Here is a 288,358-nt window from a genome sequence, read left to right as displayed (position 1 = left end):
CAAGAAGGACAATTTGAATACACAAATTCGAAGAGGGTGGTAGTTTGACACTGGCTCCACAATTTTCACAATGATTCGTACACTGTATTCACATGCTGTCCTAAATAGATTTCTTAAAAGCATGTTCCATGGCATCTTCGTTTCTCGAAGCGCACTCAAATACAACTCTATTTTCTACCAAACGGTTGCAGACCGGTCACGCTTTGTTAGCATAGCCCTCCTGTATTGAACAGCCAAAGCGAAACATAACTGTGCAGCTACACCACCGTACGCACTAAATGTCACTCTTCCAACAGGCTCTGTACAAACGCTTCCGTATAAAGATTGTTGGGATTCTTAGCGCGTTTTGAAATATGATCTCCAAACATGTGGAAGTGTATTTGGCGCTGTTGGGACGTTTTACTTGAACAATTAGGCTAATATTGTACCTGGTGGAAGGACAACTATCCCACGGACCATGGTTGATGGCGAAGAAATGTACAGCTCAACCTCGATTTAACGAAATCACCGGGACCCACGAATTATTTCGTTAAATCGGGAACTTCGTAAAATCGAGAGAACAGCAAAATTATTGCATAAAGAAAAAGCTCGTGATTTTCATCGGCGCGCTTCGTAAACATCGGGAGCACACGCTTCTCGTAGCTGGCCAGTGAAGTCAAAGCATCCTCCGCCCCCTCGTGTGTCCCAGCAAACCGCCTCAGAAGGTCTACGGGATTCATTACCTGGCTTGCTGTGGGCACGGAAGCTTCGGGACTGTCCGGATCATTTCCATCTTCAGATTCTTTTTGTGTGCCGGAAACAGGCTGCACAATTCCTCGTTGTCAAGAGCTTCTGTTGTGTCAGTGTCGGGGTCTGCGTCAGCGTTCACGAAGTCGTCGAATTTCTGATCTGTAGCCACCTCGCCACCCCGACGAAGCTATTCCGAACTGAGCGATGCCTTTTCCTGCTCGTGTTGCGGGCTTGTGAAGCCCGATGCAGCCTGAGAAGTAGAAGTGTGGAGGCTCTTTTGAAAGTATAGAGGCAGTGGGCTAACGCGCCTGCGCTGGCAGCACACTGCCAGATATTCTAGCCGCCATATTTTTGGAAAAATCGTGTTTTCTATCATCTTTTTTTCAGGATCACTTCGTTAAACCGGGTTCGGTGGCGAAGTTTGTTTCGGTATTTCGAATTCGTAAAAGCGTTAAGCCTACGGGCAACTGCGGGGGAATCCGAATTTGTAGGTTAACTCAGGAAATTTGGGAAATCGGAGTTCGTAAAAAACTGTATTTACAAGATGTCACTGATGGGAGGAACAGCGCAGCCTACGAGCCACACAAAGGTTCTTGTTCATTGGACGTGGGACTCACAGCACCATGTGCCGCTCGATTCATTGTACCCTTCTTGCGACAATATCATTGCAAATTGGAAGATTGCCATAGTTGCACCTAACCGTTTTTAAGTAGAACAAGTTAAAGGGACAGAAAGGCTGAATGGAATTTTGTTTAACTGGAAGGTCATACAATGACGATGCTGATGATGACGATGCAGGTGGCGGTGGTGATGATGATGACTATTATTGCTAGTGGGATCGCCATGGTAGCGGAGTGATAACGTGTCAAACTACCAAGAAAAACTATATACCTATGTTTCATAATCTCCGTTTAGTACTAACGTTATTTTAGAGGAGGCACAAAAATCTTATTACGCATAAAATATATTTTTTTTTCTGTTACAGGTGGTAGCTCTACTAGGCAATATATCTCGCTCTGCTTTTTTAGCGAAAGTATTTACAAGGTGACCAGTTTTGGCCTTGAGAGTTAGAGATCAAACCCTACTCCCTTCCCCAAGCGTCCGGATTGGAGCAGCGCCCGAAGGTGCGGAGAGACCACTAAGGAGGAAAAGGAGATGCGCGCGGGACCCGTGCCGCCACCTGGCGGAGGAAGGCGTGGACGCCGCTGCCGCAGCGATAAGTGCGCGCGGCGAAGGATGACAACATGCGCGCAGAGCCGTGTGCGATGGAGTAAATCCAGCATCCATCTGTGTTCGCGCGTTCAGCGGCGACGCTTAAACAACGCCGTAAGGCGAAAAAGAGGAAACACGCTACTGTTGCGTCCAGCTTCGCCACGTTCAAGTCGTTCGCGTGAGTGTGAGCTTCCTTTTCGCCCACCAGCATTCTAATCTTCTTTTCATCGCCTGGACAGCCTTGAAGTTAACTCCCTCTGTGTTACCCTTAAATTCAAGGGCTCCTGGAATCCGAATATTTCCCTCATGTAGATTTAGATGGATACACTCGCATTCTAACACTATAGGCCGCATAGTTTCTGTTGATTTTCCGCACACCACGCAAACCAAATCATTTTTTTGTATACTTCCCCACAAATTTCTTAGTTCGCAAGCAACCTGCTCTAGCCTTAAAAAGCAAAGCACTGCCCTTGGAATTATCGTAGAACTTTGCCTTTCGTATGTCAAATTTCTGAGCCCTGTACATTCCAGTTTTTCTCTCTATTTTTTCTCTCCATTTTTTCTCTTCATTTATTTGTTTCTTTCTTTGTGTGTATGACGTGATACGTATAGATCTGATCATGCACGGGTGTTGTCAAAGAGGATATATGTGGTGAGTGATGAATAACAATGGCAGCATGTCCACTCCGTGGATGGTGGCCCAGGCGCGGAGTACGCTGACTCGAAATGACATCCAAGTTGCACCCCCAGTGACATCAGTTGCGCCCAACTGTCATTCAATTTGAGCCGTGATTTGCACGTTGATTATTCCCTAAATGAAACTGCTACTCACGGCTGAAATCGGGTTTTGCTTGATTTTCGTTTGATGGTGGCGTACGCACGGATGGATTCCGATGGACATAAGGAGGTTCTAAGGTACTCCGCACCGTTACAGGTGAGGGAGTAAGCCTTTTGACTACCGGCTGCTAGCTCACGGCCGTAGCCGAATGCTCACTCGGCTGGCACGGGTCGAGATGTGTTAAAACGGGTTAAAAGAATGCCAGTTGCACCGGGATGTAAAACATTTTTCTTTCAACTACACACCGGGACACTCCTTGTGAAAACATGGATGCAAGAAAAAGGCCTTTTTATGCCGTGGGGTGAACAGTGTTGGTTATTGAACAAACCGGAAACCATTGAACATGTTTTCATTGACTGTTGGGACGGGGTCTTCTTCTGGGATGTGCTGCAACGTACGCTGAAAAAAGATCTGCCAATCGATGCCCATGGTATTCTGTATTTGTCCGTTGAACCTGATGATGATGGCGTCCCTCTAGATCTAGTAATGTTACTAGGACTGCACAGTATATGGAGATGCCGAATGGCAGTCCGCCACTCGGACATTGATGCGCGGCCAGTAAATGAGTATTTCCGAGAGGCCATATTCTCTTTTCTAGAAGTTCGAAAGGCACGCCAATGTGTTCCAGACTGGTTGTCACAAATGGAGGAGTTAACAAAAATGAAAATATTTTAGTAGTCAGCACTGTACCCTAGAGTGGAACAGTGATTTTATGTCTTAGTGTAATGGGTTTGTTTTGTTGTTGTGTATTATGTTTGTAACAGCGGTGTTTGTCTGGAAATAAAGAAAAAAAAACGGCCGTAGCCGAATTGGTAAGACGACTGACACTAAGTCTATCTGGTCTACCAGACACAGGCTCGAATCCTGCGGGTGCCCGTGTGATTTTTTGCGATTGTGAAGGCTATGCGCACGGACGCGGACGGACATTGCACGGTCCTAAAGTACTCCGCACCTGAAAATCCAGTTTTTATTTAAACTGAGCAGGCCTTCGTGTCGTTTTCGTTTAGTACTCGCTTTTTTTTTGTGTGCGCTCAAGCTACAGTTATGAATTCGTTATCAAATCATAACATTTCGGTGAAGCTTTAAATCGAACGATACGGCGGTTTCTCCGGCACCACATTTTCGCTACTTAACCCAGTTTGCTGCATCTCGCTGAATTGCTGGCTGTTATAAGTATACCAATCCCAATGCCCCGAACCGTGCCGACATTGTCTTTGCTTCAAACGGTGCAGCCCACTCGAGGCGGTATTATGGCGGTAAAAAATGTGTATTTTTGCAATGATATTTTTACTACACGCGCACCTCAGAGTACGGGATTTCTGTACTGTTAAGGATCAGGGTGTTCATATTTAACGGAAAGCCTTACACCTCATCCTTCGGTCAACCTACAATGTCCATGGAGTCCACCCCTGTCGGAATGAAACAAAAGGGCGTGAAATGGAATGCCTTGCGCTTCCAAGACACGTGGAGCTCTGATGGAGGTGGGGGTGAGGGAGAAAACCACAGTACGGGCGGGAGTGGGGCACAACCAGTAACATGCAGGCAGAAAATGGACAAATAGGGCACATATTTGTTCACAATCGGTATTAGTCGGAAGGTGAGGAAGTATGTGTCTACAAATGGAGCAGACGTTTACAAAAGCGCCAAAGTGTCCAACCAACGAGTTCAAGTAAGAGAGCACCCCACGTGAGAAATCACAGAACGTGAAACAAAGAGAATGCTTAACAAACCAGTCTTGTCTGTTCATAATGCATTCCTCTGAAGCTTTCGCCGTCAGGCCATCTTACGGACAAGGTAAGAGACTCTGTGATTTTTTAGCGAATGGCTGAGATGGGAAAGCAATGTTTTATCCCAGGATAAATAAGGTGTCGTAATTCTGCATGCAAGTTTGTTTGGACCAATATTCCTTTTCTGTGCGTGTGTTCGTGAAATTCTCACTGACGACTGCCCCTCTCAGAAGGTACTACTTTTGCTGAAGCCTAGAGTTGTGTGCCCGTCTTACACCACTGCGTGTCACCGTCTATATATGGCTGAACGGCTAAAAATATATCTAAATCTAGTCACTATCGTTCGTCTATGAAAGCTGGCTCCAGCCAGAACCAATAATTTTTGCTGAGCCATCGGATATGTGTCAAGAACATTGGATTTCCACTCACCTGATTTCAGTGCAGGCCGGTTGCTCTTTACACAGGCGTAATTCAATCGAGATATACCCTAAAAATCGCGTACACTTTTCCGTGTTTCCAAACATCAGTTAGAAAGAACTAGATAATACTACGGCATAATTTTTTCATTGGTGGACAATAGAAATAACTTCTGGTAAAACAATTTTCTATGCAGACGAATAAGGAAATACCCTTTTCTCTGAACCAGATGGTGATCTACACGGTGGCTGAAAGCGCAGCTTATGCAAATATGGCGGGCACCCGTTAGAATCCATCTGGTCGTCACATGCCATGGTTTGTGTCGCCTTCGTCCTGCAGCAGCATAACAGCTTTAATACATTCGTGTTGGGGCTATACAGAAACTTTGCAGGCTTTCTCCATCGCGCGACAGCACCACTGAAATTGTCGCATCTAAAACAGCCGTTCGTCCTCGCGGGTTAACTATATGTGTTTGTGTCTTGTGGGGTTCTACATTTCACACACTAGTGATTTCCCACCCCGCAGCCATCCGCGCTCAGCAAACATGCCTTGCGAGCGCCGGCTGCGGACGGGTCCGTTGTTTGCGGAGACAGACAAAGGCAGGAGGCGGCGAGGGCAAAACATCAATGGCAGCATTTATTGCAAAGTGCAAATCAAATACACTGCATACAGACTAATCGTAGGCCATAACGGTAACATTGGGAGCGAGGCATAAACAACGCTAGAGATCGAGATGGTTCGACTCACCGATGGCATACCGGAGCAGCGGAGCGCTGCGGAGTGCGAGCGCGGTTGCAGTCTCCCAGCTCGTCCGAACGCGTCCTTTGTGGCGCGTTCCCCAGGTCAGGACAAGCGCGCCGAAACGTCCGCGCGCTACCGGATCCCCAAGACAAGAGAGCGTCCCCTCGTCATCCTACGTCCCCCCAGACTTCGCCTTCCGGTGGCGCTAGTATCGAGGAAGAACTAAGGTCCCTGTATTTTTCAAAGGTAGCGCAAACTCCCTTCCCCGCGCCGTTTCCTCCTCGCCCCCCTCTCTCGGCCGCCATTAGTGAGCGACTCCGGCGGAGCGCGCCGCCGGACCGTTTCGTTTCGTATGCGCGGCGCGTTGAAGTGCTTGCTTAAAACGCGACAGTTCTAGGAGTAAATTCAGAACGGTGTTCGCGGATAATGTGTAGGAAGAACTGTGTGTGGTTGGCCAGTGCCTTAGCTATCATCTCGCGTTTTGAGGGAGCCAACTGCACTTTAGTGCCGGCCTATCGAAATCTGCGTTTGTAGTACTCGCGGTCGATTTAATCTGGGGCCTGCTTCACAAAATAGAAAAATCTGGTCTATGTGGAATTTTTCTGGAGTTTTTAAGTGTGGAAGAGCACCTCAAAGTTCATATGAGGGCTATTAGAGCTCGAGTTGGTACGGGAACAACAGAGCCCCACTAAAATTTGGAACATGCACGCCCACTTCCAGAATGGGACGGGTGTATATTGCGCTGCTGAGCACGAGGTCACGGGTTCGATTCCAGGTCGTTTTTCTGATGGAGGCGAAAAGCAAAAACGCCCCTGTGTACGAGATTTCGGCGCACGTTAAAGATCCCCAGGTGGTCCAAATTAATCCGGAGCCCTCCACTACGGCGTGCCTCATCGCCTGCGTTGCGTCAGCGTGTTAAACCCTACAATCAATCAATCGGGACGTGTGTATACGATTCATTCATAAAATACACAAACGTTCAGTGGATCGAAAGTAGGTTTTATTCAGTGCGTAAACAAAATGCGGGAAGCGTCGAATGATTGCGGGAGGCGTCGATTTAGATCACGAACGCTCCCGGAGAACATTCCAGTGGAGTGAAGACAGGGCGAAACACTCTCACTATCAAATCAGATAGGCCCTGCGGCATACGAAGGAAAAAGTAGATGCCGATGCGCAAATATGGCAGGAACCGCATTTGGCTTGAGTTTCTTGAGGCCAGCTTGTGACAGAATTACTGGTTCAAATTGATCCCTCGTGAAGTGTTTCTGAAAGATACAGACATCCTCTATCGCATTCTTTGCAGTTTGGCTGAAGAAATATTGCTGAAGCAAAACATTTTGCTTCTTATGTTAGAAAATGCAAACAGCCGCGAATACAGGATGGTGTTCTTGCATTCACTAGGTTCCTCACTATTTGTTAATCGAAAGTGTACTCAAGTATGTTCGAAACTTGAACATAAGCATCCATGCATTTCAAAAATAAACAACTATACAACATTATATTAACTATGCACTCTCTTATATTAGCTGTACAAGCATGCACAAAATTCCCATGCAAGTGCACAGAAATGGGGATAAATATGAAAGAATACAAACTGAGAATACAATAAACCACAATAAAACAATAAACGGCGAAATTCTGCCTACAGAGTAATCAAAGTTCAAGCGAAAAAAAATTATAGCAAAAAAGATCAAACACGTGGTTTCTTTCCGGTGAAATGTTATTTATGCCAACTGGCATACTATCGCAATTAAAAAAACTTGCTTCCGCTGCAAATGGTCGCAAATAGAAAGAAAATCGCGAACGCCAAACATTTGGCAGTAATTATATTGTGACCGTTTTTGAATACCCGATCCAATACGAGCGAGCTAAACACGATCGGGCTGTCATCGTTGTTGAAATCGTGGGAGAAAGCGTCGACGGAAACATCAAGCTGCTTTTTTTCTGTTTAACCTGAACGTCAGTACCAAGGCTGAGCTTCATCTAAAAGCCTTCCAGAGGCATGTCTACGCGAAAAAGTTTTGTAGTGACTGCTTACCTCGCAAAGCCTCCCTCGATGACAATCGAAGTTTTTTCTGCCGATACGATGCAGCCATACCGCTAGCCGCTCGGTATCATTTTTCCCTCGTGGAACCACAAAAAGCTTGTCGCCTTTTGCAATGCTGCTGGAGCAGCCAACGGCACAGCAGGTCGGCATTACGCTGCAGCCGAGGCCGCCTTGCGAAAGGCAGCGCACATGGGAGCGAGGAGCAGTACGCTCCCTAATGGCGTCGTTACCCGACGAAACCGAAACTGACGAGGGGTCAACAGGGTTCATTGGTCACGTGTCGCGCCTGGTCCAATAGGGGAGCAGAAAAGGGCGCAGTGGGAAGGAGAGAAGTAGAGGGCGGGGAGAAAATTCTCCTCTCTACTTTGTACAATGGTTTGCGTTACCTTTGAAAAATACAGGGACCTTAGGAAGAACTGGATCTCGGGTAAGGCAGAGGGGAAAAGGGTCAACGCTTCCACCAGGGCAACAACAAATCCGTCCGGTCGCTGGCGCCCTCCCGTATGGTTCCCGTCGCGTAAGCGAGGCGCGCAACTGTGCAACACCGGCCGCGAGGGGAAGCTAGCCAGAAAAGGGGTTCGCGTGAAAGTCGCGATCCCCACAGTCTATAGCACACATACCCATACCGAAAATATTCATGATAAGGGCTTGATCTTCCTTTTATTGGGATGGACAATGCATTCAATATAGCAACGCGGGAAACAGCACGTATCATGCCAGTAAATTAGAATGAGATTCAACGGGGCGAATTTCTATTAGTACAGCATTAATAGTCCGTGTACCCTCGATTTTGAGATTAGGAGAATTTGCACATGTGTGCAAACTGCGTGAAGAACACCCCGTGTGTTATTACGGAGCACCATATTTCAAAAGATCATTGGAAACCAAGTGGTAACTGCAGGGAACTCGTCGCTCCACGAAGTGGTTTAACTTACAAAGGCAAAAACGTTATCCCTGAAAATGTTGTTCCCAAACGAATTGCCCAGAACAAACGCACCGGTAACTAATGGCCCCAAAAGAGATGCTCTCCAAACAAATGGTCCCAACTTTAATGTAGAAAAAAACGGTCCAGTCTCGATACCACCTCGTGTGATATTAGAGAGTTTTAGCTGACCGTTTCTCACGGTCCGCTCAACTGCGGTAGCAAGCGGGAGCGCCATTGCGCATGCGAGGCGCGCTTGGCCGCGAACGGCATTGGCTCCGGTCGCGCTGACCGTACCGCCCACCGCCGATACCGGAGCGGACCGTCGAAAACGGTTTGCTAAAACTCTCTATTGCCGCGAACCATGCATTGGGCCTGTTTATTTGTGTTTGCTTTTTCCGCCCGGCTGCGCCGGCCTGTGTTATCGCTGTTGTCTCTGTGCCAAGGGAGGCGCGTGTTCCGTTCTCTCTTTCCGTGCCGCATGTGTTATCTCTTCTGATAGGGAGAGCGTTCCGAACGAATGTGAACAGCGTAGAATAATCTTCGTTGATCTACAGTGTTTTGGATACAATTCTACTATTCCAGAAACCCTCGCGCCGAGTGATAAATTCCCGCTGAGCAGATGCCGCGGCATTCTAATCGCCGACACCAGTCTACGCACGTCACTTTGTTGACTGCTGGGGCCCAATTCTCTAAAACGACGGGCCGTCGTTTTGAAACGACGCGGTAGCGCCATGCAAATGCATGTGTTGTGGGGTTGGGGCCATCGCTTTGCGGTGTTCAGCAGGGAGAATCAGCCGCAGAAAAGCACTGTGGCAAGGGCTTGAAGCGACAAGCGAAACGACGGGGGGGCAGTGGGTGTCGCTTCGGGCCCCTGCCACAGCGCTTTTCTGCGGCTGATTCTCCCTGCTGAACACCGCAAAGCGATGGCCCCAACCCCACAACACATGCATTTGCATGGCGCTACCGCGTCGTTTCAAAACGACGGCCCGTCGTTTTAGAGAATTGGGCCCCTGTTTCGCCACCTGTGTATTCTTTGACTGTTTAGTGGAGCACAAGTTCGCTCCAATAAACTTGTTTTTTTTTCAACAAGACAGCTGCGTCGTCTTTGGCTACGTGACAATATAAAGCCTGAAGAAAGTCTTTCGGAGTTCATTGATAGAGGTATCGTCTCGTCTCGTCTTCAGTGGTTCAGTGTTCCAGATTTAGCTGCGCATTACACATAGGAAGATATTTTCTTTTGAAGCAGAATTAGGCATCGCAAAGTCAAAAACTCTGGGTACCAATAGGTGTTTCGTAACGAAATTTTGTCGCTGAAAAGAAGACACCGTTGTTCTTTTTGTTTTCAAAAGGAACCCATGGAGTTTATATTCTATGTTTTTTCAGTTGTATTGCACGTGGCTTCCTCTTTGCGGTCGGTTGTGTAAGGATAAATCGGCGTCGATGAGGCGAGAGCGTAAATCATTGTCGCAATAAGAACAAGTGTGTGCGCGCTGAGTTCTGGCAGAGGCACAAAGTGGCGCATCCGCCCGCCGATGCGCAGGTGGGACGCCTGTTACGCGGCCCATCAAGTCAGGAACAACGCGGTAAAGATCATTGGCTTCGTGCGCAAGCGTTGAGGCACGATACGCTCGCACATATGAGCTGAATTGGGTTCTCCTTAAAGGAGCCGTGAAGTAAAATACAAGCTAAGTTTATTAGAAAGATTGCTCAGTCCCGATAACAATGATACCAATATCATCGCAATCTTCGAACAAATAACGGAGATATGAAAGAAAACGTGTGAAGCAGTCGCGACCCCCCAGCCAATTTCCCGCAACTTTTCTATGACGTCACGGAACCTTGTTTGTGCGATTGGCGGGTGCTTAACTGACCTGTCGCGACGACACATGACTGGACTTCTGTAATGGGGCCTCTAGTTCCATTTGACCGCGTCACTTGAATGCTAACGTGCAGTTAACGCACTGAAAATTATGTTTTGTTGGCCCGTATGACGTCATTCTTGCTCATACACGTCACTGTTGCGCAAAATTTGAACGCTTTTTAATACTTCTTGCTTTTTTTTCGTTAAAAAACATCTTTTGTGGCTGTAATGGAGCTGAGTGAGATACTGAATCCTAGTTCTTTCAAATTAAACGAAGTTGTATTTTCCCTTCATGGCTCCTTTAACTGCGCCGTTGACATGACGAAGAGGTGATGTACAAAGTATTCCGTCGCCCCTTATTCGGTGTGGTTACTTGATCTGACTATGTCTGTTCGGTAGACGTGGCGCATTTACGAGTACGCCCAAATGGGGCGAAGATAACTGACACGTTGCCCGATACGCGTACCGGTCCAAAAAAGTCAATATCACGCACGCAGAGCGTTGTATCTGATTACATGTTTCACTTGAAATAAATCATCCGTCTACAGTAGTCCCTGGCGCCTTATTTTGTTTTTATCATTTTCTTGTCGCTATTGTCACGCTACACGAGGACATTTGATGGCGGCTGCGTAAGAATTTCTTTCGCCTGATCGTCCTTCCGGCTGCGGAAGAAAATCGTGGTCCCATTGGCGCAAAGAAAAAAATGGGTGTACGAAGCAAAGGGAGGAGAGAAGCATTTTAATGGTTCTTTAACGCAAAGCTTTCATCAATATGATAACGATGTCACAGAAGACATAGGATTATCGTAATTAGCGAAAGTTATTGAAGTGAATTGAGAAGTTGCTGTGGCTAAGCGCAATTATTATCGCTTTCTTATGTTGTAAATAAATTTTCGCACTTTTTATGACGGTTCCTTGGCCTTGGTTATTGAATATTGGGTCATGTATACGGTTTGCGCTGTGTAACTTTTCACCAAAATGTATTTTCAGAACGTGAAGTTGCTAGAATTAAAAAGAAACTTTGCAATCCCTTTTTAAAGGAAGTTGAAAAAGGCGAGAAAGCTCGCGTCGAAACTGCGCAAATGATTTCACTAAACACTTGCAAACCATTTGCTGAAAGTGCGTCCAATCGATCATCAAGCCGTCAAAAACCGAAATCACAAAGTAACAAGGAACCATGCGACGATTTTTCGTGCACTAAGTAAAATCATCTACGAAAGATCTAAATATATACAAACACGTGGTTTGTGGGATAAAGCTATACTATTGTACTCCTTCTTCGTGTTCGATTCATGTATTATCTTATGCAGAACCGGTCGTTTTTTTGTGATTTCAAAGTAGCCATTTTGACACAATGAAAGTTTGGTTTCAAGCACGCGCCATGTGTCCAGGTATCTTATGAAAGATTTTTTAACAACCAACCAGTCTGCGGATAAATGCGTTAGTTTTTCTGGCAGAACGCCATCGGTTCTACTAAGAAAGCTTTCGCTTTAAAATTTTTTTTATCTGTATCCGCCCCTTTCATGCGTACTCCGAAATATTTTTATCTCCGAAACACTAGGCGTCTCGCGATGGAAATGAAGTTCTAGATGCCGGAACCCGCTCTTAAGGAGCCCGGACAATTTCTTAAGGGGAGACCAAAGTACGATTGAGGCCTCGAGTAGAATTCGAATACAGTTAGACCTGGATGTAACGAACCTATATGTAACGAATTCCTGGATTTAACGAAGTTTTTCAATTCCCCATAGTAAGCCTCATTGAAACCCATGTGTTTGCGGCGCATATGTAACGATACGGTGGTTAACCTTGATGTAACGAATTCTCTACGTTGATGAGGCATTGTTTCTTTCGCTTCTTCTGAAAATCGGCTGTAGATATGCACTAATTTAGCTAGTTTAGTCCACAACTCAAACTACCCTGGGTTTCCACGTGTGAGTGTGGTTTCGGTTTGGTGTTAGGCCTGCCTGTCGGCGGATAGTCGCGTGTCTCTCCTGCTCTCTGTGGTGGGTGATAAGTTCTGCTGGCCCAAGGCGTAGAGTTTTGTCTTTCCAAGACGAGCTCACAATTTTCAATGCCGATTCCGCCGGCGAGAAAGAAGAACGTCGCCACCCGGTACAGTATCCCAGCTAGCGCCCTCTAAGGAATTCTGAGTGCATTAAAGATGATCAAGTTCACGCAAAAGCGTTCCTTTCAGCAGAAGTTTGGTACTTGAAACGCGTGAAGGTACCGAAAAGTATCAAACGGCAAATGTGAGACTTCATTTCCGTTTGTAAATATGGGGGTGAGTGAACTTGCTTCTCTGGAGTGCCATGTAGGGACTAAGCTTGTAGGAAAACAGCACGTGCAAATCAGCTCGTTTTTTACTGTGAAATCAATTCTTTAAGGGCGAGTTCCCCGCCACTGATGTCTAGCATTGTGGTTTCGTTTCTTCTTCATCCACGTGAGCCATAACTTGAAATCTGCATGTAATGAAAACCTGCATGTAACGAAAAATTGCGAATTTTTGTCAACTTCGTTATTTCCATGTTCAACTGTACAAGTACGTATTGGCTCCCTACAGTCACGAGAGCTGGACTTTTCCGCCACCCCATCCGTCTGTTACAAGAGCTGAAACAAACATGTACCGCCAGCTCCAGACAAATCCCAAGCCTCCCGACACTTTACGACACACAACGTACCCGACACAGCCACGTGCGTATTCTGTGGCAAACATCGTAACCTTTTCATGTGGTATGGTAGTGCTCCAAAACAACAACTTGCCCTTAACCCCAACCCCAATTAGGAACAGTGGCAGCCCGACTGACCCGCTCTGACTCTTCTGAATACCGAGACACGGAGACCACGGATAGAACTGCAATCGAAAACCTCGGTTTTACTTACAAAGAAGACAGCCCCCCCCCCCCCCCCCTTAACCACGGCGTGGGTGCCCCGACCTGGTATGGGCGTGCCAACGCACCTATTGTTTGTCCCCACTCCCCATCCCATCTTTAGAGCAGTAGAGGGCTTCCCTGGCCAGCCCAGACATGGATATCCAGCTGGACCAGGTGACTCGAGCGAGAACAGCCGCGAGAAGCCAGGGGATCCCGGACTAGGGGTGGGGGGGTGGGGCTTTCACGGGGCGAGGCCTATAACATTAGCCTCTGCGCGTCGAATAAAAATACATTCTCTCTCTCTCGCTTTCCGCCTCTATGACCCTACCATTAGGCTCAATTGCAATATCCCATAGGCATATTTAGGTTTTCGCCTTGGGGTTTTCTCATTTATTTATTTATTTATTTATTTATTTATTTATTTATTTATTTATTTTATGTTTGTTTGTTTGTCTGTCTGTTTATTTGTTGTTTGTTTGTTTGTTTGTTTGCCCAGGGCCGTGGCAGGTTGGAACAACAAAGAACATATAGGCAGTAACTGCCGCTTCAGACACGGACAGCAACGCCGAACATACACGGTACAGTATGCACGGGTACCGTATACGGCCATTCTGTGTACCGGTACAAAGTTCAGGGGCACAAAAAGATTAAGCAACTCTTTCACAAGCGCAATTCAGCCAAACTGATTATGAGACATAGCTTAGGTCTAGGCGCGGTCCGGACTATCGGGTTAATTTATCAAGAGACAGCACTATCGGCTTCTATGTAGCTTGACAAGGATTTTTCAGTGTCCTAAAGTGTCCGAGTTAGTCATGTTTGCCGGAGATTTGGTCCGGTGTTCAATTATATTCATAAGGCATGAGCGTTTAAATGAATTTAGACGAGTCCTTATTCTTACTAAATGATTGGATGACTACTTCTAACGGTTCGAGAAATTCTAGATTTTAAATATTGCTCAGTGTTGAAGTTAAAGTAGTTACGGGACATTCGGTACAAGTTTTCTCTTCGGCTTTTCTCATTGAAACATTGCCTTTCCCTCCCTGTGTCCCAGTAAACGTTAGTTTAATTAAACAAGCAGTCAATCCACGTCCAAAATATCGGGTTTCATCAAAAAACATGTTAACTATGTAGGTGTTTTTCAGTCGTCCAAAACATCAATAAAAATCTCTGTATTCCGGAGTACTTTTAAGAGGACACCCAATCGTTGCTTGTGGAGTATATGCTGCCCATTACAGATAAAAGGAAATAACTAAAAGCAACTTGAATATAAACGTTTTTTCAAATTGGCACCAGAACATTTGAATGCGGAATTTTTATTCCTTCCAACCTTAACTATGCTGCCTTAACGAATGCAAACAACCATTACAGAGAGCCCAGAACTTGAACTTAGCCAACAAGAAATTTCACTCACTCTATACAGCAGTTGCTACAATATTCCGTCGTGGAAGTTTCGGATGAAGTAAAGCATTTTTGTTTAGATAACTTTAACTTGGTATGTGTCTGGAGAGAAAAATGTCAGCTTAAAATAAGCGTTTTCGAATGCTTCCAAGCCGTAAGGAGTCGGTAAGAAAAAATGTCACACAGGAAAGATCTGCGGCTCTTATTGCATCTTGCAGAAGTCAGTTCGAAATCATGTCCGAAGAAAACACCCAAGGCTAGTTAGATTCCACTGTGTTCGTCCCCTTCACTTTCCCACACCAAGATTGCAGCGGTTGTTACACTGGCGTTCGTGAAAACATCGACGACAACTTTATGTAGGATAGCATGACCAAAACAAATCACCTACTTGGAAGTCCCGCTTCTAGCTTCTATCATCATTAATTAATGGCAATGAATCTCCCACACAAAGAAAAATATCACGTGTTAATCACATATATTTTGCAGTTACAGCTTGGAAAACACGGCACTGTCACACGCAGTCACACCAAATTACCTCCTGGAATCTAAAAGGATCATGAAAATCGCATCGTAGTGGCGTGCATACATGCATTGATTTCAAAGTCAGATTTCGACATTTTGCTTGCTCCGAGTAAGGAAATTGCATTAACACAATAAAGGTATTCCTCAAAGCGCTCGAGGCAGCTTTTCTGTTATGGAAACTTCCAGCTCTCAAACAAACCACTCTAGAACCTTAAATTTCGAACAGCAGAGCTGGTTTACGATTTAAACGGACTTCCTTTAACGGAGATGGTCATCTCTAATAAGTTACGACAGAGTACCAGATTGTTTAAAAGAAAGCTGATACCCAAGGTAGGATGAACTCCGACACTTAGGGACACTCTGACACAAAAAAGCACGTCCACAAAAGGCGCCGGCACTTGCACAGAATTGCCACTAATTTAAACGAACAGCGTCATCATAGACGAATCCGCTCAGTCAGCCCTGTGTCGGATGTAATGGCGGTAATAGAACCGTGAGAAGAGCCACGCGAACAAACACGATTCTGTTACGATAATCCACGCCATAGCGCCAGGGTATCCGCAGTCTAGACATAGAGAAATACAGGCGTGTACAGCGAATGTGATAAACTGAATAATCTGGAAGAGGGTGACGTACTTCTTCCACCACAGGTTTGGCCGCAGCGAGGATGGCAGAGCCGACAGGCCGTAATACGTGTACATTACCGCGTGCACCACGCTGTTGAGAAACGGGAACATGGCCGACTGCCCCGTGATGCCGTTGTTAAGGTTCACCGAGACAGTCAGCAATGCAAGTGCGTGGTGAGAAACGTGGAGGTACGTAATGTGGCCGTTCTTCTTAAGCAGCACGAAGAACACGGTGTCAAGTAGCTCAGCGAACTTGGTGAACATATAGAGCCACGCATGTTGAAGGAAGGGCAGGCCATTCGAGGAATTGTCCGTGCCCTCACAGAAGACACTGTACGGTGGCAGTCCTTCCCCACCAAGCGCTCTTCCACGCAGGTAGGTGATTTTCAATGTTGTCACAGAAAAGTAGACACTGACGATGACGATGACTGCATTGTAGGCCAATACGAGGGGTCTAACTGGAAATGGCATTCGGTTCATCATGAGTCGTGGACCGAGATGTAAGGCAAAGTAGACGTAGCCAGCGATAACCCACAACACGACGGCAGGGGAGCCCATCAGAGGCCAATTCCGAACTCTCGGGTCACCCCCCGAGAAGAACAATTTCCAGAGAGAGGGTTCAGCGTGCTTCAGTGTGACGACTTCTAAGACAGCCATGCCTGTATTGCTTATACACCACTGCCTCGTGTCTACTGTGGCATTCAGCCCAGCTTTCTTTTCCAAGCCAATTAAACTTTTGTGGAGGCTTGCGTGGATGCTGCGTTCATTTTGTTTCACAACCAAGCCAGGTGCGCAATGCACTACCTCACCCAGCTGTTACAAGGAAACTTTTTTTAGCGTCAGAAACAAATGCGAACTTCAAAATGTACTTGGCGCATCCGGGGCTGAGGGTCTTCACTGGAAGCATTACAGCAGCAAGGCGGTAATTGAGTGTGACGTTAAACTGTCATTTTACTGTTTATGCCGTACCATAGCATTTCGGCGAAGCTTTACATTCAGTGATACGGCCGATTCTATAGGAGCAGACGGCAAAAATAAAGAATAGGAGGAAGAAGCAGAAGAGGTGACCACTTGAAGGCAGAAGGAACGCGGCGTTCGGCGAGTTCTCTGCTGGGTGAGATTATCCTGGAGACAGAGAGCCGAGCCACATTTTTCTCCTGGCCTTCTGTGCGGTGCCCTCACACAGCCTTTTTCCAAGGCCTGCGAGCTCACAAGTAACAATGTCGTGGGATCGCAGGGCACCTCTCACAACACGGCATATTTTTGCCACTACAGCGCCAGCGACCATCGCACCTACCCACAGCACGGGAAGCATCGTCCTCGCACCTGAGCCCGAAATATTTTGTGTCTAGGACTTTTTATTATAGGGACTTCACGGCAAAAATTTTATTTGCTTCTATTGGGGTATTTCTTATTTTGTCCCGTCAATATACTGTGTCTTTTGTCCGTCGCCAAACTTGTCTCGAATCCTCTCCCCCGGATTAGCCTTAGCCTCCTCATAAACAAAACAATCTGTGTCACATCATCTAAGAATCCAGGGAGGCTTATCCACGGGTGCCTGCGTGGTTAGACGTTTTCTACTTCTGCGAAGTAAATGAAGACAGACGCAAAGAAAGAACAAAGAGGCGATGGGAAGGTTGTTAGAGAAGGTTATTACAGACCATATTCCTTTAATTGTTCAGTATTAACCCAAGGCACTGATGACCTACTCCCGCCGATGTAGCGCTGAAGAGTCATTATTTAGTCCTCGGCTGCTGGCATGCATCTCCTGTCGCGATAACACGCGTAAAAGAAGTCACACGTGTCAACGAATTAAGACAGAAGATGTGACAGCATAGGTTCATTTAACAGTGCAGGTAGAACCTATAATAAAAGCAGCTGTTCTTGTTTTATTTACTAGCAGGCGCCACTGAATTCGTTTCTTTTATATCCTCTGTTTGTAAACCTATAGTCTTTTAGTTGGGAATCATCGCGCTTACTATGTAATAAGGCTGTGTCAAACTTCAGCTACACAAGACGTGAGTCGCATTAAGGGGAGTGTGAATTGCTGCTGCATATGAAAGCCGGTAAATTCCGATGTTCATAATTGCAGATTCAATACCCGTTAATCTCACTCACGTGACGAAGAATATATGAAGCGCGTACGTGATCCGTAGCACAGAGAGTGAGGTGAATTTCGTTCCTCAAGACCAGAACGAAAGGAAGTTGTAGGGAGATTGTGATAAAAGCTCTTTCGGATGGACAATGGACGCATTAATAGGTATATTCAGCGGGCGTTTATGTACAGTGTCGTTCAATTTTGGGTGAAAATAATGTGGATAGGTTTTCTCGGAGATAGATATTATTGAAAAATTGGGTCAGACCTCCCCTCTCCCAAAAAAAAGTCTTTGGTAACATATTATTGACCACAGAAACTTACCAGCAGTCTGAGACAAACAGCTTCGATGAAGCCATTATAACGCGCTGCAGTAACTCGCAATTAAGGCGGAAAATGAGTCCGCATGAAGTCATCTTTTCCTTTTATTTACTTGCAGTTTGTGTAAATACAGTTAGAACCCCGTTGATACATCTTCGGTTCATACCATTTCCCGGTTAGTACGTTCTGAATTGGGAACACTAAAAATTCCTGGAGGTACGTTTCTTACCGAATAAATCATTTTCCTGGATATTACGTTTCTGCGTCGCGTTTGTTTTATACCTAACAACAAGGTTCCACTGTATTAGTGCAAGCATGTTGTACCAGAGCAGGCTGAAAGAAAATATCCAAAAGACCAATAAATGCGTGAGCGGAAATTAGTGGACACGCTTTCTCTGGCAGATTTGAAACATGCCACTTCCACTATTCCTGCATAAAGAAGTTAAGCTCCTCAGTTGTGACAAACGCCACGACTGGGGATCGAGGACTTATTCAAAATTCCTGCAGAGCTTGTGCCCGTTAGGGGCTGCTGCTTTTCGACTCTTTTCGGTTGCTTTTGCTTACTTCCCACTTTTGGAAAGCTTCCAACTGCAGCAAAAATCAGCAGTCTTAATGTTTAGTTCAGGCAAACAACGTCATCAACATCATCATAATCATCATCATGATCGTCATCAACAGCCTACTCAGGCCCACTGCAGGGCGAATGCCTCTCCTATGCACTTCTAACCGTTCCTTTCCTGCGGCGCTCGAGTCAACAGTTGGCCACCAAATTTCCCGATTTGACTCCTCTATACTGCTTCCCCTTCTTCTAGACCAGCCTCTTCATATTCACCCATCTACCCCAATTTTCCGCCGGTTGTGGCTTCGCCGCACATGCAACATTCTGTTTCTTTAACTGGGTCGCAAGGAATTATCACGCGAGGCGTGTTAATTAGCTGGGTTGTGAAATGCAGTAGCAACTACAGAAATTAGCCTGGCACATATTTCCACAGCTTGTCAACCAAGCCATGGAGGAGAAAACGCCCTGAAAAATGGATACGTCTCGTTCCCCGCAAAAAATAAGACCGGTCTTCTTAATTGTACTCCCGCTAGCTTATTGGCGTTGTTGTTTACGACGACGCGAGGTGTCAGCGATTGTTCAGCTAGGCAAATTCAAATCCCAGGCTTATCTATGTGGAAATATGTGTTCCACCTGGTATGTGTGTTCCACCTATGAGACGCAATATGTGTTCCACCTGAAATATGTGTTCCACCTATGAGACGCAATTATTTCTGTGTTTGGACAAACAAATCCGGCATGCAAAATCCCCAACGTGCCCTAGCAATTGCTCAAACCCCTGCCGAGATCATCATTACGGACTGCCAACAAGCATGCAGAACATTATCGAGCGGCTTCCTCTCACCCTGCGCCACACGAATTCTACTGCAGCATCCTCCACAACACCGTGTAAGGATTATTTGGGCTCCCGCCCATGCCGACTTCCCCGGCAACGAAGCTTCCCACCAGCATGCCCGAGATTTGACACACCGGGCTACAGGAGTTCGGAAAGTGGTGGCGTGTCTGTCCCCTTTTGTCATACACAGAAATCACGCAGCCCTACCGCCTGCACCAAACAATGTACCCTCCTCCACACAAAAACCTCACAAAAGAGCAAAAACACCAAAAACTCCAAACCAACACCTTTTCCCACCCAACTAGAGCCCACATTCTGGCCCCCACACTCTACTCCTCGGAATGCCGCTTCTGTGATGCTCCGGGCACGCTTTACCACATTGTGTGGGGCTGCGAGAAGAACCCCAACCTACCCCCCCTGCCCTTCCCCTCCCCTGAGCACTGGGAGAGAGCACTGTCCAGCTAGGACCCTGATGACCAGCTTTGGCTGGTGAAGAGGGCTCAGGAAGAAGCCGGACGGGCTCAAGGGGTCCTGGAATAAGGACTCTTCCCCAAGGCGAACTGCTGTATAGGGACGTTTATTCCTCCTCCCAACGTGCGTGCGTGCATGCGTGTGTGTGTGTGTGTGCACCCGCCGCGGTGGCTTAGTGGCTAAGGCGTTGCGCTGCTGAGCACGAGGTCGCGGGTTCGATTCCCGGCCGCGGCGGCCGCTTTTCTGATGGAGGCGAAAAGCAAAAACTCCCGTGTGTACGAGATTTCGGCGCACGATAAAGATCCCCAGGTGGTCAAAATTAATCCGGAGCCCTCCACTACGGCGCGCCTCATCGCCTGCGTTGCGTCGGCGCGTTAAACCCCACAATCAATCAATCAATCAATCAATCAATCAATCAATCAATCAATCAATCAATCAATCAATCAATCAATCAATCAGTGTGTGTGCGTGCGTGCGTGCGTGCGCGTGTGTGCGTGCGTGCATACGTGCGTGCGTTCGCGCGTGCGCGTGTGTGTGGGTGCGTGTGTGTGCCAGCGTGGTTGACTCGTTTTGGAGAACCAGCCAAACCGCGTTAAAAACACGCCGACAGTAGCCGCGTGTTTACATTTCCCGGCGACCCCTGCTCTGCAGTCGCACGCGGCTTTCATAATGTTCCTTTCTGAGTATACCACTGCAAGTGTTAAGCCCCCAAATTTTAGGTAGCAAACCGTTTACCCGCCGTTTACTTTACCGACTTGGCCAGGCCGGGTATGCGGTTTGCAGTATGCCCCGCGCCGACACTTCGTTGCACTCACCGGCCAGAAGCTCCCAAAAGAAATGCCCCTTTCGCTTAATTCCCCACTCTAAAAAGATTGATTGATTTGATTGACTTTATCATGCGAAAGAGTGATGGGGGGGGGGGGGGGGGGGGGGTGCGCCGACGGGAGCGGAGCCTCATTCTCCGATTCAACAACAGGCGTGAGCGCCGCTGTTAATAACAGAGGAGCCGAATTGGCGCCGACACCAACCGCCTGCTATGGACGTGCCCTTCCCTGAGTGCAGCGAGATTCATACACCTTCGCGGCACAGGCCTGCATCCTGGGAGACCCCCGATCTTCAGCGATGGCTGTGGGGGCCCCACCACCGCTGTCTTCTCAACTTCCTCCGGGAAACAGGGGCCAAAAAAACACAGGAACTGGCGAACTGGGCTGAATGGCTGTGAGGTGTACTACGCTCGCTGGTGGCGCTGTTCGCTGTTCGCCCTAGGCTGTTCGCTTTCGCTGTTCGCTTTCAGAAGCCCTAGGATTTAAGGGTATCAGTGAGGAAGTTAACTTCAAGGCTGTCGAGGGGACGAAAAGAAGATTAGAATGCTGGTGGATGAAAAGCAGACAGGGGAATATTGCCTAGGACAGTTACCACCTGTAACAGGGAAAAGAAAGTATTTCGGGCCTAATAAGCCTTAGGGCCTGCCATAAGCAGCGCTATATTAAACCAAGAGTGTAAAACATGGTTTTATTAGTCCTTTTTGGTAAGATGACATGTCATCACCCCGCTTCAAAGGGGAAACCAATAGGAATCATCATCATCATCATCATCAACCACTGGTGGCGCTGTTCGCAGCTGGGATGCGGAAGCCTCCTGGTGTACGCTGGGTGCCTTTAGCACCGAGCAGCGTCTTTGTATCGTTTTGGAAGTTAAATTGTGTGCGCGTTCACTGCGCACTCTGGACGCGCGCGCTATCGCTCCACAAACTTCGTTTATTCGCGTTCAACCACGGCAGACATTTCTCCGCAACAATCGCGATAAGTACTTGTACTTTGTGGAGCTGCAACGCTACTGCAGCGCTATTTGGACGAGTAAAACCAACTCCTCCCGCCTCTAATTTTTGAAATAATTTTGAAGCAGAGGCTTCTCACGGTCATGCTCTCCCGACTTATTTTTCCGCGTCTTGAAGTCCCGGCTTTGATTTAAGGATATCGTAAACCTTGATTCCGGGGCTTTTCGGGCTAGCGATAACTAAGAAGTGAAGGAAGCAGTCAAGGAGTTTATCAAAGGGCTGCATAGTCTATTTAATTAATGCTTATTTATAATATTCAAACCGCAATTTGTTGCAGACACTGTAAATCGGTGGGCTTACAACGGAACTTTGTGTATATAGTCTCAGCGTGTTTTGATTCGTTGAGAAATAAAAACATGCCTACGAAGGTGCTGATTCAGGCTAGTTGTCTCCACCAGTAATGAAGACAACTTTTGTTGTGTAAAAATTTTCTACTTGTTCTATCCTTGTTTCCGCGGACCGCAACCATGATGCTCGCCGGCACCGGCGTCCAAAATTTGCAATACACAGAATTCCATTCATCACAGAGTTCTGTTTTACTTTCATTTTATTATTTTACATAAAAAATAGCAGTGGCTTAGCTATAGGCTATGCCAGGATATACGTAGCGTGAGCTAAGGTTCAGCTGGTTATTCTTCGGTTCTTTGGTTTTCTAGAATTAGCTGATTATCATGCTTACTGCGGCTAAAACGATTTCCAATCCAACCCAATCCAAACCATTCCAGTCCAGTCCAATCCAGTCACTGCTCCTCGCGCATGCGCAGCACGGCTCTCTAGGAGCCACGCGAAACGGCTAACAAGCGGCTCCGGTGCACCGTCAGACTTCGCTACTGCGCAACAGAGGCGCAGAGCTGGGCACGCACCGACGCCAGTGCGTCTGCCGCTGCTATGACGTCACTACTCTAGAATGCAGAGACCGGCGAATGTGCAGACCCATATCTCTGCACACCCGTACTCCAATTGGATCGGATTTCCAATGCAATCGTATTTAATCTAATCCAATACAATTCAATTCGATGCTCCTCGCGCTTCCGCAGCATGGCCCGTCAAGGTCCACGCGAAAGTGCTCAGCCTCGGCAAGCCTAGCGTACGCTACAAAACTAAGCTTCGTTGATCCACGCCGTTTTTATGTATCTGCGGTAAGGTCGAAAAAAGGTTCTGTTCAGTTTTCGTTTCCACGGCTCGCGAGCTTCGAAGCACAAGCGACACTTAGGAATGCCGCTATTATCACAAACTCCAAGTAATACCATGCCAGGAACTTATTTTTAAGGCGCAGCCCTTTGGCGGCCGTCTCTTGGCTCAGCCGCTTTGAAAGCGTAACCGAGTGAACGATGGCAAGCGAAACAAAAAAGTGAACGATGAAAGAAAGCAATGGAAGAAAGTGTCGCGAAACTGGGAGGGGAGGGCGGTTCGCCGTGGCGGCGCGAGCCAGCTCTCTCCGAAAGTGTGCACTGGCGGAGGAGAGCGGGCAGTATGCTGTGCCCGCACGAGGCGCTTGACGGCGCGGCGCTTGGCAAAAACGGGAGGGGGGCGTGCGCATGTCTATGATGTGCATTCGCTTAAGACGCAGTTGGTGGTCCCTTCCTGAGGTACACTTCGCGCCGATGATGCAGAGGCTCATCTTCGCTGCCGTCGAGAGAACCCCCGAATGAGTGCTGACTCAGCGCACTGCTGCTGCGCCCAAATATCGCATTAGGGAGTATCGTAATCACCAGCCAATATTTTTATTTCCCAGTAGGCCCAATACCAAATGGATATCTTTCGTCGGTGGCGATTGGATCACCAATATTTCATCGAAGCGGTCCGGTATCAAGGAAGCATGCGTTCTATTAATGCCGAAAAATTTTACATAGCTTAACAGACGTGTCACTATAATTATGGTTGAAACATTTTTAGGCCGTCATTAATTGTCGTTCCCTACTTCCCTGCATTACAGCCAGATAGAGGTTTCGAGGAATCTCCCAACCTTGGAAAGGCGTTTCATTCCGTTGCTGCCAACGTGTACGCGGCCCCGAAACGTGGAACAATGATCACCCTTCTCTCCAGTCATAGTGGCGACTCATTGCGCTCCAAACTAATGTGGGCCGCTGAATATAATGCCGACGTCACGCCACCAGAAGTCAATATGACGACACACTTGAACTGCATCATGATTGCAATGATTGAGTGCTGTGTCCACATGTACCGTTGAACAGCAACACCGCATCGGGCTACAGATTAAGCCCCCTTCTTCGTTCGCACCCATAGACTAAGAAACCCAACTGCTCACACTTTCGAGGCGCCACCACCGTAGTGCGTGGCGAGCCAGTGTGGCGCTCTTTAGAAGCAGAGGAAACGGCAATAGCACTAGCCATCACGTCAGCCCTGCGAGCCAAACACATAACAGTAGTATCGGACTCACAAGCAGCCTGTCGCAGCTTTAGCAAAGGCCGAATATCTAAAATCGTTCATCATATACTGACCAAACATTCGCCCAGTCAACTCCCCAAAACTTCAGTAATCTGGAGACCAGAACAAAGCGCCCTGGACGGGAACGAACGAGCGGATGCATCAGCCCGAGCTATGATTATCCGGCTCCCGCCACCTGAGGGCGACCAGTTAACAGTTCCAGCGCCAATCCCTTTGACATATCATGATATTCTGGAACATCGGCGTTTAAGTCGCCGCTCACTTCCTCCGCCGCACAAACACCTAACCAAGGACGAGACAGTAGAATGGCGCCTGCTGCAGACGAACACATACCCACATCTCAGCCTCCTCCCCTCGATGTACCCTGCATTCCATCCGTCAAATCAATGCCCACTATGCGGGCGAGAAAAAGCTACTCTTTACCATGTCACATGGGCCTTTCCCGAAACTAAGATAGTGCCCGTGAATGACAATCCAAGGACTGAACAGTGGGAAGCCGTGCTGTCCAGCTCGACCCTGGAAGATCAGCGCATACTGGTCGAGCGGGCCTGGGCGGCAGCCAAAGCTACAGGGGCTCTGGAATGAGAGCGCCTCGCACTTGGGAAGACCAAGATCTATTTTGTGCACCCAATAAAGTTTTTCCTCCTCCTCCTCCAGTGTGGCTTCACAAAACCAGCGACCACCTCCAGAAAGGCGGAATAAAAAGGAGGATAAGGAAGCATCCCAACACGCTCGGCTGGTGAAGGACATGCGCTGCTCTACTACGCAGAACCAAGATTGTAGGCCACAACGATTTTCCTCCAGGAAACTGGCTTAAGGGAGTGGTCAGAAAACAGAGGTCTGGTTAACGCTACACGCAGTGAAGGAGAAAGAGTGGGGAGGCGGAAGGGCGAATTTATTGCATCCACGCATTCTTCCCCAAAGCTTTCGAACTAGAGGGCAGCTTTGGCCGGTCGCCGTCATCGTCCGATCGAGAGCGAAGTTGCACAAGGTGTGGAACAGTGAGCTCACCATACGTTTGCGTATATACTTGCTCGTAGCGCAAAAAATCTGTCAGAATATTGAGCTTGGTATAAAGCGAGAATTGTAAAAAAACTGTAATTGATTCCTCTGTCATAGGAACCAGTAAACTACGAAAGTGAAATGAGTAGCGAAATCTGCAGCTGAGCATGATTTACGTGTCGACGGCAGTCTTGTGGGTGTGCTTGGCGAGCGACGTCCTGCTGGCAAAGGGCGTCATTTCCGTGACGGATATGACGCCAGTGAAATCTTGGGGTATCGTGACATCAAACACTTTCGTGTTAGAATAGAAAACCGAAAACGAACAACTCTAAGTGTAACGTACTCTTTAGTACTAAAGGTTGCTTCCCCGTAAGAAGCCCTGTGTGCAGGGGTGCACCCTTTACAGGTCGCTTGCATCATTGTACTGGCGTCACTTCCGTGACGGATATGACGTAAGCGAAATCTTCGTGTATCCGTGAATAAAACTTTCGCGTTAAAAAATATACACTCCTGTTGTCTAAAGCGAACTAACTGCATTCAGGCCATCACAATATTGCCACCCATACGGCTGTACTTGGCCATTCTGCGACCCCCCGTACAGGAACAGTATGTGAATGTGCAGCATCTGCTGTAGGCCGGCCTGGTACAGCATCAAGTTCGCCTGCGCACCTTTGTTCAACAAGTCGTCATTGATTGATTGATTGTTTGTGGGGTTTAACGTGCCGACGCAACGCAGGCGGTGAGGCGCGCCGTAGTGGAGAGCCACGGATTAATTTTGATCACCTGGGGGTCTTAAAAATCTCGTACAGATGGGCGTTTTTGCTTTTCGCCTCCATCAGAAAAGGGTCCTCCGCGGCCGGGAATCAAACCCGCGGCCTCGTGCTCAGCAGCGCAACGCCTTAGCCACTGAGCCACCGCGGCGAGTGAGACAAAAAGGAAGATCATTATTTTAAATCAGAAACAATAATTGGCTAAGAATTGACCCCTGCGGTACACCAATATTTGTTATCTTAGTACGAGAGTAACAAGTTGACACACGTACGACTTGGTCTCTATTAGGCTAAACCTGTGGACTAAATTGCCACCGCGGCGGGAAACCAGTCGGCCTCCTGACCACCCTCCTGAACTACAACGCTGGGTGCATGGACCGTTTGACCGAGAACTCCTGAACTGCACACGCGAAACTAACTTGTTCGCGCGTCTGTAAACGCGGTCACGGGCCGACCTTTCTAATAAGAAAAAATTGTTATCGCCGTCATTGTCCCCACATAACAAGCAAACATAGCGTAGGGCACACACGTTGCAAAAGAAGTCGCGGTGGAAATCATAAACGGGAACAAAAGACCTTCAAGTTTAATGTGAACGTGTTCAGAAGGATGAAAAGTACAAAGCATTAATTTGCCTTCTCAGAGATTGAAGTACCAAATACTGGCGAACACCAAAACTTATTCCATCAAAACGTCCCCACGGTATTAAAAATTAAGCAATGTTTTTCCTGACAAAAAAGGTTCAATGGCGAAATTGGCTCCCTTCAGGCTCGTCATGGACTGACGCCTACCCAGTACCGCGATTTTAATAACTTAAATTGAATTTAGAACTATTCTTTATTTATTCTTTAGGTTGGGGCAAAAAAGGGGGGTTTCGTTGAACGCGCTGGCTACATGTTCCTTAACGGTAATTCTCAAGGCTCCAACGGTGACATATCACGAACGCACGCAGAAGCTAGTTTGATACATCATCTACCCCCTGAGGATAACCTTTCATTGCGGGCTAACGCTTCTGCCTGCAAAAATTGATTCTCAGCCGCCTCCAATCGTCGGAAAGGGCATTTGGTGTAACTCGCAGGGTGAGGGCCGTTGCAGTTGGCACACTTTGGCCTTTCTAAGCGGTCACATTCCTTGACATCGTGCGGTCTGGCGCAATTTCGGCACCGCTTCGACCTGTCACAGTAGATCTGCGTGTGTCCGAATCTCTGGCATCGTTTGCAGCGTATGGGAGGCGAGTAGAACGGGGTCACCATGAACGGCTGCTCGCCCAGCACTCTGACGGCATTGCCCTTCGGCACAACGGTCTCCGGCATGGGACGGTCTGGCCTGAAGGTTAAGATGACGCTGCCGCTAGGAGTGCTCCTGGCGACGAGACCCGTCTGTCTTTTGTACGCCAACTGCCGCCAGGCACGGAGGACGCCTTGAGACACAAAATATTCCTGCAGCTCTTCGTTCGTGACACCGAGGGGGACGTTAAATATCCGCCCGATGTTGTTCGCCTTGTCCGAAGAGAGAGCCTTACTCGTTACTTCGTATCCCGCGACTTGGCTCACGCGAAGCAACCTCGCCGCTGCCTCGGTCGTGCCGACGACGACGATGAGCCGGCCCTTGTAGGTAACTCGTTGGAACAGGATGGGGTCCTTGGCAGCTGCCATCAGGTCTGTTGTCACGCGTTCGATCTCGAGTTGCAGAAAGGACGGCGCTCTGCCCTTGGTCTTGAAGAGGATCTGTATTCCTTCTACCTTGAAATCGTCGTCGTAGGAGGACTGAGGGCCGTACCAACCGCGTTTGCCATCTTGTTTCTTTCTGTACTTCTCCCACTGGCCCGCTACAGGTTCCCAGTGATGCGAGTGTAGTCCACCGTACGTCGCCTTTACCGGGTACTTTATCAGCCGTCTTGGCTGCGGCGGTGCTGTCTGTGGATTTCCCTGGTGCTCCTTGAAGTTCGATTCCGTGTCCGCGTCTGAAGACAAGTCTGAGCTGGAGTCAGAGTCGGACTCAAAATACGCGTACCGCTTGGAGTCTGAGCCACGGCCCGCTCCGAAATCGGAGCTAGTAGTTGGTCGGCTCTGGGATTCATGTTGCAATCTCTTTGGTTGCTGTTCGGGCCCATGAGCTCTGCCGAAATTGAATCGGTTGCTAGGCCCTTCCGGTCCCAAAGTGCACCAAGTTCGTTTGAAACCTTGGCGCTTCATTTGCGGTGATAGGATCTCTTCTTCAATTATGCTTTCTTCTTTCGGATTTGTCTTCGAAGAGCACATTACCACAGATTGAACTATTTAGGCTCCGAAACTAAATGAAATCAATATGCGACGTCTCGTACTGGTGAAAAGCCTCCCGAAGGTTTTGGATGATTTGCACTGTGATCTAAAGCCGCTATCTGTGCGAAGTTGGCGCGAATTATTCTGCCGAACCACCTGTGCGGCTCTTAGATGTAAATGAATGCTATACGCGATGGCAATACAATTCAGCTACATATATTCACAATATTGAGTTACGACAGCTTCAGCCGGCCAGCTGTATGAAGCGCCGGGATGGGAGAAGAGGGAATAGGGACACATATTTACGTTACAATGTGTGGCGAGCACGTAACTTATGGAGCTTTAAGCCCATTTTATATCAGTACCTCTTCTTGTGCTTTATCTTTTAAGGCGAACGCAAAACCACGTTCCTGTGCTCCGGGTTGAAGTTTTGCTATCCTCCAAGAATATACTATAAAACAAAATTTGTCAAATCTTCTGAATTCAAAACCTAAAAATATCGTAACAAAATGTCGAAAACAAAATGCTTCACGCAGTTTCCAGCACATTAAATGAATTCGGAAACATTAAAAATGAATTACACCTCGCATTTGGAATACCTAGAGTACGCTTCGTTGCGGTGTTGCAAGTTTGAATTTCTATCTAAAGCCGTCGATATTGTGTGTAGACTATAGAGGCGTGCTCAGTATTCAGAACGCTGATTGTCAGGAGGTGTAAATTTATCAGGGACTCAGAGCGTTAATTGGGGTGTTTAATTTTGAAACCCACGCAAAAAATACGGACTTGTTGCCGGGGCCCGCCTCATCGATCTCACTAAACAATTAATAAATGTGGGAACTAGTTCATCAGCTCCAAGTTATGAAGAAAACTTTAAAGTATCAAATTTTCGGGAGCTAAACATATCTTAGGACGCTTACTGAACATGTTTTACGGCTTGTCCATCACTTATGATTATCCTGGATGCCCCTAGGGTTGGGGTTTCAACGCTGGCTTGCTGTTGTGGAGATCCCTTGTTACGTTTTTTTTTCTGATGTCATTACGCTTTTGAAAACTGGCAACGAATACTTCAGCAGAAGAAACGCCCCTGACTTACGCAGGATCCTAGAACAACGTACAACAGGGATCCCCTGCACTGTTTCTGTTTACTGAACGCCGCCGTTGATTCTGGGCTTCATTGGAAAGAAGACAAGGGCACTTAACAGACGTAGAAGAAGGAGACAAAAAATAAATACAAATGCAATATATTTCTTTCTTACCGCCTTCGTCTACATCAGTTTAGCTCCCTTGCCTCCTCTCTCCAGTGAAACAATGAACCAACTAGCTCAACAAGTTTTCTCAAGTTAGGTGGTTCTGGGCATGGAGGTTCAGTTAGCCAGACTAAGAGCAATCCAACGGCGACGCGGCGGCTTCTTCAGCCCTACGAACATACGGCGTCCTCCCGCGGAAGATTTTCCGCCGCGGAAACTTCGTCGGAAACGTTTGCTGCATGTATCCTGGCTCATTAAGATCGACTACACCAACTGTTTATATCACGGTAGCTTACACTGCAATTATACGTCCTACACACGAGTATGCTGTGATCATATAGGACCCCTTTACTCAAACTGATATTTAAAAACTTTACAGGGTGCGAAAAACGTTTGTTAGGTTCATTAAAACTAGTGCGGTCGTACTTGGATTAGAAAGATCCTTTTACAAAGCAAATTACCGACAAATTCCAGACCGAACTCAAAAGTGCACTTACAATTGCTCCTCCAGCTTATAAAATGTCACTATACTGTTCAAAAAAGATATAACGTTTTTTTTTCGGCTGGTTACGCGACAAGAGAGGGTCACAAAGTCACTGTACAACAACTACAGTAACGTACCAATTGTTTCAAATATCACTTTTTGCATAGGACAATTGTGAAATAGAGTGACCTAAATAACGATGTTGTTGCGCAAAGTACATTGCTTTCGAGGATTCACTGCAGTAATCATGGTATATATGTTTATACTTTGCTTTGGCTTGTTGTTTGCCGCTTATATTGGTGTTCATTTATTTTTAAGAGCTCTACCATGATCTTGTAAAAAATCGCAAGGCTAAATAAATAACTAAATACTACTTTTTATGCCTCCCGCAGAAAGTACAAAACAAATTGTAATCATATCAAACAGCTGACAACCACCAATGTTAGAGTCTCCTGTAAGCTTTAAATTACATGCATGACAACTCCACGCATGTTTTAAAGTCAAGAACGACAGTAAGTAGTGCAGCGCTGTTACAGATTCGTTGTAGCCTCTGTATCTTCCATCCTCCTGCAACCAACTTTCTGGAGAGTGTAGGCTTTTCCCTTCCAATTTGCAGCCTCTTGTCACGGTCGCTATCAATCCTATGGGAGTTCGGGATCGTCCCCCCATTCCTCATGATTGTCAATGGCATCCCCCTGTTATTTAACAACGTGATCAGCATTAAGTGCATGATGCGGATACAGCGGGATACCGTACGTGCGAGCATTTATTTGATTGTGAGACCACCCATGCGCCTTCTAACAAATATTGATTGTAAGTTTCCTGGGCGCCATTGTATTGGCTGAACCAGTGAGGGGTGTATTGCTCTACTTCGGCTAAGGTCAATACCAAGGACACCGGTTGGCGGGCGCTTGAAGGGGATCCCTGTGTATATTTAAAGCATCACACAAATGCCCTCCCGTCTCCTCTGGAACTGCACAGAAGTGCAGTTCCAGAGGATAGTGCTTGGTAGTGGGGATGGGGAGAGGACAATTCCGAACCGTGCACCGCAAGTACCCGAGAGATAAGTGGCCGTGGGTTGTGATAAACGCATCTGTTCGCTTAGCAATGGAAGCGTTCTAATTCAAGCCCTTGTTGGTGTAATAATATACCCAGATGAAAGGTACAGAACTTCTACGCATTTGTGAGTAGATTTCTCGGCAAATTAACTCTGCTTACGTGCTACGAACTACACCAGCAGACAGACCAGGCTCACTTTATGGTGCAGCTTGTGGGAACTCGACCTTAGCGCGTTCCCTTTCGTTCGGCTTTTCCGCACTACTTGCTCCTCGCGGGGACTTGCTTGGCGAGTCGTCGGCGAGGGAGATATACGTCCTCGCTGAAGGAGTGTCTTGTGGCCGGCGATAGCGCGCGGGATGCAAGCGATAGGAGGTTGGAGCTCGGGGAGCGAGGCGGCAGGACGCGCCTGGTGACTTCCTTCCTTCGAGGATCAGGCAAAAAGGAGGGTGACAATGGCTCCCATCGGCGTCCCAGCGAGGCAAACACGAACGAGCTGAGGCGCCCCGGAGATGACTGTTGTCGCGGTGAGTCGAACCTCTCGATTCCCATAAATTGCCCAGGCGAGGAACGAGATCCTCGCCGTCAACCAGCTAGCCTGCATGATCTTTGTATGTTTATTATCCAGTAATAAATGTCAACGAGCGAAAACACTTGTCGCTTCCTTTGTTCCGTCGAGCCACGGCCTGCCGCGGCTGGCGCGGTACAGCGCGCAGTCGTGGGGTGGGAGATAGCTTGCTAGCTGGGCGAAACGAGAAGACAAAGGTTGATTTGTGTCTCTCGTCGCCGGCTTTGGTATTACATGGGGAAAGCAACCAACCTACTTTTACCCTTCTACGATCCCGCATCTGGCGCATCAACGTGGGGCTGGCTCTCAGAACAAAGAAGATGTTTTTGTTCGGTGGGAGAAAAGTTCTTTGTCCGTACTTGACAAGTGTTACTGCTAGCATGAATCATATCGCTAGTGGAGGCAGGCCCACTTTCTTGACAACGGAGTGAACGTTGCTACATCGTGCTAGAACATGTGAGCGCCGAGTTTTTTTCAGTGCGCCGTTTAGGCAGGAAGTTTCTGCCGCGGCAAGCTGAGGCACTGAAACTCTGAAGTCCTGCACCCATGACGCTCTAGGGTATAAGACCGGCGCTGTAATTGCAAGCCTGAAGTGAGCGAGTGCGGAAGCTGCGTTGTTTGGCCAGTTTTCCTTTCTGTCTGCTGTCTGTTTTATCGACACCGGGAGTCAAGGCCAGGGATTTATACACACCCCCCTAACACCCCCCCCCCGAACACCCCCCCGAAAGGATTCCACAACCACAAGCACCTTGCCTAGGGATTTATACAACACCCCCCAAACATCCCACCGACATCCCCCCCCCCCAAAATCGAAATTCTGCATAAAAACCTGGTCGGGACTCAGGGAGCCGTGTGGCCAGGGGCTACGGGTGCCGTAGGGGCTGTCTGGTATTGCGGCTCGGCACCGGGCATTCCGACATCGCAAGACCCGATGGGCGCCGCCGCTCATTAAGCTGCATATATTGCAGCGAGCGGGTAGGGTGGACGACAAAGCCGGTGTCTCCTTCATGGCTGTGCGAACGGGGCAGTAGAGCAACCCTCTAGGTTACCGGTTGTTGCCAAAGATGCGTGTTGCCCGAAGGCTTTTCGGAGCCGGCACCGCGTGGCCAAGGGCACGACCGAGGGGGACGTAGCTCGGAGGCAGACGGACAGGAAACGGCCCCTCTTCTCCACTGAATGGCGGCGTGCGTGTCGAATGCTTGTTTTAAGTGGTTCTGCACGTAGGGGGAAGGGGGGGGGGGGCGAGATATACTTCGCCTCAAGAAAGTGATTTTTTTTGTGCGCTGTCGGAAACCCTCTTTTGACAGCCACAATTTTTTAGCGTCGCGACACGCGGCTGATGCTGAGGAATAGCATTTTTCCTTGCCTGAGTTCAGGGCTTCCAGGAGTGCTTGATGTGATACGCAATGCAAGTTGAGACACCCAGGCTTGCTTGCTACGCGATATCTGTGCTTCCCAGGCAGCACACGACTGTTCGGCCTGAAACAGGCCGGTGTACTTTGGCCGGTGATTTTCTGTCCGGCCGTTTTCCGGCAGCCATGTTCGGGCCGTGTCCAAATGTGGGCCTTTTGGCCGTATACGGCCGTACTCCCATGGCTGTCCAACGGCCAGTGTCCGTCGGCCGGTCGACCGGCTTACGTTCATACGGCCAGATTCCAGCCGCAGGGCTCCGGCCATTCCAAAGCCACCCGTGTACGGCCGAAGTACGGCCGCTGGAGGACAGCCGAGATGCGGTCGTCGGACTCCAGCCGGACTAAAGCTGCCGGAAATACGGCCGTGCTACGGGCATTGGAGTTCAGCCACAGTACGTTAACTGTACTGGGGCCGGTCACTGCATGTCGCGCAAGCAGATGACTCATTCGCGCTGTGCAGCAGCACAAACCCAGCATTTTGGGTCCAATGCAGCCACATCACAGTGAGCTCGCGCGCAACCACCAGCCGTCAAGCTTTCAGCGCAGCCTTGCTTAATTACCAGCCTCAGTTGACAGCAAAATTCATTTATTAAACAGTGGTCACAAATTGCCGTTCCTTTAATTGCTGTGCCTCTTTTACTGTCGAACCCAGAAAATATTCAGTTCTTTGTAGAGCTTGAATAGACGTATTGTCCAGTTCCTGATATCCTCTGTGGGGCGGCTTACCTGTAACAAACGGGGAAAGTGGAGGGGGGGGGGGGCGGAGGGCGCATACTTTACTGGGTTGAGTTTCAGAGAGATAAATTGCGCCGCTTTTAGCCAATTTCTTTTAGGGCAATATTCCAGAACACTTTCATGCTATGACTACATAAACTATTTTATAACGGTTGGTTGACCAATTTTGATGTATATAAAACCGGCGTGAATGCCTTTACGAAGCGTTTTGGTTCTCAACAAAACACTCAGGAGCATTTAATATAACTCCTTCACAAAAAAGTATCTCGAGTATTTGCCCATTTTTCTTGCAAAGACATTTTCTACTCGATCAACTTTTCTGATGATCTTGCGCAGGGCTGATCCTAAGAAGGAGCGAACAGGTACTTTCATTTTCAATCTATTTTAATGTTGTTTTCATGAGTTACGTCCACACCACCTAATAGTTCAAAAGAACTTAATTTTGTTCTAATGTCATACTACATTAAAAAAATTCTAGACGCGTTGCGAATGACGCCCTGCTTCAGGTGGCTGCAGTTGTATCCCTCTGTGTTCACGCAAGGAAAGGAGTAAAATTAGAGTTACATAATTTGTTTCAAACCAATAACATAGCAATGGTAGCATGCATACAGGAAACCTTGCTTACTGCAACGAATAGGGCAATAAATATTTTATTGGTCAAGGTTGAATGCGTAGGGTACTCAACCGTCGGAGGGCAAACTTGCGCCTCTGGAAGTTTATTTATTTATTTATTTATTTATTTATTTATTTATTTATTTGATGCCTGCTTGCCTTTGCATGCATTACAGAAGGGTGATACATAACACTAAGCATTAAATATGAGACAAAATAACAAAATAATTCTACAAAGCGCGCTGAAAATCGTCAGTATAAACAGTTAATGCAATCATACGTGGAAGACAATTACACTGCAGTATTGATGTAAAATAAAATGAATCGCGCAAGGCGTCACCTTTAAAGGAAAGTTAATAATTTGCTTTAAGCTAGCGGTCCCACTGTGCGATATGTAGAATGGCGCTTGGACATACTTCTCCCCTTCTACTCCAGTTTTCGAATGATAGATATTACGAAAAAAGTTCAACCTGTGGTTTCGTCTGTGATCTTTCACGTCCTGCCATTTCAGTTTACTTTTACTTTCTCTCATGCTAAGTTGAGCGTGCCAATAGCCTAATACGAATCGCACAGACATATTCTGTATGTTTTCGAGCGTATCAACCAGCTCTTTGGTGTAGGGGTTCACGAAAACACATGCGTACACCAAGATTGAGCGCACATGAGTGAAGTACGGTTGTTCTTTTCAGTTTGTGGGGACCAAGCCCCTCAAATCGGGGCGAGGAGGCGCTAGCGACGTCCTCCTCCTTGGTGGGGCGAGGGCGATCTTCGCGCGCCTCCCTCCTCTCCCTACGAGGCGACGGGGGATGCGCGCAGGAGACTCCCGGGGAGACCGCCTTTGGGACGAGCAGCGATCGCACGGTACGTAAATGCCCTTCGGCCACTTTTGGCTGTTTCTTGCATTGGCCGTTGTTTCCCACTTACGTGGGTCACGGCACCCACCGTGTCGATTAGCGCATGCCTCGATTTGCGTCAGTGCGTTTATCTAGGATGCCCGGCGAGTCTCCGCGGGCATATTCCACTTCTTGGTGGGTTGCCCCCGCGTCCGCGATGTGACGGCTTGCGCCGTCTGAGGTCAGCGGACGAGCGCCGATGCCGCCCGATCGAGTCCAGCGGCTTGAAATGTGTAGCGGCCACAGAGAGCCCCCTTCCCCTACGTCAGCGAGCGTTGCGGCCGGCCAACGCCGGCGGACGCTAACTGCTGCCCGACTACGGGCTGGGCACACGCTGACGGCTGTGTATGCCCCAGGGGCTAGGTGCGTAGTACAGTGTAGTGTTTGTATCGTGGTTTCCCGCGTAATAAACCCCTGTACTATGAAATGTATCGCTTCCATGTGAAGTGACTGACAACGTACACTCGCGGCGAGAGTCGTGGCTCGCTCTCGAACCCGTTGTGGGCAGAGTCTCTCGGCAGGGCAAGTTCGGTGCTGCGCGAGAGCAGTGAGAATAACGACGGCGCGTTATTCTATTGTTATTCTATTCTATTCCTTAATGGCAAGGATTAAGGATGGGATAGATAATGCCCACATTTCTGGCGCCCAACGTGGGGCAGCGTTTGATTGCTCATTTGCTGCCATACCGTAGCGAGCTTTGCTTGTGCAATCGGCTGGCCGCGCCAGGCACGCTAGTTGCGTGCAGTGTACGTTCCGGTGAGAGCCCGCATTCGGGCCGCCGGCCGGACCGGCTCCTCGTTTTGTGGATGCCGGCGGAGCTCGAGAGCGCGAGGTTTTCCTTGCTTCGAGCATGAGAACATAGGGCTTTTGTGCTGTGTTCGACTTTAAGGTTGATTTTGACGCAACCCACGCTCGGGTGCTAAAGGAGATGCTTGAATTCGAGTAACCTCATTCCACAACGCAGGGTATTCAAGCTAGTGCTTGATCTCGTATTTATCTGGAGTAATGCGAACGGTTCCCTCTGTAGGATGCCATGTTTCGTAGGTATTCACCCAGAAGAGCTAGCCACGGTTTTGGCGGAACGATTCCTTTTTCCGAGCAGTTTCTCGGCCGCCATTGGTAGGCGGAGCGCCGTGACGTTGACTTGCTTTGCAACGGGCGCTGGGGACAGGGACCAGCTTGTATTGCTGGTGGTTCCGGGGATGAGTGTCTCGCTAGGCCGACTGGGGGCTCGTGGTGTAATACATCGCCACCGTTATCGAGTATGAACGGTTAAAGGCGAAAGTCCCGAAAAGTAAGATATGCGTATTGTTGCGTAATTGTCTTGGCTCACCTTGGCCATACAGTCTGGTAGGCTCGAAGATCTTGTAAATGATCAGCCGCAGTGTCACTGGCAGGTGCAAAGTGGGATGTTTTTAGTTATTTAATTGGGTTTTCCATTGTTGGGAGACACCTGGCCTGTGATGACCTTAGTCATGTGCCGCCAGCATAGTGTGGAAATTGTGCACCTGGATTATTCCTAGAGCACATCGTAATACCGCGCCCGGCTTATCCGTGGCGTGGCCCGAGCACCTTCGGTATGTCCGACTGTTTTGGGCGGACACATTGTACCGTTTCTGCCGACATCACCTTTGTGGAGTCGCCTGGTCGGATGACGGTTATAGCCGATTGATGACCCCGCACGCGCACACCAGCCTGTCAACAATCCTCTCGAGGCGATTCCGGGTGAGCCAGTTTACCCTTTCTCCAGCCCGCTATGTAAGTGAGAGAACGCATGTTTCTTATTGTGAATTCTTTGCTGTGTATTTGTTAGTGTTTGCGCTATGTGTACATGCTTGAATCTTTCCTTGGTAGTGCTCGTATGGTTGTGATAAGAATTGTGCATTTCTTTGTCTAGTCCCAAGCAACCTGTATAGAGAAGTGTAAAAGAGACTTAATTTTGACAGTGTTGAGGAGACGAAAAAAAAACAAAAAAAAAAACAGAAGCGCAATGGCTTTCGCCTCCGCCGTGGAGAGGGGAACTCCGGGCTGTCCCCTCCTTCGGTTCTTGGAAATTCGGAGGATGGTTTAGTTTGTATTTTGTTTTGGGCCCCTCCGCGGCAGAGAGAGGCGGGTTAGAGCAGTAACGTTGGGTTAGAGAGGGTGATGGCCCGCTTGCTTGGGCATCTGTACTCCGTTTTACCTCAGCTCCTGGTTTCTTGTCGCCGCCGACGAGGGAGGGGAGATCTGGAGCGGCGTTTTGCAGGGGTTGGCGGTAGCTTTCGTTGTCTCATCTGTTGTTCTGTGTGTGTTCATTTTGTGTGTGGAGTGAGTGAGTTACTGCCCATCGGTTCGGTCTCCGCGTCTTCTCGGCCGTTAGGACGATTTTCGCAGGCCTGATGCGCGGGGGACTGCGCATGCTGTTGTTTTGTTGCGTGTTCTCAGCCCAAGCTGTGGGGTGTGTACGCGCGCGCGCGCTTTCTTCAGCGTCTGCTGTGAGCGAACTTTCGTCGGAGGCCTCGTCCGTTCGCCGCGGCTAGTCTTGTGCTTCTTCCGCCTTGATGAATGTGACGTGTGCGCGCGTCGGCAGAGGGGGGACCAGTGTGCTTCCGGTGGTTGTTTCCGCCCCCGCGTTCCATCCTCGCGTGCAACACCGCAGACTGGCGTGTGTGAGTGCGTGCGTGTGTGTGCCAGCTTCATTCGGCCGAACAGTACACCCCGCTGGTGGTGCGTGTCTGTGGAGAGCGCGCCATGTTTTGTGGTGTGTGCCGGCATCGCGGCCTCTTCGGCTGGCTCGCTGCGGCCGGGGACGCCGACAGCCGAGCGCAGAGGTGCCTTCGTCTCCAGGAATGCGGGCGCCTTGAATGGCCGAGCTGACCTTGGGCTGCCTTCGAATCAGCCTAACCCCCCTCCTTCCTTGCGTGGGGCTGAAGCTCGGGCCGCTCCTCTCTCTGGCTGCTGCCCCGTTCATCGGCGCCGATCTCGACTCCTGGCTTCCAGCAGGTGCACGCGCTGTGGTGCCTTCCTGCTGGATCGTCGGCTCACGCGCTGCTTCCTTCCCCTCCATCCCTCTGCGGAGCGACACGGCTCGACGCAACGGTAGAATCGCACCTGCGCGTCCGCCCATTATCTGCGCCCCTCGAGAACTCTGCGATGAGAGACTCCATGGTGAGCCCCGTGGCACCCCAAAGTGACGACAACGAACGCTGACAGCGGGAGGATCTTTTCGCCTCTTTGTGCCCCGTACTGCCGAACAATGCGTAGCCCCGTGATTACCACTGCAACCCTTTGCGGACTTAGTGCAATATTTCCACCTCTGTGTACCTTTCTACACCGGTGTATCTAGTGTAATGTAATGAAGTGTACGTAATGTAATGTAATATAATGTAATTAAGTGCTCTTAGTGCATTATAATTAACCGTAGGTTGTGTAATATAAGTAACAGCTGTGTTAATGCAGTATAGTGTGCGTAGTGCAACCTTAGTTGACCTCTGTATAGCGTAACATTAGTTCCCTCACCAAGTGAGTAGAGTATTGTTTATAGTGTACATTTCATGTTTCACACCTTGTTCATAGTGTGTATGTATATCTTAAGTATGTGTAGCGTGCGTTGTGAATGCAGTGTTTGTTTAAGGGCTGGAGTAGAGGCTGGTGGGCACTAGCTTTGTTTTACTTACATTAAGATTGTTCTTTTTGGATGAGTACCTGATGGCCGGCTTTCCGACCGCCAGGGGGGCATTTAAGGAGAGGGGGATGTGGGGACCAAGCCCCTCAAATCGGGGCGAGGAGGCGCTAGCGACGTCCTCCTCCTTGGTGGGGCGAGGGCGATCTTCGCGCGCCTCCCTCCTCTCCCTACGAGGCGACGGGGGATGCGCGCAGGAGACTCCCGGGGAGACCGCCTTTGGGACGAGCAGCGATCGCACGGTACGTAAATGCCCTTCGGCCACTTTTGGCTGTTTCTTGCATTGGCCGTTGTTTCCCACTTACGTGGGTCACGGCACCCACCGTGTCGATTAGCGCATGCCTCGATTTGCGTCAGTGCGTTTATCTAGGATGCCCGGCGAGTCTCCGCGGGCATATTCCACTTCTTGGTGGGTTGCCCCCGCGTCCGCGATGTGACGGCTTGCGCCGTCTGAGGTCAGCGGACGAGCGCCGATGCCGCCCGATCGAGTCCAGCGGCTTGAAATGTGTAGCGGCCACAGAGAGCCCCCTTCCCCTACGTCAGCGAGCGTTGCGGCCGGCCAACGCCGGCAGACGCTAACTGCTGCCCGACTACGGGCTGGGCACACGCTGACGGCTGTGTATGCTCCAGGGGCTAGGTGCGTAGTACAGTGTAGTGTTTGTATCGTGGTTTCCTGCGTAATAAACCCCTGTACTATGAAATGTATCGCTTCCATGTGAAGTGACTGACAACGTACACTCGCGGCGAGAGTCGTGGCTCGCTCTCGAACCCGTTGTGGGCAGAGTCTCTCGGCAGGGCAAGTTCGGTGCTGCGCGAGAGCAGTGAGAATAACGACGGCGCGTTATTCTATTGTTATTCTATTCTATTCCTTAATGGCAAGGATTAAGGATGGGATAGATAATGCCCACAAGTTAGATGGAGGTTCACTGAAATTTCGTCTCAGAAAGCCAAAAACATATGCAGCCATAACTTTTATGGTGTGAACCTGCCTATATAACCTCTAACCACTCCCTAAATAAACTCCTATGTATTTATATTCCTCGGCCGTTGTTACAGCAGCATAATTTACGGTATACGTATTCAATTGGAATGAAGGTTTTCTTGTAAAGGTGCCGTTAACGCACTGTTTAACATCCAAAAACTTTTCTGAATCAGCACACCAGGATGTTATTAAATTCGAATAAAGCTGCAGGTATACGGAATCACGTTCATTCGCTATAGTCCGGTAAACTACACAGTACTTTTGAACAAAGCTATAGGGCCAATAGTAATAACAATGCAAAAAACGATTCATTCAGTTCATAGGATGAAATGTACTACGCAGAAGGTGATATGGAACACCATCATTTGATTTTTTGCAGTCCAAGAATATACAGTCAACCACTTTAAGCTTATCTATTGCAAGAGCCAAATCGTGCGTGAACTCAACAATCTGCGTTGAGCAAGAAAATCCTCACAAAATCCGTGTTTGCTAGGATGCTGGCGATTATGTTTACCAAATGAGTCATATCCCAAGAGTAGCTAAGCTCACCTTCAAACATCGGAACTAAATTAACAGCTAGGCTTCGTCAGCGACAAGGCTCAGTTGTTATCGCAAATTTAAAACAATCTTTTTTCTAACTAGGCAGTCGTAAAATCCCATGAAGTAACATAGTGCAGGGCATTAAGTTGATCCTACCAATGCACGAGCGAGACTCTTCTACGTTTATCACCAACAACATAGTGCAACATTGCTTGTCGCAGTTTAATTGTAAGCAGAATAACTTGCGCTTTTGCTCGCACTTGCCTTTCTTTGGTGGGGAGTCCTTGACATGGTGGCGGTTTAGCTCCTGCGTGGTGGCCGCTTGCTCGACGCCCTTGAAGGCCAGTTATTTTGGTGAACCCTTAGGGCATCCGTTTTTTCTTCGGGAAGCGGTAATCGGCCGAAGCACGGCAAGCGACCGGCCACAGAATACCCAGGCGGCACAGAAAGTGTGCCCCAAGACCGGCCCGTCTATGGCCGCTTTCTGGCATGTCCGGCCAGCATCCAGGTTCTGGGAGCCACTGATCATGCGTTGAACGGCCAACATTCGGCAACCAGCGCTTCGGTATTTTTCCGTCCGCCCGTGTCTGGACGCACAACGGCAGCTAAACGGCTGCCAGATATTCAGTTCTCTTACGGCTGCCGATGTTGAGAAAGAGAACGGCCGAAGTACGGCCTTAGGGCAGCCGTTTTTTCTTCGGGTAGCGGTAATCGGCGGAAGCACGGCAAGTAACCGGCCACAGAATATGGGTATTCTTGCTGGAGTTGGTGTTCGAAAGGAGACCGGCCGGAGCGCGGCTGCCGTGCATTCGTTGTTTCAACGGTGAACCGCGCGTCCAGCGGTAGAATATTCGTTTTTTTCGGGCAACCAGTGTTAAAGGATACCGGCCGACGTACGGTCCCAGAATATACGTTTTTCATTCGGTTAGCTGTCCTCGGCCCAATTACGGCAAGCGAATGGCCACAGAATATTTGGCAACCGGTGTTCAAGAGGAGACCGGCCTACGTTAGGTATCTTGTTTTACGTCATTTTTTCGGCAAACGGCATGCAGCCGAACAACGGCACGCGCCTGGGCGCCGAGAATTCATGCACAGACGTGTTTGGAAAGAGACCGACCTTTTTATTTCTGGGGGGCGAAACAGCCGTTAGGGAGCCGAACGACGGGGACGCGTTTTAAAGACGATAGTCTTTCTTGGGCTACTTAAACCCAGAAAGTTTGGTCTGTCTGTATGTCTGTATGTCTGTCCATCTGTCTGTCTGTGACTCGATTCAGCCACCCGGCCAAAGCAAAAGAATGCCTGCGCAATAGTCTTATATAGTCATAGCTAAATCTACCCGTCTATGTCCGGTGTAATGTTCATACTTGTCAACATTGTTGAAGAAGAACAAGACATTACGCAAATATGAGACAACAAATCAATACAGAAGTGATATTTGCAGTGTTCCTTTAAAAAAAAATCAAACATGCTAGACTTTTGCGAAATTAAATACTTCATCAACTGCAGAAAAAGAATTCACTCTGCCGTCGCCTGCTGTCGCCCGCGCCACTATAGCTTCTGGCGCCATTTTAAGAAATCAACCGGCAACAGTTACGCAAGGTTCCACTAGATAGGTTCCACGCTCGGCTTGCACCGCACGTGGAGTAGAGAAACGCGGTTCTATATACGTTGAAGTAGGGCGCCTCGATTAACGAGCGTCTTCGCCGTACCGCAGCGTTCGCATCGAGACACCCGGTTTGGAGCAGTGGAACGGGGGAAATTTAAAATGATTTAAGCAAACCTTTGGAGTCCTTACCTTGGGAGGAGCCCGACGCAAGATGAACAACATGAGAGGTGAGCGGGAAAGCGAAGGGAGGCATTTACTTCGCAAAAGCCGATAAAGACTATCGTCTTTTGACGGCATTTGCAACGAAAGGAGCAGATACGCGGGAGAAATTTTCGCGACTCGTATTGTTCAGAAATATCACCGGGACAACTAAACAAACGTGCAAATTTATAAATATTATAACAGCTTTTATTATTAACGATTAATTCTGTTTACTACCAAAATCGTCTTAATTTTTTCATGGATGATACCATTCTGTTTCTTAACTTGTCAAAAATGTCTGATTGCGTGTTTGATTCGCTGAGATATCTTTCTTTACCACAATCTTTCCGAGTTTTCGTTGGTCTGCGTAGTTATTCATTCCTTGAGGGCAGCGGTCTCCTCCTTAAGGCTTCTTAGCTTTCCTGAAGTTTCGGCAATTGGCCTCCTGTCATTCATTCACTTCCTTGATCTTTGTGCACTCAGCACAATGGGTTGGCTAGGTGGAGGGGTATGAGCAGCGGGAGAAGCAATGCTTGCCCAGCTCACCTGTCCTACGTAGGATATTCTCCGCTTCTTGGATCTGGATCTGGAGCAGGATGGTCAATGGGACGCATGACGGGATAAGCTGCGTCCACGAGACCTGCTCCGCGAGGGGCTGGATTGCACGAACATGCGCCGGGTTTCATGATCCGCTGGGCGACCACTCTCGACATGTCGTAGATACTCGAGTCACAGCCAGGGGGTTAAAAGAAGGTCCCCTTCACCCCGAGTAGTCGGAGTGGCGCTGGCTAGCACCCCCAAGTGCGTTTTTCATCCGCTCCGTGTATTTACGTTTTAAATGAACGAACATCGTTTGTCAAACAGTAATGAGTGTTCTCGGTGAACGCGCAACGTGCAAGGACTCACTGGACATTAGCAGGGAACCTTTTAGCCCATCGAAATGTCATTTATTGCCACAAGAAGACTGTGCAACACCGACGGGTGAGCTTAGCCTCGCCAGTCATCGCCGCTACCACACCTCGGCCGCCGGCTTCGTCGACGCAACAGCTCGAGGCTATTCGCCCCCTCAAGAATTGGAGAGCACTGGAGACATCGACCCGGCAGAGATGTCCGATCCGAGATGGAGATTGTTCACCAAATTAACTGGCCTTCAAGGGCGTCGAGCAAGCGGTCACCACGCAGGAGCTAAACCGCCACCATGTCAAGGACTCCCCACCAAAGAAAGGCAAGTGCGAGCAAAAGCGCAAGTTATTCTGCTTAAAATTAAACTGCAACAAGCAATGTTGCAGTATGTTGTTGGTGATGAACGTAGAAGAGACTCGCTCGTGCATTGCTAGGATCAACTTCATGCCCTGCACTATGTTACCTCATGGGATTTTACGACTGCCTATTTAGAAAAAAAAAATATTTTAAATTTGCGATAACAACAGAGCCTTATCACCGACGAAGCCTAGCTTGTTAGTTAGTTCGGATGTTTGAAGATGAGCTTAGCTACTCTTGGAATATGACTCATTTGGTTAAACATAATCGCCAACATCCTAGCAAACACGGATTTTGTCAGGATTTTCTTTCTCAACGCAGATTGTTGAGTTCAGCACGATTTGGCTCTTGCAATAGATAAGCTTAAAGTGGTTGACTGTATATTCTCGGACTGCAAAAATGCAATTGATGGTGTTCCATATCACCTTCGGCGTAGTACATTTCATCCTACGAACTGAATGAATCGGTTTTTGCATTTTTATTACTATTGGCCCTATAGCTTTGTTCAAAAGTACTGTGTAGTTTACCGGAATATAGCGAATGAGCGTGATTCCGTATACCTGCAGCTTTATTCTAATTTAATAACATCCTGGTGTCCTGATTCAGAAAAGATTTCGGATGTTAAACAGTGTGTTAACGGCACCTTTACAAGAAAACCTTCATTCCAATTGAATACGTATACCGTAAATTATGCTGCTGTAACAACGGCCGAGGAATATAAATACCTAGGAGTTTATTTAGGGAGTGGTTAGAGGATAAATAGGCAGGTTCACACCACAAAAGTTACGGCTGCATGTGTTTTTGGCTTTCTGAGACGAAATTTCAGTGAACCTCCATCTAACTGAAAAGAACAACCGTATTTCACTCATGTGCGCTCAATCTTGGAGTACGCATGTGTTTTCGTGGATCCCTACACCAAAGAGCTGGTTGATACGCTCGAAAACATACAGAATATGGCAGTGCGATTCGTATTAAGTAATTGGCACGCTCAACTGAGCATGAGAGAAAGTAAAATTAAACTGAAATAGCAGGACGTGAAAGATCACAGACGAAACCACAGGTTGAACTTTTTTCGTAATATCTATCATTCGAAAACTGGAGTACAAGGGGAGAAGTATGTCCAAGCGCCATTCTACATATCGCAAAGTGGGACCGCTAGCTTAAAGCAAAATTATAATTTTCCTTTAAAGGTGACGCCTTGCGCGATTCATTTTATTTTACATAAATACTGCAGTGCAATTCTTCCACGTATGATTGCATTAACTGTTTACATTGACGATTTTCAGCGCGCTTCGTAGAATTATTTTGTTATTTTATCTCATATTTAATGCTTAGTGTTATGTATCTCCCTTCTGTAATGCATGCAAAGGCAAGCAGGCATCATATGAATAAATAAAAAAATAAATGAAACAATGAATAAATAAATGAATAAAAATAAATAAATAAATAAATAAACTTCCAGAGGCGTAAGTTTGCCTCCGACGGGTTGAGAACCCTACGCATTCAACCTTGACCAATAAAATATTTATTGCCCTATTCGTTGCATTATGCAAGGTTTCCTGTATGCATACTACCATTGCAATGTTATTGGTTTGAAACAAATAATGTAACTCTAATTTTACGCCTTTCCTTGCGTGAACACAGAGGGATACAACTGCAGCCACCTGAAGCAAGGCGTCATTCGCAACGCGTCTAGAATTTTTTCAACTTAGTATGACATTAGAAGAAAATTAAGTTATTTTGGACTATTAAGTGGTGTGGACGTAACTCACGAAAATAACATTAAAATAGATTGAAAATGAAAGTACCTGTTCGCTCCTACTTAGGATCAGCCCTGCGCATGATCATCAAAAAAGTTGATCGAGTAGAAAATGTCTTTGCAAGAAAAATGGGCAAAAACTGGACATACTTTTTTGTGAAGGAGTTATATTAAATGCTCCTGAGTGTTTTGTTGAGAACCAAAACGCTTCGTAAAGGCATTCACGCCGGTTTTATATACATCAAAATTGGTCAACCAACCGTTATAAAATAGTTTATGTAGTCATAGCATGAAAGTGTTCCGGAATATTGCCCTAAAAGAAATTGGCTAAAAGCGGCGCAATTTATCTCTCTGAAATTCAACCCAGTAAAGTATGCGCCTTCCACCCCCCCCCTCCTCTTTACCCGTTTATTACAGGTAAGCCGCCCGACAAAGGATATCAGGACCTTGACAATACATCTATTCAAGCTCTACAAAGAACTGAATATTTTATGTGTTCGGCAGTAAAAGAGGCACAAAAACTAAAGGAACGACAATTTGTGAGCACTGTTAATTAAATGAATTTTGCTGTCAACTGATGCTGGTAATTAAGCAAGGCTGCGCTGAAAGCTTTACGGCTGGTGGTTGCGCGCGAGCTCACTTTGATGTGGCTGCATTGGACCCAAAATGCTGGGTTTGTGCTGCTGCTGCTGCACTGCGCGAATGAGTCATCTACTTGCGCGACATGCAGTGACCGGCCTCAGTACAGTTAACGTACTGTGGCTGAACTCCAATGCCCGTAGCACGGCCGTATTTCCGGCAGCTTTACCCCGGCTAGAGTCCGACGACCGCATCTCGGCTGTCCTCCGGCGGCCGTACTTCGGCCGTTGACGGGTGGCTTTGGAATGGCCATAGTGCTACGGTTGGAATCTGGCCGTAGAAACGTAAGCCGGTCGACTGGCCGACGGACACTGGCCGTTGAACAGCCATGGGAGTACGGCCGTACACGGCCAAAAGGCCCACATTTGGACACGGGCCGAACATGGCTGTCGGAAAACGGCCGGACAGAAAATCACCGGCCAAAGTACACCGGCCTGTTTTAGGCCGAACAGTCCTGTGCTGCCTGGGTAGGCGTATTCTTGCGGCAGCTGGTGTTTGAAAGGAGACCGGCCGGAGCGCGGCTGCCGTGCATTCGTTGTTTCAACGATGAACCGCGCGTCAGGCGGTGTTTTCTTTGGGCAACCAGTGTTATGAAGGATACCGGCCGAAGTGCGGCCTCAGATGATACGTTTTTCATTCGGTTAGCTGTCCTCGGCCGAATTACGGCAAGCGAATGGCCACAGAATATTTGGCAACCGGTGTTCAAGAGGAGACCGGCCTACGTAAGCTATCTGGTTATACGTCATTTTTTCCGCAAACGGCATACAGCCGAACAACGGCACGCGCCGGGGCGCCGAGAATTCATGCAGAGACTTGTTTGGAAGGAGACCGACCGGTTTTTTCCTGGGGGGGAGAAAAAGCTGTTAGGGAGGCGAACGACAGGGACGCGTTTTTCATCCGCTCCGTGTTTCTACGTTTTAAATGAACGAACATCGTTTGTCAAACAGTAATGAGTTTTCTCCGTGAACGGGCAAGGTGCAAGGACTCACTGGACATTAGCAGGGAACCTTTTAGGCCATCGAAATGTCATTTATTGCCACAAGAAGACTGTGCCACACCGACGGGTGAGCTAAGCCTCGCCAGTCATCGCCGCTACCACGCCTCTGCCGCCGGCTTCGTTGACGCATCACCTCGAGGCTATTCGCCCCCTCAAGAAATGGAGAGCATTGGAGACATCGACCCGGCAGAGAGGTCCGATCCGAGGTGCAGATGGTTCCCCAAAATAACTGGCCTTCAAGGGTGTCGAGCAAGCGGCCACCACGCAGGAGATAAACCGCCACCATGTCAAGGACTCCCCTCCAAAGAAAGGCAAGTGCGAGCAAAAGCGCAAGTAATTCTGCTTACAATTAGACTGCGACAAGCAATGTTGCACTATGTTGCTGGTGATAAACGTAGAAGAGACTCACTCCTGCATTGGTAGGATCAACTTCATGACCTGCACTATGTTACTTCATGGGATTTTACGACTGCCTATTTAGAAAAAAAATTATTTTAAATTTGCGATAACAACAGAGCCTTGCAACTGACGAAGCCTAGCTGTTAATTTAGTTCCGATGTTGCAAGGTGAGCTTAGCTACTCTTGGGATATGACTCATATGGTTAAACATAATCGCCAGCATCCTAGCAAACACGGATTTTGTCAGGATTTTCTTGCTCAACGCAGATTGTTGAGTTCACGCACGATTTGGCTCTTGCAATAGATAAGCTTAAAGTGGTTGACTGTATATTTTTGGACTGCAAAAAAGCAAATGATGGTGTTCCATATCACCGTCTGCGTAGTACATTTCACCCTATGAACTGAATGAATCGGTTTTTTCATTGTTATTACTATTGGCGCTATAGCTTTGTTCGAAAGTACTGTGTACTTTACCGCACTATAGCGAATGAACGTATTCGAATTTAATAACATCCTGGTGTGCTGATTCAGAAAAGTTTTTGGATGTTAAACCGTGTGTTAACGGCACTTTTACAAGAAAACCTTCATTCGAATTGAATACGTATACCGTAAATTATGCTGCTGTGACAACGGCCGAGGAATATAAATACCTAATAGTTTATTTAGGGAGTGGTTATAGGTTAAATAGGCAGGTTCACACCATAAAAGTTACGGCTGCATGTGTTTTTGGCTTTCTGAGACGAAATTTCAGTGAACCTCCATCTAACTGAAAAGAACAACCGTATTTCACTCATGTGCGCTCAATCTTGGAGTATGCATGTGTTTTCGTGGATCCCTACACCAAAGAGCTGGTTGATACGCTCGAAAACATACAGAATATGTCAGTGCGATTCGTATTAGGTAATTGGCACGCTCAACTTAGCATGAGAGAAAGTAAAATTAAACTGAAATAGCAGGACGTGAAAGATCACAGACGAAACCACAGGTTGAACTTTTTTCGTAATATCTATCATTCGAAAACTGGAGTAGAAGGGGAGAAGTATGTCCAAGCGCCATTCTACATATCGCAAAGTGGGACCTCTAGCTTTAAGCAAATTATTAACTTTCCTCTAAAGGTGACACCTTGCGCGATTCATTTTATTTTACATCAATACTGCAGTGTAATTATTTTCCACGTATGATTGCATTAACTGTTTATATTGACGATTTTCGGCGCGCTTTGTAGAATTATTTTGTTATTTTGTCTCATATTTAATGCTTAGTGTTATGTGTCTCCCTTCTGTAATGCATGCAAAGGCAAGCAGGCATCAAATAAATACATAAAAATATAAATAAATAAATAAACTTCCAGAGGCGCAAATTTGCCTCCGACGGGTTGAGAACCCTACGCATTCAACCTTGACCAATAAAATATTTATTGCAATGTTCGTTGCAGTATGCAAGGTTTCCTGTATGCATGCTACCAATGCTATGTTATTGGTTTGAAACAAATTATGTAACTCTAATTTTACGCCTTTCCTTGCGTGAACACAGAGGGATACAACTGCAGCCACCTGAAGCAGGGCGTCATTCGCAACGCGTCTAGAATTTTTTGAACGTAGTATGACATTAGAAGAAAATTAAGTTCTTTCGGACTATTAGGTGGTGTGGACGTATACTCATGAAAATAACATTAAAATAGATTAAAAATGAAAGTACCTGTTCGCTCCTTCTTAGGATCAGCCCTGCGCAAGATCATCAGAAAAGTTGATCGAGTAGAAAATGTCTTTGCGAGAAAAATGGGCAAAAACTGGACCTAGTTTTTAAAGCAAAGCTTTTTACCTCTACCCCCCAAGGGTTCTTTCGCGACCGTTGGTGTCACCAGAAAACTCCAGCGAACAAATAAAAGAATTTACTGGCACCGCCGGGAATCGAACCTGGAACTAATAGTCCAACAAAGCGAAAGCCCGTTGTCTTACCGATTTAGCTATGAGCCCACGCGAAGACTGCGAAGAAAGGTGGTGTACTCACCAAGCACATCTACGGGTTTACCCCCTGCGTTCTCGCTGAATGCCACGTGAAAGCGTCACGTGACCACTCACGCCCGTCTAGCGACCCTGTGCGCACCTTGCTCATGTGCTAAGAGTTACAAAAATTAAAGGAAGCTCACACCAATGCATTGCATCTCACTTCTAGTCCGCCAATGTGCTATAAAGCGTGTGGCCTCCAGGGTTCACGTAAACAATCACAGCTCCTTGTCGTCCGCCCTCACGCCAAACCAAGGAATACATTCATATACTCCTTGATGGCCAGGCCTTCACTCCAAGGCTCAGCATCAAGATCCTGGGCCTACATCTCGAGGCTAACACCAAGAGTGACGTCTCCTCGCAGCGCCTCAAAAACAGCATTAATCTAATCATACACATGATCAGGCGAGTTGCCACCAAGAAGCGAGGCCTAAAAGAATCCGGTACCTTTCGATTAATTGAAGCTTTTGTCCTCTCGAGAGTTACTTACGACAAACCCCTATCTTCTTCTCGACAAGGAAGACATAGAGATGCTTTATATAATGATTAGAAAGGCGGTCGAGCAGGCCATTGGTCTTCTCATGCGTGCGTCCACACAGAGGCTGCTTAGCACGGGGCTCCACAACACGGTGGAAGAGCTGATAGAAGGCCATCTTTGTAACCAGTAGGTCCGACTCAGAACTGCATGCGATGGGTAACCGCATGCTTCACCAGATTGGCTGGGCAGCCCAGAATGTCACTCTGCTTGACGTACTCCCAGACTCTTGGCGACTAAAACTAAAGACGCTCCCTTTGCTTAGAAATATGAACCCCTCACATGACGAGGGTCACCGAAAAGCACGGGCTCAAGCGCTAAACACCACCCTCGGTGGGGATCATGCAGTTATCTACACAGACGCCTCCAAACATCGAGGGCAGCAATACGCCATCATCGTGGCTACCTCCAGAACCAACCTCCTTGCGTGTACCTCGCTTAGGACCCAAGAAATGACGGCAGCAGAAGAGGCAGCCGTCACCTTGGCTCTCGCTCAACCAGGGGTTCGGAGGGTAGTAATCGATTACCAGCAAGCCTACTAGAATTACCAGTAGGGTTGGGTGTCCTGACCTGCACTGCGCGTGCTAAAAAACCACTCCCAAACGGTTCCATTCAGCTCATCTAGACACCCCCTCACGCTTCAATGCAGGGCAGCAAATACGCCCACCCAACAAGCCTGCGCTTTTACCTCCCGTGCTATGGAGCTGCACGAGGACAGTCACCCGCCTGTCACGTTCAGGGAGATAACCCCGCATTATCGCCTTCTGAGACAGACCTTACCTTCGCCTTACCCTGACCTTTCCAGAGAACAACAATCTACCCTATGGCTCATACAATCCGGGCTCCTTCCCACAGCCTACGCGTCTTCACTTAATGCATCCGAATCGCTATGACGCTGAATGTAAATTTTGCTCAAAAGTAGGAACACTCCGCCCCGTAATCGGGGTGAGCGACTTTAGCCCTGAGCACCCTCCTCTCTTTCCGTCAACTACCCAACAAGAGCAATGGGAGATGCTGCTGTCCAGGCCCTCTCGACCTACCCAGCTTCAGCGGGTGGACAGAACACAGGCCGCGCGGACTGCATATGGGCCCCACAGAAGAAGGAATCACTCCCCAGGGCTGCACTCTGGGCCGTTCAGAAATCTGAACAGAAGTATTTTTTTCTCCTCCTCCTTCTCTGCCCCAAATCTCGTCGCCTTCTTCCGCGGCGCAGGAACGGAGAAGACAGATCGTCTAACACCGGGTTGGAGCTAACTTTAATTTTATAAAAAAAGTTTCCACTCTTGTGCTACACCAATACAACTCAACCAAACACCGTTCATGCTTCGTGCATTGATTTAACCTTAACAAGAATATCCCTTTGAAGTAATAAATGGTGTGGTTAGTTCATTTCACTTCTCTCTGGTTTTGCTATTTGTAGAGCGATGTGAGTGAATTTAAGTGACGTCGCATGGGTAATCGTTATGGGTGCCGTTTATAGCTTTGCTTTCCAACCACATTCACGGGGTGGATTGGCGCGATTTTTTTTGTGAAGGAGTTATATTAAATGCTCCTGAGTGTTTTGTTGAGAAACAAAAAGCGCTTCGTAAAGGCATTCACGTCAATTTTATATACATCAAAATAGGTCAAGCAACTGTTATAAAAATAGTTTATGTAGTCATAGCATGAAAGTGTTCCGGAATATTGCCCTAAAAGAAATTGGCTAAAAGCGGCACAATTTATCTCTCTAAAATTGAACCCACGAAAGTATGCGCCCTCCGCCGCCCCTCCTCTTTCCCCGTTTATTACAGGTAAGCCGCCCCACAGAGGATATCAGGACCTGGACAATACATCTATTCAAGCTCTACAAAGAACTAAATATCTTCTGTGTTCGGCAGTAAAAGAAGCACAGCAATGAAAGGAACGACAATTTGTGAGCACTGCTTAATAAATGAATTTTGCTGTCAACTGAGGCTTGTAATTAGGCAAGGCTGCGCTGACAGCTTGACTGCTGGTGGTTGCGCGCGAGCTCACTTTGATGTGGCTGCATTGGACCCAAAATGCTGGGTTTGTGCTGCTTCTGCACTGCGCGAATGAGTCATCTGCTTGCGCGACATGCAGTGACCGGCCTCAGTACCGTTAACGTACTGTGGCTGAACTCCAATGCCCGTAGCACAGCCGTATTTCCGGTAGCTTTAGTCCGGCTGGAGTCCGACGACCGCGTCTCGGCTGTCCTCCGGCGTCGTACTTTGGCCGTACACGGGTGGCTTTGGAATGGCCGGAGCCCTACGGCTGGAATCTGGCCGTATGACCGTAAGCCGATCGACTGGCCGACAGACACTGGCCGTTGGACAGCCATGGGAGTACGGCCGTATACGGCCAAAAGGCCCACATTTGGACATGGGCCGAACATGGCTGCCGGAAAACGGCCGGACAGAAAATCACCGGCCAATGTACAGCGGCCTGTTTTAGGCCGAACAGTCCTGTGTTGCCTGGGCATCTCCATCTCGGATCGGACATCTCTGCCGGGTCGATGTCTCCAATGCTATCCATTCCTTGAGGGGGCGAATAGCTTCGAGCTGATGCGTCGACGAAGCCGGCGGACGAGGCGTGGTAGTGGCGATGACTGGCGAGGCTTAGCTCACCCGTCGGTGTGGCACAGTCTTCTTGTGGCAATAAATGACATTTCGATGGCCTAAAATGTTCCCTGCTAATGTCCAGAGAGTCCTTGCACCCTGCCCGTTCACCGAGAACACTCATTACTGTTTGGGAAACGATGTTTGTTCATTTAAAACGTAGAAACACGGAGCGGATGAAAAACGCGTCCCCGTCGTTCGGCTCCCTAACGGCTTTTTGTCCCCCTAAGAAAAAACCGGTCGGTCTCCTTCCAAACACGTCTGTGCATGAATTCTCGGCGCCCAGGCGCGTGCCGTTGTTCGGCTGTATGCCGTTTGCCGAAAAAATTACGTATAACCAGATACCTTACGTAGGCCGGTCTCCTCTTGAACACCGGTTGCCAAATATTCTGTGGCCATTCGCTTGCCGTAATTCGGCCGAGGACAGCTAACCGAATGAAAAACGTATATTCTGGGGCCGTACGTCGGCCGGTATCCTACATAACACTGGTTGCCCGAAGAAAACGAATATTCTACCGCCGGACGCGCGGTTCACCATTGAAACAACGAATGCACGGCAGCCGCGCTCCGGCCGGTCTCCTTTCGAACACCAACTGCCGCAAGAATACGCATATTCTGTGGCCGGTCGCTTGCCGTGCTTCGGCCGATTACCGCTTCCCGAAGAAAAAACGGATGCCCTAAGGCCGTACTTCGGCCGTTCTCTTTCTCAACATCGGCACCCGTAAGAGAACTGAATATCTGGCAGCCGGTTAGCTGCCGTTGTGCGTCCGGATACGGGCGGACGGAAAAATACCGAAGCGCTGGTGGCCGAATGTTGGCCGTTCAACGCATGATCAGTGGCTGCCAGAACCTGGATGCTGGCCGGACATGCCAGAAAGCGGCCATACACGGGCCGGTCTTGGGACACACTTTCTGTGCCGCCTGGGTTCCACCTGCTGCTCCGGGTCTGCGAGCGTTCGAGAGCCGGGGACCACTTGCAGCTTTTCTGACGTGGCAGCTACTTGGAGGTGTCCTAGCTGCGGCTCCGTGGGAGCTCCCTACAGACGCCGTCTCCCTGCATGATGGAGGGCGTTTTGGTCCGGGCGGCGCCGTCCTGGGCTGCATCGCATGGCGTCACTGCGGTGCCTGGGCCGCCATTTGCGGTCGGGAGGCTCCTGGACCTGATTATACGTCCTCGGCGCGTCCGGGCTGAGAGCAGCAGCTGTACGGACGTCATCTGTCAGCGCAGTCGCTACACTTTCTCGGGCTGGCTTCAGCCCTCCCTTCGAGACACTTGCCTGCTGTCTTCGGCCAGGGCCGGATGGGACCTGCTGATCACCACCATCGACTGAGAAGGGCGCCAGTGCGAGTGATGATTGCTCGTGTTGGCCTGCGCTGCGCTACGTTAAAAATTTGGCTTAGAACTCCGCAGCCCGGGGCGCATTGGTGTTGCTTTTGCCTTTTCGGTGGGACGAGATGCAAGCAGCCTCTGGCACCGCTGTCGACGACGAGACTGCATATGTGCTTGGCCAACGTTGGCCAACGTGTGCACCATCACCTCACAGGTGTTACTTGCGACACCTGAGAGTTATGTTGTGCATGGGCGTTAGATTGTGCGGCTGACGATGCCTGTTTGATGACGGCAAGTGCGAGGACAGCTACTGCACGGGGCGAACCTAAACGGTTTGTTTAGTGTTATGAACATTGCGTCTAGATGTCCCCGCGTTCTATTCTTTCTACCGTACGGAAAAGTGTAAGGTTTGAGGGATGTGGCAACGCAACCTTAGCGCGTTCCCTTTCGTTCGGCTTTGCCGCACTACTTGCTCCTCGCGGGGGCTTGCTTGGCGAGACGTTGGCGAGGGGGATATACCTCCTCGCCAAAGGTGTGTCTTGTGGCCGGCGAGAGCGCGCGGGATGCAAGCGGTGCGAGGTTGGAGCTCGGGCAGCGAGGCGGCAGGGCACGCCTGGTGACCTCCTTCCTTCGAGGATCGGGCAAAAAGGAGGGCGCCAATGGCTGCTTTCGGCGTCCCAGCGAGGCAAACGCGAGCGCGCTGAGGCGCCCCCGGAGATGACTGTTGTCGCGGTAAGTCGAACCTGTCTATTCCCTTAAATTGCCCGGGCGAGGAATCAGATCCTCACCGTCAACCAGATAGCCTGAATGCTCTTTGTATGTTTATTATCCAGTAATAAATATCAATCAGCTAAAACACTTGTCGCTTCCTTTGTTCTGTCGAGCCACGGGCCGCCGCGGCTAGCGCGGTAAACCGCGCAGTCACGGGGTGGGAGATACCTTGCTAGCTGGGCGAAACGAGAAGACAAAGGCTGATTTGTGTCTCTCGTCGCCGCCTTTCGTATTACATGGAGAGAGTAACCAACCTACTTTTACCCCTCTACGATCCCACAAGCTTCACCACAGTCGGAGTCCTTCTCCATGTGCACCAGTTAGACTTACGTGCCGTCACGTTCACCCGTCATGCGGCATGCACCAGACTGATTCTTCTTCTGAAGGGGGAGGGGGTAAGTTAGCGCAGCGTTCACACACTTGCGCCCTCGCGGTTCCACATCCAACACGAAACCGAATGTTTTTATTGATCTTTAACAACCGTGGCCGTGTCGATACCATTCGTGTTGACGCCGACTACAACAGTCAGTTTTCGTGTGTGATGAGTCATGTCAGGCTTTCGGCTTTAAGGGGGCGATGAGGCACTAGGGCGACCTCACGTCCTCAAAAATCACCACGTGAAGGACCTACGACCGGCCAAACAAACATTAAGGTGACCATGTCACTGTCGTGTCAAGCACTCACGAACTTGCGAGCCCAGGGCTCGGGCTGGAAAATTACCGGACTCATCCAACCATCTTTTAAAAATACATCCAGTTATCTTAATTGACTACACCGAGATCACCGTTTCTCACGCAAGCTCTACCAGCACTAATCTCTCTCCCCCCAGAAAGCTAACAGCCACTGTTTAAGCATATTCCTACGCACGGTGCACTATCTTTAAAGCATGTCTTTTATTGTGCGACATTGAAGATCGTTTACAGTACACCAAAGTGAAGCAACGAAAAGGTGTCTCAAACAAAACTGGAGGGATTTAAAAGCCAACACGTCACATACTAAGCGACATAACATCACATGATATGTCCTGCCAGTATTGGCGGCATTGCCAATCATTTCTACTGTGTCACCAGGCGTCACCTACACCAGGGTAGGAAGCCCGACCAGATTTTGTCTGGCACACAATACAACAATCAGTGTTTCGCCCTCTCATGCGCGCCTAGATATCTGCGCATTACACTACCAACGTCTAAAAGGGAATTATTGATTGATTGTACGGTTTAACGCGTCGCCGCAACGCAGGCGATGAGGCGCGACGTAGTGAAGGGTTCCGGATTAATTTTGACGTCCTGGCCATCTTTAACGTACACCGAAATCTCGTACACATGGGCGTTCTTGCTTTTAGCCTCCATCAGAAAAATTGGCCGCCGCGGCCGGGAATCGACCCTGCGGCCTCGTGCTCATCAACGCAACGCCTTAGCCACTGAGCTAACGCGGCGGTCTAAAAGGTAATAAAAATATCGTGTGACATCAGTACCTGTCCCTCACATTCTGCAAATGAGGCCTGTTTGTTAACAGGGCGATAGTGTTGTACATCCTGATAAAATGGATTGGAACTGCCACCTCAGTCCTTCCAACTCTTATTCTGCAGGATTGATTGTCAGTTGTGTTTGGTGCTTGACCTAACTTTTGAGATCGCGAAAATGATTTAGCTAGTAGAAAAAGACACAAAAATAGACAACAGACCCTCAAAAGGCAAGGCTTTATTTTTCTTACAATATCCAGTGTTCGCACCACTCACTTGCCAGACATCAAAGTCGCCAGTGCTAACAAAATTACGCTCGAAGATTTTCGAAAGGCCCGCATCCCTACTTGATCATGCTGAACGCTTCATTTTTATCAAAAAATGTAAGATTGTTTTTGCCCAACCATATTTTTCCTCTACTTCGTCAGGCAATCTGCAAATGCACCGCGGAATAAAACCAGGCTTAATTTCGTTGGAGACTGCCCTGTTCACATTTTCGTGTGCCCAAGATACCAAAAATGGAGAGTGGAATTCGCCAGTTGGAAGTGGTTCTATATCAGGCAAACCCCACTTGCCGGGTTCGGCGTCCTTCGCAAACACAGTGAGGGACTTGGCAACAGACGACGTCAAACATTGAATCTCTACGTTTGTGGGCTTCCCATCAATAGAAATCGAAAAACAAGCTCCAAAGAATGTGTCTCTATTATGAACATGCCAACGTACTTCCAGGCAGAGTAATACTTGTTCTTCGGCTGGGCCTGGAATCACTTCACTGAATGCCCCTGCGGAGAAATTTTCTCCAACGCCCGCTGCGACCTGAGTTGAAGTCCTTGCTTCCTGCGTCCGTTCCAGAAAAGTGCGCAGTGTATGCGCCAGTGCACGCAACTGTCGTTCTACGCTAATTGTTTCCAGGGGCTCTTCATTGTCTAGAAGTCGCCTAGTCATGAGGTTCACGGACTCCACTAGTTCGTTCGTTCGGCCTTGTATGGACGCCAGGATATCATCGTACGACGACGCAACCTTTCCAGCAGAGGACCGGTGATTTTCCATTGATGTTCCGAGGCACGCAGCAGTAGATGCAATTGCAGCGCAGCCTGTCTTGTAATGCCGTGGCAAGTCTTTGCGGAGCACTCTGTCCAGACAACGGGGGCACATGGCAGCGTGGTAGCTGCAATCTCCTTCAAAGTGCCCGAGGAGCTCTCCGGCAGTACCTTCGAAAGTGCAACCGTTGTCCGCATTCCAGCAGGAAACCTGCGCAGAGAAAAACAGAATAGCAGGAAAAATGACCATAGACCAGCCACTCAAGCTGAATGCACTCATTATCCGTCCGCCCACGTAGCCTTCTGCGTAGCAGTAAGTGAACGCTTGTGGCCTGAATGTCGAACGAGACGAAAGATCCACCGAGTCGGAGGTCGAATCCGTCACGTGAGCGGCGAGGCGAAAGGTCCATCGAGACGAAAGATCCAATCGGGCCTGAATGTCCATCGGGAGGTACGATCCACCGAGACGAAAGGTCCAACGATAAGACAGCTTTAGTGCGCTCAGTTGGATAAAGCGGAAAGCGATGACTTTGAATCAGTTGTACAAAATTTAGCTCATCAATCTTAACTGACCGCTTTGGCAATTGCGTTATTGGTATGCTCGCAAGACTCAGTTTTGCGTGTTTGTAATCTGTTGCCCGTGAGCGTATTATTCCGCGATGTTCTGGTCACTTTCAGCAATGTCCTTTGTCACTAAAACAAATAATAAAGTTTCGTTTTGAGTACTGCAAATTGTCAGGGTCTAGTCCGTTGGGTTCCTCACACACAGTGTGGTCGCATCACTATATACACATGATGATTGGCGTCAGAAAATCACAACATTTTGATAATTGCCCAAATAGTTAAGCACCTTAACCAAATTTCCGTCGACATAACAGAAATTATGGAAAGCCGCCTTGCATCTGTCAACGAAAAGTTAGAACGTCCGTCACCACTACACAAAAGAATTAAAGACCGCACGGAAAAGGTGTCTTATTTACAGAAAACCGTTGCAGATCTGGAAATGAAAATCATTGACCTGGAAAATCGTTCTTACAGATCTAACCTAATTCTGTATGGAGTTTCAGAAGCTAAAAAAGAAACTAATGACTCTCTCGAGCAACATGTCAATTAAAGTATTGTAAAAGGTTTGCTGAAGATTTCGTCAATAGCAATTGAGCGTGTGCACCGACTAGGTTAAGAGCAGCCGAACAAAACGAGGTCGGTAATACTAAAGCTTCTTGACGGACGAGATAAACCAAATATCTTCAAAAACTGTCGACAACTTAAAGGATCAGATTGTTCGATCAGTGAAGATTTTTCACCCAAAGTGCGCGAAATTAGACGGAAGCTTTGAATTAGTGCTAAATCAAACAAAGAAGCCGGAGAGAAAGTATCATTACCCTATGTCAAACTGCACATAAACGATGACGTATTCTGTTGGAATAAAGAAAAAAATGATAAAGTTTCCATAAAAAAGACCTCACTCCATTCTTTCCCAAAAAAAAACAAAAGCAGTCTACTAGCTCGCGCGACTTAAGGTTTCTAACCGTCAATCCCCATAGTATGCTGAACAAACTCGATGCGATAGAATTCTTGCTTATAGGTTTTGAACCCGACGTTTTAGCAATTACAGAAACGTGGCTTAATCCTGATATCAGGGATGACGATAGAACCCCTCCGAACTACGCTATCATACGAAAGGACAGGGCCACGCGGGGTGGGGGTGTAGCTATTCTGATTAGGAAGATATACCTTTTACTGTACTCCCAAAAGTTGATAACGTCGAGGCCGTATTCTGCAAGTTGCTATTTGGCGCATGCCCCATAGTGACAGTATGCGTCTACCGAAGCCCTACCGCCAACTGTGCCGCCATGGAAATAATCGATAGCTACATGCAAATTCATGAGCAAAGCGGAAGGCTTATCCTCGTGGGCGACCTTAATCTGCCCGATTTTGACGGGTCAAATTCAGAATTTTCATCCCCATCTCCCGAGCAGTATTCAGAATAACGTTCCGCTGTTATCTTTATCAAGCAATTCACCAGCCAACACGCCTCCAAGGATCATCATTTAGCATACTTGATCAAATATTCCTCAGCCATCACTTTCCAGCCAAAGAAACAGAAACAACTGTACTCGACGGCATATCTGATCGTAAAATTGTCTTGCGCACGGTTCCGATTTTAGAAGAAGCAGCTCATTCACAGCGCATATTCAAGTTTTCCGACTTTAGTTGCGCAGATGACGCAAGCATAATCGACTACCTAGACTCTGAATTCCCTGTTTTCGAAGAGCTATCAAATCACAGCGCAGACATTAACAACCTAAGGAAAAAAATTCAAGGCTATCGCATTTTATTGCATTCGTAGCTATATTCCTTAGAAAACCAAAAAGAAACAAATATTACCCGTGGATCACAGGCGAGGTCACAAGCGCCTTAGAAAATCTGTGAAACAAAAAAGCTACAACTTCTGCCAAAAGTAAACCTCAGCAATGCTATAGCACACGTGAAATTAAGTGTTACGGCAGGCAAAACCAAATATTTTTCTGAAATACTACCAAAGATTTTGAAAATTGACCGCGCAAGTTTTAGAATTATCTAAACAGCAACAAGCGTAGCAAAAATCAACATTCACTCGAAAGTGACCTGATCTCGGCAGGCACGTTCAATAACTGCTTAGAGTCAGTATTTACAGTTGACGACAACAATGTCTTGCACTTAAACCGTCGTACGGCAGACCGCCTTTGCCCGCTTGTAACAGGAGAAAGTCGTGCAGCGAACTTGTTATTAAATTTAGATACAAAGAAATCACCCGCAGCTGATAATATCCCCAATATGTTTCTTTACCGTTACGCAGAAGATTGTCTCATTATCTATGCATAATCCAAAATTATTTGCTATCAGCATGCCATTTACCAAATGAAAGGAAACTAGCAAACCTTATCCCCGTACACAAAGCTGGAAGAAAAACTGACAGCACTAACTTCACACCGATCTCATTCACTTGTACAGTATAAGCAAACTTCTTCAACACATATTTCTCAAAAATATTATTACTTACCTTGAGAACGAAACAATTTTACCTCCCCACCAGCATGGCTTCCGCAAAAGACTGTCAACGGTTACCCGACATTTAGAATTACCTCATGACATATCTAAAAGCATCCATAATACCGACACTTCCAAATTTTTCCCTTTTTAAAACCAGACATATACGTCACAAGCACTCATTAACTCTAATTGAATCCCAATTTCGAACCGACTGCTTCAAGTACTCATTTATCCCTCGTGCTGTGAGGGCGTGGAACAGCCTTGATTCATCGATCACTAGCAGTTCATCATTGCGTAATTTTTTAAAATTAGTAGAAACACACAGTAAACCAAACAAACAAGTTCGATGCGTCTGTTTCGAACTGCTTCCTGAGCTTACCGAAGCGAGGTTTTTGCACTTTTTACATATTTGACACATTTTTATGAAAACTGTCGTTGAAGTCAGCTACCTCATGAGAAATGTGTTAACGTTCGCCTGCTGTTCATTGATTGATTGTAGGGTTTAACGCGCCGACGCAACGCAGGCGATGAGGCGCGCAGTAGTGGAGGGCTCCGGATTAATTTTGACCACCTGGGGATCTTTAACGTGCGCCGAAATCTCGTACACACGGGCGTTTTTGCTTTCCGCCTCCATCAGAAAAGCGGCCGCCGCGGCCGGGAATCGAACCCGCGACCTCGTGCTCAGCACGCCTGCTGTTCGCACTCTGCACTGGTGTAAACAACGCAAGTGGGTTATGTAAAAATGTTCAATTCAGTTTCTTTTGTTTGACAAACAGATGCATGTATTTGACTGTACTGCCCTTCTGCGATATTCCTCACTGGATTGGCAGTACATACACGTAAATAAATAAATAAATAAATAAATAAATAAATAAATAAATAACTCATTGCCCGCATGCTATAAACATACTTATTTCACTTGTCACCCGCCTTGAAATCAACGCATGATCTATCTTATTGGCCGGCGCACTGCTAAAACTTGATTCAAGTTAAGCTTGACGGAAATAAACGTGCAAACAAAAGCACCTCGAAAGATAGCGCAATACATAATTGAAAAGGTGCAGCATGGGCAACCAGCCCTGTCAATCTTTTGCTTCGTATTTTAAATTAAAGCACTTCAATATTGTACACCTATAGTGTATTGGCAGAATTCCAAAAGCGGTCCGAGGATGAAAAAATTCCCGCAATCTCCCCGAAGTGAATGATGATGAGTGGGGCGAAGCTCCAATGCTTATCGGTAAAACCGTGAAACATTCGCCCACACATCTTATAAAGACTCGACACGTTGTTATAGGAGTGATTGTATATACTCTTATATACACTCAAATCACGCGCGTCCCTCGTACACGAAGGCGCCGGCATCAAGGCGCACACTGTCGGCGCTCATTAGCGTCATGATGCGCTACTTCGCTTCTCATCTTCTTCACGGAGCGCACCGTTTGAATGAGTGAAGGACATAAGGCGCGTTCGTAGCACATGCTCCCGTCTCGGTTTGTAGCGCAGTTGGAAGAGCGCCACGTACCTCCCATTGCGGCCAGATAGTCGTGGGATCGAAACCGGGCGCCGCCGCGTCAATGGCACTTTGACTAGAGGTCACGGCGACGGCGCGACGCAGGACTTGCCCCGAGCAGAGGAGAGGAGGAATGCCGGAGAGGAGAAGAGCGCGAGGGAAACTTCTACTTTTGCTTTTCTAGTGTGTGCGGCGCGACAAGTGCTGCGCAAAGTGCCTGCGCTGAAGCAAAGTGCGCCTGCTCTGAGAAATCGGCCCCGCTGCACTTATCGCGCGAGTCATACGACCATACATGGCCATACTACGAAAGGAAGCGCGAAAGTTCCCCTCACTCTCTTTAGCCGCGTAGCCAGCCTACAGCGGCAAGCGCAGCGCTCCGCTCGGCCGCACGCCTGCTCCGGCCACGGTCGCCGTGGCCCACAAAATTTTGACAAAGACTGTACACCCGCCCAATTTTTTACCAATATCACGGGACCGTCGGCCGTTCAGTCGATCAGCGCCGTATGATGGAGTGATACGGCAAACTCGGCGAGAGCAGCCGCATGCGCACTAGGCAAAGGCCACTGCTGCCGTCGTCTGCTAGGCTGTTCAAAGAGCAGACGGCCGCCCCCGTTTTTTGTTTGTCACTTATCACACTGCCTAGCCATACTCGAAATCTTTCTTCAAGACCAGGCACGTAGCACCAACTGAAAAATAGTTATCAGCGTTGCCGAAAGACACTTGCGCTGAAATAACCGTGCGTCCGGCAACGCTGATTACTCTGTTTTCAGTTGGTGCTACGTGCCTGGTATTGAAGAAAAAAATTAGAGTGCGGCAGGCAGTGTGATAAGCGAATAAAAAAATCGGGGGCGGCCATCTGCTCAACAGCCTAGAAGACGACAGCAGCAGTGGCCTTTTCTTAGTGCGCATGCGGCTACTCTCGCAGAGTTTGTCGTAGCACTCCATCACGCGGCGCTGATTGACCGAACGGTCGACGCTCCCGTGATATTGTTGAAAAACTGGGCTATAGTGGAACCGCTGAGTGCTAAAATACCCTGTGATAACTGCATTTGGGCGTCCTCGTTGTGAACACAGATACTGCGCAGTGTACACTTATGAAAAATTTACAGCCTGCTAACCAACCTTATAACCACCTGCTCGTATTTCACAGCAGGACGTAATACGCTCACTAACTCTGTTTTCAAAATGCAGTAACCAATGCAATAAATATGGCTTCGTGCCTACAAAAATGAGAGAGAGAGAGAGAGAGAGAGAGAGAGAGAGAGAGAGAGAGAGAGAGAGAGAGAGAGAGAGAGAGAGAGAGAGAGAGAGAGAGAGAGAGACAGACAAGAAGGATCAGCGAGAAAATGCAGCGCCTTCAAAGCAACCTTCATAGTGTGCCGGCCTATGGCTCTGCAGGAAGACGATATTACTCCATCAGCGCCGTTTTATTTGGAGGTTTCTACCTTCTACAGCATTTCTTTCTGCCATCGTTGCAGTATTTTATAGGTATGCGTGCTAATAAAGGTATGCTAGCCGCATTTGCGAAGGCACGTTTGAGGGCGATGAAGGCGGTCGGCGCTGCACCCCCAACCCAGAGTCGTGCGCGTCTACCGCGGCTGGTGCTGCGGTCAGCCGTCAAACTCGAGTGTCCGGTGCACGTCCGGTGCCTGCAGCAAAGCTAGCAAAACTGTTACACGGCAAATTTCTTTTCTGTATCGATAAGAAGAAGAAGAAGTTGTGGTTTTTTGGCACAGCAACCTCTCGGTTATAATGCGCCAGACGCAGGGTAGAATAGTTATGCAACGGTTAAAAGATATTATTCAAGGTGTTGTGAAGATTAAAAACATTTTAAAAGGACTCAAAGATGCACATAGCTAAAACCGGTGTAGAAGGCCGGTGTCCTCAAAAAATTTGAAAACGTTACTAAAATCCACCAACGGTTCATCACTAAGTAAAAGCGCAGGGTGTAAAGGGATGCAAAAGGTGTATAATGCTTTGAAATGTCTAATGCGTGCTGCTTCAAGGTGTGGGCAGCTTATTAAAACATGGAGTACAGTAAGAGGATCTCCACAGTGGTCACACACGGGTTTCTGTTCTTTCTGGATCAGGAAGCCGTGTGTGAGCACAGTGTGACCTATTCGCAGTCGGCATAAAATAACCTCATAAAAACAATTTCTGTGTCTGCAACTTTTCCATTCAGATAGGTATGGTTTCACTAGGTGTAACTTATTTTCAGTCTGTCTGTCCCATTCAGTTTGCCAGTACATTGTAATGGACTTTCGTATGGTGTTCCGAAGGTCCTGGTAAGGAACCTTAGACTTCGATATTGCACAATGCTTAGTATCGTATGCTGCTCTATCGACAGTTTCATTTTCTGGAATGCCAATGTGGCTTGGTATCCAACAAAAGACGACACTAACCCCTGCCGATGTAAGGCGGCACAGTCGATTTTTTAGCATACCTACAGCCGCATTTTTTGAAGGGACAAGGGAGGTCAAAGCACGTATGGCGCTTAAGGAATCTGTAAAAATCGCCACTTTTTGTAGTCCATTTGCTATTACGTCTTCAATAGCTGAGGTTATACCAAAAACCTCTGCAGTGAAGACACTGCCCTCATCAGCTATCCTCTCAGCTACAGTAACTGCAGACGAGTTTACAAAAGCATAACCAGTGTGTGACCAGCAGTTTTTGAACCATCAGTAAAGTAGTGGCAATAGCTACTATATTTATCCTTAAGCGCAAGAAATTCTTGGCGCAAAAACTGGTGTGGAAAAGCTTTCTTGTCGTATTTTAACAGCGACAGGTAACATTTGACAGCACTATAGTCCCAAGGGGCTAAAGCGTCCGACAAAATCAGAAGAGTTGGTGGGCATATCTTGAAAGAGATAAGAGTCATGTGCTCCTCCAAACGGAGGGCAAGAGGGCGGACCACTCTTGGTTTGTTCTCATAGAGCTTCTTGTACTTATTTTCAAACATTCTCCGGCACAAGAATGGTCATTTATGCATGCTATTTTGGCTGCATATACTCCACTTAGGTACACTCGACGGTGCTGCAGAGGCCACTCATTGCACTCAACGTAAAGACTATCAACAGGGGAGGTACGATATGCACCTGAGGCAAGTCTTAGGCCCAAGTTGTGCACTGTATCGAGTGAGGTGAGAACAGATTGGCGAGCTGACCCATACACAATACAGCCATAATCAAGACGAGACCGTACAAGTGAGCCATAAATTCTGGGCTAACATGCGCGGTCGGCCCCCCATGACGTGTGCGACCAAATTTTCAATATGTTAAGTGTTTTCATGCAGGTCATTTTGAGTGTCTTTATGTGAGCCCCAAACGTTAATTTGGAGTCATAAATGATGCCCAAGAATTTGTGCTCACTGTGTACTGGAACGAGCATATTCCCGATTTTTATTTCAGGCTTGGCATGAATACCTCGTTTCCGCGTGAAACCCACACATGCACACTTCTCAGGAGAAAAGCGAAAACCGTTTTCATATGCCCATCGTTGCAACCGATTGACCGTAGTCTGGATTTGTCTTTCACAGACTGGATTTGTCTTTCACAAACATGACGAAAAGGCAATCTGCAGGTCATCGACATAATGCGAGTACATAACCGGTCGAGGAATAGCCTTTGCCAAGGAATTTATTCTAATGGCGAAGAGTGTCACGCTTAGCACACTGCCCTGAGGTACTCCATTTTCCTGGCTGGAGAACGGGTGACTGCATTGCCCAGTCTCAAAGTAAAGGTTCGTTCTTGAAGAAAATCTTGTACACATGAAAACATTCGCCCTCTGATTCCCATTGCTACCATATCCTGCAGAATTCCATACCGCCAAGTGGTATCATAAGCCTTAGCCATATCAAAAAAGACAGCAAGGCAAAACTGATTGTTAAAGAAAGCATCTCGTATCATTGTTTCAAGCCGAACAAAATGGACAGTTGTAGACCGAAACTGCCGAAAACCACATTGAAACCTATCTAAGTAACCTGAATGTTCGAGAACAAAGACCAATCTAAAATTGACTATCCGCTCAAATGTCTTGCACAGACAACTGGTCAACGTTATGGGTCGGTAGCTTGATGGACAGTAAGGTGGCTTGCCATCTTTCAGTAACGGAATTACGACAGCCTTTCTCCATGCTTTGGGCAGCCTACCCGTTTTCCAGATTTTATTAAAGAACTTACTTCAGAAGCACTTCTAAGCAGCTATCATTTAGGTGTTGTAGAAAAGCGTAGTGAATAAGGTCAGGGCCAACAGAAGTAGCCTTGCACTGAGCTAGTGCTCTTTTAAGTTCGTACAATGTAAATTCTTGGTTATATTCTTCAGTGTTGTTGCTAGTATTTTTAATCCTGAGCTTTTCAGCACTAGCCTTATGTCTCATGAACTCATGTGTGTAATTTGTATCGCTAGAAACATCTGAAAATTGGGCACCTAAACCATCCGCTTGCGTTTGCAACAAATCGTTCCCACCGTCGGTAGAACAAAGTGGTACCGTAAACCGTCTGTAGCCGCCTTTGACTTTGCGTACATGGTCCCAGACTTTTTTTGCAGGAGTGGTAGTGTTTATTGTGCTTACAAGGTTTTGCCACGAGTTTCTTTTTGCTTCTTTTCTGATTTTTCTGACAGCAGCTCGGGCAGCCTTAAAGCTCAGGCAGTTCTCCATGGTAGGGTACCGTCTGAACACACCGCAGGCCTTGTTTTGCTTTTTCCGGGCTTCGCGACAGGCATCATTCCACCACGGCTTTGACTGCTTAGGGATTCGGCCAGATGATTGTGGGACGGCTACTTTAGCAGCTTTGACAAATTCCTCGCAAATGTAGGCATTTGCTTCGTCTATGGACATAATGCTCATTTCAACTCCCTCAAAACTGACCAGATCCTTAAATTTTCCCCAGACTGCTCTCTCGAGCCTCCATCGGGGTGGACAGTTTTTGAGGGCTGGAAGTGGCTGCACGTCTCGCGACAAGGCGGGAAAGTGGTCACTTCCATGTGGAATTTTCACTACACTCCACTCAAAGTCCATCTCGAGCTCTGGCGACCCAACACAAAGGTCTAGCGCAGAAAAATATGTCTTGTCTCCATTATTGAACACGAAAAGACTGTTATTCGTCAACCACTATTCGATTCGATTTCCCCGACTGTCGATTTTGTCACCTCCCCATTGGCAGTGATGGGCATTGAAGTCCCCATAATAACAAATGGTGCAGGCAGTTGCTCAAAAAGGTCATTAAGTTCCTGTAATGACACGTTATCAGATGGTGACAGATAAAGTGACACAAACGTGACCAGTTTGTTGACATAAACATGTGCTGCAACGGCCTCCAGTGTAGTGTCAAGTTGTATTGACTTTAGAATTGTGCCCTGTGCCACAACCAAAGCCACACCCCTTGAAGCGCGGGTGCTCTCTTCTCTGTCCTTTCTGAGGAGGTGATAACTGCGGAGAATTTTATCATGTCTTTTTGTCAAATTTGCCTCCTGCAACGCCACCACTTGGGGCTCATATTCATCTATCAACTTGTGTATATCGTCAATGTTGTGGATTAAACCTCTACAGTTCCAGTGCATGAAGGGAACCGGCATTTTAGTTTTTTGGATGAGGTACAATTAAACTTTTTTTTTACTTTTTGTCAGGTGGTTTCCTTGCAGGAGGTTCACTTCTTGCAGGGGTCTTGGATGCGTTCTTCCCAGTACCTTTAGAAGGCACGGGTAGGAGAGATGTTGAGTGTCTTCCAGTGCCCCTTTGGCGCCCTGAAAGGGACGAGGTGGAGGGAACAGCCTGCATGACCTCCTCAGCCGGAGCAGAGAGGGCCGGTGGTTGCACAGCCTCGGGGGCCGGAGCGCGTGCAGTCGGCTGTGGCTGTGCTGGCTGCTGCACGGGGGGAGACTGGGCAAGGGCAAGGTCAGCACAGCTAAACTGCGTACCTACCGATGCCCGAGGCGGCCCGGCCCCCCGTCGCGCCACCTCGGCGAAAGTGCCTTTTTGCACAAACAAGAAGCGTCTTCGCGCTTCTTGAATCGACAGACCTTCTTTTACCTTGTTAGAGATTATTTCTTTTTCATTTTGGAATTTGTGGCATTTCCGTGAGTACGCAGGGTGTGGCCCTGCACAATTGACACACTTTGCTTCCTGCGCTGCGCAGGAGTTCGCGTGATGATCAGTACTCGCGCACTTGGCGCACGTCTCTTTGCCCCGACAGCTCTGCAGTGTGTGACCAAACCTCTGGCACTTAAAGCACCGGCGTGGGTTTGGGATGTATGGACGGACTCGATGGACTACATAGCCAAGTTTCAGGCATTCAGGAAGCTTGGTAGAGTTGAAAGTCAAGACAAGGTGATTAGTGGGGATGTCAATGTCGTTACGTCGGATCATGATACGCCTGACAGCAGTAACATTTTCCTCTAGCAGGCCCTCTAGGATTTCATCCTCCGTGAGGTCTGCGAGGTCAGGATCTGAAATCACTCCTTGGCATGAGTTTAGGCTTCGATGAGCCGATACTTTTATAGTTAGGTTTGCTAACCTTTGCATTGCAAACACTGCATCAGCCTGGGCTTTGTTTTCGCATTCAATGAGGATACCTCCAGAGGACATCTTTGTAGATTTGCATTTACCGCCGAGGACAGCTTCCAGTTCTTAAGCGACTATTAATGACGAGTCCTTTCGTAGGGGGCACTGGCTGTCGGTGGATTCGATAACAAGAAATCTTGGAAAGCTTTGTTCTTTTAGTTGGAATGGGACCCTTGATACAGGGTAGCTTACTGCGGTGCGAACTCGTTTCCGAGCCCGATCATGAGGAGGTTTCATCATAGCCATAGACTAGCAAATAAACATTCAGCAGCCATGCTGGCCACCCACCTCGGAGCCCAACACGGGAACGCAAACTTGCGTTAGCCATGCGTGGCCAGTATAACCCTGCATAAAGAAACCTAGGGTGGCCATTCCCACAGGGTTAACCCTTGCCACCTGGAAGAGGAGATCGGAAAGCAGAAAAAAACAGAGGACAGGAAAGATGGAGAAAGAAGACAGGAAAGCGAAAGAGTGGAGAGGGGGACAGGAAAGGGCGACTGGCTGATTCCCCCTCGGCCGGGTCAGTCCGGGGGTGCCGTCTACAAGAAGCGAGGGCCAAAGTGGCGTGTTGCCTCCACCAAGGGGCCCTAAGGTCCACAACAACCTCGGTGTTGGCTCAGCCACCAGGATCCCCTTTTCCCTGGACACGGCTAAGCCACGCACAGCCTAAAGCGTGGGTGGGTCCAACCCACATGGGCTCAGGGTACGCGGTGTCGCCACTACCATCACCTTGAACGTACAAGGTGCCCCTGCGGGATGTTTGTGGGGAAGCAAACAGGTCAGTACGAGCTTGCGCCTTGTCGGGGGAATGCACGCAAAGGAAACAGAAAAACATCCCGCTCATTTTTTCATTGACCAGCGAGAAACCACCGTCTGCCCAAGCTTGCAGTCAACAATTGTAAGGAAGACTCTTTTTCTAGTAATAATGGCTGTTCTGCCCGCACGACTACATTTACCAGGCTAACTCACTGTCCAACCAACAATTTTTTTTACCTTGCTAACATGTGTGCCCTGACTTTCCACAATACACTATTCTAACCTTGGAACGAATGACAAAATGTTGCAAGAATGCACAAGATACGCTGAATGCCACCAGGGCAAGGCTGTCCGATTAAGCCATCGGACTGCCTGAAACTTTCAGCGACGATCTTCAACAAGGGGACTGTGCCTCGCGGCAGTACAGAATTTTTTTTTAAATGGATGCTACGATAACTAGCTGCTGTACAAAATGTGCTCAAGTCGTTTTGGTCTCTTTACGTCTAATTTGTGGCGTTGTGCCTCATTAGTAGGAACCTTCTGCGCATAAGCTTGAAATTGTCTTGCAGCATTACGTTACCTGCAACCATATTTCTCGTTGTTTGGTGATTTTATTTCATTTGAAACTGCTGCAATGAAGAGTTGCCGAGGTGCTGAGGCAAAAAACGACTTGTATAACCATCTCATTAAGCTCCTTTGCACCGGCAGCATTTGGAAGTAAGGTATAAGGGAAATCACTGCAGTGGTCTAAGTGGCATCATATGCTACTTATATGCTTGAATGGAGTTCTCATGGCAGCGCCACGTATGGGATGTTTTGCTCTTTCACTGAGGATGTGTAAATTTTCCTCTCACTACAGGTGTGCTTGTATGTGGTTTCAAGTCAAAGCTTGCAGTGTAATTCAATGTATGTAATATGTCATTAAAAAAATTACAACTGACGGTGCAGTTGAAAATTTTAAACACATCCCTGGCTTGGTGTCGTGTTGAATGGTACCAAAAAAGCAGCCGTTGCGAGTTTTGTGCATGTAGAGTACACTGCTTATAAGGAATGCATGTATAATAATCTCAGGCTCATTGTAAGACGATAAAATGTGACAGTCTTATTACGGCATGGGGAGGTCATTGAATGCAACTTTGTTTTGATGTGATAAAGAAGACTAAGTGTCAAGTTTGTCGAAAGTACCCCACGTATATAAATAATCAGCTGAACAGAAGTGTAAGCAGCTGTTTCAACATCTGTACTGCAAAGCATACGTCAGAGAGAAATGTGAGCTATCCAGGTTCTTTGCAGTGCGTTATTGTGATAATGTGGAGGAAACATTGAACAAAACTGCGTACGGGCACTGTGAATGTCTTCATACACCTGTGGCAGTGCCCAAGTGGTAAATCCAGATGGAAGGCTTGCAGGGAATCACCCGTCGCACTATTTATTCTGGTGTTCAGTGAAGCTCCATGTCAAAACCACAAGACGCGCTTTAGCGCAATTTATTTTTGGTTGGGGTGGGGGAGGCGCCTGCTAATGTTTCTGGATTCTAATAACCTTTTCATATTTCTAAATTGGTACCTCAAGCTCGCATTCATGCGTATATCTGCCAATGACACTGTCTGCATCATGCCCTTGTTTTGGCACTTGAATTTGCATAGAAGCCACTACAACTTTCCATTCATAAACATTTCAGCGCAAAAAAGAATAAAAACAAATGCTGTTTATAAGTGGAGGTTCTCTAGCCAAATTATAAGTGAATAATTCACGCCCACACATAATTAAGAGAAAAGCAAACATTTTTGCTCTTTGGACTGCGATTTCTTTGAGCTTGCCCCAGCAGATGTAAATTCAAGCAATGGGCATAAAAAGGTAGGCTGTAACTATGACGCCAAAACTTTTTTCCCTGTACAGGCATTTTCCCCAGTATCGTAAAATGACACTCCAAATGCCGTGTGTTAGGTCTATAACAATCTGAAAGAAGTGAAATAGGCTGTTATAACCAATATTGGCGTTCTCAAAATTGTTATTGCCATGGCAGCTGCGAAAGAGCATTTTTCAGGAATGGAGAATTTACCATCCATTTGGAAACGCCTGCGTAGACTCGATCAGAATTGCATTGCGTTGAGACTTGAGCAGAACTAAGCTTAAAAGCGCTTTTTCCTAAAAATGTGCAGCGCAATGAAGTACGATTTTTACGCGCAGACATTTCATGGTCGATTCCTGTGAACTGCAGGCTTTCTTGCCAAGACTGCGTAAAAAAACGCATAACAGCGTGATATTAAGGACAGTCGTAGAAATGACGGCAGTGCTTAGGCAGTGCACATGTAAGGAGCAATAACCAGGAATAGAAAGTACTAAACTGACGCGTAATAACGAAGTAGAAGCGAAGTTATTTTTCACGCGTGATCTGAAAGGAGCAATTCTGTTATTGTTTCTTTTTACACACAGTGCGCTACCTATGTGCACCTCCGATTGGCGTGGCTTTTGTGCCCACATTACTAAACACAAGACTCTTTGATGCCATTGTTATTACCCATCAGCATAATCTAAAAATCAAGTCGAACGCGCATAATGTTGCGTACCTCGCGAAATTAACGCTTCAGCACATCGAGTACTTCACGTACGTATAACTGCATCAATCTTTGTAACATGGTGAATCTTATACAATTTAACGACGCACTCACTGTTTTACGCGATATATTAAAACTTATTTGTTCATTCGTATGTCATAATTACGAAATCTCACGCTGTCCACGAACTGGTGGGGTGAGGTGTGGACAATCGATCAGTTCTAAAATGATAGACGCAAGATAAACAACCGATAGCAATCCACGCCAGCGCACGTACACAATAACCACACCAGACACGCGTCGTTTACATGACTTCCGTACTTTATCTTCCTATAAATTACTGCAGTGACTACAAACCAACCCGGTGATAAAAGCAGATGATGTCACGCATTTACCGCGATCCTCTTTCAAAACGCGCACGCACTGACGTCACGGGTCCGGCGCTTCGGCGGAGTGATACACTACATGAGGTGGTGCTGTTCTTAAGTTGTAACTGAGTTTACCAGCCCCGCCTAGAATAGTAATGTGAACTAGCTGAGACATACGCAGTGGATGCACGCCCTCCGCGCCATGGGAGATGGTCAAATGCGATGCGGTTCTCCCTGAACTTCGGAGCTGGCCTGGCTCGTCACTGTTTCGTAAGGGGCGTGTTCGCACAAGGCAGACAGTCGGAGGTTTCGGCACTGCGCATCCAATCTGTCGGTTATATACGAACACCACGCCAACGAAAAGTCGCCAGCGCGTCGGTGTCTGTCTGCACGTAGTGTCTAGTGTTGATCGCAGCGCACAATGGTGAATGCAGTAGAAGAAACATTACCTCTACAGTAAATCAACTGTTAAAGAAACAAATTCAACCGAAGATTCGAACCTGCTTCTGCGATGCACTGCATGTAGCGCTTCAGACCACTCGTCCATGCCACATATTTTCCTTTACTGCATGAAGGACTTGCAGTTATTATACGACATAAAAGTTAGCAGCTATGCAAAAGTAATAACAGCACAGCAGCTACAATAACGCGGGCGTCAAAACTCCGGCAAGCAGACACGCAACCACACACAAAGGGAAACATTTCACAACCACACCTTCCGTCTTATCTCAAATCTCCCCATCCTTTCCCCTAAACTGTGCACACTGTGATGCCCTCCACTCAACATACCACCCCGTCTACCCATGCACGCACCACCACAATCCTATTACCTCCCACTCCCCTGAGCAGCGGGAGTCAGCGCAGATCAACTCAGCGCCAGAGTGACAACAAGCCCTGGTGAATCAGCACAGTCACGCGGCCTCCCGGACCTCGTAGGCTGTCCGCGAACCCATTGCCTTGCCCTTCTTGCTGAATAAAACACGCAGTCCTCCTCCTCCTGGAGAGGAGTTAGGAGTAAGTGCAGGGAGATTGGCCGGGTTCATCTCTCTGGCAGCAGACCGCACGCGCAGCAAGCCACTGCGGGAAGTATAGGTCAAGCGACAACGCCGGCGGGGTTGACGTGGCAGTGGCAAACACCATCGGCACGCTACATGCAAATGGTAGGCCAGGCCAGCGAACCTGCCAGCGAACATCGTATCGTTCGTGGTAGCGAACGAACATGCGTGCGTTAAAAATTGGCTGCACAGCCAGTGTCTCGGTTGCAGACGCCCTTACCCAAGATGTCGCTTCGCTGCAAAGTATTTCGGCAGCTGCTCGCGTGGAATCAGCTTTTGCTCGCAACACTACAACAGTACTGAAAGAAGCAAACGAACCTACAAAACAATAAAATGAACCAACGTATTCGGCTGCTAATACCATAGCCGAGTAACAAAAAAGAATCCCAATAAAGAGAAGCAGTGTAAAAATTCTGCGCATTAAAAGACATCTGATTTTGAGCAGATTATTTTTGCTAACCTAGCGCAGCGGAGTGATTTTGCAGGTGTGTCGAATGAACGAAACGAGGACAGAACCACGTAACAAGCAAACGTAAGAAGTGGTTCGCCGCTTTCCAACAAACCAGCGCAATCACCCCGAACTCGTGTCATTTTGTCGCTAATCCGCATTAAAGATTTTTTACGGTCCTTTACATGCTTTCGTATTCCCAGCCTTTACATTTTCTCTCAATACCAAGAGAAACGAAATACGGTACTGTGTTTCTAGTTTTCAGCTCACGCATGCTGTAAAGTTAAATCAGGGGATTCATAACCGTTAGCTTAACTTTGCTTGTGCGAAATGAGCTTCAATAGATACGTATTGTATTTAAACTCGCTTCTGTTCTTCATAATAAAGCGATGTAGCCTCGTCCTTAAAAACTCGTATAAGAACTTGAGCGCATCTAGCCTACCACCCGGCATTTCTCTAATCGGTGGACATCAATTTTAAACACCAACGCAGACAAAAATCGTGCACGTGTCCACTAGGATTTACCTGCAGTTTCGACAAGTGGTGCCGAGGGGGCGTGATCCAGGAGATGTCCGCATCCACCTGGAATGTTGTCTCATCCATGGGACAGCCGCAGACATCGCCGTCCGCACAACCTTGCAGGCAGGACTCGCAGAGCAGGTGCGAGCAGGGCAGGACAGCTATCTTGTCCGGGACGAAGCCGCAGAGGCCACAGATGCGTGCAGGTGGCAGGGGGTCCTTGAATTGCACAGCCCTGCAGTCGACACCACTGGTGAAGCCGCAGAGACGGTACGACGAACCAGGCATTTTTCTAAACGCAAGTGCACCGTTACGCCGTTCACTTGCGGGCGACGGCTGACGAGAGCGCGCTCCAACGTGCAACGCTTTTCGTTTACTCAGAGATGGGGAGGTGAACGAAAAGCAAAGTGGAAGAACGCATTGCGCATCAGTTGTCACGCTTTCCAACCTGCAACCCTCTCGCCCACCACTCTAGCACCGCAATGCGATTCGCTTTGTTTAATAGCTGGCCGGCTGGGCTCAATAAAAAAATAGAGAGAAAATGAGTCAGTGGCTTTTCTTCGCCGGCGTCGGCGCGTCCCGCCTCGCTGGCAACCTGATTCCGTGGTTGGCGCCATCACGTGGTTCGCTCTCCTCTTTCGCGATGTCGAGCCGAACGCGTTGCTGGCGTAGCTGCCCACGTGAATCCTCCCTGCTCTGTGGTGAAGCGGCGGGCGACGGGCCATCTCCATGTTTCGAAATGGTCAAATGTATCTCTTTGGGGGAAGAGGGGAAGGAGGATGCGTGTGGGCGTAGACGAGTGGCACCAAAGCCGCCGTGACCGCTCTTTTCTGAGTTTTATAAAGCTTGGAATGTTTACAGCTAACACGTGCATTCAGCCCACATGCTTTGAATTGTGCCGCGATAACGCGCCGTTCTGCCAACTTCTCAGAACCACGGTGCGGGAAATGCCCGGGTGTTCAGTTACAGGGAATATTTCAGAGGAAAAACTCTGAATGAACGTCTATTTTTTCTCAAATCATCCCGAAATATGACGACAAAGCACGCCGGCCCTTTGAATCTCGATTCTATTAACTTACTTCGTGTGGTGCATATTATACAGCACTAGAGCACCTCCTGGAGAAGCCGTCTATTAACAAGCGATCGATGAACACAGTGCACTTTCTGGGGTCAACGGGCGACTTGCTATTTCTTCACGACACGTAATATGTATGAATCAATCACACGGCACCCATCTTCGACATGAGCAAGAACTGTCCGTCGCGGCTCTAAAATAACGGCTATTGAAACATGAACGAAATACAAGCATGTGAAAATCCCTCTGAGTGTGCAACTCTATCAAGTAAAAACACTCTAGGTACTTCTGTTGCCAACCAAGTCAATAGGAGAAACAACATTCCCCTTATATTCCAATTTACTAATTATGTACTGAAGAGGGACATCAAAAGGAATCATTGCGAAGCAGTACTTGGCAAACTAGGATGCACGTGGCACACAGAATGTTACAGCTGTCCCTAACCACACAGTGAATCCAAATATCGCAATGTCACGGATGTCATATCAACCAAAATAATGAGATTATTACAGCAACGTTGAATAGTTATTTGCGCCATAAGTGAGTAACGTGTTTCCTTTCAAGGATTGTGGAAACGTAACGGCACGTCCTAGGGGTGCTTCTGTAGCTATGTGGGCATTTAAGGAATTCATAGCGCCACCTCGCCAAATTGTATGCTGAAAGTTTAGGGCAATAAGCGATCGCAGCACATGCTAAACGGCAGCAAGATCTTGTACTGTTTGCGTTGGAACAGAATAGTGTTTTCATCACCTCTCGCGTAATCATTTTTTGATTGGTGCACTTGAATGGCATGCTCTGCTAAAGTCGTAAGCTGTGATGATCATTGACATTTGCAGTACGCTGCTAGCGGCCACACGTGATCAGGCGTGGCGTGCCTGGGAAGCGCCCTGACCACCACGACAAGTGGGAGACTTCGAAGAACGAGAGAACAGCGTTTGTTCCGAGCGCCAAGGTTGTAAACACTCCAACGTTCATGCTTGGTGGTGATTATTGTACAGGGTGTCCCAGCTATCATGCACCAAGATTAAAAAGAAAAGAGTAATGGCGTTACTCTAAGAAAACATAGTGCATAATGTTTCCTGTACAGGGGAGTAGCGGGCAGTAATTGTTCCCTAATTAGAATTAAACATTTCATTGTAAATATTCATCGTACTCGAGACCTACTCTTATAAGCATTGAATTGTCAATGAGGGTACTTGTAGGTACCCACGAGAGTCATCTAACGGCGGTATTTTCAGCGACAATTAAGCTAACTGCGTGATCATTTGTTCCCACTGATAAAGAAACCCCTCCATCTATAAAAAATACCGCGTCACAGCGCTCCTGCCCGGTCCGTAAGACAATGCCACCTAAGGTGCTACCTCTGTGTTAGCCACAATGAAATGAAAAAAAGAAAGAAATGAAGAAGAAAATTGTGAACGAGGTTGTTCCTCACCTGCCACTTGTGCCATGCGAAATCTGCTGTTGCTACTCGTTTCTTGCATGAGAATATCAAGGTTATGCGCTGTCTGTTCAGGAGGGTGACAGGTGAAGTAGTTGCTTTCAATCAGCTAATTTGAGGGCGCTGCTATATGAGACGCGCGGGAGCGCGTCACGTGGTATTTTGCATATTTGGCGGGCGTTCTGTATCAGTCAGAAAAAATGAGAACGCAGTTATTTCTTTCTAAAATACCGCAATTAGATGCCTCTTGTGGGTGCATGCAAGTGCCTCATCGACACTATAATATCTAGGAGAGTACTTCCCGAGTTAGATAATCTCACAAAGATTTCATAAAGTCTCATTAACGAAAAAATTGCTTTCCGCTTCTCCACAGTATACTGCAAACGTTATGCACGACGTTTCCTTCGAGTAACACCACAGCTCATTTTTAAAATCTTGGTGCATGATAGTTGGACACGCTGTGTAGGCTGGGCGTTGAGAGAGACGCCGGGAGAAACAAAATTCACAATAGAACAAACACGCAGCCATTGAGGCTGTACTTCGGAGTCTGTCTCACAGGAGGGATGTTCCACGGAATGACGCGAAGCACCTGCCATCGTTTCGTCTGCTTTGAACGGGCCCGGAACTGCGCAGTGGCAGCACTCTGACTTGAGGACAACATCGGTAGGTTGCACCGCGAAAGCGTGGGATAGCAATCGTCAGTCATGCTTCTACACCGTAGACAGCGAAGTAGAATCTCGCTGAAGCGCAGGTCCAAACACCCATGGAACAGACCTGTCACAGAGGGCCCGAGGTAAAGCAGGCGGGATTTGTAGATGTTCTTTGGCTGCTGCCTTCAGCGACCGTACAACTCCACTCTCGTCTCCGCTTCGTCAGTTGTCTTCATTTTGCCGACAGTCGTAATGCAGGAGGCACACTTGTTCTCTAGGGGGCAGCAAATTAGGGTCCTCTAGACCAGTCACCACAGCAAAGCGCCGACTATGCAAATGTATGCCTAGAAGAACCGGAGGTGGGTCGGCGGTGCACTGGCGGAGGGAGACCCCACGAGGCCTTCACCGCAAACCCACCACCACCACGCTCGATTGTATCACAGTCCGGATGCCAGTTACAGAACCGCATAAGAAGCGGTGATACTGCCGACTTTTTCTCTCAACCCTGCCCTCGCAACAATCATTACAGATGCTCAAATCGTTGGGAAAACTTTTGCCCCTCGACGCATAACCAACGACGCTTAAAATTTTGTAAAGGAACTCCGGGAATCCCCACAACCAGGACTCGACACCCACGCACTGCGGGCTCGATCGAGGATAACGGGGAGCCTCATGACTCTACATACAGCTCGAGGACTTACTATGCGCGATCGGCCCAACCCGTATCCCTACAACGGAGCCCAATCCGCGTGGGACTGTCTAATCGGATGTCACATTACCACTATTGCCTCCTCTCCCGCCGTACGTACCTTTAGGTCGTTCAATCCTTCACTTTAGAGAAATGTCACGTCTGACGCAAAGTACAGACAGGAAACATTCCCAATCCGCTCACCATGACCGATATCCACCCCAGCTTTCACCCAACCTCGGAGTGCCCTTTATGTGGCGCCCACGCCAACCTGGTCCACATGATCTGGACATGCACCCAGTAGCGCTTCTCCAAAATCCCTTCTAAGGACAGGTGGGTGGCTTCACTTCTCAGCCCAGATCCGGACCTCCCGGTTCGCCTGATCAATACGGCAGAAGAGGTCGCCAGAAGACACCGGCTTACGGCACCACGTGACGCCCAACACATTGCCGAAGGCGAAAACGACGTCTAGGAGGAGAAGGGCCTTCAGCGTGTTGCCACTCTCGCCGCCCCAACATCAGGACATGGATTCTCCCTGACCCATTACCTCAGCCAGTAAAGTTTTTCTCCTTGCTGTATTTTAAGACTCTTATGTTAAACCGCCTCCACAGCGGGGGTCCGAGATGTAGCGCAATACTATGGAGAAGCAACGGCCCACCGAGCCTCCACGCTGTCGAACACCAGTGTATCAGCGGAGCTGCTCAGCCCAAGGGCTTGGGTTCCATCATGGGAACAGGCTAAGCGCCAGATACAAGTGGAGGAAGGAAAACAGACAGGAAAGGGGCGCCCCTTTCCCGTCTGCTTTCCTTCCTCCAGTTGTGCCTGGCGCTTAACCTGTTCCCATGATGAAGTACCAACTAGCTCGCATCGACACATTCATTGGGTTGCATCCCCGCGACGGCGTACGTTTTTCAGGTGCAGGCTAAAACCGAAAATATCCATTTGTTGAAATTCCGGTGCATGTTTGAGACCTCGCGTGGTCTAAATTATCCGTAGCACTCTACCTCGTCTCATTCCCCCGGGGTATATTTGGCGCATTAGCGCCCCGAACAATTGTAAAGCACAGCTTTCTATAGCTCTACCAGCCATCAGTTTTTTCGTGGCTTGCGGAACAACAAACTCTTAACGCGTCGAAGGGGGGGGGGTGGGGGGGGCGAGGAGGGGGAAGCAGAGGCGGCCGAGGTTTCACTCATGGAGCACACCAGAGATGGCGCCCCGAATCTACGCAGCCTTCCCCTCGCGGGAGTACCTGCTTTCCGGCGGCGGCGTCGGAGCCACCATAGCGTCGGTGGCACGACTTTGTCGTCTGCTTCAGCGGCGGTTGTTTTGGGCCTGCTTTGGTGCAGCTTCGCGTACATTGCGTGGTGCCTTCGTACAGCTTGATTAACTTGTTCGACAGCACCTCCAGGGTAACCCACACCAAATGGAATTAAGTGCTCGTACGGCAAACATACGTTAAGGATTGGTTTGGAGTGCGGGAAAACAAAATGTACAAACCCCATACAGACATCTGGCCGCTAGAGAAACGCTACCTTTTGCGCACTGCTTGCCACGATCGGGATCCGTTTCCTAAATTGGTGTTTACCAATTCGGTTGTGTTGATAGAGGTAATACAAAAGGCGCAAATAGCAGCAGGTTCTCATAAATAGGAATTAAAAAAGTTCCCTCAGCTTCTTCTCAATTCTCAAGCTTACTAAACTAAGTAGTTTAAATATGTATAAACTGGAATCACTAAGCTCACACGCTGATGGTTTCGGTGTCTGCGCTTGTGTCCCGCGGTGGTGTAGCCCCAAGCTAGCACATCAGGATGGCTAGGTTCCGCTATCTCGCTCTTCGAACGACGCTCCTCTCTGTTTTCTCGCTCCCGACTCACGGCTGGGCTACAGCGGCGGTGTCCGCCGCTCTAACCCGGCCTTGGCCGACGCTGCTGCTGCCTTCGGGACGCCGCTTCCGTGAATTCCAGGTAACGGTGTGCAGAATCTCGCGTTTCCCTCTTTGTAGAGCCACCTGTGTGAATTCAAGAGACGTCGCATGGCCAAGAGTTGTGGGTGTCGGTTAGAGCTTTGCTTTCCAGCAACTTTTAGCCTTGCGCTGCGGTCCTTTCCACCAACTTGTGACAGAAATTCGAGATTTCACCAGCCCATCATAAAGGGGCATAATATTTTATTTCAGTAGCTGCAAAACCAGTGTGGAGTAACTGGCAACGTTTTCGCTGATGCCGCTGCCGGGACAGGCCATGACTGTGAAAGGATCATCTTCCTTCGCGCCACAACAGCACGAGGCGGCCGGCCGCGAAGCCTAACGGATCGGAGAACGCGGAGCTACGCGAGATGGTGAAGGAAATGCGTGCGACGATCCACGAACAGCGCATCACGATCGAGCGGCTCTCCAAGCAGCTAGAAGAGCTATGGGGACTGCCGAAGAAGGGGTGGGAGAAAGCGAAGGCCGCTCCCGCCTCCGAGGCCCCGAAGCCTACTTCGACCACGGCGGCGCGCCCCGCGCAGGGGCAGGCTCCGCGGCCGCAACCCCAGCGACAACAGGCGGCACGGGAACCCACCCCCGGGCAGCGACAGGAACCGCAGCAGCCGTCTCCGGCGGCAAGCCAGACCTCCCCGACCCCTCTCAAGAGACGGGTGCAGGAGTGCGAAGAGCGCGAAGAATCCGAAGAAGAGATCGATGCGGACGAGGACGACGCGGAGTCAGTCGTCTCGTCGGCGTCGGCGAAGGCGACCGGCGCCGCGAAGACACCGGGCTACGCGGGTCTGAGTAACCGCTGCCGTCGGCTGGAGAACCAGATGAACCGCTGGGGCAAGGATCTGGAGAACATGGAGAAGCGGCTCACCAACAGGATTGACCGAGCCCTCAACCAAATGGTGCAGCAAGTCAACCAGGCCGTCGGCCAGATGACCCAGCTACAGCAGCAGCTGCAGCAACAATTCAGTCCCGAAAACATGAAGACGCTCGAGATGAACGCCATACAAGAACACTTCGACAACGGAGCCTCTCAGCAACATTCGCCATGACGAGCCGCGACCGCACGACCCTGAAGATCTGGCACTGGAACGCCAACGGCTTCCGGTGCCGGAAGGCAGTCCTGCAACAGCACCTGCGCTCCCTGACCGCGCCGGACCTCCCCGACGTGATCATGGTGCAAGAAACGCACGCCGAAGACGCGAACGCGACGTCCCTGCCGGGTTACAGAGCGCACGCCAGCCCGCCGAGCGCCCGCGCCTGCGGGAAGGGCGCGGCGCAAGGAGTGTGCACGTTCGTCCGCAAGGGCATCGCCTTCGTCAAACACGAGAATTTCCTGGGCGGCCGCGGCAGTTCCATCGAGCACTGTGTGACCGAACTGGCAATAGTCACGGGCAGACGGAAGAAGCGGGCGACGGGCACCGCCGTCCTCGTCGTGAACGTATACAGCAACCCGCAGCACCGCCAGCAAAAGTTCCGGGCGCTGCTGCACAAGGCTCGCAACGCGGTCTCCGGGCAGAGGGACGCGGCGGTCGTCGTGTGCGGCGACTTCAACGCCCAGCACCGGGAGCTCGGGTACACGGCGACGTCGGCCAAGGGCAGAAGCCTGCTGGAAGATGCCGCCGAGGCCGGATACGTGCTGCTCACGGACCCGTCGCACCCGACGCGCATCGGCACGTCGACGGCCCGGGACACCAACCCGGACCTTTCCTTCGCGCTCCTGCCGGGCGGCAGGACGGCGCGGTGGAGGAACACGGGCCACAACCTGGGAAGCGACCACTACATGATCGAGGTGACGGTGCCGCTCCGCTCCGGCGACGACGGGGACGGCGGCGGCGCCGGCCGTGTCCAGCACCGCCTGACCGACTGGCCCCGGTTCCGGAAAGCGGAGCTGGGCGAGATCGAGAATATCGAGGAGTGGACGGAGGGTCTCGTGGCCGCAGCCGAGGGGGCGACGGCGACGATCGAGACGACGGAGGACACGCCGCGCATGGATCCCCGCCTCGCGCACCTGCTCGAGGCGCGGCGGTCGCTGCAGCTGCGCTGGAAGCGCCAACGTCACAATCGCGCGCTGCGCAAGCGCGTGGCGGTGCTCGGCCGGGAGATCGAGAAATACAGCCGCCAGCTGTGCGCGCAGCAGTGGTACGAGCTTTGCGGCGAGGCAGACCGGCAGCTCCACCGGGGCGGCACCTGGAAGCTGCTGCGGCACCTGATGGACGAGAGCAAGAGCAAGGAGTATCACCGTCACCGCATGGCGCAGATCCTGTACACCGCGACCAAGAAGCTGGGGGAAGAGGATGTGCACAAGCGTCTGAACGAGCAGTACCTCCCGGCCACCCCTCACGAAACGCATGCCGACTACGCCGGGCCGCCGAACGCCGCCCTCGACCGGGACATCGAGGAGTGGGAGGTCCGCCAGGCGACCCGCTCTCTGAACTGCCGCTCGGCCGCGGGCCCGGATCGCGCGACCAACAAGGCGCTGCGCAACCTGAATGACGCGGCGGTGGTGACGCTGACCAAGTACTTCAACGAGTGCTGGAGATCGGGCAGCCTTCCCAAGCAGTGGAAGAAGGCCAAGACCATCCTGCTTCCCAAACCGAACAAGCCGCCGGGCATCGAGAACCTGCGCCCCATCTCGCTCACGTCGTGCGTGGGCAAGGTGCTGGAGCACGTCTTGAACGCCCGGTGGCAGCGGTTCCTGGAGGACAACGAGCTGTATCCCGACGCGATGCTGGGCTTCCGCGCGAGGCTCGGCACGCAGGACGCCATGCTGCTGCTGCAACACGAGGTGCTGGCGCTCCCGGAGGGGCCCACGGCGGACAACCGAGCGATCCTGAGCCTGGACTTGCAGAGCGCCTTCGATAAGGTGCGGCACTCTGCGATCCTGGCCCAGGTGTCGCGCCTCGGCCTGGGGCGCAGGTCCTACGACTACATCCGAGCCTTCCTGTCCCGGCGCACGGCGCGGCTGGAGGTCGGGGGCACGCAACTGGAGGAGCGCGAGCTCGGAAGCACCGGCACTCCGCAGGGCTCGGTCATCTCGCCGCTCCTGTTCAACCTGGTGACGATCGGCGTGGCCCGGCGCCTGGACGAGCTCCCGGACGTCCGGTACTCGATCTACGCCGACGACATCACCCTGTGGGTCACGGGAGGCAGTGACGGCCACATCGAGTCGACGCTGCAGGAGGCGGTACGCACCATCGAGGCCGGCCTGGCGGGCACGGGTCTGCGGTGCTCGCCGCAAAAATCGCAGCTGCTGATCCTGCCCCCACCGGGCCGGTATCGAAAGCGGGCCGCCGCGGAGGCGGAGCGCAACATCGTCGTACGAGCGGCAGACGGCAGGGCCATCCCGACGGTCCCCAGCGTTCGAGTCCTGGGCATGCACGTGGACGCGAACCGCGACAACGGCACCACGATCGAGAAGATGATCACGAAGATGGGCATAGCCACGCGCCTCGTGAAGCGGATCTCCACGCGTTCGAGGGGGATGCGCGAGGCCAGCCTCCTCCGACTGCTGCAGGCCTTCGTGGTGAGCCACGTGGCCTACGTGGGCGCCTTTCACCAGTGGAAGGCGCAAGAACGGGAGCGCATCGACGCTGCCATCCGCAAGTCCTACCGGGCGGCCCTGGGCCTCCTGAACGGCACGAGCAACGCCGCCCTCTTGTCCCTGGGGGTCCACAACACCCTGGCGGAGATCAGCGAAGCGCAGCGTGTATCGCAGCTGGAGCGCCTGGGCAGCACCACGTCCGGGCGCAAAATCCTGCAACGGGTGGGCCTCCGCCCGCCCCTCGGTCCCGCGGCGGAAGACGAGCTGGTCCCGCTGCGAGACGACATAGCACGCCGTATCGTAGTGCCTCCGCTCCCGAGGAACGTGGACCCGGAGCGAAACGTCGAACGCCGGTCGGCGCGGGCGCGCGCGCTCGCCAGAACGTACAACGAGGACGAGGGAGCGGTGTTCGTGGACGCGGCCAAGCACCGCGAGCGGGCCGACACCTTCGTGGCGGTGGTCCTGAAGGCCACCTCGGGAGACCTACTCAACGCCGGGAGCGTGCGGGCCGCGACCGCCCGGCAGGCCGAGGAGGCGGCGATCGCCTTAGCCCTAACCCTGCCCGGCACGCGGACCGTCCTCAGCGACTCCAAGTCGGCGATCTCCAACTTCGCGAGGGGCACGGTGTGCAGCAGCACCGCGCGGCTCCTCTCTCGGATCCGGGAGGGGGCCGCCAACAGCACGAGCATCCGGTGGTTCCCGGCCCACGCGGGCCGGGAGCTGCCCAACGGCCACCACAACCGCAACGAAGAGGCGGACGCCGCGGCCCGAGTCCTCGCCACGTGCCGGACCGCGCTCCCCCGCCTCGACCGAACCCCGGAAGACTCCGGGGAGGAAGCAGACGACGACCACGACGAAGACGCAGGGGAGCCCCTCGTCGCCTACGGCGAAGTGCTCCGGTGGTACAGACGCGAAAGAGGGACTTTTCCGCCTCCACCCCGGCCTGTCCCGGGAGGAGGCGGTGCTCCTGCGGCAGTTACAGACCGAGACCGTGCTCACGCCGGCGCTGGCGCGCCACGTGTACCCGGAACTCTACGAGCGGACCGAGTGCTGTGTGTGTGCGCGAGTGCCCGCGGACCTGGCCCACATCATGTGGGGCTGCGACGAACAGTGCGCGCGCGACGGAGGCTACCGCCTCCCGCCGGACATTCGCGAGTTGATCGGCTCCCCGGAGCACGGCAACCAGCTCAGGGCCGTCCAGCGGCTCGAGGAAGCTCTGGCGCTGCAACGGCGAAAGGAAAGCCAGCGCCCCTCGCCTCCCGGCCCCCGCGGGGGTCGAGCGGACGGCGACGGCGCGGGCGATCCGAGTAACCCGCGCGGCCGGCCGGGCACGACGCCTCGGGCTCCGCCCGCTACCTAGCGCAGGTAGTTAGACGAGGTGCGGCGAAGCCCTGCGTGGCCTGACCCGCACCTTTCTCGCAGGACGAATCAATACAGGTCATTTCTCTCTCTCTCTCTCTCTCCTTCCGCTTTCAAGGACTGATGCCGCTAGGCTGCTTCGTCAGTTGGCGCGCAGGACCTCCATTACTCAATGGAATACACCAGACTTTGTGCATCCGCGCCTCCACAACCACGACCCTCTACTCCAGCGTCGTCTACCATGTGGGCTGTCTCGATCACGGTCTACTTTACTTTGTAGACTGTGGTTGGGAGTGGCCTTCACGAAAGCCTACTCCTTCCTCATCGGGATGGCCAGTAGTGCCCACTACGACGCCTGCGAGGTTGAAGAGACATTCGAACGTGGGCTTTGTTGTTGGCCGCATTATTCATCGGAAAGACGCGTTTTGGCAGCAGAGCTCAGCCGATCGGACAATCAACAGTTCAATCTAGAGACTATTCTAGGACAACGACCCCTGCAATCGACTCCGCGGAAGGCAACAAAAGCCCTTCTGCGTTTCATGAAGGACACACGCTTCGACGAAATACTATAGTGGCAACGAAGAGACTAAATTGTGCGCGCCACCCTGCTTCTATCCCCCCTTTTTAGCCTGCCCTCTCTTTCATCCCCTAAACACCCCTTCCCCAGTTCCGAGTAGCAATCCGGGCTCCAAGCCTGGATAACATCTTGGCCTTTCCTTTCGCTTTTCTCGCCCTCCTTCACAAAGTGGATTGGAGCCTTTTTTTTGCCAAAAGCGCCATCTTCTCTCTGTAGCCGCGTGTAGAAACTAGGCCCGTTTGCATGGTCGTAAGACGGCGCATGTTGAAGAGCCTGGCATTACCATGATTGCGTCAAGAAAACAGCTGTACAAGCGATCGCACTAGAAGCACCTTGTACTATTTTGTGTAAGCAATGCATACTGCGTATGGGTAATGAGTTGCATCGTAAATCGGAGGAGCGAGAGCGACAAATGAACTTGTGATGACGGAGAAAATTCTAAGAGAAGTAACGTCAAGCTGAGCTGGTAGCGGTGCCGCTGTTTCAGCGGGGCTGCCGACCAGTGGAGGGTTTAATTGTTGGCAGGGAGGGCGGATGCTCCCTTTCAAAACCCAATCCACCACCTTCACTACTCTCGATTGAGGCATGGTGATATAAAATAGCCAGCGCAAGGAAGACGACGACGAGGAAGGTAACAGATACAGCGCGCTGTGTCTGTTACCTTCCTCGTCTTCGTCTTCCTTGCGCTGGCTATTTTCTATCACCATGAACCAATACCAACTCGCCCAGCTTGCCATCTTGGTGCAATACATTTCTCGATTGAGGCCCGTAAGCAACCCTTCTTCGCTGTTAGTAAAAGATCTCCGTATTGAGATCACACATGAAAGCCAGAAAACAAAGAGATTTCTGTGATAGAAGACGTCTTAAGGCGGTAAATACAAAATGGAAATGGGTCATCGAGTTCAAACAGTGGCCTTCTTCCACTCGCAGTTGCGCCGTTTGCGGATCCGTGCCAAACAAAGTTGCCGTATTGCCCAGCCAATAGAAGATGAATCGACGCTACCTGGATCGCTCTCTCCAGGAGAGACTTATAGAAGAAGCTGGTGAGTACGAATGGACGTATAAACAAAAATTGTATGTTTCACAATAATTACTCAAGAATCGGGAAGTGCCAAGCTCAAGCATGGTAAGTGATCATGGGCTAATAAATCAACGCTTCACTACATCTTAGCGTATATTATTTTGGAAAGAGGAGCTTTGCATAGCTCTGGAAACCAACTTTTGGCAGTGCTTAGCAATGCGTATTGCCGGGCAATGCCTATTCTTTGGCAGCATACTACCTTTAATGTGCATTTTTGGATTCGTGGTCTGTGTTTGCTAATACCTATTCTATGAATTTCCTCGTCACCTGGTTTTCAAGCGAATCTTGTATTGGCTGACTGTGCCACCGGTGTACACCACGGCTGACTTGTGGTTTAGGCGTACGTCACGTGCGCCGAAACGCCTTGCAGCACAGCGAACTTTATCTATTTGCTCTAACGACAACGATGATGATGATGATGTAATGGCCGTGAGATGTTTCGACGTACGCACTCTGTGCATTGGCCTACTTTATGCGGGTGCACTAATGACGATGACGCTCTTCAAGTGTGTGACACGTCCCATTCTGGAGGATTGGCCAGGGATACAGTGACCTTGAACCCGTAAGAACTTGTAGATTTAATTATAGAGTTATTCAATATACAGATGTAGCAAAACTCTTCATCGGCCCGTAAGAATCAAAAGCCAGTCAGCGGTTGTCCCCCCTTTGCTGGGGCATAGCGCGGTAAGCTCGGGGCAAGTTGGCTATAGCCTGTCACCGGTCCGCACAGAGTCGAAGTAGTACTAAAGTGCTTGCGGGTGATGCCATCAGATGTAAAAGAAAGAACCGAGGGAAATGATTAAATATGACGCGATTTATGTTCTTTATTTGAACAGCCAGCACGAACCACTGGTCAGAAAAGCGGAGAGCCCCTGTACAAAGTTTATGCACTAAAGCTTCTGGTTGATTGTATGGCAAGGCTTGATGTACGACCTACCCTGAACTTCCGTCATGAACTGTATTCCCGAAACATGACATTGTAGTTATGGTCGTTTGACGGAGCACAACAATGTAAACAAGAAACCTAATTCACCGCAACCTGACGCAGCGCACCCTCCTTACCCGGCAATGTCTTCGGGGTCCTGGTTTCTGTCGGCGCCCGCTGCGAGGTCTGGTCGCTGCACAGAAAACCGCCGAAGCATGTGGCAAGCTAGGTCGTTATTGATTCCGGCGGCAGTTGGTGGGATACTGATATCCAGTGCATGAGCGGCCTCATTTGGCTCGCACATCAGTCCTTTATTAAAACCAGGCAGCAGTGGAAGTCAAAGGTGACCTCGCAAAACGTTTTCACGGCCGTTCAGCCGCGTTTTGAGCGAAACGGATGCGGTGAGCACGTGCCGTTTCGAGCGATTCTGGCACGCCTGAATGCCTTCCAGCCACTGAATGCTCCCACGATGGCTCCAAGGAAGCTGTACCGGCAGGCGCGCAATAAACTCATCAATGCGATTGTGAGAAAGGTAACCGAGAGCGTGTTACTCATTTTACAGAGATAATAAATAAATGACCTGTCGCGCGTGTCAATGTAGAAATACTTACGTAACCCGTCTCTATCGCTGGAAGAAGAAGAAGAAGAAGAAGAAGAAGAAGGAGGAGGAGAAGAAGAAGAAGAAGAAGGAGGACGAGGACAAGAAGAAGAAGAAGAAGAAGAAGAAGAAAGAGAAGGAGAAGGAGAAGGAGAAGAAACATTATTGATTAAGAGGTCACACTGACCTGCTTTTGCTGCCGAACGCCTAATCTTAATATTTTATCTACACCGCGCACTCATAGCGCTATCGGCCATGTGCGGTTCCGGTCAAGAGGAGGAAACAATCGAGCATTTGCAGTTGTCTTGCAGGCGGTTCTCCCTCCGAAATATTTACCTGGAGTAAGCAAGTAAGTATTGTTGAATAAGGCGGACTTAGCCTTGCATAGCTGCCGGCAATTGCTCCGCCTAATCGTCCCCAATACCATATCAAAACTCTCAAAGTCATCACACCTCACTTAGTGCTAAAATAACAGACACACAATGTCACCACACCTCACTTAGTCCTGTGGACTGCAAGAATCCGAGTAGGAGATGAGACACCTCTCTTCGCACAATCCAGTGGTCCCTAGGAAAAATAATGTCCTCCGATGTAGCATGGGGCACTCCTAACTTCTGGAGATCACGAAAAAAGTTCGTCCGCTCAGGGTTGGTTTTGGAGCAGTTCATAATGGAGTGATCAATGTCACCAGTCACACTGCACGAGGGGTACAAAGGGGATGAAACAATGTTGATTTTATGTAGCCAAGCTGGTGTACGGGCTGAGTCTGTTCTTACTCGGTGGAACAGACAGGCTTCGGCTCTTTTCAGGCCCTTCGTCACGACTGGTTGATGTACTGGTCGCCACAGCTGCCTAAAGGGGTCGCGAACGGCCTGTTTCTGTATGCGTTGGAAATCGCACCGCGTTTGCACCGTCCTTGTAGGAGATAAGGCGTCCTTGGCTAAGCTGTCAGCATGTTCGTTTCCCGCTACACCGACGTGCGACGGGATCCACTGGAATTGCACGGTGAAGCCTTCATGCTTAAGTCGCTTTAGTAGAACTAGGGATCGCTGACAGGTCTTTTCAACAGGTATACCCCGCTGCAACAGGTGAAGGGCTGACTTTGAATCGCTGAATATTGGGACTTTTTGCCTTTAAAACGATGACAGTTGGCGCAACGCAGCTTCTATGGCAACACACTCACTCGCTGTAGATGAAACCAAAGGCGTCACCCTGGCAGCCCACGAAATATTCAAACTCGGTATCTGGAGGTTCCCCTCTGGCGCCTGGGTTTCACCTTGTCGTTGCCAATTTTATTGTCATCTGGGGCAGTAGGCCTTGGTTGGTGCAACGGCAGTGCTTGTCGCACTTTTCACTCTTTTATTGCCGCATCAGGTCGCTGGCCTTGTTTGTCGATCGTATAAACGAATTTTTAATCGTTTAACAAAGTAACTTTTACAGCAGTATTAAATTTTGTTTTTTTAGATTCTCAAATCGTTAGCATCACTTTACCCACTATTATGCTACTTCTATTTTTTCTTAGTTTGAATTCGTAAGCTTCTTCAACAATGAAAACACAATCAGACCTGGCCGATCCCCCAGAGTGGGTACGTGCAATTCTTGTTGTGGCTCTAATCAACCAACCAACCAAACAAAATATATTGTAGAGCGGCTTCCTAGTTCAGGATTCCATGTGCAATCCACTGCCTGAACTGACATTTAATTAGGCTCCAACCAATACAAAGGCAAAAAGGCAAAAAACCCGACGTTTCGAAGCCGGCTCGGCTTTTTCTTCAAGGGTGACAGTGGCCACGCTGCAGCTGCGTCTTACAGTCTTACATTTGGTGGCCTCGCACAAAGCCCCTCGCTGCGGCACGTAATCCGTGTGTGTACACCGAGGGGAGAGTGCCAAGCGAGCGATTAACATTCCCAGGTGTGCGTTGAATATGCCACGATTCGAGGAAAAGCCGCTTCCTCCAGTTCGTTTCGCTTTCGAGGATGGCCGTTCCGGAGAAGTCAATTTTGTGGTCGGCCACTTCACAGTGTTCGGCGACTGCGCTGCGAACGCTATTCTGTTTCCGGACGTCGTTCTTGTGTTGCCTAATCCTCTCCGGCAGGTTTTTGGTTTCACCGATGTACGAGGCGTTGCACCCCGCGCACGGAATGCGGTAGACGACCCCGGGTGCCTTCTCTATTGTCAGCCGGTCTTTGGGGCGGGGGATTAAGCGGCCTATAGTTGTCGAAGGCTTGTGGGCTATGTGTACTCCTACCCCTTTGAGAATGCGGGCCAAGGCCTCGCTTGTTCCTGGGATATACGGCACTCGCACGCGTTTCAGGGGTCCGGCGGTTGAAGTTCTTGGAGAGTTTGTCACCCTCTTCTGTTGTTTGCGGCGGGTTACAGAGTGAATGAACTTTTTCGGGTACCCGTTTTAAGACTAGCCAAATGTAAGACTATAAGACGCAGCTGCAGCGTGGGCACTGTCACCCCTGAAGAAGAAGCCGAGCCGGCTTCGAAACGTCGGGTTTTTTGCCTTTTTGCCTTTGTATTGGTTGGAGCCTAATTAAATCTCAGTTCAGTAACTTCCCAACCAGACAGAAGTCTGTCGAAATGTTCACTTTCAAGTCTATCAGCCAAGGCTTTGGCCATGACACCATGCACTCGTCAATCGCTACATACGCATCAAGGAAGGAATCTCCGTCTTCGAAACTCATTTTGACTTCAACCACACCTCTAAAGAAAGGAAAGTCGTTCCTGAGAGCCTGCGCCTGAAACGGCCCGTGTCTACCCCCGAAGGCCTGAATATCATCACTAAAGCCGAACATCGACTCGTCAATGCCCGACTCCACGAATGCAACACCACCGTCAGGAAGAAAGAACTGGACCTGTTCTTTGCCAAGCGCCAACTGGAGCACCGCATCCCCGGACTGATGGCCTCCGTCGACGAGTTTGCTGACAGCGTGGCGGCATCGACTGCGGACAAGCACCGGATCACGCAAGATAAGAAACTTTCTTGTGTGTCGATAAGGCCCTCGCCCCAAATTGCCCAAGATCAAGGTTTTGTGACCAACCTGCTATCCCGCACTCCCACTCAAGAGCAAACTTCTGTTCTAGCCAAAGGACACAGCTACAATGTGGCTACGAGCCCGCCCCCCTGCAAAGGTCGTTGCCGCGGTAGAGGAAGCCGTTCAATAAGTACAGCCGCACGCCCGAGATGAAATAAGACTTAAATCGATTGGCCTCCTATCGAAATTGCCGCTTAAAATGGGAAAACATTTTACCTCAGAGGAAAACCGAGCCCTCCAGGAACTTCGAAAAGACGAAAGCATTGTCATCCTACCTGCCGACAAGGGCAACTCGACGGTGGTGTTAGACCGCCAGGACTACGACCGGAAGGTTTCGGCTCTCTTGGATGGAAACGCGTATACGAAGTTAAAGAGGGATCCTACAAACCAAACGCAGACGCAGCTGAACAAGTTACTCGCGGCGATTTTCAAGAACCACCCGGAACAAAAAATTCTATTCCTTCGCTTGATCTGTCGAAACGGCACCGCACCTAGTTTCTACGGATTACCGAAGATCCACAAACCTGGCGTCCCCCTTCGCCCGATCGTAGACTTAACATCATCCCCGTTCCGAGCCCTTTTAAATTTCCTGCACCGCATCCTCGCCCCCCTCGCCGGGAAGACGGCGACTCATGTACGCAACTCTAGCCATTTCGTGCAACTTGCGTCACAGGTGTGCATTGACGAAGACGAGAGCCTGGTCTCGTTCGACGTCGTGTCATTGTTCACTAGTGTTCCTGTACCGCTGGCTGTATCCGCGGCCCGAACTGCCCTCGAAAATGACGCAACCCTAAAAGAAAGGGCGCCGCTCACTGCTGACGAGATATGCCGCCTACTGGAGTTCTGCTTGGCCAGCACATATTTTTCGCATAATGGGCAAATTTTCAAACAACTGGAACCGCAATGGGGGCCGCCATCTCTGTAACAATGGCTAACTTGACGATGGAACACGTGGAAGGGAGGGCTTTGAGCTCCTTCCGGCTGAAACCAAAACTTTTTCTTCGGTATGTAGACGACTGCTTCTGCATAGTGAAGACCTCCGCAGTTGACAGCCTGAAAAAACGCCTAAATTCCGTTCACCCCGCCATCCACTCCACGGTTGAATGTAAACGAGACGGCTCCATTCCCTTTCTTGACGTCCAAGTGACAAGAGGAGGCAGGGGCCTGGTGTTCTCCGTTCACAGGAAGCCGACAAACACCGGCCGCTACCTTCATTTTAATTCGGCCCGCCCTGCTAACCACAAAGCCTCAGTTGTGTCATCTTTAATTAACAGAGCTGATGCAATTTGCTCGTCCGAATCAGAACGTAAGAAAGAAATAAGCCGTGTATTTGCGGACCTCATGAAAAAACGGCTACCCGAAAGAGTTCATTCACTCCATAACCCGCCACAAAGAGCAGAAGAGGGTGACAAACTCTTCAAGAACTTCAACCGCCGGCCCCTGAAACGCGTGCCGGTGCCGTATATCCCAGGAACAAGCGAGGCCTTGGCCCGCATTTTCAAAGGGGTAGGAGTACACATAGCACACAAGCCTTCGACAACTATAGGCCGCTTAATCCCCCGCCCCAAAGACCGGCTGACAATAGAGAAGGCACCCGGGGTCGTCTACCGCATTCCGTGCGCGGGGTGCAACGCCTCGTACATCGGTGAAACCAAAAACCTGCCGGAGAGGATTAGGCAACACAAGAACGACGTCCGGAAACAGAATAGCGTTCGCAGCGCAGTCGCCGAACACTGTGAAGTGGCCGACCACAAAATTGACTTCTCCGGAACGGCCATCCTCGAAACGGAAACGAACTGGAGGAAGCGGCTTTTCCTCGAATCTTGGCATATTCAATGCACACCTGGGAATGTTAATCGCTCGCTGGGCACTCTCCCCTCGGTGTACACACACGGATTACGTGCCGCAGCGACGGGCTTTGTGCGAGGCCACCAAATGTAAGACTTTAAGACGCAGCTGCACCGTGGCTACTGTCACCCCTGAAGAAGAAGCCGAGCCGGCTTCGAAACGTCGGGTTTTTTGCCTTTTTGCCTTTGTATTGGTTTAAGCCTAATTAAATCTCAGTTCAGTAACTTCCAAACCAGACAGAAGTCTGTCGAAATGTTTACTTTCAAATCCACTGCCTGTTCGGCCTACCAAGATATTCTAGTCGTCGAGGGGCTGGCTGGATAGCATGCTCTCACACTGATCTCAGCAAGGGTTGGGAATGGGCGAGGGTCGTGCGGGCGAAGGTCACTGCGCGTACAGTGTGCCGAAATTGCCGCAAAACGTATACTGCGGGGAGTGTTGTGTATGGAATAGATGATCTGGTCCTACGGGGTTTGGAAACGTGTTAGTTTGAATTCGTCGTAAGGCGTTTTCCTGGATTTTATACAAACTGGTTAGGTTTGATGACCTTTCCCTCCATGGATCCCAGGCCATCACTTGGCGGCAGATACAGACAGGAACTTTCATTAGCCCACTTCTGTATGGCTACTACTACCCCGGAACAGTCAGCGACCTTTCCCAAGCATGAGGTCAAAGGGCACATCTCAAACAAATATTATCGGCACACGCAGAAATGCAAAAAGACACACAAGGAATATGCTCTTTTATGAGGGGCAAATGGCGACGACGCTTCTCAACGCCGAAGAACTACAACAACTACTTTTGATCCGAGAGGCTGAAGAAGCTGCAGGGGTAGAGGACTCCCAGCTGACGACTGAAAAGAACAGGGAATTCCCACCCCTTCCGCTTGTAGCTTTCTTACAAAGAAATAAAAAGGTTTTTCTCTCTCCCTCTTTCGCATTATCTCTGGTGCGGAAACTCCGAAGTGTCCATTGAGCAATAGTTAACCAACAAACAATAAGTGAAAAAGAGAACTGGCAAACTCACAACTCTAGTGTAAACGAACACACCGACCTCCGCAACAGAAAACTGAGAAACTCCCAGTACCAAACATCGTACTTCGATCAATCTGATGTGTTGTTCGTGAGTGAAACGCCCATAATCACACACCATGCCGAAGTTACCCTTTTCATTAGAGGTTCTACCGAAATCCCAGGTAGCGCCCCAGTTGCGTCACACGAAGGCAACATCGCACTCTTGCCGACATACAACAAACGCAATGGCGACGGTCTCACACGTGTGACTGGTCAAAATACAGCCCTTTTTATCGACAGCCAGATCTCGGTATACTCAACGGGGGGGTACTTTCATTGATACTTCTTCGTATACTGCGCCTTGAATGACCTGACATCCGTCGCGACGACCAATAGGGAGTTTTAGAATAAGGAGCCCCAACGCTCTGGGGTCCCCAAACGTCTTGGGACGCCGTACTGCGCATGCGCACAACCCAAGCCGTCCTTGGGGTTTGGGATTTGCGTTTAGCGCGCACGCTATTTTGCCGAAATAGCGGGCGCCCCAAGGCTGGCCCCAAGAGGAGCTTGCGTTCTTGCATCGGTCTCGCAGCCAGCGAGACCGCGCGTGACCGTAATTTAAGGGAAACTTGCGGCTCGGTTGCTGTTCCACCCGATCAACTACGACGATCTCTGAGCTGAATTTGTATATTTCGTGCGTCGTTCGCAAGAAATGGGTAAAGCAGGCGATCGTGAAGCGTTTTCTGCCCTGGGAAACAGTCCGCGCACACGCCGGCCGCGCCTGCCAGCTCGGGTCAAGCGGTTGGAAGGGGCGCAGACCACGGTAGCGAGAGCTTGTTGAAACTCTTCCAATCAATACGATCGGGGGAAAGAAGTTCAACATGCGAGAAAGTAGATGTTAGTATGGAGAAAAATTGCGCTAGGTATTTTTATCGGCGCTGATTTTAAAAGCGGCGACCAGATATCTTCTGCGATGCTAATCCTACACTGATCGGCCGCAGAGTTTCGGCGGCCCGACCAGTCACCGCGGCGCACGATGCGGCGAGCGGCCGGAGCTAGGATGGCACTACATGAGCGGAAGCATCGAAACAGGCTACGGTGAATGTCTTGGTCACCTACCGCTCAAATGGCAATTATACCGAAAATAAAGTTCCACATGCGAGAAAGGGGATGATAGTGAGGTGAAAAGTTGTGTTGTGGATTGTGATTAGCAGTTGCACAGATAGCGGCGATCAAATATCCACCACGATGCTAAGCCTCAAGTTCCTATCACCCGGGCCGACCGAGAAACGCAAGCCAGTTGCGGGGTGTAGTGGACGCCCCACTTCTAAAACTCGCCGCGCGCGAGTGCGTTGCGTTTGGGTTCCCCTAATTTCTTGGGGCCCTGTTGGGACCGGGCATTCTACCGCAGCTACCAACGTTGTGACTCGCATCCCAGCTTGTCTCCGATGTTGGGAAGCAGCCATCCCGACGCCGTCACCACTCTTCCGACTAGGCATCCGAGCGCAGTCACCGGTGTAGCGGCGTTGCCTCGCTCCGTTAGCTATCGATGCGGCGCAGAGCTGAGAGACGAAGTTCTCGAGCCGACGAAAAGTTGATGCAACTTTATATAGAGCATGCACAAGAATAAGCAAACGTTACATGGCTCGCGCAAAGGCGACAGCAGGTCTCTACTCGGTGGCTCCGAAAAGTGCCACCGAAAAATACCGACGATAAGTGCTTCCGGGCGGGTTTTTATACCCCCAAAGTCCGTTGCGGCCCCGAGAAATTTGAATCGCTCCAATCAGGACTCTTGCTGGTCGAAGTTTGAAACCCGACGAATGGAGGAAAAGCGGTTGCATCAGCCGAGCCGCCTTGGTGGGGAAGAGAAAGCGATGCCGTCATCGTCTCAGCGAAGCCGCCTCATGGCGAGTAGCGGCATGTCGTTTGCCAGTCGTTCACCCGATGCGTGATTCGGCCGAGCCGCCGCGACGAAAAAGGAGAGGCGACTTTGCGGTGGTGCAAGTTTGGGCCTGTCGGCCGCGGGCGGTTTGGTCTGGTTTGGACGAGGCCTGAATCGGCCCCGCTGTCGGCGCGTCGCCCCGTGAAACGAATTTTGGCAGGGCGCTCTGGCACAACAGCCTCCAACGCCGGCTTCTCCTATTCTAAAACTGCCTAATTCAGTCCGCGGTGGCCGTACGCGCTGGGACAATCCCAAAAAAGGGAAAGCTTCCACAATCGCACCTCGCGCCCCTCCCACGCTACCACAGGCCCGTCGACTCCAAACACAAAATAAATCCTCAAAGCAACACAAACCGAGAACCACGAAGACGCTGCGCGCGAGTGCTTCAGCTCGCGATAATTTATTGCATGGAACGGCCTCAAAATCGTTCGTTTCAGTTTCCAGCGCTTTCACACCAGCAAGGCGCATATGAAAGAATCCCGGAATGACCTCACCGCTTTGTGCGGATGCCAAAACACTACTGAGGCAGGTGGGTGGTGGTGGTGGTAAAAACATTTATTATGTATGTTAATGAAAATACATGAGAGGTATGCAGGGACCACTCCTTGGGGGCGTTGTTTCGACCGCGCCGCCGCCGGAGCTGAACGGCTGAGCTGGCTGAAGGTGCTAGGCCTAACATTGCGGCGGAAATTCTATGACCGCTTTCAATAAAAGTCTTTATGGCGACTTCTGTTGCGATTCTGGGCTATATTATCGCTTTCTTTCCAGTGTGTGAAACTTTATTTTTCCAACAGTGCCTTTCTGGGCAGCGGTTATGCCTGTAGCTCTGACTACGTGTACTCGTTTGTGAATGCGCCGGGCACACGCTCGCCGCTCGCGGGGCCACGCGTGTGAAGTTACGTCGTGAGTTCTTGACGAGCAGTGGCCGCATCACTTCTTTTGGCTACCATGGGATGATGTCACGCCAGTGGCGTAGCCAGGGGGGGGGGGGTTGGGGGGTTCAACCCCCCCCCCCCCGAAATTTTCACTGAACCCCACCCCCCTCCTCACTCCGTAGTTTTTAAGGAACCATATTCGGCCCACAGCGCCGCGCATATATGTACCTTATTTTCACCAAATTGGCAAACTAGGCTCGTGGCAAGGGAAAATTATGAATGACGGCGATATTCTTGCGACTTTCGGGGCCCCCGATTCCTGAACGAAAAAAAAAAAGACTGGAAGCAAAGTGCTCCCTTCCGCGGCGCGTTTCGCCCCTCTAGCCCGACTAGTCCACTCGGTACAAGCCTTGTTGATCGGCCAACACGGGCCTGGGAAAAATTCCTTGCAAGGTCTCTGCCGGGGTTTCGGTGGATGAGTCACCTGAAGGCACGCGGCGTAACCAGGGGGGCTGACCGGGCTTCAGCCCCCACCACCTCCCCGAAAATTTTCCGGCCCGCGCCGTGCTGCCTGTTATGCTTAAAGCCCTATAAATACAGGGGCTTTAGATATGCCTAGTACGTCGCCTGTGAACAAAGGCGCACAACCTTCGGACGTGCCACTATTGAAAGCATTCACGACTCAATACCACTCCTAACGCCCGCATCAGGATAATTGCGGAGGGGTGCAGCTCCAAAAGCGATGGCGCCTTCGGGTAAGCTCAGCCCACGGGACGCTAAAGGCGTGCGTTGTGTCCCTTTGTGTGAGGCATGTCGCCACACAAAGAATAATTGGCCTGCTGAGTCGTTCTCAGCAGAGGAGATTGACTCATCACGGTATAGCTGGGGAAGCAAGGAAACTGGAAGCGTAGAAAAAGGAAGACAGGCGGGTGAGGGAAAATATCTTTGTGTGTGTAAGCAGAACCACGTGCAAGCGGCGGTGGCAGAGAGTCAATACTTCTGCAAAGGGCTGGTGACCGTCGTGCCTTCTCGTTTAGGATTAAGTCGGGAACTCGGGCGGCGAGCCGAAGCGTGCCTCAGCACCGTTTTCGGAAGGGGACACGCAGTGCGCGCAAGCTGAGACCAAGGAATTATCCCATGTCAACACCCTCCCTGGCTCCACAGAAACGTGAAAACGAAAGAAGGAAGGGAGGACGCACGGAAGAAGGGCATACTTTGCCGCATCCAGCTAAAGCACACATTTCGCCCAATACCCTGACCCATCGCTTTCTTCAGTTAACTTGAGCCCCGTTTACAATGACCCGACGAGGGCGCGTTGAGTCGACATAAACAGGTTTTTTGGACTCGACACCCCCCTGTATAAGCGGACGGGGTGGGTCAGAGAGCCGTCCCGGCGAGTCCAGTCAACTCGGAGGCAGGGGGTGGGTTAGCTCGCTCGTCGGGCTGAGTCGGCCGGACGCGGGGAGCAGAATACCGTATTTTGCGCGGTTCTAACGCACCCCCAATCGTAACGCGCGGGTAAGTTCGCACAGGAAAATTCGAAAAAAAAAAATGTGACACTGACGGTACTGCGCAGATGGAAAAGACATGACACCATGTACCTGGAAGAGGGAGATTTTATTTGGCGTATGCAGCTCTGGAAGCCAAAAATGAATTGTGCTTCAAAAGGGTGCTTATCCAGCTGCTGCTGGAAATAAAGTTATCGCGGGGAACACTGAAGCTGCTTGCGATTTCAAGTGCCTTGATCTTCATAATTCTAAGCGTTAGGGGCTAAGCAGAAGCACAAAAAAATGTGCAACAGCTGACCAGGGTATGCGGCATGCCATTGAGGAAACAGTGCGCTGAAATTCACTCACGTGGTGTTGACGGATTGTTTTTATTGGATTGAGTTGGATTTTGCGGGTACTTCGTGTCCGTTGCGCATGGCAATGCTGCTGGCCGCTTTAAAGCCTATTTCGGTTTTGAGTCCGATTGTAACGCGCACACAAATATTAAGCTACCTTCTAGCAAAAAAGGGTGCGCGTTACAATCGTGAAAATACGGTAGCCCCTTTTCCGGGAACCCCGCCGCTCCCCTCACCTCGATTCTTTGGACGGGGTTCATATAAACTCGGACGCGTCGAGGTGAGCTGAACCCGCCACTCAACTCAACTCGCCCCCGTCGCGTCCATGTACACGGGGCTCTGCAGACGGCGGTCGCGACAGTAACAAATACCCGATGGCCATGTTCGACCTCGGTCACAACTAAAGCCGCTCCATTGCATCCACGGTCGCTTTTTCCCTGGGCAGCGGCTGCCCAGAGCAGTATATTCAGGGACCGGAGTCACAACGGCGATATGACAGAACGGCGCAAGGACAGCGGCGCCCTGGCTTTACGAAGTGCCAACGCACAACAGAGACCCCAATTGTAAGTCATTTTCTTCCCCTGACCATTGATTTATCCTTGCGTTATCCCTGCAGTCCTTTAAGATTTAAATAATCAATTCCTAATATTACACGATGTCACAGTACCTTTATGCCTGCGAGCCAAAATATTTGTATCTCGTTTTATTTCAAATGCAATATTTGCGTTTGAATAGGTTGTTGAAAGGAGCGCCCACGATGAAGCGGATAGGTAACTGAACGAGGGAAAACGTAAATTCAACTCGTATCCGCCTGAATATCCATGATGCACAAAGTTGGCGAGGGTTACTCAGGGACAGCTTTACGTACATGAAGAGTTACCGCTGTCCATGAAGTACACGAAGAGTTAAAGTACATGAAGAGTCAGAATATATATTTGTTCTCGCTGCAGTTCTAGTAGTTTGCTTCATTTATAAGCATGCGGCTCCATGTAACGTAGCCGCTGTTGCATGGTGTGCCCGTCATCGCGACTTTTGTTGCCCCGTTACATACCGACGCGTGCATCCACTGCTACACCCAATTTTAAAACCATCATAGCAGTGCGCGCAAGTGAAGGGCCTTCGTATACTGGTGGCGAAGAAACGAACGTGCCGTTCTAGAAGAATTTTCCTTGCCCTCTTTCTGGCCTTTCTTTGAAGTTTTGTGGGCTCAAGAGTATCGTTCTTTCAATGCTCAATCGATTTGGCATAACGGACGGATGTAGTCATTTAAAAAAAACAGGCTACAGACCACAAGAACACCCGCAAACTTCCGCGCTATACGGGTGCGCGCTGATGTGATTCTGCCTGGATTTTGAGCAACAGTCAGCATTACTTAAGTAACCAAAATGACCGAGAAATCATCACCGTAAACAGGAATTATCTCCGCCAATATATTATGTCGTAGCCGGAAACCATGCTTCAGTTTGAACATCACGGTCGCTGTCAACCAAGCGATCGAGTGCCTAACGCTACTAATACTGTCCGTTTCGGGCTGAAACACGGTAGTCTGTAGCATTTATGTACGCGGGGCCATGCCCTTACGCATGTTTTCTTGGTGCACTGCAGGCAACAAAATGCTAACTTGTTTCGAGCATCGACCCACGCCCGAAGGTCATGCTGGCTCTGTACAACATGCTCCGTTTTCTGGTGGACCAAGGAGCTTCCCAACATAGTTTCCATTTCCCGTGTCGCTAACGAAAACTACAAAATTCCTATGCGCCCTATACATTCCCGCCCATGCTGTTTTATCGTTTAGCTTTAAAACCGACAGTGTGTACTCGGCTGAACTAAGCAGCGCACGCGTCTTCTAAAAAGTATGTTCTTTCATTGATGTTTCAAACCAGAATGGTAGGACCTCATTATAATTCTTCCCTCAGATCTCACGACGAAATTTCACACGCAGCAAGATCTTGCTCAACTTGCGTAGAACATGACCAACTGCAACACTATGTTCGGACAACGCCGTCTTTGCATTAACATTTCTTCTTGCTAAATTTAAAGTTCTATATAGCATTTAATAGCGAAATTTCCAGTGACTTGCTCTACCTTATCCAGGAGTGGTACCTACAACTAAAGGGGATGGCCGCCCCAGAAAAGTTGCTGGATAGCAACCGCCTTCAGGCAGACTATAGGGCAATTAGGCACGAAGCATTGAAAACTTGACAGAGAATAATGCAAGCATTTTAAAACACCACGGGGGAGCTTATTACAGCAGAGTCTACAGTTGGGCTGTACGGAAATGTTAACCAGATTGATGTTGTTACAAAGCACCAGATTCTCATGTCCGCCCAGCGTCTCTGGAAGCTACGAGGTGGACTGCGTCACAGAATCAAAACAGAAGCGAAAATTTCAACTGACAAGGCTTGACAATACCGACGGCTGAATTATTCCGCTTTGCGTGAGGGCTTAGTCCTACCATGTTCGTGCAATCAGACCAGCGCTACACATAACGTAAGTGCATAGATTCGATGTGGGCTGCACAAAATGAGCTCCATTGGCCTTACACTGAAAGCTGCTGTACGGGCGTAAAATGCTCATATACAAAAAATTTTCTTCCGCATTTTGGACAACAGCAACTAAAAAAAATCATCCTTAAGGCCTAGCCGTTTTATTGCGGATGTCGCACTCATCATACCACACACTTTAATATAAAGCAAGTAATCACATGAAACTATGGTCATTCAATGCAATATGTCTGCACAAGGTGCCCGTGCGTGCAGTATACGTCCCGTATCACTGGCGCAGATTTGCACCACGTTGTCTGCGGATTTTTTCCCCGTTTACAACTTCACTGGCACTAAAATACCATCATAATCAACACCAATATCTGAGCGAGACCTTACACAGCCCATTTGAAGACAGAATACAACCTTGTTAAATTTAAAAAAACTAGCCTTTGGTGACTGAGCTCCATTCCAGTCACAGAAGACGTTTTTCAACCGAAGCAAAGCAACACATATAAAAAATTTGCAAATTTCGTGCTGCAGAGACGTAATATCGGCAGCAGTGATGTAGTTTAGGCCAGCACTAAGACGTAGTTATGAGTGTGTTAGCAGCAAGTTAAAATTAAAATGATAGGATCAATTGAACTAGAGGGCCTTCAACATTCGCGCGATCATGTTTTGTGGCGGTGGTTTAGGTCGTTGGGCGCCAATCGTACCAAAAGGATCCTGTGACGTCATAGAGAAATTGCCATAAAGTGGCTGGGGATTCGCCACTGCTTCTTAGGTTTTCTTTAATATCTCGACTATCCCTTTGAAGCTTGCGATAAGATTGGTCTCATTGCTATCCGGACAATGGAGTCTATTTAATGAACCAACCATGTATTTTGTCTTAGCCCTTAGGTACGCTTACAAACTACAGCGATTTTTGTTCTGTCGGGGGGGGGGGGGGGGCTTGAGAACAACTTTAACCCCCCCCCCCCCCCCGGAAAAAAATCCTGGCTACGCGCCTGTGTCACGCTGATGTCCATTTTCTGACTTCCGCTATGCGTGCTGTTCCTTTAGTGCGATAAATAAGATCTTATTAAGGTATGTTCTTCGCGTCCCAGGCCGGTCATATTTCAGCCAGGGTATTCTCTTGAGCAAAGGAAGCTAACTGTGCAATATTATTACGCCGAAAATTGGTGTCAGTACTCCTTTAAGTACTTAGGCCAGATATTAACGAAAACATGCCAGCCGTTTTTTTTTTTTGCATAGAATTTCTGACTACCCTAATGACTACCATAAATTCACCGCAATAGACATGGCTGTGGAATGCGTTGGTGCGCCTTGTCTTGTCTTATTGCACAACTTCAAGAAGTTAACACACTGTCAATTCTGTTTTAATTTCGTTTTTGCATCCCTGGTGGTGTATACCAGAACATTCGGACGCACAATCGATGTTTCTTATCTTTTCGGATGAAGGCAATGTTCTTGATGCCATAATGTACTTGGCCGAGTTACCAAAGTCCAGTTGCTTCGAATCACGGAAGCTAGGAATTTCTTTTCAGGGTCCTTTTAGCGGCTCTATAAAAGCCTGTGAGGAAATGTGGCCTAGAAATAGGACCGGCAAGTGGTTGCAGCACCTTCGTTATAGGCCTGCTACCACCACAACCTGGAGGGATTGCTGCTTGCTTAGTACAGCATGTTGTTGGGCTAGTTGGTGCAGCATTATGACAGTAGAAAAAACTGCGCGTAAAAGACAGGACCGTGACAAGTAGACAGGACAAGCGCAGTCCTGTCTACTTGTCACGGTCCTGTCTTTTACGCGCAGTTTTTTCTACTGTCATATTGCTGCTTGCATTCCTGTAGCAAAACAATCCGCAAAACAACTTCCACGTAAAGCGCTCTCAGCCACGCGCGGACGCACGCGCTCTCAACAGGGTGTTCGAGCCGCCTGTGTAGAGAAGCTTTTGCAGTATAAGAGATTTTAGGACAAAATACTGCAGTGACAATCAGCGAACTCAAATATCTATTGCCCGCCTCTGGCTCGGTACAACATTTCGAATTTTGAATTGGCACTGAAACTACTTTCGCAATGGAACGAGTGTTCTGCTATCGAAACTTCTTTTGGCGTTCCCTTTGCCCTTTTCCCACTTCTTGTTGCATGGACTACGCTTCGCTTGTACAAAACCGATGCCCTGAACCAAGAACAAAAAATTCTGGTTATGATTCTGAATGTCTGGTTTAACGCGCGAACATAACGCAGGCTACGAGGCGCCCCGTAGTGGAGGGCCCCGGATAAATTTTGACCGCCTGGGGATATTTAACGTGCGCCGAAACCTGGTACACACGGACGTTTTTGCTTCAATGTGTACGAGATTTTGGCGCACGTTAAAGATCTCCAGGTGGGAAATAGGTGATTTCGGCGACCGTTAAATATCCCCAAGTGGTCAAAATTGATCTCGAGCCATCCACTGTGGCGCGTCTCATCGCCTGCGTTGCGTCGGCGCGTTAAACCCTACAATGAGCATCAATTTCTTCCTATTGGTTCAGGGCATCGGTTTTCTACACGCGAAGCGGAGTCTGTGCAATAATACAAGAAAAAAAATTGGTCAGCCTGCAGTGGAAATGCGGAGACTGAGGAAACAGGGGAGCCTTTATTGTCGTCTCTCTCAACTAGGAGAACACCTGCACATCAGAGATTAAGTCATCACTGCAGGCGCAGCCAATCCCCGACACGCATTTCCCCACCCGAACATTTGCGCCGCGATGCGCCCCTCGAACGTTTAAGCCTAGTTTTTTTCACCCTCTCCACTTCGCTGCGACAATGTCGAAGCGAGCCCGGCACGGCTGGAATCGAAGCTTAAACAGCTCCGCTCTTAAAAACACAGCTTCAGTGGTAGGGGGAAGTGGGCGTCTCTTTCCTCCGGTATCCCACCCGTCACGCGGGTTTGATTCTAACTATTTCTGCCAGATCCTATTATTTCTACACTGAGGCGCGGTACTACACATAAGCACGTGTAGGCTTTCAACTTTGCCGGGGCGCATGAAATGGAGCAATCTCTCGGCCCGATTGCTCCTTCACAGCCCCTGCAACAAGGGAAGGGCAAATTCGGTGCTCCAATCCTCTTGCAAGACTGCCGAAAGTGCGACATTTCTTACTTCCAGCATTGCACCCACCTTGCTGAGCCAGCAGCCACATAACTTTGATATATTGGTGCGCCGTCCTTTCACCAGGTAATTACAGGAAGGGAGCGTTTATATCATTTTGATAAATCTGAACGGAACAAAAAAGTGCGCGAGAGATTGCGACATCGATGGTATGTAAAGGGGAAAAGCAGCCAATTGTACTTATCACACCTTATCAACAACGCCATGTTCGAACCGGTAAGCGCTATTTCTTTCTTCGGTTCAGTTCCGGTACTGGTTCAGCGGGTCAAAAAATAATGGTTAGGGTTCAATTCCGGTTTTCGGTTCGGTTCAGTTCCGGTTCAACCTCCTGGTCAGAAGTTGTGCAGAACAAACAGTGCGCTGGTAATTAGAATAGGAAAAAAAAACATGATTCCGTCAATTGGCTGCGTTCTGATTTAAAATTAACCGCGCAATCGGACTGGTGACACTTAGTAACTGCTGTAATACACGGGACCACCGGACGAGGTTGACTATTCACTTACCTGAGAAGTGTTGACTGTATTTCTTTTTTCGGAACATAATGCGCGGGAAGCAATGAAACAGCTATAACACAAGAAAGCGCGGAAACGTTGGAAGAGCGCGGAGTTGCGCCGTTCCCTCCAGCCTGTTTGTTCGGCATGTGTGTACCTGCTGACTACTGACTGGCACGTTCGCTTACAAAAAAAAGTGCTGCCTACGTTTTCAAGTTTACCATACACGGATAAATTTCTGATAAATAGAGATGAGATGCTAACAATTGTCGCCTGCGGCCGATTTACGTGAACTGCAGCCTGACGGCTTCCCCAATTGATCCCCCAACGCTCATTTCTTGCGATTTTCGTACAACCATTTTGCCCCAGACTTTTGTTCCTTCATCGCTTCGTCAAGCTAAGTGCCATTCAAAGCTTCCAAACCCGCCATTTGGTAGCCGCCCTGTTGCCTGGATGAATGAAAATGCCTATTCTCAGTTGGACATTAACAGAGAAAACTTAGAGCAAAGTGTAAAATAGAGGAAAGTGACGCAAAGAAGTAGCAACACCTGAAGAAGGCCACTCCTCCCATAAAACTGGCAGTTTCGTTATATTGTAAACGAGAATCAGTTCAGAACCAGTTCAGAATCAGTTCAGAACCAGTTCAGAACCGAATCAGTTCAGAATGAGTTCAGAAACGAATCAGTTCAGAACCGCGCAGCCCGCTTCATCACTTCTAAATATGACTGGCATCTCAGCGTCACCGACATAAAAGCATCCCTCTCCCTCCCTTCTCTGACAATTAGACGTGAAATCGGACAGATATGCCTCTTCCACAAACTGTATTATCACTTTCACCATCTCCGTACTTCCCTCCTGCTCACACCGTCCCGTTACTCACGCCGTCTGTTCAATTCCATGAGCATACAACGATTGCATGGTTCATCTAACGCATTCGATATGTCATTCCTACCACGTGCCATCGAAGAGTGGAACAAGCTGCCAGACTCTGTTGTCCGTGAACGCAATCCGACGAAATTCAAAGAATTATTGTTATCTCACCTTAGACTTTAATTTTATATAATCCCCAAGACTTGCCGCTGCTGCCTTTTTTAGTTTATTATTATTTTGGTTGTTAAATTCTCCAATTAGATTTGTTGTTGTATAAATTGTCTAATGAACCATGTACCCAACCGTATTTTTCTTGTACCACATATGCACTACTGATGACTCTGCCCCCCCCCTTATGTAATACCCCTCTGGGGTCCTTAAGGGTTTAATAAATGATGATGATGATGACGAGAAATGCGCACAAATCATAAAGACTCTTGGCCGACTTAGCAAAATATAAAATTTATTATGAAATCCAGCAAGTGTTATCTCTACAAAACAATTATTTAAGACGGCCGTAGCAGAACAACAAACGATATTTACAAGGGTGCAAAGCCACGGAAATGGGACAGGAAGGAATAATTTGAAGCAATGAAAAAAACGAAAACTCTTTACATAATAAGCTTGAATACGCGGTAACGGGACTGAACGTATAAAGAGAATCGTGCCTTTAAAACCAAAAGGTAAAAATGGAAAGAAAATGAGACAATGTAGATGCCAAGACTCATTTCATCGAATTGATCCGTTGCTTTTTTGTCTCCCTAGGTTAGTCGGTTCATTTGCTGCATTTCTTGTGTGTTTCCTTTTGATAGGGACAGAAGGCTCCAATGTAATTGTAAAGTATGGGACAATGGAAATGTTCTGGTCTCAAAACCATTGTCCTGCCCGCGTTTAATTATTCCATTAAAATCCTACAATTTCCAGCAAAAAAAAAAAAAAAAAAAACGTGCACAACCCACCCCACAGAGTGCCGGCTTAACCCCCACCGTTTTCCTCTATTAAAAGTTTACTCGCTCCTCTCTCTCAGAGCATGCATTCAAAACAAACAGCAGTCCTGTGCCCTTTATAAGCGTGCGACATGGCAAAAATGTCGGGAAACACTTTGGCTGCTCATAGCCGTCCCATGGGATTGTGAGGTTTCCTAACAATGCACGATTGAAACAAGGTCATTTTTCGATGGTTTATTTTTTGAGCAGTTAATTTTTGTTTCCCTTATAATCAGTCCTTAAAAACCCATTTCATAGAAATGTGTGGCAGTTTTAGTCATGACTTCCGGCGGTACACGTGACATTAAAGAAACGTACGACTTAGAGCCCATGCGCGCATCCGCAGGCCGTTATGAATTGCTATTATCTGACAGCTTCATTTTTACCAAGAAGATCAACGGCTTCTTGCAAGGATCACTGTCAAAATATGGCGGAGGTAGTTCGCGGATACACCGAAGAAAGTGGCCTTGCCGAAGATATATGTCAATATTTGGTACTGCGAGCGCACCACGGTAGATAACATCTTCCAACGACAGGGCGCATACATGGGACGACGGAAGCGGCTCTATATCGGGCAAGCACCACCTGCCAGGCTTAGTTAACTTTGCGGATACACACGCGAATGCAGCCTTGTGTGGCTTCCAAAACTGAATTTCCACATTGGTGACTTCACCCCGAATTATAGGTGTATATGTATCTACAGTTCCAGTACCCATGTGTGGCCAATTGTCCCAATAGTAAGAATACACAAGAACAAGAAGGTTCTCAGCCGGGCCTGTGGAAACAAGTTCGGTGAGTGTCCCAAACGTGGGCCTTTCGACAATATTGGCTGGGAAGCTCGCTGAACTGGACGCTCTTTGCGTGTTTTGGAATAGATCACAGAGTGTCTGAACCACTTCTTGCAGCTTTTCCTCAACAACACCCGCTTCACGATGTTCCGTGCTGCGTGAAAGTTCCACACCCATTTTGTTCACCGCTTCAACCAGATTATTTACTCCAGCTTCTATTGATGCAAGGCAGTCCTGGTGCGGGGAAGGGACGTTATCCAGTGGCAATGCACCGTCCCTTGACGAAGCAGCTTCCTCTCGGGCGGCTCCGGGTGGTGGTGGTGATGGCAATGCAGAGCACCCTTCTTTGCAATGCTGTGGCACGTCCTTGCGCAGGACAGCATCGTGGCAACGGGGACAGGTAATGGCGTGGAAACTGCATTCTTTCTCGAAGTGCTCAAGAAGCTTTTCGGCTGGGCCCACGAAATCGCAGCCGTTCTCCATGTTCCAGCAGAAAACCTTGTACGAAAACAATAATACAGCAGTATAAGTTATGTAACATAGAAATATCGACAAATACTCAGTCGAATGAGGACAAAGCCCTATACAAACTGAAACACAGGCGCAACAATTTCTATGCGTAGGCATTCATTGTCGAATATTTCAAAACACCAATCATGTGATGCCCTGCACATGTAGAAAAATGCACATCTGTCGAAATTGACACATTACAGATTTACAAAATGTATATCGAGATATTTAGAAGAACAAAACAGAACATGAAGATCCGCAGAGTAGCAATGGGCTTCCATCCGAATGCATTCTTGAAATTTCCTTACAATTTTTATGGACTATCGGACGGTAGATAAGGTCATACCTACATTTTTACAGGAGCTCCTATCACGTATTGGCCAATCCCCCCTGCGCATTCACGCAATTCTCAGAAAATCCGACTACACAATGGCAGCGAAGTTCTAGGCAGTGGCGGTCCTATCCGCATGCCATTTTTGTGTGCCCTAAACAAATGTCCTGGGTCAGCGCTCTTACCCTGCATTGCCGGGTTCATGAGGTATTCTTCTCTGAGCAGCGCGCGTTCGATCTGTTGCACCCACGCAGCCCATGGCGCACTAGCCAGGGACAGGAACCTAACATCTACTCTTTAAAAAAGACTAATATAAGCTTTTTTATTTCCGGGAACGTTTCGCCTCTTCAGGAAGCGTTTCGCATATGTACCTGACATCAACGCTCATAGGATGAGACTACGAAGTTCCTTTTCAGAACGAAGACGTTTGGATCGTGTATTGCCGTAGTGCGAAGCGGCTTCATTTTGTCGCGTTTGTTTTGGGGGTAATCCTCGTCTAGCTGCCGATATCGGGAAATATTTACGGTATGACGATAATTCGCTCGCTATTCTTGAATGTACCGGGGTAGGTTATGATCAACAGATATCGAGCTTACTGTAAACTTCCGAAAAATATTTGGATCATGAATAAGATGCCCCCTTGGGCGAAATTTGAGCGGAGCACAAACTGAAGAGTATTCTCGGCGACAGCGCATAGCTGCTGCTGCTTCGACGGCGCGCACCTCACTATTCTGGCGTCGGCGGCGCTGAGGCTCTGGTCGCGTCACCAGGTGATCGCGTCACCAGGGCACGCGCGATGATGCGCGCTACTCTGGCGAACAGCCGAGAACGCGCACCTGCGCTGTAGCCCGGTTGTGTCTGGCTTTACCTCGTAGTTGTCTGGTAGCGCGTCGCTCCGCGGCAGCGGTGCGCGCCTCGCAGGGCACCCTCACCCTACTACCCTCTTTCGCACACTTTCTCCATAACTTCCTCCGGTGCTTTACTCCTCGCTCTATCTTGGCTGCCCTTGTTTTCTCGGCTACAACGAGACAATTGAATGATTGATTATGAAGTTTAACGCGTTGTACATAGTGGAGGGCTCCGGATGACTGCTGGCCACCTGAGGATCTTTAACGTGTGCCCAAATGTCGAACACACGGGTGTGTTCGCCTCCGTTTATGGCGGCAACCGAACCCGCGTCCTCGGGCTCAGCAGTATGACGCCTTAGCCACTGAGCCACCGCGGTGGGTGCTACAACCACGGCGATGGTGAGGGATGACGCAAAATCTACGAAGCGGGCGCTTAAAACACTTTCGTGACCGTGTAAAAATCGGTTGTTCTTTGGTAGAGTAGGAAATAGTTTAAAGCAAAGCTTTCTACCTTTCCTAGCCAACGGTTCTTTCGTGGCCTGCGGGTCAAGAAACTCCAAACGCGGCTGCGGAGGGAAGGGTGGCTTTAACTCACGGGGCACACTGTAGATGGCGCGGCGAATTTACCCAGCGTTCCCCGCGGCTCACGCCGGCAGCGCATCGCCGCGACCGGGCTTTGTCGTCTGTATACTATATCGTCTGCTTTAGCAAGGGTTGTTTTGGGCCTGTTTAGGCACAGCTTAGCGTCCATTGTGCGCTTCCTTCGCACGGCTGGATTGAATTGTTCGACAGCACCTCCTGGGCAACACGGACACAACGGAATTAAGTGGTCGTACGGCAAAGATACGTTGAAGATTGGTTTGCACAGCATGAAAACAACATGCACGGACCACATACAGACATCTGGCCGCTAAAGAAACACTACCTACTGCGCCCTGCTTGCCACGAATGGTACCCCGTTTTCTAAATTGGGGAATACCAATTCGGTTGTGTTTTAAGGGGTATTACAAAATGCGAAAGAGCAACTGGTTCTGATAAAAAGCGATTGTGAGTTCCCTCAGCTTTCTCGTAATTCTCAAACTTACTGAACTAGTTAGTTTAAATTGGTATAAATGGGAATCACTAAGCTCACATGCCGAGTCGCGCGGTGATGTAGCCCAAACATTTTTACGCCAAACAGTGTTGTGCTAAGAATACAGCCCTGAGGGATCCCGTTCTCCTTTACAAAATTTCTCGACAGGTTTGAGCCTAGGCACACTTGAAATGAACGATTCGTCATGAAGTCATTCAGGCAATTCAGCATTTTTCCCAGGAAGGCTAATTCTAATAAATCCCGCATTATTACAAACTTGCATGTAGTGTCATAGGCCTTCTCAAGATAAAAAAAGACAGCAAGACAGTGTTGTTTGGTACAAATGCTTCTCATACGCCATTTTCCAGGCAGACAAGATGGTCCGTTTTTGAGCACGCCTTTTTAAAACAGCACCGATGAATATCAAGGAGTTCATTTGATTGTAGGACAAACTTAACCTGGTATTCACGACCAGCTCAAACGTTTTGGCTAGATAGCTCGTAAGGGCTTTTGGTCTATAACTACTAGGGGACGTTGGCGGCTTTCCGGGCTTTAGTAAGGCTACAATAAATGCTTTTTTACAGGCTGCCAGCATCCTTCCCGATACCCAAAGTTTGTTAAAAACATTAAAAGTGCTTCTACAGATGGACCCGAAAGAAGTTGGAGCATTTCCTAACGTACATAATCTGGGCCGGGTGCAGTCTGCTTACCGGCCGATAGAGCTCTCTGCAATTCTTGGAGCGTTAATAAACAATTATAAAGTTCGTTTGTGCCACCGTGTGTTAGAAGTTTTTTTTCTCTGCAGTGTCTTGGTATTTTAAAAGTGCTTATGTGTAATGCACAGAACTGGAAACGCTGGAGAAACGTTCACCCCGTATATGCGCCTGCTCTTCTAGGCTACTTTGCACACCCGGTGCTGTTAAAGAGGAACTGTAAAAGGGTACGTGCCGTTGAGTTTCCGAACTTTCTCCCACATTTTCTTTATGTGACCGAGCTGTCTATAGACGACACGTAATTTTTCAATCAACCTTTCTAGGCACTCCGCCGAATATATCGGGCTTTAGCTCGGCTCCTGTTAAACTCTAATAAATTTTCTGGCGTTGGATACCTTCGCAAGACTCCCCTTTTGGCTTCCTTACATTCTTGTTTCCACCATACTTTGTTGTTTTGTCTCCCAATTCCCGAAGACTGTGGAATAACGTGCAGCCTTAAGAACGCAAGATGTAAAGCTTTCGTTCACTTTATCAATGCTCAGAGTGTCTGAAAAACAATTTTCGAAACTGGCCTTTTAAGTAAACCATTGCCAGTTCGCGAACTGAAGTTTCCAACGCCGTGGTTTGGTAGGGATTACTGATGCTGTAGATGTTACGCTGATGAGGGCTGGTAGATGACCGCTCCCATATGGGTTGTCCACGACATCTCACTTAAAACCGCTAAACACTTGCTGAACTATTGTCAATGACATCCCACTTAAAATCGCCAAAAACACTCGGTGAACTAAAAGATAAATCTATGCAGCTCATCTTTCCTGAGCTTGGGGAGCAGTATGTAGGCTTGCCGGTATTCAGTAGACAAACACTATTTGACAAGATAAAATCTTCTAAAATCTGGCCTCCTACACCAGTTTTTCCACTCTCGCAAAAAGAAGAGTGGGAATTAAGATCGACAACTATTAAAAACGGGCCTGGTAGTTGGTTTGCTAAATCTTCAAAATCATGCAGTGTTACTGTGAGGTGTGGTTCAAAGTACACACAGCACTCTCATTGTTTTACATGCAAGCAGTGTGACAGTCACTGCTTGCATGTAAACTGCTTGCATGCACTGCACTGCTAGCCTAGTTCTAATTTTGTCTTCTCGAGATGCTACGCCATTTTGCACAATTATTGCAACACCTCCACAGAGCCTATTCGACTGCTCTCCGTCGCAGCGGAGGACCTTTCAGTATATTCCTGTGTTTAGGGCCCAAGTTTGTTTCCTGAACAGAAATGGCCACAGGTGAGTGTGGGGCAAAGATGTCCTTGAGGTCATTTAAATTATTTAAAAGTCCTCTGCAATTGCAGTGGACAATGAATGCCATGTTAGCTTTGTTATTGAGTGAAAACTAGGTTTTCGGTCACGTGATTCGGTTCTTGCCTTTCTTTCCATTTTCTAGGGAGTTTCGTCGCCCCTCCGAAGTCGACGGCCCAGAACCTCCCTCAGTTGTGTCCATTGTCTCTTCAGAGACGCTGGAGGTTCGTGCAGTATGCACGGGTGTTGAAGCGTGCGGCCTCGCCGTGTGGGGTGAAGCCTTCGGGACTGCCGAACCAGAGGTCCGCGCCGCCCGCTTTGGAGGTGGCGAAGCAGCGCGAGCTGCTTCAACTGGGGGCGCGGGGGCCTTGCTTCAGCCTCACTCTCTGTGGCTTCAGCAGGCGCCCAAGACCGCTGTGATGCCGCGCCCTGTTGCACCACTACGAAGTAGGATCGGGTATGCGCTGGTGTCAGTCGCCTCCGTGCTTCACGAAATGTGAGGTTTTCAGTCACTTTCAGTGTGATGATTTCTTTCTTTTTTCCATGCTGGGCAAACACGAGAGTATGCTGCGTGGTTGCCCTTGCAGTTCACACAGAGTTGCTCAGATTCACAGTTCTGGGCAAGGTGTTGATTGGAGGCACATTTGGCGCAGGTATCTTGTCCCCGGCAGCTTAGCGAGCCGTAACCGTATGGTTGGCAATTGTAGCATCGGCGGGGATTTGGGATGTACGGTCTGTTTAATTTTTGTGCAGCCTGTAACCTCCACGAATTCTGGAAGTATGCTGGATGCAAAGGTGAGGACAATGTGCTTAGTCTGGATTTCTTTGTTTTCTCGTTTGATTTTGACTCTATAGACATTTGTGACGTTCTGTTCTTTCAAACCTTCCATAAGTTCTTCCTCCGATACCTACTTTAGGTCGTCATCGGAGATGACTCCGCGGACCGTGTAGCGCGACCGGTGTTCGCTTACAGTTATAGGAATCTCGCCAAAAGATTTTAGTCCTGGCTGTTTGTCACACCGGTGTTTGTACAGCATTTCGAGTAGGAGGTATCCAATAGCTAGCTTCTTGACTTTGTAGCCTTCACCTATGGTGGATGTCAGAGTCTTTGTAACTACAAATGGTGAGACGAGTCTTGCACGTTTTTCAGCGTGATTGCTGCGCACTACGTGGAACCGAGGGAAGTTGTTGACGTTTTTTGCGAAAAACTTAGCGGTTGCGTCGGTGCCCCCTCTTTTATATTCTAGCCCATCCCTGGCATACGTTTTTTTTTAATCGATCTATATCAACTTTAACACTTTCGTGACCACGAAAGTGTTAAAGTTGATAGTTAAAGTGTTAGTGTGAGTTCCAGGAAAATTTTTTTCTTGCCACAGAAAATGATTGATGCTGGAGTGTAAGATACGAAATGACAGAAAACGATGACGACTTTCTAACAGTAATACTTTCAAATAACAAAATTATTTCCTATGTTATTTTAAAATGTTATCAAAACAATAAAACAAACAAAAAAATCCCGCCATCTCCGCGAAGTGAATGATGATGAGAGGGGGAAGCTAAAATGCTTATCAGTAAAACAGTGAAACATTCGCCCACACATCATATAAACACTCGACAGTTCAAGCTTTCCGCCGCTCCGTTGACAAGCCCGTCGATGACGTCGATGTTTGTGGTGATTATCTAGGGCTTGTTTGGGACGATGAGAATCTCCATGGGTAAGTTGGCGAATTCGGTGTGTGACATTGTAGCCACCTTGGCCGTCGCCTTCTGCACAGCGTCTTGTGTCGCGTACCCCCGGTACGTGTCTTGAGCTCGCAGGCGACGAACGACAACCTCTTATTCCTCTCCTGGGTAGCAACGAACGCGTTGAACGTTGTGACCTCTTCGGCCAATCTTTGGTTGGCCAATCCCTAGGGGGATCCTGCCACAATCATCATCAATCCGCCGTGTACGGCAGCAACGAGGGACGGGACAGGGCCCGAGCAAGTGTCTTGAGGTCGCAGGCGACGAACGACAACCTCTTCTTTCTCTCCGCCTTGTTGGGTAGGAACGAACGCGTTGAACGCTTTGACCTCTTCGGCCAATCTTTGGTTGGCCAATCCCTAGGGGGATCCTGCCACAATCATCATCATTCTGCCGTGTACGGCCGGGACAGGGCCCGAGCAAGAGGAGCTTCGCCCCTAAAACACAGGAAATGATGAAAACGTCAATGCCACTTTGCAAGGTCCAGGTGTGCCAAAAATAATACGGAGCACGGCAGCGGTGGCCGGAGTGGGCAAAACTGCATGCCAGCGCGATCTATGCATAGATGCGCCGCAGATAGCGAGAGTGCGTGGGAACATTCAGCTGGCCCCTCTCGATGTTCTGACGCTCGCCTAATCGCCGGCTCAAGCGAAGCCGCGCTGCTGCCGCCCCTGCTCGCCAGGGGTGCTTTCGGAGCTTCATGAAGGCCTGTTTACGCAGAGCCAGCGAAGACATCTTTGTCTTCAGTGGGGTCCGCTTTCTGCTTCGTCATGAATGCCACCGATTTCACTGTGCGGTAACGGAACGAACGCAGCCAAGCAACACGCCTATAGGACACGAACATAGCCCGACAGCGAAAGGGAGAAGGCATTGTCGGCGAAGCAGACTGAGTGCATAAAATATAGTAGTTGAGCGCACCCAAAACTTCGTATAGATGCAGGACAGAGCGCGCAGGCGCAGAAAAATGAAGGTGCCGAGCTTCTGAACAGCACGCCAAAGGCGCACATACGAATGTATTTAAAACGTTTTTACAGCCTTGAAGTGAAAGCTTGCACGTGTTATCCACATCAAAAATTCAGATGTCTTTATAGTCACAAAAAGCAAACAACCTCCGTGAGGGACCCGGATAACTTTATTGGTGTGAGTAGTTCGCTCGGGGATGGCCGACGCGATGAAGGTGACCGACCGAGCACATATCTTGACAAGAAAAAGGGCTGCTTCAGAATTTGCTTCAATGGTAACCACACTTGATTCATTTCTCCGAGCATTGTTGCAAAATATGCCCAATCGCTTCATTCTCAAGCCGCAACACCCTTCTTTTTTAAGGGAATTTGTGTAGGTTTGTGTCTCCCGCGTAATAAAGTATATTTGTGTTGAAGTAACTGGACTCCAATTGTATAACTTCCTATTTTATTTGATCGCGCCCATCTGTATCGTTAACGCAATGCAGCCAGTACGTGCATGGAATTTTTCTTTCTTGCTCGTTTTTATGCGCTAGCTTGAGCCAAGCATTATTCTAGCTACGTGATTCAAAATCAAGCGGATCGCGAAGCACGGTAGGCACCCATAGTGAAATCGGTGGCATTCATGACTAAGCAGAAAGCTGACCCCGCTGAAGGCGAAGCTTTCTTCGCTGGTTCTGCGTAAACAGGCCTTCATGGAGCTCCGAAAGCGCCCCTGGCGAGCAGGGGGGGCAGCAGCGCGGCTTCACTTGAGAACATCGAGAGGGGCCAGCCGGATGTGCCCACGCACTCTCGCTATCTGCGGCGCATCTACGCATAGATCGCGCTGGCAAGCTGTTTTGCCCGCTCCGACCACCGCTCCCGTACTCCGTATTATTTCTGGAGCACCTGTACACATAGAACATTTGAAAAGTCGCAGTTTAAAAAAAAGCCATTAAAAAGTAATACTGCGAAAATGAGCTCTGTAAGTACAAAAGTTAGTTAATACATACAATCACATAAACACCAGTGCCTACCGGTTGTTTTTGAGTGGTCCTGAAAATGTTTTTTTCATGCACCAGAAAATGATCGGTGCTGTAGGGTAAGTTATGAAATAATAGAGGAAGCATAGGGCTTTCAGACAGTAATAAGTTCAGACAAGAGACGCATTTGGAATTTTATCATAAAGTTGCGAATAAAAAAGTAACAAATGAAAATGATAACCTCAATGCTACTTTGTACATGGTAGATATCAAAACAATTTGAAATTATCAACGACTAACGATTGCACCACATGTTTTCTGTATTAAATACGGCGATAGCCACATGAAATAATAGATGTACCATAGAGTGGAACCGCTGAGTGATCAGATACCCTGTGATAACAGTGTTTGGGCGTCCTCGTTGTGGACCGTTATACTTCGCAGTGCACACTTATGCGAATTTACAACCTGCTAACCAACCTTATAACCACCTGCTCCTATTTCACAGCAGGACGCAATCCGCTCACTTACTCTGTTTTTAAAATGCAGTAACGAATGAAGTAACGAAGGCTTCGTGACCACAAAAAAAAGAGAGAGAGAATTAGAACCTGCGAGGAAATGCAGCGCCTTCAAAGCAACCATCACAGTGTGCCGGCCTACGGCTCGGCAAGAAGGCGATATGATTCCATCAGCGCAGTTTTATTTAGAGGCTTCTACCTTGTACACCATTTCTTTCTGCCATCGTTGCAGTATTTTGTAGGTATGCGTGCTAATCAAGTTATGCTAGCCGCATTTACGAAGGCACGTTTGAGGGCGATGAGGGCGGTCGGCGCGGCCCCACCAACCCAGACTTGTGCGCGTCTGCCATGGCTGGCGCGGCGGTCGCCCAGAAAAATCGAGTTTCCGGTGCCTATAGCAAAGCTACCAAAACTGTATCACGGAAAATGTCTTTGCTGTATCGATAAACATCGTGCAAATACTCTAGACAGCACTCCATAGAGTTTCTTAGTGAGTATCCTAGAGAGGAAACTGCGCCTCGTAAGCCACGTCGTCGTGGGGGTTCATTGGAAGACCCCCCCCCCCCCCCCTCCTGGCCTGGGCTTGGCATGACATTTCCGGAGTCATAACGATTGAAACGAGGTGCTAATGACAACAGTATCACTAACATGCGCAACAGCCATGGTTAAGGTTAATGCACGCCTTTCTCACTGGCGAATTTGGCGGAATGGTTTTCGTTAAATTGAACTGGAATTTGGAAAACGCTGGTGTTTATGGCAATGCTAGCTCGTCACTTTGCAGTCGATTTCGCTTTTGAACGCGAGTCTAACGCACTAACGAATTTTTAGGCCACTTATAGTGAATAAAGGTGCTCGTTGCAATCGTCGTGAATACGGTACTGGAATCTGCCTTTCTGTCACTGTGCCAGGAAATACATGTGTATAGTTACGTCACATGAGCTCTTCGCGATTATCTCAACGCATATATCTTGCCTTCGGGGTACACCTGCACTTACTTGCATTTTCGACAAGAGGCGCCTGGAAGGTGCGATCCAGGAAACTTCCCCCTCCACCAGGAACGACTCCTTGTCTATCGGGCAGACGGAGCCATCAGCGTCTGCACACCCGTGTAAGCAGGACTCGCAGAGCTGATGTGAACAGGGCAACAGCGCCATTTTGTCAGGAACGATTCCGCAGAGGCAACAAATGCGAACGGGGGGCAGGCACTCCTTAAACTTGATCGGTCGAAAGTCGACACCACTGGCGAAGCCGCAAAGGGTATACAAGGAACTCGGCATATTTCCTGCAGGGCGGACTGCACGTGCACCTGGAACCTTTCTCTGAGCGAATGGCGAGAACGGACTTCTAGCGGCGGCTTATCGCAATAAACCCGGGTAGGCGTATTACCTTATCACGCCATTCCACCGATACCGTGCTTCGAACAACACCGCCCCTATAATTAAGCCTGCACACGTAGCTTATATCTCTTATACCTGAGCTGGGCAGCCGTTTCAAAGGCCTTACAAAGGACTGGGAACGAATTGTCTATCGAGTGCCCCACTGTCCATGCACGGGGCGCACTTGCTAGTGCGCTTTTGATTGTCAATCGAAAGTTGACGTGTAGCACACGCATTGTCTATGCCATTGTGCTGGGTTTGCAACGTGCGCTTGGGTGGCTTTTTTCTGTCTCGGTCGTTCAGACGAGCACAGGTTCATACTAGCCAAGGGGTGAGAAGCAGGGTTCATCGTATGCCACCGCCGTCATCACCACCGGCCTATCTACGCCCACTGCAGAGCAAAGGCCTCTCCCATTAATCTCCAATTACCCCAGTCCCGTGCTAACTGCGACCAATTTATCCCCGCAAACTTTTTGATCTCATCTGTTCATCTTACTTTCTGCCGCCCTCTGCCACGCTTGCCTTCACCGTATGTATGCACTATTAAATAGGCGTCATTCACATGCTTTGGCTTCGCAGGGATAGTGATAAAGGAGCGGAGGGGATACCAAGGTAGAAAATATCCTTGCCGCTCTTGGCTGCTGCTATGTAACTCGCGACAGACGTTTTTGATATGACCTCACACATTTTACATGCGATAACAGTGCTTTCAAAATACACGTATGGGATTGGTGTACTGGATAGTACTCATTTAAGAATCCGGGGCCAGAAGTCTGTCGCAAGGTTGATGGGCAGTTTACGTCGTATAGCGAAGTTCGTTCTAAGCAGGCCGATGTCAGTATATCTATGAGTAGTGTGGGTGGGTTCAAGTGGGACAGTTCAAGTTATTTGGCCCGCAGCCTTGCAGTCGCAAACAAAACAAATTTTTTACAGGGTGCGACGTACAATATACTGTATTCGGGTCCGCATTAACGAGGCGTCTGCAAATTGACGACGAATGCCCCCTGCTCGGTATCGGCACAACACTCATTTTAGTGCAGCTATATCCTAGTTTACTGCGGAGGTTTCCGTGAATGTGCCAGCCAGAATCGCCATTTCGGTGCAAATTCTGCGAAGGGGCTTACTTATGTCCCAAAGCTTCGTAATTATTTCTGATAATATTTCATTACTACTCTTATGAACTATTGTAGGTAAGTAACCTTCACTTAGCAACACGAAATAGTATTTCCGGATGTTCTGGTGGCAGAGCAACGCAGACAGGTGTTCTAGTGTCGCCAGGAGAGGAAGTATCCTCTCATTTTGTGTGGAAAGGGGCCGTAGGCTCTATCAGCTCCCGTAACCGCGGTCGGGTGGAAGCGGCGATGGATGAAACTACCGCAGCAGCAGCGCCCGGGGAGAGCAACATGAAAGTTCAAAAGAATATTCAACAGCCGATCAGCAGGAATTCTATGAAGGCATTTGCTTTTGCAGTCTTAACGGGTTCTAAACCTCACCCCTCAATTCTTTCGTGAGCGAAAGTTATTTTAATAATACCAATGCCACAACACACACTCTGCATTTAGAGATTTGCTCTGTGACCTGAAAAAGCTCCTTCATTCTTAGCGTTGTTAGTCTATCCGTCCATATGTCCCAATTTTACCTGTTTTGCATCCGATTACCACACTCACTCAAGCCAAGGGCAGTATTTGCAAGCCAGGATAACTCCGATTTTCAGGCAAATGTTTTCACCTGAGCCCACAGTTTTTTTTTTTGTGGGTTTGACTAGGGTAAGACCTGTGAATGCCAGCCGCGCAGTCGAGGATGTTTTAAAGACTTTCAGGTCAGAGAACGGGTGTTAAAATATTTGACGTCGCACATATGAGGCGTCTTCTTCCAAAATGAAACAGATCCACCTAACACGAATTTGAGACACAAACAGAAGTTTGTTACCGGATCTAAATGTAACGCTGTCAAAGGTATTATATGATATGTTTTGCATATCAGCTATAGGAAGTTAACAGCCACAAGTAAACAAATTTTATGCTGTGCATTCGAGAAATATTGGGGTGATAAGTTTGGATTTGGTTCATATTGCACTGAAACACTCAAGTTGTAGCGCCATTCATAAGAAAACTATTTCAATTGACTCTCAGGAACGGTGCTATTGCGTTTTGGAGTAAAAACATTAAAATATGCCACAGGGCTTCAAGTACACGGGAACTATACATGGAGAGCAGGTGAGCCTCTAGGCACCATTAGAATTCTTCCCTACGATAATTTTCTTGGGCACGCCTGGAGGCCCTCACGAAGCAAGGAAGCTCTTCATTGCTTCGGCATATATTTCGAAAACGCTTCACAAGAGGTCAGCTTATATCTTCTTCTTTTCTTAATGAAGTGGTTCGTACTCTGAGCGGGGGTGCGGGGGAAAGATTGACCAGGGCTTGCAAGTACTTGAAGCAGCCATGAAGAGAAAACACAAGTTTGGTTCATTCAAAAGACTGCCTCGTTAGAATCATACTGACATCACTATTAACGTAAACTTCACTCAAATAAGCTACATAATTAGGAACAAAGGGAATGGCCATGCGACCCACTAGCTCATTTCCCGAAACAAAACCTATGATGTCATACCAGCCAGCTCTGCGATTGGCGTTGGCCGGCAAAAGCAAACGAAAATTAGGCAGAGCTTATAAGATTGCCGAACGAGCTATTTACACTTAAATTTAGAGTACATTCTTTTTAAATCCATAAGAATGGTGGGCCATACAGTGGAAGGTACGAAAGCATACGTAAACACAGAAGTACCGATGCGTACTGCTGTTGATACTGCGCGCTGTATGCTTGGTTTAGCTGCGCAGGAATGCGGGGCTTTGGGGTTATCTCAAAAGTCACTGGCCGATAAACCACGAAAACGCACAATTTAGCTGGAAAATCAAGACTTTAACCTAAATGAATTATTTCGCAGTGAATAAATCATCTTTTGCATTCGGACAAGCGCTGGGGCCACTATAAAACACCAAATCTTTCGAATACCACAAACTTGTATATGGTCTTCATGGCTCCCTTAAGTACTAAAATGGTAAATATGAGACTAAAAAAATGAATATTACCGGAGTTATTTCATAGCGACGGGTGGGACGAAATAAAATCATTGTTCCACATCTTTCATTTTCATTTCGTTCACTTATTCTTCCGTTCACTTCGTCCTTGACATGTGGGGACAGATCTTTCGCCGATCTAATTGCAGCCTGAATTCATAATAAGCCAGTTCCTAAAAGCAAAACAAAAACTTCCGGAAACACCCACGAAACAGTCTGAGCAGTCAAGCCAAAAGCAAACTCCCATTCGGCAAATGGATTTGGCTCATCTCAATCCGTGAAACAGCAGGATCTGGCCCATTTTCAATCCCAACTGGGATCTTCGTACACGTTTTCAAGGCGTTATGTCAGCTTTTTTGTTGCCACCCTTTTTTTTGTAGGAAAGTTGCCGAATTGTTTTTTCGTCACTGCAGTTTTATCCGCATTTATTTACTTGCTCTAATTCCACACATTCAAAAATTGTAAATGGAGGTATAGCTAAGAATTGCTTGCAGAGTGCAAGCAACAAACTCCTGCTCACATTAGACTTCCTCCAGTGTACAACGACAGGTTGTGGGGAGCGCCTTGGCACACCTTCTAGCCTAGAGGGTGTTGCCCGGAGCCCCTCGCTGCGAGCTCCCTTCCCTTGCCCTCCTCGCCTTCCGTGCGGCCACCGGGCCGCAAGACGTGGAGACGTCGGCACCCACGGGATGGCGCTGGCGGACACGGAGCAGAAGCAGCGATGGGGAGGAGCGGGCGGTGGGGCTGAAGAGCCGCGCGCGGGGACTGGGGGTCGGGACGCGGAGTGTTTCGGAGGATGGTGTGTGTGTGTATGCCCGGACGGGCGACAGCGTGGAGGATGTAAGTAAAGAGTTCTTTCACGCAACCGCAGTGTGCCTCATTCCTGGGCATGCCGTAGAGAGCAGGCCCACATCTGGCGCCCGGACGTGGGGCTGATGTCAAGCCCACCCGTGGACATTTGCTCTCTGCGGCTGCCGGGAAGGGGCCCACTGCGGCTTGGGACGGCATTCCTTTGTTCCGGGAAGGAAGCGCCATTTTGGCAGTGGGAGACCAGGGCTTTGAGCCGTGTAGATGCATGTTTGTAAATTAGTTTTGAGGCCAGTGTTTTAGTTTGCTTAGGTTTTACGATGGCCGTAGATGCCTGAAGTTTTTCTCGCGTTTTTTTTCTCTGTTGTTCGGGTAACGGCCTGAGTGGTTACATTGCGAGTGTATTTAGCGTTTGTAGGGATATTAGTCGCTTGTGTATTTTGACGTGGCCCTACTGTGGTTTTTTTTGTATTTTAATGTGGCTGTAGTTCAGCCCCGTTGGTCGAATGTATTGTCTTGACGTTCGTTATTTGCTTCCATTATAGATTTGTGTGTGGAGTGTGTTTGTCGCGTTGCGTATGTAGTTAGCGCGGCTTCCTCTGTATTTCGCGTCTACAGTTTGGCGTGGTTGAGCCAGCTCTTTGTTGGGTAGTTCGCTGGAAATGGCTCCTACCACAAGGAGAGAGACAGGAGAGAAGGAGGAGCCGCAGGGCTCGGGGGGAGACTCAGCGGCCGCTGCGCAGGAGGCTGCTGGTCAGTTGCAGCCCGCAGATCTCGCCTCAATGATGAGGCAGATGACCGGGATGTTCGCGGAGATGACCCGAATGCTCGGTTCGGCGCTAGCTGCTCCCACCGCGGGTCCTGTAGTGCCGGTCTCGAAGCTGCATTTGAATATCGAGGTTCCCTCCTATTCCGGCTACGGAGACGTGAAATCCGTTTGCGAATACCTGCAGCAACTGGATTCGTATCAGACTGCGGTAGGCGCATCGGATGATGACGTGTTGAGGCAGGTCCTGCCCGTGGCACTGGTAGGAAGCGCTGCGCGTTGGAGGCGCTGCCAACCGGCTTTCGAGTCGATGGCAGATTTTAAGGAGCGCTTCCGCGCTGAATTCCTGCCACCCGATTACGAACACCGTATGAGGGACGAGCTTGCCCTTCGCACGCAGCACCCTGAGGAGAGTCTCCTCGAGTACGTGCGGGCAATGCAGGAGCTGTACGAACGGGCCGACCCCGAGGCAGCCGACGCGGTCAAGGTAGCGCGCGTGTGCAGGCAATGCCACCCGCGTTTCAGACCGTACCTGCGAGGCCGGAGTTTTCGCAACATGGAGGCCCTCGCACAAGAAGCCCGGGTAATTCAGGCGGATTTACTCGCCGAGCTTCACTACAGGTTGCCGCCGAGACCCGAGGAATCGCTCGAACCGGGTTGCGCCTGGTCGGGAGGGGGAGCGGATAACGGCCCCACAAACTCCTCGGTCGGAAGCAACGCAGGCGACGGAAGAGGGAGGCAGGACGAAGCAGCCCGCTTGTGCTGGTTTTGTCGCAAGCCTGGCCACTTCTCCCGTCAATGCCCCGAGAAAATGCGTAGCACGCAGGGAAACTCGGATCGCCGGCGACGGTGAAGGACGGTGGCTCGCCGTCGCCGGCGGGAAGCGAGAAGAGGGGTCCAGACAGGGGGGGCGCGAGGGAGCCCCCAGGGCACCCAGAAGCTGGCGTCGACGGGCAACTGGCCCCCTCCGCATGCAGGGCGCAGGGAGACCCCTCTTCGGCTGCCCCATTCATGCGAGTGCAATTAGTCGGTCAAGAACTTTTTGCACTGGTCGACACGGGCTCGACGGTTTCTCTCATCGGTGACGAAATCTTCGAAGCCTGCCGGAAAAGAAGAATCCGGGTCAGGCCCGCCGAGACACCCTTGAGCTTAGCAGCGGGTTCGGCAAAAGCAGACGGAGCTGTAAGACTCACGCTCGGTTTTGATGGCAGAAAGCGCAGACAGCGTTTTGTTTGCTTGCCTGGTTTGTCTGTTTCAGTCATACTGGGCAGAGATTTCCTCTCGAAGGAGGGTGTTGTGCTCGACATGGGGAGGAACGGCTATCGGTACGGGCCGCAACCCCCTTTCTTTCCTTTCGCGAACGCGCCGATGCACGGTTTACAACCCCACGGGGCAAATAAACTCTACTGCGCTGCGGAAGGCCAGGGAGAGGCGTCAGGAAAGAGGAGCACTGATGTACAAGCGATCGTCGCATCTTTTTCAGGATCCGATGATCAGCGCCGAATGTTGGCGGAAAGTTTGCTCCCCTTATCGGAAGGGGGTGGCGGAAGCGCGCGCGCCGAGTGCAGTGGTTTCATGGGCGGCGCGGGCCACCCCGAGAGGGGGAGGAAAGGGCCGGACGGAGGAGTCGAGGCCGGCCGCAAAGGGAAAGAGGAGCGGCATCTCGCAGCTGCGATTTCTCGCCCCCCGAGAACAGAGGCAGAAAGGAATCTGTCGTGGGGGGAGGTAGTGAGTAAGGAAGAGCTCATTGAGGCCCAGAAAGCAGACGGTCTGTGCCAGCGGGTGCTGAAAAGGCTAGCGGGAGGCGTAAGTTGCACCGGTAACGCTGAGGGGTTTGACGCGTATCTGCTGGGCGACGATGGCTTATTACTTCGCTACTTTCCCCAACTGGACGACGAAGAGGCGGTTTCATCCCCCTTTCGAGTCGTGGTCCCGAGGAAGTTGCGGAAACGGTTCATGCGGTACTTTCACGACTCAGCGCTGGCAGGACACGGCAGCGGCAGTAAGACTTACGACAAGTTATGCCGTGTCGCGACCTGGCCAGGCATGAGGAGAGACGTGCTGAACTATTCCCGCGCTTGCCTTCTTTGCCAGGTAGCGAAGCCGCGCGCTGGGAAGCCTGTGGGTTTCATGAAGCCGGTGGAAAGCAGCTACCCGTGGCAGATTGTAGCGTGTGACGTAATGGGACCCCTCCCAAGATCCGCGCGAGGAAACCAGTTCATCCTGGTTGTAACGGACCACTTTTCTAAGTGGGTGGAGCTGTTTCCCCTCAGAAAGCTAGCGTCGGAGCGGATCGTAGAGAAGCTGTTGGAGACATTCACTCGTTTTGGCTTCCCCTCCGACCTGATCACTGACAATGCTTCGTATTTCACAAGCAAAGTGTTTTCAGACTGTTGTCGAGCGCTGCACATTCGGCACAGGAAAACGAGTCCTTATCATGCTCAGAGCAACATCACTGAGAGGGTGAACAGGAACCTGAAGTGCATGCTGGTTGCGACAACCAAGGAGCATAAGGACTGGGACGCGCGTTTGCCTGAGCTGGCTTTCGCGACTAGGACTACCGTAAATAGGTCAACGGGTTTGACACCAGGTTACCTAAACTTCGGTAGAGAGATCGCTTTTCCAATGGAAAATGCACTGCTGTACGCGGCGGCGGGTAACGCCCCTTCTCTGTCGCAGTACGCGGCTAGGCTCCGGGAACGCCTTTTGACAGCGCAACGCACGGCTCGGGAGAATCTCGACGTGGCGCGCATGGAGCAAGCCGAGCAGTATAACAAAGGCCGTCGTCACCTTGTGTACAACATCGGTGACCTAGTGCTAAGGAGAACACACCCACTCAGCAACGCTGCACGCGGTTTCACTGCAGCGCTCGCACACAAATGGCAAGGGCCATACAGAATTACGGCGCAGACGACTCTGCTCACGTATGAGATGCAGTCGCTTGAAAGCGACGAGCTGGTGGGTCCTGTGCACGTTAGCGATCTCAAGGCCTATCACGTTCGCACTGGCGATGACGAACAGGTGGTAGCGGAACCAGAAGGTGGGAGTCCCGTTTCTAATGACAGAACGGCCGGCGATAGGGTTCGCACCCATCGTTACGACCTGAGGGTGCGGTAGTGTCTACCCCCCACGGGTCCGGGTCTCACGTGATTTTACCACGGAGCAACCCGCAGTGCAACAGTCACCGCTTCAAGTTTCATCGCGCCACCTGTGCGGTGGTGCGAGGCGTGGTTTTGTGCCTGGCCGTTACGATGCCAGCCTGGGCCTGCCGACAGCGGGCCCTCCCGGTGCGACCCGGGAGCTTCTCGCCACCGGCCTGGTGGTGCGGGGCGAAACGTTCGTGCCTGGGCGTTGCGAGTCCGGCCCGGGCCTGCCGAGCAGAGGGCCTTCCTGGTTCGACCCGGGAGCTGTTGCCACGGTCCGGGGGTCCTACCGCCCTTCGGAGATGCGAGGCGGCTGCGGTTCGCCTCCTTGTCAGCGGCGGAGCCCTGTTCGTGGGTTGGAGGCCTGCTGAGCTCATCGCGGAGCTGTAGCCCTGGCGTGGAGGCGCCGGTGGGCGCAGAGCCTACAGCTCGCTCTGGGGCTGCGAGCGCCCATCAACCGGGTTTGCCCCGGGCTCATCGCGGCGCCTCCGGTTCTGGCGCTGAGCAGCGGAGATCGGGACAGCGGGACGCTGTCTAGAGGAGCCTGGCCGTTCCCTGGAGTCCTGCGCCGGGCACCCGAGAATGCGCTCCTGCGGACGCCTACGTGGTGACGATGGCGACCGAGCGGCATGCTGCCACACTTCGGGGGGTGCCAGCCCACCCACAGCCGCACAGGGCGGCCCAGGCGCCTACCAGCGGTTCCTCGTGCGCTAGGAACCTGAGGACGATCTTCATTGACGGACCCGTACCCCGTGTTTGAGGGGGGGAGAGATGTGGGGAGCGCCTTGGCACACCTTCTAGCCTAGAGGGTGTTGCCCGGAGCCCCTCGCTGCGAGCTCCCTTCCCTTGCCCTCCTCGCCTTCCGTGCGGCCACCGGGCCGCAAGACGTGGAGACGTCGGCACCCACGGGATGGCGCTGGCGGACACGGAGCAGAAGCAGCGATGGGGAGGAGCGGGCGGTGGGGCTGAAGAGCCGCGCGCGGGGACTGGGGGTCGGGACGCGGAGTGTTTCGGAGGATGGTGTGTGTGTGTATGCCCGGACGGGCGACAGCGTGGAGGATGTAAGTAAAGAGTTCTTTCACGCAACCGCAGTGTGCCTCATTCCTGGGCATGCCGTAGAGAGCAGGCCCACAAGGTGTAAGGCCTGTTTGCCGTCAATGTTTGTGAAGACGCTGGCGTTCGTTGCAGGGGTGCGGCCTACAACCTGTGCGACAGCTGATCCACCAACAACGCGCCCATTGTGGTCCCATGTGTGCGTCAACTATCACACCGCCTCAAGAATACGGGTGGAATACGTGGTGTCACCTTTGTTTGTTTCTGAACAGGGACCATGGTCACAAAAGTGTAACGTCTTTCGAGCAAGAACCGGCACATTTCACGTTGGCAGCAATATCACAATGTTCGGTTCAGCGACCGCACAGCTGGCGTGGTGCACAAGATACCATTCTCTCGTGGCGAATGATACGTTGGCCTGAAAACCGGGTGCGTAAATGACCGATTGAGAGAGAATAGAACAGCAGAATCGGTTTATGGAGGAGGGGCAGCAGAATCAATTTAGGCAGCAGGGCATTTGACTGATCACTGCCACCGCTGCACGTGCACATCAGTGTTTCAAGGACAATACACTTGCGCAGCTTCCGGGCGCTAAGAGAAATATTAAAGGCAGGCCAAATTGACAATCAGGCTGGAAGCCGTGTAAGTAGCACTTCACTGGCACTTTGAGAAAAAAGAAATTGATTAGGGGTGGCATGCGCACAGAAGCGTGTGTGTTTTTTTTATTGGGGTGATTTTACCGTTTGTTTTGCTTTTTGCAATACTCAGTTTTTTGCCTAACATGTGTCCTGTCCGCGTTATTCTCCGGTGTTCTAGTCGTTTTTTGCGCTAGAAAATATCCAAAAATTTCTTCGACTTCAGCAACTTGCGCCTCCATTAGATAAAGTTCCTAACAATTAACTAGTGAAGCTAAGTAAATGAAATGCCTGTGCTCATCTTCATTTATGGCTTCAGTTCTCTCTTCCTGATAGGTTCCAGTAAGCAGAAGCCAATAATTACGAATCGTCGCCCAGCCCCGTTTATTAAGGCATTCCTGAAGGTTTCGTCTTATGTCCTCTGTTATATTTATTTTACATTCATTATTTATCCGACTGTTTTTCATCAAAGATCCTTATTCTCACAGATGATTTGGTTCGTTTAGCCCAAAATAATAAAGGTACTACATTTAACTCGTACAAACGGATATTCACACTTCCTGGTGAAAAACGTCTGCTGTATCTTTTTCAAGATTTTTACTACCTCACTCGATTATGTTCAAATTGACCGAAATTCTGTAGCACGAGGAGTGTCAATTTTATGGAAAGCGCTGTGTTTGCTTGAATTTCAACTGGTGTTCGATAGTTCTGTTTTCTTTTTTCCTATAAGATTTATTGCCACAATCCCTTACTTTCGAACATCTTTATTCCGTCCCCGTTTCTCTGTTTCCTCACATGGTGTTTTTTTTTCATATCAAGTGGAGATATTAAATTGCGATACTAAAGCATGTTATGAGTCATTCGTACGTAAAAAATAGCAGGTCTTAAGGAGCCTTGAAGACAAAATACAAGTTGGGTTTATGAGAAAGACTGCTTAGTCCCGATAACAATGATACCAGTATCATCGCAATCTTCGAAAAAATGACGGAGATATGAAAGAAAATGGGTTAAGCAGTCGCGACCCCCTAGCCAATTTCCCGCAACTTTTGTATGACGTCAAGGAACCTTGTTTGTGCGATTGGCGGTCGCCTAACTGACCTGTCGCGACGACACATGACTGGACGTCTGTAATGGGGCCTCTAGTTCTATTTGACCGCATCACTTGAATGCTAACGTGCAGTTAACGCACTGAAAATTACGTTTTATTGTTGGCCCGTATGACGTCATTCTTGCCCATAACAGGTCACTGTGGCGCAAAATTTGAAAGTTTTTAAATACTTCTTGCTTTTTTTTGTTAAAAAACATCTTTTGTGGCTGTGATGGAGCTGAGTGAGATACTGAATCTTAGCTCTTTCAAATTAAAAAGTTGTATTTTCTCTTCATGCCTCCTTTAAACAACATCACCGGGCCAACCGCTGCCACTTAAGAACCCTCACAGTTCAAAAGAACCTACAGGTCACTGTTTTGGCCGGCGTCACCTAATCATCTAACATCGAACTTGGTTATTTTCATATTGCTTGATTATGAGGTGTAACGCACCGACGTACACACCCGATGAGGTGCGTTACACCTCCGGACTAATTTTGACCACCTGGGGTCTTTACGTGCGCCGAAATCTGAAACACACGGGAATTTTCGCTTTTCACCTCCATCAGAAAAGCGGCCGCCGCGCCCTGGACTCGAATCCGCGTCTGTGTGCTCAGCAACGTCTGCATAGGAGGCTGCCGAAAACAACCTCTGTTTCTGGGGCGCTTCAACGAAGCTGAAGTTCTCTGAAATCCCAATATGTAATATTTACTTTTATTTCTTCAAAGTGGAACAGGATCGAACGTGTCCACCGCTGCAGTTTGGGCACTTGGTTGTGGGGTTCTGGCAACTATTTAAAGAGTGTTCAGTGTCGCCACACTTGGCGCACATCAACTTGCCCGGCATGCTTGAGATACCATATCCGTACTTTTGTCATTTTAAACACCGTCTCCAGTTCGGAACCTATGGTAGCACCCGGCACCTGATTTCACCGTCTCAGGCAGGGTGGTGCTTGCAAAAGTTAAGGCGAAGTGTTTCGTCGGGATTTCTTTTCCGTATCTTCTTATGGTTATTCTTCGAACAGCGACTACACCTTCGTCTATAGAGAGTAGAAACTAGAGCTTAAGGGCTTGCATGATTTAAATGGTTATGAGACGGATGCATGCCGTTCGTTTGGAGGAACAGCCAGAGTTGAAGAACCGTCGGCCTGAACGAAAGCGCGAATAGGCGCAAAAACAACAGAAAGCTGCTGCCGCCGCCGCTGTTACCGCCCAAAGTTCCAGCTTGTCGAGTAGCAGCCGCCCCCTCCAGGATGAACAGCAGTTTCCCGCTTGAAACGACGCCGTAAGCCAATATCACTTCTTCAGATTAAGGGCTTTCAGGGGAACATTTTGGACCGCGTCTGTCCCTTCTAAGCACCCGAACTTGACCGGTTGCCGGTTTATGCGTGCACAGGTTTGTGGTGCAGAATAGTAGGAGGGGTGAGGGGGCGTGCACGCGCAGCTATACGTTTCATGCCCGTAGTGATAGATGGCATGTACGTTCTGCTGGCGCGTGGTTTAAACGCGGATGTTACGCGGCCCAATGGGGCCTGTCCGGTGTCCTCAGTGGTAGAGCAAATTGGGCTGGCGTTGTACACAAACAGTAAGGTGATTACAACGCTGGAGGGACTCCGGTAGCTCCATGTTTGTCTGCAAGAACAAAGCTTGGGTGCTTCGAAGTTTCATTCAGCTAATTGGCTAGGAAGTATGCTCCATCACAAATTATGAACAAACGTGTTTTGTTTCGGTGACATCCTTCTTCACTGAGGGGTAAGGCGCTAATTTTTTTTCCTCCACTGTCAAGTTTCGCAGGTCATCCTTCTTCACTGAGGGGTAAGGCGCTAATTTTTTTTCCCTCCACTGTCAAGCAACGAATGCGCACTGCCAGTTCGTTAGCAGGCCGCAGTCGATACCTGAATTAGCTTTTTAACCATTCTGTACAGAAGTCTACTTGCGCTGTATCTTATTCAGTTTCAAAAAAAGCGGCTGGAATTGACGGCATTTCGCATGCAGTTTTCTGCAGCCCCTCTCAGCGTCTTAAACATGTATTACTCGCTACAGTCAACAACATCGGTGATACACAAATTGTACCTGCAGCTTCCAAAAAGGCTGCTGTCGCCCCATGTACAAAAGGGCTCGAAAAATTGCGTTATGAACTGACGGGGAATTTCCATTGTCACTAGCATTCCGCTTATATTGGAAAAAAACATTTCAGCTGTGATGCTGACTATTCTTGATGCGCTTGATGTGGTTCTACCCAATCAATCTGATTTTGTCCGTGAGCATGTAACAGGAAATGTTCTCGAAGAACTTTCTGATCTTCTCAAGAATGATTTAAAGCGTAACGAATTTGCCTGGGTCACCGTTTTGGACGCTTCAAATGCATTCGATTTTATTTATCACATAACCATGCACTACCACCGGTTCCATAGAAAACTCCCCCGAGCCAACGTGCTGCTAACACCCACACAAGAGCACACGTGGCGTCTTCTCTAAAAAACCAACACCTTTCCCATCCCAGCCAAACTGAGCCTCTCCACCCTGCCCTTTACCCCTCACAAAACATTGGAAGGAGACCTTGCCACCCTTCCTTACATCATACGGAGAGGCATCAAAGACCCTTTCAAGCAATTTCCGCCAATGAGCAGTGGAAGGAGGCACTGGCGAGCTCGGACCAGGAGATCCAAAATTGTCTGGTCACGAGAACTGCCGACGTTGCTACCCGGCATAAACCGGCAGCCACAACAGCCTTCGAACAGCGCAAACCAAGTGCTTTTTATCCCTCGGTTTTATTATATAAATTGTTGAGCGTGAATTTACAAGTGCGTTTCTATCATAATCAAAACCTAGCTGTATAATTGCTCTCAAATTGTCGTGTTGGGTTCAATAAGAAGCAATCCGCTGATTTAACTTGAGGCGTCCCTCCGGGGTCGAATCTTGCTCCTATTTTTAGTATATACATTAACGACCTGAGTAGTTCATGCACTCGTAGCCGAGATTTCCATAATGTGGATGACACCGTACTTGTATCCCTACATAAGGAGGAGGAGGATAAACATTATTGGGAGCATAGTAATGTGGTGTGGGGCCCTCACTCCAGGACTCCATTGGACACCCCTGCCGCTACAGCCCTTTCCACCAGCCTAAGCTGAGAATCGAGACCGGAGCTGGACAGCTCCTTCTCCCACTGCTCACGGGAAGGGTGCGCGATTCTTGGAATTTTGGGGTTCGCCGAACACTCCCACACCATATGGTACAGGGTGCCCGGGGAAGCGCAAAATTTGCACAGAGGGAAGTACTGAGTGGGATGGAGCAAGTGAAGTTTTGACGGATGAGGAAACGTATTTGTTTGGAGGAGCCGGAGGCAGTGCTCCTGCTCTTTGGTTAGAGATTCATGACCGGCGGGCTAGATCATTCTTTTTGCACTTATAGTACCCCGTTATTTCTTGAAAAGTAACCAAAGGACACGCAGTCTCTAACCTACACCCTCGTGTCGCCTGGCGGGATAGATCTCGGACGATGTCGTTGGCGGCCGTGTTGCCCTGGAGGATTGAGTGGGCTGGCGTCCAAACAATCTTCACTTTTCTTTCGGGTGGCTTTTGCAGCAGTATGTCCACAGCCGTCTTGGAAATTCGACCACGAAGGAAGTTCCGGCAAGCATGTTGCGAGTCCGTAATAACGGTATCCGCATTTGTTTGGGAGATGGCCAGAGCAATGGCCGCTTCCTCTGCCTGGGTAGTAGTTGTGAAGGGCAAGGTGATGCTGGTGAGGTGATTGACTGTTGAAGTAATCACGGCGGTCATGGCTCCCCTTCGGGCGTAGTCGGCGGCGTCGGTGTAAACCGTGCGGTCTCGGTCCCTGTGTCGTTTGTCGAGAGTGCGCGCTCTTGATTCTCTTCTCCCTGCGTGGTGAGTAGGGTCCATCTTACAGGGTATAGGTGCAACGTCAATGTTTATTCTTATTTTTGGAGGTACGTCGCGTAATTGCTGAAATCTTTCTTCGGGGGACGCCATTCCCAGTCTGGTGAGGAGACTCCTCCCGCAGGGCGTCGTGCTTAGTCGCAGACGCTGGCAGGCGAGGTGGGCCTCGACTAGTTCGGCGGCCGTGTTATGTAGGCCCAATTTCAGAAGCCTGTCGGTCGAGGTACTAATAGGGAGCCTCAGAGCATGCTTATAGGCTTTCCAGATCATCGTGTCAATCTTGGCCAAGTCGCCCTTGCTTAATATAGCATAGGGAATGGCGTAGGTAATGCGTGAGATGACGAAGGCCTCTACCAGACGAAGGGTGTCCGCCTCCTTCATTCACCTCGCTTTGGTGGTTATTCTTCAGAGCATCTGGGTAATTTGTCCCGTTGTGTGACTGAGCCGGTTAAGAAGAATGGTGTTTGAACAGTCCTCTTGAAAAGTCATACCGAGGACTTTGATGTGAGGTGACGCTAGGATGGTATGGCCGTCCAGGGTGATTTGGATGCCCGGATCTTGGACCTTTTTTCTTCTTCTCTTTCCGACCACAAGACGTTCGGACTTTTGTGGTGAGCAGGAAAGCCCGCACCTCCTTGCGTAGTCACTCACAGCATCAGCGGCCAGCTGGAGACGGTCCCGCATCTCGCCTACCGAACCCTTGCCTGTCCACAGTGTAATATCATCGGCATATAAGCCGTGGTGCAGATCCGGGATGGCCCCAAGGATGGTATCCTGCATAATAATCATCTACCAGCAACGCAAACCGTGAAGCATGACTGTATGCAATGAATGCCGTGGTTCAGCGATAATTTAAATAACATAAACAACAAGTAGCAAATATTGTTCCCATAATCCTAGTAAGCTTATTGTTTGTTCACCACGTTCAAACTTATTTGCATAACAATGATTATATTCTGTGCTCATGTACACCGGTTGCATTTACGTCCACTGTCAAACGCGTACGTTCGTTATTTGATCTCAATATGTCCTGTAATAGCGATTCAGCGCATGTATGCAACGAACTCCGACAGGCTGCTTATCTTTGTTTTATATTCAAGCCTTATGCCCCTTAACCGTAAGTAAACAAATATCTCTTGCGCTTGCTCACAGTTTGTTGTGGTATGGTATTAGCAGTTTTTTTTTCTGTGCCGCCTTCTGGAAAAACAAGATCGACCATAACTGTTGAAATCGTTACTGAAGTCTGCAATGTGTAGTTTATCGCAGGAATCGCATGTACGTGTTTTTGAGTTATTCCGGATGCCTGATTTTCTGTGCTGCTTAGAGAGGCAGTGGTGCTGGTATTTCGTCACACAAGTGTTGCACACTGTACACGCCTCAGCGCGACCTTCGCTTGCATACTCGCTTCGACATACCGAGTATGCGTGCCACGTATGGTGATTGGTTGCGGCACTTTCTATGCCCCTCTGTTCTTATATCTCTCCCCTCTGACTTGTTTTCGCTCAGCAGCCCTGCTCAAATTAAAGCCGTTGATCTCGAACTGCGTGGTTTATTATTTGTTCCTGAATGTAGCTTCTGGTTCTTCACAGCTCCTTTTTGAAAGATTGTTTTTTTTTCTTAACTGATCTTTTTTTTTCTTTATTAACGACATATGCCAGTATTTGTGTATATGATGTGTAGTCAACTGCCGGGCATGGCCCCTACAAGCCTTCTCTAGGCTTCGGCTGGCCCACACCTGTAAGCTATTGCAAGACAAAAATTATCATTATTAATAGTATAACCGCATCAGTCTAGGCCAAATATTAGGCATGATATGGCTTCGGAAGGCGTCCATGTATTCTTCATGAGAGGCCGGCACCGCTGAACCCTCTTGGTGTTACTATGCAACCAACAGGACGGTGGCCTCTCCCATTGACACGCCGTGTCTACTGTCCTGTTTAGCCCGTGTCCATTGACTCCCCCTCCCTACTTTTAGACCCGTCTATCTTAGCCACGCTGTTACCCGGCCGAATGAAACAGTTTATTTCAGGTTTACCGTGCGGAAACAAAACTAACAGAAGGCGAAAAAATTAGTTGAAACAACAGATGAAAGCCAATCCTTCTGTTGAAAACACAGTTTCCGCGAAGTGTAATAAGATTATACAAACAAATCCAGAAGACTGTTAATTGAATTATACAGCGACTGAGCCAGTGATATAGCTTACTGGGAATACCGCAGGTGGTATTTGAAATGCCAATGTAAAATAAACAGCACCGTAAAGACTGACGAATAAAGCTCTCAGAGGGCTGAAGATGCGTGGAAGGAAAAGGAACAGGATTAATCTGGAACGATGAAAACCGAACGCGCAGCTTTTTTTCAACATAGGCTTGAGGATATGATGACAAAACTAAACTCGCACCGCCCGTTTTGCATTCGTCGAAACTAAATAAAACAAGCTTAAAATACCCGTGAAACGGAGTACAAACTTCGAGACTCTTTTTATCATATCTGTAATAATGATTGATTGTACGGTTTAACGCGCCGAAGCAATGAAGGCGATGAGGCCCGCCGTAGTGGAGGGCTCCGGATTAATTTTGACCACCTGGGGATCTTTAACATGCGCCGAAATCCCGTACGCATGGGAGTTTTTGCTTTTCGCTCCTTGAGAAAAGCGGCCGCCGCGCCCCGGAAACGAACCGGCGTCCTCGTGCTCAGCAGCAGGGCGCCTTAGCAACTGAGCCACCGCCGTGAGTAATTTCATTGTTTTCGGGTTCTAAAAAAACGAAAGGGGGGATCATCAATTTAAAGTGCTGGTTGTTATAAATTTTAAGGTCTGAGAACACTACTCCTTCCTGCTCTCAGTATGTCGAGCCAGTCATATCTAGCAGAAATTTCAAATGCGCGACGAGATGAAAGAGCCTAGGGCGAAAAGCGTTTGCGGTGTAGTGTACCCGACACGTTTCTCACCAGTGTACAATAAAAAATGAAACATCTGCTTTGAAGGATTTATGTTTCAAGTCGTGTTTTCTTCGTTTTTATTTCATTTTGTGTAAAAGCCGCTGTAAACCACACTGCTGACAACACTGATATTCACAAATTCCGGACCTACCCGCGACAGTAGGAAAACATTTTATTGTTTGTGGCCAACAAGCGTCTGTGTTGGCCATTGAGAATTCCTAATATCGGAACGCTTCATCCTGACCAAGAAGCTTAATACCTTCCGCCCTGTCTTTTTGTCCGCCAACAAAGGGGACGATGGCGTTTCTCTGATGCTGAGAACCAGGAACCCTTGATGAAGGCATTTGTCAACGTCGGCTACGTATTTCGTTTTACGGTAAACAATTCCTCTCAAAGATGAGGGAAGTGGCTGGGTCGACAAAAGGGGCTCTATGTCGGGCAAACACCACTTGCCCGGCTCAGTTAACTTCGCGGACAAACACACGAACTGATCCTTCCAAGACACCAGGCACTGAATTTTAACATTTGTGACTTCTCCGTCAAAGCAAAGTGTGAATGTATCTTCTTCTCCATTATTCCTGTCATTGCTTTTGCACAAATACAAATTATAGGCGAGGACAACACAGCCTTCGGGAGGGCCGGCAAAATCATGCTCGCTCATGGTTATCCCCAATGTGGCTCTTTCCGCAGAGCTTGTTCCACGGTGCACTGAAGCGGATGCTTCTTGTTGCGTGTTGGATAGGTTGCAGAGCGACTGCGACACTTGTGGCGGCTGTTCCTTGACAATACCTTCTTCACAATGTTCCTTGCTGCCTGAAAGTTCCAGACTCATTTCGTTCACTGCTTCAAAAAGCTCATTTACTCCAGTTCTAATGAATGCGAGGATGTCGTGGTACGAGGAGGGGGCTTTTTCACTTCCCGCCCTTGACGAGGCAACTTTCTTCCCCACAGGTGCCGCTGGTGATTTCAGTGTAGTGCATCCGGCCTTGCAATGATGTGGCACGTCCTTGCGCAGCACGGTGTCGTGGCAACCGGGACAGCTAACGGAGTGAAAGCTGCATTCTTGCTCGAAGTGGTGCAGCAACTTTTCTGCGGGACCGACGAAATCACAACCGTTTTCCCTGTTCCAGCAGAAAACCTTGAAAGGAAAAAAAAAACATTGTAATGTATCAAGTAGAAATACCGACTAGTATCTAAAGACACAACCTTAAGGCAACTACAGAACTTGTACACCAATTACCAGCCGTGGGCCTTTTTTTCAAATACCTCGCTCCACCAATCATCTGCGGAAAAATGTACGGCTGTCGAAATTAACACATTAAATTGTGATAAAATGCGAATGGAATTGGTCGATGAAGAAATACGTAACATAAAGAGCTGCGGCGTAGGACTTAGTAGACGCTGGTAGACAACCTTGGAATTTCTGCAAATTTCTATAAAAATATCTGACCGTAGCTACTGCCATCCGAACATTTTCAGAAGGAGCTGTTAACGTATTGTGCGATCGCCCCCTACCGTTTAACATAATCTTAAGAAAAGCGAACTTCTCAATGACAGTGAAGTTCTTTGTGATGGCAAATTGGCATGCCCTGGAATGCCCGAAACACACTTGTTTTGCTTATGCGCTCGCAGCCTACATTGCCGTGCTCATGAGTGATTCCTCTCTGCGAAGCTAGCGTTCCATCGGTTCCGCCTACAGGGCCCATGGCGCGCCGGCCAAGAACGAAGACTAAGAGCTACGTTACAAAAATCAGTACTCAGCTATATAATTTCAAGCCTTAAAACTCTAACACGCGCTTCTTCAGTTCAAGCAGCGTTTCGCACCTTTGTTAATGACTTGAAGGCGCATAACGTTTTGTGTAATCTAACAGATTTACCTAACTGGGCGGAAGAAAAATTTTGCGATCCTGTATACACAGATAACTCCTCCGGATAACTCGAATCCCGGACGCAACGGCGCTGGCGTCACCTCGACATCGGCGGACCGAGCAGCCCCCGCCGCCGCCGGCTGCTGCAGGCAAAAGCCTCCCCGATCACCGTTGGCGAGAGCCACAGCCGGTGCTTTGCTGGCTGTGCGTTTCTTCATTGTGAAGCAAGCGAAATTCTTCGCAGCTGAGACGCAGCGCACACCGCCTTGCTGTACGGACCCAAACACTGCTGCCGTTGTCTGCGTTCGCTTTCGCGAGCCGCCCGTGCCGCGGAGCTGTTATCAAACCAGAAACAGCAAAGCATGATGGGAAAGAGTGTTGGTCTCAGTGGGCTCAAGTCATGGCGGTACTCGGCTTCACAAATGTGACGTCGGGGCCTCTCCTAACCTTTTCTTTCCTCCGTGTCTAAAACTTGCTAATAGTTTTAGCTGACCGTTTCTGATGGTCCGCTCCGCTCCGATAGCAAGCGGGAGTGCCATTGCGCATGCGTGGTGCACTAGCGCACTACCGGAGATACAGGAGCGGGGCCCCGCTCCGCTAAAGAGGTATTCACACAAAGGAGAAATCCGCCGTTTGGCTCCTAGGAGTGCGCATCACGTGACCCCTACGTCACGGTTTCTCTCCGGCGCCCCGCTCCCATCGGAGGTCGGACCTTCTGCTCGCGAGCTACAAACGATCCGATGCTTGGCGGCTGAGGCGGCGGGATTTCGTCTGCTCGTCGGGCAGCTGGCCGCGACTCAAGTTCTACAGCGGTTGCAGGCACTCTATTTTTATTGCTTCTTATTACAATGAGCGCGAAAATGCGCCGCGCACACGACGGGCGCACTGAGCGTGCCGCGTATACCACCAGCACGGTCGCTGGTCGAGCGGCGGCCGCGGCCGCGAAGTGGCGCAGACCGGCGCAGGTAGCTCGAGCGATAGCTTGTTATCGCTCCCCGAGGCGCAAACAGAGCTGCACATGCTAGAAAGGGGTAATAATGTGATGGAAAGTTGCATTAAAAAAGGCCCATCTCCCCGCGAAGGGGACTCGAGTAAATGCGTCGCATAGGGGGTGGGTGTATTGCGTTAACGTTTAGTGTTTGGGGAGTTGGTGGTAGTGAATGCGTTGTATCAGCAGCTTCTTGACGTATTTTGAATGAGTCAATGACATAAGGCGCGTTCGTAGCCTTTGATTCTGTGTCGGTTTTGTGGCGCAGTGGGAAGAACACCATGTACCTCGTGTTCCGCCCACAGGTAGTGAATGCGTTGTATCAGCAGCTTCTTGACGTAGTTTGAATGAGTCAAGGATGTAAGGCGCGTTGGTAGCCTTCAATTCTGTGTCGGCTTTGTGGCGCAGTGGGAAGAGCACCAGGGCGATTCCACGAGAGAACGAACATGCGTGTACACGACCATTTTTTGTTCATTCTGGTTTTTTATTATATATGCGCGCAATATGGAAACCCCCGAAAGTCAAGTTTGTTTTCTCCTGAGGTGCGTAGTTCGGGAGAAAAAAATGTTTGAATGTGCCCGGAGCGCAGCGGTGGTTTCGGCAACTGCAGATTTTTCCAAGTTTGCGTCTCTGTGTACGTCAAGGAGTACAAGGGGTGTGTATAAAATGTTTTGGGCCATAAACTAGACCAGAATGCTAATCTGTATAACGCAAAATCAGCGTCCTGCAGTGAACAAAAAATTTAAAAAAAAATCGTGAAATCGGCCCAGACGATAATTTGTTAGTGTTTTTGACGCCCCCTATCTACATTTCTTCTTTTCTGAAAAACGTGTAAGTCGGCCATTTTATTGGCCATACGTATCTGAACGCATAATCAAAAGATGGTGTTTGTAGAAAATTTAGAAGTACTAAAAAAATTGAATAACTTCGGCTCTTTTTCAGAAATTGCGCAAATTCAAAACTCAATATAAAAAAAACCCCATACTCGATTTTCTTCAAAATTGCGAAAATAAGACTCCTTTACTTGGACAACAAAACTGTGGAAAAACATGTTGCATCATTTTGTTGAGAACAAAGTTATAAGGGGCCAAACTTGGGGCTCGCGCGACGCGTCTTGGCGCGCCGCGGTAAGTTCTGGCCGCTGTTGCCGGACGTTGCGCGGGTGTACACGGGCGGTAATTCATATTCCACTGCCACATGCCGGCACGGTCAATCTCTTTCCAGTATTCCCAAACGAAAAAAACTATTCTGGAGATTCTTCTGTTTTTTTTTTTTTTTTTTTTGCCCGCCTCTGTTTCCCTAATTTGTTCTTTAACGAGCTAACTTTCTGGCCGATATCAGCTCGAAAGCGCTCCTTTGCGGCGCCAGTATTTTGCGGGATGCAAAACAAAAAAAACAAAGGTTCCTCCGATGCGCAGGCAACCGAAACAGATGGCGCTCGGGCAGTTACAAGGGAGGGAATGGATTGACCTTCACACCCTAATCAGTTCCCCACCACGACGGGCGCATTTCCGCTGGTGGTGCATGGTGCGCTGGCGTCAGTACAGGGTATCCCACCGCATTCTTTGAGGCAAACATGAGAGAACGACCTTAAAAATAACTAACCATGAAACAAACACCTGCACCACGGCTTACGAGGCCGTAGGAGGCTTTTCGGAGACGCCACGTGCACGCGAACCTATTTTACTGGAATGAGAATCAGGTGCGGTCGGGTACCTGGCTTCTTGACGTATTATTAAATTCCGGTCTGTTGTCATATTATTGCCGTATATTTATTGTTTAGTCACATATCACAAAGGCGAAGCATACATTACAGTATTACTAGCGATTTTGATACGCTTGCGTACGAAAATTGCAGTAAGGGGAGGCTACTGCCCCGTCCTTTTCTGTCCTTCAACTCACTGGTTGATGGGCTCTCAACGGATGCTTCCCTTTGCTTTACTCTTGCCATATTTTTGTTTGCTTTGACTCCTCCCCTTAAAAGTTTTCTTTTTTTTTTCATGGGTGGATGCTTTCGTTTGTGCCTAAGTGTTTGCACGTGGATTTGTGCGCGTGTTTGCTTGCTCGACTACCCGCACACTCTTATCCTGATAGATGTGGCAGGGGAAGCCTAGCGGATGTTGTTCTGAAAAAAAAAGTGTGACCCGTTCACCCACCCACAGTTCATTCCCGCCCAAGTCTTGCACTCACCCCAGCATGAAGTGTGCGTCTGCGTTTATTGTGCGAATGCCGACCTGTCTGCTTTGGCCCTGCAAAATGTTACAGGGGTTGACCGAAGAATGAGCAACTTAAAGGAGCTTTGTCTTTGCACCTCACCATCGACGCAGTGTTTCTTGGGCGCGTGCCGGCAATTCCCAATGTCCGACAACCTTACCATGTCCGCTTTGGGCGTTTCGGACGAAGAAGACGTCACATACGCTGTGTGGGAAATTGGTTCTCTGATAAAAAAGAGTCTACCGCCAGCTGCATTCGTGAAGGAGCTAGGCAAATGGGTCACCAAGTGGATTTCCCATGACTCTATTAGGCGGACCCAGGTCATTGCCATAAACGAAGCGAAAAGATGCGAACGGCGATCAAGCATTGTACTGCACTTCGACTTCTCTGAAAATTGGACAGTTATTCTGCCAAATGAAGTCCAGTCGTACCACTGGCACAAAACACAGGTTTCACTGTTTACGTGCGTTGTAACTACAAGAAAATCAGTTCAGAGCTTCGCAGTAGTTAGCGATCACATGCAACACGATACCGCACATGCATGCTATGCGCTCGCTCCACAAGGTGCACGAATGCCTGGAAGAAAGTGCCCCTGTGTACAGCTACGTTGTTTACGTTAGTGACGGTGCAGCCAGCCATTTCAAGAAGAAATATCAGCTGTACGAACGTTCCAGAGCAAACTACACGTCTGCGAAGTGGCTGTGCTTGACTGTATGAGCGCCCGAGGAAGCTGTGGTGCATATATTATAAATATTTTACTTGAGTTGTATTCCCACACGTATGCCTTTTGCTGTGTTCCTGACTGTAAATAATTAATCACGATAGTCTGACAGCCAATTTCCAAACTTGTGTCTTTTTGCTTGAATAAATATTCTTGAGAAAAAACTGAAATACCTTCAGTAATTTACTCGTGCTGTGACCGAAGCGCCATAATAATAGAAAATTTCGATCACTCCTACCACATATACCCGATATAACCACCGGAAAAACTTTTCCTGTTGTTTCGAATCCTTCTTTCCTTTCCCTATAAGAAGAGTGGCGTTCGCAAAGGAGCGCTTTCGAGCTGGTATCGGCCAGAAAGTTAGCTCGTTAAAGAACAAATTAGGGAAACAGAGGCGGGCAAAAAAAAAAAACAGAAGAATCTCCAGAATAGTTTTTTTCGTTTGGGAATACTGGAAAGAGATTGACCGTGCCGGCATGTGGCAGTGGAATATGAATTACCGCCCGTGTACACCCGCGCAACGTCCGGAAACAGCGGCCAGAACTTACCGCGGCGCGCCAAGACGCGTCGCGCGAGCCCCAAGTTTGGCCCCTTATAACTTTGTTCTCAACAAAATGATGCAACATGTTTTTCCACAGTTTTGTTGTCCAAGTAAAGGAGTCTTATTTTCGCAATTTTGAAGAAAATCGAGTATGGGGTTTTTTTTATATTGAGTTTTGAATTTGCGCAATTTCTGAAAAAGAGCCGAAGTTATTCAATTTTTTTTAGTACTTCTAAATTTTCTACAAACACCATCTTTTGTTTATGCGTTCAGATACGTATGGCCAATAAAATGGCCGACTTACACGTTTTTCAGAAAAGAAGAAATGTAGATAGGGGGCGTCAAAAACACTAACAAATTATCGTCTGGGCCGATTTCACGATTTTTTTTTTTATTTTTTGTTCGCTGCAGGACGCTGATTTTGCGTTATACAGATTAGCATTCTGGTCTAGTTTATGGCCCAAAACATTTTATACACACCCCTTGTACTCCTTGACGTACACAGAGACGCAAACTTGGAAAAATCTGCAGTTGCCGAAACCACCGCTGCGCTCCGGGCACATTCAAACATTTTTTTCTCCCGAACTACGCACCTCAGTAGTAAACAAACTTGATTTTCGGGGGTTTCCATATTGCGCGCATATATAATAAAAAAAACAGAATGAACAAAAAATGGTCGTGTACACGCATGTTCGTTCTCTCGTGGAATCGCCCACATGTACTTTGCGTTCCACCCGCAGGGTCGTGGGTTCGAAACCAGGCGCCGATAAGTATTATTTTTTTATATAGTGTAGGGGGAGGGGTGCGCACCTGTTGTTGAGAGCGAGGAGGGTAGCGTGATGCGGGAGAGGAGAAGTGGGGGAGAGGGCGCACCTGCGCGCTGAGCTGTTCCGGACGGACGGCGGACGCTACATGTGAGTTAAAGAAATGCTCTGCATTTAAACACGCGAGGAGCAGCGGAGAGCAGGCGAGGAGGAGTGGGGGAGAGGGCGCACCTGGAACGGCTGTTGCGGACGCCGAGGCACGCCAACGCCGACAACGCCGGGTGACTTCGTGAGTTAAAGAAATGCTCTGCATTTATAAATGGACATCTGCGCATCTTGCGAGAGCGGCAATCGAATATTCGCCGCAGCGTTAAGCTTAACATCTGTAAGCGGGCCCGTAGGCGGACCGGCCGGCTGCTCCCAGTGCGCGCATCCCCATTCACTGCCTTGCGCGTCGCGCGCCGTTCTCTACCCGCGGCAGCGCCTACATCGCGTCCACAGCCAATTTTGGGGCGGCTGACAGGATCAGTACGTAGGGGCTTAGCACAAATTGCCGCCGTAGCGGAATCGGCGGTGCTACGGCAGCTCTGCTGTAGAGATAGGCGACTGTAAACAGTGATGTCCGTCCGACAGACGCATCTTCCGTGTGAGCGAAGGAGCTGGCCTAGCGGAAGTCCGCCTGCGGTGACGTCACGACCTCCCTGGGATTTCTCCGCTGAAACGCTCCGTCGTGTGAATACCCCTTTCGGGGCCTCTCAGCGGACCGTCGCGGCAGCTTACGCTATACCGTACGGAATTTCAACATGGCTGCCCCCGCGATGCGAGCGGGCTACGGAGAACTTCGTTTCTTCAGTTGAAATACGACCGACGAAGCCGCGAAAGCCCTTCCGAATAGGCAATGGTGCCACACACCTCAGAGATCTTTAGAACGGAAGCAAAAAAAAAAAAAAAAAACGTTAACCGAAGCTTGGGGCTGCTTCTATGCAGCGCCGAGAAAGGCAGCCTTGGCTTGGTTATTCCAAAGTTTATCGGCTTCTTCGTTATTATTTAGAAAAATTATACCATGCCAGCGACTACATTATACAAAAAAGTTTAAATAAGGCCAAGAAACATGGTATTTTGCTTTGTTTGGGCGACCAAATACAAATTCTTATGTTTCCTTTAGGATAAAATTCTTATGTTTCCTTTAGGATAAACTTTCGGTTACGACCAGTCACGCGAATCATTCCCCGTCGAGGGAGATCCGGTTATCGCTTAGATAACAGCCTTTGGGCTGTTGACACTTCGGTTGTGCTGAGCGGGACGTCGGGAGCATAGCGGAGCGTCAAAAACGGTCAGCTAAAACTCTCTAATGTCTCGCTGACGCTCTTTCGCAGACGCTCCTTCGCAAGGTGTCGCTGCAAAGAATTTTGGCGACTGCTCGCGTGGAATCCACTTTTGCTCTAAACACTACATCAGTGGCGAACGAAACAAAGAAAACCTACAAAACAATAAAATAAACCACCGCATTTGGCTATTTATAGCATAGCTGACTACGAAAAACTCAATGAAGACAAGCAGCGTAAGAGTGCTGCCCATTAAAAGAGAGTTATCTGACTTTCAGCAGACTTTTATTGCTAACCTTACACAGCGGAGTGGTTTGCATGTAAGTGTCGAATAAACGTGGACAGAACCACATAATAAGCCAACGTATTTAGTAGTTGGCCGCTTTCTAACCAACCAACGCAATCACCCGAAACTCGTGTCATTTTGTCGCTATCCGCATTAAATGTTTTCTATCCGGCCCATTACAATTTTTCGTATTCCGAGCCTTTACATTTTCTCACACTAGCTAAAGAAACTAACTACAGTATTGTGTTGGTAGTTTTCAGCTCGCGTATGTAGTAAAGTTCAATCAGGGCATTCATAACCGTTAGCTTAACTTCTCTTGTGCTAGATGAGCTTCAATAGCTTAGGGATTCTTGTTAAACGCGGTTCTGTTACATTTTCTCACACTAGCTAAAGAAACTAACTACAGTATTGTGTTTGTAGTTTTCAGCTCGCGTATGTAGTAAAGTTCAATCAGGGCATTCATAACCGTTAGCTTAACTTCTCTTGTGCTAGATGAGCTTCAATAGCTTAGGGATTCTTGTTAAACGCGGTTCTGTTACATTTTCTCACACTAGCTAAAGAAACTAACTACAGTATTGTGTTTGTAGTTTTCAGCTCGCGTATGTAGTAAAGTTCAATCAGGGCATTCATAACCGTTAGCTTAACTTCTCTTGTGCTAGATGAGCTTCAATAGCTTAGGGATTCTTGTTAAACGCGGTTCTGTTACATTTTCTCACACTAGCTAAAGAAACTAACTACAGTATTGTGTTTGTAGTTTTCAGCTCGCGTATGTAGTAAAGTTCAATCAGGGCATTCATAACCGTTAGCTTAACTTCTCTTGTGCTAGATGAGCTTCAATAGCTTAGGGATTCTTGTTAAACGCGGTTCTGTTCTTTAGAATAAAGCAATGTAACCTCGTCCTCAAGGAACATTCCTAAACAAATTGAGCCATTCTAGCCCATCCCGGGCATACGTTTTTTTTAGTCGCTGCACATCAACTTTACCAGTTTCGTGACCACGGAAAAATGAGTTGTTTTTAATGTGCGTTCCAGAAAATATTTTTTTCTTTCCATAGAAAATGATTGATGCTGGAGTGTAGGATACGAAATGAGAGAGAAAGATCAGGGCTTTCTAAGAGTCATAATTTCAAACAACGAAATTATTACCAATTTTATTTAAAAAAAATAAAAAAAGGAACAAAAAGAAATATTATGAAAACATCAATGCCACTTTGCTCAGGTACACAAACACATTTGAAAAATGGAAGTTTAACATAACGCCATCCTAAATTATTACTGCGAAAATGAGCTCTCTAAGTATAAAAGGTTTTTACATACAGGCAATTACATAAATACCACTGCCTACCGGTTGTTTTCGGGTGGTCTTGGAAATTTTTATTATATCAGAAAATTATCGATGCTAAGGTGTAAGTTATGAAATGATATAGGAAGAATGGGGAGCAGTAATAAGTTCAGGCAACAGATGCATTAGGAATTTCGCCATAAAGTTGTGAAAACTAAAAAAAGTAACAGACGAAAATGACAACCTCAATGCTACTTTGTACGCGGTAGACATAAAAACAATTTGAAATACACGACTAAAGAGTGCACCATATGTCTGTATTAAATACGGCAGTAGCCACGTGAAATAATAGATGTACACCCGCCCAATTTTTTACCGATATCACGGGAGCGTCCACCATTCGGTCGATCAGCGCCGCGTGATGGAGTGATACGACAAACTCGGCGAGAGTAGCCGCATGCGCACTAAGCAAAGGTCCCTGCTGTCGTCATCTGCTAGGCTGTTCCAAGAGCAGAGGACCGCCCACGATTTTTGTTATTCGCTTATCACACTGCCTAGCCATACTCCAAATCTTTCTTCAAGACCAGTTTCGTGACGCCAACAGAAAACATTTATCAGCGTTGCCGAACGAACCTTGCGCTGAACCAACGCCGCCTATATTAACATTGCCTGACGCGTCGCGCGCATTTCAATGGGAAGGGTAGGGACGCTTAGTTCAGGCACTGATCCGCTATGTGGCGCGTGCCGGCGGACATCTCGCCTTACGTCACTGCTCGCGAGTCGCGAACGCTGCACCCACTTCTACGACGTGTGTCTGTCAGCTGGCCTGTTGGGCTTCAAGGGCCGTTTCGCTTACATCTTAGCCGCGACGGGGCGCCAGTTCTGTGGCGCACTGGGGATCTCGTTCAACGTGTCGCTCGCGTCATACTTGCGGCATTTTTCCAAAGATAAAGACGGAGGCGGACTGAAATAGTGTAAGAACATACTGATTGTCGGGTAGATATATAGCTAACAGAAAAACGATATTTTCGGATGAGGCAGCCATTATTTTACTGATATTTTTTTTTCTTTCTGGAGTATTTAGAGAAGAAAAAATTGCGTGCACTTTTGTTCTGGCGCTCACTTCTACGATTACTGTCCAATAATATCAGGTGCTTCTAGCTTCGGAAAATTATAGGAAATAAAAGGATAAGCACCTGGGATCCCGCCACGCTGTCCGCACGCTTCTACAGTACATTCCTCAATTTTACAAGTGCGTACCGATGCGGAGTGCGAACAGCGGGGTCAAAACAATACCTAAATGCGGAGGGGATAGAGGTGGGACGCCCCACTCAGAAAATTTCAGGGCCTGTGATCCGAGTAGATAAGCGCGCAAAGCCGGCATCAGCCTGCGGGAGCGCAAGGGATTTTGCTTCGTGACAAAGGAAGTTTTATCTGTGACAGACCAAAACAGACAACCATAGTGAAAAACAAGAAGGCGTAGGAGCGCCGCCTCGGGGACGCTAAACAAACTTTCCACTATTTGCATAGTTTCCGAGAAGCGGCGCTGGCTGGCGGACACGAAAGCACGCTGGAAGGCTACGGAGCGGGGACGGGTAGGAGAGAGCAACAGGAGAGTGGCCAAGGTAAATATAAATGGTAGCGAAGGTTCGGGCAAAAAGCGGTTCAGAACCTATTGCCAGCGACATCAGCATGGGGGCTTATGGGAGTGGCGATTGAAGCGCGACTAGGTGAGGAGGGAACAAACACTAGTAACAAAAAACCAAGTTTTGTTCAACAATAAAACAACATTTATATTTTACGAACTATACTTATTTCTCAATCACATTTATTTAGGCACAGTATATAAATAATTTATGAAAATGCTGTTCATTCACAAAAACCTTTTTTGTAGCGCCCTCTGAATAATGGCACATGTCATTGCTCTGTGATGCAGTCCTTGTAGTGATCGGAAAGGCGCTCCTAAAGTTCGTCTGCTAGGAAACGCCCCAAGCGTGTTTTGGTGGTGCGCATTTGCATTGGTTTTTCCTTGTTAATTTGGTGTGCACTTAATTTTTGCTGTGCGTGGAGTTGCGAGCTGCGTTGTATCGTCGGTGAACACGTGTAGTACCGTGCCCAGCGGGCACGATGAACTACGGGACGATGCTGCCAACGGTTGGAGCGGAGCGCTTTCGTCGGTACCTACAGAAACGATGTGCTGCACAAGGTTGCAACAGCAACTCCCGTACACATGGCGTTTTACTGCACCATTTTCCTCTCATTTCCACAGGTAACGCGAAACTATTGTACTGTTAATATGTGCACGGGGGGTTGTGTAAGGGGACGTGGTGGTGCTTCGAAAAAAATGGGTCTAAAGCTTTGTTATGTCACAGTTATCTCTTGATTTCACCTCAGGCTGGCTCAGAGCAAGTTGTGTCAATTACTCTAGGACTTTTCGGCGTAGTACCACTCGAATTTAAACGAGTCGCTTTAATTGTCTATCTCAGTGCCTTCTCTATTGCATTACAACGCTTGTAGTGCTCGTTGCTTCCCGCACTTGTATGCGCAAGCATTATTTCCATCGCAGTACTGTGTTGTGCTGCTCCGTGCTGCGCTGCTGCCACATCTTTCATGCTATGTGCTTTTACATACTGCCGTCGCTTTCGTTGGCATTGATCCATTTTTCCTCTTTTTACTTATCTGTTGCGACACTTGCCTAATAATGCAACCAGGAAATTGCAGGCGTGAATGCTGAGTGAACTTCTGTAGAAACCCTTGTCTACTTGATAAGACGCCGGGACAGCTGCAGTGTGCTCGCTGCACTTTCGTGAATCGGCATTCCTGCGGCCCGGTTTTCTATGTCAAGATGCAGTGCCTAGTTCTTTTCTCTTGTTTCGAAGTAGTTCTGCTGTTGACGCTTTCATTGCTCATAATGCAATGTGTTACGGGTAAAGTCAATTTTTCGGCGCGTAAGGAAAATCATAATGCATGTAGTGCCCACGAACATTTTGTACCTATCGTATACGTGCTCATTTTGTGCAGTGTGGTAAATTTGTTTTATGTTTATCCTGGAATAAAATTCAAAGTCTTGATTATAGCATGACTATGCGTTATTTCTTCTCTTATAACAGAAGTACACAAACTGAGCAAGCATTATATAACCTTGATCTATACTTAAGGCACGCACGCAACCTGCGTATGTGCGACGCAATTAAACTTAGCAGAGGCGTTGGTAGAAATTGGTATCGGGGTAAGGAATATGGGCACGTTTTTTATATAAAAGTGGGGCCGGGGAGTGTGATCAAGTGTCATTTTGGGCTCTCTATCCCAAGGCAGAAAAAAAATTCCAGTCAAGGGGGGGGGGGGGGGGGGGGTACGTTTGCCACCCGCTGCAATCAAAATAAACAACTGATTGCTTTTATACAGCAGTGGAAGGCATGAATACAGAATAAGGGTTCAGGGAAGATGCAAGATGCTTTTATAAACACCGAGGCGAATCACACGACAGTATGCTAAAGTACGTTTCTCTAGTCGCGAGTATAAGCTGGCGTTGACTTGAAGCACACACGCCAAGGGCTCGCCAACTTGCGTCAGATGGCAATGACATGAGCCCTCAGCGATCAGAGTCCTGCTAAGGCTATTTTGAAGTCAAATTTTCCCGCTAATGCCACTAAAATGACGTCACTTTCTGACCGGATCTTGCGTCACATCCTGTTTATTTTTTGTTCCGCCGGAAGTGTTCCCTCCTCACACAGATAGCGCTAAGCCCCATGAGCAGCTTAAGAGCCGCCATTTTCTGAACGTATGGGCTTCTATGGGAGCTTCGCTACCAGTTATATTTACCTTGGAGTGGCTGTTTGGCCATTTTTCGCTCACGCATTAGGCAATGTTTATAAAGGCGGCGTTGGCTGAACGAACCTTGTGTTCGGCAACGCTGATAACTGTTATCAAGTGGCGCAACTTGCCGGGTCTTGAAGAAAAATTTCGAGTATGACAGCCAGTGTGATAAGCGAATACGAAAAATCGGGGGTGGCCCTCTACTCTTGGAACAGCCTAGCAGATGACGGCAGCAGCGGCCTTCGCTTTGTACGCATGGGCTACTCTCGCCGACTTTGCCGTATCACACCATCCCGCGGCGCTGATCGACCGAGCGGTCGACGCTCCCGTGATATTGGTAAAAAATTGGGCGGATGTACGCCTTTTTCACTGGCGCAATCTCGGCGGAATGGTTTTCGTCAAACCGAACAGGATTTTGGAAAGCGCTGGTGTGTATGGCAATGCTATCTCGTCACTTTGAAGTCGATTTCGCTTTTGAGCACGAGTCTAACGCACTCTCTAATTTTTAGGCTACTTATAGCGAAAAAACGTGCTCGTTACAATCGTGGTAAATACGGTACTGGAAGCTGCCTTTCTGGCGCTGTGCCAGGAAATACATGTGTATAATTACGTCGCATGAGCTCTCCGCGACTATCTCAACGCATATATCTTGCCTTCGGGGTGCACGTGCACTTACCTGCATTTTCGACAAGTGGCGACGGGAAGGTGTGATCCAGGAAACCTCCCCCTCCACCAGGAACAACTCCTTGTCTATCGGGCAGACGGAGCCATCAGCGTCTACACACCCTTGTAAGCAAGACTCGCAGAGCTGATGTGAACAGGGCAACAGCGCCATTTTGTCTGGAACGATTCCGCAGAGGCAACAAATGCGAACTTGGGGCAGGCACTCCTTAAACTTGATCGGTCTAAAGTCGACACCACTGGCGAAGCCGCAAAGGGTATAAATGGAAGCCGGCATATTTCCTGAAGGGCGGACTGCACGTGCACCTGGAACCTTTCTCTGAGCGAATGACGAGAACGGACTTCTAGCGGAGGCTTATCGCAATAAACCCGGCAAGGCGTAGGCCGTTATCACGCCCTGCCACCGATAGCGGGTTTCGAACAACACCGCCCCGATAACAAGGCCGCACACGTTGCTTACATCTCTTATACCATTTCAAAGGCCTTACGAAGGCCTTCCAACGAATTGCCTATCGAGTGCCCCACTGTCAATGCACGTGGCGCACTTGCACGGCTTGCACGGGAAATCGCCCCTATGGAAAGGGGCGGCTGCAAAAACGCAGGAACCTTTTTTTTTTTCGATCGTCAACCGACAGTTGTCGTGTAGCACACGCATTATCTATGCTATTGTGCTGGGTTTGCAACGTCCGCTTGGGCGGCTTTTTTCGGTCTCGGCCGTTCAGACGAGCACAGGTTCATACTAGCCATGGGCTGAGAAGCAGGGTTCACCGTATGCCACCATCATTATCATCACCAGCCTATCTACGCCCACTGCAGAGCAAAGGCCTCAGCCATTATTCTCCAATTACACCAGTCCCGTGCTAACTGCGACCAATTTATCCCCCCAAACTTCTTGATCTCATATGTCCATCTTACTTTCTGCCGCCCTCTGCCACGCTTGCCTTCACCGTATGCATGCACTATTAAATAGCGGTCATTCACATGCCTTGGCTTCCGAGGAATAGTGATAAGGGAGCAGAGCGGATACCAACGTAGAAAACATCCTTGCCGCTCTTGGCTGCTGCTGTGTAACTCGCGACAGACGTTTTTGATAAGACCTCCCAAGTTTTACACGCGATAACAGTGCTTTCAAAATACACGTAGGGGATTTTTATACTGGATATTACTCAGTTCAGAATCCGGGGGCCAGAGGTGTATCGCAAGGTGAAAGGGACTTGCCGTCGTAAAGCGAAGTTTGTTCTAAGCAGGCCGATGTCAGTATATCTGTGAGTAGTGTGGGTGGGTTCAAGTGTGACAGTTCAAGTTTTTTTGGCCCCGCAGCCTTAAAGTTACAAGCAAAGCAAAAATTTTACAGGGTGCCTCGTACAATATTCTGTATTCGGGTCTGTATTAACGAGGCGTTTGCAAATTAACGACGACTGCCCCCAGCTCGGTATCGGCCCAACAGTCATTTTAGTGCAAAATATATCTGAGTTTACTGCGGATGTTTCAGGGAATGTGCCAGCCAGAAGCGCCGTTTCGGCAGCAAATTTGCGAAGGGGTTACTTACGTCCCAAAACTTCGTAATTAACTTCTTATAATATTTCATTACTATTCTTATGAGCTATTGTAGGTACGTAACCTTCGCTTCGCAACACAAAATACTATTTCCGGATTTTCTGGTGGCAGAGCAACACGAACACATGTTCTAGGGTTGCCAGGAGAGGAAGTGTCCTCTCATTGTGTGTGGACAACTCCTAGCGAATACTTACGGTGCCCAATACTTACGTTAGGGCCCTTAAGGAAAACAGATATAGAAATTGACGTCGTGAACAGGAAGAGTATTCTTGCTTATCTACGTGAAGGGCGATGATGTTGACTCTTCCAGAAGAGTCGTCAGACCATACAGAGTCAGAAATTAGCAAAACGTCCACAGTGTAAGAGGCAGAATGAAGCAGCACAGAGACAAAGGAGAGTAAGAAGCCATTGATTGACGGTTATATAGCAATACACGGCCGTCAGCTTGAACCAGTTCGTTGCCTCAAGGTAAAGGGTGAGCTGCAGCATTTTACGGTTCCACTCTTGAGCTCCCTAACGTCTTTTTACCCCCTTTCCCTAGCTCTGCTTATTGCTCCACAAAGGTGTTTTCTTTGTCGAGCTATTTTTCTATCTCCCTCTCTCTCTTGCAAAAACCCAAGACGTTCAATCCAGCTACGACATTTGCCAATAAACACTGTGAAATACTGACACTTCCGCATTTTTCCAGAAACTCAGAAACGCCCCGTAGGCGCAACCTTTCCCACCCGCATATTAGGCCACACAAGCGTAGATGTCATCTCTTTGCTGTACCACGGCAATTAAAAACCGTTTGGGCTAGTTTTGCTCCCTGCGCTTACCTTCAGTGCTTGGAAAATAAAACAACGTAAATGAAATGCAGCAACTCCATCCGAGAACACTCCGTCGGAGTCGAAGAAACGCTTATCGTCATACGTCTAAGGCATAAACCTAGGTGTCATCCGGTACTTTGTAATTTATTGTTTTTTGCAATCGCAACCATCAAACCAACGTGCATTCCTACTTTTAAAAACGCAGATTCTAGCCTAAGGTTTTATTTCCGCTATGACAGGCGTTATATGAACGATATGGCACCCGTTTTGGTAGTCTCAACGGTCTTTCTTATATATACTTCGCCGGGAAGCATACGTTTACTTGTTTATTGGCGAGGGAATTGGATCGACTTACAGACGTGCAGCCAGAACAAAAGACCTGTTTACCCGTATATGTAATCGCAGAAAGACTATCGTCCTCGATGAACTATTAGAATGGCAATGACTTCTTTCTTTGGTTAGGCCGAAGCATATCGATGTGAACTTAACGAGAAACGTTCTATAAGTTTCATGTGCCAAACAATCGCTACATAAAGCCTTCATAATCTAATTCCAAACTGCTTATTTCTCCTACAAAATGTCTTCACTTACGGATTTGTTCTCAGTAGTGAAGCTGAATTTGAAGAAGCTCGGCGTCTAGTGCTACATGGGAATATACAAGGTCTTAATTCAACAAACCAAATAATTTAGCACCTTCATAACTTGACGTAAGATTGATATCAATTTGATATCGACTCATTCCCTAATTTACAAATATTTATTCGCGCATCCTAATGTTAGACGTGTCAGGTTCAGTATGTTCCCCAGCATTTGTTAGGTCAAAGAACCATCACCCGAACAATGTAACTGAATATAAAAGTCTTTATTGAGAGAACAGTCAAAGTCAGGATGCATTACCACCCGTATTTCCACTACCTATCGCCGTACAGCACACTGCAAAGCGCTAGTTTATTTCAAAAACACCCCTCTTTATAGCTATTCATATGCGCAATCCCCCAAAATTTGTTGTCCTATCACAGAAACGTCAACCGTTCAAAATCTTTCGTAATCAATGTAGCGACTTCGATTCGTGGTGGTAAGATACACTGTAAACGCAAACTAGCCGGAAATGGAGTTTTAATCAAGTAATGTGCCCTGAAAAGTACCTATAGCAAAAAATGTACTCCCTAGGCATGATCTAAAGAAGTGGACGAACCTCCACGGTAGTACCGTTACCCATCCGGGTAGCAAAAGGGAGGATTTAGAACGACTTAACACCATTTGTGAGATGGCGTTCGGTTCCTTGTATACTACCACGTCCACAATAAACGCCCTATCTGAGGTAATCATCTGAAGCGGGCGGTCGCCATGTTAGTCTTCTGTTGTCTCCGTGCACCAGCACTTCAACCGTGGCCTAATGCTAATTAGAACGAGTAAGCAGGACGCAACGGTTGCACGCAGCTACAAAACCAATACCGTACGTATACCCGTATAGATGCTTCAACCAGCGCGATCACAGGCAGAGCGCGCGGCCGTGTTGTCTCAATCTGTTTATTTTGGCGATAGGTGGTGTCAAACTCTGCTGCTAACGAAGAGGCAGTTCTCGCCGTTGCAAACAATTGCAACGTTCATCTGCTTCGCTTGCTTGCGCATACATAGACGATTTAAATTCCCGTGCCAGCGCGCCAACGCACCCGACTGCAGCGACTCAACTTGCCCTGGCGGCACGACTGGCTGCCCGGATGTATACAACCTCTGTGCGTCTGTGCTATCAACGCAGCCAGGCCTCTCAAGCTTGGACGTTCCTTGGTTTCCCTATAGGCGGCGTAAAAATCGACACCAACATGGCAACCTACAGCGGCAGCTTTCTTAATCAAGTCCACCAGACGGCGCAACCGAGAGGTTACTTTTGGTAGAGAATACAAAACATTCATTCCATGACTCAGAGAGCCAACAAAGTTCGCTTAAAATGTGTTGTTTAAAAAGATTATTAACAAGTTTTTTATCAAACATCTGTTGAGCAAAATGTACGCAACTTTTTACGAACAGCCGACTGGTGAACCACCTCGCTTGTGAATTCGCAACCACAAAGCCAAGCTAAGCCAAGCTGGATTGCGGTTAACTTATTCTCTGTGGTGGTCTTGTCAAATCTAGTTTTCTTGAGTATTTCTGCGCTGTGAACATGCAGTGAGTGTGATACGTGTCACCGGGAAGGCTCAGCGACCCGCGTGAGCCTGTTGGAGCCCGTGTTAGCGGGGCCGCTGTACCGCCGCATCGACTTGTTGTGATGGCGCATCTAGCCCTATAGTCAGGCTGCGACTCCTCTTGCTATTGGCATCACTCTTCGTTTTACGCACTCGCCTCGGTCCAGACCTCGCCAAACGTACGTGTTGCTCCTCACGACGGATGCGCCCGTCTGAGCGTGCTCGCCACTACAAGTCTGTCTCGCGCGCTGTGCACGGAGTTGGTTCCCACCACCTCGCTGAAGCATCGCCCCAAGGTATGCCGCCACATGTGCGCACCCCTTCCTGGCCGCCCGACAGTCACGTTGTGCCTCTTGCTCGCTGGAGACATTGCGATCAATCCCGGCCCCTAGCGCACGTCGTCACGTCCTACTTGCAGCCGCTGCGAAAAGGTTGTGCATGACAACGTCGCCGCTCTCCAATGTGATGGATGCGGAAGGTGGGCACAGCGCACGTGCGAACTGATGACGCTCGCTGTATACCGCCGCCTTTCATCGTCGACTGAGTGCTGGTTGTGTGCCCTTCGTTAGAAATCTTAGCGCAAGTGAACGAGTTGTTATGGCAAAAAAAAAAAAAAATGTCACGAAAGCGACTGCCCCTGTGAACTTGCAGATTTCAATAAACGATTTGTTCTCACTTGCTGCTCACTGTGGTCTGTGCCAGTCGAGGCCATCTGGTCACCTGGCGTAACATCACTTCACTAGCGCGGCGCAAGTAAACACGCGGCCAGCCAGCAACCAGCAGGAGCAGCGAGCCGGCGGCTGCCGTGCGAGAGCAGCCATGTTTAAGGAGCTCAAGCGGCCTGTGCAAAAAGCATCCGCCATGTTTACAAAGCCTTGTTTCAGCGGCACCAAGCGGGCTCCCACCGTAGTTCACGACGCCGCCGCTACGATTTTTCTGGCACTACAGGCAAAGCTAGACCTTTGCTTCTCTAAAATCCTCCCTGTTCTGTGACGCAGCGCGGCCGGTGACTCGGCGCGGCCGGAGCTTCAAGCCTCGCCTTGGGCCGTCGTTTTTTCTTATTTGTGAAGGACTAGTAGTGCCATTTGGTGGAAAGATTTTCATGTGCCCCTGTCACACGAGGAACGGCCGCAAACAGCATTTGGATACGGCGACAGGTGTGGACAGCTCGCTGGTAAGTGGTCTTTCATCAGTCGATGCGTTTGTCAAACGTTTGGATAGGGTTAACAGCGAAGTACCCGGGTACCCGTGCCGCTCACCGCTCGTACGTGCACGGGCAAAGAAAAAAGCGCACACTCGTATTATTTTACTTGTTTGTGGGTTTTGGGGTATGCGTTCGCATTCTTTTGTAGGCTGGTTTGTAACAGGGCATTCGAGGTAAAATCGTTTGTCGCGCGCGGCGTCGTTTCAAAGCAACGTGACGGTTACTTCGTGCTGGCGAAAATCAGCGCAGTCAGACGGAAGCGGTAAGGAAGGTAGAGAGGTCGGGGAAGAGGGCGCTAATATATAAAAGAAAGCGTAATGCAAGACGAGAAATATAACACAACCCGCCTGCATTTCTCCGAACTTCAGGACAGAGCCGCACACGGGTACGTTGTCACAAACTCGAGCGTACGACGTCTAAAAGTACCGTATATATTTTTTTTTTCATTTTTCAACGTGACCTGAGCCACTTATCTTCTCATTGCCGCGCATGCAGACCTGATTGTGTCCCTGTGTTTGAGCGCACAGCCATCCTTTTGCGACATAAGAACCAGCAAACGCGAGAAATTGTAGAAGCCAGCCACATCAGAAAAGCTGGTTCCGAATGTGTCAGTCATCCCTCTATCGGCCTGCTTAATCGAGAAGTCGCATATTTAGACGCACATTGAGCGCTATTTCGGTGCTTCTGGGAATGCGTGTTGGGGGTGGGAGGGGGGTCTTAATCCATGTATGATGCGGTTATCTTTGCTGATTTTTCGCCTTTCGTGCGCCTCAAAGTTCGTTTTGCGGTTTTGTTGTTACGGTTTTTTAGTATTTTCGAGTGCGCCGAGAACTGTGACGCATTGGGGGCGCGGCAATTGGGCGCTTGGGCATATAAAGCTTTGAATTGTGCAATAATAAACTAGTTGCGAGTGTGTGCTTGTGCCGTCTTCATGTGTTCTTGTCCTCGTTAATTTGCGCGCAGTTTATTTTTCGCAATGCATAATTACCAACTCGCCCAACTCGCAACCCTTTTACAGATCCTATACTCCGTAAAAATGAGTTGCCTGTCCTTTTAGGTACGGCAAAATCTCGCGCAGCGCATCATTCTGCCAGGGGGCCATATCCTAATGTCAATGCACACACTATGAAAGCAGCTTGCACTTAATGCGTCACATTGTCTGCTGATAAGCATTTTAGATTCGCCCCTCTCATCATCATTCACTTTGTGGAGATGGCGGGATTTTCTTTCATAGCTTGTTGTCACTGCAGTAATTAATAGCAGAATCAGTCCTACAAATCACAGAAACGGTTCGTTTCACGTTACACACTAACACACTTTGCACCACACGGAGGAACAATCGGTTGCAGTGATGAGGCATAAGGGTAACTTGTTGTTAAAGGGTCATTGAAGACAACCAGCAAGTTGATTTCAAACGGAACTCGGACCTCCGCATAGCCATTTCAGCATTGATTTAGTGCCAAGATGCCTTAAGTGCTGAGAAATCGCTGTTCAACTGCTCATCAAGCGTGACGCAAACACGACTGCAGTCGCTGTTTGCATCAGGATAAACCGGAAGCAAGTGAAGCAGCGGTGATTATTAGCAGTATACAAGCAACTGAATACAACATTACCACGTACCAAGCAGTTTGGTCAGTTCCGGTCAAATCGCTCATGCTTCCCCAAACTCCCCTGTCATTTGCCGTTCGAGACCACTAAGCAAAATGTTTCTCCATTGGACCTGTGATCAGTATTTACGCTTCACTGAAGAAGAACATTGGCCTTTTGAGGCCTCGCAAGTTTTGGCGTCGAACGATTTTCTCATGCGTAGCTCGCATGCTCCCTTGGAAAGCGGTACTGCCACCCCAAGTATGGACGAGTAGCACCATCCAGCGGCAGCCAAGAAAGAAGTTGTGCGCGTCAGGCCACTTAAGCCCTTCCGGTGAAAACGTGGTTTTGCTAGTTTCAACCTTATTTAAAAAAAAAATGCCAGGTGTAAGAGGGGTATAATAGTGTTCCCCGTGAGCTAATCTATCAACCTAGAGAGACTTGCATTTTAACTTCACTGTCATTTAAAGTTGTGCTCGAGTATATTGTGCGGAAGTAATATCTTTTTTATTGCTGCAAAAGCCACGATGGTTAATGTACTGGCACTTGGTTTTATGAAGCCTTTGCATTCCTAATTTAAGTACTGAAATTCGCAGGGAACCTGGCATAACAATTTTATTACTGGGCCGAATTATTAAGTTCGTTTAACCATAGTGTCTGTTTTGAATTTTACATGTGGGGCATTTTTTTTTCTTTTTTGCTTTTTCAGGTAGATGTTCCTTTGACTCCCTGCCTGCATTCCGCGAAAGGGGAAATTAGCCTCCGCATCGATGGCCAGAGTGTCTTGACTGCATCATCTTTACTGGGAGGACTGTGTAGTCTGTTTGCATCGTTCTGGGTTTTCAACATTCAATATCCCAAGAAGGCACACAGAGCTCTAACGTTTGTGGAACATGCCTTTTTGGACCTTGCCAGCACCAAACCACGTGTGAAGGATTTAGAACTAATTAACTTTTATCGCATCAATATCCCTCACCAATATTTTATTTGTTTTCAATCCTGTAATCATTGGATAGTAGTTTAAAGAATTTCGTATTATATTTCTGACGTTTTCTTTTTTTTTTTTTACTGAACAGGGGATATTTGATGGGCCCTTCTGTATGCTGATAATACAGCTATCTTTCAGTGAAGCAATAATATTAACCAACTAATATAACTTGAAACAATTATCTAAATAATGTTGGCAACTAGTGCCAAATGAATCAACTCAAAATTATCGGAAAAACACGAATTACATGGCTTTTTCTTCTCACTCTGAAGAAGCTGTCGCGATACCACCCATTCTGTTCTATATCCTTGCAATTAACCCCTCAGACTGGGTCACTTTTCTTGGCGCATTTGTGTCTTTATCAAAACGCACTGGTATTTTCCGCAGCATATTTCTCGTTCTTTATATTACTCATTTATCCATAGCCATCTCATTGCTGTCTGTCTCCTACATCATTTATCTCTTGTGCGTTTACCATCTACAAAATGCTCGTTACCTTTCAATATCAAATCGTTACACAGCTCTAGCACATTTCACCACCAATTGAAAAAAAATTTTGTTGTTGTAAACCACTGCAATCATTTTTTTCACTTTGTGTACTGAGTACTCACGCGTTCTCAATCCTCTAGTATTATATAATGATGTCACTTACCATGCCGTTGTGTTTGTTCCTATATGTTTTTCGCGTATTTCCAGTTCTTGTAGTAATATTGTTTCTACAGTTTGTTCAACTAGCACACAGATCGCTCATTTCACCACCAACTGAAATTTTTTTTGTTGTTGTAAACCACTGCAACCATTTTTTTCACTTTGTGTACTGAGTGCTGATGCGTTCTGATAAGTTCTGATAAGTACTGACGCGTTCTTGATCCGCTATTATTATATAATGATGTCACTTACCATGTGGTTGTGTTTGCGCCTATCTTTGTTTTTGGCGTATTTCCAGTTCTTGTAGTAATATTAATTCTACGGTTTGTTCAACTAGCATTCTATTGCTGTCTTCCATTCCTAACTGGCGTGTTTTTAGCAATTTACCATTTTTGCTTTCTTATAGGAGGTCGGCCTAAGTTTTTATTTCGGAGCCTCCTTGTGTACACCATGTACCATGTAAACTTGTATGCGAAAGTTCGTTTGAAATAAACCTGAAACCGAGCAAAACCGTGTGAAATCAGTACTCCCGCAGGGAACTAGAAACTCTCCCTTGTGGCCTTGAAAAAACTCATTTCGGAAAGCCTACAAAACCGCCCCAGCTTTGCAAAACTCCATTCAAAAGAAATATATGCTTCCCTTGAACCTCCTAAAAACTCCCCTCGCGAGGCCTACAAAACGTAAAACTCGATGCAAAAGAAGTAAATGCTTCCCTTGAACCTCCTCAAAACGCCCCTAAAATAACATAAGTACTTCCCAAGGGAGCCATAATAAGCTCCTATTCAACCGCCTAAAAAGTCCATAAACATCACTTAAAAACGCCTTGAGGAAGTAAAGAATACTCCATTTTGATCTCCTTAAATTCTCCCTAACATTTCTTAACACTCCCTAACTACCTCCTTTCTATCACCTAAAAACGCCCTGTTTTGAGGAGGTAAACAAAACCTCCCTGTTCCAGGTAGTAAAAAAACTCCTACAAGGAGGATCACTAGAGGACAGGCGAAAAAGAACCTCTAGGGAGTATATGGGTGGAAAAAAAGTTTAGAGTGTAGGTTTTGAACTATGCTACGGTTTGTTAGTGTTGCACTTCCTGGTCTTGATCAAAAGCTTCAAGTTAATTCTAAAATTTCCTTCGGAATGGGCGGAGGCAGGCCGACCATGCAGAGAAGGGAAAGTGACACGTCAATGGCCGAATCCATCGGCCTCTCGCTCACTTTGCCGAGTGTCCGGCGAATCCGAACTGTGGACGGCGATGCGCTTTGGTAGTCTGATGGCAGTAGTTCGATATCAGGCTTGCACAACGGTCCTGTCCCAGTGGCCTTCGCCAACCGACAAATGGAGTTTACAACGGAAGACATCAAGATTTGAATTTCTAAATTTGTGCTCTCCCCGAGGATTGTAAGAGAGAATGTATCCTCCTTCCAATTATCGTAAGGGTGCTCGGAATCAAACGGATGGAAAATCACCTTTAGTACGATTTCACCTTCGGCCTTGGCAGTAACATCGCTTTGTCCTTGCATTCTATCTGAATTTCGTGCAAGGATGGCCGCAGTACATCCATCTTGACTGACGCCCACAAATGTGTGCACTGATAGAAATAGCTCTAGCACCCCCTGTTCGTGGGTACCAGTTTCCTGCCTATCATCTGTGCTAGAAATGTGCAGGGTAAGTTTGTTCATCCACTACACTAGGGTGTTTACTCCAGCTTGTATGGCCGCAAGCACGCTCACTCGTGATGAGGGCCCTATATTGTCTGCGGTGGCTGGCATATATTCCTGTCCAGCGCATCCCGCTCTGCAATGGGCCGGAAAGTGGCTTCGCAGCACCGCGGCGTGGCACCTGAGGCAGGAAGTTACGTTGAACTTGCACTCGTAAAGGAAGTGGTGGTGGAGGTCTTCGACACAGCATTCTACTGTGCAGCCGTTCTCCCGGTTCCAGCAGTAAACATTATTGAACAAAAGGTCGCAGTGTAAGCAATAATTGAAGTAATAAAGAACAATGTTATGCAGTCTAGACGCAGTGCGGAAAGAAACAAGACATTTTCCTATGTGCACGACAACAATTCCGGTTGCGCCAATTGAGGGAATTTTGGATCACTACCATTATTGGAGCGCTTTATAGCCTTGGATTGTTCCTCAGAGTTGTCTGCACCGAGTTACCGCTGGCGAGGTAAAATATTGCAACTGTAGGCCACAACATTGAGTCGAACCACACAGAGCCGTGCTTTAACGAGGCGGGAATCACACAGAAACAGTGGTATTCAATTTCAGCGAGTACGTTCAACAAACGAGTTTCATACTAATATACACTAGAAGGAAAACTGCCGCCGAAGTCTATTGGAGCCGCGCTTCAGCGAGCGTTCCGTCATGTACCGGGCAGCCACATTCCAGTTGTCCTTGGCATTGCCCATGAGCTGGAAAGTTCCCTCTGGCTGGAAAAAAACAACAACCTCACTGTAAAAGAACTCAACTTTGCGTTTTCGTATAATTAAAGCCCAAAAACATTTAGTTTTCAGTGATTATTTAAAAGCTTTGCGCGAGATAAACAAGCAAAAAGGTTGCCCTTTGTTTATTTTAACTTAGAAACAAAAAAGAACTCCCGTGGCTAGATAAGCCAAGTAGGCGAGCAACGTCGCTTGCTGCAATGGCGGCGCCTACGACGGCCGCGATTTGAGCGCCAGGTTTCCGTGTAGTATTAATTAATATGAAACTCGAAGCGTTCAACAGCAAAATCCGCAGTTAAGGTTTACTGTCAAAATCTACAAGACATGCCTATAACAGCGGCTTCTATTTCAGGGATGATTCGGACATTTTTCCCTCACCACGGCCCCAGGCGGACATGTTCCCCAGCCGTTCCCTCGCCTAACCGTGAGAATAAATGTTCTTTCTATCTGACTGTACTCGCAGACATGCCAACAACGCCTATAAAACATTTGTCAGGGCACTTTCAGGGCAATAACACCAATTTCTATGCCCGGAAACTCACGACCAACGTAAGGGGTGTCTTTCCATGTAACGGTAAGTAGAGGCGGGACACAACTTTCCGGAGCTTGCGAGCGCATGGCGAAAGCCCCAGCCCCGCTCTGCTGTTGATATAAACGGGGCGCTCCGGCGCATCTTTGGTAACTCGCAGGCCGGCAAGATTTTTTGCTTCGGCCACCGCGCTACGATTTTCCATAATGTACCGCAACGCGACGCTTTTGAAGCACCCATTCGCAGTGACGACCACTACACGGGCCAACTCACCGGCTTTGTGCGTGTTTTCTTCGTATTTTAACTAATCATCCATCAGAAAGATTTTTTTATTCGAAACGTACAGAGCTGGGTGACAAACATCACACAAAGACCATTCCGGTAGCGATGGATCAGCACGCCGGGAACACAAGCGTAAAAGCCGGTGCAACGAACACGTACGGGAGGTCGCATATATGTACGGCACGACATCGTACAAAAGCATCGCCCCATGACACGTTTCTGACAATCGTGGTGCGGTTGCCGAAGGAGAAAGCTTGTGTGCCTGCGAGTTAGCATGACGAGCATTCGCACCGCGTTGGTCTCGACAGCAGATGCCATGGCACCAGAGTGGGCAGCATCAGTTTTCGCCACCCACTTGCAAGGTCAAGAAAATTGTGTCCGCGACTGTACGTTACGTGCCCCAAAGTACTTGTTTGGGGTAAGATGTATGAAGTAAAAACAGTCCTTTGTTTAAGAGACGCTAACGACGCTAACGACAAAAGTTTATTGGCACACCTTCTATTTATCTAAGAAGTGCCTAGCATGTGGCGGCTTGTCGTGCTTCGTGATGTTTGAGTTAGCGGACCACTGCTAAACAGCAGTAAGCTGCATTCTCAAACACGAGAAAAAGAGCGCGTTTGCATTGTTACTAACGCCCGCAGCGAGATAGCGCGCGGCGCGTATGAAACGATTCGCGCTCCGTTGCTCGTGTTTCTTTGTTTTTTTCTGAATGTTAAATAGTGCCAGATTGCGCCACGACGCCCTTCGATACGGCTGACGCATTCCGCGGACTTTGTTCCACCGGTTATAGAAAAACACAATTTTTTCCTTGTCCTCGACCTCAGAAATTACCGTGAACATGAAATGTGTGCAATCGTTTTTTTTTTTTTTATTATGAGCAAAGTATGACAAAACAGACCGTCGAAATCCTGGAGAACGTGGCTTGCCTGGTCTGAAAAGAGTGCCACGCGGCCCGCATTCCCATTCTTTTCTGCTATTTCGATCACCTACCTGATGAGATGAGGGTCTCCGAATACAGGGGCTGCTAAAACACGTTCCCTCATTAGCACATATCTCGTAGGCATACATCCAAACGCTTCGCTGAACGGCCCCCACCTCGTGACATGTTTGATGTCACTGCACGCGACCCAGAACGTTAATTAGGCGTGGTCAAACGCCCCCCCCCCCCACCCCCCTACACTCCTGCCCTAACTCATAGCTAAATAAGAGGTACGAAGTCACCAGTATTAAAGAAAAGAAAACGCAGAATGTATCTTATGTAACGTTGACGCAACACAAAAATTAAAAATGAATGCGTAGATCCGACGGCCCTCGACCCCAGGCAGTCAGCTCCAATACCTAGAATTCCACCTAGAGGCCACGGAGACAGAACAGCACAGTTGTTTGAGAAGTTTCACTATACAAAACGCGAATTAGTCACCTCACCAATTCCACGTGGGGGCGCTGGCAGCGAAGCGTTGGGAAACACCCTTCCTAAGGTGACAACAGCTGCGGACAGTTGAATGCCCCCATGTGTTTCGAATTTCATGCATGGAATTCGTTGAAAAGTTTAGCGGTCAATTTCTTCGCTTGGCAACACTGGAAACGGCCACAGACATGGCCGATGCGCCACGGACATGGGCAAGTGCCGCCATCCCGCGGAGCCCGACGTAACGAGTGACGGCGCACTCACATGGTTGCATGAAGCAGAAGAGGGCTGCCTGATCTGGGGGCCATGTGCACAACGTCGCCTAGCAACATACGCTTGGCCACAGATATGGCGGCGCACTCGCACGGTTGCCTGCATGCATTCCACGCCATTGAATACCGGCCATAGGCAGTCCAAGACGATACACATTGAAGAAGGGAAACTCAGCAAAAGTTCTAATTAAACGTCCGGAAGGCGCACACACCCATGAAGAAGGTGTAGCAACTGTGGAAGCTCACTGTCAGCAGCGCACACGCTTCGTACCCACGCATATAGTTCACGAAAAAGCGATTGCGTTGAAAGAGGACGGTCCGGACGACAGTCGACCATACCTGTACTTCCTACGCTGACACTAGCTCAACAACCGTTTAAATATAAGCTTTCAATCGTCGCTAGTCAAATAACCAAGAATTACCGTAATTACCCGATTCTAACGTGCACTTTTTTTCCGGAAAAATAGGTCGAAAAATCGCAGCGCGTTAGGATCGGATACGAAACCGGAACTGCCGAAACAACGGAAATTTCGTCCCGCCCTTCACTATCGCCATCTCAAGCAGGCGCCAAAGCTTCTAGCAACGCTTTTTCAGACGCAGGAAGCATAGTTATAGTGCCTAGAATATTCTAGGCACTATAGCATAGGCGTCTAGGCTTTTCTATCGGCGTTTACACAAATCGTCAAATCGTTCCACTTGCGCGCTTGATAACAGCAATGGCGGCAGCAAACAGAACGTTTGCTCGCTGTCTTCGGCCACGTCACACCTTCTAAACGGTCGTCTCAAACAGTTCTCACCCCAAACAAATGTCTAAAACCCTGCAATCCCAGATCAAACAAAAAACCCAACTGGCCGTGTAATAGTCTTGCGCGTCGACTCACAACAGTTGCTAACAAAAGTGATCACTCGCACAACCAAACTCTCTTTCAACACGGACACACTTCAGAACACACTTCGAGTAACATAAACATGCCAAACACTCACAATTACATTTCGCGCTCACTCCTAGCTCTCACACTTCAGTTAAAAAGTGAATGCTTAGCTCAGTCGACCGTTATTACAATTTACACTCAACGCACTGGTTAAAAACGAAGGCTCCCATACTAAGAAATACGAACACACTACAAAAACCCCTGAAACACACCACGCTCAAATGGCTCGCTCTAAGTTCTCTCAGTTCGCAAAAAGGGTTCAGGTCAACTCACAACCTGTGGCCGGTTGTTCTTTTTTGCTGAAAGCGTTTTAGCTGCTGACGCTTCGATGGAGGCTGTCGGATGCACCGGTTGTTTTTCAAGGCGTAGACATGGCCGATTTTATAGTCCGATCAATCCCACTTCTGAAAAATGTTAGCTTTCTTGAATTAACTTTCGCTCAGGTCGTTTTCATGCTTGAAGACTGACGGTCGAATAATAGCTTCCGTACGATTTATAAAAGGCAAAAACAAACTGTTTAATTATTGTCTTGAGTTCGTACAAAACTGACAAATGCTCCTGGGCGGCGCCGTTCTTTTTGCTCACATACTCTTTCTCGCGATCCGCTCAGGTCTCTCACCACACACGCACACTCGCTGACGCTCAAACGCTCGACTGCCTGGGCACAGTCCGTCTCGCGCCCCGGAGCCAGACCACTTGAGTTGCCGGTGTAGGAGGTCTTGGCGCCGCTCGGTTGGTCATAAACACGGCACACGGAATGGCGAGCAACGAGGCGACCGCGGCAGCACGTTTGCCAGCTCGACGTAAAGGGAAACAGAGGTTCGAAATATAAACAGGGCACTGACACTAAAATAAAATACACAAGAAAACGCAAGATATTGGAGGGGGACGAATCGTTCACCTACACTTGTGCAGGTTTTTCTGCTTGGTCTCGCCCGTTCATCGGAACAAACTACTGCTTCATGGGAAACCGACAAGTGCCTCTACTACCCTGACGTACCAACGTTATCCAGCTTTCTGGCTTCCCCTCCCCCAGTTGTACTGCTCAACACCCCAGCTGATGTACACGTGACGTCGACAAGTCAACCTTTAAAAGAACGGTTTCAGGCGTTCTTCTTCAGTGGGCACGGTGGACCAGTTTCCAGCATGTTGCTTTACAATTCTTTCGCCTACCTTGTGCAGATTGGTGATTATTATTGCTCTATCAAAAGTAACTCTGGTGGTCTTCTGGTTCTGCTGTGCCATCGGAAGTGCCTTCGCACTGCCTACGACGTATATTGTTTGTGCAAGCTGCTTGTGTGTGGTGAAGTTGAGATGAACCCCGGGCCCCCATCGGATAATTCCGACAGTTTGTCCGCGGAAGATCGCACTCATGAAATGTTAAAGAAAATTTTGGAGGGCCAGAAGGTGTTGACTTCCGAAGTGGCTGCTTTACGAACTCAGCAGGATGGCATGCAGAAATTACTGACGGACTTGTCTGCGCGAATCAATCAACTATAAAAAAGGGCAGACAAGGTAGAGAGTGTTGAATGCAAGGTTGACTTTCTTCAAGAAAAAATTAGTGACTTGGAGGACAGACGTAGGCGTTCAAATCTTGTTGTTTTTGGCATCAATGAAACCTCTCAGAAACCACCGAAACTTTAAAAAAGGACAGTTTAACTTATCTTTTTGCAAATAAACTTCAAGTACCGTGTCATTCCGTAGGTCGAATTCATACAACTGGCAAGCGCGGCAGCCAACGTGTAGTTATTGCGTTCTTTCAGGACTACAACGATAGAAAAATCTTAAAAACCGCGCACAAACTCAAAGGATCTGACGTATCAATACAAAACGACTATTCGAAAGAGACTCTTAGGAAAAAGAATCTTTTGTTGGAGAGCGCGAATTCTCAAAAAGGTCAGGGCAAGAAAGTAACCTTCAATTACGACAAACTTCATGTATACCGAGATGCGTACAAATGGGACGATGCAAACAATGTTGGGGTTAAAATGGCCAGCCAAAAAAGCCGCCCACACAATCTTTGACTCATGACTCCTGTTGATAAAGAACTGCGAATTTTGAACTTGAACGCTCGTAGTATCGTCAATAAAGCACAGAAATTAGAAGCGTTAATCTTAGGCTTCAATCAACACGTGGTTGTTCTAACAGAGACTTGGTTGCGGCCTGAAATTTGCGTTGATGACGTATTTCCGTCATCCTATCGGGCATATCGCCGAGATAGGGCTAGAGGAGGAGGTGTTGCTGCTATCCTTGTCAGACATGACATGAAATCGTTTCTATTACGTCAGATTCAAGACCACGAAAATCTGATTATGAAAATTTCCTTTTGGGGACGATCATTCGCAGTTCTTGCAGTTAATCGTGCACCTGATTCACCGCCAGATTTTTTCGGTCACTTTACGAATACATAAACACATGCAGGCACGATAAGGCAATATTAACCGGCGATTTCAACTTACCAGGGATAGATTGGAGCTGTCCCTTTCCGAACACAAAAAACTATGAGCATGCGTCGTACCTATTTGATATTATGATACTCCAGAACATGCATCAAATTGTTACCCAACCTACACGGGTGCGAGGCGCAAGTGCATCCTTGCTTGACCTGGTTTTTATAACGAGATCAATTGAACTTTTTTTCTCAAACGGTGGATCCTGGCCTTTTGGATCACGACATGGTTTATTTTTCTTGACCCGTGGAGGCTGTTTGCACTACGCACCAGGCCAAATCAATCACTGTGAAAGATTTTTCGCGTGCAAATGACGAGAGTGTTCTAGACCAACTCGATCTCTCCCTCAGCAGATTTCAGGGAACTGACCCTGAAGTGTCGTGGAACAAATTTAAAGAAATATGCCTATATGGTCTACATAATTTTATCTCTATGAAAGTCAAAAGAACGCGCAAATCACATCCTTGGATCACGCGAAATGTCTTGCACATGAAAAGGAGACTAAAGTGGCTTAAAAGCAGGGGTGCTCCGCGCAATGTTATTCTTTCTGCCTAGGACACACTGAAGGAAGCTGTGAGGATTGCTAAATGTACATACTTTCAAGACACTCTAACCACCTGTATTACGTCTGCCCCACAAAAATTTCGAAACTTTTTCAGCAAAAAAATTCCCCCGCATTTCCCCGAAGGGGAGAATGTGAAAGTGCGAATGCACGGTTGTCGGCCCGCTTGCGGCGCTTGCGCTCGGCCCCCGCAGCCCACCGCCTCGCCGCCTTCTCTTCCATCTCTTCCATCGGGTTTGTAGTATCACGTGTACACCACGCAGTTATCAAGCCGCTATAACGCCGCTGAGTCGCCAGCGCACGCCGCTGACGACGTAGTTTGAATGCGTTAAAGATATAAGGCGCGTCACTAACACTGATATCACCGTCGCGTCCGTGGCTTGGTCGGTAGAGCGTCGCGCTGCGGCCGCAAAGTCCTCGGATCGAAACCTGGCGCCGGATGCTGTTTCTTTTTTAAATATAGAGGAGCACTGCGGACGCCGCCGCCGCCGCCGCCGGCGGTGGATGGTTTGGGGTCGCTTATAAAGTGCATTCGCACTTAAAAGGCAAATAGTGTTGAGGAAATGACACACGAAGGAGCGACAACTGTCGACAAGAAAATGTTTGCCAATCATTTCAATTTGTACTTCCACCACGTTTTTACCGGCTCTAATGAGTCACTGCACCGAGTTTGTCAAAGTAATGACGACGTTCCAGGTATTGTATGTTTACCCGGTATTGTTTCGTTGCTCCTGAATTTGAAAACTAAAACTTCGACCGGTCCTGGTCAAATTCCCAACACTTTTTTACGACGATATGCCGAGATGTTATCGGAATTTCTTACAATCATTTTCCGCACTTCCATCCGTTCCGGCCGCTTGCCTCGTGATTGGAAAGTGTGACGCATTGCTAGGGTGCACAAAAACGGTGACAAACATTTCGTGCTAAACTATGGTCCAATTTCTATAACGTCTTCATCTTGCAAAGTGCTTGAACACATTACCGCTAAATTTATTATAACGTGCCTAATAAAACTAACATACTTTCGGATGTTCAGCATGGTTTCAAGAAAGGGTTTTCCACAGAAACGCAATTAGTTTCTGTTGTACACAGTTTTTTACAAATTTCAGATAAGGCAGGTCAAGTTTATGTCATCATTTTGGATTTCCCAAAGGCATTTGACCTTGTTCCTCATGATAAGCTTATTTTAAAACTGGAAATGATTGGCCCTAGTGATTTTATATTTTCCTGGATTTCTTCCTACTTGTCTGACCGCGTTCAGTTTGCAAGCATTGCCTGTAATTTCTCTGACCCGGTCCCTGTAACTCCTGGGGCTCCCCAAAGGTGTGTTCTTGGGCGCTTATTATTTTTAATTTATATTAATTACAGTGTTCATACTTTTTGCGCACCGGTTCAGATCAGACTGTTTGCTGATGATTGTGTGTTTTTCAATGAAATCACTTCCCATGACGACCAGGTCTTGCTAAACACTAACCTCAATAATATCTTTGCATGGTGCGAGCAATGGAAGATGAAGTTAAACACAGACAAAACCGTCTTTATGCGAGTAAGCAACAAAAAAAACTGTTTTACACTTCACATATACATCCGGTACCCAGACACTAGGTGAGGTTGGTGAGTATAAGTGCCTCGGTGTCACTTTAACCAACAAACTCTGCTGGAATAATCCCATTTCTAATGTTTGCGCGTCCTCTTTCCGTAAACTTGGTTTTTTGAGACACAAACTCAAGCATGCTCCTTTTACTGTTAAAAAAACTAGCTTATTTGACTGTTATACGACCCACGTTGAAATTGCATCAATCGTCTGGGACCTATACACAAAAATAAATATCGAGGCTCTTGAACTAATCCACGACAAAGCGGTCCGTTTTATTTACTCCAAGTACCGAAGAACTGATTTTCCTACAAACCTTCTGAAAGAAAACAGTATACCCACACTTGAAAAACGTCGTTAAATTCACAGGGTCAAATTTCTTTTTCTTTTGAATAAAAACAAGCTGTCAGTAAACCGTGATTTGTATCTAAAACCACTTACGACAAGACAATACCGGCATCGGCAGACTCATTCATTAACACCGTATTTCGCCAGAACTAACAATTTCAAACACTCGTACTTTCCTCGAATCATAAACGACCGGAACTGCCTACCTCAGTCGTTAACCGGCTCTGTAGAATCTCTTGATCGTATTGAACCATGACCCATGATGTAGGATTAGGATTATCTTTTTTTATCTTATGTATCTGATGTATCTTTTTATTGTACTTGCTGATTTGCAGCTGTGTGCAGTGCTATATTGCCCCTCCTGCTGGGTCCCTTAAATTGGCCTGCAGCTTTCTGTAAATGAAATAAATAAAATAAATTTTTAACCGCGCCCCGCAATTACCCGAGAAATGAGAGGTCGTGGGTCGTGTTAACGCATCTGTTCCCTTAGCAATGGAAGCCTTCAAATTCAAGCCCTTGCTGGTGTAATTATATGCGCAGATGAAAGGTAAAGTAGAAGATTTCTTGGGAAATTAACTGTGATTAAATGCTACGGAACTACTCTAGCAGGCAGATCAGGCTCACTTCATGCAGTAGTCGTAGCCACAGTCGGAGCCTTTCTCCACCTGTTCGACTTACGTGCCGTCACGTTCCACCGTCATGCGGCGTGCACCAGATTGATTCTTTCTCTTAAGGGGGGGGGGGGCAATTTAGCACATGTTTAACACTTTCCCCGTCCCGGTTCCACATGCCACACGGAACCGATGTGTTTTTATTGATCTTTAACGCGGCCGTGTAGATACCATTCGTGTTGACGCCGACTACAACGGTCAGTTTTCGTGTAATGAGTCATGTCAGGCCTTAAGGGTGCGATGAACTAGGGCGGCATCACGTCCTCAACATTCACAACATGAAGGAGCTACGATAGGCCAAAAAGACATTAAGGTGACCATGTGACTGCCGTGTCAAGTACTCAGAAAGTGCGATCCCAGTGCTCGCGCTTGAAAACTACCGGACTCCTCCAACCATCTTCAAAAATACATCGACCTATCTTAATTTACTACACCGAGATCACTGTTTCTCGCGCAAGCTCTACTAGCAGTAATCATTCTCCCCACAAAAAGCTAACAGCCACTGTTTAAGCATATTTCTACGCACTATGCACTGTTTAAAGCACGTAGTTATGTGCGACATTGAAGATCGTTTACAGTACATCAAAGTAAAGCGACGAAAACATGTCTCAAACTAAAGGGGGGGGGGGGGGTTAGCCAACACATCACATACTAAGCGACATAACATCATATAAAGTGTCCTGCCAGTTTTGGCGGCATTGAAAATCATTTCTGTGTATGTCACCAGGCGTCGCCTACATAGGCGTAGGAAGGCCGAACAGACCTTCGCGCGTCTAGATACCTCCATTACATTACAAACGTCTAAAAGGGAATAGTTGATTTATTGTACGGTTTAACGCACAGACACAACGCAGGCGATGAGGCGCGCCGTAGTGGAGGGCCCCGGATTAATTTTGACGTCCTGGCGATCTTTAACGTATGCCGAAATCTCGTACACACGGGCGGTTTTGCTTTTAGCCTCCATCAGAGAATCGGCCGCCGCTATGCGGATTTGCACACGCGGCCTCGTCCTTAGCAGCGCAACGCCTTAGCCACTAAGCCACCGCGGTGGGTCTAAAAAAGAATAATATCGTGTGATATCAGTCTCTGTTGCGCACCTTCTGCAAAAAGGGCGTCGGTTAAAAGCGCAATAGTGTTGTACATCCTGATAAATGGATTCGAACTGCCAATTCTGTCCTTCCAACTTATCTTGCAGGATTGCTCCTCAGTTCTGTTTGGTGCTTTCCTTAATTTTTGATATCACTAAAATGGTTTAGCTAGTAGGAAAATACACGAAATTAGACAACAGACCCTCAAAAGGCAAGGCTTTATTGCACATTATATACACTCAATGTTTCCTACAATATCCAGTGTTCGCACCACTGTTCGCAGCACAATGTCGCCAGTGCTAAAAAAATTGCGCCGGAGGATTTACGAAGGGTTCGCATCCCTACTTGATCATGCTGAACGCTTCATTTTTATCAAAAAATACAAGCCCGTCTTATAGGTTCCAGGAACTTTGTCAGGCAATCTGCGAACACACCGCGGAATAAAACCAGGCGTTATTTCGTTGAAGAATCTTACGTTCTCACTTTGGTTAACCTTTTTGTGCACCCAAGATACCAAAAATGGAGAGTGGAATTCGCCAGTTGGAAGTGGTTCTATATCAGGCAAGCCCCACTTGCCGGGTTCGGCGACCTTCGCAAACACAGTGAGGGAATTGGCAGTAGGCGACGTCAAACATTGAATCTCTACGTTTGTGGGCTGCCCATCTATATCAATCGAAAAAGAAGCTCTATAGCATGTGTAAATATCCGCATGCAAATCTACGACAAGGCAGAGTAATACTTGTTCTTCGGCTGGGCCTGCAATCACTTGACTGAATGGCCCGGCGGAGAAATTTTCTCCAACGCCCGCTGTGACCGGAGTTACAGCCCTTGCATCCTGCGTCCGTTCCAGAAAAGTGCGCAGTGTCTGCGCAAGTGCACGCAACTGTCGTTCCACGCTAATCGTTTCGAGGGGCTCTTCATTGTCCAGAAGTCGCCGAGTCATGAGGTTCACTGACTCCACTAGCTGGTTTGTTCGGCCTTGGATGGACGCCAGGATGTCATCGTACGACGATGGAACCTTTCCAGCAGAGGACGGGTCATTTCCCATTGATGATGTTCGGAGGCACGCAGCAGTAGATGCAATTGCAGGACAGCCTGTCTTGTAATGCCGTGGCAAGTCTTTGCGGAGCACTGTTTCCAGACAACGGGGGCAGATGGCATCGTGGTAGCTGCATTCTCCCTCAAAGTGCTCGAGGAGCTCTCCAGCAGTAGCTTCAAAAGTGCAACCGTTGCCCGCATTCCAGCAGGAAACCTGCGCATAGAAAAACAGAATAGCTGGGAAAATGAACAGACTAGCCACCCAAGGTGAATACACTTATTACCCGCCCGCCCACACCTTCTGCGCCGCAGTAAGTGAACGCTTGTGGCCTGGATATCCAACAAGACGAAAGATCCACCGTGTCGGAGATCGAATCCCTCACGTGAGTGGCGAGGCCAAAGATCCACCGAGACTTAAGATTCAATCGGGCCTGAATGTCCATCGGGAGGTAAGATCCACCGAGACATAAGGACCAAAAATAAGACAGGTTTAGTGTGCTTCGTTGGATAAAGCGGATAGCGATGACTTTGAATCAGTTGTACACATTTTACCTGATCAAACTTAAGTGACCGCTTTGACAATTGCGTTATTCTTATGCGTGCAGGACTCATTTTTGCGTCGATGTAACCTGTTGTCCGCGAGTTTATTATCCCGCGATGTTCTGGTCAATCTCAGCAATGTCCTGTTTCATTAAAAAACAATAGTTTTGTTTTGAGTACTGCAAATCGCCAGGGTCTAATCCGTTGGGTTCCTCACACACAGTGGTCGCATCACAGAATACACGTGATGATTGGCGTCAGAAAATCCCAACATTTTGATAATTGCTCAAATCGTAAAGCAGCTTAACCAAATTTCCATCCACATAATAGAAATTAAGGAAAGCCGCCTCGCAACTGTCAACAAAAAGTTAGAATGTCTCTCAGCACTAGACACAAGAATTAAAGACTGCACGGAACAGGTGTCTTATTTGCAGATAACCGCAGATGATCTGGAACTGAAAATAGATAACCTTGAAAATCGTTCTCAGAGATCCAACCTGATTGTTTAGGGAATTTCAAGAACTAAAAAAAAACTAATGAATCTCCGGGAAACATGTCAATAAAACTATTGTAAAAGGTTTGCTGAAGATGTCGCCAATAGTAATTGAGCGTGTGCACCGACTAGGTAAACAGGGGCCGAACAAAACGAGGCCGGTAATACTAAAGCTTCTTGATGGACGAGATAAACCAAAGATCTTCAAAAACTTCCAGCAACTCGTAGGATCAGATTGTTTGATCACTGAAGATTTTCCACCCGAAGTGCGCGAAATTAGACGGAAGATTTGGAATAGTGCCAAATCAAACAAAGAAGCCGGAGACAAAGTATCGTTAACCTACGACAAACTGCACATAAACGATGACGCATTCGGTTGGAAACAAGAAAAAAATGGTAAAGTTCCCATATAAAAGAGCTCACCCCATTCTTGCACCCCAAAAAACAAAAACAGTCTACTAGTATTACGTCCTCGCCGTGCGCAAGCTTGCGCGACCTAAGCTTTCTAAACGTCAATGCCCGTAGTGTGCTGAAGAAACTCGATGCGATAGAGTTCTGACTTAGAACCCGACTTTTTAGCAATCACAGAAACATGGCTGAATTCTCACATCAGGGAGGAATAACCCTCCGAACTACACTATCATACGAAAAGACAGGGGCGGGGAGGGGGTGTAGCTATCCTGATTAGGAAAATATACGTTTTAGTGTACTACCTAAAGTTGATAACGTCGAAGCCGTATTCTGCAAGTTTCTGTTTGGCGCATGCCCCACAGTGATAGGATGCGTCTACCGAAGCCCTACAGCCAACTGTAACGCCATGGAAATAATCGATAGCTACATCCAAAGTCATGTGCAAAGCGGAAGGCTTATCCTCGTGGGTGAACTAAATCTGCCAGATGCTCAAAATCAGAATTTTCGTCCCCATCTTCCGAGGCAGTATTGGGTATAACGCTCAGCTGTAATCTTTATCAAGCAAGTCACCAGCCAACACGTATCCAAGAACCATCATCTAGCATACTTGATCTAATATTCCTCAGTCATCGCTTTCCAGCAGAAGAAACAAAACAACAGTATTCGACGGCACATCTCATCATAAAATTGTCTCGTGCCCGGTTCCTATTTCAGAAAAAGCAGCTCATTCACAGCGCATATTCAAGTTTTCAGACTTTAGTTGCGCAGATGACGCCAGCATAATCGACTACCTAGACTCTGAATTCCCTGTCTTCGAAGAGCTATCAAATCACAGCGCAGACATTATTCGATAGTAAAATTTCAATGCTATCGCATTTTATTGCATTCGTAGCTATGTTCCTCAGAAAGCCAAAAAGAAACAAATATAACCCATGGATCACACGCGAAGTAATCCATTCAAAAAGAAAAGTAAAGCGCCTTAGAAATCTGCAAAACAAAACACTACAACTTCTGCCAAAAGTAACCTCAGCAATGATATAGCACGTATGAGATGAAGCATTAACGCAGGCCAAACCAAATATTTTTCTGAAATACTACCAAAGTTTCTTGAATATTCACCGCGCATGTTTTGTAATTATCTAAACAGCAACAAGCGTAGCAAAAATCAACACTCACTCGAAAGTAACCTGATTTCTGCAGGCACGTTCAATAACTACTTCAAGTGAGTATTTACAGTTGACGACAACAACGTCTTGCCGTTAACCGTCGTATGGCAGACCCCCTTGACCCGCTTGTAAGAGCAGAAAATGGTGCAGTGAACTTGTATTAAGTTTAGATTCGAAGAAATCACCTGCACCTGATAATATTACCAATATGTTTTTTTTTACCGTTACGCAGAAGTTTATCTTGTTATCTATGCACAATATATAATTATTCGCTATCATCGTGCCATTTACCAAATGAAAGGAAATTAGCAAACGTTACCCCCGTACACAAAGCTGGAAGCAAAACTGACAGCACTAACTTCAGACTGATCTCATTAACTTGTACAGTAAGCAAACTTCTTGAACAAATATTTCTCAAACATATTATTACTTACCTCGAGAACGAAGCAATCTTACCTCCTCCGCCCCCCCCCCCCCCCGTCGCATGGCTTCCGCAAAGGACTGTCAATGGTTGCACAACTTTTCAAATTAGCTCATGACATGTCTAAAAGCATGGATAATCAAAAACAAGATCTGATATTTCTAAACTTTTCGTGGGCTTCCGACAAGGTGTTGCAAAGTGAATTAATTAGTAAAGGAATTTTATATCGCGGATAGTTCTATTATCAAGTGGATACAAAATTACCTCAGTAGCCGCTCACAATTCGTTCAAATCAACAATGATATATCACCACCTACTCAAGTCACGTCTGGTGTCCCGCAGGGCTGCGTTTTGGCTCGTCTTGTTATTAATTTTCATTAATGACCTGGCTACAAACATGAAAACCAGCATCAGGCTATTTGCAGACGACTGCAATCTTTATACACAGATAAACTCAGCTGAAGTTCACTAAGTGTTAACTATAGCCTTGAGCGCAGTTTTTGGTGGGTGTAGAAACTGGCAGATAATGGTAAAAGTGAAAAAAATGTGTGGTATTAACTGTTAGTAGAAAGAAACAGTCGTCTACTTTTTACAGTATAAATAATACCCTCCCGTCCTCTGTAAAGAGCAAAACATACATTGGCTTAATGATTACTCATGACTTTAGGTGGGACACCCACGTAAAGCACGTCACGTCTTCTGCGTACGGGCGGCTCATCTCCATCAAAAGGTGCTTCGGTTCCACCCCATCACATATCAAGTTGTTAACTTATAGAACATTTGTCAGATCGGTCCTTTAATACGCGAACGCCTTCCGGTTTCCGTGTACCAGCCAATTTCAAACTAAAACAGAACGTATTCAAAGAAAAGCAATCAGATTCATTTTAAATAAATATAAGCGAAACGACTCGCCCTAGAAACCACGAAGGAATGCAGGCATACGCACTCTTCAAACTCGAGCGCTAGCCGCTCGACTAAAACTTATGGAGCAGTTGATCCACAAGCAGCTAAATACTGACACTTCCAAATATTTCTCCCTTTCAAAAACCAGATATACACGTCACAAGCACTCATTAATACTAATTGAACCCCCAATTCGCACCGACAGTTTCAAATACTCGTTTATCCCTCGTGGTGTGAGGGAGTGGAACAGCCTTGATTCATCGAACACTAGCACTTCATCATTATATAAATTTTCAGAATTACTAGAAAGACTTAAACCAAACATAAACAAGTTGGATGGGTCGGTTTTGAGCTGCTTCCAGAGCTTACCGTAGCGAGGGTTTTGCACTTTTTACATATTTGACACGTTTTTACGAAAACTCTGTGGTTGAACTAAGCTACCTCATGGGAAATATGTTAACGTTCGCCTGCTCCTCGCACTCTGCATGCACTGGTTTAAACAACGCAAATGAACTCTGTATTGATATGATTTATGTAGGGTTTAACGCGCCGACGCAACGCTGGCGAGGACGCGCGCCGTAGTGGAGGGCTCCGGATTAAATTTGACCACCTGGGGATCTTTACCGAGCGCCGAAATCTAGTACACACGGGCGTTTTTACTGCAAAGCAGTATATGTCTATCCCCCCCAGTTTTCTTTCCGGTGTCATCGATTTACTCGGCGCCGCTCAGGGTTCCTCCTCACCCCCGCTGACATATCTTCCACAACTATTTTCACCCTCGCCTCCACCGATGCCCCTTTTTCAAGTTGCGCAGTCGCCAGCTAACGGCGGTTATCAGATGATTGCGGAAAATTAATAACGCTTTCATTGGGCGAACAGGAGCACTTCTAACTGCACCCAAATTGCTCTCGCGAGTTCTGGCGTCTTCCAGTGGTCGGGCAGGAGCAGGGGCGTTGTGTTTCTTTGGTCGATGAGGAGCACTTTTTTGGCGCCGAGAGCAGCCGAGAGCAGTTCTCGGTGCTCCGTCGACAGCGGCGGAGTAACAGGGAACGCTGAGGAAGTCACGTGACCTCTTTTGCGTCACTTCTGGTTTTATCCCCGGGTGGCGGAGGAAAAATGGCGGAATCCAGCAGCCGCGGTAGTCGCTCAGTGCGTACGGCAGCAGCTAAGCGCGGCCGTCTGGACAAGGAATTGCTGCTACTTTTAGATGATGAAAGCACCACAGATTCAAGCGCAAGCTCATCATAGACACCAGCAGCAGCAGCGACGACGACGACGATTTGACATTGCATGAGTTTATGTTCGAGCACCTGTTCACCCCGCCGGAGCAGCGACCGAAGGTAGAGTCGTATCTGGAAAAGACGGCGGACGCTGTTATCATTCGCAGCTAATTTTTGGGAGACACGATGTTGACCCCTTTATCATGAACATGAACATCCGCTCGGCTTCTTCATTCGTCGCCATGCGGAAGGCAGACACAAAACCACCGGCACGTATCTGGCAAAACTGGCGAGGAATAACTGCGTGCGGACATCAAGAGCGCGCGAAATGCTCCGGGAAGCGAGCGCGGGAAACGTTTGGTCACATGACTCTTGACATCTCGCTCTCCCCCTCTTTTCACTGCTCCCGGAGGAGCGCGAATGTTTCATTCGCGGAACGAAAGCAGACGTCCCCGGTACTCCCGTGTGCTGCTCTGGCTGCTCGCTCCACTTGCTCCTGTTCGCCCAATGGAATTCGCCATAACAGAAGCACGGATGGGCGTAAAAAATGCACTGACGATTACCACACTGCCTGATAGCAAATTTGTGCGCAGCGCGAGCTGCAGTCTTCTCGGTCACAGCGCATTCCTGCTGCGTCCCAGGAAGTATTCGCGTGATCAGCGAACGTACGGCGGCGTGCGCTACTCTGCTGCTACCTCGTAGTGCGCCGCCGCATGCGGCCAGCATGCTGCAAATCGTGTTGGAACCTCCCGCGCAAATGTCACGTGGTTCGGATTAGCCCCGGACAAGGCAGCAGCGAGCGTGTTATTGCATATCGTGTTTGAACCTTCCACGCCGCGCAAACGTCGCATGGTTTGGATTAGCAGAGGATGGAACAGCGTCTAGGGAAATGTCAGGGGGAGGGCGCTCCTTGGTGGCGACGCATGAGACGTGTGAGGGATAGGCAGTGAGAGAGAAGACGCCGTAGTAGCTGGTGTCGTACTCTACTCAACACTTCGCTAAACGTTCCTGTTTTCTTTCTTTCGTCGCTGCTGCGTTCACTGACTGGGTTGCGCGGACATAAAACGCCGCTCCCGTGAAGCATAGGTAACGGCTGCGTGGGGGAAGCCCTTTCGGTTCCCCCTAAAACGACCGAAACCCGCCGTCGCCATTTCCGGTCAAATTCACTTCTCCAAGTAGCTGCGAATCCCTCCCGTTAGAAGAGAAACAAACTTCCCCAGCTGGAACGCCGGTTTGAGCCTATATTTCTTTCTAAGCTTAGAAAGCCTTCCAAGCGACATTTTCGCCGGTGTCTTTCACGCCTTAGTATGCGCCATCACCGGTTGCTGGTTTGTGCGTGCGAGGTTTGCTGGTAGAAAGAGGGGAGCGTGCACGCACAGCTAGGCTGCATTTCGCTAGCGATGAAATGCCGGTTGTGCTGGTTGAAGATGTAGATGTCGAAATAACATGGCTCAATGCGGTTAGTCGGCTGTCCTCCTTAATCGAGTGGTTCGGGCGTGGGTTGATGTGCTACACAGACATCCTACACACGCAGTAGGCTGCATACGAGGGGGAAGGAAAACGAACAGCCACATGTTTGTGTGCAAGAATGGAGCTCAAGGGATTCCACGTTTTAAATCTTTATGGGGCTGATGCGTGCCGTTTGTTTGGAGGAAGAAGAACAACAATTCAAGCGTTGGCCCGAACACAAACGCGAATGGGCGCAAAAACAACGGTAAGCTGCTGGCGCCGCAGTTAACGCCTGAAGTTCAGCTCGTCGAGTAGCGGCGAATCCCTCCCGGATGAACATCAACTTGCCGGCGTAGAACGCCGGCGTAAGCCAATATCACTTCTTCAGAGGGCCTTCAGGGGATATTTTGATGGCGCCTGTCACTTCAAAGCACTCGCACCTGACTGGTTGCCGGTTTATGCGTGCGCACGTTTGTAGTGGAGAATAGTGGGAGGGCGCAGGAGGGGCGTGCGCGCGCAGCTATAGGTTTCATGTGCGTGCTGATGGATGGTATGTCCGTTGTGCTGGTACGAGGTTTAAACGCGGACGTTAAACGGCCCAATGCGACCTGTCCGGAGTCAGTGGTAGAGCGGATTGGGTTTGTGTGTTAGACTATGTTCATACTACCGACGCAAAAAGTGATCTATGCACGTAAAAGAAGGCATGTCATGCAGTTCGGTTGGCTGAGATGTGAAATGATGTCGTTCTTAAAGGGATTACGAGAGTTGCGGCAACAGTCTGAACCCGGCCTTACACAAACAGTAAGATGCTTACGATGCGGGAGGGCCACAGGCAGTTCCATGTTTATCTGCAAGAACAAAGCTTGGATCCTTTAGGGGTTCATACAGCTAATGGGCTAGGAAGTATGTTCCATCGCAAATTACGATAAACGTGTTTTGTTTAGTGTACTCCTTGGACTGCGTCGAGCTTTGCAGGTCATCCTTCTTCACAGAGTGGAAAGGCACTAATTTACTAATTTAAAAGGCACTTTTTATTTACATTGGACGCGAAAACGCGCCGGCGACACTAAAAGCCCTTTGAGCGAGCCGAACGGTCGCTGTGCAGGCGGCGGCCACGGCCGCCAAGTGGCGCAGGCCGGCACAGGTAGCTCGAGTGATAGCTATCCAAGTTCCAACCATGGCAGCTTATATGAGAAAGGAGTTAATGATGCGATGGCAGGTTGCATTAAAAATTGTCATCTGCACCACTTACGAGAGCGGCAATCGAATATCCGCCGCAGTACTAAGCCGAACACCTACAGAACACCAGTAGGTGTTCGGACCTGTAGGCAGGCCGGCCGGCTGCTCCCAGCGCACGTCTTGCCACCCACAGTTTCGAGCGTCGCGCGTCGTTCTTTAGTAGCGGCAGCATTTGCACTCGCAGCGCCTGCGTCACGTCCACGGTGGCTTTTTAATTAAGCGGCTCACGAGATCAGTACCTGGGGGCATTCGCAGAAACTGCCGCGATGCGGATTCGACAGTACTACGGCAGCTCTGCTCTGTGATATCCCTCCGGCGATCACGTGGTCAGCTTTGTTCACACAAAATCCATCGTTTCGCTGCACCCGCTGAAACCGAAACTGCGACTGCCGCAGTGAAAATGCCCCTAATTAAACAACCGCCGCACGCTGAAGCAAATGAGGTTTCTACAGGTGATAAGTAGGTCACTAGCTACTTATCGCAGCAAAAAAAAAAAAAACACAGCGAAATCAGTTCGTATTCGGAGAAAGGTGCAGAAACGTGGTAAACTAAACAGCAAAATCATCCACCTTCCGTATCACGACGACAACGACTGAACGCGAAGCTTTCTCTGTGCGAAATCAAATGGCGACGGCTCAAAGTGAAAGCCGCTGCGATCAAAAGCCCGAACTGCATGAGACTCAAAGTTCAACGAGTCAAACTTGCAAAAGCTTCCCGCTGAACCATCGCCGCCGTTAGACGGAGGGAGCATAATTGCTTTGTGTCCTGTTACGACTGTTTTGTATTCCACATTAACAAAAAATGGCTGCGGCTTAGATCAGCTAAGATATGCAAACCAGATATGCAAATCAGATATGCAAACCAAAAACTTGGCTTAGTCTGGTTGAGTCTTGGTTTCGCTTGGTTAACCTTTGCTCTGATTTAGCTGTATTGCCGACCACGTCTCAAAGCCGTTAGGTTCGGTGCAACGCTCACAGGAGGAGGCCGGGCGAACGCGGCGTTTCTCTTCGCCGGGCGCGACACGATTCACGTTGCAGGAGACGACACAGCGCCGCATGCATCAGAGGCTGCGGGGGAGGTGTCGGCTGCCTCGGCCGCAGCGGCGGTGGCATCCGCAGCTCGTTCGGCGCAGAACCACCGAGAGCGTGGCCTTGTGCGGAGCGCCGACAGCGAGCCCGGCGAATCACGTGATGTGCTTCGAGGGTTGCGTCACCGGGATTGTCTCTCCGGTCAAAAGGTCATTTGTGCATTCTCTACAAAATCGCTGGACGAAAATTGTAAAGCAAGTCGCTTAGCGCTGGTTTGGGAGTCCGGCGAGTCGCTTCGCAATACATTCAACAAGTGGCGCAGCAAGCGTGAGCGCTCTGCGCCGCCAAACCAGCGACATGCTCTCGTAAAGCTATCCTGGCGGTGCCGACGTAGCGGGCCGCAAAAAAATTAGCGTTGCGTGTGCGGAAACCGCATAGCCACACGCCATGAAACGTAAAGCGAATATACACTACTTTCGAGCATTCCGCAAAGTAAAAAAAAATAACTATTTTACACTTTGCTCAGAAACGGTTACTGAGAATGGAAAGCTGTGGCGTATTCTACCTGTTTTAAAGATTGCTAATAGAGAAGGCAACTCAGTGAATATTGGCAACAATTAAAAACTCGGCGCTCTTCCCATGGGATCGTTTTCGAGAGGGTCTTGTGAAGCCGGCAATGTTCCCCCCAGAGTGGTAACAAACCACCCCACTTAAAATCATACCTTGGGCGTGTTTGCGGTTTGAGGTATTTCTCCCTATAAAAAGGTATGCCTACGCAAAATCAGTTGCGGAAAAACACCGCACATCAACCGAGCGCGGCACGAAGAAACAGCATGGAGAGCGAGCACCAGTGAAGCCGACGACGAATAAGAGCATCCCTAAGCCACCTAAGCCGAGGTCACGCGGGCGCGTTTCGCAGCGCCACACGCGGACGGCTCACCGCCATCGAGGCATACGTTTCTCTCTCATCACGGTGACGGCAGACCAATCCTGAGACAATGTCCACTCGGATTTACCTGCAGTTTCGACAAGTGGTGACGAGGGGGCGTGATCCAGGAGATGTCCGCATCCACCTGGAATGTTGTCTCATCCATGGGGCAGCCGCAGACATCGCCGTCCGCACAACCTTGCAGGCAGGACTCGCAGAGCAGGTGCGAGCAGGGCAGGAGAGCTATCTTGTCCGGGACGAAGCCGCAGAGGCCACAGATGCGTGCGGGTGGCAGGGGGTCCTTGAAATGCACAGCCCTGCAGTCGACACCACTGGCGAAGCCGCAGAGACGGTACGACGAACCAGGCATTTTTCTTAACGCGGGTGTAGCGTTACGACGTTCACTCGCGGGCGACGGCTGACGAGAGCGCGCTCACACATGCAACGCTTTTCGTTGACTGAGAGGTGGGGAGGTTAACGGAAAGCAAACTGGAAGAACTCATTGGGCATCAGTTGTCACGCTTTCCCACCTGCAACCCTCTCGCCCACCACTCTAGCACCGCAATGCGATTCGCTTATTCGCTGTATCCTCCGTTTCACGCTCGGAGCATATTTCACAGCCGTAGTTTAGGAACTGGCCGACTGGGCGCAAAAAATAGAGAGAAAAGGCGTCAGTGGGTTTTCTTCGCCGGCGTCGGCGCGTCCCGCCTCCCTGGCGCCGTGAATCCGTGGTTGGCGACGTCACGTGGTTGGCTCTCGTCGCTCGTCGACGTTCAGCGCAGCCCGAAGCTGGCAGTGCTCCTCGCATGCAACTGCGACTGGGGGGCCATCTCCGAATGTTCCGATTGATACGATGTATCTCTTTTGGCGCGCGGCTGGCGCCAAATCCGTCATCGCCGCTCTTTTTAGGTCTGGCCTGTTCGCAGCTGTCTAGGGCTTTCACCGTTCATGCTCAAATTGTGTCATGATAATGCGCTGTTCTGCCAACTATAATTATAACAACCGAGTTGCGGGAAATGTCCCGGAGTTCAGTTTCAGGTGAACATTTCCAGGAGAAACTCGGAATAAAGGTCGGGTTACTCTCAAATAATCTTGAAATTTGATGACTAAGCAATTGACGCTTCGAATCTCTATCAAAAAACTCGATTCAACATGAACGTGTGCTGCATATTTATACGAGGAACAGGGACAGTGGAAATGACAAAAACAAACGATGCTGCGCAATCTAGCAACTGGTTTATTGAAAGCCTTAACTTTATTTAGTAGCATGCGACGGTGAGTGTGCATTCATTTCGAAAATAGATAAATCACATCTTCGTGCGCGTGGGCTCATGTGCCATTGCATTTTTCTTTATCATATTGGTCTCCTCTTCTGTGGCCGCTCTTGCGGCGCGCTGATATATTTGTCAGGCTCTACAGACAGCATACTCTAAGGCCTCAATCACTTCCCAAACCCTTCCGGCCTTTGAGCGGATAGCACAGTTGCTGGTTGCTCGCTGCAACTTTGCCTTGCATCCGTATTTTGCGCAGTGGGCTTCAAGGTGGCAAGGCAATTGTAGTTGACTGCAAGTATTGTTGTGCACTCGCAATGTATCGTTTAAAGACCGGCCCGTTTGTCGGCTGTATGATGCGCCGCAGTGAAGTGGAATATCGTAAACAACTCCAATTGCGCACTCGACAAATTTGCTTACGTGTTTTTACGCCACAAAATTTGCGTTGTGCGTGTTGCTTTGGCGGATTCGCTTTTTGCTCATCGCCTTATTTTTCAAGGCGCTGAAAACACAACTTCAACAGTGTGCTTGCTTGCCACTTTTTTCTATCTATGCGACACTTAATGCATGTACGGTAGCACAACGAGGTTCTTTTTGTCAAGTTCTGCCTATTTGGGGGGCATCGCATTTCGTTTTCTGAGCATTTCTCGGCCACAGAAACCAACGTCTGCTTGGTGTATCCGCTGGACCTTAGGCGTTCAATTCGAAATAAACTTTCCCGAGCGCAGTGTGGGCACAATTTCTTCACAGCTCGCATCATGCTTGACGTAGCAAGACTTCCTTGCCGCCTGGTTTTTCAAGCGAAGGTTGTAGTGGCTGACTTGCACCGTCGCTGTACACCACGCCTGACTTGCTCTTTGGTCTTACGCCACGTACGCCGGTACGCCTTGAGGCAAAGTCAAAATTAACCACGTGCTCTAGTGCCGGTGATGGCGATGATGCCATCCAGCTGTTTGTCACTTGGGGGGTGTAAACGAACCTTATCCACGTGATCTTAATTAAGCACAGCGACGACGATCATGTTGCCTTTGTGGGGTTTCTACGTACCCACTCGGGGGGATTAGCCAGGGATGAAGTGTTGAGTGTGTCACAATTGGAGCTTATAGATGGAAATATACCGTTACTCAACACGCACCAGTTGCGAAACTCCCCGTCTCATTTATCAAAACCGGTCCGCGGTATAGCCCCCTGCACTGGGGTAAAGAGGGACGAGCACAGGGCAATGTTACTAGCCTGTCAACGGCAGGCAGAACATTAAAGTAGCACTCAAGTGTTGGCTGCTGCCGTCGTAGTCATAAAAAGAAACACGAGAAAACTGTTCGAAAATGAGTAAACATTTCCGAGTATATGTTTTCAAATTCGAACAGCAAGCACAAACCACAGGTCGGGAAAGCGTAACCTGTGTACTGTTACGAATCAGTCCGCCGCAGTGCTTCGACCTGTGTGTCGCACTCTTCGGCTGTGTGGCGAAGCCTCCACTACGTGCGCCTTTCGAGCAGGCCTCCCCGTCGCTGACTCACGCTTGCAGCCGTCGGATCCAAACACGGCGCTACATGTCTGGGAAAGTCCGGATATCTGTCGCCTCTCTCTCTCTCTCTCTCTGCGTGATTGAAACTTCGACGGAGGCAGACGAGGCATGCTTCGACTTGTCCGAAGGACGCGGAAGCCGTTGCGGAGACGACCTCTCTCCCCTCTCTAGGACTCAGCGTGCGCCGCTACTACCGGCCGTTCACGAACTTTGGAAAGTGTTGTGTGTGTCTGTGCCGTTCGTGTAGTGTGCACAATCTAGAGGGAACGCTTGTTTGACCGTTAGCGCTTTGGGTATAAAATAAGACCCCCCCCCCCCCAAGCGCTGTAGTTCATTCCTGTTTGAGAAGTGAATAAACGCTGTCACTCTGCTCTAGTCCTGTACTGTAACCTCGCCCGTCGGGGCATTGTTCTCATTGTTATTTAGTTGCCTGTTGCCTGTCCAGTAAACAGTTTGTTTGCCAGTTAGCTAGAAATTTCTGTTACATTACTTTTCTTTATTTAGCATGGCTGTCCGCTCTGCCAGGCACTACCGTTCAAGCCCTATGCTGCATTGGTAGTCCTCACTTCTGTACAGTTTCTTTCTTTTGAAAATAAAGTATGATTACTATTATTATTATTATTACCACTATATCAGCTGGGACACGAATGGTAGCCCCAAGGAACGCCTCGTTAATCAGTCAAAAGCGATTAAAAATTCTCTGCCGCAGACCACGACCGGCTTTATAGTTAGCGACCTGCCCATCCCTGCGCCGATAATGGGAGCCAGCATACCAAAAAGTTGCCGTCACGGAGGAAAGAAAGAAAACTTTTCTTTCCTCCGTGGTTGCCGTGTAGCGAATGCGAGCTCAGTCTGGTGAGGCTACGTTTAATCTCCAAACTCGTCGGCTTCGCTTCGGTCGCAGTGGGGCCTGCCACTGCTGGCATAAAATGTAGTGGTCGTATCAATCAATTCTGATTCTACCGATCACTCCTATAATACCGGCCAGCAACGAGAATTCACAATTAGGTCTAGCCTGGTTTCTTCGCTATGCAAACGCCCGCGTACACAACTAAACCAAACTGCTACGATATGCTCCTGATCGACTAGGGTCCTTTAGTTTCACGCATTTTCGTATATTTAAACACGCTGAAACTTTATCGACTTCGCTTTACATCGAGGAGCCTCCTTCCGACGCGAAGCATGGGCAAATTTTCGCAGGGAAAGCTGGAATTCGTATAAACATCCAAGTAGCGCCATTCTGTACTAGGAAGCGCCGTTATTCTTGCGGGAAAATAGAATTTTTTTCAGCGAAGGGAGCACTGATCGACGGTAACATTTTCAACGTGTGCTGCGACGTTTTCGCCAACACGTGAGCGCCAGGTTCGTAAAAGCTCCGTCGGGGTGGCTAACAAGCCCAACAATGACATAGTTGAGTATGGCAGCCGTCTTCGGTCATTGGTTGCGGTGAGAACTACAGTTACCTTCGGGATATCTTTTTTCAGCAACGGCCTCCGTACCTAAGCCATCGTAACCTGGTGACAAGAGATTCCCTTTACCGGGCGCCTGCCGCGCTCGCTCAGCGGTACGCAACAAATGCCATCGCGTACGATAAGTTCACTGAAAGTGCGATGCAAAGATATTGCGTGAGCTTTCAGCACATTATTTCGGGAGCGCGTTCCTTTTGGCTAGTTTTATCGCCGAGCCTGGCATAAGTAGACTATATTTGTTACGATGGAACAACGCAAACTTATCGGGGCGAGAGAAGGACGCAACACCAGCGGTCCTGTTGTGTCCTTCTCTTGCCTTGTTCAGTTTCCGTTTTACTGTTATGAGCAATATGAAAGGGAACACAGGAACCCGTAAAAAACACCCTCAGACACAGCAATCAGTGGTACAAAGCGGCCGCCGTCGGAAACAAAGTGGAAAGGGGGACGCTGTTCTAACATCTGTTCCCCATCCCGCCGTGCGTCTTATCGGCTGTCAGACGATACCACATCACCGGCGGAATGACATAAGCTGCTGCTTTTTAGAAATTACAGCGGGGTGGGAGTTCCAACAGTTAGTGAAAGAGCGCCCTCCTTTCCCTCTTTGTTTTTCACAGCGCCACCCGCGTATCGCTCCGAGTCTGTTTCGAGGCTGTTTGCCACGCGTTCCTGTGTTCCCTTTCATATTGCTCATAATAGTACCACCATAATGAATGTATACCAACTAGCAAAGTTCTCGACCTTGTTATAACTTACAACCTCTGCATCACGCTGACTGCAGCTACTCTTTCAAGAGTTACTTTTCATGCTGCTGCTGCACTGCCTCACAACCTGAATGCCAAGAATGCGCGGGGAATTTCCGACGCACGCGTTTTTGTGATTGTTTTACTCGTGCTATGCGTCGTAAGCCAGTGGGAATTAACCCCGAGGCAAGTGCTTCTTCCTGTTATTAACCTGTCGGCGATTATTACAATCGAAAATGTTGCAGGGTTCCTTTAAGTGGTGTATGTTGGACGTGTCAGCTGACCATTAACGCCGAGCGCTACCTCCTTTTCATCTCACGCCGAAATATGAAGAGGCCAAGGAGAAGCACAACTCTTCCACACCCATGCGGGGTCCTTTCATTTCATAGACCCCCTTCATAGTCATGAAATCGTGAGTCCACAGCCAGACATCTTAACGTACGGTGGAAAGGAGACCTTTCGAAACAACTTTTAGACACTTAATACATGCACACATTGTGCGATGTTAGAGCTATTTAGCTTTAATGCTGAGAGTGCGTATAAATAAAAGTTGACCACATATTTCCGCGGGGGGAAACCATGGGGTGATTCGACCCATCTGGGCGGTGCTTGTTACGGTTGCGCCGACCATCGCGGTAGCAGACCTGTTAGTCTGCATTAAAATCATCGGTGGTCATCGGATGTCATCGGAGCGGCGGCGGTGGAGCGACTGAGCGGAGCGGCGCAGTTATCGCGTTTATATGTACCGCGCATTAACGGTGAGGGGAATGAGAGAGAGAGTAGGGCATGCGCATGTGTTAACCGAGCGCTAACGCGCGCTGACGCACAGCTGGCATGGAGAGGGGAGCGAGCGCTAACGCAAGATGGCGCTGCGGTGAGAGCGGCGCTACCGCGCAGATGTCGTGGCGAGGAGAATAGGGGAGGGATGCGGACGGACGCCGGATGGAGGGACAAGGCGAGTTAAAGAGATGTGTTGCATCTAAAAGCTAAAGCTTTCGGACAACTTTATGGTGGGCAAAACGTGTGAACAGAAAACTAACTAGGCGACGGACGCCACTTACAACCGGCATGAGACGACATTTATGCCACATTTTTCGGGATCCAGTAATCTCTGAAGGTTGGCACACACACACCACCTAGTTTGACGGTAAGTCCAAATTCTCAGCGACTGTCCAAAAAAAATGTCACTATCGCCCATCAAGCCGCGCCTGCGCGAGTCGATGCCCACGGGCACCAGAGAAGGCCGGCCGTGGCGAATGACGTCACGTCGGCCAACATGGACGCGCTCACGGCACCGTGCTGTAATCAACGGGACAAGATACAACAGGAGCGCCAGCTTGGCTATCTCAGACGTTCCGTTCATGCCCACAACTCGCCGCGCACTGTGTGGATGGCGCTACGAGTGGGCACAATTACCTTGCCTTTGGGCATGGTGTCAAGGCAAGCATTCAAGCATGGAGGAAGAAAACGTTAGGCGATGGCTTCACTTCAGAACCGCCAAGTCTATTGATAAAGACTTTACCGCCCCTCCCTGAAGAAACGCGAGACGCGCGTAAGCTACAAGTGTGTTGAACGTTCGCCTAAAGTGCGTGCAGTCGATCGCCAAACCTTCGAAGGCCCAAGCTGCAAACGAAGAAAGATCCCATTAGACTATCTTTCGCGCTTTGGGTGAACGCATTTATGAAAGATCTAAATGTATACCGCTGCGTGGTTTATGAGATAAACGTATTCTATTGTACTCCTCGATAGATGCGTGTATTGCGTTATTTGGAACCTTCTTTTTTCGCGAATTTAAAGTAACCGTTTGGACACAATGCACTCCCGGTTTCACGCATGTGCCGAGTGTTTAGAGATCTTAGAGCTTTGCGGTCGGCCAACCGGTCTATGGGGAAATGGATGAGTTTTTTTGACAGAATGTCATCGGCCCCCCCAAAACAGCTTTCCCTTTAAACAAATTTGTGCAGCTTGCACGAGTGCTGCAAGGCTGGAGAAACAGCAGAGCTGGTGGCCCATCTCCCCGCGTCGGAGACCCGGCTGTAGCACCTCACATGGATTTACGGACATGCCGCTAAACATTCCCCATGGCTGTCAGGCCCGGATCGTTTATTCCGCAGCCTTTCAGATCTCCTGGAGTATACCGCGTTAGCATGCCCTAAAACCCGTCGAAACCGGCTTCGTGAACTCGGCGTCGATGGCGCCACCTCGGCATTTCTGCTCGCTACTTCATGCGCGAACGCAGCTGAACTGGCGAGAAGAACAAAACACTTCGCAAATTTTTAGTGCGAAGCAGTATGTTTAACCCCTCAAGTTTTCATTCCGGTGAAGCTGCTTTACTTGGCGCCACCGCAGTGCTCCTCTTCACCCCCGCCCACCCCTATTTCACAACTATTGTTCCCCTTGCCTCCACCGATGCCTTTTTCACGAGTAGCGCAGTCGGCCGAGAAAGGCAGTAGCGCCATTGTCAGATGGACGTGAAAACCACTGGAAGCCGCTGCCACAAAGAGCGTTGATGCCGCCGTTGCCGCCTTATATTACACCTGGTCGAGTGGTAACACATCCCCTCCGGATGAAGGCTTTTGATTGCTGCGTTTAACGCGCCAACGCAGCGCAAATGATGAGGCGCGCCGCAGTGGAGCGCTACAGATTAATTTTCACCACCTGAGGATCTTTAACGTGTGCCGAAATATCGTACACACGGGCGTTTTTGCTTTTCGCCTCCACCAGAAAAGCGGCCGCCACGGCCGGGAATCAAACTCGCGTCCTCATAATCAGCAGCACTGCGGTGGGTCCAGATAAAGGGCAACTTGCTCGCTTTTTTTTTCACCTTGAAAAGCTTTCCGAGCTACATCTTCGCCGGTGTAGTTCACGCTAAAGGGGCCATGCAGCCAAAACACAAGTTTGGTTCGTTCGAAAGATCGCCTCGTGAGAATCACTGACACCACCTTTAATGTACTATCGGCGTCAAATGAAACGCGAACACGAAAATATGAACCAGAACGTGCAAAATTGAAAAATGCTGTTCGTACAGTTCATATACTGGCATGTTATTGGGATGTTTGGAAATCCACTTTTCCCAACTTTATTTTTGTAACTAATCCACGCGTCATTTTGGCTTTCATGGAAATAAATCGCGGTATTTGTGTGTCCAGGTTCATATTTTCGTGTTCACGTTTCATTTCACGCCGATAGTACACTTCGCTCAAATAAGCTACGTAATTAGGAAAAAAAGTGAACGGCCTTGCTACCCACTAGCTCCTTTCCCGCAATAGAACCTACAGTGAAATCTCGGTATAACGAACTTCAGGGGACCGTGAAAAATTGCTCGTTATTCTGAAAGGTCGTTATAGTGAAAATCGCAAAATTTAAGAAAACAAATAGTATTTCAATGCCTAAAACGACCTACGTGTACAGCAGTGCATCCCTGGAGTCATTTGTCACAAAAAAAAATATACTAGTGATCATGAAACAATGTGCATTTATTTAAAGTGGATGCAATTTTCATTTAGCGCGAGCAGCACAAGCTTCCTAGCACGAAGGACTCAAACTCTTACACATTCCTGGGGAGTGAATCAGTGGCCGTGCGGTTTTTCCCCGGACATGTGCGGAGGTTTTGTATGCTGTCCACCACATCCGCAGTCGTCGCGTGCTCGTCGTAGTCTTCGAGTGCTGCTGCGGCACCCTCAAAGGCATCGTTGTTCATGCCATCCTCGCTGCCATCTTCACTTGTTCATCCTGAACGCTCACGGTCTGGGCAATGTCCTCTGTTGTCAGCTCCGCTGATGTCCGTGAAGATCCAGCAAGCCACGTGAGCAGCGGCGGAACGTAGAAAAAGTTGGGGTGAGCGCGAATAGCGCGGCCGCGGCTTTCGGGACGGAGAAGGCTACCCATGCTTCATTTTTTCTCTTCTCCTCACCTTTTTTCTCCCTCTTGCATCGGCTGCCGCATTCCGCGGAGCAAGTTGCAAGACGTCCTCTTCTTCGCTGCGCTTTGCCGTGTCGTCTACTAGCACACTGCCCCGGTTGCCGCGATTGTTTAACGGACTTCTAAGAGTCTCCGGCCTTGAAAATGTGAGTTCGTAGTACTGAGGTGTTGTTAACATGGCACGGAACTAAATAAAACGATCGTTACTTTGAAGCGTTCGCTATTCTGAAGTACGTTGTAGTGAAATAATTTTACATTAAAACTATAAGCAGTCGGCGTTGGATTTCTTAAACGCTCGTTAATCTGAAAAGTTCGTTAATGTGGTGTTCGTTGTACCGAGGTTTGACTGTATCATGTTTATGTCCCAGCTCTGGGATGGGCTGAGGCCGGCAAAAGCCAATGCAAATATGCAGGGCTTACAAGCTTGCCAAACGAGCTATTGACACCTAAACATAGGGCACATTCTTTTTATAGCAGTGAGAATGGCGGGGTAAACAGTGAAATTTACGAAAGTACACGTAAACGGAAGTAGCGATGCGTACTGCTGTTGGTACTGTGCGCGCAATGCTATATAGTCTTAGCTACACAGCACTGCGGCACTTTGGTGCTGTCTCAGACGACACTAGCCGATTGGCGTAAGCGACGGTGTCTTACGTGGATATAATTGTCGAGGGAACACCACGCTTCACGAAACGAATATATGTTGTACTTTAGGAAAAACAATCCAGGTACCAATACGGCCACAAACAAGGCAAAGGTGGAAAACGGCCCGCCGCGGCATGATGGCGCCGTCTAGGATGACTACTGATAAACAAGGCTCCGCAGCAGCTTGAAGACCTGCTCTTGTGACGTCATTGCAGACGTCATAAAAACGCGATGTGGTCGGAGAATCTAAATTTTAACGTAAATTCATTAATATGTCAGTGAATAAAGCACAGTTTGCTTCCGGACAAGTCAGGGGCACTATAAAACAAGAAATGTTCCACATAAAACGAGCTTTTAGTCTCGTTGCACGGCCCCTTTAAACACAGGCCCACCACCGGTTGCAGGTTAATGCTTGCACGCGTTGCGGCCGGAACGAGCTGGGTGCGAACGCACAGCTAGGCGTCATGCCGGTACCTATGATATTGTCACGAAACCAAAGACGACACAGTTGTCTTGAAGGAAAAACACGTTTATTGGAGCAAACTTGTGCTCCCCTAACATTTCATGGCATACAGAAGCGGCGAAGCAGCAGTCAACGAAATGACTTGCGCAGGCGAGTGTCGAAAATTGAATACCCCGGCGTCTGCTCTGCACTCTTTCTTTCGGCGCCAGTGTTTCTCGAACCGTCGATTTACATCCAGAACACTGTAGATCAAAGGGAATTATTCTAGGCAGGTGACGTTAGGGCGAAACGCTCTCCTAATCAGAACGAGATAACCCGTGCGGCATACAAATGAAGAATGAAACACGCGCTTCGCTTGGGACACAGCTAACACAGCCGGACGCGGCCGGGCGGCAAAAACAAAACAACCAAACCCAATGCATGGTTCGCGGCAATATGCCCGTTGTGCTTGTGGTAGAGTTAAACGTACAAGTCTCACGGCACAGTGCGACCCCAACAGCTGCAAACCGTGGTCAAGCGGTTTGGATTTGTGTTGGTGTGTTACAGAGGCACTAAGATGCTAACGATGCCCACATGTTTCTGCGCTAAAAAAAGCTCGATTTCTTCCACATTTTAACTGTGCGACGGACGCATGCCGCTCGCTCAGATGAAGAGCGGGCATGAAGGAGCGCTGGCCGAAACAGAAGCGGGAATCGGCTTAACAGCGCAAAGCCGCTGCCACCACCGTTTCCGCCTCAAGCTCCAGTTCGTCGAGTAGCAGTGAATCCTTCCCGCATCAACAGCAATTTGTCCACTTGGAGCTCCGACCTGAGCCACTAAGTCTTCAGATTAAGTGCTTGTCTAACCACGCGCACAACTGGGTTCCTGTTAATGGGTGCGCCGGTGTGGAGTGGAGAGAGGGGGGCGTACACGTGCAGCTCTAAGTTTCACTCCCTCACAGATGACATATCCGTTGTGCTGGCGAGAGGCTTAAACGCGGACGTCAAACGGCCTAGTGCTGGTTACTGTGCTGGTTACTACAAACGGCCTAGTGCTGGTTACAACGCTGGTTACTATTTTCAGTTGGCGCCACGTGCCTGGTCTTGAAGAAACATTTCGTTTCTGGCAGGCAGTGTGATAAGCGAATAACAAAATCGGGGGAGGCCCTTGCGCATGTGCGCATGTGTTGCGCATGTGCAGTGAGCGTGCGGACAACGCCGCGACGACGCAGGAGGGACATGCCTCAGAGCAAGAGATGCGTCGCATCTAAAAACAAGAATTCTTAGACCCGCTGAGGCCCGTACTGAGGCCGTCAGCGCCAGTACCCATATTTCCACCTCGATGCAACGGAGATCGATAAGCGGAATCTTTTTAGCAGTTACAGATACAGATACACACGAAGCGACATCATACATAGCACGTGGGGGTGCTGTGCAGCGAATCATGTCGAAACAAACGTCCCGTAGTGTTCCAACAGCGGCCGGCAGTTGAATGCCCGTCCCATATGTTACTTTTTGATTTGTTTATTACCTGGCGATCATTCGAATTTTATGCCCTTACAAACCTAACTCTTGTGGGGACCATGTCTGTCCCCATGTCTTGCTTAGAGCTAGTAGGCCGGCGCCGCCGACATACAGCCCATTATAGCCGCGAACCCCACAGCCGTCCAATCACAGCTCAACAAGGTGCACACGTGAAAAGCCGGACCGAAATGGCCGTAAGGACACACGCGCCAAGAAGGACGAGCCACTGTGGGGGCTCACCTTGGGCAGCGTACAGCCTCCCAAATTTTTAATATTATACCGGGAGCGACAACCGACCGGCATGCATGCGCCTTATCACGGTGTTAGCAGCGAAATAGGCGAGAGTACGCGCACGCGCATAGGGCTATCTTCTGTGTGAGTGCCATCTCCTACGCTGTTTCCTTGGGAGTGGTACAGTCATGGACAATTCAAATACGAACCGCGGAGCGCACGGTCGAAGATACCGGTACCGTCACGTGGCAGCGGCCGTGGAAGACGCACAGACATGCGCAGTTGAGATGACGGGAGCGAGGCTGCGTGTACCACTGCGATATGTTGACCTCTGCTCGCTCGCATGATTGCCTTGTCGCCATGGCGCAAGAGCGCTGAAAACAATTGTTACCGATGCGGCTCGAGAGTATCTGCGGCCACTGTGCGCTCGGCCAGGGGGATGAAACTCCGTCGTTTTTCTGTCCCGTGACTGCAGCGATCCTAACGTTTGGGGGCTGTACTACATACGAGCATAAGTGAACGTTGTTGCTGCATTTTATATTTATTACCAGGTTACTTATTAATTACGGAGTTTTTAATATGCAAGTGAACATAAAAGTTGCGGTTCTAGACTGCGAAAATACGAGCACCACCCGGAGTGGAAAACCGGAACCACGCCTTCCTGCTTCGCACCGCAGAAAAGGGGCGTTTCTTGTCGCGCCCGCAGGTATGCTACGATCCACGGTGTTCTGAGGGCCGTTTTTACCACCGTGAAGTTTGTTTCATCGAAACAGACGCATGAATGGATTCGCACCGTCATCACAGATCGTGCTGTACTGAGTGGTGTCAAAATTCTTCACGCCAGGCCGCATAAAATTCTTTTGAATCCCGGCGGACGAAAGGTACGATCTGCATGCTGCTCGTTTTGCTTTTCTACGCTTGCACGACATAGCAGGACGCGGTTGCAGCAGTAGATTTATAATTTAAGTGCTCATACACGTGCACTACTTATTTATTACATTCTGATTGTATTCTTTTCCTCTTGAATTACGCATGAAATGCGTGGCAGAGCATCTGGGAATTAATCCAATGACTACATTAGCTACACACGTTTGTTTATACGTGCGTTATTGATTTAATGCGTTTCGATCGTGTGTTTTGCATTTTAGCGCAAGTGAATGCACGGTATGCAGCAAAATGTATATGAGGCAACTATAGAATAACTAATGCAACAGTGTGAGCTTATCTGCCCTCTTTTTATTATCTTTTGATTGCCTGCGTTTAGTATGTTTTGGTAGCATGCGTTGTAGTTGTTATTATTAATAATATTATTATGATTATTATAGTTATTATCAGTATTATTGTTGTCGTTATTATTATCAGCCTATTTATGTCCACAGCTGGAGGAAGGCATCTCCCATACACTTTTGGCTCAAAGCGTGGTTTCATAGGTTCATATCGGATTGTTAGCACAATGTTAACTAAGTAATGACTACATCAATTATTTTATTGCGTTTCAGTTGTGTGTTCTGCATTTTGTATTCACGTGAATCCACGGCACACATCAGAATGAATGTGTAGCAATCAATATACAAACTAAGCAATTACTGTATATGTTTATAATACAATCATAACTATATTTCCACCACTTAGGTTAGGTATAACTTTATTGTTGCCTGCAAAACGACGGTTTGTACTCGCCGCGACGCGGGCCTGGCGTCGACCTAGGGTTTGCTGTTACTCTGCACAGCGCCAACGCACCCCGTTGCCGGGTCGCCTGGTCTGTGTTTTTCGAGCGCACCCCGGGCCTGCTGGACGGCCCAAAGTTGAACGTCCTTGTCGTTACTGCGCACTGCTTCTTGGAGTTTCGGCGGATAAGTCCTTGACTTGGCTTCGTCTGGAAACCGGACACAGTCCCAGAAGATGTGCCACTGGTCTGCCAGACCCACTTTACACACTTTGCACAGACCGCTCAAATAAAGTCCTGGGTGTAACACGTGCAGCGTTGCCGGCGCGAGGATGGATCCGGTTTGGAGCTGCCGTAGCAACACGGCCTCCTCCCGGCTCAGTCCTTGGTGGGGGGGTGGCATTACCCGTCGAGCTAGGCGGTAAGCCTTGGTGATTTCGCTGTAGCTTGCTAGGCGGTCTTTGCTCTCGAACCACCACGGACGGTCGGTCTCGGGGGAGCGGAAGGTAAGTGCACGCGCCTCCGAGTGAGCCGTCTCGTTGTGGTTGGACGTAGTTGCACACTCGCCCATGTGCGCCGGGAACCACTTGATGCGGACTTCCCTGTCTTGAAGCTTGGTCTTTCTGATGATGGCGGCCGCTTGGGCGCACAATCGACCCTTGGCGAAGTTGCGCACGGCGGTTCTTGAGTCGCTGAGCACGGTGCGACACTCAGCCTCGGAGATCGCCAGAGCGATGGCGACCTCCTCGGCGTCCGTGGCGCCCGTGCACCGCACGCTGGCTGCCGCTGTCGTGGTACCCGTGGTAGCCTTGACGGCCACCGCGACGAAACCTTCTTGTTGGCACTCCGCCGCGTCGACGTAACGCGCGTGTTCGTCCTTGGCGTGTTGTTCGATGAGGGTCTTGGCCCGCGCCACTCGCCGCTCCTTGTTGTATTCTGGGTGAACGTTCTTGGGGATCGGGTCCACTCGTATGTGGGCCCGTGCGTCCTCGCCGATGTCGCTCGACTGCCGGTCCGGTGCTCGGGGATTGTAACAGAGAGTCTTGAGTATGTGGCGTCCGGTCTTGGTTACTGAGAGGCGCTCTAGCTGTGCAGTCAGCTGCGCTTCCTCGATCTCTTCGAGGGTGTTGTGCACGCCGAGTTGAAGTAAGCGTGCCGTGCTCGTGGTCTCCGTGAGGCCCAGCGCCGTCTTGTAAGACTTGCGTATTAGCGCGTTGATCTTGTTGCGTTCCGTGACCCGCCAGTTGTGGTAGGCAGCCACGTACATTATATGACTAATGACGAGGGAGTGGACGAGGCGCACGAGGCTGTCCTCTTTCATTCCCGCTCTGCGCGTAGAGACTCGGTGTATGAGGCGGGTTGCCTCCGCTGCCTTGCCGCTGAGCTTGGCCAGGGTTTCACTGTTGCAGTTGTTCCTGCTGATTAGCAAACCCAAGACCCGGATTCTTGCCACCTCGGGAATTCGCTGTCCTGACGCGGTGACGATTTTGATGCGGTCGCAGTCTCTTTGGGGGATGTTGCCCTTGCGTCTCGGCGGTATCACTAAAAGCTCGGACTTACTTGGCGAGCAGACCAAGCCCGTGCCCGTGAGGTGCTGCTCGATGGCGGTGACCGCCGCCTGCAGCTGGTTCTCGATATAGGCGTCGCTACCACCGGCAACCCACAGGGTGATGTCGTCGGCGTAGATTGTGTGACGGACGTTCGTCTCTGCCAGCGCCTCCGCCACTCCGATCATGACGAGGTTGAAGAGCAGTGGCGAGACAACCGACCCCTGCGGTGTTCCTGTGCTACCGAGCTGCTTCTCCTTGAGTTTGAGATCCCCCGCGTTGAGTTCCACCATTCGATCCGTGAGGAAGTCCCTGACGTAATTGTAGCTGGCTTCGCCCATATTTAGTTTGGAGACTTGCGCCAGTATGGCCGAGTGTTTCACTTTATCGAATGCGCTTTGGAGGTCCAGGCCGAGAATTACTCTGTTGTCTTGCGTGCTTCCCTTGTCGATAATTTCTTCCTTGATCTGCAGCATGGCGTCTTGCGTGCTGAGCTTGCGCCGGAAGCCGATCATTGAGTCCGGGTAAAGGCCTTCTTTCTCGAGGTAGTCCTGCCATCGGTTCGCGATCACGTGCTCCAGCACCTTTCCCACGCATGACGTTAGCGAGATGGGGCGGAGGTTGTTCGTGTCCGGTGGCTTGCCCGGTTTCGGGATCAGGATGGTCTTCGCGCATTTCCACTGGCGGGGTAGCTTGCCCGACCGCCAGCACTCGTTGTAATACCGGGTTAAGGCCTCGATCGACGCGTCGTCGAGGTTTCGCAGCATCTTGTTAGTAACGAGGTCCGGACCCGCTGCCGAGCGAGTGTTGAGCTCGTGCAGTGCGGTCCGCACCTCGGCCACTGTGATGTCCCGGTCGAGCGACGCGTTGGGTGACCCTCCGTACGGTGGGTGGCTCTCCGTGGGGGTAGGGGGTAGATATTTGTCCTCCAATTTCTTGATCACTGTGTCCTTGCCTTGCTGCAGTACCGCCGTATGCATTAGCCTGGCGATGCAGTCGCGCTGATGGGTCTTGGTGTTGGTTTCATCGAGCAAGTGACGTATGAGGTTCCACGTGCAGCCTCGGTGTAACTGCCCGTCCGCCTTGTTGCATACCTCGTTCCACTGTTGCCGGCACAAGACCTTACAGTGTATTTCGATGGCCCGATTTAATTCGGCCACTTTTTTGCGTAACGTGCGATTCAGTCGTTGCTTCTTCCAGCGCGCTTGGATGGAACGCTTGGCCTCGATCAGGTGGGCCAGGCGGCTGTCCATGGCGACGACCTCCTCGTTCGTTTCGATCGTCTTGGTTGCCGATTGCACAGCTTCGCGGAGCTCGGCGGTCCACTCGCCTATGTCTTTAATAGCGGGACGTTCCTTGGGCTGGTTCTGGCGGAAACTGTCCCAGTCCGTCCACTTGTGTTGCGTGGTGTTACCCCGGAGCTGGCCGGGTATCGTGATTTCCACGATGTAGTGGTCGCTCCCCAGGTCGACTCCCGTGTTCTTCCACGTGATCTTTCCCAAAGGATCGTTCTTCACAAAAGTAAGATCTGGTGTTGTATCTCGTGCTACGGAGTTGCCGATCCTGGTGGGGTTGGCTGGGTCCGTGATGAGAGCGCAGTTATTGTCTAGGGCGCTTTGCAACAAATCTCTTCCTTTGATCGAGTCGCGGACGTATCCCCACGCCGTGTGCGGCGCGTTGAAGTCCCCGCCGATCACGAGCATGCTGCCTTTGGCACGCGTGCTTGCTTGATGAAACAGCGAACGAAACTTCTGAAGTGAGTGCTTGGGGTTACTGTAGACGTTGAGCAGGAATAGGCTGCCCTTGCGTTGCTTGCTGGGGATAATTTCAATGAAGGTGTATTGGGCCTTGATTCTTCCTTGCTTGACTTCATGTTCCACGAAGGTGAGCCCTTTGCGGACAAGGGTGCACACACCCCGTCCCTCTGCGGGACTGATGTGTGATTTGTACCCGGGAAGTGATGGGGCCTTCGTGACCGTTTCTTGGAGCATAATTACATCCGGTTTCTTGTTGACCGCTGCTACGTGCTGGTGTAACACCGCCCTCTTGTTGTCGTAGCTGTGGCAATTCCACTGCCAGACCGTAAGGTCTGACCGTGGCTTTACTGTTGTTGCTGTGTGGTTGGCGGCCATGATTGGGCTAGTGTAAAGGGCTGTTGCTGGTCTTGGGTATAAGGATGATTCGTGAACATTGGTGCAAACGTCGGGTGTCTCACTATTGGGAGTAACGTCTGTTCGATGAATTCGAATTTGGCTTCAACTTTCTGGAAGGATGTGCCGATGAGTTGCTCGAGTTTACCGAGCCGTGCATCGGTTGCTGCAATCAGCGCCTCCAGTTTGGTGAATCGGTCGTCTATTCGGGCTTCCAGTCTTGTCTCTAACTGGGCGATTTCACTTCCCGTTCCGATCGACTCGAGCGCGCGTTTCTTGGGCGCTGGCTCGGCCGCCGTTTCTTCTTGGGGTTCGTCCGTCGACATTTCTGTTTCAGGTATAGTTTGCGGTGCTGGCGTCTCAGTCTGCGGTGCTGTAGATGCCGCAGCCGGGGCCGGCGCGGCCATGATCACGGAGTTTGTAGCGGTGGCTGGTCTTGGTGCTAGGAGCATTTTTCGTATTTCTGTAATTTCTTTGGTCAGGTTGTTGATCGAGGTTTCAAGCTCGCTGTTTCGCTTTCGCAGTGATTCGTTCGTTGCTTTCAACGACTCATTTGTTGCCTTGAGGCGATCCATTTCTTCGTTGTTATGTCTCCGATGTGGCGGTGCATTCGGCATGCTCCTGCTGCTGCTAGCGCTGCTGCTGCCGTTCATCGCCACGTCAGCCCAGCTCACGCGATCGCTTGATGGCGACCTTTTGCGGCTGCTGCTCCGCTTGCTCTTGTCACAGCTGCTTTTTCTTCTTGATGAGTCACGGCTGCGGGACGGAGTCCGCGATGCGCTTGGTGAACGTGGCCTTCAAGGATCATCGCTGTACCCCCGCGTGTGCGGAGGCGGGCACCACTTATAATTTATAATTTACGCTTCAGTTCCGTGCTTCGAGTTTCAGCTTTCTTTACAGGAACGATATATTCACAATAATGGATATACAGCTATAAGCAGATAAATAATTAGACGATGCAGGTTCAACCTATCCTAGTAATTTATTACGGGTTTTTAAATAAGGTGTTAATAACCGGTTTACTTGAAGGCCTGAGAAATACCTGAGGAATACATAGCGCGCGAAAGTATATTGCCTTAATAATAGTTTAGAAATCCTGGTGTGGGACGGCTGCTTTCGTCTGGAGAAATACATTTTGGATTAGGAGCAAGGGTGGGTCGTTTCCACCGAACACTATCATCCCACAGATAGAAAAACGTATCTGCGTCTCTTAATGATAGAAGCTGATTTCAATTTAAAATTTGCGTTTACGATTGGCGTTGTCACACGTCGTCTTTGTAGCCAAAATCAATTTAAGAAAGAAAGATTCCTAATATATCAGATAACGTTTATTTCGAATACAGATGCCACAGAGATTTCACTCAAAACTATCGTATATGCGCTTGAAAGCAGCAATAAACTAGTATTCATTCTAACCCAAATATGCACACGTTCTTGGTGATATTCCAGATCTCGCATTTGGCTCCAGTGTGCGAGAAGGCAGGACCAGGCTCATTTACCACGTCGTCAGACCTACAGAAGCTTCCGGCTGTGTCATGCCGATTTCACCAGCAGAGACTACACGGACCTTGGACAGATATGCACTGGCTGGATACCTAGTTATTGGAATGCGGCCATGGGACATACACTTTTGTATGCGACTAAAAGCGCAAAAAATCCAAGTTGTGCTTTTACTGTATGAATGGTACATTTAGGAAATGAACATAAAAAAAACTGCGCTCTTTATTCTTGTCTGGATTGTGTTTCGTAATAAATCAAAGCAACGTCGTACTAAGAATAAGAGGTGAAAAAAGAAGTGGACACGCAAAACCCTATCAATCAGACCGAAACAATTGCCCTTTTGATAATGTCCGGGCGGGTTGCGCAACAGGAACAAGGTCTTGCGCTGGCCATCTGAATGCCTTTTGAATTGGCGCTAAACAACCCCCCCTCCGCCCCCCCCCCCCCCCCCCGCTCGGCTTTTCAGTCCTCATCAAGATGGCGTCTCCTTATGCATGTCTGCAACGCGCCGCCATGTTTTTAGTACCGCCCCCAAACACCAGGAGTTTGTCCGGCGCTGCGAGCGAATATCGCGTCCCATGCAAGGTATAGGAAGTTTCACTCGCCTGGCTCGGCTCAAAGAAGCGCCAGCTCCCCGTGTCTGCCGGTGTCACATTGCCGACATAGCTTTGCATGTGGAATGCAGTAACTCGAGCAAATAACGATGGACAGCTGGGTCACGCCCAAACCATGCTCACTAATGGCTGCTCCGCAGATTTCTACAAGCACTGAGGTGCCTGCCAAAAAAAAAACGAAAACATAGGGTAGCCAAAACTGTTGTGCAAAGGGCAACTGGCCATTAGAATGGTCGGACCTGCATATCTTCTTATTTTTGGGGAATTTTAAAATTCTGCCAGTAATTTTCCGAGCCCACACAATGCTTGCAGTTAATGTATATGATTCGAGACGAACTATGGTGGTATAGCTATTGTTTACTACAAGCACCGAATCCACCAAGTGACTCAGCCATGACTCGATCCGTCGAAAAAAAATTGAGAAGTAGACGCAGTAAACCTAAGTAAATCATCATAATCATCATCATCAGCATCATCATCATCATCATCATCCCCCTCGCGAGGGGCACGATCAAATGCAGAGCATTTCCGGGGGCGCACGACGTTAAGTAGTCGACGGCAACTGCTGACGAGAGAGCGCGGCGATGAGTGCGTTCCAGCCTCGCCGACACCCGCCTTTATCACGCCACGATCGCGCCATGCGCGCGCGATGCTGACGTCACGATCACGTTAGCGTTTAGTGTTTGGGGAGTTGGTGGTAGTGAATGCGTTGTATCAGTAGCTTCTTGACGTAGTTTAAATGAGTCAAGGATATAAGGCGCGTTCGTAGCCTTTCATTCTGTGTTGGCTTTGTGGCGCAGTGGGTAGAGCACCATGTACCTTGCGTTCCGCCCGCAGGGTCGTGGGATCGAAACCAGGCGCCGGGAAGTATTATTTTTTTATATACTGTAGGGGGAGGGGTGCGGGATACTACGGACAACTAAAACGGGTGACATCGTGAGTTAAAGAATGCTCTGCATTTGAAAGGCGCATTGTTGTTCGCGGCCGGCTCATTGTTCAATTCCCAAGCCACTGCACCACGAACGCAAAACAACGCAGTGCCGCCAGAAGTTAGGCGGCATGCATTTATTTTTCTGTCCATTTCCGTGCGCTGGTTTTCTTCAAGAAAGCATGATTAGCTCAACAGTATGCCTTGCGAGAGCGTGCACGCGTTTCCCGCGCAAGCACTGGCCGCAGCTGCAAGCAATTACGCGCCGCATTGCTCTCAACGCGACTAACGCCTTCAGCTGCAGCGGCGGTAGTACTTTCAGTGCTTGCAGCGCTCTTGCGGCATGGCGACAAGACAAGCATGCGAGCGAGCACAGGGCAACATATCGCAGTGGGACACGCAGCCTCGCTCCCGTAATCTCAACTGCGCTTGTCCGTGCGTTTTCCACGGCCTCTGCCAGGTGACGGCACCGGTATCTTCGGCCGTGCGCTCCGCGGGTCGTATTTGAATTGTCCATGACGGTACATCCCCTGCCACTGCATCTGAATGACCTTGTGCCCCACGCTGCTTAGCTACCTTGAGCGGTAGCGAAACGGCCTTGCAAGATAAGAACAGCGAAGATAGTTCTATGCGCGGGCGCGTACCCTCGCATATTTTGCTGGGAACAACTCGATAAGGCGCTGGCATGCCGATCGGTCGTCGCTTTCGCTATATACTATTAAAAAGTTGGGAGGCTGTACAGGCTTCGTACCCACGCGTATTTTTCCCGAAAAAAGCCATTTCGTTGAACGAGGAGGGTTCGCATGACAATCGATCATGCCGCCCTTTCTACGCTGCCACTTTCTCGACGCCAGCATAAAACGGAAGCTCTCAATCGTCGCTGTCCAAATAATTAGTTCACACCCGGAAAAGCACGCGCCACTTGCGCGGGTAGTGGCTAGGCTGCGAATGAAGCTCACGAGCTCCCGCATTTCGGATGTTGGTCATTTCAGCGTTAAGTGTGTATCGGACATTTATTCAGAGTGGAAAACAGGAATAATTAGGCTGCCGTTCTCATTTCGTTAATATTAAAACAGCATATACAAACAATGAAAACGAACGACGAGATAACGGGGCGTACTGGGCGCTAATATATGGTTTAACTGATCTCTCAGAGCTGTGGCAAATCCAACAGAGCAGCATTACATCGTAGTAGTGTTTGCAAAACCATTTATAACATGTGCAGATACGAATTGAGCCAATACAGTTTACAATCGCTGTACCACTGTTTCTTTTTTTGTGTGTGTGTGTGTACCTTACCCACCCCTCATGTAATGCCCCTTCACCATGGTGCCTTTGAGGTAACGAAAATAAATAAATAAATAAATAAATAAATAAATAAATAAATAAATAAATAAATAAATAAATATTGCATCTGCTTCGCCTGCCAAGATGCGAAGCAGACTATAGTGATAAAGTATTTACAGAAAGCATGAACACAGCTTACGGCCCAAATAAATAATTTTCACCTAATATCACAAAAAACGGAGAATACATCAGCTAATTTGGAATATGTAATATAATTTTTAAATATGTACGGGACGGCCCGCTCTATCTGGCGCCGTGAGCAAAATGCAGGACTTCCACTTTTTTTTCTTCATAACCCCAAGAAATATTCCTCAGATTAAACAGTCTAACGCATCAGTTTCCGTCAAAGTAAAATTTATCAATCACGGCACTTTTGGCAGCATTTTTTTAACAAAAACTTCGTTTGCGTAGCCACAAAGTCGTTGCGGGCCATGCCATGCCAAACTTCCGGCCGATTTACCGGGTGTGGCGGCACCCACGGAGACACGGACCGCTTTCGAAGAATCACGCAGGCACTAGTGCCAGATCCCACTCTATATAAGCTAGTGGGAAACTATGCTTCCCATCGCCAGCCGCTTCCGTTCACCTTGCGATTCCTTTGTGCGAACCGTAGAGTTTTTGCTGTGACGGCGCTGCCGTTCTTTTGGAGCGCCGTTGGCTTGGCTTAAATTTGATTGGATTGGATTTGGATTGGATTGGATTAAAGTGGATTGTGTTGGATTGTGTTGCGTCATAGCCGCGGCAGACGCACTGGCGCCGGCGCGTGCCCAGGTGTGCGCCTCAATTGCGCAGTAGCCAACTATGACGCTGCGCCGGAGTCGCTTGATAGCGGTTTCGCATGGCTAGTGAAGAGCCGTGCTGAGCATGCGCGAGGAGCAGTGACTAAACAGGACTGGACTGGACTGTATTAGACTGAATTGGACTGGACTGGGCTAGACTGGACTGGATTGGACTGGATTACTGAACCTTAGCTCACGCTACTTATGTCCTGGCATAGCAGAGCTAAGCCACTACTAATTTTTTTTCTTTATTGCCGGACTTCGACATGCCCAAATCAACTCATTGCAACGCAAGACGTCTCGAGTTAATACAAAGCCACAAACCCAGAAATTTTGGTCTGTCTGTATGTCTATCTGCCTGTCCGTTTGTCTGTCTGTGACTCAATTCAGCCACCCGGTCAAAGTAATACAAGGCCTTATACAAGGTCTTATATAGTCAGAGCTAAATCTACCCGTCTAAGCCCGGTGTAATGTTCATACTTGTCAACATTGTTGAAGGAGAACAAGGCGTTACGCAAGTATAAGACAACAAATTAATAAAGAAGTGATATTTGCGGTGTTCCTTTATAAAAAACCATACATGCTTGATTTTTGCGAAATTAAATGCTTCATCAACTGTAGAAAATCAATTCACTCCGCTGTCGCCTGCTGTCACCCGTGCCAGTATAGCTTCTGACGCCATTTTAAGAAATCGCCGGCAACAGTTACGAAAGGTTCCACCAGATAGGTTCCACGTTCTGCTTGGAACGCACGTGGCGTAGGGCACCGTGGTTCAATCAACGTTAAGTAGGGCACCTCGATTCACGGGCGTCTCCGCCGTACGGCAGCGTTGCAATCGAGACACCCGGCCTGGAGCAGTGGAACGCGGTAAATTTAAAATGATTTAGGCCAACCTTTGTCGTCTTTACCTTTTGAGGAGCGCGACGCAAGAGGAACAACATGAGAGGTGAGCGGGAAAGCGAAGGGAGGCATTTACATGGCAATAGTGGATGAATACTATCGTCTTTTGTCGGCATTTCCAACGAAAGGAGCAGATACGCGGCCAATTTTGAGACTATAGTCTTTCTTGGGATACTTAAACGCAGAAATTTTGGTTGGTCTGTCTGTCTGTCTGTCTGCCTGTCTGTCCGTCTGTCTGTCTGTCTGTCTGTCTGTCTGTCTGTCTGTCTGTCTGTCTGTCTGTCTGTCTGTCTGTGTGAAAAGAGAATTTATTATAACCCGCATATCAGGGCGCAGCGACTAGTGGTAACAGCGCTGCTGTACAGACAGCATTATCCAGTTAGTTTTCATTCATCATGGTCATACTACACACTACACAACAATTGTACGGGATGGGCAACAAGCCACTAGTAAATCAGTTCACCGAGAGTTCACCAGCTTAACAGAAAGAGTTCATGAACTATGCTGACCTCAATACGGCACAAGAGAAAAGCTCAGGAGGTTGCTCCTGGCCAAAATAGAGAGCGTAGACCAGTGCAAAACAAGTTGACGTTACGTACTTGACGTGTCTCGTCTCTCTCTCAATCCCAACTACCCAGGCCCCAACTACCCAACTCCCACTACCAACCCCTACTACCAACAACTACTACCAACTACCACAACCTGCGCGACGTGAGCGACCCCGAATGCTCTGCATTTACTCGTGTCCCTCGCGCGGGGGCATGGGGAGTTCTTTTTGCTTTCCGCTTCGATCAGAAAAGCGGTCGCCGCGGCCGGGAATCGAACCCGCGACCTCGTGCTCAGCAGCGCAACGCCTTAGCCCCTGAGCCACCGCGGCGGGTAAAAAAAACGGGAAATAAAAACATAAAAATGTTGGGGGTTGGGGATTGAAAACTAGCTCGAAATTGCTCCTCCGCTAAAGAAATTTCAAATCGCGCGCCATCAGCCGCAAAGGGTTCGCACAACATCCGACAGATGGCGACGAGTGTACTGGCCAGTAGGAAGACGCAGTGAAACATCCCCCTCGCGAGGGGCACGATCAAATGCAGAGCATTTCCGTGGGCGCACGACGTTAAGTAGTTTGCGTTACGTTAATGTTGTTGCACTTGTGGCAACTGCTGACCAGAGAGCGCTCGTCAGCAGTAATTTGAATGAGTCAACGATATAAGGCGCGTTCGTAGCGTCCCGTTCTGTGTCGGCTTTGTGGCGCAGTGGTTAGAGCACCAGGTACATTGCGTTCCGCCCGCAGGGTCGAGGGATCGAAACCTGGCGCCGGATATTATTTTCTTTTGTATAGTGTAGGGGGAGGGGTGCGGACAACGACGGTGCGGACTACGACGGGACAACGCGGGTGACATCGTGAGTTACTGAAATGCTCTGCATTTAAAAGGAAAGATTCCTCCCATAGAGCTGCCAACTCCTGCTCCAAGTTACTCATGAAAATCGACCTGTCTGTTACTCGAGTCAGCCGCCCGGCCAAAGTGAAGCAGAAGCAGCGCTATAGTTGTATATGCCCACAGCCAAATCTAAACGTTTAGGTACGGTGGCAATGTTCATACTTGTCAAACTTGTTGAACATGAACAAAACAGTACGCAAATGTGAGGCAGAAAATCGAAGCATAAGTGATATTTTCAGTGTTCTTTTATAAACAATTCATGGATGCTTGGTTTATGAGATAGCAAATGAAATACTAAATTCACTGCATTCACTCTCTCGCCTGCTGTCGCGCGCGCCAGTATAGCTTCTGGCGGCATTTTAAGAAATCAAACGGCAACAGTTACGAAAGGTTCCACTAGATTGGTTGCACGTTCCGCTTTGAGCGCACGTGGAGTAGGGCAACGTGGTTTGATATACGTTGAAATAGGGTGCCTCGATTCCCGCGCGTCTCCGCCGTAAGGCAGCGCTGGGGTTGAGGCACCCGGCCTGGAGCATGGGAACACGGCAAATATAATTGGCTTGAGCAAAACTACATAGTGTTTACCTTAAGAGGAGCGTGATAGAAGAGGAACAGCATGAGTGGTGAGAGGAAAGCGAAAGGAGGCATTTACTTGCCAAATGATGAGGAAAGACCATTGTCTTTTGTCGACATTTGCAACCAAAGGAGCAGATACATGGCCATTTTTCCCGTGCGCATGCTGTGCAACGTGCGCACAATTGGAACTGAGCGCGCACTGAATGTTTGTGTTTTATTCTGCTTCTCGCCCAAAGTAAGTGTCGACTTCATGTAGAGGGCCCTACAGACTTTCCGCTTCCCCTGTATACTCTTTCCTTTTCTACCCTACTCTCACCCCCCTGTAATACCATCCCCTGTACTGCATAACAAGAGAATGTAGCCTGCGACTTGGTCCAACAATTTCCGCAGTGCAACCTTTCTCTTATGCTTGGTAGTGGGGACACTGTACACGCAACTTGAATGCCAAATACGAACCCACTTAAAGCAACCTACTCGGACGTCTAAAGGATTCAGGTATATACCCATTTCGTACTTTATACGTGATTACGTGATCGCAGACCCTATCCTGCGCCTGGCGCTGGCCGAACAGCAACAATGACTCCACCCTGAAGCCAACCTCGCCACTGTATGCGCCTGCACCACCGCGTGCGAACGTAATACGAGCGACACTGGTCGTGAATGGCACGCCCTCAAAGTCAAATGTTGCGAACAAACAATGCGTAGTTACGATAGCATGCTTTTAGCGATTTCAAAACAAAAACATTTCGAAGTAATTAAAGAACACAGAATGTATGAGTGGCATAGAGACATGGGCCAGTAAATAATATGTGCTTAGACGATTATAATGCGAAAGTATAGGCATTCCATGGAACCCTCCACTACAGCGGGTCCCATCCCAGGTGTACCTTTGGGTGTATGAATCAATGAACAGAGAAAATGTTTAATGAAGACATGCAGGTGTGAACTTCCCAGAATTCGAAATTATCATTATTGCGGTTACTTATCACTTAATTTTCATCAGACGCCCTGACCTTGCCGCTGTGCTTACGAACTTCCCATGCCTACATAGATATGCTCTAAAGACGCCTGTTTGCAAAATAACTTATAAAAGACCTTAACGTCTAAAAAGCAGTCACTTTTACCGTCACAAAGTGCAATTTCAATGGTACGCCTACCTTCATTGCGTACGTGACCGCTGTGTTGAAGCTATGTGGAAACATTTTGTGCGTAAAGTGGTGAACTAGTGACACCGGTAATTTTGATCGCATTGCAACCATCAAAACGCACGCACGTTGGAATAACACGCATGATGCCCTTAGTTAACAGAACGCACACATTCATCGCAGCGCAGAGTTCCTCGAATTAGGTCGCGCTCATATGTTTAGCTGATATGAAGACCGCCAAGTACTGAAGTTAGGTTTACTTCTGCAGTATCTTAACAACTCTTCGAAAAATTTGCGCCTGAGAATTCTGGGGAAACATTAGTCCAACATAATTTCGGTACATACACAAAAAATTTATGTTCATCCCAACATGTGCACAAGGGTATTTAATGACTGTTTGGAAAATAGATTCTTCGAAACATCTTATAACAGTATGTATACCGCTGACACGTTGCTACGATTACACTGTCCGATCCCGTACAGTCTTTGACATGTCGCACAAGGAAAGAATTGACAGGCTATTTAATATTGCCATCACTATGTCCCCGAAGCAACCTTAAAAAAGATCCCCAGAAAGGGTAAATTTATAGTTGTGCGCCACCAGACAGAATGCTCCCACTAATATCGTGTTACGTCAAAATTGGGACGTTGTCTTGAACTGTTACTTTCACGCTTTAAAGGCCTCGTCGAACACGGTGTCATGCTACCACTCCACTGCATTGCTCTATTCATTCTTTCACATTCCATACACTTGGAAATAAGGATGTACAAAAAAACATTAATCACTCCGAGTTGGTTTTTAATCTTCTACGACAAAAATATCCATTCATTTGTTCCCCATCCAACACCGAAGTAGTAACACCTTCAGCGGATATTGTACACATTTTCGGTATTTTCTGACGAGGATTCGTGCCAGCGCTAATTGTTTTGCTTGTGCAACGCCGCCTGTATTAACATTGCCTGACGCGTCGCGCGCTTTTCAATGGGAAGGGTAGGGACGCTTAGTTCAGGCACTGATCCGCTATGTGGCGCGTGCCGGCGGACATCTCGCCTTAAGTCACTGCTTGCGAGTTGCGAACGCTGCACCCACTTCTACGACGTGTGTCTGTCAGCTTGCCTGTTGGGATTCAAGGGCCATTTCACTAACATCTTAGCTGCGACGGGGCGCTAGTTCTGTGGCGCACTGGGGATCTCGTTCCACGTGTCGCTCGTTTCATACTTGCTGCATTTTTCCAAAGATAAAGACGGAGGCGGACTGAAATAGTGTAAGAACATACTGATTGTCGGGTAGACATATAGCTAACAGAAAAACGATATTTTCGGATGGGGCAGCCATTATTTTACTGATATTTTTCTTTCTGGAGTATTTAGAGAAGAAAAAATTGCGTGCACGCTTTTTGTTCAGGCGCTCACTTGTACGATTACTTTCCATTAATATCACGTGCTTGTAAACTTCACAAAATTATAGGAAACAAAAGGATAAGCAGCTGGGATCCCGCCACGCTGTCCGGGCGCTTCTAGTACAGTCCTCAATTTTAGAAGTGCGTACCGATGCGGAGTGCGAACAGTGGGGTCAAAACAATACCTAAATGCGGAGGGGATAGAGGTGGGATGCCCCACTCAGAAAATTTCAGGGCCTGTGATTCGAGTAGATAAGCGCGCAAAGCCGGCATCAGCCTGCGGCAGCGCAACGGGTTTTGCTTCGTGACAAAGGAAGTTTTATCAGTGACAGACCAAGACAGACAGGCATGGTGAAAAACAAGAAGGCGTAGGAGCGCCGCCTCGGGAACGCTAAACAAACTTTCACTATTTTACATAGTTTCCGAGAAGCGGCGCTGGCTGGCGGACACGAAAGCACGCTGAAAGGCTACAGAGCGGGGAAGGGTAGGAGAGAGCAACAGGAGAGTGGCTGTTCGGCCATTTTTCGCTCACGCGTTAGGCATTGTTTATACAGCCGGCGTTGGTTTGTGTGAGCAATTTCCTGCATGCTTTAGTAGCCACTTTCTGTGGAAATGCTTTCGTTTTAAGGATAAAGTCATGGTATGCGCACACTGCGATATTTTTAACTTTTTAGAGTCGGCGAATCTGCCACACATTCCTGAAAGCTAGATGAGCAACTTTGTTTTTCAATGTATGTTTCATTTTATTTTGCATTTTACCGCCAGAAACTACACCTGGTCTTTGTAGTGCGCTAGAGTGGACGACATTAGATTAAGTGAATCACAGGGTAATCTATAAGCCCAAATGAAACCTCGGTGGACACCGGCGTTTTGTTTTCAACCCCCATCCCAAAAACATCCAAATCGATGGAACCCGCGGAGTCGGGGTACGCAGCACTGCGCATTAAAAAAAGCCCACTTAACACTTTTTAATGCGTCTTCTAACCGCCGAAGTAGAACATCCGTATTCGCCGCCGATCAAGTATGTTTTGTTAGTGAAAGACAACGGATGTTTGCTAGTTTGTTAGTTCATATAAGGACGCGGGAGCTTTTTGAGGTAGCTGTTTTCAACGCGCCATTTGTAACATGAATTTTATTATAACCTGCCCGACACCCCGGAAGTCGCGAAAGACAAAAATATTACCTTGATGTATTCGAGCACAGTGCAAACAAATGTAAATGTGTAACTAACCTTCTGTGTAGGCTCTGAAAAAAGTATGTGACGCCCTTTGGGGAAGGAAGGTCGTTGAAACGTGAAGCTTTCTCCGATACCAATGGAAAGTATACATTCTTACGACAACGCCAAGCTAATCGAATGTAATGTTATGATTTTGCACGTATTAGCTTGTGATTGGGTCGTCTAAACGCGCTGCCTTGGTTAACTCACCAGTGTCGTTGATGTATGGTTTCCATTGGTCCCATTGGTCACGCAGACAAAATACATGTTTCTTTCATTCGAAACATTGCCTCGTTAGACTCATACTAACACCATTCTTGACGTAAACTTCACTCAAATAAACTATAAAATTCTAAAAAAGGGAATGCCCACGCCACCCACTAGCTCATTTCCCGCGACATAACCTATGATGTCATACGTGCCTGCTGTGCGGTAGGCTGAGGCCATCGAAAGCAAACGCAAACCAGGCAGAGCTTATCAGCTTGCCGAACGAGCTGTCTGCGCTTAAATTTAGCGCACATTCTTTTAATAGCAGTAAGAATGGTTGGATAAACAGTGGAAGTTGCCAAAGCACACGTAAACAAAAACGTACCGATGCGTACTGCTATGGGAACTCTGCATAGCACTGCGGCGCTTTGGGGTTGTCTCATACACACTGGCCGATTGGCGTAAGCGACGGTGTCTTACGTGACCATATTTGTCGAGCGAACACAATGTTTCACGAAACGAATGCTATCTACTTCAAGGAAAACAAGCCACGTACAAATACGGTCGAAAACAAAGCAAAAGGAGAAAACGGCCCGCTGCGGTATGGTGGCGCCATCCAGGTTGACTAACGGTAAACAAGTCTCCGCTTTACACCAAGTTTAGCTTGAAAACCCCTTCTTATGATCTCATTGCAGACGTCCTTAGAACACACGGTTTGTCGGGAGAATCAGAATTTTCCCGTAAATTGAATAATTTCGCAGTGAATAAAGCATCGTTTTGCTTCTGGACAAGCGCTGGGGGCACGATAAACCAAGAAATCTTTAGAATAAAACAAACTTGTATTTTGTCTGGGTGGCCCCTTTAGACGTGCGGCGTTATCAACGTGCTATCTTTAGTATCTATCTATAGCCTGTCTATAGATATTCTATTTATATGCTATCTATAGCCTGTTAAAGAATGCTCTCACCATATCAACGCTGAGCCGTATGACGGTAACTAGCATTTGTCTCTCACGACGGAACCCGTTATGCATGCGAAGAAATCACATTGTTTGCGGGATGTGTGATTGATTGCCCCTTGTGAAAACCCACCGTGTAAAGTTGTTTTTCTACAGTGAGGTTGGATATCCTGCAGTACTCTTTTCCGGCAGCGCGACGACTGCGATATCGAAAGATTAGCTTTAAAAACTTCTCTCATGGCAGGAGTATTTCTGGTGGTGTTACGAAAGGCTACAATAGGAGTATTTCGTCTTCATGGCACGTTAGAAAAATTTAGAGCGTGGTACTGACTTGCCGGCAAAACTTTAAATGAAAAACGCACCCTACCTTGCAGTAGCGTTCTTGATTGAATGCAACCACATCACCAAAAAGCCCCATTACTAAAACCTTATAGCTCCGTTAACGCGCCCGTATGCTCCCTGCATAGCACTTCAGTTCTGTGGAGGAGGGGACTGTAAGGCTCTAGAACTTACTTCCTTTTGCGATCGCGTCTCCTCACACCCCGTTTTATTTTATTTAAAAGCGCTGGTGTCTCAGTTTCTGAGACATAGCAGGAGTCAGGGCAGGCGTTCAGCACAAAGAACAGTTAAACGAAACACATGATTACGCAACTATTATTGAAATTACTCAGCACCGTGTCTGCGCACACGCCTATCAAGTTCATTCCATAAATCCACCCTCCGTGAAAAAAAGGAAAACCTTAAACAATCAAGAGTTTACCTGGATCAGACCGTCGAGTGTGTACTGCGTGCAGAACGGGCAACAAAAGAAATGGGCTGCAGGAGGGTTGCAAGCTGAGCTAGGTGGAAAGACATTCTTGGATAAAACCGGCGTGAACTCAAACGAAGACGAAGGAAGTGTACTACAAGGACAGCCGCTGGATCTTATGGCCAAAAAGAGCCCCAGGCATTGGAACCCTCCTTGTCCGACTCAAGCACCCCAAGCTCACCGCTTGCGAGGTAGTCAACTAGGGAAAAAATGGGGAACGCTAAACGGGTTTTTTATCTCGCCCAACGGCCTCCATGCAGTCACTTATGCACCTGTTTCGTTCATTGTCCAGAACTTGAGCGGCTGTCCTTGCGGTACACTTCCTTCGTCCTCGTTTGAGTACGCGCTGGTTTTATCCACGAAGAAATGGGCGCCGTAACACCCGAACCCGTTTGAACTATCTTATGCACGAGGATGACGCGGTCACAAATGTGCGCAGTTGTTCGAGATACTGCAAAGATAAAACAATGTGCTTTCGAATAACGGGGGAGAAGATGCCGGTCATCGCGACAAAAAAATGAACCTGATTGCTTTTTTTGTGTCCAGATTCTAACCTAGCTATGTGGTGTTTGTAGTGGGGTGATTAAACAACCGAGCCATATTCAATTGTAGGCCTGTCCAAGGTTTTATAAGCTGTCAGTTGGCTTTCTTTGGTGTAGTTTCTTACCGTACGTCTGATATACTCAAGTTCTCGAAGAGCTTTGTTACAGATTGTTCCGACAAGATTGGGCCATTTTTATTGGTTGTTATCGTTACACCGCTGTACTTAATCTCCATAATACGTATTGGACTCACATCTTCATTCAGATAAGTAAAAGGAAGGGGTTGTTTCTTGTTTGAAAAAGTCACGGCTACAGTCTTTTTGAAATTGATGGACAATTGCCAGGTTTCTCTCCAGTCACCAAACAATAAAAAACATTGTTTGTTTGTTTGTTTATTTATTTCCATAAACGTACACCGTTATGGCTAAAAATAGGGTAAAAAGTTGCACTCAACAACTCGACGGAGCCCTACATTCACGCCACCTGAGCGTGTTCGTTTGAGATCGTGTTAAAGATAACACAGTCGTTAGCATACATTTGAAGCTTTACTGGAATGTCACCAATTATTTCTGCTACGCCACTTAACGAAATATTTAACAAGAAACGACCCCGCAGCACTGAGCCTTTATTATATTTGGAATACCGTCCGAACCGCAACTTCTCGTAGCGTCGAGATTTAATATCAGCTTCTGTAATCCGGAGCAGATGGCTTCAAAATTAGGAAGAGCGGCTAGATTGCTGCACGCAGAAAATGGAGGGTTGGTGTGGTTATGGGTAAAAAAACGATTTGAACTAATTTTTAAAGGCATCCGCGCTAGTTTTAGGATGACAACCAGATTGGTTATCAAGAATAAACGAAGGTGCAGGCCTTCTCGCTCTACAGGACCTGGATGGGTTATACTGAATACAATTTTCCCACAGTATTATTAAAGTAAAACTCTTGGCGTCCTTGTTTTTAGCTCTTACGTTATGCTTAACCGTGCTAAGTAAAGACTCGAAATGACGATACCTCCGTAACCGCCCAATGCGACAAGTGAACTAAATTACTTCTCAACTATACCATGGGTGTCTAAGGCTCCCTTTGATCTATTTTGGGGCGCACTGCTTCGACAGGCATTCACGCACAGTATCGGATAATTTAAGGAGCAGCGTGTCTACATTGCAGATTTCGCTACGGGTCCAAAATTCCATCTTTTCCATCAAAATTCCATCAATAAAGTCTTTTCCAATCCAATGAGGGTTAATTGCAGAGTATGGAAGTATCGTCAGTTTTAGAAAAAATTTACAACAGTTTTGAACTCGGGTATTTGGGAGGACACGCTATGTTCAACGCAACTTCAACACCTTTGTCGTCATATCAACATTCAACGGCTTCACATTTTACTCGGTGGGACAACACTTGGTAGTCCACAGATATGTGTTCTAATATTGAATCTTCGCGCGTTACACAAACAAGTCGAGTTAACCTAAATGAAATAGCCAGGCTGATCAGAGAAGCGAAAAGTCTCCTATCATGGCCATTTCAGAAGCAAGCTCCAGTAAACGCAAGGGAGTTTTAAATCGCTAGATAACAAAAAGTTACATTCGTGCAACTTATCTTTGACAAGGTGATCATTACAGCACGAAATATATCATCGCTGTTAGGATGGCGATAGGGAGCAGTAACAGCTATTACAATACTTAAAATGTATATTTTGCAACAAATAGATTCTGTGCCTGGAAGCTCAGGTAATTAAATAAATTTAAGTCTTGTTGTAATGAAAACTGCTAAACCACCCCCGCGGCCAACATTCCGGTCTTTCCGAAGAAGTCCATAACCAGCACGTAGAATTTCGCTGGTCATAACACAATCATTCAGCCAAGTCACAGTGAGGGAAACAATTGATGGATTGTGGAATTTTGCTAAACAGTTGAAAGCTTCAAATTTATTGAGTATACTACTTCCATTTACATTGAGCACAGTTGTGTTCTGACCGGAACGTCAATCAGCACTCCCTGAAACAGGAGCGAATGAAGCTATATATGTTCATACCAGACGCTTGCGCACAAACCAATTCCACGGAATCCATGGGCATAGAGGCTGACAGCGCCGAAAGTCAATGCGCTGCAACCTTGAACAGTGTCGAACATGTAAGGAACACCGTCGATCACTGAGTCGTATTTAAGTTTACGTTCAGCAGCATTCTTAAACTTATCTTGCAAATTCTACTGCCATGCCCTAAGTGCCAGCCGCATCCGTGCATAGTAGTCCTCATTGATATATATCTTAGATCATTTAAGTTTTCGGACGTCATTCAAGATGACGAATTTTGACCTGAAATCTAGTAATTTGATGATTGTCGTACAAAGTTTACGCCCTTTTCCTGCTTTAGGTATATTACAACGCTATTCGTAAAACTATTAATGACGCGGGCGCCGCTGCGTACCTGAGAGGCTCTTGCTGCGTTCTAATATTGCGCCATAGCTGACGCTCCCATTGCATCTGTCAAACGCTATTTGATCTCATGCAGCTATACTAAAGCACCGATCTCAAGCATCCATGCTACTTTAGTATTCGGGAATTGTTCTGCGCAATCTTCCTTGCCTTCCATGTTTAAAAATCATAGACTAGTGACGAGGAGCTCTTTTGGTTACAAATACTCTTTGCTGCAGTGTATTGGTATAGTTAAATGGTTATGGGCCAACTCAACACTCAGACAAGGCAACGTTTTTGCGATGATTCACAGCATCCGGCCTCCGCAGGGACGAGCTTTAACAACAGGTAGGTTTCGGATGGCTGAGTTGACGCGGTCCGCGGCCGCATGACTCTTAAACCAGTGGCGTCAATGGGGTCTCTATTTGCCATAGTTGCTGGCGAGTAAACACGCCTGTGTTGTCAGCTGTAGAAGGACTACGCCAATGGCATCAACGCTTGCACAGCTGCAAGCAAGCGCGGTGAAAGCTTAGCGCGTTGTGCGCAACAGAGCAAACGTTTTGTGCAACACAAGTGACGTTAGGGAAGAGTGAAATATCGCGCTGTAACTTAACGCGGCCACACTCCCCGAGCGGATAAGGCGGCTTGAATAACACACAAACTGCCGCTTTTATTTGTACTTCCGAAACGTGAGCCGGCTTTTTGACTACTGCAGGGCTTCACTATTTCAACTATTGCGAAATTCGAATTGCACAGAAAGGCGTCAACACAACTGTGAGGGTATGCAGCTGAATCAGTGGCGAGCTTATTGGTATGGGTTGTGATTCAAAACGAGTGAGAGCTGTTTACATTGCATAAGCAGAACTTTACATTTTATTCCGCTTACTTTTCTCTCTTTTAACCACACACATAAATGCTTCGGTTTTTCCGACAGGGGACAACGAGTATATAACGCTGGGGCTATTCCCTGGTGAGGTACTTTGGAAAGAAGAAATCTGTAGTGAAGACCTTCAAGTTCCAGTGAGTTGACGGCTTTTTTTAGTCCGTAGCGGATGAAAGTTTACATAGCTAAGTATTATTGGTATATAGAATGAGAATTAAAAAAGCCCTAAAACAGCGAATTTCGGAGAACGAGTAAAACGCAAAATCTCAAGCATTTTGAAAAGTCTAAAGGGTCTTGGAAAATTTCTTTTGTGCCTTTGCTGTGGAATTATATTCATACACATTTTCTTTAACATTACCTTATTTGCCAAACCGATAGCATTGCTTGGGAATGGGGAATTAACTTTTGTCGATGTGGTGAGCAACACAGGAAGCAAAAATACGTCACTTCCAATTGGCGCACAGCGCTAAGCTTACTAGAGAATGCAAAAGCAGGGAGGGCGCGAGCATCTGTTTCTTAGTCTTGTGCACTGAATTACAACTTTTGGGCAGATTTTCATTCGAATAACCTTTGTCTCTGGTTACCCTAACGTGCTAAATTAAAGGACTACCACCTTTATAAGTTATACCGCAGCACTCCACGATATTGTTTGGATCAGCCAGAGTATTTAAATTCAGGACCGCATTCGTTTGTAACTGACAAATCTCTGGCCAACATTATTTCATGTACGAAGGACAATATCCCTAATTCATAAGCACCTATTAGTGCAAATAGCACTAATAATATGTTGCACTGTCCTTGAACGGCTCCCGAATGCACATGCGTTTGATTTTGCAGAAAAATCATTCCTCGAGTCATTTGCCGGTAATCGTAAAGGTGAAAAATGAAGATTGTCTTGGCTGTCGGATTGGCTCTTCTCTTCAGCGGTAAGTAAACGGGGCAATTGAAAAATGGCCATGCTCTGACAGATATTACCACCGACTTGTTCAGATTGAGTGAATTTGGGGAGTGGGTGCAACAAGGTATTTGAATGTAACGTAATTACTCGCACCAAGCTCCTATAGTTACAGGCAAAATATTTGGAATAGTCTGTTCTCGCACAAATACCCGTGTAATAGGACTTTTTTCCTCTAAAAGCTGCAACTCCGTGAAAACAGGAATAACTTGTTGTGTCATAATAATATTTGTGAACCGAAAATGTGATTTTGGCATGGATTAAAAATATTTACTCGAACAAAAAAGTAGGAACATATGTTCTTCCGTCGATCCTAACGAGACGTTAATTTCTTGAATAAAAGTTTCTCTTGAAAGTGCTCCGATTCTAGTAGTAGTTTCCAAAATATATGATTTCTGTGAGCAGATGATAATTGCGATGCAAACACCTTTACTGACATTTCAACAATTTCCGAGAAAATATCCGGTGAGAGCGTGAGCAAAGGTAACGTCCGTTTCAAACATAGCTTAACTACATCTAAGGTTCATAACAATAGCGCAAAGATTTTCCCTGTAATTGTAAAACCTACGAATGCCTAGAAAAGTAAATACGGTAGTTGAACCCAATGACTATTCATGTTATATGTCCTCCATGTTGGTGAGAAATAAGTCTTAAGACATCAATTCACTTTCGTAGATGTATAATCTGTTTTTTCCCTAAGGTTAGATAAAAAATATTGCAAGAAAACTTCAATGCCACCAAATAGTGAAAATATTGGCGTAACATGAGCGCAAATGCTTATTGCTTTTGTTTTCGATGGATATTTAATCTCTGCGTTTGAGTTTTATCATGAAAGTTCCAGAACGCATACAGGGCTTCCTATTAATCACATTCTAAAGGGCTGTTTTTGTAACGGGTGCAGGTGACTTGCGCTGACTCTTAATGAGAGTGTACATTTGAAGTTAAATTTGTCGTTTTGGTAAATTTTTTCAAGATATCCCAGCCGTTGAATAAATTTAAAGCTAGAATCATAGCTTTTAACGAAAACCACTCCCTTCCTACCGGTATTCTAGAGTTCAGAGTCCTGCTCCACAACCCGTAAATAAAATTGTATCATTTAGTTTATTGATTATCACATTTAACGCGCCGACGCTACACTGCCGAGGAGGTGCGCCGTAGTGGAGAGTTCCGGATTAATTTTGACCACATGGAGATCTTTAACGTGCGTCGAAATCTCGACCTCAGAGTAGTAAAAGCCGCCGCCCCAGCCGGGAATACTTGTGCTCGGCAGCACAATGATTTAGCGACTGAGCCACCATGGCGGGTGTATCAGTTAGTATCAGTTCCAACTACGTACAGCAGTTCACCGCAGAAGCGTGGTAGAGATAACTGCGCGTCGAACCTTTTCGGATACGTAATAAACGAGTTAGAAACGTTCAAAAATTTCAGGCAATCTGGTGAAAAGACACGGATGGTGACACATGCGTCCTGCGGTTGCAAGTGACGCGAAGAATGCGGTGCAATCCAGTCATATTTAACGCAACCTCTGCCGAGACGGGAGCAATAAAACGTGGATATGTAACAACTGCCCCTGTCTATGGTTATTATGACATAATGTGGCCGAGATAACGTAAACGCAGCATTTGTGACACTGATAATTGCCTTAGCTTAGCCGTGTGTCATGAAAGACTTTTCAACTTCTCTACATACCTATAATACCGAAAATATTTAAGGCGAAAACTTAGGTCTGTCTGTCTGTCTGTCTGTCTGTCTGTCTGTCTGTCTGTCTGTCTGTCTGTCTGTCTGTCTGTCTGTGTGTCCGTCCGTCCGTCCATCCGTCCGTCCGTCCGTCCGTCCGTCCGTCGATTCGACCTTCTGTACTTGAACAAGGCGTTTATATGTTCAAAACATTTCCGAGCAACTGAATCTGCAAGCATGTTCACAATCTTGTTCAGCAAAAAAACATTGTTCAGCAAAAAAAAAAAACACCAGGTTATTTGAGGCAAAACAAATGCATAATTGGTACGTGCATTGTTCTTTTAATTAAAAATACACGTAAGAGCAATTTGTGGATAACAAACGAAAAACGCATTGAGAACTCTACTTTAACCACAAAATACAATAAAAAGGTTTGCGCACGACTTCTGGGCTCGCGGCTCCATCAACAACCGCCAAATTACCAAACGGTTATCTCTTTGTGGAATTATTTGCGAAATTATTTGCAGTGGCTGCCTGTAGCGCCGCAGACAATGTCGCGGAAGTGGGCAAAGAAGAGGCAAGTGACTCCGTCTACGAAACTACACCACCCCCCTTAGCGCCTGAGGACACCCAAGGTGAGTGTCATCATTTGAACGTATCAACTCCCCGCGTAAAAATGTCAGGTCCTTCAAAGCTACGCATACATCTAAGAGGATATTGACGGGCGAGTGCACCAGCTAAGATTTTACTGCCATACTTTATTATTTATTTCAAATTGTTTTGTTTCCGAATAATCGTGCTGCAGACTTTGGCCCGAGAATGGCTGGACAGAACGCCGGGCATACCGTAGGCAGAAAACGCATCATCATATCAAATCCCACCAAAAGTGAGCTTCAAGCTTCGTTTTAAATGCAGCTTTGTAACAGGCAAGGCCCTGGGGCAACTTTTCTCGATGGGCCGTTGAAGACAACGTTCTTGTTTGCTTCGCTGTTGAGCAGGCAAAAAAAAGCACGCTTTTTTACGCAACCTGCATTTCTTTATCTGATTCGGAATACTAATGCATTTTTGGTGGTATTCAAATCAGACATTACCAGGGTGGGCCAATAAAGTAAAGCCATCACTGGTTGTAATAGTGCACAATAACCGCCTTGAAACATGGGCCGCTTAATACATCCGGAAAATGGCAGCAGTTGTGAGAGAATGTTGTAAGTAAATGTAGTCTTGGAGACAGCAGCGCCGGCCGCTCATATTGTAATGCTGCAGGGAGCTTGTGACGAGAGCTATCATCCTCTACGTGTTGAAGTGGCAGGTGGGCATCCCTTCAAAATTCAATTGGTGTCACTGCCTTCAGCTTCGGGACGGTCGGTGTAATCGCCGCTGGCTTTTCAACCTGCGTAGGTGTGATGCTAAGCCTGCAGGCTTAACGTTTCAGTCACTCAATGGTATAGCTGAGTGCATGAACTCAGCTATACCATTGAGTGACTGAAACGTTATCCGAAAGCAACGTCAGAATGGTTCCACGTGGAGGTGCGCATACCGGTTGGTGACACTTCCAAAACCAAGTCCGTAACGCATTCACTATGGTCCCACAGAAAAAGAGAAGGAAGGAACATTATTTAAGCCTAAACTCGTAGAAGACAAGGAGCGAGAGGGAGTAAGTCACCTGCCTTCCACGTTCGGCTATGAGCCCGTTGGCCCTAGAGGCATCTTCCGCCAGTTCTAGGTGTAGTTGCTGTGAGCCACGGTGAGATCTTAGAAAGGCGGTCTCCCATTGCTCTTGAGTCCTGATGTTTATTATCTATTACGTGAGCGCGTTTCTGCGGGCACGCCCATATGATATGTTGTAAGGCAGTTTTGTCGGCACACCAGTTGCTGTATCTTGGTATAGGAAATATCGGTGGTTGGGGAGGGTGCCCGGGAAGTTGTTTGGCTGTATTCAACTCCACGCAACAGACTTCAATCAGTTTAGGGCCAAAAGCAGCCGCAGAGCTGTAGTGTTGTCCTGTAAATGTGCTCTACTCGCATTAATTAGGTCCCCCGTTCGATTCTCATAGAGTCCCAATGTTCCGTAACTTTTGTTTCTAAATTACTTTGGACTCACGTTTCTGTCTCCAACGAACATTTTTTGCGCTGTTTCACAGGACCAGATGACGGTTCTTCAGTTCAATGAAGCATAAATGCTTTTGCATTCAATTATTGTGCATGTGCCAATTGAAATTAACGTAACTGGGATGCAGGCGAACACTGCTAGCTGCCGATGACATTCAATAAGGACCACAAGCTGAATAAGCACAAATACCTGTCACTTACCATACTACTTCGTAACATTGCGGGATTCTTCGCACTGGAATTACACGATGAACGTTTCCTATGCAAAATATGGTTTTGTGCTGGTGCTGTACACGCAATTGGATGCGCTTGCGTTAAGTGGCTCGTAGAAAGGAAGAAAAAAAGGGTAAAAAATGCAGGAGCGTTAACCAGGCTATGGCCTAGTTCGCTAGCCTACACATGGGAAAGGGCAAGAATGGGGAAAAGGAGAAAACAGAAAAATAAGGGGAAGGTAAGGACAGAGCGCAAAGAGGTGTGCCATGTGTTAATACACTATAGACGATTGCGTTCAGTGAGCTCACGGAGTGTAATATTTTGTGCTACATGCTTCTGTTCAAGCCCGTCGTTTTTATGTAGTACGTGAGCGCTTTTGTCGCCTTTTGCGTAGATGGCAGAGAAGACCGGTGGCCCAGGATTTTCTTCCGAGAGAACAGCCGACGAGAGGCTAGCTTCTGTAGAGTTCAGGAGAGCCGCGTTCTTTTCGATGCGATATGTGGGCACTCGCATAGAACATGGCGCATGGTCTCCGGAGCGCCACAGACTTGACACGCCGCACGGGCTGCTATTCCGATCAAATAGGAGTATGTATTTTTGAATGCGACTCTCAGCCAGAGACGACATAGAACTGTTGTATCAAACCGTGAGAAACCTAATGTAAGGTGACGCTGAATATGCGTTTCCAGGACATTGATACAAGCGCTCATGAACTCTTGGGTAGTCCATTTGGATAGCAAGGACTCTCGGGCAACGTTGTGGAAAATCCTATAGCTACGTACACCCTAAATAACGGAATGGTAATGGTCTCCGTTTTTGGTGTGCCACGCGAGCACCATCGTCCGCATTAGTTACCGACAAGGCCGCAGTGATTGTAAAGTCACTAGAATGGCCTGTCATGGCCGATTTTGGCAGCACGGTTATACACTAGTATTATCTCGGCCAGCAGTTGTACATAACGTTCACGGCACAGGGCTGAGTAGAGCGATTAAAGCGCAGGCATTGACGCAGAAAATTCCCATCTTCTGCACGAGGTTTCCACAATGGTGTGAACCGCCCCACGGATGGCGGTAAGTTTTATAGTTATGCAAATGGTGGTATGGGCTATCTTGTATTCTGTGGACATCGACATTCATGGTGTTACAACGGCGCCGGTAAATGGAGATGATGTTACAGAGCCATTGGTGTAAATGTGGCTGTGGTCACTGTATCTCTCATGTAGATAAAGGACAGTTACAAGAGTTCGTACCTCGACCTCGACGTAAAAATCGCAAACACCGGCCGCAGGTTACTTCGAAATGGGTAGGCCACGTTCCATACGCGCTCTCGACGAGCAGGTGGGTTGTGGTCAGCGACACCTCGAGCTGCAGCGGGAACGAGTCCCGTTCCTGCTCGAGGAGGTCTCGTTGCAGTCTGTGTCTTTGGGACCTCCTTCTTCATATCCTAACAGCGTGCTCAACCTTCTTTATGCAATAAAACCATTTGACTTCACTTGACCTGAGTGTACGCCGTGCCAAGCTGGTGTAGCTGAGCGCAAAGAGCAACACCATAATAATCCTGCAGCACAGGCCTCTACGCGCTGTTGATGCGCGCAGTTTTTTGTTTGTTTACAGCATGTTTCGGCAGTTTATATAGCGCCCCAGATGAGGGCATTGTATACGAAATGCACGCTGCCTGTCTGAATGTGAAGTTGACACACTATGTCTTTCCTTTCCTTTTTCAGAAAAGCTTGTCTCGGCTAAAAGGGGTATTTTGTGTAAGTATCAGTCATGCATGCCAAACGTCAGCATCTTTGGTTCTCCGTTAGCCCGTAATTGGTCACCGTGACAGCTAGTGCTAGAACGTCCTGCAACCGGTTGTTGAGCCGTGTTAAACTGCCATCAAAAATGATGAGAACAAACTCAAATGCCGCTAAAATAACCTTATAGTTCACAATTTTAGCTGCTGCAATTGAAATAGAGGAATTGCCGTTATCAACTGCGAAGAATTTAGAACAAACTGCTTCCAGGCTGATTGAAGAACTGTATGTTTGCTGTACTCAAGATGAAAATCCTCGAGATAAAAATCCAAGATGAAAATCCTCAAGACAAACACTCAACGTTACTTTCCCGCTTGAAAGATGTGACGATACAGAGTGTTAGATGGAATCGTGAGCCTCATGAACATATGAGAACATGCGGTAATCATAAACAACAAGTGAAGCAAAGTAAAATGTCATCAGTCAGCTATGCGGCTTCCTTAGCTTCCATGGCAGAACAGCATAGTGTTCAAAGGAGAGACTAAAAGACCTAAACATTGACTTTTTCCGTTGCTCGAGAAAGGGATAGGAGACATTCCGCGTCCTGTATTTGCGAACGCCTCAACCTCCGGTATTAGCTGCGTTCAGTAGAAACTTGCTCAGGAGCCCCAGGATCAACCTAGGCAGCTGAAGCAAGTGCGGTAGGGCAAACCCATAGAACTAGAGACAAAATTGAGGGGCAGGGACTATGTAAGACGCGTGCGCGGTAAATTCTTTTGAAGGAGACGTTCATCTGGCGTAGAATAAAAGTTACAATCCATTAAATATACTACAGAGGAGGGTCCCAATGTTCCGGGACTCTCATGGGACCTTCCATGAGTAATTACAATTCATGAACACATAAAGCCAACCGCAGAGAACATTTTACACAGTGTTTTAACACTGCGTAAAATGTTCTTTGCTGTTTGCGTACGTACATGATCTTATGTACGTACATGTACGTACAAAAATGTACGTACATGATCTCATGATTATTTGCTTTTAAGCAAATAATCATCAGATCATGTACGTACATTTTTTTCGACGTACATTTATTTATTTGTCCAAGCCCTGTGTGCAGGTTTAATGTTTTGCTAAATCTAAGCACGCAGTGCTTGTAAAGTGATCATGAAGTTGGTGAAACAACACAATTTGATTAAATTTTCTGAAAAGTACCACAATAATTTTTGTGTATATATAGTGAACACTTGCGAGTTTATGAAATAAAACAGACAAGTAACTCACACACCCATTAATAAACTGTTACTTGAAAAAAAAAATGGAATCTTACAGTAACTCATTTCAAAGTGATGCACCAATACCACGCTCACTTACCGTAATACAATTCAATGCAACTTCGTATTCATACCAATGTAATGGTACACGAATGCAAACAAGTTGGGCACAAACCCAGTGAGCAAATCTTTATATGTGAAGTGGTATTGCCTACTCCGTGTACGAAACCTGCACTCCATTTCATAATTGATTTGTTCTGTTTCCGTTTCGTATTTATCGTACATAAATTATTACTCACTTCAGTGAATACTTCCGCAACATAGTAGGTACGTGCTCTTTCTGAATACTTCCGCAACGGAGAAGTCCAGTGCACTCTCTCCAAAATTAGTGTAAACTCGTGGTTTCACGTACCTCTCGGTTTCTCGCTGCGCCACGCTCGTTTTACTGCAACCTTAACTTCTTTGTGAAATAATACAAAGTTTTAGCATGTCGTATGCTACGTGTTTTCCGTAGTTATCGTGTTAACCAGGACCCGACTGGACACTTGGGGATTCGTTCCGGAAGGGTGGATTATTTCCGCCGACCAGCCGTCGCCATGCCCGCGATCCGTTATGGTGTGGTGTGTCCTCCTCTCCATGGCCGCGCGCGCAGGCGTTGTCCGGTCCCGGTCGACACTGTAAACACGGAAAACACGTAGCATACGGAGTGCTAAAACACTCTAGCGATTCTTCAACACAACATATTTTAGCAATTTATTCTGTGGCATTACACTCAGGACTTGGTATTTTTCCTTCATACTAGTGCTACCTAACGCTGTTCCGTAGGCTATGCTCATGGCTATTTTTCAAATTACTGGATTAGGTTGTTGCTTCTTGTTTTCAGTCCGGTATAATGGGACCCCGTACATCAGCAATGATTTAGCTCGCGCCTTATAGCTTAACTTAGAACGGAGCTCTACCTCGAAAGTGATACATGGTTGGAGCAATTGACCTTAGCTTGTTACAGATATGTTTAATGGGAGTCAGGACTCTTCCATATTATTCATTAATCAAAATATATTCCTAAATACTTTACGGTTGCTTTGAATGGCAATGGTCAGCAATGGCAGGAGTTAGTCTAGAAAACGCAAAAAATTCCTGTATTAATTATAACTTCGTGTGTAATCCTGAAGGTAATAGACTGTGCTTTCTGCTTTTTTAAAAAATACAAATTTTCTGACACCAATCAGATAACGTCAGAAGATCGCCTTGTCAGCATTCAAACCCTATATCAACGTTGGCAAGCTATAGTAATCGCTGTGTCATCCGCAGACAAGAAAAGTTTTGAATTTAAGTTTAGAAAAGCGAGATCTGTGGCATAAATGTTGAAAAGCAATGATCCTAATGTACTGCCCTGAGTCACTCCATATTTTAATTTAAAATTCTCACTGTGGAGTCTCGGTAATTTTTTTCACATACGCCGGACGTTGCAGAATTTAGAAGGGCATGATCATCAACGTCAGTATTTAGGAAGCCGCCATATTTGAAAATAGAAATGTTCCAGCCTTTTGCTGTAAACTGATTGATTTACTACCATTTCAAGATACCTGTTTCAATTCGGCCCAGCGCAAATAAAAGGCTTGTTCTTTGAACAGACATCATCATTTCGTACTTCCGGTGTGAAACTTGTTCTTTATCGCCGTGATAAGGTGTGGAGAAAAAGAATAATCCCCCGAAAACTTATCTGGCCGCGAACGACCGTCATCTTATCTGCGTTCGCTCCTGTCAGTTGTGCACCCACAGGGTACACGCCAGCCTTAATCGTTAAATTCACGCCTGGCATAGTGTAAGATCTGCAGGCTGCAAACATGTAACAACAGCTGTGAATAATGCGTATTGCGTGGGGTTTATTCTCAAAGTGTGCGCAAATACTCAACTTTGGCGACTTGAATAGCCATCACCTAGTCAAGACATTACGAGAAATTCCCGGCGTGTCCGTGCAGGCTTAGTAACGACGGTGTAGAGTAGTGCACCGATGTCTCGGCAATAGAGCTTGAGTTTGCTTGTCTTGCTAGTGTGCGTTTCAAAAGACACTGGGAGAGTCCTTTACTAGACCTTTTTTTTCTCCGCAGGTTTGGGTTGTCCGGTCTCGAGCTGCGAATGTGATTACTCGTGCATTAAGGATGGCCGCACCGGAGGTGAATGCGGAGGTTTCTTTGGCATGTCGTGCAAGTGTTCTGATTGATTTCGCATGACATTGCACCCAAATTGTCCCCTCTTTCTCTGCGCTGAACCTCTGCGAAATTGTGATTGAAAGATGGGATCTTGTCTTGACGGAATAAAACAAATGACTCATGCTTTTTGATGTACAAGCTTTTCAACCGTAAAAGACTCACGGTGCTGAGTATGTTGCAAGGGTGGGGCAGTCCAACCATTAAGGTTTGCTCGTGTGTGCGGGCAAACTCACCCTTAAAATTTTCTTCGCAGATTTCAATTTAATTGAGCTGAAACTCCACTCCATGAGCGGTTTCATTGTGAGCCCCTGCTTGACCTCGTTGTCGTGCACCGCACGACACTTGTTCTGCCTCTGTCAGTGCTTTCCTTTGGAAAATTTGGGACCCTTTTCTGGACTGGGTGTGGTAGAGTTGTGGCCGTCGCCCAAATTCGCCACAATCTCAGGTTCGACCATCGCCACCGGGCACCACACCACGGACTCTGCAACCATCAAACAAGTAAAGCCGACGCAGGGAGCCTCACCTGCATCAAAAGGAGTGGAATCCGGCTCTTCCGTATACATCGAGATGGATAAGAAGGTACAAGAAAACGCGCACGTCAAATTATTTGTCATGCCAGCGACGCTTTTATAGATAGGCATACTGCTCCTGGCTTACGTGACGGTGATATTTCTAATGCCAAATAGCTGAAATTGGGAAGTACGGACCGATGGGGGCAGAACCCTTCGAATAAAGTGGTTCTTTTAGGTCGCAATGTAGATCTCGGAATTAGAGCACTGCACGGGCCTTATTTTAAGGCCCGAGCACGCTTTGTAAAGCCCGAGTCCTACCCGGGCCCATAACACCGAGCCCGGGCATTTATAAAGGAGCCTGGCCATGGCAGGGCCCGGGCCCGGTCATTTATGTTCGAGCTTAGGGAGGGCCCGCGTGTGTGTTACCAGACCACGTCTGAGACGCTGAAGAAAATTTGTTCATTATATTGGTCCAGTGTCTTCGTAGCAAGCAATAAGACAGATCATCTATTCTGTCAAGCACGTCACGAACTGGAGAGCGAAAATTTAGGGTTTAAAAAGCACACGTAGTTTAGCTTACATCGTCTGCAGTTTATGCCACATGGGTGTAATAGTAGCTCGTATGCTTACACGAGAGACACCATCACCTTTATTGACCAGACTCTTGGCGACTTCACGTGGTTGTCTTGGCCACAAGTTGATTTTGTTGAATTTTCTCGCTCTGCATTTGAATCCGCGAGTATGCACGTGTGTTGAAATATTTTACCTGCAGTGGTTGTTAAGCGGTGGTGTTTCTCTAGCACCCGAGTTTGATTCCCAGCCACGGCAGCCGCATTTAGATTGCTGCGACATCCAAAACCCACGTGTACATAGACACAGGTGCAGAGCTCCAGGTTGTCTTACTCCTTTCCCGCCAGGGCATTCCTCGTAATCGTATCTTTGGTATGTTATACACCACAATATAAAATCTTCATGCAGTTTATGAAATGTCTACAAAAGTGCAGTATAGTGACTATCAGACCTAGCAAAACACGTTTTTAAAACATTGCGTACAACTGACATCAAGAAGCGGGTAAAAATAAATTCAGACTATTCATTTTTACGCTCTTTTCTACACTACACGTCGGAACTATTAACGGCCGGGCCTGTGAATTCAATTCCGAGCCCGGTCTGGGCCCACGACGTTGAGCCCGAGCCCGGCCTAGCCCGCCGATAATCGACTTCGGGCGGCCCGGCCCGGCCCGTGGGTCGGGTCGGGGCCGGGCTTGCGGGCCTGTCCGGGCCGGTGCAGGGCTCTATATCCTGAAAGCCGACTGGGCCATTGATATTAATGAAAAAACGGTAGAGGAGAGCTCGTGCTTGTTGAACCTTCTGTTGGTCGGTTGTGGAAATTTTTAATGAACTTTCGCGTGGCTCTTGTCGGGCTGCCATCGCAGCTTCAGGCATTTCCGCTTCATTCGACGGCGGTAGCGACTGTTGAGCTGCTCAAACCTCTTCTGCTTTCCCACATTCTCTCAGACGATAATGATGTTAGGTTTTGTTGGCGCAAAAGCATCAAGTCCAAAGAGCGTCAGTACAATGATGTTGTCGTATCAGAGTTGAAAAAGTTAAAGGGCAAATATGTGATAGTACTTATCTAAAACTGATCTTTAAAAAACACATCAGTGTTAATGCTGGTGTAGAGGACCAAGTAACAACAGATGTCACCATGACATGAGGTCACTAAACGGGTCCTACGCGACGGTCCATGCGGTAGCAAGGCCGGACTTTTGTGAATCAAGCGTGAGATGTGTGGAAATGGGGATCCCGACATTGTGGTGCAGGACATTTCGGTGCACGGACATATCGGTGTACGAACTTTTCAGTGCACGGAATGTCCCAGAGATTTTTTTAGGCTTAATATTTTAATTTCATCAGACGACATCACTCTAACGTTCGAGATTTCTGTGTCTTTCAAGTTTCACTTTCTTTCAACAATTTAAAAATTATATTATACAAGTGGACAGCCCCAATCCTTTATTGTCAGTGTTACCGAAACGATTTGATTTCAATTGATGCGTTTGCTTATACCTCTTCTTGAAGTTTCCTTTCCCGACCCATCAAGTGTCACGATAAAATGAAAAGAAAAGAAACCAAGCTGGCTTTAAATGCAAGTAAAACACGTGAGCATACGCCGCTGCGTCGGCTGCAATCCCTCCACCAAAACGTCGTTTCTTCTCTCTATGTGCTTACCTTTATTTGAGTGTGGATTCGGGCTAGTTGTTGTCGGTGTTTTACAGTCTTGTTTAGGGAAAAAAAAGCATAAAAACAGGCGAGAGACGCAGGAACACAACAAGCACAAACGTTGCGCGTGTGGTCAGTCCATGATAGTAAAAGTGCTGCGTACCGCAGTGCCGCGGCAAGGCAAAAACCCGCTCGTTTCCGATTGATGTCCGCCTCAAGAAGGAATGGATTCTTATGAGATTCTAACTGGGAAGCCTATCACGCACACAAACAAGGCCACGCTACCTTGGAAGGCGTTGAGAAAGCTTGCCGTAGTCGTCGCGCGCTGCATCGCATCGACCCCGCTCGAAGGGAGGCGCTGTGAAAGTGCCATATTTGTTGGGTGAAAGTGTATCGTAATGTTAATTGTCGCACCCTGAAAGGGAATCACTAGTTATCGCCTCGTCGCAAGCTGCGATCGTTTCGTCGATCCCACCACGAAGGTTGGCGCAGTGAAATGTTGCTGCAGTCGCCGCGCACTGCCATTGTCGCGTGGGCCACGTCGCAAAGGCAGGCGTCATGAGACGGCGCCGTAGCCGTCACGCGTTCTAAGGACATCGCAAAGTTACCGTAGTAGTCGCATGCTGCAGTCGTAACGTCGAAACCGTCAGGAGGGCAGGCGTCGGGCTCGCGCAGTGAAAGCGTAGTACAATACATGGTACCCTATAGTCTTCGTCAACTGTCGTAGTCACGCCGATTCTGCCACGAAGGCAGATGCCGAGAAAAGCACCACAATTTCGCGAAGCCTGCATTCGTGTGGGGTCAACGCGAGGTAAAGACACGATGCGATACGCTGTCAGCGCGCAGGCAAGACAGGCAGCCGGGGCAGCACACTCCAGGGAATTTCATGGAGCTAAACCACTGCACCAACAAATAGACAAAACGTAGCCGCAACCAGGAAAACGGGACTCCAAGTAATAAACAACGCAAAGAAGCAGCGACAATTTGTGGAGTGTGCGAAAAAAGCAGGAAGCAGCACTCAGTTGCGGTAAAGGGGAAAAATTACGACGCAATGCCACTGCCGACTTTCAGTCAGCAACGTGTGTAGCAACCCGCGTCAAAATCTTTTCGCCTTCTGCAGGGCAGCGTTTCCTTTCATCCGTCCTATTGGCGTTAGTCGTGCGTCGCTACAGTGAACCGGTGGCAAACCACACTGTCCACACCTAGCATACAGCGCCTACAGTCCGTCCAGCCTCATAATCTCTCGAACGGCCATATTGGATTTATCGTGGCGCCGCCTATAGCCGCTGAAAGTTGCGAATAGCAGGATTTAGGAGACTAGCTGGAGGTGTCTTCATAAAGGCCTATTCTTCTTCCATGACAATATTCTAGAATTCTCCGTAAGAAAAAGCTGCTGACAACAGTATTTGCAAGTTTGTTTTAGCGTCACCATGCTGCCCACGTGAAAAACTTCACCAGATTTTCTGCATTTCTTGTGATAGTGGCAGTGTGTCTTTTTATTTTGAGAAAATTACTTGCAAAATGCATTATAAACACCGGTCGCTTTCCTTAGCTGATGTGCATGCGGCAAAAAAGAGCGAATCTATTTTATAAAGTCTTCTCATAAATAATAGGCATCCACAACACTTTGGAAGAGATTATAGAAGCCCAGAGTACAGCACAACACGAGCGCTTGTCCCAAACACGCACCGGACGGTCTATCCTGCGAGCAATCGGCGCGACTCCCCTCGCCACCCACCCAACAGACACCGTTGCACTACCAGAGGCAACAACGAGACGGCTTACCGTAAGCCCGATCCCGAAGCAGATGCATCCGGAACACAATAGCGAACGGCGGCTTGCAAGGGCCCGAGCCCTCACGACCCTATATGCCAATGACAACGGAGCCACATACGTCGACGCAGCGGTCTACCCACATCGACCAGGGACCTACGTAGCGGTAGTGGTGGACGCCATCACTGGCGACACTCGCAGTGCGGGCAGCTTCACCGCAGCGGACTCACACCAAGCGGAAGAAATGGCCATCGCCTTGGCCATAACAGACCCCAAGTGTACTACAGTGATCAGTGATTCGCGAACCGCAGTGCTCCGTTACGCCACAAACAAAGTGTGTGCCAGTGCAGTGAAAGTGATCAGTACCGCGAAATCTACAGACACCCCAGTAACTCTCCGATGGTTCCCCGCACTCATGGGGTCCCTACATCTCGGAACGGGTCTCGCCAACCGCAACGAGACGGCCGATGCCGCTGCGCGCGCGCTCACACACCCCGCGGCGGCTAACGGCTCGGCCACGTCTCCAGAACGGTACGAGCCTCCCGAGTGCACCCCCCTCACGAGCTATGGGGACATTCTGCTGTGGTATAGAACTAATCGAAGACGGCGACCCCCGCCTCATCCGAAACTTTCACGCGCGGAAGCGGTGACATATCGACAGTTACAGACAGGGTCCCTTCTAACCCCGGTGCTAGGTGTACATGTGTGCCCCGAAGTATACGAGACAGATGTGTGCCGATTGTGCGCGAGTGCCAAAGCAACTACAGCCCACATCCTGTGGAACTGTGAACTGAACCCGCGGGAGGCTGCCACACAAACGCAGCTTCCCCCAAACATTACGAACGCGATGACCTCGTCGGACTACAGCACCCAACACCTGGCCGTCCAGCAAGTGCAGGCGGCTCTCGAACGCCAGCTGCCTAGGATCGCACCCACGGGTACGGGACGCCTCTCGGAACTCGGGGCGTGCGGTCTGGCAGCGGCAGAAAGAGCACGCCGGCACGACGTCGTGGCCGCGTCTTAGAGGCTCGCCCCTACTGGGCTCGCTCCTAATTGCAGGCTTTCAATAAATGTTGTTCTCTCTCTCTCTCTCTCATAAATAATAATGTCTACAAAAGGATTCACTTAGTTTGTTGCAAAATAGGTGTTTCCTGAACGAGATATAAAGCAGAAATATAGAAATTCTCAATTTATATAAATAGCTGGCAAAGATGAAACATGGCATCAAGGTAAATGTGCTAGCACTGCAGTAGGTTGTTGTGCTCCATAACCCACGTTACGCGTAAATATAGAATGGCTATTTGAAGCAAGTAATATCACCAGATAATTCGTATGCCGGAAAGTATGTTAACCGAAAAGTCCCTGCACCGAAACGCCCTGCACCTAAATGTCCTGCACCGAAATGTCCTCGACCCGGGAGAACGAAAACTAGAGCACTGCTCAAACAGACATTTCTACGCTATACCCGGCCCGGCCCGGTAGAGGGATGGCCCGGGCCCTGCCCGAGCCCGACGAAACATTGAGATAAAAGCCCGAGGCCGGCCCGAGCCCGAAGATGTTCAAATATGACCCTGAGCCTGGTCCGAGCCCGAGTGCATTTGATAAAATAAGCCCGAGCCGGTCAGACTGTTTTTATATCAGCCCGAGGCCGACAGCTTCTAAAGAGGAACAGTAGAAAGTTAGGTCTCTTCAACCGTAAATTACGCATGGAGCGAGAACATTGAATTTAAATTTGCTTTAAATTCGGACCTATCTTCGTACCAAAGAAATATTCTGACTCAGACAGTGTATTTCCGAAAATCTCGGTGAAATGTGCACTTCATTTGCGACAAACTTCTAACTCAAGGCATGCTGAGAAAAGCGGATAATCTGTTTTTAGGGGCGAAGCTCCTCTTGCTCGGGCCCTGTCCCGTCCCTCGTTGCTGCTGTATCCGGCACAATAATGATGATTGTGGCAGGATCCCCCTAGGGATTGGCCAACCAAAGATTGGCCGAAGAGGTCAAAACGTTCAACGTGTTCGTTGCTACCCAACAAGGAGGAGAGGAAGAAGAGGTTGTCGTTCGTCGCCTGCGAGCTCAAGACACGTACCGGGAGTACGCGACACAAGACGGTCTGCAGAAGGTGACGGCCAAGGTGGCTAAAATGTCACACACCGAATTAGCCAACTTACCCATGGAGATTCTCATCGTCCCAAACAAGCCCTACATAATCACCACAAACATCGACGTCGTCGACGGGCTTGTCAACGGAGCGGTGGTAAGCTTGACGGGTCGAGTCTTTAAATGATGTGTAAGCGAATGTTTCACGGTTTTACCGATAAGCATTTTAGCTTCGCCCCTCTCATCATCATTCACTTCGTAGAGATGGTGGGATTTTTTTGTGCATTTCTTGAACATGTAATGCTCCTTTCATTGTTTCATTCAATTTGCTTACTCTCCTTGCTACTTGTTTCTGATGCTAGCACACTCTGCGGAGAGCTACTTTAACTAGTACTTATCTCAATTTAATTCACCAAGGCTCCTCGTCGGTTTGCGCCCTGATCCTATCCAAGTAAAGGCAAGTTCTTCTCGTGATACAAAAGTTGTCTACTGTAAAATTAGCTTTTATGGACAAAAAAGAATGTTTATAAACAGCGTAAGAAATGCCGAAGGGTACGTTAGCTTATGTTTGATGGCATGGTCAGCATCTAGTGCAAAGTCCAGGTCACGTTTTTCTTTGTTTTTAGTTTGAAAAGCAGAGGAAAAAGACAATTTCCTCTGATCAGACATCAATAGGAAAGACATCAATCGGAAAAGGCATGAATTAAAAAGCCATCAATCGGAAAAGACTGCCTGAGTGCTCTCATTTTCTGACTCGTTCTGCCCCACTATGCTGCTATACGTTTTTTTATGGACTTGAAGACTTCCTGAGGGCACTACGTCATTTTACTATTTTTTAAGGGCGCCGTGGTGACTGACTTCGCTTTGTTGCTTTCATTTAACCTAAAAGGTCAATGGGACAACTTTCTGTTATCAACAATTTAAAATTAGCGGCACACGACTGCCAGGCCTCGGGCACTGCTGGGGACCGCTCACGCCAGCACGGCCCGAAAAATGTTTTCTTCAAGCCCGACCCTGGCCCGGGTTCGAGAAAATCCGGGCTACCCTGCCTGTGCCGGGCCCATGGGCCGGGCCGTGCTTGGGTTGTCAGCCGGCCCGGGCCCGTGCAGTGCACTAGCGCAAACCCTTCCACTCTGGGCGAGGAAGCGCTAGCGACGCTCTCCTCCTTTAGCGGAAACAACATGGAGCGTTTTTCTCGCGTCTTGCGGCCGTAGGAGTCTACCAGGGGCGACGTGAAACAGACTTTGCCGAGGACCAAATTCAACAAAGAGCCGATTTGGCGAATTATGCGGTTTTTACCTAACAAACCAATCTGGCAGATTTCGGTAGTATCGATTGTGCTCTCCAGATTTTTTAGCGTCACCACCAGGAGACCCCGACGGCCGCCAGACGCGAGCGAATCCTCCATGTGGTTGCCGTTTTAGTGGGACGAGGTTGATCCAACGCACCTCCGTCCTCTCCCTACGGATGCGACTCGGGACGCGCGTGAGCGATCGCGGAGACCGGCTTCGAATGCGCAGCAGACTTGATTGATTGATTGTAGGGTTTAACGCGCCAACGCAACGGAGGCGATGAGGCGCGCCGTAGTGGAGGGCTCCGGATTAATTTTGACCACCTGGGGATCTTTATCGTGCGCCGAAATCTCGAACACACGGGCGTTTTTGCTTTTCGCCTCCATCAGAAAAGCGGCCGCCGCGGCTGGGAATCGAACCCGCGACCTCGTGCTCAGCACCGCAACGCCTTAGCGCAGCAGACGGTATACATAATGCGTTTTGCTACTCTGCCGTTCTTGCATCGGCCGTTGTTCTTGGATGCGTGGGTAACGGCACCCACCATGTTGATTAGCGCATGCCTTAATTGCATAAGTTCGCTATCTAGAATGTCCCGTAAGTCTCCGCACATTCTCCACCCCTTTGGTAGGTTGCCCCGCGTCCGCGTGGCGATGGTCTGCGCCAATTGAGGTCAGCGGACGAGCGGCGATGCCGCCCGTCTTAGCCTAGAGGCTTAAAATGTGTAGCGGTTTCAGTGAGCACTTTTGACCAACCTATGCAAGCGTCTCGTCAGTGCATACGTAGGCGGACGCTAACAGCCGCCGCTGACGGGTGTATGCCCCAGGGGCCCGTTGCGTAGTGCAGCGCAGAGTTTTAAAGCAAAGCTTTTCCGTTTTCGTGCAGTGATTTCTTGGAGGATGCGCAAGGTGACCTTTTGACCGGAGGCACAACCCGGCGACGCACCCCTCGAAGCCTATCCCGTGATTCGCCGGGCCCGCTTTCGGCGCTGCGCACAAGGCCACGTTTTCCGTCGTTCTGCGCCAAAAGAGCAGCGGTCGCCGCCGGCGCTGCGCCTGAGGCAGCCGACCACCCCCCGCAGCATGCGGCGCTCGGTCGTCTCGGGCAACGTGACTCGTCTCGCGCCCGGCGAAGAGGAACGCCGCGTTCGTCCGGCCTCCTTCTGTGAGCGTTGCATGGAACAGAACGGCTTTCAGACGTGGTCGGCAATATAGCTAAATCAAAGGTTAACTAAGCGAAACCAAGACTCAACCAAACGCTCAATTTAGTTTGATATCACCAGCAAATTTTGCCACCAGTATGGTGAAGCGTCGAAATTCGGGCTAGATCTTGGACTGTTACCTTCACCTTTTAAAGCCCTGTTCGGACCCTGTGCGATCGTACCACCACTCTGTATGGCGCAATTCATTCATTTCTTTCCCATGCCATTAATTCAACATTGATCACGCCACGTGCGCTTCCAATTTGTTAGATAAAAAACAATTTCTCCATCTTCCCGTAGGGGAACCCTGAGTAGTATGCGAAGCAGTCATGGGTCGACTCAAGTTCCCATTAGTTTTCAGTTCGATCGCTGTGTTGCGGGAGGAGAATGAGGGGAGCGGAGCGTGCGCGCGCGTCATTTATACCGCGGAGCTAGAGTGGCGCCCCCAGCGGAGTTATGCCGCGGCTACCGTCGCGTCTCTAACACTAACCTGCTTCGCATTATCGCGCGCGGAGCCGCAGGTGTTGCCATTAATTGCGCAATCCCGGAGAGGAGAGGAGCTTCGGAGAGGAGAAAAGCGTCGGAGAGGAGAGGAGGTATGCCTCGCATACTACTCAGGGTTCCCCTACGGGAAGATGGCGACGGTGGTTGAACGTGAAGCTATCTCGTGACGGATTGTTTGGTTGGCCAATCCCTAGGAGCATCCTGCCACAATCATCATCAGCGGTGCCTGGCCAGGCATGCGCAGTGAGGGTGTGGTCCTCAGGGTTCCCCTACGGGAAGATGACGACGGTGGTTGAACGCGAAGCTATTTCGTGATGGATTCTTTTGCTGGCCAATCCCTATCGGCATCCTGCCACAATCATCATCAGCGGTGCCTGGCCAGGCATGCGCAGTGGGGGTGCGGACGGCGGACAACGACGAAGGATGGAGGGACACAGCTCCGAGCATGAAGTGCTTCGCATTTAAAACATACATTCATCATATAAATTTTAACACGTCCCGCTGTAATCCTGTTGTGTATCCTGTTGATAACCGCTATTTCGGTATGTTGAGCTAAGGCTTCATACAAGGGGTAAATTTTTCGCGTGTGTGGGTAATTTCCGGAATTGTTAGCAGCTTCCTGCGGCAATGCATTTCGTTTCAAGGCAAACAAATACGCATACTGGAACATTCCTTACTTTATTGAATCAGAGTATCTGCAACGTATTATTGAAGGCTTGATCAGCAACTTTGTTATTAAATGTATGTTTTCTTTTATTTTGTATTTTACAGCCACAAGGTACACCTGGCTTTTGTTACACTTTGTGGTGAATCACGGAGTCATATAAGTTCAGAAGAACCTGCGTTGGACACGGGCGCTTTGTTTTTAGCCTTCATATCAAAAACGTCCAGATCAATGAAACCCGCGTAGTCGGAATAAATAGAAGAACGCCTTTTAAAAAAGCCATTTTATCGGGTTGAATGCGCGATTTAACCACGCACGTCAGAGTTTCAGACTGTCACATTTTGGAAGACACGTTTTGTTCAAAGCGACTCAAACAAAGCCTATGGCCTATTTTTAATGAACATACTAGCGTGCTACGGCATAGCATTCCAACCGGCAACACATCTAAATTGCCGAAAGGTGCGAAAGCCCTGGGAAGATCAACAACTTCTTAAACAAATTAAAAGTAGAAACTCAATGTACCACTCTTTTGTGTGAACCCGTGACCCTAACCTTCTTCTCGAATTCAAGAAGCATAAAAAATACTGAAGAGTGAAATGACAAATACCAAGCTCACATACTATGATTTCCTCCTCGAGGATATATGTGGCGCTTCAAAAAATATTTGGGAAGCTGATTGTGATAACGGTCCGCAAAAAGTGCACGCAGTCGCATGTTGCTCGCTTGAACAGTAGACTGGTAGAATCAGGATAAATGGCAATCACTGATTGATTGATTGTAGGGTTTAACGCGCCGACGCAACGCAGACGATGAGGCGCGCCGTAGTGGAGGGCTCCGGATTAATTTTGACCACCTGGGGGTCTTTATCGTGCGCCGAAATCTCGTACACACGGGCGTTTTCGCTTTTCGCCTCCATCAGAAAAGCGGCCGCCGCGGCCGGGAATCGAACCCGCGACCTCGTGCTCAGCAGCGCAACGTGGCAATCACAATGAATTGCATTTCATCACAGGGCTCTTACATTGCTGAGGTCGATGAAGAAAAAAGGAGCGCTCTATTGGAACTGGCGCAAGTTACAAACTGTATCTTTTTTATGTCCGACAAACGCGACGTGGTGGAAACCTTTATTCCTTACCTTAAAAACAACGTCGCATCTGGCAAAGATGGTATCGCACGACTTCCCGTTAAAGACACCTTCTTTACAGTTAGTGGAGCATTACCTTTTATAATTTTACATTATCGAACGGGGTTTTTCATCGAGAATTGAAAGTAGCGCGAGTTAGGCCAATTCACAAGGGCGGTGGCGATGATCAGTCGTCCAATTACAGGCCAATCGCTGTGTTGACTGTCTTTTCAAAAATATTTGAAGATGTAATACATGTTAGACTAAAAAAACTTCTTCAACACACACAAAGTCATTTCACCTTATCAGTATTGCTTTAAAAAAAAACAAGTACACACGCCAAGGTCTACTTAATATTAAAGGAGCCATGAATACGAAATAAAAGTTTGTGCTGTTCGAAAGATTTCATGTTTTATAGTGCCCCCAGCGCTTTTCCAACTGCAAACGGTACTTTGTTCACTAAGAAATAATTGATGTAATTAAAATTGTGATTTTCCCACGAAATCGTGTGTTTTCGTGGTATGCAATGACATTACAGGAACCGACCACTCTGCAGCTGATTGGGAAGCCTTGTTTACCGTTAGTGAGCATAGATGGCTGCATCATACCGTGACAAGCAGTTTTCAGCCTTTGGTTTGTTTTTGACCCTATTCGAACCTGGCTTGTTTTTGCTCAGGGAGAAAATAATCGTTTTGTGAAACATAGTGCTCGCTTGACAAATATGGTCACGCAAGACGCCGTTGTTGACCCAATCGGCCAGTGTCATCTGAGAGAACCCCAAAGACCGGCCGTCTTGTGCAGCTAAACCAAGCATAGCGCGCGCAGTACCAACAGCAGCACGCATCGGTACTTCTATGTTTACGTGGGCTTTCGGAACTTCCACTGTTTGTCCCATCAGTCTTACGGCTTTAACAACAATATGCCCTAAATTTAGGTGCAAATAGCTCGTTCGGCAAGCTTATAGCAGAGTCCTTCAATGCTTCTCTGGTCATGAAACTCCCGGCCAAGTTTCGCAAGGGGAAAAAGGCTACCGCGAGTGGCGCCACCGCAGATCGGAGGGCATTGGGCAGCCGCCGTTGGTCTGTAGCCAGACCGGCCGGCAGGAACACAGTAGCAGCGTGCCCAATCGCACCACATTTTTTTTTGCCACTCACGAAATGATAGGTCCACTTGAGCAGCCCACCACACGTAAAGCGAAAGCGCACTGCTGATGAGGCGTCGAGGGTCTGTTTCATCTTACTCCGTGTTCGTTCCCTGCCCAACGAGCTCTGTCCACGCCCCCGGCTGCCCTCCGATCAACACCAGCGCCGCGGCGCGGCAGCGCACGAAGCTCTCCCATAGCGTGACGGCGAAGTTTCATGACCAGAAAGGCATTTAAGGACTCTGCTGATAGGATTTTCATTATTTGCGTTTGCTTTTGCCGCCAATTGCAGAGCTGGCTGCTATGACATCATATGTTCTGTTGCGGGAAATGATCTAGTGGGTCGCATGCCCATTCCTTTTGTAAGTGCGAATGCACTTCTTAAGCGAGCCTGAATCGTTCGCCGCCGTAGTCCGCATAGCAACAGCTGCGGGTGCGCGCGCTCCTCGTCTTCCCTAGCAGCGGGGGGAGATGGGCGCGCGCTGCCTGGCCGCGTCCCCATGGCTCATTCTTGTTGTGGTTCCTGCTGACATGGCACATACCCACGTGGGAGATTGGCCAGGAATCGGGCGTGAGAAGGGCTAATGCACCCGCTTAAAGGAGTACTGACACGAAATTTCAAAGCTGAGATCCGCTCTAGCAATCAAGTACAACGACAACACAAATAGGTGTCTGTGAATAAATGCATCTTTCTTTCTTTGTAGTTGTGTGTGTGTGTGTGATCTCTCTTTCGCGAACATTACCGAACCGCACAAATTGAACTCGTGCATTCGCACTTTCACATTCTTCCCCTCGGGGAAATGCGGGGAATTTTTTTCCTAATTATGTAGCTTATTTCAGCAAAGTTCACGTTGAAAGTTTTGTCAGTATGATTCTGACGAGGCAATCTTTTGAATGAACCAAACTTGTGCTTTCTCTTCATGGCTCCTTTAAGGACAGTACAATAGAATATATGGAGGGACAAAATTGGCTCCAATCCACCCTGCGGATGTGTTTTTAAAGCAAAGGTTTATACACCACCTAGCACGGGTGGCTACGGCAGGCTTGGTTTAATCCCACGTTATACTGCACCTGTAATTCGTTCTTTATTATTTCACTCAACACGACATTAAGAACGGCCTTATGGTCGGCGGGATACAAACACAGACTTCGCGTTTTCAGAGAAGTTATATTATTCGTGAACGTCAAGTGAATGCACGTTCCAGGAATGGTAGACGGTTGTTTGGTATCGGAGTTACACTGGAGTCCAAGCTCTTCGAGGGCGAAATGGACGAATTACTGTCGCGTGCACGGCTCCTACACGTGCCGTGGGCGGAGCGCACAGCGTCGCGACAGGTCGCTGGACGCTATCACGTGTCATTCAGTGAAAACGCATGACATAAACCCACAGCTGGGCTCGGTAAGTACACGGTCTGTCTCCCCCGTCTCCGCGTGCGCTTGTAGCTCAATTGGTAAGACAACGGGCTCTCTCTCCGCTTCTCTATTCTATCCAGGGTCGATTCCTCGCGGTGCCACTAATTTGTTTTATTTGTTCGCCGGAGTTTTCGGTTGACGCCGACGGTCGCGGCTGAACCCTTGGCTGGTAGAGGTACGAACATTAACTCTAAAAATTTGCACTGGGTTATTCTTGGTCCAGTCAAAAGAATTTGACTCTATAAATAATTGAATATTGCTAAGAAAGCTGAAACGGTAAGGAATACGCGGAGTAGCGGCTGACCTCTTAGGAAGCTTTTTAAGTAGTAGGGAGCTATTTGTTTGCGGGAACGGTCGCCAGCCCTTCCCGCAACTGACGCCATTGCGCCAGAGTGCCTCTCCACTGGAAGACAAAGAGAAAAATTAATGTTCGGTAATTAACGTCCCGAAGCCACACCTGCGTTATGAGGGGTGCAGTAGTGTAAGCAAGCGGATATTTTGACCAGACGGGTGTCTTTCACCACTTATGACGAGCTGTCGCGACTTCGCATCACGCCAAATGTAAGCCGCACAACCAGAAGAAAGAATCGGTGGCCACAACACCCTCACTAAGACGGAATCCACACATCGATGGCAAGATATGGAACAAGTGGCATCATATACCTCATTTCAGTAAAGTGCGGACCGCTACCATGATCACCGTTCCTCTGTGGCCGTCCATTTACACCCATACTTACTAAAGGAAAGTAAGTATTCTGATTGCAATAAAAATGTCGCCACTTAGGTACTTTGCAGAAAAATTTAAGGAGTTGCCATACAAAATTTCTTTCTGAAGAAACTTATCATGTACTGGACTATAAAGGAAATTAGGTATTGTGATTGCAATAAAAATGTCGGCACATTAGGCACTTTGCGGAACAACACAAGGAGTTGCCATAAAAAATTTCTTTCTGAAGAAATCTATCATGTACTGGACCATAACGGAACGTAAGTATTCTGATTGCAATAAAAATGTCGCCACATAAGGTACTTTGCGGAAAAACACAAGGAGTTGCCATAAAAAATTTCTTTCTGAAGAAACCTATCATGTACTGGACTATAACGGAAAGTAAGTATTCTGATTGAAATAAAAATGTCGCCTAATTAGGTACTTTGCGGCAAAACACAAGGAGTTGCCGTAAAAAATTTCTTTCTGAAAAAACTTATCATCTACTGGACTATTATGACCTCTACTTTTGTTTTTGTGCCATAGCCGTAACTTTCCTCCGAAAAGCCCGGTATGTGTAAAAGTTCTTCTGCGGCTTCCCTATCAGCAGACTAGCAAAGCGGTAGCAGAAATATTTTGTTCATGCCTTACCGAAAATTCAGGCTGGAAGAGGTTCATGTGCGCTCAAGTCTTAACACAGGTGTTTCCGTTCCCTGCTTCCATCAGGAAAATGCCGCCGCTGCCGGGAATCCAACCTCGTCCTTGGGCTCAGCAGCGCGACGCCTTACCCACTAAGCCACCGCGCCGTGTTTTTCACCGCAATTCACGCCGACCTCTGCATTGCGTCACTGAACTAAAACGCGGGGCGGATGATTAACCTCAGTCCCTTAAAAATCAAGGAAGGCATATATTATGGGCAGAAACAAAATAACATAAAACACTGTATATGGCGCTAATTGCATGAACTTCAGAACTACTTTTCGATATTGCCGTGGTCCTTTTCCCACCGCAAGCTGTGTTTTGAAACCGAGGGGTGGCCCATGCGGACAAGTTTAAAGTTACCCTAAAAATAGGTACAGATTTCCTTCCTTAGAACATTCACGTACGAATGCTCGCATGGCTCTAGAGTCAAGCTGCAGAGCTGATGTCACACTCGCCAAAAAAAGAGAAAATCATTAAACAATTCATCGGATGTTACACGTTTAGCCAAGGGAAGAGCAGGAATAAGACAAGAAACAAGAAGAAAAGAAAGAAAGCCACTGATCATGAGCCGAATATCTCATAGCCTACCTCAATACAAACTTACACTCAGCGAAGAAAATCAAGTGAAGACCATAATCAGGACAGCATATAAGGCAGCCCTCAACATCGCTATTCTATAGCGTAAGCTACACTGCCCGAGTTTGAGCAGTTTCGCTTGGACCCTGAAGGGCCGGGCTGCGCAAGCGTGAGGAGCATTGGATTGAAATGGATTAAATTGGATTGTATTGGACTTGATTGGGAATCCAATCCAATTGGAGTACGGGTGTGTCGAGAATTGGGTCAGCACATTCACCGGTCTGCGCATTCCACAGGAATTACGTCATGGCCGCGGCAGATGCACTGGCGCCTGCGCGTGCCCAGCTGTGTGCCTCCGTTACACAGTAGCCAAGTCTCACGCTATTAAGACTTGGCTACTGTCTTACTAGTAGCTAAGTAACTATACTCGGGAACAAGTTAAGAACGGCACCAGCTCATGTACGGTATCACTCCGCCTAAGCGACGGACCCGGATGTCAACGGGCGCGCGCGTTTTGAAAGGAGACTGCCACGAATGCGTGATATCGTCTGCCTTTTCTCACGTAGTTTGTTTGCCGTCGCTGCAGAAGTTTATAATCATATTAGGTCCAACAAGATACAAAAACGGCTCGTGCCATGTTCAAAATATTCCCAGTAACGCGCTACTTGTGCTGCGCGGAGTGACATCCGGCTGCGGTGATGAGGCACAGCAGCAACTTCGGTGCCGTTCTTAAGTTGTAACCGAGTATAATAGCCAAGCCGTTTCGGGTGGCTCCCGGAGAGCCGGGCTGCACATGCGCGAGGAGCATTGACTGCACTAGACTAAATTAGGCTGAACTGGAATGGACTGGACTAGATTGAATTCGATTGCTGAACCTTAGCTTACGCTACGTATATCCTGGAATAGCCGAACTAAGCCACTGCTATTTTTTTTACCGTGAGACAAACTGGCAACTGGTGGGCCACCAAGGTAACAGATCGGACACCCACAGACGTATCGAGAAGAAATCCAAAGCCTTTAACTCTATGGAGGGAAAAAATGAAAAAAAAAATCGGAGAGACAATAGACTCGGGAAGCGCAGCTCCCTGCCGGGAGTAGGTCACTGGGACAGGTCTGTAGTCTGCAATAGAACTAACTTGGCTGTTGATGACGATGATGAGCAATGGGTTCTCCAATTGTGTCGGTAAAACGCTTTGGAAGAAAAAAGAGAAACCGCTCTCCTAGCCCCAAGGGTGTGGCCCAAAAGGCAAAATTGGGTTCGGTCATCGCCATTCCCCCCTCCGAGAAGTATCGATTGCACGCAATCACGGACCATGTCACCGATCCTGCGACTACGCATAAAAACTCTCTACCAAAAACGTGGATGGAAACCTACGCGAGGGCAGGCGATAAGGCAGGATCAACAATTCATTCAATGAAAGTTCTGATATCATGAGGACACAGTATACACTGCCGCCGGGACGTACGAAAGTAGGAGGCAGCAATTGTCGTGTGTGTCCGCATTGGCAATCTTCATGACTGCACACCCTCCAACATGTAGGCAAGAAGAATCGGAACTTGGAGGTATCTACTTGGCAATCCGACTAGCGGAGGTATCGAAGAGAAGCGTAAACACCACCATAGACTGTCAAAGGGCGTTGGCCTGTTGGATGCAGGGAGAATACCCAAACGCTTCGGTAAGACACCCCCACCCACAACGTGGAAAGTTAACGTCACCTAGGCACCCGGACACAAGGGTATGAAAGAGAACGAGGCACCCAGTAACAGTCACACGAACCCACGGGTCTCGCACATTGCTTCCAGAACCGCCGCACACCTTTCCCCGAAATCCGCATATAACGGATACTCTACGTGCGCTTAAAAACGCGATCTTTTCCGTGCTACATGGGGGTCTAAATGCCAAGAGACCTCAAAATGTGTGGAGGATATATTAAAAGAACTATCTGGAAATAAATTCTGGCGAGGATTGTCACTGAGCAAACAGTACATATTACAAACAGTACATATTACATTGCATTGCAAACAGTACATATTACACCTTTATCGAGATATAGGGCGTGGGGACTTTGACCAGCTAATTACCTCCATATCACTACGAACTGGTTGAGAGGGCAAAAAGCTGCTGCATCTGGGGCCCTGGATTTCACGTTCCACCCTTCCATCTGTTTATCCCTTTTTCATAAACTCCAATTCTCTCTCTCTCTCTCTCTCTCTTATCATAAAAACAAAAATAGTCACTCCGCCATAGAGCTTAGAGAATAAACGCTTTGAAACATTTATACTGTAACCTTCATGCTCAAACTGACCACTACGCCACAGCCGCAACCTTTCATGCTCGCATCTTAATTCACAGGAGCACAAAGGGCCTCTGTTTCTGCTGTTCCACGGCGATTAAACAAATTTCCTGAGAGCCTTTCTCTCTTCGCTTATCTTTAATGTTATGAAGCATAGATTGTAAATGCTCTCTGAGACTCGGCAACAACGCCGCGACTCTGAGACAACGCTCTCTGAGACTCCGCGTAACGCTATCACATCGTACATCTTAAGACCCAAACTTACATGTTACCTGCAGCTGTTTTAGGTGTGCATCTATCAGCGCGATCACCCAGACCTGCATGCTGCGAACAATGATGGAAACCACGTTAAACATGGTTTGAGATGTATGAATGTGCTATTGACGTCAACAGGCGCGAATGCCTGTTCTTTTCTTTTCGTTTTTCGTTTACCGCTGGTCCGCTACACGGCGCTTCTACCCGGTTCGGACTAACTCTGGTATGAAGTAAATAGATACTTATAATTTGGTCAAACTTGTTTCACAAAAATGACTTACAGAAATGGCATCGAAGACTACCTATATCATTTTTATACCAATAAATAAGGAGAGAGATCAAGGCATTCGTATTGCACATCGGGGGATATTTATCAGCCAAGTCAAGGAACAGAAGTTCTTACGCGTATGGTTTCATGAAGAATTATCTTGGCACGTGCATATAGAACACTTAGGCAATAAAATTTCGAAAAGTATTGGCGTTCTCTGCAGATTAAGTGGTTCAATACTGCTTTGGTACAAAAACAACGTTACAACCCTTTTATCTATACTACACGCTAAACTTTCTCACATCCTCTTTGGCCGAAAAGGATGTATCAATTTTTGTCCCATTGTGCCCACCTTGAAAAGGTGTTTTAGCTGAAAAGGGTGTAAGGATGAAAAAAGGGTGTTCGTGTGAACAGCCTAAAAAAGGGTGTAAGGTTGCGCATCAACCTAAAATAAGGGTGCGGGCAGCTAGCACAGGTACACACGCGACTATGTGGATGGGCCGATCGCGCAGCCTGAAATACAGACACATTAAACACGCTGAAGTCACACTTGGACTACAAATGAATTGAGCAAGAAAACCAACGGGATGCATGGGGAGAGCTAGAATATACTTACTTGGAAATACATCAGCTCGCCTTGTTTTTGCAGCCAGCAGACGAAAGTCCTCCGATATATTCGGTTGGCTTGTCGCTAAAATCAAATACTTTAGCGTTAATTTTGGAATTCAGCATTTTAATTTGCGAATGTACAAATCAGCATGCGGATTTGCAAAAACTTTTTAATCGTGACGTAGTTGTTTATTAAATTTTATTAAATACAATAAACGTATTCCAGATCAGTTCAACACCCAACAAAAAATGTGTTCGTTATTTCAGCGCCTTTTTTCCCCTCAAGAGTCAAGGGCTACAAATCAGGGCGTTGGAAAGAAAGAAAAAGGGTGTAAAGAAAAACGGGGTAAGAAAAGGGCGTAAGAAAAGACCGCCAACTATGAAAAAGGGCATAAAAGACCTCCAAATTTTGAGGTATTTTATACCCGCTTACACGGGTGGACGGAACATTTTCCACAAGCGGGGATGTTTTGTACCTCACGATGTTTAAAACAATATGAATGACATAATTTATTACCAATGGCGCTGTTTAAACTCGAGCTACAGGCTCGGTGGCGTAAGCAAAAACAGACCAAGAACTGCGTCGCCTGCCAAGGGTACACCACCGCAGATAGGTTATCACAACAGTGAAGCCGGCATTCCAGCCTATTCGAGTGCGAGCACAAGGGTCGCTTGCGTATGCGCACCTCGTACTATATCATTTTAAAGCTACTGGTCTTTTCGGGATACTAAAACGCAAAAAAATGGCGCAGCTTGCACAAGTTGAGCAAGGCTGGAGAAACCCCCGAGCTGGGGGTTGACCTAGCTTGTTTCCCCCTTGGATCCGGTGTCAGTGTGAAGGACACACTGGAACATCCGTGTAAAATCAGACTAAACTTGGTTTCAGTTTGTTGTGTATATATAGTCTTTTTAATTTTAAAAGTTGGCATTGACGTTTCACGTGCCAAAGCTACACTTGAGCCATGAGGCGCACAGTATTTAGAAACGATAATGGCAGAGGAACATTCTTTGGCTATTGAACATTTCTTACGAGGGGGAGTTAGGCATGGGGGAATGTCTTGTATCTCGCAGTGCAAATATACATGCATGCATGACCTTAATCAATCAACGGCAGGACACCTTTTCAACGCCCTACCAAAAACGTTTTTCACACAAAGAGGGCAGAGCTGGGAGTAAGGATGTTGCGTTCTAAGGAAAAAGGTGCAATGGCCTCCCAACACACTTTTCCACTTACGCTACATTCTGTTTGGCCAAAAGCGTGTTAAAAGGTTTAGTGTGTAGGCTTTGCTACGAATATTAGCCCGCTGAAAAACAAGTAAAACAAATTGCAAATGGCTGATTGGCTTACAAAAAGAGTTCTCCGTATATTTGTCAATTTTCACTGGCCACTATGCTGGCTTGAGCACGGGTCCACTATTTCTTCAGAACGGTAAGTTTAACGGAGCCATGAAGAGAAAATACGACTTCGCGTAATTTGAAAGAACTAGGATTCAGTATATCACTGAGCTCTATTTCAGCCACAAAAGATGTTTTTAACGAAAAAAAGCAATATGTATTTCAAAACTTTCAAATTTTGCGCCACAGTGACGTGTTATGAGCAAGAATGACGTCATACGGGTCAACAATAAAACATAATTTTCAGTGCGTTAACTGCACGTTAGCATTCAAGTGATGCAGTCAAATGGATCTAGAGGCCCCATTACAGACGTCCAGTCATGTCTCGTCGCCACAGATCAGTTAGGCGGCCGCCAATCGCACAATCAAGGTTCTGTGACGTCATAGAAAAGTTGCGGGAAATTGGCTAGGGGGTCGCAACTGCTTCACACGTTTTCTTTAACATCTCCGTTATTTGTTCGAAGATTGCGATGATATTGGTGTCATTATTATCGGGACTACGCAGTCTTTCTAGTAAACCCAACTTGTGTTTTGTCTTCATGGCTCCTTTAAGGCTGACCAAATGTATTATATGTAGGGTGACCAGGCATCCCGTTTCGGCCGAGGCAGTGCCATTTTTGATGTACGCTTCTGCCGTCCCTTCTTTCTGTCCCAGTAAACAAACATGTCCCGTTTTCGGAGGACTGCATAGTTTCAAAACTGACGCCAAACAAATTGATCACACCAAAAGTGCACCGACTCGCTACTAGTATATTTTACAAAGATGGCAGTACTTGAATATATCTACTTTAGAGTGGAATTTAGATCTATTCTTGCCGAAGAACGTTTTAAAGTTTCTGGACGAAGACGACTTTGAAGACACATTATATCATAAGTCTATGAATGTGACGCACAACAATGAGAAGAAACTAGAAAATTGAATTCTTCCCGTATTTCGATCTCTGAAAGATTGGTTCAGGTCTTTGAAGAGATGTCAATGAAGGATGCACGCTGAGCTGAAATTTCTCGCGTCACGGAACTGGCGCTATGTTTTCCTGGAGTGGCAGGCGTTTTTTTTTTTATTATTGCGATCTCGAGGTGGGCATCAATCGACCTCTCGAGGTGGGCATCAACCTGCTTTTAACATTGCGTGGAATATGACTTGTGCGGCGAAACATTCTGTACAAGTGTGAAGAATTTCGCAACCGAGTCTTACGGAATAAAAGTCCTGCACAAAAAAGTAATCGTCAGAGAAATACACCAAAGCAGGACCCGAAGTGGGACCTTTAGAATGAATGCCCGTAATTGAACTCTCAGTGGGGTTGTTCCCTCGGCCTGAGTGGGTGCTCAGTGCAAAATGAAACGTTTTTAATAGAGCAGCTCTCACAGTAAAATGTTTCTCCCAATCTCAACACTTGTTCTTTTTTACGCTCCCCCTCCCCCCGCTGGTTTGTCCTTTTTCTATTTCCAGGAAGATGGTTACCGTAATTATATGAAGCTTTCACAAGTTCTACACAAAGAAAACCTTCAATGCAAATATAACGACACTAGCAGTACATACTCTTTGAGATGTCCCAAAATACATACACCAAAATTACAAACTACGGGAGGCACTCTTTTCTGTTTGAACACACCGACACACTAAGCAAAGCTGGAGAACAGATTGATTTCAAATACACTAGAAACAAATTTAAGACACCGGCGAAAGAACACCTTCAGTAAGTATTTCTGCTTCAATGGGTAGAACTACGGATATCGTTTAGACCTAGGTCTAAACGCTATCCGCAGTTCTACTCATTGTCGTTTAATGCGCTGGTTTTGTAATTGGGTCTATATTTGAAACGTAATCATAGTTCTACCCTGATTGTCCTAAGTACTCTTGTCTATTTTCATGTGCTTTATTGTACCTTGCCCATCTTGTTCTTTATTTTTTATAAGGAACAATGTTTCTTGTGTTTTAATTACACAAACATTTGATTTTCCAGCTTGCCAATTTTCCTTATTCCTTGCACTGTACCAAAAGGTGTTGTGGCCCCTCTCAGTCTTTTCAAGCCTTTACACCCAGCATCCTTCCTTGTACCTCTGAGGAAAGAAAATATTTGAATCTAGAATCATGAAAATGTCCGCACCCGTCATGTATCAAGTTCGTTTTGTTTGCGAAAGACAACGGATATTTGCTGTTTTGTGGTGCATGAAAAGGCGCTACCGCTGCTGTTTGTAAGAAAAATTTAATTATAACTTCCCCTACACTCTGGCAATCGGGAAAGTTGAAAACATTGTTACATCTCTGTCTTCTTTGTGAAAGCGCAAACCAATGCAAGTGTGTCACCTCCTGTGTACACACTGAAACAAAAAACGTTTCGCCCCTTTCTCGAAGAAAGATTGCTGAAACACGACAATTTTCCCGATCCAAATGCAAATTCTGCAACCTATACAGGAAACTCCGAATTTCCGACAATGCTTAGATGACCGAATGTGAAGTCATGATTTTGTATCTAATAGCTCGTGACGGGGACTGATGCAGGACATTTCGCTGCAAGACGCTACGGTGCAGGACGTTTAGGTACGGACATTTGGGTTTACGAACTTTTCGGTCAACAAATTATCATGTGCTTTATTGTTTGCAACTGCCGCCACATCTTAATTTCCGCGTGTCGCGTGTTAGGACAACAATCTAATAACTGCATATTTAGATTGATGGCCCGCTTGATTTTTGGCAGGTATTTTTAGAATTGAGCACTTGTATACTTTTGTCTAATTACTCATTCAGGAAACTCTTGTTATGCATATAACAAGTTAAACTTGTTTGCAGATCTTCTTAACTTGCATTATTCTGCATTCCATTGTCCGACATGCACATGAGCCAATGTTTCAGATGGTATAATGCCTACTACAAGTAATTTCTTTAAATAAACACGCACTCTCACTATTGGTTGTATTCACTGGCGTGGCGCGCATGCCGGCCACCATGTGTGTCGCCTTGGCAACGCGGAACATTGGCCACCACCATGGCGGCACACGCATCAGGCCCACCGAGATCAAAAGCATTACCTCGTGGGGAAACATGGGCTTATTCCTTTCACTCTAAGCGACGTACCACAAGTGTTCCTCTCCGTGACAGAATGAGCCCTCAGCTCTCACGTGGTTCCGCCGGGCGTATTTCATTACGGAGCCAGCAGGTGTCCCGTAGCCATGTTTTTGCCGCCGGGGGGCGCTCTTGGAGGGACATGTTTTCGGCGGACCGTTGTCTAAGCGGGCCGCCGACCTGGGATTTGGATACCACCCGGCTTTCGCATTGCTGGTGTGGGCCGTCGTGTGCCAGCTTCCGCTCCCGAGTACTCGCCTGTCGGCCACACTTCATTCCAGTGATCTCCGAAGTGGTTGGAACCGCCGCAGACTTCGCTCCTCGTCGCAGCAAGCTCTCCTTCGCACTTCACTGTTCCCTTCGAGGCTTCTCGTCTCCGGGAGGCAGCATTATGCCAGCCAGCAGTGTTCGAGGCGGGTTGTGTGTGGCGGGATCAACCACAGCGGAACCACTCTTCTCTGCTATTTCCTCACATTTCCAATCTTTACGTTTCTCTATTCTATCCTAGCATCACTTCAAATGTCGCTGCAATTATTCATATCTGTTGACGCCATGGTCGAGACGACGGATGCGAAGTTGTCGAGGGCAAGTGCAGGGGAGACTAAGAGCGCCCCCACATAATGTGAGCGCGATTAATATATTGTTTGACGCCACCGCCGAGACTCAGGGTTGAAACGCGGCGGACGGTGCACTTTGTTTCTGTGAGATCCAGGCCCAAAGCGCATGCGCGGGCGCAGTAGCCCCGTTTACATTGGCCCGACGAGGGCGCGTAGAGTTGAAATAAAGAGGCTTTTTCGACTCAACCCCCCTATGTATAAGCGGACGGGCTGGGTCGGAGAGCCGTCGCGGCGAGTCAAGTCGACTCGGAGGCAGGGGGTGGGTTGGCTCGTTCGTCGGACTGAGTCGGTGAGCTGCGGGGAGCAGAATACCGTATTTGCGCGGTTCTAACGCGCCGCAGTCATAACGTGCGGTTAAGCTCGAGCAGGAAAATTCGAAAAAAAGAATACTTTGACACTGACGGTACTGCGCAGATGAAAAAGACATGACACCACGTTCCTGGAATGGGGAGATTTCATTCAGCGTACGCAGCTGTGGAAACCGAAAATGATTGTGCTTCATATGATTGCTTATCCAGCTGCTGCTGTATATTGAACATTGAAGGTGTTTGCAATTTCAAGTGCCTTGGCTTTCGTAATTCTAGGCGTTACGGGCTAATTGCAGCAGCACAAAAATTTTTACAACAGCTGGCCAAGGTATGAGGCACGCCATTGAGGAATTAGAGCGCCGAAATTCACTCACGTGGTGTTGACGGACTATTTTTTATTGGATTGAATTGGATTTTGAGGGCACTTCGTGTCCGTTCCACATGGCAAGGCTGCTGGCCGCTTGAAAGCCTATTTCGTTTTTGAACATGATTGTAACGCGCACACAAATATTAAGGCTACCTTTCAGCAAAAGAGAGTGCGCGTTAGAATCGTGAAAATACGGTAGCTCTTTTTCTGGGAACCCCTCCGCTCCCCTCACCTCTATTCTTTGGACGGGGTTCATATAAACGCGGGAGGGGTCGAGGTAGCTGAACCCGCTAGTCGACTCGACCTTTTCTCGTCGAGTCAATGTATTCGGGGCTAGTGGCCACGTCCATGGCGGTTTTCAGTGTTGCCAAGCGAAGAAATCGCCCCCTAAACTTTTAAGTCAATACTACCTACACAATTAAAACAGTTGCACAAACGCACAAGTAGTTCCCCCCATAATGCAGACGAGGCGGAGGACAAACTTTTTATTGAGCCTTCAAAGGCCCCTTAGGGGAGCGTGGTGACCGGCGTACCGATGACCGCAGCAGCCCTCGCCGTGACCGCCCGTTGGATAGACAGGTCGGAGCTGAATGCAGACGACGTTTGAAGAGTTTTATATGGGCTGCGCTGTCGCGCTAAAATTAATTTGCTACACGCTCTCAGCAAAGAAAGGTTATAATACATTCACCATGAGCTGACACAATCTCTCTTGTGCGCAACAAAAAGCTACAGCAGAAGCGCCTCAGGACACAATGACCATTCTCGTTGGCCCCCAGTGACGCCCCCCTCGAGGAGCGAGCTTGCTCAGTGCACCTTTCGCGCGTTCTACTATACCGACTGCGCCCCCTCTCCAGGAATGACTTATTGTTCACCCCAGTCATCCCAACGGCAATTAGGTCATCAAGCCGGTCATATCGACACTCCGCACATTGTTGGATGAAGAATTCTCCTCGGCTTCTTCGGTTAAAATAGGAAGAAAATGTGAATTGACTGGCGTGGCGACAGCTGTAACAGTAGTCTTCCAGGTTTTGGCGCCCACTTCACACATAGAAGAGGAACAATAGGCACCCCCCTACCGACGACCCAGGTACATATGCGCAGCCCACCCCTCCGGCATTATCCCCATAGCGTACGACTGTAAGTGCGATCCCTGATTATTTACCGAATTGAATGCCGACTAGTGTGATAGAGAAAATCATGAAAGGAGAGTGTACACGTGCTTAAAAGCTAGCTTGGTTTCTCTCCTTTTCCTTTTTCCGTGATGGTTTGGGGTTCGGGGTAGGAGAGTTCGCAACAGAGTATAGGCAGAAGCGTCAAGTGCAATCAAAGAGTTTCAGTAACACTCAGATTAAAAGGGATTGGGGCTGTTCACATTAATAATAAATTTGAGAACAGGTGAACAAAAGTAAATTTACAGCGTTTATTGTTAACATCTGCTATCAAAATGAGGTTTTACGCGGTGATTCAACGCCTAGGTTTGCTGTTCGCTTCCATGCAATGCGGCCTATACACAACTATCGAACGTTAAAATAATATCGTATGACCAACTTAAAATATTAAATCTAAAATGTTAAAAGAATGCCAAGAACATGACGTGCACTGAAATGTCCGCACTGAGACGTCCTGCACCGAAAGATCAATGCACCGACATGTCCGCACCAATACGTTCTGCATCGAAATGTCCTACACCGGAATGTCCGGATCCCGACTGGGTCATCTGAATGTGGTTATGCGGTTAGCTCAGCATTGTCGTTGAATTGGGCTTCCCGTTGGTTAAGCGAGGGGGGGGGGGGGGATCGACGCCCTTGCTGTGAGCCTGTTAGAGAATACATTCATCGCCATCATCACTTACCGTGTGACAACTGCATTCGTCGGCCGCAGCGGGACCCGTTAAGCATGTAAAAACACCCCATTGTTTAGGCTGTGCATGATTGGTGTGCCCTTTGTGAAAACCCATTGGGTAAAACTGGCTTTCCTAAAGCAAATTTTGCTGACTTGCAGTGCGCATTTTCAGACAACGCTACAATTGAGACAGAAAGCTTCGCTTTAAAAGCGTTTTTCATGACAGGTACAGAGCTGAGTTTGTTAACAAAGGCTGAAACAGTTGTGTTTTGTCTTCGTGGCCCCTTTGAGAAATTTAGAGCGCGCCGGAAACTTACCAGCGATACTTTGCCAAGACTACTTTGCCAGAAAAAGACGGCCATCCTCGTACAAGCGTTCTTGAGAGAAACAGGCCAATTCGCCAGCGAGCCCCAATACCAACCCTTGTGGACCCATGAAATTGTTCATACGCTCACGGTATGCATAGCATTTCAATTCGGTGGGGGAAGGGGGCTGTAAAGCTCGAAAACTTACTTCCTTGCTGCGATTGCGTTCCCTCACAGCGCGTATACACAGCAAAAGCTTTTCTAGTACTATTAATGACGCAGGCGCCTCTTCGGACCTGAGCACTAAATGGGGCGTGCTTGCTTCCTATATCGAGCCGCAGCTGATGCTCGAATTGCGTCTGCCAAATGCTATTAGAGGCGATATTCTTTCTTGAGATACTTAAAAACAGAAATTTTGGTCTGTCTGTATGACTCGATTCAGCCACCCGGCCAAAGTGAAGCAGGAGCTGCGCAATAGTCGTATATACCCACAGCCAAGGGAGGCATTTACTTGCAAGGGCGCCAGTCGACTGTCGTCTTTCGTCGACATTTGCAACAAAATGAGAAGATACGCGGCCATTTTTGTATGTGAGGTAGCCATGAAAAAGTACTGGTTTTGAGCATCTATGCTACTTGAGCATTCGTGAATGGTTCACAGCAATTTTCCCCGCCTTCACACAAATTAGTTACAAGCTCCTCTTCCTGAGGGGAGTAATTTTTTCCACAGTGTATAGGTATAGTCAGATGGACATGTGCCGTTTCCGCACTGTTATGGAAGCTTTTTCGCGATCATCGACAACATCGGGCCACTGCAGGGATGATCTTTAACGCCACTTAGGTATCTGGTTGCAGAGTTGATGCTGTCATCAATCGTATGACTCTAAAACCACTGACGTCAGCGGTGTCTCCACTCGGCATAGTAGCTGGAGAGTAAACACGCTTGTGTTGTAAGCTGTAGAAGGACTATGCCAACATTGTCACCAATTGCACCACCGCTTGCTATGCGACAGAAATCACACTAAAGGCTTAGCACATAGGGCGCAAGGGGGAGAAATTTCTGTACAACGCATGACGTCAAGGAAAAGTGAAACATATCGCTGTGACTTAACACGGCCACACTCTCCCGAGCGGATAAGGTGGCTTAAAATATACACACACACACCGGCGTTGTTATTCATACTTTCAAAACATGAGCTGGCTCATTGGCTACTACAGGTCTTCGCTGTTACAACCACTGCGGACACCTAACTCGCACTAGTGTGTCTGCACAACAGTGAGAGTATGCGGCTGAATCACTGCAGGGTTGAACGGTACATGTTCTGATTTTAAAAAAAGAGAGCGGTTTACATATTTTAAACAAAACATTACTTGTACTTGCGTTTACGTTTCTCGCTTTTACCTACGCGGATAATGTTTTTTTCTTCTCGTTTGTATCTACACACGTAAACGCTGCGCTTCTTCCGCCAGGGGACAGCGAGTATATAATGCTGTGGCATTTCCCTTGTGAGGTACTTAGGAAACAAAGAACCTGCAGCAAAGTCCTTCAAATTACGGTAAGTTGATGACTTGTGGTTTATAGAGTATAAAAGTTTACCTGATCAAGTGTTCTTGTCCTATAGAGTGAGAATTTAGGAAAGCCTAAAATACGGAATTCCGGAGTAACAATGCAGCGTGAACTCTAAAGCATGTTGGAACATATAAAGTGTCTCAAAAAGTTTCATTTCTGTGTCGATCTTGGAAGTATTCCCATACACATCTGCTTTGATGTTACTTTATCTGCCAAGCCTATAGCACTGCTTGTCAATGCGGAAGTAATCGATGTGGTGAGTGAGGAATGAAGCAAAAATCAGGTGACCCAACTGGTGCACACGGAAAAAGCGATAGATACGGAGGAGCTGAAAAATCCCAGTGAGTGTGTAATTGTGTTTATTAGTCCCGCGCACGGAATTGCAAAATGCTTGGTGTCTTTGCAGTCGAGTACAAGTAGTCTGTGATTAGCCAAACGTGCATTCTACGAAAGGTTAATCTCGATGGCGCGGTTTTAAAGCGAAAGGGCAAATTGATTTTTGTTGGCCAGTAGCGCGGTCGTGTTTGACGAGATTGTTATTGTGGAAATCAATAATCCTATCTTTCCTAAATTGGCCAAACGGATTTGTTAGTGCACCAGAAATGGGAAGACCGAGTACAGGGGGTAATAAACGAAATACGAACAACCGAGCGCCCAACCTCCAACGCATGCTGCACTATTTGGCTGCGAAGTTTGTAAACTGCGCGCATGCGCACTTCTTCGAGAGCGTTTGACAGTGCGGCCTACATTTATAGGAAGTAATTGGTCAAGGAACGAGGCCGGTCATTTATTTTTGGGGGCTTTATCACACTGCATCGCACCGAGCAGAGTGACCGTTGAAAGGGATCATGTTAGTTGCAATCGACCTGCTGCGTCATTGGCTTCTGTATACAGTAGATTGCACGCACTCGCATCCTCCTCAGTGGCGACAGAGCGTAATAAGGCGCGTCCAAATAAATGACCGGCGTCGCTTTTTCATCAAGCATTTCCGCTAAGAGTACGCCACCCTCTCAAATGCTCTAAAACAACTACGTATGCGCGCGCGCAGTTTACTGACTTTGCAGCGAGACGGTGCAGAATGCGTCGGAAGCTATATTCCCCATTGTTGGTTTTTCTTCTAATGTCCCCTTACACCAGAAACCACAGCTATGAAAACAGTAAATTTATACTAGGAAAGCAGGGCATATAACTTTTTTGGATGTCCACTACTCTTCTGACCAGGATAGAAAACAACGCTATTCACTCTCAAAATTCCTTTTGTTGTTAAACGCTTTTTTGCTTCTTGTGTTATCTTGCTCCCACTATAGTGAGTCTCCTAATAGCGGAGAAGTAGTCCGGCATTTGAGAACGACCTTCGTGATTTAGCTTTAAGATCATACGCTTCGATTCCTTCCCGACTTATGTTCTACTGCTAAAAGGACGCCTTTCTAAAAATTGATATTGGAATATGAACTTTGCGACCGTTTCCTACTCACTTCCTTTTTGTGGCGTAAAACAGCTTGCGAAAAAAAAATAGCGAAGAAGTTGCCCACGAAAATAGAGCCAGAGCAGCGGATTCCCCTCAGAGGGTATGTCGCACTGTCTTTTCATTCGAGTTCAGTCACGTGTCTGGTGGCTCTAATAATCCATGGCCCTTCCACCTGGTTGCAGTATATACAATACAAACAGCAATAGTGGTTTATATCGCCCGCCTTACTCCGCCTATTGTTTTTATTGCGCTTGTGCGATCGGCAACAAAATTTAACCTTAATCAAAACTAAAACTACCTTGTAGCTCACAGATGTTTTTTGCATCATCAGATGGGGAATTTTCTACAGTGTAAGTAAACCGAACACGCCAGAAACTTTTTGTATTCACTTTATACTTACTATTTTACAGTTTTTCGATAATGTCACATCATTTTTTAATATCACCCGCCGATTTTGTTTATCACTGCGCGATATGCTGTGTACCAAATTCTACCCCCCCCCCTCTGCCCCCCAGAAATGTATGTTGCATCGACACCTCTGTTTGCGCTTTCCGCATTTATTTGTTTATAAGCAACTCCTGCTGACGCGGGTAGTATATTTGCAATAACATGCTGCTATCTACAGGTAAATGAGCACCCCATTTTATGCCATTGCCTAATTTTACAGGGTCAAATTTTAAGTTTTGCAAATATTTCTGACAAAGGGGGATGGTTATTTCGGTAGAAATTCAAGTAAGCACGTATGCAGCCCCAGAATAGTTAGGAAAAACTAGCGCATCCAGACAGATAACTCCCAAGGAACGTTTCGTGAAAACATAAGGGGTAACACATTCGTAAAAAATAATTTCAACCTGTATACTGGTTTATTTGCTACGTAAAGTGAAACAATGGGTAGTTTCCGCAAACCTCCCTCTCAACGTCCCCTTAGATTCGACGAAATCTTTGCAACCTTTTGAGATTGCACTGGAGCACTATATGAAATTCGTTTCAAGGAACTGATGTGACCTACAAAGGTAGGTGCTAAGAAATAGACCTGTCCGTCTCGGGTCCACACGCTGCGAATTATGGTGAAAAAAACAGTTCTTTTTTGGAGTTGGGTTTACCGTAAAATAACACGCTAATTTTGTATGCATAATTGAAAATCATCCTTAATTAACAGACAATAAAAATCGAATAGTTCTCTAATTTATTCGACTGTCATTGGAGTGGTCCTTACTTCACATATCGCAGAAGGATTCCTGATCTTTCCGTCTGTGGCTAAACCGAAAAGACAAACATGAGGATTTTCTTGGCTGCAACATTGATTCTTCTCCTGGCCGGTAAGTAATCAAGGGAATAAAAAAAACTGTATTGCTTTAGCTAACTTTATGACCGACTAGCCAAGTTGAACAAATTTGCAAATTCGATGGAACAAGCTCTTCAAATGCTCCAAGCATAGTACTTAGACTATACTGCTTCCGTACCAATGTGTGTGAGTGTCTGCAATGAGGTGAATCTTTCGGAATAAGCTCTAACGACGCGAAAGTGTAACAGACTGCTGTCGAGTATTAATAAATTTAAGACAAAATTGGGTTTTTCTACGGTGGAAAAACTCCCGTCGTTTAGACAAGCCGGAGGAACTGGACAGAAATTCCCGCGTTTACCCTAAGGAAATGTCTGTTACTTAAATTGTAATTTCGACAACACGCACCTTCATTCGCTGATTCATACATTTTATCGTAACCTAAGGGTTCGTATATGCAATAAAAAGTTTAAACACCAGCCCCTCAACAGAATTGTCAATGTTTTCAATAAAACATCGCGTGAGAAAGCATTTTCGATCAACACATTTCAAATGAATTCATGTGCTTTTAACGCGCTCGCAAATGTATCGCATTGGTTTCACCTATAAAATTAATACCAACGAACGCTCCAAAAACTCAGTTTTTACGAACAAACCTTTTCGCTAGACGGTCTTCATTTAGGGAAGAAATAAGCCTTGACAGATTGTTCAAAACCTGATGCACTGTTTAAAATGGAAAGTTTGTTTTCTCTTGTGATGCCTAGACAAAGTGCAAACTTTACTACGAGCAAACTTTAATACTACAACATTTTGGCCATATAGTGGACAAGATGTTTGTTAACTTTGTTTGCATGAACTTTGTTCGTACATTTGAATCGGAGTATAGGAGTGTCTAATCAGTAGCAGCAGGACTTTCTATTATTGAAATTGTAAAACGGCTGCTATGCGACAGCTGACATCGATTGGCTTACGCTAGCTGTCTCAACCGTAGTGTAGATTCTACTTTGAATTTTGTGATTTTGTAGGTTCTTCGAGACTTCCTAGACTCTGGGCAGATCTAGAAGTAGAAATACGGCTGGCACTAAACTCTACGTCCTCCAGGGCGGCTTTGTAGAGTACTGAACATTGCTAGAAAACTTACAAACACAATAGTATCATATAATATCAATTGAACAAAAAAATATCCATACAACCCAAACAACATCTGTAAGAACATTTTTGGAGGACTACTAAACGAATGAGAAGCCTGCTCACATTTCAGGCGATCTGGTCAACAGACGGTAACGACGCGAATGGCAACCTGCGGCTTCAAGTGATGGAAGGAATCCGGTGCGACGCAGTCATTATTTACATAATCCCACTTTATACAGGAAAGAAACGTGGTTGTGAAGCCGTAAGGGTTCTCACCTTCATTGTCACTTAATAATATAGTCTACCTAACGTAATCCTGGTATATGACACAGAAATCTGAGAGCTCGGCCTTGCAGGCTCACATTACAGGGATCCTGCAACACTTTTCTAGCTTTCTTTTAAATCTCAAGAGCTTTCAGAACGTAGTCAAAAAAACACATCCATTACTCGGAATTGGAGGTCACAGTACCTCAGCCAAAAATTACTGCTATATGCCCCATGAGATACCTCAGAAACTTTCTCAAAAAACCTTTTGCCTTTTTCCCGGGCTTGGCGGTTCCTTGTGCGCTCGAATTACATCAAAACAGCGGTGTAGAGGTGATTGGCCGGCTTTCTTTCAGTTTCAGCGATAAACGCATTTGGTAGCCACTGTTTAAAAAAGCCACAAAAGCAAAGTGCAAAGTGAAGGCAGATAGTTCTGCGGCGACGACGAGCAAATCGTGCAGTGCCTAAGCTTTTTGGCATAACTATAGCTTTCACAATGCTTCCAGACGCAAAATAAGGACTGAAAATGTTGATCGCAAGTGTTGCAGAGTCACTTTAAAGGAACCATGAAGGCAAATATAAGCTTGGTTCAGTAAAACACTACTTCGGCTTGATAACAATGATACCAATTTTATAGCGAGCTTCAGAAAATAATCGAGATATTGAAGATACGAAGCAGCGGCAGCTACATGTCATTTTCCGGTAATTTATATATGACGTAACAGAATCTTGTCTCTGTGATTGGCTGCCGCCGAGAAAAGTCACCGCCAAGAAAGATGACGATTCTAATGGGGCACCTCGTTGCGTTTGATAAAATTACTTGAATTCCAACGTGAAGTTAACGCACTGGCAACCATGATTTCACTGCTGCACCATATTACTTCCCTGGAGCGAAAAACATTTGAATGTTTCTGTTATTATTCGTGTCGTGTCTTGGAAAAACAAAAACGTCTGTCCGCGTTTAAATGAAGCTCAGTTAGCTAGCAATGGCTAGTTATTTTAAGCTGTACACAATTGTATTTTGTCCTCATGGCCCCTAAAGAACATGCAAAGATGGGTGACCCGGCAGATTGTTACGGAGACTTACATAAATATTAAACCAGCAAACAGCCGCCTTTTTTCGGCTATTGGTTTGACGCACATTGCAGCCACTTGATATACGGAGAACCCTGATGGCGTTACTAGTACATTGTCAATGGATTCTTTACACGGGTAGAATAGGAATTACAGTTTCGAATTATTCTTTTCACGCATGAGATACAATGTACGAATATCGCTAACAATTTGCAAGAACCCTTCAAGAACCCTAATTGCCGTATTTAATAACACGAAATTATTTGCAGTTGCCTTCGGGCGTGCCGCAGGCAACAATACCGCAGTGGGCGCACAGACGGGCAGTCAGAACGCCGACGGTAACGAAACAACACACCCCATCGAGCATCGTCCCTCTACAGGTGGGCGAGCGCTATCATTTGAACGCAGAAATTTCCCGCGTGAAAACGTAGGACTTCAGGTCCGTGGGGATCCGGGATCGTTTCCGAATGAGCATAGCAAAGTGACATGTAGCGCCATCCAAGGGCTCGTTTGAACGGTTATCAACGTGTTCCTGATACACTATTTAAGCAGCTGGATCCGCTGGTATTCTTGTGTAGTGGTTGCACTCCCCTAGCAGGCTTGCGATGCCGGGTTCTGATTGCGAGTGCCCCGGTTTTGTTTTTTTACTCGTTAGTTACACTTGAAGGATAATATTTGGTAACACGAGTAAAATGCGTTTTTGACACCTATGGGCATTATGTATGGTATTCCTCCTAGTGCTGCTCTCTTTGGGACAGTTTCAGCTGCTGCTTTTTGCACGTTTTTGTAGTTTCGTTTCTTTGATGTGCGTTTTATCTTTGTTTGTTGGTTTATTATAGCGAGAGGTTTATCCTGTAGGCTGGGCCTCGGTTACCATTCTTCTTTTGCGATTTCAGTGGTTTTGTACGCTTTAGGTTGGTTTCGACTCTCTGTATAGGTCAGCAGAGGTCTCTGTACAGGCTAGCAGTGTAAGCGCCCAGGCACGTCATCTTCATTTACAGTTCGGGTGTTTGGCCCAATTTAGTGTCGTTTTTGCTGCTACCCATTTCAGTTCGGGTGGTTTTGTGTGCGTTAGATGGGATTCCGCTATAATACACACCCTTTAGCATGCTCAGATTACGGCTGGCTGTGTTCACAAGGAAATCCACGTGCGCATTAGGGAAAAAGGTGCCCTGTGCATCAGAAAAGATATTGACGCGCTATGTCACTTCAATGTTTTATTAATTGATTCAAATCGTTTACAGCACCATCGAATGCAACTGGAGATGTCACCCTCAAGCCGGATGCACTGAACTCAAACAATACAGCTGACTCAAATCCAGTCACGCCATCCACTGCCGCAAAAGGTGAGCTTCAAGCTTCAATTTAAATGCAGCTTTGTAACAAGAAATGCATTTGGGTAAACTTTCTCGAAGAGTTTGCTGTTGAACGCAAGGTAAAAAGGAAGCTCACTCTAGCGCGTAAGACTTGAAGGTATCCAAGCTGTACACAACCTTCACGACCATCACGAGGCTTTAAGTTCACTATTGAAACTGATGTCCTTCATCTTCGCTACCGCAACGACTTTTACCCCGTCATTGTGGCTGTAAGTGTGAGCATCTTTCATTTTTTTTTGAAGTGATAATCATTGGACATCACCTTGGAGGGGCGTACATTATGACGTCTCTTTCTCGCCCCGAGCAAGTGTTGCCAGGATTACGGCGAACACTGGACTCTTTCTCGTTCCTAGCAAGTGTTTCCACGATTACAGTCTTTGTTTATTTTTTTGGCCATTCTTGGCCAATCTCCCTAAGTCAGTATGTTTGGCTTGACAAACGCGCACCGCGGACGCTGGGCGGTCATCTCGAGTCACGCACAAACGAGCGCTAGACATTTTCTTGGTTTTGTTAACTACCGGGCGGTCCCCGCGAGGCACGCCTTCACGTGCGTGCGCTCGGCAATTGCTTGGTATTTGTAACGGCGGACACGAAAAATTACGATTTGCTAAACAGCTTCGCTGTTACAAAACGCACCAGTTTTCTTCTGCAAGGTGTATTTTTTGTTTAAACGCGGAACAAGGCATTTCAGTGACACTAAAAATAAAAGATGGCGACGGTATAATGATAAAGCCATCAATGAGTTCGTAAAAAGGTACATTAAAAGGCCTATAATGCCTGCGGGGGCTAATCAAATCTGGAAAATGGCGGTAGATGTGAGAAGTTGTCTTGAAGACAGCAACCCTCGCCATCATATTGTAAACCTGAATTGAGCGGTATACCGACAGAACAGCACGCGACGAAACGGCACGCGACAGAATAGCACCGACATAACAGCGCGGCGTCAAAAGGGCACGCGTCAAAACAGCACGCGTCAAAACAGCACAGCGACAAGAGCGCACAGCGACAAAACCGCACACGACAGAAGGGCACGGCGCCAAAACAGCACGGCGTCAAAACAGCACGCGACAGAAGAGCACGGCGACAAAACAGCACGGCGACGAAACAGCACGCGACAAAACAGCACACTGCAAGAGATGAGCACTGTAAAAGTTGGGTGCGGTGGCGTTGCTAGGTAGTATGGCATAGTGCACTCGCCGGAACGGAATCCAAATTCTGCGGCAAGTAAGGAATAGAAAAGCACATTCATTTGAACTTATTTTTACAAGACTTATCTGTGCAGGAACATATCAGTACATGGACATTTAGGCACCCGCATATTCCAGTGGAGGGCGATTTCGGTACAGGAAGAGATTTAGGTGTGCCTGTGATAGGCTGAAGCAACACAACATAGTGAGCCGTTGATATCAATTACAGATTTTACTTGTTCGTATTACTTTTTTTTTCACGCATGGTTATATGTGCAATTATTTCTATGAAACGACTACTCCAGTAATTGCCTATTAAAGGTGGTTCCTCGATCCCGTTGTATTGATTGGTTTTTGGTCATGAATTCAGGGATCTATTTTTATGAAGACGGCATCTGTGCCCTTTTCGTGGTAATTTAACGCAGAGCCATGAATCTGCATATTTCGTGAACACTTTTTTCTGTGTTAATTTACTGAGGATTGTTCCTGGATCCTCTATTATTTAATTACTTTTCTTATAAATGTTGTTTGAATTATTCATTTGCTCATTGACGCCATTCTTTTGAAAACTTCGATGTATAGTGACGGTCTTTTTCACTAAAGTGAAGAATGCGAGCTGCCGGGTCACCAATGAGCCACGATCCACAGTAGCCCATATTCGCGGACGCTGCTTTGACGCGCAATATTGTTGCGGAAATATTTCTTACCCACTAAGAGCTCCTCTGTGCTGTTAAACAAATTAAACCCCCATGTATAAATTAGAATTAAGTGGTGTAGGACTTCAGTAAGAAGCAAATTATCCGTCAGAATAGTAGCGCTTAAGGATTACACTTCGGCTTTTCGCTTCCATCATATTCCAGGTGATTTGGGTTGCAGCGGCTCATGATAACCTGAGGCATGCCTATTTCAACTGGCACTTGTTCTTTTTTTACACTTTCGATAAAACAGCAGAAAAAGAAAACAGCAGCAAGAGAAGATCTTCTTGTGGGAGCCGAAAGATCACGGCCGCTGCAAAGCATGCCTCGGGACCGGGTTAAGGTCTTTTCTTGCCTTGATGCCGTTTTTTTTTTTTTTTTTGTATTCGCAGTGCGGACTCAATAAAAGAAGCACACAAAAGCTTTCATTTCTCTCAGCTTTTTTAGGCTTCACAACCAGAACGCTAAATTTGGAATATGGGATGCTCCGCAGTGAAGGACTTCACACTTCTTCGCGTGCATTTAAACGGCGACACTCCGGCGTGTTCGCTCTTCTCCTTCATTTGAAATGCAACCACCATTGCGGGCATCTAACTCGCTTTCTTTGGCTCAGCGGCTCAACGCTATCCGCTCTTTCCAGCCCCTACAGGTGGCGCTGCGGAAAACGGCAATAGGAGAAGCGAGTTTAAAACCGGTAGGCGGAGGGCTAACCCGTTAGGGTAATAAAGGGTAGGTTTAATGAGTAGAGTAAGACATGCAAGTTGGTTGGTGGCAACGGACGTCCCGATACAGATGGAGGGCTTCTAATCATCATCATCATAATCATCATCTTAATCATCATGGCGTACCAGACTGTGATCCGGCCTTCATACCAACATGCGCGCCAGCATCAATAGAGGCCCAAAAGCCCGTAGCTCTACTAGAAACAATTACTTTATTAAAGATAAACGCAGGCATATGTTGCTAAATGCGAGAGAACGTTAAATTTGTTTCAGGGTGCCTGGTGCGGCGTAAAAAGAGCCGCGTTATACGCAATCCGCTGTGCATGGCTCCGCCCGCACGGAAGTGGTTCGCGAACACCCGCCTTATTGCGAAAAAAACTGCTATAGGATGTGCAACGCTAATCTCGTGGGGTGTTTGCAGTGTACGTCATCGCAGTGTACGTTAAACTTGAGGCGTGTTTGTTTTTTTCCTGTGTAACTGCTAAGCAGAAGACCATACGCACGATGTGCGGGCGATATGGTCCCGGCAGAAATGGTCCCGGAGCTACTGGCCCCGGAACTGATAGTCCCGGAACAAATGGTGCCGGAAAACATGTCCCAACTTCAAAGTAGGAAAAAAATGTCCCACCACTACTTCACCTATGCATGAGCGCCTGTATAAGGGAAGCAGGGAGGGGGTCAGTTTATTTGTCTTTACATGTTTGTATTTGTGCACAATGTATCTGCATCGGTCCGTACATAATATATTTGCTAAGGCTGAAATTATTTGAAATAAATGCTGCATGCGAATTTGTCGTCGTACGAGTATGTTCTCCCGTGCTTCCATTGCTGGTATCCTTTCGTTTATTAACGCTTGAGAAGCGAGTATCACGATTCAGGCTGTGCAGTGAGCGCTTTTACAGGCACAATATTATTTAGGTTACATGATGTATCGAAAATGGGAGTGGGCCGGCACCACTGAATATCAAACAACATAAAGCTGTACTAGCGATCACGCTCGCCGATTTCTCGCTATTTAAAAAAACGAACTTTACCCGATGAATGGTTTATTGCGTTACCTAAGCTGCGATACTGTGCTCTTCATCTGAAATGCTTCGATATCTGCAGTTAGAATCAAGCGAAGCGGCAGTAAGGTTTTGGACCTTGATACTTTTGCAGCTTGCAGCTTCGATACTTTTGATTTTCCCCGAAAATATGACATATAGCTATTATCTATGACGCCTATTATCTTGCTGCAAGGCTTAGAAGACTGCTGGCTAACATGTGTTGCGGGAGCCTAACAATTGCTGAAGGCAGCAGGTGAGCTCATAAAAACAGGCCACCCACCATAAACAACAAACTCTGTTGTTGGGAACCGCATTTGTGCAGAAACATATGCAGTTCATTCGCTAAAATACATAAACATGTTCGTGTGCATCTTTCTGACGGCTTTACTTTCCCAGAAATTGCGAGAATCAAAGACTGTCACTTGTCATGGTACAATGAAAAGCCAACGATTGATGCAACTATTGATGCAAGAACGGGTGGACCACGGAACAACCCGAACGCGTTTTGCCTGTTTCCAAGTCCCGCTCTCAAAATAAACTGGCTCGTGTTCAAAATCCCTCCACTCAATGCGCATGTTAGCAACTGCCCCCTCTCGTTTCCCCTCGACCTCCTCCCTCTCCTCAGCGAAAACGAGGGTTGGGTCGGCTTTTGTTGCCGCCAAGACGAACAAAGGGGCAGTGGCTGCTGTGGAACGCAGAGCGTACAATGCGCACGCGGAGACGTACAATTAGTTGCTCCCCTGCTATTCGCCCCGAGCGCGAACACAGTCGGCCCCTGGCGGCGGCGGTACGAACCGCTCCTAGTGTGGACGGCGCGCAACGCTTCTTTTCCTCGCGGCGCCTCAACTTTTCTCTTTACCTATCTCCTTTTTCTCTACCCTATCCTATTCATCCCATTCTATATTCCCTACCCCCCGGACTGGGTTGTATGCCGGTGAGCCCCCAGCTGGGCTCAATAATATCCCCAGTCCATTTCTTTTCCTTTTCCATCGAACCACCTACTACTACTACTCTCGCGTCGTCTGCTTTTTCACGTTGCGTGCGGCGCAAGGCGCGTGCTGCACACGACAAAACAACCAATATGTGTGCTCGTTTGGCAGTAAGCAATGACATAGTAACCTCTGCGTGCTCGTTTCCTCTAGAAACGCAATAATCAGCGGCCGTTGCGGGTTTATGCGCTGGTTTAATTCCACGAAACATCTTCGTTGTGGTCACCGCTTGAGTGCGAAACGTGTTATAAACATTGCTTTCCCGACGTTCCCGAAACGGCAGTCGTCTGCCGTTTCGGGAACGTCGAAGGGTGCTTTTTGAAGGTGGCGTGGCGATTATTTAAAGGATAAAAGTTTAGTACGCGAAACAGGTAAGAAGCGACAAGAACTGTGCATACGCGTGCAAATTCCACACCCTTGTAAAATTGCGCTGTGTCCTTATAGAAAGAAGAAACAAACAAAAACATTTACAGTGCACACGACCCGTGCGCTATCGCCCATACATTACCGGACACGTATTTTACACCCGCAAGCGTCTGTGTGATCGTGTCCTTCCCGTACCTTTTCTAAAATAAATACCATTTTTGGGGATACAGCCCGTTCGTCACATGGCGTTTCGTCATTCGTCATAGGCCGGTTCGTAATAGGCCGTTTGGTCACATAGGATCATTCGTCATAGGCCAGTTTGTCACTTAGGAAAGTTCGCCACAGGTGCACAAAATGAATGTCCACGTGTTTTTGTTTTCGACTCGAAAGAGAGAAGCGAGGCACAGGTTTAGTTAGATTTTTTTTTTACTTTGGGTGGTACATCTAGCAAAGCTCAACAAAGAATGCAAGCCAGAGTGGGAAAGTAGGGTGACGTGTTCGGACAAGATTATAGATACGAGTTGAACGGGATACGGCCCGTTCGTCACACGGCGTTTCGTCATAGGCCGGTTCGTAATAGGCCGTTTGGTTACATATGATCATTCGTCATAGGCCGGTTCGTAATAGGTCGTTTGTTCACATAGGATCATTCGTCATAGGCCAGTTTGTCACTCAGGAAAGTTCGTCACAGGTGCACAAAATAATGCATTTTTTTCGACTCGAAAGAGATTACCGAGGCGCAGGTTTAATTAGTTTTTTTTTTTTACTTTGGGCCGTACATCTAGCAAAGCTCAACAAAGAATGCAAGCCAGAGCGGGCAAGTAGGGTGACGTGTTCGGACAAGAATATAGATACGAGTTCAACAACCCTAGACAGAAAAGTGAGACAGGGACGTAGCCCAACAAAGTTCTTGGAAGACGGGCCAGGCGTCTGGTTCTAAGTGGTCCCGTAGGGAAAGTGATAGCACCGACTTTCTCGTTCTTGGAAATTTCACACGGGCCATTTCGTGTCACTTATTAGTGGTTTAATACAAGTGGTGCAACTAATTATTCGGTGGACCTTTCTTCAGTAGCCATCTGCGCATGCTCGGGGCGCCGGTTCACCATGATTGGCAGTAGCTCTCGGGCAAAATAAAAGTACGCGGGCCCTCAGCTAGCTGCTTGAGGAGCGAATATGCCTCCTATACGGCTGCACGTTTTTATATCCTCCTTTCGGACAGTTCGAATGTGCACACACACAAAAAAAAGGCTTTCCAAGGAAAGGGGCAAAAATGACCACGCTGTGAGCACTTGGCTACCAGTCAGGGAGCAACGAAAATAAAAAAAACGTGAAGAAAAAGGAGTGCTACGGCCACTGCAAATTAGTCCCGCGAGCGTGCGCCTACTACCGTGACATTCATGCGAAAGGCAAGGGGGACGGGTGGGAGCAGTATGTACTGCAGGACCAGGATAATTCGTGCACGGGTTCCCCGAAAGCCAAACATTTTTTGTGGCGTGCCTTAATGCCAGTTTAGGATCCCCGTGGCGGCCGCTAAGATGACCGGTACTGCGAAAAGGTGTGCAAAGTAGTTATTGTCATGCCTCATCACCACTTACGTCTAAAAAAAGCCACAGATTTTGTTTTTGCGTTCCTGTAACGAACTTTTTTAAGTGACAAACTGGCCTATGACGAATGATCCTATGTGACCAAATAGCCTATTACAAACCGGCCTATGACGAATGATCCTATGTGACCAAACGGCCTATTACGAACCGGCCTATGACGAAACGCCATGTGACGAACGGGCCTACACCCGAATTGAACAATCGAAGACAGAAAAGTGAGACAGGGACGAAGCCCAACAAAGTTCTTGGAAGGCGGGCCAGGCGTCTGTCTGGTTCTAAGTGGTCCCGTAATAGGGAAAGTGGTAGCACCGACCTCCTCGTTCTTGGAAATTTCACATGAGCCATTTCGTGTCACTTTAGTGGTTCAACACAAGTCGTGCAACTAATTATTTGATGTACCTTCCCCCCGTAGCCATCTGCGCATGCGCGGGGCGCCGGTCCGCCATTCCGGGTTGTAGCTCTCGGGCAAAATAAACAAAAGAGCGCCCCTCAGCTAGCTGCTTGGGGAGCGGATATGCACGTTTTTATATCCTCCTTTCGGACAGTTCGACTGAGTTCTTATGTGCACACAAAAAGGCTTTCCAAGGAAAGGGGCAAAAATGACCACGCTATGAGCACTTGGCTACCAGTGAGGGAGCAACGAAAATGAAAAAAAAAGTGAAGAAAAAGGAGTGCTACGGCCACTGCAAATTAGTCACGCGAGCGTGCGCCTGCTACCGTGACATACATGTGAAAGGCAAGGGGGACGGGTGGGAGCGGTATGGACTGCAGGACCAGGATAATTCGTGCACAGGTTCCCTGAAAGCCAAACATTTTTTGGGGCGTGCCTTACTGCCAGTTTAGGATCGCCGTGGCGGCCGCTAAGAGGACCGGTACGGCGAAAAGGTGTGTAAAGTAGTTATTGTCATGCCTCATCACTAGTTACTCTAAAAAATGCCAGAAATTTTGCTTTTGCGTTCCTGTGACGAACTTTCCTAAGTGACAAACTGGCCTATGACGAATGATCCTATGTGACCAAACGGCCTATTACGAACCGGCCTATGACGAATGATCCTATGTGACCAAACAACCTATTACGAACCGGCCTATGACGAAACGCCATGTGACGAACGGGCCTACTACTCGAACCACCCATTTTTGGACCGTAGTTGGTTATACTCACGAGGAGGAATAAACACTTATTCAACTGTATCGAGTTGCTAATTTTACGTATTATTTAAAATACGTTTCTATGGATGCGCAAGAGTATTTAGGGGGAATGTTTCGGTAAAATTAAGCAGTTGTGAGTTTCCGTCAGTCATGTGGCATTTTGTGTGTCATTTTCATATATATCATTTTCAAATCCGGCATGAATCACCTTGTCCAGAAACGTGTGTCACTCAGCATAACCAAATGCCTAATTTGGTCACGTCTTAACCTCTTAAGGTAGACCTAAGTTTAAAGAAAGAGGAGAAAACGCGTAATATATAATGCACGTTGTTGCCCACATGTGTGTGGGGTGTGTGCCATGACTCTCTGGTTTTTTTTTTTTTTTTCCCACAATGCTTGCTTTCAATACAATTTTGAAAAAGGCATCCCACAATTTCAGGACGATCTCGGACCAAAGGGGGTTATACATTTTGGAAAATACGTGTACTGCTTTTTCACCGCTACAGAACACGACGCCTAGTGTAGTTTCGATTGTAAATAATACTGATAACCATAGTTTGGCTTTTCGCGCGCGTTACATGCGTTATCTTCTCGCTGCTCTTGCAACGTTGGCAGGACCCCCCCCCCTCCCCCTTCCCGAAAAAAAATGAAATGCGCAGAATTTAATTTTTTACCAATCCTCAAGAATTAAATGCCAAGACAAAGGCGATATTCCGTTTACAAAACAAAGTAGTTACCGGGAACCCGTTACGCTGATTTGCAACGATAAATAAAAAGGAAATGTTTTACTACATCTGCAACAGCGCAACTTCATTTATTGCCGTCTTTAGGGTTCGTAAGTGACCTTATACGCAAGAATGCAAACACATCTCGCTGTTGCAGGCACCTGTTAGATTCTAAAAGAACGCAAATCTTCAACAGAGCAGCCGTCACAGAAAATTTGTGCTCACTGTGAGGTCCCAGAAGCTTGGTTTGCACACTGTAAGCCTGCTTGTCACTTTGCGAAAACCTAGCTAAACATGAGATGTTGATTGTACTGCGTGCGTTGACAATTCAATTCGCAAGTTCACTTGCGACGAAAGCCGTAAATAGGTGATCCGAAACCGTTATTCATGAAACCTTCCTTCAGAGTCGCTAAAATTTCATTTAAAAGACCCGTTAGAGCGGTTACATTTATGTCTCTGAGCTGATCAAAATTCAGTAATTTTATGTTGCCTTTTGAACACACAAAAAATATCGAAAGCTCTTAGAAGGAATTTCGGGGCAGTTAAGTAGTGTTACCATTTCAGAGCATCCCACAAATGCAAGAATGCGTCATGCTACCAGTGAAAGCGATTGAGATTGCCGTTGTAAACTGAATTTCAGAGATCGAGGCTTCCTGATTTGTTTCTATTTATGCTTTTATTGAAGGCTCAAAGCCATAGTCTGGAAAGATCGAGCTTGCTACGAGCCACAGCGTACAAGTTTATTGTCACAATTACGGCCATTCTGAGATTCCCGATGGGTCGTAATAATTAAAACTGACTGCCGCTTCCATGCTATACATTGAACGTTGAGTAACCGAACCACAGCATACCACTCTTGTTTGCACCGGTCGTGCGCACATACGGCAAGAAAAAGGCACGAAGCGCGCCCATAGTGTGCATTCTTACGGGCCGCTCAGCGGAGCATCCACACTAGCAGCGCGACGCTGTCGCCACCTACATGTCGAGCTCGCGGCGGGGGCGATCGAAGTTCACTGATAAGGCATCCCTCGCTTTCCCTCCATCTTAAGGCGCGGGAACACCGGAAACACAGGCTTCAGAGTGCTGTACAGATGAAGTACAGAAGTGACGAAGCAATTAGGAACAATAGTATCGCAATAAAATTATTCTTATTATTATTATTATTATTATTATTATTATTATTATTAATATTATTATTATTATCATCATAAAAATTGTAGGGCTACCTAAAAAGGAACAAAAGTTTTACCAAATGTCGTCCCTGGCTTTTGCTTCTTTCATTTTGGATATCCCACATGCTGTAATAATTAAAGCCGTAGTATTTTTCCCGAGAAAGAGTAACGAAACGTGAAGAGAACCTCAGAGAGAGCAGTTTGCGCCCACTAAAGTGTTTTTATCCACGTTAAAATCAAGATATTTGCCCATTTAGGCGTTCCATATAATCGTGCCGTTCTGTCGCTGTGCTGTTTTGACGCTGTGCTGTTTTGTCAACGTGCTGTTCCGTCGCGTGCGCTTTTGACGCCGTGCTGTTTTGTCGCGTGCTGTTTTGTCGGGTGCCCTTTTGACGCCGTGCTGTTATGTCGGTGCTCTTCTGTCGCGTGCCCTTTCGTCGTGTGCTGTTTTGACAGCGCCCCAATTGAGCTTATGCCGACAGCTGTCATTGTGATTAGCCGAGGGATTTTCGAGTGGGTAGGAGGAAGCTATTGGTTGGGATACTGACATTGCAGTCAAGTTGAAATTTGGGTTGCCTCCGTGAGCTTCAGGACCGCAACTGTAATCACCACAGGCCAATCCACCTGAGTAGAGAGAGAGAGAGCGAATCATCTTTTATCGAGCCCATTAAAATGGTTAGTGTGTGCAGGCAAAGGACGGGATGGAATCTTCCTCGCGGGTCCCATATGCGTCAAGCAGCTCCTGGCCCCTGACTGCCAGCGAGAGCGGGATCGTCAGGTCGGGGCGGACATCAAGGTCTCCCATCGCTCTCGGGGGTTTGGGTTGGGGAAGTTGGGGGGAAGGGGGGTTCCGGAGGTGAGTGCACTCTGCTATGACGTGTGCCAGGGTGCCTTCCTCGATCTTGCAGAATGAGCACTTGATATCGTGCTCATCCGAGTACATTCTGTATAAGAAGACGGGGTGGGCTAGTGACCACGCCTGTACTCTGCGAACGACTGTCTGTTGGTTCCTGTTGAGTTGCCGGTGAGGTCCGGGGAACCTGCACCTGCCGTCTCTGTATTGCTCGGCAATGTCTCTGTAGCTCGTGACGGGGCGCGGTAGTCCCGGCTCTTCCTGACCAACCGCGGTAGTCCCGGTTGGTCAGTTATTGGGCGTAGTGGCCGGTGAGTTCTTTGCCTTCCACCTGTGGGTGAGCCTGCATACACACGAACTCCATGGCTCGTCCTGGTGGCCTGCGTCTAGACACAAGCGCTAGTGCCGCGGGAGAGACCCTCCTCTTGCGGTAGCTTGCATAGGCCGACTTGGAGTCTGTGTCCACGGTCTTCGCTCCCGGCTGTGCGAGGGAGAGGGTCACGGCCAGTTATTCTCATTCAGACGGGTTCGTCGTTCTGGTCGACGCGCTGGTGTCCAGTCTGTCGATGGTGGTGATGACCGCCGTCTCTCTAATTCTGTGTTTGGGGAGCGAGGCGTCCGCGTAAAGAATCTTCGGGTCCTCTTCCAGCTGCCGGGCTAGTGTCCTGGCCCTCTCGGAGCGTCTATCGTCGTTTCCCCTGGCTGCATGTTCCTAAGGAGTGGTTTGGTCTTTATCGCGTCCATCCATTCCTAAAGTAGCGTTTCCGTCGCTGGTTGCGGTTCGATCTTCCATCCCACCTTGCGCAGGACGGCCCGGCTGTGCTCAGTTTCGCTCAGCCGTATTCTTTGGCTGGAAAGGTGCCATGTTGTGCTTGCCCATGCCCAGCTACTTATGCGTGGACGAGTGGACGGGCGCTCCTATGGCGAGCTTGACCGCTTTCCTGATCGTCGTGTTCAGCGGTTTCCGGTCCGCCTTCGTTCGCTGTAGGTATGTGGCGGAGCACGTGACGCGCCACACGACAAACGCCTGCACCAGGCGCAGGGCATCGTCTTTGATGCCTCGGTTCCTGTTGGTGACCCTGCGGATCATGCTCACGATTTTCTCGGACGTTGTCTTCTTGACAGCCGAGTACGCCTTGCCGTCTTCCCTCAGCAGGAGTCCTAGGACCCGGATCTGCTGCGTGGGCTTGATTTGTGTGCCTTCTATGGTGACTACCACGTTCTGCGGCGGCTCTTTCTTCGGTCTACTGGTTTCTACCATGAGTACCTCCTACTTCTGTGGGGCGCAGCTCAGGCCGCATGTTTTTGCGTACTCGTAGACGGTCACTTCCGCTTTCTGCATGGCTTCCTCTTCCCACGTACCGGACCCCGCGCGGTTCGTCACACCTTTGTGTCGTCGGCATAGGGCGCGTGGTCCATGCCTTCGATTTCGTTGAGTAAGTCGGGCAGGGGCAGGAGGGCCAGATTTAAGAGCAGAGGCTCAAGACCAACCCCTGAGGGGTGCCCCTATCGCCGAGTTCTATCGGCTCCGACCGTTCCTCTTCTATCCGGATGGTCGTCGTTCTCTTTGTGAGGAAGTCTTTGATGTAACCGTACGTTCTGCTACCGCAGCCCGTCTTGCGCAGGTTCTCAAACACGCTGCAATGGGACAAGTTGTCGAAGTCCCCCTTGAGATCCAGTACCAGTATTCCGCGCGGTGCGTGTCTCAATTCCTTCTTTATTACGAGTTCGTGCAGCTAGACGAGCTCGTCTTGCGTGCTCAGCTTCTGACGGAACCCGAACATGGTCGCCGGCATCTGGCCCGTCCCGCCCAGGAATCCTTGGAGTCTTCTGCTCCATGACCTTGCCACGCAGGACGTGAGCGATATTGGTCGCATATTCTCGGTCGTCAGAGGCTTGCCACGTTTGGGTATGAACCTCACCTCGGCTTCTTTCCCTTCTGCGAGCAGCTCCCAGCGTTCCCAGGTTCTGTTGATGTGCCTTAGGAGCTCGTGAACCGGAGCATCGCTCATGTCGTTCAGTAATTTGTATGTTATGGCGTCCGCGCCGGTCGCGCTCTTCTTGTTGCTTTCGTCAATTGCCGTTAGCATCTCCGTGATGGTGAAGGGCTCGTTCATCTTCGAATTTTCCCGTCCCCCGTACTGCTCCGGTATCGGGAACTGTCCCTTTTCCGTCTTCAGATACTTTGCTTTGAGGTCTGCGATGAGTCTCTGGCCGTCTCCTCCGTAGGCGGTCAACACTTTGGTGAAGTTGTGATGGGTTGCAGACTTGCTGCTCAGCGGGTCGATCAGGTGTCTGAGCCGCACCAGGTCTTGCGCGACGACTGCTTGCCCTGCAGTCCGTCGCAGGTGGTCATCGAATTTTCGCGGTACAGCTTGGCGGTGTATTTGGAGATTTGCTTGTTGAGCACTGCTATGCGCTTGATCAGCCTCATGTTGCGTCTCTGGCGTTTCCACCTCTGCTTGACGGAGTGTTGCGCCGCCAACATGTGTGCGAGCTTGGCATCGACGAATGGCGTTGGCGCCGTTGTGGTCACTTCCTGCGTGAACTATCGAGCGCGGCTTTTTGCTCTTTCTCCCATTCCGTGTGGATCCTGTGGTTCGTGTCCTCCATTTCTTTCTTGGGGTCTCGTGCGCTTTTTCAATCCACTTGCGGATGCGGTCAAAGTCGGTGATCCGATCCCAGGTCTGCCTCTTAATTGCGCCAGGTAACGTCTAGGGATCCCGCCTGTCAGATCCGGTACGGTGTCGCGCTCTGTCACTTCTTCGAGTCGCAACGCCCGGCTCGTTGCGAGGTGCCATCTCCTGGTCTTCTATCGCCTTCACTAGGGCCATTTTGCGTTTGTATTGAAATTTGTAGCCCCATGCGGTGTGCGAGGCGTTGAAGTCGCCGAGGATCAGGAGCAGCCTGTTCCCCGCCAATGCTCCGCCTACCTCACCGTCTTGTCAAAATCGTACTTTCCGCGTTACGGTCGGCAGTACGCGCTCATCACGAACAGGTTTCCGCAGCTTCCGATGGTCCTAGAATGGATCTCGACCAGGGTGTGATCGCAGCCCTCTTGCGCCATGAGGTGCTGGGTTGCTGCCACGTTGTAGCGCACCAGGATCGCTGTGCGCCCTTCCGTCGCGTCCGTGTAAGACACGTATCCTGGTAGTCTGGGTCTATCGTGCGTCTCCTGTGACGCAATCACGTCCGGCTTCTGGTCGATGACGTCAATGTGTAGTTGAAGTTCGGCAGCCTTGTTGCGGATGCCCCTGCAGTTTTATTGTTAAAGTAACGTTGTCTACTCCCCCCCACCTCCCAACGCACGGGATCTCTTTTTACAGTTTAGGCGCATATTCGTCTGAAGTCGTCAGACGGCCGCGCCTGCTTGCGACTGTCTCCTTGATTTTACGGTGCGTCGTTTTTTCAAGGCCCCAAACCGGCTCTTTGCGGTCAACGCCGCCATCTTGGCGGCTTGCCGCTCTTACTTGATTGACATCCCGTTCACCTGGATCACCAAAGCTTGCAGTTCGGCTCGCATGACGCCGCACTGCTCGGTGATTTCATTGATGACCGCTAGGATCGCTCACATGTCGCCCCCTTGAGGCGTAGCTGTTTCTGACAAAACTGTGCCGCCGTCTCATCGCGCACCGGGGTTTCGGCGTCCATCTCATCTTGGTTCGGCATTGAAGGACTCTGGTTCGGCTGTGCCGATGGGAATGGGCTCGCCTCTCCTCGCGTGATACGAGGCGAGGGTGGGTCCTTCTCGGCTCTTTGCGCTTCGCGTTAACGTCCCCGGGCGCTTCGTTTGGTTTGACGGCCCCAGCCACGGCCCTATAGCACATCCATTTTCTCCATGAGTGCCCTGATTTGCATGTTCTGCTGTTATGTCTGAGTGGTTTGCTTTCCTATGAGTTTTTTTTTTTAGTTCTGCGCATTCGCCGCACTCTTTGCGAGTCTCGGCGTTTTAAGTGATGATAGATATCTTGTTAGGCCTACGTGTATTCAGAGTTGCGAATATTTATTTATTTATTTATTTATTTATTTATTTATTTATTTATTTATAATACACCCGCCGCGGTGGCTCAGTGGCTAAGGCGTTGCGCTGCTGAGAACGAGGTCGCGGGTTCGATTCCCGGCCGCGGCGGCCGCTTTTCTGATGGAGGCGAAAAGCAAAAACGCCCGTGTGTACGAGATTTCGGCGCACGATAAAGATCCCCAGGTGGTCAAAATTAATCCGGAGCCCTCCACTACGGCGCGCCTCATCGCCTGCGTTGCGTCGGTGCGTTAAACCCCACAATCAATCAAATCAAATCAATCAATTTATTTATAATACCTCAAGGGCCCCAGTCAAGGGGTGTTACATGAGGGGGTAGACAGTTCACGAACAGATGATTTGTTCGATGTCTTCTTTGAAATGGGCGGTGCTGGAGTGGTGCACGATGTCAGCAGGAAGATCGCTCCATTCTGTTCATGTTTGCACAAAAAATTAAGAGTGATGGGCAGTGGTATGCGCACGGGGCGGATAAACACCTTCCGAAAGGCTGATACGGCATGAAAGACGATGAGCTGGAATGATAAAATGGTTAAGGTGCAATGCGTGATAAAATTTATGAAACAAACACAGTCTTGAAATTTTGCTGCGTGAAGCTAAGTTAACCACGTTAGCTTGAGATTTTAGTTCGGTAACGCTGGTATGATAGGAGTAGCCTGAATACATGAATCTGGCTGCGCGATTCTGGATGAATTCAAGTGTTGTAATAAGAGTGATTTGATGGGGATCCCAGATGGCACATGCGTATTCTAGCTTCGGGCGAACTAGTGTTAGATAGGTTAAAAGTATAACAGAAGATGGGGCTATACGTAAGTTTCTTGGGAGATAGCCAAGAACGCGTTTCGCGTCATTAGTGATGTTCATTATGTGGGATGACCAGGTCAGATCTGAAGTTAGAGTGATACCGAGGTATTTACATGGAATAGCTGCTGTAATTTGAGAATCAAACATGAAATATTTATTGGAGGAATAAGATTGTCGGCGATGAAAAGAAATGAGACAAGTTTTCTTTATGTAAAGGGACATCAGCCATCTTTCGCCCCATGACTGAATCAAAGAAAGATCAGACTGTAGGATGACAGTGTCGTTTGCATTATAAACAGGACGATAAATGACACATTCATCTGCGAATAGACGAATGTTAGAAGCTACGCTATTGGGGAGGTCGCTAATATAGATTAGGAATAGTAGAGGGCCAAGGACCGTGCCTTGAGGTACGCCGGAGGTTACAGCGGATAACGAGGAGCGATGGTTATTAGCACAAACGAACTGCTTACGGCTAGTCAAGAAGTCACATATCCAATTAAAAACAGAACAATAAGGTAAAGACATGAAAGCTTCAAAAATAATCTTTTATGAAGAACTTTGTCACAGTCTTTTTTGAAATCAGTAAAAATGGCGTCTACAGGTATGGTAATATCCAGGCTAGAACTCAGGTCGTTAACGAATAGGGCGAGTTGAGTGTCACATTAAAGTCCTTTTTGAAAAGCGTGTTGGTTAGGGTAAAAAAAATGTACTGAACGTAAAAAATTTACTATGTGGCAATAAATTACCTGTTCCATTATTTAAAGCATATACCTGTGATCGAAATGGGACGACAATTACTCATTGAAGATGAAAGACCTTTTTTCGGGACAGGAATGATCTTACCAAGCTTCCAGTCCTATGGCACCACTCCGCATGAAATGGACTGCTGAAATATGTACGAAAGAATAATGCTTGTTATAGGCTGAGTGTTTTACAGTATTTTGGAATTGATGCCATCCATTCCCGCGGATGACGTTTGTTTCAATTCGTCAATTAGCTTTGCAATTCCGTATGAACCAAATGTAATGCCTGAGATGACAGGATAACCAAGGGATGGGGAGTCTGGAAACGGGCTGCAAGATTCAGGGGTAAATACGGAAGAGAAGGCAGAATTTAATACTTGAGGGGTAATATGATCTGGAATAAGATCAGCGTGTTCATCAAGTAATGATAATGTTTTTGTGGGGTTTGGATTAATGGCTCTCCAAAATTGTTTAGGATTATTGCGTAGCGTATTAGGTAATGTAGAAGAGAAAAAAGAACGCTTAGCCTTCGCAGCAAGCGATTCAAATTCCTTTGCTTGTCCGCGGTACCTGTTCCAAGCGCTCGCGCAGTTAGACAGTTTAGCCGAGTGATATACGCACTTTTTCTTATTGCTAAGACGCTTAAGAGATACGTTAAACCAAGGTGAAGACGCCCGTTTCGTAATTGTAATTGGGGGTATAAACCTATTGATCAAATCATGAATTTTGCACTTGAACAAAGACTAGCCAGTTTCAAGGGGGCCTTGGAAGAAGTCGTTAAAATACCAGTCACAAAATATGGATAGTTCGTTGTCAAAGATAGCATAGTTACCCTTATCTTAGAGTGTAAGCGTTTTCTTGGAATGTCTTGGGCCTGGTAGTTGATTGGAAAACTAAGCGTGAAGTACGGCGTGATCACTTATCTCGGGGAGAAGAACTAGGGATGCAAGATTGCCGGGGTGGGATATGAAAATGAGGTGAAGAATATTTGAAGAGTGCTCAGTAACTGGCGCTGGGAAGGAAACAAGTTGAAATAAACCAAATGTTAGGCACGTGTTAACAAAGTCGCTTACCATAGTGTGTTTAGATATCGTGAGCGCTAGGTTAGACCAGATTATTCCTGGGAAGTTAAAGTCACCCATTAAAATACCCGCTATGTTAGGATGAGATGCATTCAGGAAGTTAAGAGCACTGTGGAAATTAGCGATAAATGAAGGATCTGCTTCAGGGGGGCGGGAACAGGCTCCAGTTATAACCGGAGGATATGAGTTTCTGCAGCAGACAAACAATATTTTAAGGCTGTAAGGGATGACCACTTGGGAGCAATTTAATCGAATGTAAGCAGCTATAAGAATGCCACCACCACGCTTACCATCACGATCTCGCCGAAAAATTGTAAAGCCAAGAAAACATGGTGTTAATTCGGAATCGCATATTGAAGGGTTTAGCCATGTTTCAGTTAAGAGAACAAAGTTGCATTCTGTCGTGCAGATAAGATTACAAAGCGAGTCGCGTTTCGGCAAGAGGCTTCTAATGTTAATGTGTACAATTGACAAAAGCTCGGGGTTTAATTTATGATTCGCTGGGGTGGGAGGTGGTAGCTATGGGCGGAGGGGGATTACTTTTTCAGAAGAGCGATCGAAAACGTAAGTAGTGTCGTCAATGGTTAGTTTGTTGTACCAAAGTTTATGCGTCTTACGAGATGCTTTACCAAATTCATTGAGGTGCTTACGGGCCTTGCGTGTGTTGGGGGAAAGATCTTCACTAATGCTGTAATTAGTGTCTTTTAATTTTTTGGCGTTGGAAAGCACTGTTCTCGGTCCTTGAAATGGCAGAACCGGACAATAATGGGCCAATTTTTACGTGGTTGAAAACGCCCTATGCGGTGAGCGCGCTCAATGTCTCTAGGTTGGACTGAGACTTCAAGACTGGCAAGACATAGATCGATGACGCGCTTCTCAGACTGTGCCCAAGTCTCGTCACTGGCATCTTCAAAACCGTAAAAGACAAGGTTGGATCGTCGCTGTCTGTCCGCAGAGTCGTCCATCCTGGCGACAAGGCTAGTCATTTCACCGCAATATTGCTCTGTTAGTGTATGTAAGCCGTCGTCTTTTTATTTTACCTTGGCTATTACAGAGCAGTTGTCTTCATGTTTAGAGAGTCTTTTAGTAATTTCTTCGAATATTTCCTCGTGTTGCAGCAGCGTAGAACGTATGTATTTTATTTCATTAAGGATGCCTGCCTGTCCGGACTGCATATCGCTGAGGACAGACATAACGTCTTTAGGGGTTAGCGGACCGAGTTGCAGGGCCAGGGTTTGTCTCGATGTCGCCACATAATAGCAACAGCACTCGCAGGGGATGAATAAGAGGTCACTTAACGGGGCCATGAATATAAAATTCAAGTTTGGTTAAATAAAAGGACTGCTTTGTCCCTGTGACACTGATACCCATTTTATCGCATCCTTCAGTGAAATAATTCAGATATTAAAGAAAACCTGATGCAGTGGTGACTCCCCAGCCACTATAGATTGTTTGCTCTGTGACGTCACAAAGTCTTGCTCGTGCGAATGGCGGCCGCAGACCTAAGCCACCACAAAGAAACCAGACGGCTACTGTAGCGGAGTCTCCTGTTCCATGCTGTACTGCACTTGCGCAAAGACGAATACCAACACGCCCAAGCCTACGCCTTATTAAGCTGTATCTCCAGTTACCTCCCATTGCATCACTCGCATGTTAACTTAGAGTTAATGCACCGATCACTATCTTTTTTGTGCTGGCCAATATTGCGTCTCTCCTTCCCGTAATATCTCCCGGTAGCGCGAACTTTAAAAGTTTTTCAATAATTGAAGCGCTTTCTTGGCTGAAAACATCTTTCGTGACTGCGATGAAGGTGAGTGTGTTACCAAAAGCGTGTTTCTTTTTCAAGACGAACAAAGTTTTGTTTTTTATTTATGGCCTCTTTCAACGTTGAACCTAACTACGGGCCAAGCTAGGTCAAAATTGTTTTAAGTGCAGCTCTGTGCACCGGTTGTGAAAATTTCTCCATTCTAAGGCCACTGCGCCCTCTATCGGAGGGTCTGGGAACCGGTTTTCGCCAGGCCGCCGAGGCAACTGGTAATGTGCTCCTACTCCTTCGTGACGCAAGACCTTCAGCAGACATGCGAAGTGGCTCTACCTTCAACAGCTCAGCTGTTGAAATATAAGTCACATAGAAACTTAGCGATTACGAACTCGGCCACCTCGGCCACCTCGGCGAACTCGGTCTTCGGGAAGCCAGCACGCTTCAGCTTTTTCTTCATCCTTTGATTCATTACCTATGCATATCATTCTACAGCCCGCAATGAGGGCTGTGCATTCTGCCTCTCTAAGTGAAAAGCTACAAGAGCTGCTATTTTATTTCTTTTTTCAGGAACGCCTGCTGCTGCTCCACTCACAGCGTTTCTGTGTAAGTATGAGGAGCCAAGGCATGTCAAACTTCCGCACCATTTGCTCTCCGCTGGCCCACAGTTGGTCAGCATGACAGCTTGTGGGTTCTGTAATTGTCTTAAATTGCAATTAGGAACGTTTAGCGCGATAAAAACAAAACAATATCCCATCAACTGACCCAAAATCGCACATTTCCAGCAACTTCAATTACAGGTAGGTAGTCATATTGTGGCTTCGTACTTTGAACGATTTGCATGGCAATTCTTTAACTCTGTTCTAAACCTACATTAGCTCAACACATGAATACCACGAGGAAAATGTGCCAGACACGCACTGACGGATAGTATGACTCAGGAAGGTTTGGTCACATACGGGGTGGAATGGCTATTACAGAACCGTGCAAGCCGAGCACGTGTTTCTTTTTTCTTTAAATATTTTGTCACAGCGCATAATGTAATAGCAATCACAGACTCGCCCACCTGAAGAATGTGCGCGACCATGATATATTCATGATAAACAAGCGCTGCAGCATAATAAACCCGAAGTACACTATCCCGTTTTCACCAAGACACAATGCTTGAAATTTTTGGCAGGCGGATATTCCTTGCATAACGAAGTGCTTGTTCTGCACTGGAGCCAAGCGGAGATTACAATTTGCGGCAAACGTTCGAATTTCGTACCCGTGAAACAGGGACCTTAACGTGATGTCACGATTGTTAAAAGACTTTCTCTGCACCGCTGCACATGTCAGCAGCATACTCTCTTTTGGGCGGTAGTCCACTGCGGCTAAAAAAACACATAGCAATCGAGATATAAAATTAAGGCCGATGGTCTTTCTGGAACTCCAACGGATGCATTCACTGAATGTTTTACGTCCTAATTATGACAATATTAAACTTCAGAAATTGATTGTCAAAACACTTTTACGGTAACTTTTTACCAGCTGTAATGCGGACAGTATCAGTTTTTTGGCATACACTGCTCTTAAGTAAATACTGTCACGCAGCCCAGGACGACGCAGGGTTATTGCAGAAATGACGTTATTTGGAGTGAACTTGTACTCTGCAATGAACCTAAGACAACACAAACGTCGAAGACGCAGTCATTAGAGTGATGGACACAAATGAGCGATGGTGGATGGAATGCCACGGCGTTTGCTCTGCGAGCGTTTATCTGTGCTTTTTATTCTGCCTGGAAGAACTAAAACAAACCGAGGGAACGGGTGGTCAGAGAACATTCTCGTCTAGTGATGACAGGGCACTATCCCTACCCTACCGCCCTCTATGCCCCTATCCCTACCAAATAAAATGGCAGGTGCGGCATACAAAAGAAAGAGGTGGAAAGACATGCTTTGCTGCGAACCGTGCACGGACCAGCGCTGGCAACAAAATACTATAATAAACCATAATTCAATAAGCCAAACTGTAAATAAAACATAAGGCATGCATGGTTCGCGGCAGGGCTAGACGTGAATAGATTGTTTCGTTCCGCAACTATGCTGGCAAAACTGGATAAAGTATGCTTCCCATGTCATTCAATGATGACACGCTATGAGAAAAAAAGAACTCATGAGAATATTCAGTTTTGATCATAACAACATTACGTTCGTTTGGCTGTGCTACGTCGGGTAAGGTTAGGTATGGTTAGGGACATGTAGGAAAAACCGAACTTTTGAGAATTTTCATTTTAGATTATCCGAACATTAGTTAGCTGGTTACATTACATCGGGTAAGGTTGGGTAGGTTAGCCTAGGTTGGCTTAGGAGCTCCGTTTTGTTATGGCGCCCCCCAGCGCTTGATAGCCTGGACCATAGGATTTGCTTCAAGCTAGTTGCAAAGCTTAGTGTCGCAAACACGTATTAATCGTATCGAACTATTGGCCAGGAGATCGTCCTATAGCTGGCGCCTCTTAAGTTGAGGGGCGCCACGGTCAAATTTCTGAAGAGGGGAAACAAACAACAAGAATACATAGGTTTATATAGCGCACTGGTCGATTAAATAAGATTGCTTTGATGTACAAGGAAATTATGCGCAGTGGGGCAGTGGAAAACTACGAAATACGAACGAGGCGTTACCCTGCATCGCTTTCCGCAACCGGAAACCCAATGCAAGCTCTGGATATCAAAGCTAAACTTTTGAGGGTACGTTGGACTCGGTCTGTAGTACACCTCAGGGAAGAGTGTTTCAGGCACATATCAGACGGAAATCATAATAACAGCACAGAAATCGCCGCAGACATGAAAAAGCCGACCCAAAAGGCTTTACAATCATTCGCGGCAGTAAAAACACAGTGACTTAAAAGAACAGCTGTTCCATCGGACAACCTGCCCGGTGTGAACATGATACGCCGCCAAAAGTTGCAAGTTATTGGAGAATTCGCATTGAACGTTCCTCCTTACCGGGCACAAAAGAAGTTTGGCTCTAGGTCACTTTTGATGAACCATGTGTACGTAGTAAGTTCCATACCTAAGAATTCAGTCGCGAGTCCGTGCGGCAATTTATAAGGCCCCGCTTGCGAAGACGATGGATACGCCACAGTGCACGCTACGCCGAAATGTAACTAACATGCTAAAAGCTGCTCTCAAAATAATTTGTTGGCTAGCAACCATCACTTCAAAACAACACACGCGACAGTGGTCTTAAAGCGCGTTCATCCCATTAAAAACGCGTACAAGTAACATTAGCACCTGTCACCTGCAACGCTCACACCACAGGCCCCGCTTAAAAAAAGCTGATGTTTCCAAGATGAAAGCGCTGATGAAGAAATGCCAGGATACGGCTTGGCGAACTTAGAAAAAACGTGCACAGCACAATAACACACAGCGATTTCTTTTTAATATTTCACCTGTTGCGCAACAGTCAGGACCGCAATACTTACAGGTAGCAACGCAAAACACGCTCCCCTCCCAGCGCAGACGACGACCCGTAATCCGCACAAAATAGGCAGCACTACACGGGCCACACACTCTGTTGTATAAATCGGTATCCAATGGTCATTAGACGCTGTCGCACGGAGAGCCAGCACCGCATATAAGACGGGCGAGCTGAAACGCAGACAGTGATGGGTCAAGCACAGGGAATTGAAGGCAAACCGCGAGATGGACACACCATACAGTTTCATAACTCTATGGGACACACTGCACACCGATACAGGCCAGCTAAATGAACGGGCGATAAGCCCACACCTTCCACGCAACCTTAGTGGCATTAGCATGCCGAGAAAACCAGTAAGTTTCAAGCAGAAGCTGTCGTCGCCACACCAACGCTCATTGGTCTAATCAATCACGCGACCAGTGGCTCTGTCTTCAAATAAATGCCTAGAAAGATATATAGACAAGTTGACGTTGAGGAAGGGAACAATACGGAGGGGGAATCTGGCCGCCGACTACACCCCCCGCCGTCCCTCTTCTTTCCCCAGCACTTTGCTCTTATTGGACTGTCGGAGTCAACACAAACACACAAAAATGCCGGAGGTCACCGCTGTTATTGTTTCTCTCTCCTGAACAACAGCACGCGAAGAAAGCGCGGGCAGCCGTTAGGGAAGTTCGGTGGCTCCTAAAGCGGCGCGCCATTACCAAACTTGATAAAGCTTCTTTTCATGCGTATATGACCACGTCAGTGTAGTGCGTATTTGCGCGTATATAGTCTGCGAAAGCCTGTGAAAGTATTCTAACTCTGCTGCCTTAGCGGCTACTGGGTGCGACTAAGTTCACTGTGGGATACTACGTTTTGCACCAGTTGGGGAACCCGTACACGGACGCGAATGCAGTTTCTTATCAAACTGTAATTTAATTCGGACTCCGAGAATTCGCTCCCCTGTTTCTTCTTTCAGTACCTTTTTTGGTGCAGCAGTTGTGCAGATTCTCATAGCCATGGCAAGAATGACTGAGTGCGGCTGCTGTGGCAGAGAGGGCGGAATGTCAGGTAAGTGAGGTTTTAGTTCGGACAAAACGCTGTAAAATAACCAGCAAAATCTTCTCTGGAAATGTGTACAGTTGGAGTAATTCTTTGAGATCAACATATACTCGGAAGTGCTCCCTATAATAAGATAAACAGTTAAATATTGTTCTCCAGAAATATAAGGTACCTCTTCGGCCATGTGAAAAAGCCTGTGTTGTCTGCTTTGTTCCCATCTATTCAGTTTCTCGTTGGCGCCGTTAGGGGCGCCACTTTAAAATCTTCTCCCCACTAGGCCCGTGTTACGTATACGATGCACACGTGCAGTCTCCATCATTATCAGCAGCAGCAGCTTAAGTCCTCTGCAAAGCGGAAGTCTCTCCCATGTTCCTCCAACCATCGCTGCCTTCCACTGCCCTAACCCATTCTTTGCACCCGAATTTTCTTATCTAACTACTTTATCGAGTTAACGGCCTTCCTCTCCTTGTAGTTCCGTCTGTTACACTGGTCTGTTACACTCTGTTACACTGGTAGTCCACCGGAAGTCATTTCACCGCAATACGCAAACGCAATACTTCGACCACTTGAAACGTGACCAGAGGAGCTGTTCCCGTAGATGCAATGTGTGTGCGAGGACGCCTTAAGAATTGGCAGTGCGAGCTTGTGCGAGCACGTATGTCTGCAACAGTTTGGGTGTAAAGTGTGACATTTTTTTTGTCTCCGTAGGTGCCTCCTGCCCAATGCAGAGCTGCAACTGCAACAAATTTTGCATCGACTGGGGTTCCGAAGGAGGGGAATCCCGAGGTTTACTGTTCTTTGCGTGCGAATGTCACCATTAATTTAAACAAAATATTTCGTCCCAACTGTGTCCTGTTTGTCTGCCCCTAACCCGTGACGACTCCTAACTAAGTCAGAGCCGGACACCTCTTTTTGGAACCAATAAAAGTTTTTACGACCAGCATTTCCACGCACAAGAGTATCAACCTTGGAAAGTATTACTGTGTTAGTAGGTTATCATTGTGAACGGGTTATGCCAACTGTCATAAGCTCCTCGGTTGAGCCGCACTGTGGGCTGGTCTATCTACTCCTTACGTTTGTCTAATAGAATATAAACAATATCAGGCACACAGAAATGAGACCCTAAAAACACTCAGGCATTTCCTTGAGCCCACACTTACACGTACCCGCGGAATTAACAACACTAAAGCCGATCTCCAGATTCACACAGGAAGCTCCAATTAATTTCCATCACCGCAGAGTTCAAGCGCGGCGTTCCAAGATTTGGAAAGGTTTTCGTAGGAGAACATTCTTCACACAGCAAAGCCGTTCGGCAGTCGACAGCACTGATGTAAAGCACGGAGGAACATGAACACGCCCCAAATGATACGGATGAAAAAAGCTATCAATAACCATTCAGCAAAAATCGCCACCTCCTGAATATTAACAAAAATTGGATGGAAGTACTTTCAATTCCGTTGTTGGATTTTCGTCGACAGCTGTTGACGTTAGGAAAATAATAACGATACGTACATAAACGAAATCCCTAAGTCATATTACTAGATCTCCGGGGTATCGACACACACAAAGACACGCGTACGCGCACACCCCCACAAAAACATGCCCGAACGCACGCTTAGTTGTAATAAGTCATTGTGGAAACAGGAAAGCCAGTGCATAAAATGAAAACTTTTTGATTTACAAATACAGCCTTAAGATAAAGCGTCCGATAACGCCATGCACACTCCGGTGAATTGCAGTGTCGGCGACAGCTGCCGTCAGCAGCTTTCGCCGTACACCGATTCCCATTTGGCTGCTAAATCGTTCCAAGCCGATCGTTCCAGTCAATGCGTTCGAAAACCTCCGATGATACCACAAAAAATCATGTTCCTTTCCGTAACCAATGTTTTGAGGGAAACAATTTTTTCTCTGTCGCACAGCAGTTTGAATATCGTGGCTCTGACGAAAGCCTATGCTTTGAAAAAAATTCCCAAAAATAAAAGGTTGTATGGAGCGATGTAAAAAAAAAAATACCCGTTGGTATTAAAAGAACCGCGCTTCCTTGCTACAACTAATTCACAACTGCTACTGTGTCTCAAAGTTCGCTTTGCTGGGAACCTGTGCTGCGTTTCTAGGTGAAGTGTAGACATTTTTACAACGGTTTTTACAACTTTTTAGGGACAATGCAGCTGCATAGTTCACTATTTTTCCATCGGTGCATCATGCGAGTACATGACCAATTTTCTGGTTTTGCGCTACCATGAAAACGACTTTAATTTATTGGCAGAGTGGAACATATTAGCAACGTAACATGGAAAAAGCGCTTGAGACGAGGTTGCCTTGGCGGAAAACAAGCTGAAAGGTATATCCCTGCCACCTTAGCCTTTAGAACTTGCAAAGCACAAACGTCGGCGACCACGGTTAAAAGCGCCGCCTCCTAAACTACCACACCCGGCCTGACGAACTGTGCTGTACTATATCTGCCTGCATGAAGGCAGCGTCTCGCAAGTTATTTAAGAGCTCCTATAACTGATCATCTGCCGATGACGCCCTAACAAAATCCAGTACCAGCCAGCCGCCCTACTGCAAAGCAGCTAGCCACCTGAAAACCCAAAAATTAAAGCCGCTCCGCTCAAT

The 288,358-nt window shown here is 48.0% G+C and overlaps 4 protein-coding genes, 1 long non-coding RNA gene and 1 pseudogene across 9 annotated transcripts; 2 read left to right on the top strand and 4 right to left on the bottom strand.

Moving 5' to 3' along the window:
• Positions 1–15,738: 15,738 nt before the first annotated feature.
• Positions 15,739–16,569, bottom strand: LOC144159977 (very long chain fatty acid elongase 7 pseudogene; annotated as a pseudogene).
• A 39,908-nt stretch (positions 16,570–56,477) lies between these two features.
• On the bottom strand, positions 56,478–74,519 carry LOC144158955 (uncharacterized). The gene is made up of 2 exons (XM_077690171.1): positions 74,091–74,519; positions 56,478–57,490 (listed from the first exon to the last, which is right to left on the bottom strand). The coding sequence occupies exons 1-2, from the start codon at positions 74,370–74,372 to the stop codon at positions 56,591–56,593; spliced, it is 1,182 nt and encodes a 393-aa protein (XP_077546297.1). The 5' UTR covers positions 74,373–74,519; the 3' UTR covers positions 56,478–56,590.
• A 31,484-nt stretch (positions 74,520–106,003) lies between these two features.
• On the bottom strand, positions 106,004–182,729 carry LOC144158954 (uncharacterized). 3 transcript variants are annotated; one of them, XM_077690167.1, is made up of 2 exons: positions 117,270–117,619; positions 106,004–107,819 (listed from the first exon to the last, which is right to left on the bottom strand). In XM_077690167.1, the coding sequence occupies exons 1-2, from the start codon at positions 117,549–117,551 to the stop codon at positions 106,884–106,886; spliced, it is 1,218 nt and encodes a 405-aa protein (XP_077546293.1). In that variant the 5' UTR covers positions 117,552–117,619; the 3' UTR covers positions 106,004–106,883. The 3 variants fall into 3 exon arrangements, with proteins under 3 accessions (XP_077546293.1, XP_077546295.1, XP_077546296.1); XM_077690169.1 differs by lacking the exon at positions 117,270–117,619 and adding an exon at positions 182,021–182,729 and having other exon boundaries at positions 106,010–107,819; XM_077690170.1 differs by lacking the exons at positions 106,004–107,819; positions 117,270–117,619 and adding exons at positions 171,401–172,348; positions 182,021–182,701.
• On the bottom strand, positions 135,148–149,874 carry LOC144158953 (uncharacterized). Its single transcript, XM_077690166.1, has 2 exons — positions 149,537–149,874; positions 135,148–136,194 (listed from the first exon to the last, which is right to left on the bottom strand). Exons 1-2 carry the CDS (start codon positions 149,816–149,818, stop codon positions 135,229–135,231), a joined length of 1,248 nt encoding a protein of 415 aa, XP_077546292.1. The 5' UTR covers positions 149,819–149,874; the 3' UTR covers positions 135,148–135,228.
• LOC144158956 (uncharacterized) lies at positions 142,427–227,019 on the top strand. Of its 3 annotated transcripts, XR_013320206.1 has the most exons (6): positions 142,427–142,441; positions 216,769–216,854; positions 217,555–217,643; positions 219,877–219,984; positions 223,395–223,427; positions 226,795–227,019. It is a non-coding gene; the product is annotated as an uncharacterized LOC144158956 (long non-coding RNA). The 3 variants fall into 3 exon arrangements; XR_013320204.1 differs by lacking the exon at positions 142,427–142,441 and having other exon boundaries at positions 216,763–216,854; XR_013320205.1 differs by lacking the exons at positions 142,427–142,441; positions 223,395–223,427.
• Positions 227,020–255,611: 28,592 nt separating this feature from the next.
• LOC144157861 (uncharacterized) lies at positions 255,612–286,685 on the top strand. Its single transcript, XM_077688586.1, has 7 exons — positions 255,612–255,697; positions 258,410–258,498; positions 261,200–261,310; positions 262,175–262,276; positions 281,812–281,847; positions 285,660–285,751; positions 286,451–286,685. The coding sequence occupies exons 2-6, from the start codon at positions 258,456–258,458 to the stop codon at positions 285,695–285,697; spliced, it is 330 nt and encodes a 109-aa protein (XP_077544712.1). The 5' UTR covers positions 255,612–255,697; positions 258,410–258,455; the 3' UTR covers positions 285,698–285,751; positions 286,451–286,685.
• The last annotated feature ends 1,673 nt before the right edge of the window (positions 286,686–288,358 follow it).

This window comes from Haemaphysalis longicornis, unplaced genomic scaffold (genome assembly GCF_048455015.1).
Source record: "Haemaphysalis longicornis isolate Haplotype H1 unplaced genomic scaffold, Haemaphysalis longicornis Haplotype H1 scaffold_10, whole genome shotgun sequence".
In the NCBI taxonomy this organism is placed as follows: domain Eukaryota; kingdom Metazoa; phylum Arthropoda; class Arachnida; order Ixodida; family Ixodidae; genus Haemaphysalis; species Haemaphysalis longicornis.
Note: the sequence above shows the minus strand (reverse complement) of the source record. Positions and strands in the feature narration are given on the sequence as shown.

Excerpts from the sequence above, each read along its gene's own strand:
- LOC144158955 (XM_077690171.1), bottom strand. The coding sequence starts at position 74,372 with ATGCCTGGTTCGTCGTACCGTCTCTGCGGCTTCACCAGTGGTGTCGAC. Across the intron at positions 57,491-74,090 it reads ACCACTTGTCGAAACTGCAG|GTTTCCTGCTGGAATGCGGA; the intron begins GTAAATCCTAGT and ends TTCTCTGCGCAG.
- LOC144158953 (XM_077690166.1), bottom strand. The coding sequence starts at position 149,818 with ATGCCGGCTTCCATTTATACCCTTTGCGGCTTCGCCAGTGGTGTCGAC. Across the intron at positions 136,195-149,536 it reads GCCACTTGTCGAAAATGCAG|GTTTTCTGCTGGAACAGGGA; the intron begins GTAAGTGCACGT and ends TTTCCTTTCAAG.
- LOC144158954 (XM_077690169.1), bottom strand. The coding sequence starts at position 182,302 with ATGCCTGGTTCGTCGTACCGTCTCTGCGGCTTCGCCAGTGGTGTCGAC. Across the intron at positions 107,820-182,020 it reads ACCACTTGTCGAAACTGCAG|GTTTTCTGCTGGAACATGGA; the intron begins GTAAATCCGAGT and ends TTTTCGTACAAG.
- LOC144157861 (XM_077688586.1), top strand. The coding sequence starts at position 258,456 with ATGAGGATTTTCTTGGCTGCAACATTGATTCTTCTCCTGGCCG. Across the intron at positions 258,499-261,199 it reads ATTGATTCTTCTCCTGGCCG|TTGCCTTCGGGCGTGCCGCA; the intron begins GTAAGTAATCAA and ends AATTATTTGCAG. Across the intron at positions 281,848-285,659 it reads TCCACTCACAGCGTTTCTGT|TACCTTTTTTGGTGCAGCAG; the intron begins GTAAGTATGAGG and ends TTCTTCTTTCAG.